At 32.5% G+C, this 268,665-nt stretch overlaps 10 protein-coding genes and 3 long non-coding RNA genes across 34 annotated transcripts; 7 read left to right on the top strand and 6 right to left on the bottom strand.

Annotated features, from left to right (window-relative positions):
• Window positions 1-34,489: 34,489 nt before the first annotated feature.
• Window positions 34,490-36,463, bottom strand: LOC148599394 (luciferin-binding protein-like). Its single transcript, XM_088558382.1, has 3 exons — window positions 36,310-36,463; window positions 35,274-35,375; window positions 34,490-35,004 (listed from the first exon to the last, which is right to left on the bottom strand). The coding sequence occupies exons 1-3, from the start codon at window positions 36,327-36,329 to the stop codon at window positions 34,548-34,550; spliced, it is 579 nt and encodes a 192-aa protein (XP_088414508.1). The 5' UTR covers window positions 36,330-36,463; the 3' UTR covers window positions 34,490-34,547.
• Window positions 36,464-38,481: 2,018 nt separating this feature from the next.
• LOC148599393 (uncharacterized) lies at window positions 38,482-40,030 on the top strand. Its single transcript, XR_015918140.1, has 3 exons — window positions 38,482-38,576; window positions 39,208-39,306; window positions 39,741-40,030. It is a non-coding gene; the product is annotated as an uncharacterized LOC148599393 (long non-coding RNA).
• A 2,309-nt stretch (window positions 40,031-42,339) lies between these two features.
• On the bottom strand, window positions 42,340-55,703 carry LOC148599392 (uncharacterized). 2 transcript variants are annotated; one of them, XM_088557812.1, is made up of 8 exons: window positions 55,619-55,703; window positions 51,723-51,865; window positions 50,735-50,904; window positions 50,281-50,397; window positions 47,202-47,336; window positions 46,083-46,152; window positions 45,392-45,467; window positions 42,340-44,655 (listed from the first exon to the last, which is right to left on the bottom strand). In XM_088557812.1, the coding sequence occupies exons 2-8, from the start codon at window positions 51,752-51,754 to the stop codon at window positions 42,979-42,981; spliced, it is 2,277 nt and encodes a 758-aa protein (XP_088413938.1). In that variant the 5' UTR covers window positions 51,755-51,865; window positions 55,619-55,703; the 3' UTR covers window positions 42,340-42,978. The 2 variants fall into 2 exon arrangements, with proteins under 2 accessions (XP_088413938.1, XP_088413939.1); XM_088557813.1 differs by having other exon boundaries at window positions 55,624-55,702.
• Window positions 55,704-55,976: 273 nt separating this feature from the next.
• LOC148599390 (uncharacterized) lies at window positions 55,977-60,810 on the bottom strand. Its single transcript, XM_088557814.1, has 3 exons — window positions 60,499-60,810; window positions 58,385-58,508; window positions 55,977-56,935 (listed from the first exon to the last, which is right to left on the bottom strand). Exons 1-3 carry the CDS (start codon window positions 60,646-60,648, stop codon window positions 56,478-56,480), a joined length of 732 nt encoding a protein of 243 aa, XP_088413940.1. The 5' UTR covers window positions 60,649-60,810; the 3' UTR covers window positions 55,977-56,477.
• On the top strand, window positions 57,049-60,505 carry LOC148599391 (uncharacterized). The gene is made up of 3 exons (XR_015917822.1): window positions 57,049-57,212; window positions 58,587-58,805; window positions 60,133-60,505. It is a non-coding gene; the product is annotated as an uncharacterized LOC148599391 (long non-coding RNA).
• Window positions 60,811-67,047: 6,237 nt separating the features above from the next.
• On the bottom strand, window positions 67,048-68,373 carry LOC148599389 (uncharacterized). The gene is made up of 3 exons (XM_088557132.1): window positions 68,341-68,373; window positions 67,864-68,040; window positions 67,048-67,588 (listed from the first exon to the last, which is right to left on the bottom strand). The coding sequence occupies exons 1-3, from the start codon at window positions 68,371-68,373 to the stop codon at window positions 67,088-67,090; spliced, it is 711 nt and encodes a 236-aa protein (XP_088413258.1). The 3' UTR covers window positions 67,048-67,087.
• Window positions 68,374-69,670: 1,297 nt separating this feature from the next.
• Window positions 69,671-137,989, top strand: LOC148599387 (mitogen-activated protein kinase kinase kinase 13-like). 5 transcript variants are annotated; one of them, XM_088557126.1, is made up of 16 exons: window positions 69,671-69,780; window positions 76,977-77,060; window positions 77,478-77,537; window positions 93,240-93,427; window positions 105,839-106,077; window positions 116,354-116,537; window positions 123,764-123,955; window positions 127,048-127,206; window positions 127,972-128,130; window positions 129,552-129,660; window positions 129,968-130,077; window positions 130,448-130,564; window positions 131,418-131,546; window positions 132,271-133,048; window positions 133,746-134,054; window positions 134,773-137,989. In XM_088557126.1, exons 4-16 carry the CDS (start codon window positions 93,264-93,266, stop codon window positions 134,869-134,871), a joined length of 2,748 nt encoding a protein of 915 aa, XP_088413252.1. In that variant the 5' UTR covers window positions 69,671-69,780; window positions 76,977-77,060; window positions 77,478-77,537; window positions 93,240-93,263; the 3' UTR covers window positions 134,872-137,989. The 5 variants fall into 5 exon arrangements, with proteins under 5 accessions (XP_088413252.1, XP_088413253.1, XP_088413255.1 ...); XM_088557127.1 differs by lacking the exons at window positions 69,671-69,780; window positions 76,977-77,060 and adding an exon at window positions 77,214-77,268; XM_088557129.1 differs by lacking the exons at window positions 69,671-69,780; window positions 76,977-77,060; window positions 77,478-77,537 and adding an exon at window positions 83,942-84,463.
• On the bottom strand, window positions 73,334-77,156 carry LOC148599388 (uncharacterized). Its single transcript, XR_015917615.1, has 3 exons — window positions 77,095-77,156; window positions 74,883-74,940; window positions 73,334-73,639 (listed from the first exon to the last, which is right to left on the bottom strand). It is a non-coding gene; the product is annotated as an uncharacterized LOC148599388 (long non-coding RNA).
• A 3,783-nt stretch (window positions 137,990-141,772) lies between the features above and the next one.
• Window positions 141,773-150,983, bottom strand: LOC148599386 (ubiquitin-conjugating enzyme E2 G2). The gene is made up of 5 exons (XM_088559825.1): window positions 150,804-150,983; window positions 147,770-147,851; window positions 147,090-147,208; window positions 144,581-144,721; window positions 141,773-143,424 (listed from the first exon to the last, which is right to left on the bottom strand). The coding sequence occupies exons 1-5, from the start codon at window positions 150,844-150,846 to the stop codon at window positions 143,312-143,314; spliced, it is 498 nt and encodes a 165-aa protein (XP_088415951.1). The 5' UTR covers window positions 150,847-150,983; the 3' UTR covers window positions 141,773-143,311.
• Window positions 150,984-151,032: 49 nt separating this feature from the next.
• On the top strand, window positions 151,033-198,928 carry LOC148599385 (DNA topoisomerase 2-alpha-like). 3 transcript variants are annotated; one of them, XM_088559821.1, is made up of 33 exons: window positions 151,033-151,328; window positions 156,680-156,883; window positions 157,613-157,706; window positions 158,241-158,304; window positions 159,015-159,160; window positions 159,459-159,556; window positions 165,213-165,425; window positions 166,026-166,199; window positions 167,041-167,142; window positions 168,559-168,696; window positions 169,621-169,917; window positions 170,318-170,554; window positions 170,794-170,899; window positions 171,839-171,948; window positions 173,036-173,128; window positions 173,775-174,011; window positions 175,064-175,212; window positions 175,947-176,178; window positions 176,806-177,005; window positions 178,580-178,715; window positions 179,704-179,899; window positions 183,254-183,351; window positions 184,418-184,558; window positions 185,261-185,344; window positions 185,876-186,073; window positions 186,663-186,825; window positions 187,813-187,983; window positions 189,370-189,562; window positions 190,987-191,054; window positions 191,643-191,768; window positions 195,032-195,163; window positions 197,190-197,389; window positions 198,065-198,928. In XM_088559821.1, exons 1-33 carry the CDS (start codon window positions 151,302-151,304, stop codon window positions 198,203-198,205), a joined length of 4,968 nt encoding a protein of 1,655 aa, XP_088415947.1. In that variant the 5' UTR covers window positions 151,033-151,301; the 3' UTR covers window positions 198,206-198,928. The 3 variants fall into 3 exon arrangements, with proteins under 3 accessions (XP_088415947.1, XP_088415950.1, XP_088415948.1); XM_088559822.1 differs by lacking the exon at window positions 151,033-151,328 and adding an exon at window positions 151,453-151,597; XM_088559824.1 differs by lacking the exon at window positions 195,032-195,163.
• A 3,525-nt stretch (window positions 198,929-202,453) lies between these two features.
• LOC148599384 (uncharacterized) lies at window positions 202,454-220,982 on the top strand. 4 transcript variants are annotated; one of them, XM_088557088.1, is made up of 13 exons: window positions 202,454-202,526; window positions 204,557-204,598; window positions 206,789-209,410; window positions 210,804-210,913; window positions 211,499-211,557; window positions 211,981-212,022; window positions 213,613-213,788; window positions 214,566-214,707; window positions 216,333-216,533; window positions 216,713-216,782; window positions 217,304-217,372; window positions 217,979-218,040; window positions 218,721-220,982. In XM_088557088.1, the coding sequence occupies exons 2-13, from the start codon at window positions 204,562-204,564 to the stop codon at window positions 218,749-218,751; spliced, it is 3,621 nt and encodes a 1,206-aa protein (XP_088413214.1). In that variant the 5' UTR covers window positions 202,454-202,526; window positions 204,557-204,561; the 3' UTR covers window positions 218,752-220,982. The 4 variants fall into 4 exon arrangements, 3 of the variants coding, with proteins under 3 accessions (XP_088413214.1, XP_088413213.1, XP_088413215.1); XM_088557087.1 differs by lacking the exon at window positions 202,454-202,526 and adding an exon at window positions 203,344-203,453; XM_088557089.1 differs by lacking the exons at window positions 202,454-202,526; window positions 204,557-204,598 and adding exons at window positions 203,350-203,453; window positions 204,250-204,421.
• A 7,286-nt stretch (window positions 220,983-228,268) lies between these two features.
• On the top strand, window positions 228,269-239,230 carry LOC148599383 (uncharacterized). 12 transcript variants are annotated; one of them, XM_088557099.1, is made up of 3 exons: window positions 228,269-228,706; window positions 237,432-237,476; window positions 238,266-239,230. In XM_088557099.1, exons 2-3 carry the CDS (start codon window positions 237,440-237,442, stop codon window positions 239,228-239,230), a joined length of 1,002 nt encoding a protein of 333 aa, XP_088413225.1. In that variant the 5' UTR covers window positions 228,269-228,706; window positions 237,432-237,439. The 12 variants fall into 12 exon arrangements, with proteins under 12 accessions (XP_088413225.1, XP_088413224.1, XP_088413220.1 ...); XM_088557098.1 differs by having other exon boundaries at window positions 228,269-228,742; XM_088557094.1 differs by having other exon boundaries at window positions 228,271-228,706; window positions 238,245-239,230.
• An 85-nt stretch (window positions 239,231-239,315) lies between these two features.
• LOC148599382 (uncharacterized) lies at window positions 239,316-251,980 on the top strand. Its single transcript, XM_088557090.1, has 11 exons — window positions 239,316-239,808; window positions 242,777-242,883; window positions 243,855-243,913; window positions 244,342-244,386; window positions 247,011-247,195; window positions 247,986-248,127; window positions 248,746-248,946; window positions 249,678-249,819; window positions 250,076-250,162; window positions 250,387-250,448; window positions 251,750-251,980. Exons 1-10 carry the CDS (start codon window positions 239,316-239,318, stop codon window positions 250,426-250,428), a joined length of 1,503 nt encoding a protein of 500 aa, XP_088413216.1. The 3' UTR covers window positions 250,429-250,448; window positions 251,750-251,980.
• The last annotated feature ends 16,685 nt before the right edge of the window (window positions 251,981-268,665 follow it).

The following is a 268,665-nucleotide window of genomic DNA, read 5'->3' as shown; positions in this document are numbered from 1 at the left end:
CTACGATTGCACCAAATCACTAAATAATCAACGATTGTGTTGTTTATTTTCATCTTACCTATCCCCAGAGCTTGCAATGAAAAACATCACAGACCAACTGAAGTTTGCAGCTTGTATAGACTGACGAAAAGCCAGAAATTATATAATAACTAGGAAATACACTCAAATGCAAAATTAATATAACTTGGATGTAGTAAAATTAAAACTTTGGTGTTGTTTTAGTTCATACGCTTAGCGGTTAACACACAGGCGCTGGGACAATGAGGTTCTTTACATAGAACGAGCTCGTTTACTCATAAATACTACTGTCGTCACCATCACGATTGATGTTAAGGGTATTGATAATATGTTATAAAGTGACAAACGACCAGGATCTGTCGTGATTATTTTTTTCTAACGGCGGTATTTTGGACATGTTAGGTATTGTACAAGAAATAGGAATTCATTTCTGCTGAAAACCTCTCTGTTTAAAGTTTGCTTAGACTTGGTTTTTATGTGTGTTTGTATGGGTGATTGTTTTAGAAATTCACATGTCCTTCCACTGCTGTCCGTTTGGTGTCTGTCTTCCAGAGTCGTATAATATTATGCCCCGACAAATATTGACCCAAGGTTAAAGTATCATAGCGAAATGTTGACCTCTTATCATAATTCAACCTTTCACTGTTTAGTTTGTATTATGATCCCAACAGTAATTTCAATAATCATTGGGTGGAATAATTAGAAGGTCGAGAAAACAATATTGCGACGCAGATAGATCATCATAACAGTAGTTGTAGGTAAAATACCAGAGAAGGAATTCATTTCATAAGGGGGAGGAAAATGAATCGCAGCAGCGGTCAGTTTTACTATAAAGAAGCGGTTTTAATATTGCTGCAGCTGGTTGCCTTGTAAAAGTTTTAATAGGTTAAAAAGTCATACCATTGGAGTAGGCCTTTCTGGCTTTACAGAAAAATGACCATGGTAGGAAAACATAGTAAAACATAGTAATACCGGTGACAACAATTTGTGACAAGAAGTAGCAAGGGGCATACAGAGGCGACAAAAAGTGTCAAGAAGTCTAGAAAAGGCAAAAACAAGATTATTTTCAATGAAAGCGAGTTACAAGTAATCCATAGCTGCATGTATTTCCATAAATGTGACAAGAAAAGGTAAGTTCAGGAGTTTATAAATAAACATCAATACAAAAGAAGGACAACAAAAAGTTGTGGCAAACAAAATGGAAAAAAAACTTAATATGAAAACAAATTTAAACAAAGAAGAAGGGTTTTTTTTATTAAATGGCAGCACACTTTGCACAAATAAGATTGAAAATTCGAAACCTTTAAGAATTGTTCATATTTAAACATTAAACAAATTGTAAAGTTATGGTCTTTAATGGTTTCGAAACTTTAGCCAAATCAAATGACTACCCACGTAGAACAAACACGTAATAAAAATGTTTTAGAAACGTTTCCTTAAAAACACAGAAAAAAAATTTAGAAATGTTTTTTTAAAACGTAAAAATGTATGGTTGCAGAAAAAGTACAATAATGTATTTAATAACTATTCACTATGATGTTATTTTAATGATTTTCAATAACATGTTTTCAAAGCAATCTAAGTTATGAATATTTTAATGCACAAATTGCAAACACATACAACAGATTTAACATGAGATAAGAAATTTGTAGAGTTCTCTATATTTTGTAGATGTAGCAACAAATTAAACGAAAATTCAAAGATAGATTTTGTCAATGAACTTATTCATCTTCAGGCATCTCAAGCAGCGTCCATTTAGTTCTTTGGTTTCCTGAAATAATAAATATGCATGAGTAATGGTATAGTCACGATATACATATCTACAGTAGTTATAATTAAAACTAAAGGAACAATTTATGCATACTATCCATTACATATTGCCTGTTTCTTTTTTTTTGGGGGGGGAGGGGGATTATTTTGCAACAGGTGTATATGTCAATCATGGAAATACAATTTGCTTATAAAAAATAAATTAAAAATGATAAGCATTATATACTCAAAACTGAACTTTCTTAACTCGATCAAAACCCGGAGAGGGTAAAAGACTACAGTAAATAAAACAAAACAATTTTACAAACATAAATATACAAAAATTCATAAAATTCAAAACTAAAATTCAGAACATGTCCAGTATTATGAACCCAATTTTAACAATGTCTGTAGTGTACATGTTTCAAAGTTTCTGTCAAAATGTGTTTTTCCCACAATGCAATCATGCAATCTCGCCAATCTTCTGAGAAAAAAAAAACAAATATCAGTTCTAATAATGACTTTAAAATTGTAGCCCTTTAAACATTTGTTCAACAAACATGTAAGCAACATTGATATGCTATCTAGAACCGATGACACCAGGAAAAAGGACGTTCTTTGTAACGCTCAAAATACACATATTTATACAAAGTTCTATAATATAAACATATCAATTATTTCACGGAGACACTAATCTATCATCCGAGAGTAATAAAAAGTGAAAAAATTACTCCGTGAGGGATCAACACCTAATTGTTTGATACAAATTTTGACATGTTAACTTTGTCATTCCGGACATTCAACTGAATTAATATTATACAAAACCTGAAAAGGAGAAACACTTAAATTGTCCGTAGCAGTACAAATTTTCGGGGCATTACAAAAACAAAATTAAAACAAAATCAGAAATCACATGAGTGTTTGTCTTCACAGCTGAATTAATTGTAAATCAAATATGTATGACAAATTAAGAAGACAAATATTACATGTACATGTATAATTCATGTGTATAATGTATCCTCGTTCGGTCATATTTAAAAAAATAAATAATATAAAGCATCTATTGTCTTATAGTGCTAGATTATCAGAATTTTAATTTCAAGCCTATTATTTTTTTTTATTCTATATTTGATATTTATGAGAAAATGGTTTCTTTTTTTAATATGTAATTTAAAATAGTTCAGAAACATTTTCTAAATTCGTTTTAAAACGTTTTGAAAACATAATATATTAAAATGTTACATTTCTACAACTATTTATTGAACATTTCAGAAAACCGTATTAAAACCATATCTGGAAATGTGTTTACCCTGTTTCATAGGAATATAATGAAAACATTATCAGAAAATATTTTTTCGTAACATATAAGAAACATTTTTATAACATATCCAAATAATGTTTAAAACATATATCCAAAAACTTTATAGTGACCTGTTATTTAAACATTTCAAAATCATTTTAATAAACAATTCTGAAAACATTTTTCAAACTTAAACGATAAAATGCTTAAAAAATCAAAATGTTTTAAAACAGATTTTAAAATGTTCTGTTTTAAATGTTAATTACCAAACTACCGATAAGCTCTGAATAAAAAAATCGAAAAAGGTTCGTGCTACCTGAGTACTGCTCACGTCCAACAATTACCTTTAGCTGTTGTACATGAATTAGCAAAGCAATACTCGTTTTTTAAATACAATCATGTTTAAATTGCCTAAAAATTTCGGTCTATACAATTACGGATAGTGTAATATCATACAGTGTAAAAGGTTTCTAAATATTCAACTTAATTAGCGTTTTGGTAACTGCAGACTGTCAGCCATGTTTGTTTGTTTGTTTGTGTGTTTGTTTTGTTTTTCTTTTTTTTAAGCTAAGAAGATTCTGTAAGTAAAATAAGTGTAAGTATATTATTTGCTGATTTAACATATACATAAGTGTATATATGGTTTGTTACTTGTAATATAATTTTCAGTAGTTAAGTTTTTCTAAGGCTGAAATAGACGGTTTCAAACAAATAAACAACAATAAAAACAGAAACGAAAAAGACATTTATGTATATTTACTTTATACGTTATCGTATAAAATATCAAAACATGTTCAATTTTAACGGATGACAAATGGCACAACATACACTCTTTTTGTTTCACAACCATGCCATAAGGTATTCCCATTTTACGACGCTGCCTGCCTAAATGTATTTTACAAACGACCAATACATATAATACTTTGCAACATCAACATCTGAATGTCCTTTTTTAGAACAGAGTTATAATTTCTCAAAAAATTTACTTCTAAATTCTTTACAGGATGGAAAATGAATTCAGCACAATCGGATAACACTGCCAAGTTCCTAAGGCTTATATTGTTTTCATTTGATACATCTCTGAATGTAACAAAATCATATACTCAACTTAAAATACTTCCGACTTATAAAATCTCCTTGACTGATTTAATTGATAGTCATAAACATTAAATTTACTATCTGTGGATCAATAACACGCAGTGTTGCCAACAGCCATGCAACTTTGTTCAATGTAATCGAGGACAAGCTCTTAAAAAGGACCAAATCCTGAAGTTGTATAATTTGTCGCTAAATTCATTTCCTGGTCATTTTAAAAAGAAAACAAATGTTGTGCAGCAGTATTGTATATGTCGAATGACAATTTTTGCTTCATGTGTTGTTGACAAACTTGATTTGACTCTTTTATGTACTCTCATTCGAAACTGCTGTAAAATCACTGACGATGAGAAATTATGGTTAAATACAATACGGGAAATACGGAACAACCTATCACACGTAGAAAGTGTGCCTGTTTTTGACCCAAGGAGACTTAAGAAATGGTGGGATCAATTACAAGGTGCCGTGTTAGATTTAACGTCAAAGATGTCCACATGTTCAGAGTATGAGGAAGTGATCAAAAACCAAATCGACTTCTTAAAGTTAGCAAGTTTCGATTTTCATCACGCAAGAAGTGTACTAGACCGCGTTAAACAAGACAACACAATGGTTTGTAAATTGTTCAATTATTCTATATTCTTTTAAAAGCTTCCCAGATAGCACAAGTTTAATAAAAGTTTAATAAACTGTTTGAACAGTAATCAAGGGAACCAAGGTTATAGCGGTAATCAAAAGAATGTATTCCAGGGACAAAAACCAGACATGGAAAACAGACATGCACAACAAAGAATATAAAGTAACTAAAATCATACATACAAAGTAACAAAAGTAAATGAGAGTATCATCTTTGGAGATTCATTAACAATTGCAAGTTAATGCCAAAATATGTTAGACACATGTGCTTATTAATACAGTCACAAGAATCAGCATTGGTTGGTTAAATTAAGAAATCATTTACTCAACCAAATTTGTATTATCGTAGATATTTTAAGTAGCTCAACTGAAAAAGTGCATACTTGCATGGCATAAGTTTATGATAGCTTCTGTGCAAAGAAAGCGTTCCAAGTTTTTATAGCAAAAGTCATAAATGTTATATCTGTCATAATTTTTTCCACTTGTGCAGGTATTCAAGTCAATTAAAAAAATAAAAATAAAAAAATATTTCCTTTTCATAATTAATTCAAGTAGCAGTTTTTCGACCACGAGTGATTATATTTTGGTTTTTCATGATAAACACTCGATTATCCTATTCATCCTACAGATTTCCTAATTGTTCGATTTCAAACTTAAATTTTAAATTTTATAAACAGCGAATCAATATTTAGTATTATGACGCTATGTCTAGAGAAAGTTCTTATTACACAGAATGAATGATCGTACATTTTTCACTGGGAACATTCCATAATTCACTACTATCTGTATTATAAATTTATTTATTATATAGATAGTAGTGATTTACCGAATGTTCCTAGTGTAAACATCTTCGAAAATTCACACTGTAAAATAAATTCAGTAATTTCATTTATTATCCTATTACTGTAATCTCTAACAGATACGACAACCTATCTAAGGATAGATTATAGGTTTTACCTGATTTCCAACCAACCATACTTTACGCTCACCAGGGTTTATTGACTTGATATGCTCATAGTTCTTGTCGACCTTTTTTTCGGTCGTTTGACGATAACAGGGGATATGAGACAGTATCCCCTCGGAAGATCCCGATATATTCTTCTGGAGTGTCTTTTAGTTATATTAGTAAAGTTTCCTTATATTTTGTGCCTAACACATGATACAAGTCCGTCTGAGAAAATACAAGTAGATTTTACAGTTCTGAATGGTAATATTTAGTAATCTTAGTATTAATTAAACTCATATGTAATACCTGATTTAGAGTTCTGTATCGAATATGACACAGCTAACAGTATACTGCAGTAAAATAATCAGAGAGGTTGTTTATAGGGCACAAATTAATGCAGTACATGTAATTATTTACTTTGTATTGGCAATATGAAAATTGATAAGGAGCAATGTGAAAAGGAACAAATATATACATAAAAAAAAAAAAACAACAAACTAAAACAAAGTATAAAACATATGAATCCAGAGGAACACACTCTCCTGACGTTTTGGCCATTTTCTATTTTTATCTAAAAAATAAAATTTGATTCGACTTTAATTAAAGGGGTAACGAAGGTTTTCTGATTCTCGATAGCATCTAACGGTATGTGAAAATCTATTCGTAATCATGTTTTTTTTTTCAGCAACAGTAAAAGTTCATAATATTTTCTTTTACAAAAATGCATTATCGCCATTGCATCTCATCTCACTATAATTGTATGTACAAAGTTGAGCTTTTAGTCTTTATTTCAAACATGTCTCATAATGAGGTTCGATTCCTCAATATTACTTGTAATTATACAGTTTACATTCACAAATTGATCAACACACAATATTTTATTGGAAACAAAATGAAAGGAAAATAATTGACTAAAAAATGTATATTCTTAAAAACTTTTTGCGATCTTGTTTTTGCCTCTGTCAGGAGATGTAGGTGGGGTTCTACATTTGTTACTGTGGGGTTATTAAGTGGGATCGGTTTCAAGAAATTAGTCAGATGGGATTGGCTACCTGATTCTTTTTTTTTTTCTCTGATCTGACTGATTTTTTATTCTTTTTTATGTTCTTCCTTGTTCAGTTTCATCATTGTCACTGTTTGAACCTTCTGGTTCTTCTTCTGTTTGAATCTTTGATTCACCATCAGTCCTTTCGTCTGTTTCATTGATCACAACCCTGTCTCTATCCATCTAGCTCAATTATCATCTGGCTTTCAAACTCCTTCCGAAGGAATTGGGGTCATTCCATCATTTAATATCCACATTCAATGCATTATCTGTATTTCCGTTCATTAGGACAATTGTCTCTCAAGTGTCTCTCAGTTGTCCAAAATGTATGACTCTTGCTGTGTGGGGTAGAAAACCTTTCATACAGTACAAGTCTATCACTTGTCCAACATGTCAGAATGCTGTCTAATCTCAATCGCTCTCTACTGATAATAAGGAGTTATGTTTCTCTCAGAGTCAATGATACAATCATCTGTTGACAAGGGGGTGTTTTTTGCTTGTTTTTTGTTTGTTTTTTTGTTTTTTTTTTGTTTGTTTTTGTTTTTTTTGTTTTTTTTTTGTTTTTGTTTTTTGTTTTTTTTTTTGTTTTTTGCTTTTTGTTTTTTTTGGGTTTTTTTTTTTTTGGGGGGGGGGGGTTTATTCGTGTAACAATGGTTTGTTGAAACATCCGTCTTCCATAAAGGAACAAAATTGTCTACCAGAAACCCGACCTTAATAGAAACATCAGACTAAGAGTGGTGTCTGTAAGAACCAGTTTATCTGTTGATATGCTACATGGAAGTTATTGACTCATGTTTGTTTTAGGCGTCAAATATGAGTAAAAATTTATACTTTAATCGATGTCGGCCAATTCAAAATTTTTCTACCCTTTCCTCATAAACCCGTTCCCGATTCCTTTCCCCAATATAGTACTATTTTTATTTTAATTTGACCCCTAAAAGGACTATACCTTGTTTAATGATTATTACTTAAGGACTCCGTAACATTCGTTGTGCAATATGGTTGAACATCTTGTGCAATGTTACATAAATGTGAAGCATAAAGCAATATGCAAATACATGTAACACTGTTCATGTCTATATATTGCTTTGTAATTTTCTACAGGATTTGCTTCTACTCAAGACCTTAGCGACAATAACTCAAGAACTTCTACCGGAAATACCGAAGCATCAATTGATCCTATTGGAAAGGGTCAGGTAATTTAAGAAAACATTTTTTTTTCATAATGAGATCGATTATGCTTTTAAATCAAACCTCACTCATATATTTGTTCCGATATTATTCATTCATTGTTTAGTTCATTGCATATATCCTCGAATGAAACAGATTCATATACTTGAATCAGTGTCAACAGCATATATTCAAACCTTGCAAAAATTGTAACCTATCTTGTTTTCTTTAATATTAATGGTAAATTTGAAATCGTAATACATGAAGTTAAATTGTTTATTTTCTAATTAAAATTCATTAGCATGATATAAAACACAAAATACTTGCTTAAGTCATGCTTTTCATTTTACATGTGGATGAAATTTTAAAATGCATAAACAAATGCTATTTTTCTAAAGCAGACACCAGTTTGTGTGAAAAGTCAAAATGAAGAAAAACGATCATTTCTTCTACTACTGTTTGTCAACAAAGGTACAGATGAAATTAATTTGGCTAACATCCTCCATCACAAAAAAGTTACCAACAAAATTCCTCTATATTTCAAAGACAAATCCATATCAATTATTTCATATTCCTATACTTCACCCATTGCATCCACATGACTGTTCTTACAAAACCTCTCCATTCAAATATGGTCCTTCTGATCACGTCGTTACGGGAGGTTTAACCATCATCGAAAACGAATCTCTTCGTAATATCCTTTCTAAAGGTCCCAAGTACCGTAAGTGGTCAGACTTGTCAAACAAGTAAATATGTTTTCCTTGGATGATATTAGGAATCATAATATACAATATTTGACATGTGTCTGGATGTTCAAACTTTTTGTTGACCTAACTTGAATAATCGAGCCATAAATATCCAAGTTAAGAATCACTGGCTTTCAAGCGATAGTGTAGTTTTAATCTTAGATTAATCATAGATTATCACCTGAGCGTGATTAAAAAATAACTTTAAAAGACTATTGCATTTTAATTATAACATCAGCATTTGTCAAGGGAACAAATAAGTTTTAAAATTTTATTTAATTCACAAAAATAAAACAAAGGGTGCGTAACAATGACACTTATGGTACGACCGTATTCATACAGTTAAACCGCCAATTTCGTACCCCGTTCTTTTAAAATATCTTCCATTTGCTATGACTTTTCTGTATTATCAACTTTCTGTTTGTCTGTAGTAACATTTCATCACCACCTGCGTATGGAGTTTTCATATTGCACATCTCTCATACGATATGCCCGAGCTTTCTGAAACAACGCTGACCTTTACAGTGCAAAATAAAAGAATACCCAGATTTTTTTATATTCGTAGACTGCATGATACAAAACACCTATATTAAGTTCGTTTGAACAGACCAAAAACTATTCTTTACACTAGAAATGAGTATAATTTCTAAAATTGCTGATTTATGCATTTCCATACCCATATCACAATAGTCAATTTTTATCCTATTCTCCGTTATACTAAATGACGAACGGTGGTATATACTACTCCGGACCGAGGAGGCCACATGCCACGTGGAGATTGCTTGGTGATTAATCAACCAATTCGTCACAGAGCAACTTTGTCATTTGATAATTTACTAGAGTTCATTTTTGTACGCTTTTTGATACATAAGGTTTCACTGTATAAATACTACATGTAATATAATGATATGCATCATCTAATATTCTTGTTCGTCATGTTTTAACCATTTTATAAAAGACAACTATTAAGACTATCGTGTATTGTTTGAGGAAATGTTCAACGAGGTCCTAATACTGTCAAAAAAGTAATTACTTTGTATAATAATACCATTACATAAATACTAACATGATATAAAAATAAATCTTTTTTTTTCTGCAGAAACTATAATTCAAAACTATAAGTATTTATTACTTCTTGAATCAAAGAATTCCGCACTCATTTATATTTTCTTTCTAAAGTGAAAAGCCGTCATGAATACATTTAAACATATGGCAAAATAAAATGTTAAAAAGTATGCAAAATAGCACAATAACGCAAAAAGTTGAAATCCCAGGAAAATAAATAGGGGAAAAGCAAGAGATTTTATGAAAGATTTGAAAGGAACACATTTTAAATCAAATCAAATTTAGAATGCGCTTATAATTTCTGTTTTTAGAATGAAATATAAATTTCCTGTAGTCGTCAACAATGGACATTTTATTTTTATCAAATTCTCTTTTGTCGCTTACACTTTCACTACGTTAGACTTGCTACATGTACAAGTCCCTCTGTTTAGATACAAGAATACATGAAACAGTGGTATGATATTGCATGTATATCCTTGATATAGAAGGCACTTAAAGTAAGTCTAGTAATCAATTACTCAGTGGGTGCATCATTGATGTTAGATCCAAATAAATTAATTTATCAAAAGTTAGTTTTAGTGTCAAAATGTAAACATCGTAAGAAATAATGTTTATTTAACACTATTTGATGAAAAGAACAGGCATATAAATTGTTTATGTACATTTGCATTCGTCAAAACTCTTTCAAAATGCTTTAATATAGAGTTAATATTTTATGGAGAAAACTAGTTTAGAGTTACACATACTGTAAAAGTGTTTGAAAATAGGCGAATGGTTGAATATCCGTAGGTACACATCTTCAAATATTTTTACCAATCATGCAAAGTGTGATTTATGGGTGAAAAGCCTACAAACTTTTATTTTTGATATTTTGTTTAACTCTCCTTAGTAAACAGAAATAAACATTCAGTTTTTCATATAACCCGTGCTCTTATAAGATATAAGTTATATAGAATGCACTATACTTTTCGTCAACTTTTTTCATACTGATACATTCTGATTTAAGGTTATGCAATAAGAATGACTTTCCTAACATACATAAAGTGCCATGTCTTGACAACTAGTGCTAATCGAACTAGTATTAAATTTTTAATAGACTTTTATTTCCTTATCATTGACAAAACGTCTGGAAATATAACTACTAAAAAATTCAAATTGTCTATGATACTGGAGAAACTGTAATATCTTAAACGGACAACTCTTGTTTAAACTAATAGAAAAACACAGTTTTATCATTTAAATATCCAATTGTATTAATACGAAAAAACGAACGAGGTTAATAACTGTACATTTTATGACAGTTTTGATAGTAGTCACAGATGAAAAATTCAAGCCGTTAAGGTCTACCTATACCATAAGTATGCACATTCGACAAAAACAACTTAGAATACAGAGTACGTTCAAACTTACCGCGCGATTCGACAAACTTGTGTAAAATAAGCAGACGTTTCGGACTATTAGCTATATCTTCATTTCTTGAAAATCAGAAGTAAACCGCTGTTTTCAAGAAGGAGAATTGCAGTGAAATAAACAGTTAAGGACCCTTCTTATTGTTTATATAATCTTAAAATGTAAAGAACGTTGATTCTAAATACTTATATAACTTTCTCTCTATGACCATATTGTCATATCTCTTAATCAGTCAGTATTTACTTGTGGTGACTCCGAGATGACTCAACTTATTTATATTGCAATTGAGTTAGGGCGAGCACATAACAATAAAAAGGACATTAGATTGTTGCACCTCCATCCATCATATGTCAAGGCTGGCTTTCATATAAAACCTTTCCAACAAAAAGAATATAACGCGTTAACAGGTGAGCTGTAGGTTTTAATGCAAAAGTTGCAAGTATGATTAAATGTAAACAATGAGGTTGGCATTGGCGGTCAAACGGTGATAAAACAAATGAGGTGGTTAACAAATTTAATATCAAATGATAATAGGAAACAAAAAGATATTATAATTGATTTAAAGCATTACCAATCTAAGGTGCCATTTCTGATTAACAAAAAAAAATAATAAAACGGCAAAAGCAATTCTTCAGCAAACGATGGCATTATTCAGCCTACAAAAAAAAACAATAGACGTTTAAATGCGAGACGCTTTTAATCACCAAAACTTACGTTCTGTTAATTGCGTTGGTCAAAATTATATACTAGTAAGAGACATTTAACGAAATTGGTTAGCATGTTTTTTATTCTTTTCATGGTTCAAAATCCTATACGTTGGTGATCAAGTTAAGATGAGATAGATAAATTGTTTATTGCAAAAGCATATCAAAGCTATAGCAGTAATATCATAATGTCATTTATAAACAGCATTGCAATACTATTTCGTTTACATAATACACAGCAGAGGCCAAACACTATAACTTCAAATAATAAGGAAGTAGCTTGCGTATGACACATATTATGCTCAAATCTCTGAGAAATTATATCATAGATTACGTCTATCCACCCTGTCGAAAGTGAACTAAATGTCGGCAAGGAACATTTCATCGCTAAGTTTATTAAGAAAACTCATTTAAATGAGGTACTTCAAAGTCATGTATCTGTCTACAGCTCTCGGGAAAAGTTAATAAGTAGTCAACAATAATTCTTCCCTTAGATGTACAAATAGTGAAATCAGTAAGATCGTTTCAGAGCCTTCCTTTGAAGAAAAGACGTCCGGTAGTATAACACATTTAGATTAATTTACACCCAAACAAATTTATCGTGCTATCCATTGAGAATCGTACGGGAATTATTTGATTTTCATAAGGCCCTGCACCACTATTTATATGTCAAGGTTATCATTCATCAAAGTGTCATTAAGTAAACCTACTTTACTATTACAATCACCACAGAGGAGTATACTACCCTTTTCTCTATATTCAAAAATTATATGTTCTATCATATGAAGAAGGTGCATTCATTTATATTGTAAAATGATAGTTTTTATGTTGTATATACATAAATAATACATAAATATCACTGGTATTGTGAAAAAAAAATCGTTTAGCTTTGTTAACAAAACAACCTTTCCTTCACCACTTCAATTCCATTTAAAACGTCTGGATTACAAAGCAAACAAAATCCACCCTCGTTTTGTGTACCAATATTTTTACTCTTACTGAATTTTACTATCATAGGTTGGATTTTCCCCCCTTCTTACCCATTATGTTTGCATATATGATATCGATTTTATACTTTGCCTCTGCTATCTTAAGTTTTTCTTCCATGCATTTTAGTATTTCTTGAACACAGTCTTCTCCTGTCTCTTCGGGGATATTGTAAAATACTAGATAGTCTTTTATTGCATGTAAGTGAAGGTATATTAGCCCCTCTTTCCCTCTTTCATTTTTACCTTCTCACGTGTTTGATCGATTTTGGTTATAAATTGAACAGACATCTGATCATTGGTGCGTTTTATATTTTCAGCTTTTGTGTTAAGCTTTGAATGTACATCTTTAATCTGCTTTTCGATTTCACTCATTTTTTATTCTGACATGTGATAAATTAATCTATTTTTATTTTGTGGTGCGTCTTAACTTCATGAATTTCTTTTATGTGATCATCGTAAATGAAGGCGAATGATTGTAAATGATATATTTTATATACTGTTAAAGTGATAATGTTCGTTGGGTACAAATTTTCGTGATTTTCGTTGGAAGGCCAACCAACGAAATTTGGTTCCCATCTAATATGATATTTTCATTGATTTGTATACTGAAAACCTCAAAACCACAAATTATAGAATCCATGAATTTGTGTTTCTTCCCTAATCCACGAAAATTGATATCCACGAATTAAAGTACATTCACAGTATTCAAATGTTTAAAAAAAATTGACATGTTAATTGCGTGTATTTTGCACGTGAACCGTATATGGTAAGTTTTATTTCTGATTTGGAAATTAGCAAGTTTTAATAAGTTGTTGATTATATAACTTTGACCCTCAAATACAAAATAGTCACAGTCAGCTGAGCAAATGACATAAAAAAAGCAAATAAAAATGAACGACATTTTTAACTACGTTAAGATATGTTATTATTATTATTATTATTATTATTATTATTATTATTACAAGTGTCTGGACTACTCATATATGTAAATATACATTTATATCTATGATTTATATGAATATTGTAAAGTTGTGTTATATAACAGAGTTCCATATATAAATTATATAAATAAATAAGTGCGTGTGTGTGTATTCTGAATGTGTTGACTAGATATAATCAATCACCTTCATACCATAGCAGAGGATTTTCTCTAAACGACCTACATTATTTTCATCATCGTTGCAATAGTATTCAAATATTGCTTGAAGAAGTACGTCGTTTTGTATTTCTCCATCCTTCGTCTTAGGAAAAGCGTTGAAGTACTTATCATCAAAAGATTCTAAGCCCTGGGCCATTAATTGCGCTCTGTGCTCCTCTTTTGATATGTTTCCATCACTGTTAAAATCAGAAAGGCGTACATATATCATAAAACTTTCCCTGACCATGTTCTCGAACTTTGCTTTACACATCTCATATTCATAAGCCCACTTTTCAATCAGTGCTTCAATAGTTTGTCCTTCAGTTCCGATGAGGAAAAAATCTGAGAAAAATTTGGCATACTGAGTTCTGAATTCGCCCGCAGCCCGATCTGTTAGTTTTGCACCTTTGGCATCCTTGTCACTTTAGTAAAAAAAAAGCAACTTTTGCATTGATGTAGAATTTAACGAATGCAGTTAATTATAGAATAATGCTTCAAATCAGCATTATAGACTTTTGAGGAAAAAAATATTGTTAGCAATTACCAACGTTTTTGATAGTTTATCAGTTACGAAATCTGGTGATACCTATTTTAAGATATCATTTACAGAGCGGATACAGAAATTCAAGACGGGACGACGCGCTTACTGATCAAAGAGGAGTACCGTCACACTTCAGTAATGTTATTTTTATTATATTTTTTTTTTCAGAAAAACAGAACTACGCACACCCTGGACCTTCCGATTGCTTTACAACTCCGTACTGCAAAGTGGACTATTACTGAGTGCATAAAGTTGACTGCTCTATATTTCAATTCGTAAATAAGTTAAAACCAAAAAAATAAAACAAAGAGGAACAATTAATACATGTACAAAACTTAAAAAAAAGACATTTTATAATGCGATCGTAGAAAGATTTCTTTTGTCGTTATTGAAAGTTCTCTTGTGTTGTGAAAACATGATGACTTGGTTGAAATGGGGCGGGGGTATTTAATAAGTCGTACGCAAAACAATAGGCGTCTTCTATTGTCAGTATGTTGTCGTGGTTCACATCTGCACATTTGAATGCGGCTTTCCACTTTTTATTAGATAGGGAGTAACCATCCTGAAATAAAAACAACTGCACTTATGACACATGTACCTTGACTCATTTTTTTTTTTTATTTCAAATATGTTTTGAAATTTAAAAAAAATATTAAATGAATACGTCAATATTCACCTCGTTTACACATGGAATGATTTGACAGATTTAATGTTTCTTTTGTTTTCAGTCAAACACTGCCTAAATAGAAATGATTAAAGCAGCAAACAATACTGTTTCAATCTTCAAATTCCATATTTTTACATAAGTTGAATCCTTTCTGTATACATATATTATCTGTATTTCGACAAAAAACACATGGATCCCTCTTTAATCAACCAAAAAAAGATTGGTTATGTTATCCGTTATTCTTTGTAAATTGTTAACTAAAATGAATTCTGTCGGCTTTTTACATGCATGAATCATATATACAATTTAAATTAAATTCAATTTAATGTATAACGAACGCTTTTTAACTATATATAGTTTCGGTCCAAATATTAGCATCTTGGTGTAAGGAATTTGCTATTTCAAAACTATTTTAGAAAAATTTAATAATATGAAATGCTAGTCTTTTAACAAAGTCTTCTATTGATAGAAACGAAATCTTACCTCAAGGAAATGTGCCTTAGATTTCTTATGAAAACCAACTGAAATGTTTGCAATGGCACACGTCACATACATTTATACAAACTATCGAATTAAAAATAAATAATCATTTTGGTTATTGACGCATTTAAATATTTCAAAACTGTATATGAAAAAATGGAATAACTTACTCTGTGGACAGTGATGTAACACTTTAAAATTTTTAGGTTAGCTCAAAAACATAAGTGGCATTTGGTTTTAATGGGGATTCAAAACAAGTTTAATATATTCATCTATTTTTTTTAATCTAAACCCCAATGGCTATTGTGACGAAAAGTAGCTAAAAAGAAGAAATACATCGCAATGAAGATTATTTCAAATGGAACAGTTATATATTGAACATGTGTAATACCGGAGAATGAAGGAATCGGAAATGGCATACACAGAACTATATACAGGAGCTGTAGAAACCAAAAAAAAAAATACACATAACTATATACAGGAGCTGCAAAAACTAAAACAAGTCCAATTAGTTCAATACACGATGATATTTTCGATGCCATATGCATGCCTAACGCCTGCCTGTGACGAACATTTAAAGTACTGCAGGTGATAATTCATGTATAGAATTATTTTAAACTTTTTTTGGGAGTTTATGGATTGGATGACTGTATGCAGGAGCTTTAAAAACTAAAAGAAAGTCCAATGTGATCAATACACGATGATGTTTTAAATATCATGTGCATGTTTGACATGTGACGAACATTTAAAGTACTGCATGTGATATTTATGTATGAAATTATTTTAAACTTTTTTGGCAGGTTTATGGATTGGATGACTATATTGTTTCTCGTTATGTACATTGTATTGCATTCTAAGTTACTGACAAATATTTCTTAGGACCGGGTCAAATGAGATAGATATTTTTGTTCCTCTAGGGATATATTTAACACTTCACTATGACAAATGTGATTAATAATCTCCTATGATGCATTGTTTTAACATTAATTTCATGTCGTAATATAAGGAATTATGTTAGTTAACACACACATTTTTTAACAAATGATGTAAGTTGAATATAATTAGTTATAATATAAACTTTAAATGTTAGAAACATGTAGTGTATTAAACAAAGTATAAAAACACTATTTTGAAAAGTTAATTTGACTATGTACACACTTTGACTCAAGAACAAAAGACAAGATTTTTTATAACACGTTGGTAAATTAAATAGTAATTTCATTGAAATGCAATGAAAATGAACATTTCAAGGGCTTGCTCTGTCAAAAATCTTATATTTCTATAGTCCTATTTAAAAATTTATAAGCAAATCCAGTGACGCAGACATCAAATACTGTAAACATATTCGCGGGCATTATCATTCGCGGTTTCAAAATATGATTAGCGTTTTATAGCGTTAAAATCAATTTCGCCGTTACCATTTTTCGCGCTTTACTGTCCATCGCAAAAACAGCGAAAATTAATACGTTTAGGGTAATGGTCTTTTCAAACAGGAAAGCATCCTTGAGTAAAATTATATTGTCAGATCGGTGGTCTTTAGACATGTATGTTTCTGATTTTTTCCTGTCTTGCCTGATTCTTACAAAACCTTACCCTTAATATTTTGTATTTTCATTGCGACAGCAACACGGTTTTAAACTTTTTTATTACATAAGTGTGAGTTCGTTCTTTATTTCATTTTTATAGCGAGTTACATAGTTAACTTCCCTCGTTTACATAACCATTATATGTATTACTTCCGTAGGTAGTCAGTGAACAAAAAAAAATGAGATTTTATTTCAAAATGAAACTAACTTCTATTACTCCATTGAAATTTAAAATCTAGTTGTAAATTTTCCAATCTTCTGCATTTGATACTTTTCTTGCTAATAATCAAACCTGATCCATGAAGTTAACAATGATCTTGACTGTAACAAAATCCTAGTTGAAAACCGTTGCAATGGTTCGGTACAGGCATTTTGATGATAACGTTCATTTAAACGAATGTCTGATAGCACACTGAAACTTCTCCCCCAACAGACATTACAAAATCGCCACAGGACAAAGTAACTAAAATTAGTAGTCAAAATAGTAGTTTAGTACTTACGATATATATATCGTGTATTTTTTTTTTCTGTAAAATGTGATACAACCAAAAAAAGGCTACACATTTGTATTTTTGTTATTAAGTTGCTTCATATGTCTATATGAAGAAATGAACAATTATTCATTCCAATCTGTCTACTCTTAGAAGATCATCCACATTGAAAATCCAACAGTTTTTATAATATTTTAGCGTCATTTACAGAGTTATCTCCCTTAATTTTGAAATCTATAGTGCATTCTATATAATTTAACCTCCTATGAACACGGATTATATGAAAAATTACCTTTCAGTTTACTGTGACATTTTAAAATGAATATCAAAACTAAAAATATGTAGGCTTTCCAGCCATGTATCACATTTTGCATGATTCTTAACTGGAGTGATACTTAAAATCCAAATTGTCTCGTAAATTTTATATTTTTGCACGGATATGATAATTTCTGTCGTTGAGTTTGAGGTAAATGTCTTAACGTACTTGCGCAGTAGACGGTATGTCAATTAGCTTTAATTTCTAATTTTGGTGGTCAAATCAACAGAAGCAATTCATGGAATGTAGGAGTGTATACAGAAAGAATATTGTAAATACATCGATATTTGAAATTAGAGAATCTTTAAGCTTCTTGACTTTAACTGCCTTTTATAGAAAGTCCATTAATATGTACAAATATACATGTTGGCTAGGACAGTGGCACAATAAGTGCCAATTTGAATGCAGATAATTTGTTATAAAAAGTATTCCTCCCAAAGTGATAAATATGTTGTCCAGGATAATTGCTACATGCTGATCACCAACTTGATGTTTTGATTTACATTTGTGGCATTCTGTAGTTTTAAAATACGTGAAAATGTAACCTAAAACAACAAATATGTACAAATTACCATTTCTACATCTATAATGATTCGTGGGTGGTTCATATCCTATTGTTTCAAGTATACATTGATAATTTTGAAATCGTTTTTCTTCAGAAAATTAAGATCTCCATTAATTTTGTGTAAAACCAATGTAGTATCTCAGTCAGAAGACTCGATGTTATAAAAGTGTGCGAGATAAAATAAATCAATTGTGATGATATTGCTAAATTGAGTTGATAATTTCATTTGTCATTGGGTTTTTGAAATAAATGCAACAATACCATTTTTGTTCACACGAACTGCTCTTGGAAAACAAAACTCATAGTTTTTCACTGTTATTTGTCGGTTTAGTTTCTGTAAGAAAGATATAGAAGGAAGAAAAATAGATAATAAGATTTACTTTTCTGGTATAGTTTAATATTGCAAATAATACATGATAAATGTGCTAATGAAATATAATAGATATAAAGTAAGCTTTAAAAATTCATCACAATATAAACAGGTATTAGTATACGCATTGCTATTAAGTTAAAAAAATTAAATGTCATCAATCACTTTGAATCCATAGCAGATGATTTTTTCTAAATAACTGACATTATTATCGTCACTGTTACAATAGTATTCCTCAAGTGCCTGAAGAAGTATACCATTTGGAATTTCTCCGTCCTCATCTTTTGGAAAGGCGTTGAAATACCTATCATCAAAAGAGTCTAGACCCTGTGCTAACACCTGCGCTTTGTATTCTTCTAATGATATTTTTCCATCGCTGTTTAAATCAGTAAGATTAACATAAAACTCACATACTTCTTTCATTTTTTTCTCGAATTTTGCTATATTTGTCTCATTTTCATTACTCCATCTTTCAATCAGTTCCTCCTCAGACTGCCCATCAGTTCCATCTAGATAAAAGTCTGAGAATAATTTTGCATATTGAGCTCTAAATTCCTCTGCAGCCTGACCTGTCAAGTTAGCACCTTAGCAGCTTTATCACTACAGTATAAAATCATTTTTATTGTTGACACACTGACAAAAATACGCTTCTAAATAATGTCATCATGTGCTTTGTTACTTTGTATGAATAGTTTTAGTTACTTTATGTTCTTTGTTGTAAAATCCCGACTTAAAAACATTACATATCATTGTTTTTTTCCAAAAAAGATGGTACACCTAGATACAAATATATAGGTCTTGGTGGAGATTCCACATACTTTGTAAGAGATAATTCCAAATCATCTTCCAAATATACAGAGGAAGATGTTTACAAAATGCTGGAATTATGAATCGACAACATATTTGTCCAGTGTGGTAAGATAAAGGATATTATTTAAGATAAAGGATATTACAGACACTGTGAAGTCAGCTTCATATCTTGACCTACACTTAGAAATCGATGGTAAAGGAAAACTATTGATCAAACTTTACGACAAACGTCATGACCTTTCATTCAGAATCGTCAACTTTCCTTTTATCTGTGGCAACATCCCTTCAGCACCTGTGTATGGAGTGTTCATATAACAACTCATATCAGAGCTTGCCGAAACTACTCATACTTTTAGTATCGCGCTAGAATTCTAACAAATAGTCTTCTGGAACAGGGTTATGTTGCTACAAGATTGAAGTCATCACTACAGAAGTTTTATTATCGTCATCATGAACTCGTGGATCGTTATGGTGTATCCATCTGCATATCCATATGGGTCATAGTTTTCCTTTCCTCGTTTGCCTACCCAGGACTTGACTTTTTAAGAGCAACTCGGCGGGTGTTTCTGGAAAAGAAGAGGACGCTTACTCTACCGGTGCACCTGGTCCATGCTACCAGTTTTAGTGGAGTCCGAGTTGCTTATTTACTTTTGTTACTTTGTATGTATGATTTTTTTTTTTTTTTTTTGGGGGGGGGGGTTTGAAAACTGTAAAAATATTCATGGTTTACTACATTTCGCTATTTTTGCGGTGTTATAAAAGGCGCCATAATAGTACTCATAGATTTTAAACAATATATAACATTAATCATTTTTCTTTATATTTTATATACTACGAAAATTCATATAAAAGCCATATAATACAATAATACAGTATTTAAGCAAAGAATAACTGTGGTAACAAAGCAACTTGCCTTTACTCCATGCGCCTCAGAATTTAAAACAGTAATTCATTGTTAGAGACATTTATATCAGATACCATTGCATGGACTATGAAATGTGAAATGAATATTATTAAGAATTATAGCATCTCGAGAAAAAAGTTATAATATATGTATATATATATAAAATTTCCCATATTTGTTAAAAGGTAGTGGTTTTTTTTTAATTTCAGATAAATCCATTTCATCACATGATGTGCTATTAAAGTATAGTATCTAATAATTTTGAAATTAAAAAAAGGAAACTCAAATTTTATTTTATACAAAATCAACCATGTGGTTCATTATCCAAGTCAAAACTTTATCTATTATTAAGAAATATTTACAGACCACAGACCCAGTTTGTCATTCGGTTGTTGTAAATTGAGACGAACATATACTGTGTATGAAATTTACACCTTGCGAGACTGCATGGAAGTCGGAAGACGATTCCTTATGAGAATAATGGCCTTTTTTAGTTTTTGGCCAATATTTTGATACCACATGTATGAAAAACCAAAAACATTTTATCAATTAAATGATAGGGACTACATAATTCTCTAACTGGTCTAAGAAGAACGTCGATTTTGTTGGTATAATGGTCCTTAAAAGACCCACATGAAAACGGGAACTTCTATCTTCCTACCATTGTATGCATAACGTGACAAAATCAAAAAAAACTGCCAATGGACATTTAAGTTCATTAATGTAATCAAACTATCAGATCTTTTAAAAATCTTTATTGAAATATATGTTAATATTTTTGTGGCTTTCACGTACATAAGACATAATCGTAAGTTTGATTATTGCAATGTCATTAGATGGGGTAGTTCGAAGTATATTTTATTATCCTACCATATGACAGAAAACTGGATTACAAATAAAAAAAAATCAAACATAAATTTGCCATTTTAAAATTAAAATATTCTTTTTGTCGTGGTTCAGTTAACTACAATTATGAATGATGAATTAGTGAAAGGTACAAGTCATATATAAATGGTAAAATGGGAATCAATGTAAATATCATACAAATAAAAAGTATTAGCATTACTTTAAATCATTCTGCTGACTTCATCTTTATTAGAGTAATCAAGGGAACCATGGATATAGCGGTAATTATAAGATTGTAATCCAGGGACAAAAAACCAGACATGGAAAACAGATATACACAGCAAAGAACATAAAGTAACTAAAATCATACATACAAAATAATAAAATCAAATGAGCAACTCGGACTATAAAAACTGGGAGCATGGACCAGGTGCACCAGTATGGTAAGCGTCCTCTGTTTTTCTAAAAACACCCCCTGAGTTGCTCATAAAAAGTCGTCCGGGGTAGAGGAAAGAGGAAAGGAAAACTATGATCTGTTGAATAAATCATTTTTCATGGTGCAAGTAGTAGCTTCTTATTTAATATGAATTCAATCAAAATGCTGATAATAACACAAACTTTCTCGCAATTGTTAAAGGAATTCTTTCTGTACAGTTAAAACAGAAATATGTAACACATTTATAATGATATTGAATGCACGATAACAGCAGTATTACATCACAGTGAACAAATATTTCAAATATTAATTTCTTAAACAATCAATTGACAATATAATATTCAGAAAAACGATAATTAGAGTACGCATTTTTTCATAAATCTTTGATATTCGACATGATTTTTTAAATAGCTAAAAAGGAGGCCTTTACTTTTTTTTATCTGGTAATTGCAATCGTTACACTTGTTAATCCAAAAATATCAGTTACCGATACCTAATCCCGGTGACATTAACATATGCATCATAATAAAATTATCCTGATAAATATAGTTATACGTTTTTGTTAGTACATCTTAAATAATAACCTATATAATTGTTAAAATATGTCTTTCAATCGCACATGATAATGATTCAAAGGACAATAATTTGGCAAATAGATGTTATATCAACAGCCAATTAAGCTCTGAAGAAAAAGTGCAGATTCATTACAAAAAAACGGTTTTTGATTTGAATAATATGAAAAATTATATTGATATACTACCTCCATGCCAAAGAAAAAACTAAATAAAAATCAAGTTTATATTTGTCTGATGGTGTGTCATGTAAGCATCACAATATGAATAATTGTTATCGATAAGATAAAAATATTGCATGTTATATCATATATATATATATATATATGATATAATATGTTTGTGGCTTCTCCTTTATAAATCTTTGATATGTCACCACAAAGAAAAATGTACTCATTAAACAATAGGACTACACCATTTGATATAAACCAGGAGTCTATATGTTCGATAAAACATTGTACAACTTCACATTTCCAAAATAAGTGTTCTATTGTTTTTTTTTGTCATCACAACACATCTAAGATTATAATTTTGCATAACAATGCATTTGTTGCTTTCATTATTTGGTTAATTCTAAACTGTTAACCACTGTAATTATATATATTTTTTGTAACTAGAAACAGAAGTTTCAAAATCTCTCGCTATTCATTATCACTAAATTCTAACAGGTCTCCCTATTTTTTTCTACCTATTTAGAATAATATTTTCTATAATAGATATCTCCTGCCCCCTTTTTCTTTTTGTACAATAGTTTGTATAAAAGATGGAACAACGGGACAATTGCGTTTATTTTCCCCATATGTTCTTGCCAATCTAGATAGTGCTGGCATAACACTGCTTTACATCGTATTGTTTACTGATATATTAAGTAGCTGTCTTTGTAAGAATCATGCAACGTATAACAAATGTGATACACCCTGAAAAAGGTTACATATTTTTATTTTTGTAATTAAGTTGTTTTATGGGTCTAAACTATGAAATGTGTAATTATTCATTCAAATCTGCTTGCTCTTAGGAGATAATCGATATTGAAAATACAGTAGATTCTATTGTATTTGAGCGCATTTAAGAGCACGGGTTATATGAAAAACTACATGTTTATTTCTGTTTACCATGACATTTCAAACAAAATATCAAAAATAAGTATATGTAGGCTTTTTACCCATGAATCACATTTTGCATGATTCTTTGCTAAGTAACTAAGTGTTACTTAAATAAATAATGTTATTCTTGTACGGAGAGTAATATATAAACTATTCTCTATAACATACAGGTTAACAAATAATAAAACAAATAGATGGTACAAAAGGGCAATGGCATTTACTTCCCAAGATGAAAATATTCTGGTCAATCTAGATAGTGCTATTATAACACTGTTATTTATCATAATGTTTACTAGAATATTAAATATATTATGTAATTCTTCAGTGGAGAGAAATGTGTAAATCATTCGCTATAAAATATAGGTTTACTTTCATCAAGAACATACTTATTTAGTCCTTATTCTTGATAACATTTTTGTAGTATAGTTATTTCCATTTACATTCTGAATTGAAAACTTTTCTTATCCAAGTGCAGTAATTGAAAAAAAAACTGACATCTGATCTTAGTTATGTTAGTCAATATTCATCTCGTTAAGATATGTCACATATTTATTATTGAATTGCATTTTCTCGCTCTCAAAATGAGAAGTACACCAATAAATAATGTTTTTGTTATATACATAAACTATTTGTTTACAGATAAACAGTCATTTCGACATAAGATATGCGTTTGGAGAAACCCGTGCATTGAATTTATTCTTTAAAAAATCCAATGAAGAACTATAAACTCTCAAAGTTATGTGCAGTCTATATCGTTTTTACCTCAAAAGTGTACCAAACCACAATTATAAACTAAGATTGGAAATGTAATATTATGTGATATGTGTCTACATAAGACACAACAGATAATTTTAAATACATATATCATCTTGTGTCTTAGCCTTAACAAATATTGCTTCGACTGATTAGAAACTCCATAAATAGCAGTTTAAGCATGCTTACTGCATGTATAGTCAAAATAATGTTAACTCAAATTGAATTTGCCATTCTTTGCATTTATGTTTTTTGTTGTAGAGGGATTTTGAAAAACACACAATATTTTATGTAATGCTTTTGCTAAGTTGGACTTGTTCCACTGAGTTTAGTCTTTCTAAGACTTAAACCATTTTGCTTTTTAAAAACTTATTTTTACAAAGAAATCATCATAGCACTATGTTGCAATTAGGATCATTATGTTGCATAGATATGTACAGAGACTGCACTACAAAGTATTTGGATATGAGAGGTTAAATGGTGGTATAGCATATCAGCTTTTGCTATTATCTTAATCATTTTTCATGAATATTAAACATGCATATAATATTACAATTGGGAAACTATCGTATGCCACAAATTCGTATATATAATTTTGATATGGAACTTATATAGAATACTTACAAACTTTTTAGCCGAATTAAATAAGTATATATGTGATTGTCTTTAAACAAAAGCTTTCTTTATGGATAAAAAAACACCTTACCTCAATTGACGCACTTCAGAATTCTGATATGAAGATACAAACTGTTGCAATAAAACTGGATCATCATCGTGGTTACTTCAATTCAATATATCATAACTATAAATGAAATAAATTATGAGTATATCTTTCTATAGATAGTGAAGCAACACCGTGAAAAGGCTTACACAGGTATAGATTTAAGGTCAACTCCCAAACATTATGGTTGAAAGGAATGCGGTAATAAATAAAATACAAAAATGCCAATCATACATGTGTATATTACAAAGGATGAGGGCCCCTAAGTCCATATTCTACCTACTGAAATAATCGGGGCGGGGATTATCAATTATTCGGAAGAAAATTCTTTAATAGTGTAACTTAAATTGTAAAATTTTAATTGTATGCATTAAGTTTGTAATTCAAAAAGTGTGAAGATTGAGAAAGAATGCACAACAACTGTATGGAAGGCTGTTCAGTTAATAATATGGAATTTTTCCACTCTATTTAGAAAAAAAAACTTCCAAAAAATCACACGTAAAATCTCTTAAAAAATGATTAAGTCCAAATCTGTGCACGTATTATGTAATCTATCTGTCACATGATTAAACACATTGCAACACCTGTATTTTAATAAAAACTTTGTTCCCCATCCCATTTGCTTTACCAGCGTTTGACCGCAATTCACAACTTCATTGTTAAAATGTAATCAACTTGCCCAGATAGGCATTTAAACCTAAGGTTTAACTTTAAACGTACTCTATACTTTAACAAATAAAATGACACCAATCTTCCACGTAAACATGATTGTTTACATGTGACAAAATGTATGTGATGTATGTGATAGGATAGCGAACAATGAAATTACGCTATTGCATCTAAGTGCATTTCAGTAAGCAAAGTCGACAAAACAGGTACTAGAAAGTACCAATGATGTCAGAAAAAATATCGTCTCCTTCTGCATTTTGAAAATTAATATGATCAGAATCAAACGAAAAACTGAGAGTAAACTTTTCCAAATACGAATATATGTTTCATAATATTTCAGTACATACAAATGTTTTTTGTCTAACAAGGTTTTTCTTATATGTTCAAAGACACATTTGTTTTTCAAAAAAATTCTATTATAGGCAGACGATTCAACATTTTGCATTATATAGGTAAATAGACCTGAGCGATGCAACTGAATCATCCTTCATGTATCCTTTATAATAAAGAAATTCACCTTTTCTTGTAAGATAACATAAAAAAAGGCATTCACACGTGATATGTATTCTTTACCTTAACTATTGTCATCCTTATTCCCAAACAAAGATGGTAAAATTAAAGATATACCCTTGATTTAATTACTATTAGCTAGTACAATATCTTAGGCAGTATATCGGTTAATTTACAAGGAGATACAATGGATTCATAAATGTTAGTCTGAACAAGTAATGCAAATGATTGTCATTAAAACGAGGGAACTTTACTATATAACTCGCTGTAAGAAATGAAATAATGTGATGAATGTAATATGGTTAGTACTTCAAAACGAACGGACAATTTTATATTGATATAAAGAAAATAAATATAAAACCGCGTGGTTGTTGCAATGAATATATTAAGTGTAATTCTTGTAAGAATCAGACAAAGTGTGAAAAATCAGAAACATGCTTGTCAAACCCCATCGATCTAACAATATAATTTCACTAAGGGTGCTTTTGGTATTTGAAGAGATCATTATTTTATCTCTGCATCACTGATTTGGTCAGAAAATGTTAGAAAAATAAGGTTTTTGACAGAGTAAACGTTCATTTTTTGTCTGTGCATTTCAATGTAGTTATAACTTGATTAACCACAGTCATATGGAAAACCTTGTTTTCTTTCCTTGTTTTAGTGCTGTAAAAGCTATTTTTTACATACCTGATTTTTCCAATTTTGCCTAATTCTTACAAAAAACTTACACTTAAGACGTAGTACAATGTACATAACGCAAAATACTATAGCCATCCAATCGAATAAACAGCGAATTTTTTTTTAAATGTATAAATTATTATCATGTGCAGTACTTTTAAAATGTTCGTCACATGCTAAAAACATTTAAATAAGCATCGTGTATTGAAGAAATAAGATTGATTTTCTTTTATTTTGTACCGCTCTTGCATATTGTTCAGTGTATACCATTCACGTTTCCTACATTCTCCGATATTTCACGTTTTCAGTATGTTCCTATTCCAATCGAAATAATCTTCAATGCTATGTAAAGTCACATGCGAATTTCTATTTACTTTGATATATTAAACAAAACATCAAACATAATAATATGTAGGTTGTCCAACCATGTACATGTATGTCATTTTGCATGATTCTTAGATGGAGTGCTTCTGAAATACTTCTAAAAACTAGGAAAACCATAACTGGTTTATCCAGCTTTGCGTCATTATATTTTTGAGTTTACCTTTGACAGCTGTAAAATTTTACATTGTTACTTCACTATCTATAGAATAAAGTACTTCATTTTTCTCATTTACAGTTTTTGTAAATTAAAATGAGGCAATGACCACGAGGATTATTTATTTTTTAATTGATAGTTTGTGTAAATATATGTAAATTGTACCGTTCCAAACATTTTAGTTGGTTTTCATAACAAATCTAAGACACATTTCCTTGAGGTAAGATGTTTGTTTCCATCTTTAGAAGACTTTGTTTAAAGATTAACATACATTATTTAATTCTGTTAAAATAGTTTTAAAATGGCAAATTCAATACACTAAGATAAAAAAAATAGTTTGACTACGACAGCAATACGAATGCTAAAACAGCCTTCTTTATGGAAATTCCTAGCTGCCGAAGGGGGTCGTATGCTTTACGCCATTAAGCAGTATATAATTAAATAACGGTCGTTATTTATTAAATTGGATTTATCCATGTCAAAAAATCTACCAAATTCATTTTAGTTAACTATTTAGAAACAGTTTCAGATAACATAACCAATCTTCAATTCCGTATTGCACTTTTGAAACAAAAGTTTGATAGACTTTTAATAAAGTTGCTACTTTACAAAATAAAAAAAAAAATGTTTTCATTCTTGAGTTTGGTTGATTTAAGAAGGAGATACATGTATGGTTTTTTCCACAATACAGATATGTATACAGAAATGGCTGTCCTTACGTAAAAATATGGCGTTTGTATGTGAAAACAGCACTATTTTGTGGTCCTTTCTGCAGCTTTAATTACCTCTACTATTGGCAGTGTCTGAACTTGATTTCATTGAAAACAACAACATAAAATCTATTATAAAATCTACTAATATGAAACATTTGGGTAAACGTATGTGTCATAAGGCAGTTGTTTTGTTTTAGAATGGTGACTCCTTACCTAATAAAGAAGTGGAAAGCGGGATTCAAATGCACAGATTTGAACCACGACAACATACTAACAATAGAAGACGCCCATTGTTTTGCGTCTCCGTATGTAAAAGTAATCAAGGGAACCAAGGCCATAGCGGTAATCAAAAGAATGTAATCTAGGGACAAAGAGCAGAAATGGAAAACAGACATACACAACAAAGAACATAAAGTAAATAAAATCATACCTACAAAGTAACAAAAGTAAATGAGCAACTAGGACTCCACTAAAATATTTTTTCTTCAAATAAATGACATTTCCAGAGTACAATGTCGTTCAAAGAACATTTAACCTTCACCTTACTATAGAAAGAACATTTATTATAAAGACAAAAGATTGCAATATCAAATGTGCATTTGATTTGTATTTGTTTTTTTGTATTTTTGTATTTGTTTTTGTTCTTTGTACTATGTTTTGTTTTATTTGCGAATTGAGGATAATTCATTCAAATTTATACCAATAAACCAGTTTTCTTTACAGTAAGGAGTTTTAAAGCAGTAGGCGGATCCAGGCACAAAGTGCCTGGTGCGTGCCCTCCTGTTTTTCGGGAAAAAAATGAATAAAAAGAAAATTAACTGAAGCGTGACGATGGGCTTTAATTTCTGTACCCGCGCTAAAATGATGTCTTAAAACAGGTATCAGACTATATAACTGATAAACTGCCAAAAACTTTTATAATTGCCAACAATATTTTTCTCCACAAAGTTTTATGTCTTAAATGTTGATTTCTAGCAACGTTCTATAATTAACTGCATTCGTCAATGCAAATACTGTTTTTTGCTTCAGTGACAAGGCTGCCAAAGGTGCAAAACTAACAGATCGCGCTGCAGAGGAATTCAGAACTCAGTATGCCAAATTTTTCTCGATTTTTTCCTCATCGGAACTGAAGGACAAACTGAGGAGGCACTAATTGAAAAGTGGACTTATGAATGAAAGATGTGTAAAGCAAAGTTTAAGAAAATGGTTAGGGAAAGTTATCAGACATATGTTCGCCTCGCTGATTTCAATGGTGATGGACATATATCAAAAAAAGAGCACAAAGCGAAACTAACGGCCCAGTGTTTTGAATTTTTTTATGAAAAATACTTCAATGCTTTTTCTAAGACGGATGATGGGGAAATTTCAAACGAAGTAATTCTTCATGAATTATTTGAATACTATTGTAACAGTGATGAAAATAATGTAGGTCATTTAGAAAAAATCATCTGTAATGGTTTGAGGGTGATTGATGATATCTAGTCTCTATATTTAGAAAATATGCATACATATATGTAATGATAATTTAAAAAAAGTTCCTTGGCGCAGTTTATATAATAGAACAAATAACAATGGAATAACGTGTAAAATGACATTGATCACTATTCACACACATGAACTCTGTTATGTAAACTGTCTTTCTATAGTTCATAGATATAAATGTATATTTAAAAATATGTGTAGTTTAGTCACTTGAAATAAAAATCTATTATATTGTAGTGAATAATGTCGTTCATTTGTCTAACGAACATCCCAGAAACTAATCCCATATAGTTGGAAAAAAATTTAAACAATAAAAATAACTGAAAACAAATTAAAACGAGGTTTCATTTATATAAACATTTTTAGAAGATGATGTAGGCTTTGATATAATGTTAGAGGTATGATGTTTGTATAGAACATAAACAAACTATTTCGATTAATACTCAATGGGCTTAATTTATTGCAACTATGGTCAGGCCAGATTAAAATGTTTAAGAGTGTAAAATATTGTAAACAATATTATTTGTAATGTGTCAATCACACGAAGAAATAAAGCTTGATTGAAAGGATCGGATCACCCTGCCGTACCTCCTTCTCTGTAACTTAGATCTCTGAGTTGCATGAAGTAGTATATGTAATTTAAAACAAATATCTGTTCCATCACTTCTTTCTAATGATTGTTTACATGTAACATATTATTTAAAATGTGTTGTTAAGTGATAGGATAGCAAAAAATAAAATTATACTACTGCTTCTAAGCGCATTACACTAAACAAATCGACAAAAACAAGTACAAGAATGTTTCAAAAAATGTCTGAAAAAATATCGTCTCTTTTTGCATTTAAAAAAATTTATATCAGTATCAAACATAAAACTGTGAGTAAACTTTGCCAAATTTGAATAAATGTTTCATAATATTTAGTAAAACAAATTATAGCTATTTTGTATAAAATCCCTTTGATCTTGCTATAGGATAATTTACAATCTCACGTCAATCGAGTGAGAATGAAAATTATCGTATAGCTGCACAACATACGTGACTGCACTTAGCACTCTGCTGAAAAATAGTGCAGAAAGGAAACTTTACAGCGCTAATAAACTTACATATTCATGTTAGGACTGAAAATAAGAGCATTCTAATACCTTACACTTCATTAAATGCGATAAACATATTATTTAATATTTTCTTTTAATTCGTGGGGCTTTCTCATGCTCATCTCGTCTCGTGACCAAGTTTCTCGACGAGATCTTCATGAAAAACTCCCTCTCGTTGAAAAAATATCAAATAATCTAATATGTTTATTTGTCTAACAAGGGTGTTTTTGTCGTGTATTGCATAAATTGCTTTGACATTTTCAATGAAAAGTAAAAGAACAGAAACACTTGATTTCCTGAGATGTTTCTATGAAAGAAATATTGGCCCTTACATATATACACCGGTCTAGTGTTATCAGATAACTGAAAAAAGTCGTTTGTCAAAGCATGTGATTAATATTTCGAAGTACCACTTGCAAACATCACAATTTCAAAACAATAAGCTTTGAGGTCAATATCATTTGTAATATCGTTACTAGATAAAATGACTGTTTAATTGTCATTATCTTTGTGTTATGAATAAGACAGTATGCAAGCAAGTTTTATTCCTTGTTTAGATTAATTTTGAATACGATTACAGGACTGAGAACTGATATAAAATTCTTTATTATTTAATTAACTTTAACGTGTGATCGTACGATTGGTTTGGATAACACAATATGTTCAAAGCCACAATTTCATTTTTCCAAAATAAAGTCTACTATAGGCAGACAATTCAACCTTTTACATTATATAGGTAAATAGACTAGAGCGATGCAACCGAATCAACTTTCATGTCACCTGTTGAAAAAAATCACCTTTCTTGGATAAACATAAAAAGATAAGGCATGATTTCGTCATATGACACCCTTATACATTATAACTTTATGTGACAATAATTTGACACGACTCAAGAGTTTTCAATGAAACAATATAATCGACGCACCACTGCGGTAAAATTAAAATGGTTGTATGTTCTTTCCTCAACAGACTGTGACTCTTTGAATTTGTTAATCAATGTTATCTAACTGACATTTTATTAAGACTTGCTGATTTCCAAATCAGAAATAAAATTTACCACGAACGGTTCAAGTGCAAAATGCAAACAATTATCTTTTCAATCTCTATTTTATTTAGGAATATATGTAACTACGGAATAAATATATCATACAGCCATTACTTTTGTAATGTTAAATTTTTATTTATATTTCTCCATGGTGTGACTTTATTTAACTGCATTTTAATCCCGGCAAAATATTTTTCATGAACCATTTTACATTAAACTTGCTATTGATATATACATTTGGATCTAAGATCAGCGCACGCTCTTAATACTTAATAACTAGACTTGTTTCATATGACACAGAAAATCTATGCAATTAACCTTTCTGATAACGCCACTACCCTCTCTCCCACAAATATTAGAAGATGTGTTGTCAGAGAGAAATATGCAATCAAAAAACTTTTTTTATTTATTTGTAATTCGTAGGTAGCAAGTTTTAATTGATTCCAAGCGTATAAGATTTATTTCCTGTTGAGTAGGCCAGAATAGTAGTAAAATATTAGATTATTTTTATGTCTGTTTAATTTGAATTCCGTTAGTTCTGTACCTGCTTTTCCTGTTAAAGCACATCAGCATTATGAGCATTTCAATAGATGGACCAGACAATGAATATCGTGCATTCATTGTCGATATACGGAAAAATCTCAATAATAGATTAAACATTCAGGTTTTTTTTTTGTTTTTTTTAGATCCTGTTAAAAGTAAAATACTAGATTTTACAAATGTTTGTGTCATTCAGAGGGATTTCAAGTATTATTAAAAGTGTAAATAAGCATTTAAATTGAAAATATTTGCGAATTTTGTTAACAAAATGACATGTGTCCATTTAAGGAGACTTTCATTTAGTTCTTTGTTGACTTGGCGAGTTTTGATTAATACATGTACAGACGTTGACGGCTTTACTTTGAAAAGAAAAGACCTATTTGACAAAAAGTTTTCTGTCTAATGTATTTTATTACATTAGGTTATGCAAATCTCTGATTCGGCGATCTGGAAGATATCCAGCGAGTTGTTGCGTGGTAGTCGTTTTCGTTCGAAGAGTTTTATGTAGAGAAGTGGTTTGATAGTTATCTGTCAAATTGAAATGTTAGTCGTGTGTATTTTACACTTGAACCGTTCGTGGTAAGTTTATTTCTTATTTGGAAATTAACAAGTCTTAATAAGTTTTCGGTTCGATAACATTGACCAACAAATTCAAAATAGAGTCACGGTCAGCCGAGCAAATGACATTAAACTGTTATTTTTACCGTACTAGTGTGTCGTAGTATATTACTTTATTCAAAACTCTTGAATTGTGTAACATTATTGTCACACAATCTAATAATCCAAAAGGGTGTCATATGGGAATACCTTATTTTGGATGATTACCTCACATGGAAAGGTGATTTTGTTTTCTTTTTTCAAACAGGATTCAATTTATTTGGTTGCACCGCTCTATTACATTTACCTAAATAATGAAAAAGGTTGCAAATGTCTGCTTATAGCAGAAGTTATTTTGGAAAAAAACAATTGTCTTTTTTCATAGTGTGTTGTCAAACCCACCTTACAATCACACGTGAAAATTAACGTTATAGTCTTTTATATCTCTATATATTTTATATTTTAATTCTCAGTCCTGTAAAAGAATTTGAAAATTCAGGTTTACAAGGAAAAATATGTCTTGCATACTTTTATATTCATCTTGTAAAGGTAGCTACATCTTCACAAATATTTTATTTTGTAACAATATTTCAAGTTATATTGACGTCAAATGTTATTGTTTTGAAAGTATGAGGTTTACAAGTGGTATTTTGATCCAAAATATTTGTCACATGCTTTGACTAACTAGACATGGTCAACAGTTGTATGTTTACACAAGGCCGGTGTATATATGTGAGGGCCAATATTTCTTTCATAGACACAGGAAAGCAAGTGTTTCTTTTCGTTATCTTTTCAGTTGCAATGTACTTTTACAATTCCAATGCAATTTATGCAATACTCGACAACAAACCCATTGTTAGACAAATAAGCATTTGTTTTACTAATTATTATCATTTTTGTATTCCATTTTACTCTCAGAGTTTTATTGATAGAGATCATATTAATTTTTACAATGCAAAAAGAGACGATATTTTTTCGGACATTTTTTTGTACTTTCTTGTAACCTGAAATGTTTTTGTGTTTGTTTTTCTTTTTTTCTTTGAATACCTTTTTATTTCGTTGTTTACGGTTTTGAATCCGTCAAAAGATTTTAACATCTACTAGAATATGTATAAGTCTGAATACTGATGGTACGTTAGCCATAAACTTAATAATTGCTGATTTAATAATGGTTAATTAACGGATAAAATCTGAAGGACTCAATTATGATTTGACACGTACCCCTCAATTTTGCTCATATCATATATAATCAAAGGATTATTTCGTTATGAGACGTAAAATAATATATATTTTCATCTAAGTAGCTTTATCAATTTAAGACAGAAATGAATTAGGAAAATTAAGAAGGAAAATTTTCAAAATTCAGAAAAGCAGAAGTTGAGCTGAAGGTACATACATTGCAGAGTTGAGTCAGAAAGCAAATAGAAAAAAACAAACGACAATTTTACTACCGTTTAATAGGTTTTGATCGCATTAATAAAATAAAATAAATATATATTGCTGTTAATTGTTTAATTGTTGTGAGCAACCACTTTCATTCCATAACAGATAATTCTTTCCAAACGACCTACATTGTTCTCATCGCTGTTACAGTAATAATTTACTAATGCTTCAAGAAGAATATCGTTTGAAATTTCTCCATTCTTCGTCTTTGGAAACGCATCGAAATACTTATCATCAAAAGATTCAAAACCTGGGGCCATTAACTGCGCTTTGTATTCATCTTTTGATATATTTCCGTCGCTGTTTAAATCTGTAAGACGAACATAAGATCCACACACTTCTTTCATCTGTTGCTCGAATTTTATTCTATTTGTCTCATATTCACATCGCCATCTTCCAACCAGTTCATCTTCAGTTTGTCTTTCTGTTCCGTTTAGAAAAAATTCCGAGAATAATTTGGCAAATTTTGATTGGAAGTCATCAGCGGCCTGACCGTTCAGGTTTGCTCCCTTGGCAGCCATTTCACTACAAAACAGGTCTTATTTTTTTAAATAAAGCGACAAATACATGTCATTCGAGGACACCGTTGAAGGGTTGATAAGTTTATAAATGGCAAAAAGTATGTTAACAGTGTTCAAGAGATCATCATTGATTAGGAAAATAGTTAAAAATGTTTTTCACTTAACCGTCACGAAAACAAACATTTGCTCGACTTGGAACCATTTTCGTGGCTTTTTTTTAAGAAGATCCGTAAAAAAAGCGAAACATAGATTTTTTTTTCTATTTTTACTTACGCATAACAATACGCATCCACAACTGTAAGCACGTTGTCATGATTAACATCTGCGCATTTGAATGCGTGTTTCCACTTCTTTAGTAGGTAAGGAGTCACCATTCTGAAAGAGTAATCAAGGGACTCAAGATTTCAGTGGAAATCAAACGAATGTATTTCAAGGATAAAGACTGGATAGGGAAAATATACACTCAACAAAAAATATGAAATAACATGAAACAAAAGTAAATGTAAAACCAGGACTCCACTAAAGAACTTGAAATATTGACCAGGTGAGCAGATGATCAAGCATCCTCCTTTTCACCTCCACCATTATGTCAAAGCTGTTCTTATAGTATTTACGCTAGTATTCTTTCACATTAAGCAAAGTGTATAGATTTATCTGAAATTGATTTTAAAACACCAAAAACTTTCAAAACCGAACCACATCTAGTGGGTTAAGATAGGTGTTGGTTTACCAAGGTCACACAACTTTTGTATTGATGAAAGAGGGCTTTATGGGGGAAATGTTTCTCTATAACTGTGTATAATATTGTTTTCGGGCAAACTACAACCTGCCCTGTGGTCCGAAGGTTTCCTCGTCGTTCATTGAAGATACATGAGTGGCCTTGAGTTGACATTTTTCATCCCGGTGAAGTTTGTCTCTTTGACATATTCACAATTTCCATTCTCGTTATATTTTTTTTTTTAAAGTCTGGCTATTTATGGTTTGGTTTAGGCAGCATCCACAATAGGTATCATTAATAATAATGTTCGTCACGTTTTCCCTGGAAAGCTTTAATTCGTTCAAGTCTATATTTTATGTTTTCAATTCCTTATTCTGTCCATTCACAATTATATATTGAATTCTACATTGATTTAGAATGAGATCCATATTGCCTCGGTCGACTTTTGAATGTAAGTACAAAATGATTTTAGAAAACTTAATGTGTGGTAATCAAACCCTTGAAAGACGCAAGATTATTTAATTGAAATTTCAGCAAAATCAAAATCAAGCATTCAACAAAGGATTTTAATTGTTAGGGAAATAATCTTACCTCAAATATGTCTGCACCATCGACGTGTATAGGAATACAGAAGAATTTAGCTATCGTGAATGGTATACACAGAACTATATACAAAGACTGTAAAATTTTTTTTAAAAAATCCAATTTGGTTAATACTCGATGATATTGCTCAATGTCATGTGGATGTTTAATACCTGCATGTGATAAACATTTAAAGCACTACACGTGATAGTTTACGAATAAAATTATTTAAACTTTTTGTCAAATGAATACTTAAGGAAATTCATCAGGTGATGGCCATTTTATCGAGGGAATTTAATAATATTACTCGATGTAAACACGGAATAGCTGAGTGGTTTTAGCATCATAAATATTTAGATTCAGACGAATGGATAATCTTACATTAATATAGAGAAAATAAGTATTAAAGAGTGGTTGTTGCAATGAAATTAAAAATTATTCAAATGGAAATCGCAACTTATGATATTTTATAAATATTACTACAAAAGACTAATAGTTTTTTTGTAGCAATCGAACAAAATGTGGAATGTTGAATGTATGACAACATACTGACAACAGAGGACGCCTATTGTTTTTCGTAAGAAAGTAATATATATTTTTTTTAAAAACGAATCTGTGTAATATCCTTTCTAAAAGTCCCAAGTACCGTAAACCACGCTCCATAAATTGGAATTATAACTTTAAAGTTCTTATGAATGCCGTCGAGGACTATGCAAGAAAATAGATAAAACGAGAACTAGAAGACATTGATTTTCTGTCAGAGTGGTTAAAGGCCGTGAGGTCTTTAATTTTGAAACGAATTAAAGTTTTAATTAGGTCAATGAGTGCCAATGCTACATCAGTTTTCAAAGACCCCGATGTAGCAAAAACATTGTCTACTGAACATGACAAATATGTTGTCGTACCAGCAGACAAAGCCCAAAACAACATCGTTTTTTTTTCTACAAAACGTTTTACAACCTATATTTATTATCAGAGGTAGACGTAGAAAACAATAGCAGTGATAAGGCGCTACCACACTCTCTAAAAAGGGATTGTGGAAAACCATAAATCTGTGCTATCCTCTTTTGGTCTCTATACCAATGACGATGATTGTGATTTACCGTCTACATACTGGATTCCTAAACTCTAAAAGAATCCATGCAAACAACGTTTCGTAGTAGGATCTGCAAAATGTACCACCAAACCTCTTTCAAAACATTTAACTTCTATACTCTGTCAAAGAGGGTCTGCAGTCCTACCACAAATTCGAAAGATCTTTTGGAGACAATCAGTCTAAAGCTATTATAGCATTAAAGTCTTGTAGGAAGAATAGTAAAATCTACATAAAAATAATATAATGAAGGTGAAACCTTTTAACGCTCCCGAAGAAACTACGGCTGGTTATGTGATCAGTAACTGTTTCTGAACATACGTGAATCACCTCCTGTCAATATTTTATAAAGACTGCTAATTAATAGCAATTCCAAAGTATCATGATGTCTCCGAAAATACGGAAACTTGTTTATATGAAAGCATAAATGAACCGATCAATTAAATCTTTTGTAAAGCTCTGGGGTTCTTAAAAGAACACACAAATAAAAAATAGTTCAATACAGTAAGTTTTGATCTGATCTTCTTTTGCCATCTGCCTGTTATGATATGTGATGATGACTAGACGCTACTATATCTTCCGTTGGTTGTGTTGTTCTTTCAACTTCTGTAATTTATAATCTATCCTCAGATGAAGATAAGGTTAGTATGATTTATTGGTCTTAAGAAGTTCACATCTTACAAATGTGTTCATAACAGATATGAATTTTGTTTTGCTTAAATTTCATTAAAACCATTGTAAACTAATCAACAGTTGGAAATTTGTTTTGCTTATTCTATATTAATGTTGATAATGTGCACTCTCGTCGAAAGTATTTAAGGCATAAAAGAATGTAAAAAGGTATGCAACCCAATACCTGATTCTTACGCATAATGGTACTTAAAAATCTCTTCGATATGAAAAATATATTTCCAGTGTGTCATGAATGTTACAACATATGTTACCTTCCCCTGAAGTTCAACAAAAAAAAATCAATGAAAATAAAAAAAATGAAATTCAATCGACATGATATAGGTAACAAATAACATGTGTTACACGCTGATACGACAGCACAAATAAAAATAGGATTAAACATTCCGTAACAAACTTTGTTCCAGCAAGACTTTGAATGATGAGAACCTACATTTTGGCATTGTTTATTTATCTAAATGCATCATGAAGTGTCAATTCCACGAGAGAAAAGGTAATCATAACATTATTCTTTGTACTACAAACAATATACTGTATATACATTATCGATTTCAAAGGAAAATTTTCTACCTCATACAGTGATACAGAAAATATCAAAGAGTTAATGTAAATATTCTTTGTTAAATGAATCTGAACATTTTGTTAGGTGATTGTCAGTATCAATGGAGACGGATAGGGAATAGCTGTTATTTGATTCCAAAAACAAAGTCTCTTCCGACACTGCTTTTATAAGTCAATAAAGATACGTTGTAACTCTGACATAGTAACTGGCATGTAAGACGAATTAGTATTTGTTTGTATTGATGGTGCATGTATTTGTAGTCACTGGTGAAGATTATCTATTTATAACATTTACTAATTTTAAAAGTCAGTTAAACATTAATCAAAATTTGCATTCTGTTATTGTTACAAATGTGCAATACATTGATTGTATGTCATGTTTCTTTAATAGTTAAAACCGCTCATAATTATGTCATTAGGTTAAAAACATCTATGAAAAGGAATGTAATGGAATGCATATATCATTTTATACAATATTTAAAAAAAATTGTGACACATTAGATAGTGACGTTAATGAAAACTTTATGCAATATATTATACAAAATATGTATTATATATTTCAGGCGCTGTGTCAGCCCGTCGTCGAGGCTCAAACATTGTTAACTTTGAAACATTAGAAGAAACGATGCTTATACGGCATAATCTTTAACAAATGAATACAGGTGAATGAAATCTTATTTATGGGATGATTATGTAAACGAGTGAATAATAAAGGTATGATTACGGGTGCCAATTATCCAAGGCATTAACGAGCGATTTTGTTTTATTCCCGATTACCAACTGATTGAGGGTGTTTGTTGCGCATGTTCAGCTATTTATTTTTAGATTTCGGACTTTTCTGGTTTTATCCAATTCAAACCATACATATTTTTTTGCCCGATGACCCCCGATTTCCTGTTCATTATAACATTATTTGAGTCGTTCGATGAAAAAGATTGTATTTTGGCCATTCACGATTACAAATTTATTAGGGATGTTTGCTGCTCATGTTAAGCCACTTTCGTCAGATTTTCGGATTGATCTGGTTTTTTCCATTTCAAAGCATATAAATTTGTTTGTATTTTTTTTTTTTTTTTTTTTTTTTGCTTTATTGAAGGATTACATTTTCTTGTCGGTGGACGCAACATCAACCGGTATAAACCTAATGGGGACTGGAGATAAATGCAAAATGGTAGCAGGATAGAGATGGACTACTTTGCCTTTGGGCGTGGTGAACCAAATGGTGACAATAAATGACCACAAGACAGTATGTTTTCTTTGCAGCAGATCCTTACCAGCTTCATAGTATGTATTGGTATGATACTGCTGTAAACAGTGTTTATATATACATGAAACAAACTTACTACATTTTCAGATACAATATCACGAAATGTTTTTGACTAATGCCATGACTAGCCTTTGTGATTTTTTTCAGTTACGTGTCGTTCTTTCACTCAATGTTTCGACTAAAAGTTTGTAAACACACAGAGTGCGCGTTGATTTAACATTTACGCATTTTACTAACAAATCAGTGACGTTGGACGCTGACGAATTTGATATACAACAAAAAACATCAGTAGATGAAAGTATTCATGTGTGTCATTGTTAACAAATTTGCGTATTCGCGATGACTGTTCGATAGATTTAATAAGGTGTTAAAAACTTTTATTCTTTCGTTTCAAAATGATAGTTCAGCTGCTTGAGTTGAATAAAGTAGTAATTACGCTAATCAGGCGACTCCTGTTTTGCAAAACAACCATGGCAAATTAATGGTTTGTACGATATTCCAAAATAATCAGTTTGTAAGGATTGTGATATAATGACATAAACATGTTTTATTTGCTGTATCATGTCATTATAAGTGTTCTTGATAAAGTGTTTAACTACACCAAATACACTAGCATTAATTTATAATTTGTACATGAACTCATGGACAAATTATTCCAAACTGCAATTTGCAAGTATTAGTTTTTGTCAGAATCATGCAAATTCTGTAATGAATGATACTCCCCCAAAAAGGCTACACATTTTTATTTTTGTTATTAAGTTGCTCTATAGATCTATATTATTAAATGAATAATTAATCATTCCAGTCTGTCTGTTTTTATGAGATAATTCACGTTTAAATCCAATAGTTTCCATCGTATTGTAATGTCATTTACAGAGTTATCTCCCTAATTTTTGAATTCTACAGAATATTCTATATATTTTTGTCTCCTAGGAACAAGCGTTATATGAAAGAGTAACCAAGATAACCACGGTTATAGCAGAAAAAATAAAAATGCAATCCAGGGACAAAGACCAGACATGGAAATAGTAATCAAGGTAACCAAGGTTATAGCGGTAATCAAAAGAATGTAATCCAGGGACAAAGACCAGACATGGAACCAGACAAACATAACAAAGAACACAAAGTAACTAAAATCATAAATACAAAGTAACAAAAGCTAATGAGCAATTCGGACTCCACTGAAAACTGGAGCATGGACCAGGTGCACCGTTAGGGTAAGGGTCCTCTGCTTTTCTAGAAACACCCACCGAGTTGCTCATAAAAAGTCGTCCGGGGTAGTCGTCGAACAAATCAGTTTTCATAGCGCAGATGGATACACGTAACGATCCACGAATTCATTATTACGACCATAAAACGTCTGTAGTGATGACTTCAATCTTGTAGCAACATATCCCTGTTCCAGAAGCCTATTTAGAATTCTAGCGCGGTACAAAAAGCCTGCGTAGTTTCGGCAAGCTCTGGCATAACGTATGAGTTGTAATATGACCACTCCAAATGCAGGTGCTGAAGGGATGCTGCCACAGATGAAAGGAAAGTTGACAATTCTGAATAAAAAGTCGTCACGTTTGTCGTAAAGTTTGGTCAATAGTTTTCCTTTACCATCGATTTCTAAGTAGGCTGACCTCACAGTGTCTGTGGTATCTTTTATCTCAAGTTCTTTCATATGTATTAAATCCCCAAAATTAGAATTTTTTTTAAAGATAATACATCTATATAACGGAAACTGAGGTTGAAGAATCTTGTTGTCTTATCACTGCTATTATTTTCTACGTCTATCTCTGATAATAAACATGGCATGTAAAACATTTTCCAGACAAAAACAATGTTGTTTTGGGCTTTGTCTGCTGGTGCGACAATAATTGTGTTATGTATAGTAAACAATGTTTTTGCTACATCGGGGTCTTTGAAAACTGATGTAGCATTGGCACTCATTGACCTACTTAAAACTTTCAGTCGTTTCAAAATTAAAGACCCCACGGCCTTTAACCACTCTGACAGAGAATCAATATTTTCTTGTTCTCGTTTTATCTATTTTGTCTTGCGTAGTCCTCCACAGCATCCATAGGAACTTAACTCCAATTTATGGAGCGTGGTTCACGATATATGGGACCTTTAGAAAGGATTTTACGCAGATGCGTTTTCGATGATTGACAAATCTCCCGTAACGACGTGACCGGAAGGAACATATTTGAATGGAGATTGTTGCAAGAACATTCAGGTGGTTTAGCCTTGAAGCCCTCAATCTCGAGGTTTCTGCAAAAGTCTTTTATAATTGAAAATTTTGGATGTAATGGGTGAAGTATAAGAATATGAAATAATTGGTATAGATTTCTCTTTGAAATATTGAGAAAGCCACATGTAAATTTCTCTTTTCTGTGACATTATAAACAAAATATCAAAATTAAAAAATATGTAGGCTTTCTAACTATGAATTAAATTTTGCATGATTCTAATCTCGAGTGCTACTCAAGTACCTGAAGCAAATAACAGATGTTATTATAGAAGTGTTTTATCGAATGTTCCCAGTGTAATAAAGTCACACTGTCAAATAAATTTGGAAATTTCACTCTCGGACTTTCTCCCGCCAACACACCACAACTTTGGTATCAATCCGCCGTTCTCAAATTTTGAAATTCATGTTGAAATTAGCAAAGAATAATGGAGGAAATCTATATAATAAATAGGATAATCAATTGGTTATCGTATTATCGATACATCTTCCCATCGCTCGAAATGAACTAGGCCTTTTTCATGTACATCTACACAATATGTCATTGTTTATGTGTAGCTTAACTGGCGTTATACAAATGAGTGAGAAGTTGAATAACAAAACCATGCAATCATATGGCAAATATATGTATGATTAACTCTAACATAACACACTAGCTACATGTAAACATTTTTGCAATCGAATTTCTTTACATCATCTTTATTTTCCTTTCACACAACACAATCTTTATTTTTTTCTTGTTAAGATAAAACCCTGTCTTCTATCAACAATTAATTCTTCTTATTATCACCGAAAGTTATTATTAAGAAACTTCCATACGAACATCAATTATAGTTAACAAATAATTTTATATACGGTGCACTTTCCATCTGCTCTGTTTGAAACAAGTAAAGAATCAAGTCTCTTACTGTAGGAAATACCATGCGGTTTATTCAGGCCATCCAGACCAGTTAATAATACTTTAGACTCTTTTCCATTGTTGTTTATACAAATAATTTTGTTTGCGTGCGAACAGGAAACAAATACATCCGCAGTAATCCCTACAGGATAGTCACCTTTATCACATGCGTATTTCCACATGACTTTCCCTGTCATATCACAGCAGTAGACAGTATCAGCTTTATGTGCGGCGTAGTAAAGACATTCATTCTCTACAAAACAAGCTGTTGCATAGTCGACCTTGTTTATTTTAGATGGAACGTTCCCATCTACATTCATCACGATGAACTTCAGTTTTCCAACACTGATGAAGAACTTTCCGTCTATATAATAAAGTCCATAGTATCTATCCCCCATATCCATCTTCCTGACAACCTTGCCATGACTTATGTCTATCAGTGCCAGTTTCATGTAGTCTTTATTGGTTACAGCCACAGTGTCATTGTCTACTACTGATACATCGTAAGGTGCAAATGAAAGATTTATATTCTTAAATTTACCTTGTATGTTTACAAGGATTAATCGATAGTTATTGTAATCAGAGAAGACCATTGATCCCAATTCTGTAATACAGCAACCGTAAATATCCATGTAACATTCGTCTCTGGGGAGAGTTAAGAAATGCTCCCTTTTCAATTTTATATCCGGTTTAACCATGGGATTCGGAATTAACGCTTGCCCTTGTCTTTCCTTCTGTAATAGTTTTACAGTTGGCATTGTTCGTTCTGATTCAAGTGCAGCAAATTGCTGAACGTCAGATCGAATGTCTAGCAACTTCTGATTAACCTTTATATCGAAGCGTTCAAATTGTTTGAGATTTCTCTGAAGCAATAAAAGATTGTCTTCACATTGCTTGATCTCATCTCTCCACTTTATAATTCCAAAATAAGTGTGAAATTCTGACGCATGGTTACCAGCTTGTGACAGATTGTGCAATGTCAAGTTAGCTCCTTTGAGAAGATCTTCTAGGTTTTTGATGGTTCGTGTTATTTGTTCACGTTCTTTTTCCTCCTTTTGATCAACAGTTCTCAATATCATCTCTTGTATACAGTCCAAATGTTGATTAATGGCTTTCCGTGTAGATGTGACAATGGATATGATTCGCTGTTTCTCATCTTTAACTTTTTCTTTCTTGGGTGACACGTCTTTTATCAGATTTTGAACGATGTCCTTTATGTCTTTCGCTCTTTCTTGGAGATCTGTGAACAAGGAAGACTCTTTGACGTTCTTGGTGACTTCAGATAAAGGTTTCATGTTGCTGCATGATTTGTGATTATCAGTGACACATTTCACGCAACAAGGTTCATCGTGGTCGACGCAGTAAAAATAGAAATTGAAATTATGGCTTTGGCATGTATGGCTGAGACTTGTGACAGACGATGAGAGATTTAGATAATCCTGTACAGTGGTTGGCTTGTGTTGTTTTGAAATATTTTGAACACTATGGTTTTGTTCACAATTATCACAGAGCAACTCGTTACATTCGAAGCACCAAACAGCTGCTTGTTTTGTTACCTGAAGTCTTAGGCAAATGTCGCATTGAAGACTTGATAAGGTTGACTGCAATTCTACCTGTACAAAACAAAACAAAAAAGCAAATATTAACATGACTTAACTTGACTTAATGTATCATATTTGTTATAAACATTTGCAGTACTTTTAATACATCTCTGAATATAGATGAAACAACAAATATAGATGTAAATAGGAGAAGATCTAAGTAAAAAATAAATGCATTTTGAATTTGAACAATGACAAAAATGTGTATAATTAAACAAAGAATTATGATCAGATATAAAACCAAAGCAAAAATAGTACTTACATTTATTGTTGAAATTAAAATTTTATTATAACCCTCCTGACCCTGTTTTTACAAATTTGAAGGCAGGGTTAATAACCAAATTCTAACACAGTTACATTTGGCTTATCGTAAAACCTCAACGAATGGATGAAATGATGCAAAGTTTCTTTTTTAATACTCAGTTGGGACAGTTGTCAAAATAAAAAAATCTAAATACGACTTAGATTTAAGCAAACAATACATTATTTGTTTGAGTTAATCAAATTTTCTTGTTAGACTTTAATGTCCATGAATGAAAAAAAAACGGAATCTCAATTATCCTCAATACACATTTAAAATCAGGGTAACAAAAGAACTAATGTTCTTGAAATCAACTCATTTCCAATAGCACATGTTTTATTCTTCCTTCTCTTGTCGTATTGAATTTTAAACTTTTGTATTTCAATTCATACAAGAATGCCATACTATGGAATTATGCATACAATGCAGGAGTGGTATGTCCCATACCTTTGCAAATGAGTTTGTCACGGACAGTAACGGCTTCTCTATTGGCATGCTTTTTGTGTTCAGTGGATCAGCCGTACTGTAAATAACAAATATAAGTAATTTTAAGTCTTAAGCCATCTATTGTGTTTCAATGACATCCCGCAATACCTTAAGTAAAGAAAGTGGTTTTGATAAGTACTAATTGATTCATTTCAAAAGCACAGTGATTTGTTTTTTTAAAATTAAAAATGTAAAATAAATTTAACGATAATAATTGCGGTACACATAGTGTTAATATCAAACGGGTAATGACAACACTTTCAACAACAAACTAGCCTTTCCAAGTTTATTTTGACTGTTTGTTTTATATTTGAAATACATCACAAAGTTCATTTTTGACTAGTCCCCTTCTTTTTGGATTATTTGAATGATTCAGCAGATAAAAAGTAAAGTGTTATTGAGGTATCCTATGATAACCAGCTTAACCTTTTTAAGGGCACCATTTTTGTTTTGTTTAGAAATGGTGATTTCCTTTATTTCAAGTACCCCGCATTTTCCGCCATTCCTTCACAAATCATCGACCATTAGTTGATATCTATCTACCCAGAGAACTACCTACGTGATACAACAAACCAAGAAATTATTTTTTTAAGAGAAACGAATCTGATTATTAACACATTGCTAGACGGTGACACAATCGAATGCAACTTACGTAGAAGAAATTGTTCCACTTTCTCCCAAATTCAATGAAAGCTGGGCTCCAATACCTCCAGATTTAACACCTAAAAGAAAAATGTCTGCATGTATCATAAATCTTTTACAATTTATATATTTCATTACTGGCACGAACATGGCAATGCAGCTTTTTTAGAATCATCCTCTTATATGATCATTTTTTCAACTGAAAATAAATAAAAAAGTATAGTTTTTTAGGAGACGGAACATTAAAAAGAACAAACCTAAAAATATATAGAAAATTATACCGACAGATGATAATCATGTCTGAGAGTCTCCTGGCAAGTGATTTCTGCATTAAGTGTTAGTTTTTTGTAAGATTCAGATAAAATGGGAAAAATTAGAAATATGAATGTCAACACCCCACCAATTCGACAATAGTATTTCACTCAATGGTGCCTCACTCACTGGATTTGCAATTAAATTGTATAATGGTATGTAAAAAAATGAGGTTTTTTTTTGACAGAGTTATCTCTCCTTGAAATGTACATTGTCAGTACATTTAAATAAACATAAAAGTTCATCCAAACTTCCTTTTGCGGTACCCCTACAGGATCGGGACAAATCCGACAAAAATCGACCCCAGACTTCGTATCTGGAGCAATTTCATAAAGGTCAATACATTAATTTTAAATTCAATGTCAACAACCAAATGTCTATAGCCTATAACAACAACGTCGATCACTACACTACTTTCAACCGCCGTATTTTGCTTCCAGGCATTGACATACAAACAAAAATAAAATAAAATTATGGATTGCTGGTTAAAAGAAATAAAATTAAGTTCTTATATTCTTGGGTTTTTTCCTTCTAAATAAAGTTCTATGTATCGAAACACGTCAGATTTCATAACTGTGAATGTTTTAATAGTCACAGATTCTGTCAAGTGGACATATTTGCAGGCAACAATTTTCACCGTTTAAAAACAATGATTAGTGTAACAAAGTGTTATAAATCATTTCATCGGGTTCTCTTTTCGCAATTTCAATTCACCGCTAAAAAAAACGAAAATTAGCACACAGCAAAGAAATGATAAATTAAGAGTACATTCCTGTTTTCATAATTAATATGTTTATAGTCATTAAGTTACAAATACCTGTTGTCTTAGCCCCAAAACTTGTACTGGTGGCAGGAACTGAAAAGAAACCACTATTCTGGGCAGAATTCTGTTGTCCAGAGTTTCCTTGGGCAGAACTACTTACTGCTGTTGTAGTTGTAGTTTTAAGGAAATCTATAATTTTAAAAAGGAATTGGTCAAAAAAGAAAGCAATTAACACAAATTGATAAACAGTTCAACAAATTACTAGCACTTGTTTTTTTTTTATTTAAACCTCAATCTGTATGGCCGATCACCATGAAAAAAAATCCAAAATTTTTCTTTGCATTGTATACAATTTAGGGATAATTTTGAAAGAGGAATAAAAATATTTACTGAAGTTTTATTTTTATCTGGAACCCAATAAACGCTTGTTTTTGTCCTTTACTATTTCCGGGTTAGTTAGTCTAAAACATTTCGATCTCAACATTCGTAATATCATGTTAAATCTAGTGGACCAATTCAATACATACTCATACACTTATATTAAAATCAATTTCTGAAATATAAATGTCTACCGATTCCAACGATAATGCGGCTGAAAACGACTATATTACATTAAATCAGCGTATCTTTGCGGTTGTATACAAATGAAAAACAGATATCAAGCAAACTACTTGCAGATTAAAAGAATATGTTCTTTAGGTCTTCCAAAGGACTATAGTTCTCAAATACATGCAGTATTTCACTAAATATGTTAAAAATCATAAACTTACCAAACCCTGCTGGTTTAGTCCCAACATTTGCACTGCTGAAAGTAGTGGAAAAGAAACTCCCAGTCTGAGCAGAGTTGGGTTGTCCAGAAACTCCTTTACCAGAAATACTAACTGTTGATGTGGCTTGATTTCCAACAACATCTATAATTAAGAAATGTAATTAAACCCCAATGAAATTAGTCAAACAAAATATTAAAAGCTTAAAAGATTGGTGCACCTGGTCCATGCTCCCAGTTTTTAGTGGAGTCCGAGTTCCTCATTTACTTTTGTTACTTTGTATGTATGATTTTAGTTACTTTATGTTCTTTGTTGTGTATGTCTGTTTTCCATGTCTGGTTTTTGTCCTTGATTACATTCTTTTGATTACCGCAATAACCTTGGTTCTTTTGATTACTCTTTGAATTGTTTGCTCATATCAGGCCCCAAATACCGGAAATATATATGTCATGTTGAAAAGCTTGACAATCAATTCCAAATTTTATGTTGAAGATTGAAACCGCTTTGAACATTTTTTTTCATGTCTTTACAATGTTACTAATGCTATAAACTGAAACCAAGAAAATGCCATCATTTTTTTTATTTAATCCTCAATCTGTACGGCCGATCACCATGAAAAATAATCCAACATTTTCTTTTGTTGTGTTGTCCAGAAACTCCTTTACCAGGAATACTAACTGTTGATGTGGCTTGATAAAAATGAAGTTATAACTAAACCCCAATGAAATTGGTCTAGAAAAAAGGCAATTAAATGAAGTTGAAGACATTGCTTCTTTAGCCCGTTGTTTTTTTGTTTGTTTCGGCCCTTGTTTCTAATCATAACCAGTAAAATAAATCCCAAACTTCCTTTTACTTAATGAAACGTTTTAAAACATTTTCTTGGAAGTCCATACATTTTTGCTAAAGTTATTTTTTTTAACCCAGAAAATGTTAGTTGTTGGTCCCTTGTAAATCGAAAAAAGGGCGGGTTGAATTAGGATAGGAACATATGTAACATTATCGATCTCAACCTTCCTAATATCGTGTAGGACCTTGTTGACCAATACCATTTTAACCCATATTTAGGTGAATAATGAGACAATCCAAATAAGTCAAAATCCAATTTCATGACAAAAACGTGAAAATACAAAGTATGAAAGAGTAACCAAGGGAACCAAGGTTATAGCGGTAATCAAAAGAATGTAATTCAGGGACAAAGACCAGACGTGGAAAACAGACATACACAACGAAGAACATAAAGTAAATAAAATCATACATAAAAAGTGACAAAAGCAAATGAGCAACTCGGACTCCACTAAAAACTGGGAGCATGGACCAGGTGCACAGGTATGATAAGCGTCATCTGCTTTTCTAGAAACACCCGCCGAGTTGAAACAAAGACAATCTACATACACAAATCGGCGAACCGAATAAAATAGATTACACATACAAATTGAAGATGAGAAAAATAAGAGACAAAAAAAAAAAAAAAAAAAAACAACAAAAACATTAGCAATATTATTTCCCACAAAAAAAAACCGGGAGTTGTAAAACACCAGAACAGTTGATCTTGAACTTGATATAACATAGCAATAAATCATGCAAAAACATCCTGTCAAGAATCAAAGGAAATAAAAAGTACCTTTGTATAATTTCAACGTCACCACATGATGGTGGTGAGATTACTACATGTAACTACAATTGAAAATCATATAACCTAGCATGTAAATCAATTTCAGTTGTTATGACATTTCTTTAATTTGTTTTGAACCAAGTAGAAAATAGTCCAAAATTAAAAATATTAATACTAGTACACAGATTCTGTACCAAGTAGAAAATAGCTCAAGATCGAAAATCCAAATACTACGGGTATTACACAGTCTGATCATATCCAAGAAACTATTGAATGATATATTTAGAAATAAATCACATATACTCCATTTTATCATTGTTCTACCAGAGACTGGCCATTTATGTCGTATTGTTTTACCCCGAGGGATAGCGAGGGGTTAAATTACGACATAAATGGCCAGTTCTTACTAGTTTGTTTTTTTTTTTTTCGTTTTTTTTTTGTTTTTTTTTTAATCTTTTTTTGTTTTTTGGTTTTTTGTTTTTTTGGGGTTTTTTTTGTTTTTGTTTTTTTTTTGTTTGTTTAAAATACATACCAAATATCATAATAACCACATGTATGTTTATAGTGGCGGATCCAGAGGGGTGCAGGGGTTGTCATTCCCCCTTTTCTATTGGCAAAATCGTGTAAAATTGACCCAAAAAAAGGCCAATAATGTCCTAGCGCTCCGGCCCCTCCCTTTTTCTGAGAAACCTCGGCCAGCACCCCCTTTTTGCAAGTATTAGGATCCGAACCTGTGTTTATATCCCTAACTTACCAAACACTGCTGGTTTAGTCCCAACACTTGCATTGCTGAAAGGAGTTGAAAAGAAACTCACAGTCTGAGCAGAGCCCTGTAGTCCAGAACTACTAACTGTTTGTGTGGCTCCAATCACTGCGAAGGGAGATCAAGAAACAAGCAATTTGTACATTATTTTATAAAATTGTTTTTTTCTAATTTCTACATCATAACGGATACAACTCTGAAAACCAATTCCAACCTATCATTGGCAAATTCATATCGACTTAAATATTTGAAATCATCTCAAATAATAGGATTTTTAAAAAATCAAAATCCGAAAATTTAGTATATTTCTATTATGTCAACAGGTTAACTTTCTATACTTTCATTTTTTAACACGATCAAATATCAATTTTGAAAATTATAGACATCGATGGTAAAAAAAGTGATACATGACCATGTTGTGTATACTACAAATGTAAATAGTTACCGTTTGATTCAGGTAGTTTTGCAAGTTCATCAACTCTGGTATTACTTAACTCTAATGCTGTAGAATCTGCATTTACACTACCGGAAATCACTTTATATAAATGGCTGGTGTGAAAAGGAGGATCTGAATCACCGGATTCCCATGCAGTATCGTATTCAGTTTCAGTTTCACTACAAAATATTAAGCTTCTATTTTACATTTTACATACAGTAAAAATTCATAGTGTATATACATGATGGTAACATGTGAGTAATATAGAAGTCAATTTCACCGCTTATAAATGGACACTAGCGGGGATTTTAAACCATTTTTCATCACTGCCTTTTGAGAAAGTAATCAAGGGAACCAAAGTTATAGCGCTAATCAAAAGAATGTAATTCAGGGACAAAGACCAGACGTGGAAAACAGACATACACAACGAAGAACATAAAGTAAATAAAATCATACATACAAAGTAACAAAAGCAAATGAGGAACTCGGACTCCACTAAAAACTGGGAGCATGGACCAGGTGCACCGGTATGATAAGCCTCCTCTGTTTTTCTAGAAACACCCGCCGAGTTGCTCATAAAAAGTCAAGTCCGGGGTAGACAAACGAGGAAAGGAAAACCATGACCCGTTGAATAAATCAGTTTTCATGGTGCTGATGGATACACCAAAACGATCCATGAGTTCATGATGACGACCATAAAACTTCTGTAGTGATGACTTCAATCTTGTAGCAATATAAACCTGTTCCAGAAGACTATTTGTTAGAGTTCTAGGGCGATACAAAAAGTCTGTGTAGTTTCGGCAAGCTCTGGCATAACGTATGAGTTGTGATATGAACACTCCATTAGAGAATTTGTGAAAAATTAAGAATTCGGGCAAAACAATTTCTTCCCTATTTTTCGAGGGGTGCGTGTGCTGCTCCACCCCTATGGATCTGTCCTGCATTGTATTGTACAACCACACCAATGTGAGTGAAAAGGCAAAATACATGTACATACCTTTCATCTTGTGAGCCCGAATCCTGGCTCATTCTTATTGCAGATATATGGTCAACAAATTGTTAATTATTCTGTTAGTTATTTGGTATGATCTTTAGACGTTTTTCCCTACTTGAAAGCTTTCAGACAGATTGACATTCAAGCTGAAAGTATAATATGAAAATGTCACGTGCTCATTCAGCAGCTTTCCCCATCTTTTGTGTGTGTAATCTTTTGTAGAACATGTACAATTAAGGCGAAGAAATTTTTTTTCCTAAATGGCTTGAAAGAGTAATCAAGGGAACACAACACAGATTCTAGCGGAAATCAAAAGAATGTAATCCAGCGACAAAGACCAGACATGGAAAACAGACACACACAACAACGATCATCAAATAACTAAAATCATACATACAAAGTAACAAAAGTAAATGAGCACTTTTTGATTCAATTACTCAAAGGGGCTAGTTAATATTTCAATACAAGTACTTTTGTTGTACTAACCATAACTATTTCTTTAACATGTTTCTAAGAGGGTCAATCAGTCAGAGTAAGGATGTTTCTATTGTAAGTGAAGGTTTTTACATCCATATACTTACAACAATAGATGTTATTGAGTATCACTCCAGCTAAGAATCATGCAAAATTAGATTTATGGGTAAAAAACCTACAAATTATTATTTTTCATATTTTGTTCGACTTGCCATAGTAAACAGAAATTAACATTCAATAAAGTACCATATGATTATCATATGTGACACATTTGGCTGTGTAGATAAATTGCTCTAGGAAATGCGATGTTCTTAAGCTTCTCTGCACTCCTCCTCGTGACCAAATCAGGAAGACGTTAAATTAAATTGATATTATGATAACTTATTATTGCATGCTTATGGTCAAATGTGTGAATAAATCTACATAGTTCTTTCAGTATCATCTCATTTTCGCTTGACACTATCCCCCGTTGAACATTACACTGATTTAATTAATTGCTTTTGACAAGTGAATATTTTGGTTCGATTGAACTTAAGAAAGTTAGCCATTGGTCAGAGTTACCATTTTTAATGTTTTATTTAATATGTGAGAGGAGTTTTTGGTGTGTTATATTCAGTGCACGTTTTGTATATTTGGTTAGCTTACCATCATGCCCCATCGAGCGTTACTTAAGTTAATATTTCAAAATAAATCAAATAAGCTTTATTTAAAGTCGGCAAGTTACGTAACAAAACAACATAAACTCTTAAAGAGCTTTTATAACCGACATAATATTTACAACAAAGGATTAAATACTTGAAATATTTGACTGACTTTTTCCGGACTTGTACTTTAGTAGTTGAACAACATGTCCCCAGTTGTTCACACTTCTACCTCGCCAGGGCAGAATTGCCGATATATCCTCTGTTGAACGAGTATATTCTTATAACGCCCTGATTCAATTTGAAGGTGGTGTGCAGAAATTCTGTATTTACTTAGACTTTCTCCCGAGTTCAAAACTTTTGCTAATAGATAAATAGTTTTCCCTAACATAGTTAACCTTATACTTTGTATGTATATATATATATATATAGAAAGGTCTGAAAAATTCCTAAATATGTTAGAACTGTCAAATTTGCGATGCACATGTTTGGTCGTTCCCTCCGCGGGACTCGAACTCGTACCGCTGTGACATCTATGGCAACACCGCCTGCACAAAGTCCAGCACCCTAGACCACACGGCCAGCTAGGCTATATAAAAATATAGCTTTCGCTGGCCGGGTCATTCCTCCTCGTAGATTTAATCTAGGACTGTAACTCGGTACATGATGTATGGTAGTACGGGACAGTTCAAAACCTACCTACTCAATTTTTGTTATATTTTTAATCCTTTCCAAGAAAATTTTTAATCTGTGTTTGGCACATTGGCTTCACATTTAAAAAAAAAAATTCACCTATCTACCTATTCACATCTAACATTGCAAGTCGATAAACGGCAAACCAACATTTTTGAAGGATGGTCTTAAAGAAGGAAAAGTGTTCTTTTCTTATCCAGTGATTGACTACCTGTTTGGTCAATTGTACATCTGCCACTGAGTTATACAAGCACCCCGATTTCATTGTAAATGCAAAATAAGGTCGATTCATCTTCGTGAAGCTTTCGTTCTGTGGTACATTTGTCATGAGTGAAAATAACTTCAGAATTCGGAATTATGTAACAAATTTCTTCAAATAGACCATTTGTGCTAACTTTGGCAAGGTCGATGCGTGGAGCATGCTCAATATAAGCTTCCGCGAGGACAATTCTTTTGTTCTACCTGGAATTTTATATTGAGCATGCACATTCCACAAAATGGGTCTATTCCACACCTCAAATATCTGACAGTGAATTTGTTATGTCTATATTTGAAAACAGAGTTCTGAGTCCCAGATTTCCAAACAATAATCTTTCAGATTTTCAGTAAGAGTTCATACAAAATCATTGAAAAATGTCAATGAATATCACGGCTAATTTAAATGTTAGGTCTGAAAGATAATAACATAAGACTTTGTGCCGCCAATAGAAGTCCAATCGTGTAGACCCAGGTACATGTAGATGGGGCAATATTTGCAAACGTTGCGCTATGCGGCATACGTTAAATAATATATTATATTATTACCTGATTATAAGGTTTTATCTTGTTTATTAAATATAAAACATATTTTTCTCTATTTTCAAAATTTATTCAGGACAGGGCGATCTATTGCACTGTCGTTGTACTATTGCACGGTGCAATTGTCTCCTTTATCTAAGCCTTTTGATTGGTTGAACTTTTTTTAAGCGCTTCATTGAATTAGAATTTACACACAAAAAGCTCGTGTGTAAAAACGTAGATTTGACTCTCGTCTGCCAATTCGTAAACATGGTGCGGTCAATTTCCTATTCCTGGTCGAATGGTTGTCTCTTTGAAATATTCCCCATTTCCATTCTTTATTATATCTCATAGACAAATTAGGTAATAAAACAGTTATTAAATGGGTTGGATGCAATAGACCAGAATATTTGTCCTGAGGTACTGAGAATGACCAAGTGTTCTATTGAACGAGGCCAACCCATTTAATAACTGTATACTGTATAAGTCACCTTCCATATTCTATCCGGATCTTTAATGTATACATGTTCTTAGATATTGTAGTTGACCTTGACCGTATTTAAATAAACTGATGTAGTAGATTTTCAGAAAATCAATGTGGAAAATCTCACGTATGTAAAGAAAATAATTGGGGGCCAATTCAGAAAATTATAGGCCCGTACAGGTCCGGGTGTTAAAAGAATAGGCCTGCAGCAGCGCTAAGCTTGTCGTAAAAGGCGACTAAAGTGTGTTCAGAACACTAGCCGGGGGCTTGGGCGCTCTGCCCACAGAGCAACTGGGATGGGTACCCCTGGCGTGTTACATGCTGGGGTTGTCAGGCTATAATACGGAAAACCTGACCGCAAAGCATAGTGGTGCACTGTGTTAGGAAAGATGCCACGTTCCTCGCACATTAAAGAATCCTACTGTGGTATTCTCCTGGAGTAGGAACCAAAGAGCTCCGCCACAGGAGGCTAAATTGCCCGACCCTACCCACCTCTCCCTATTTCCAGTGGCAATCAAAATTTGTTGACCCCATTGTCCTTGTATCCCATCCCTTTTTCATTTCATCATCATTTCATGTTCATTTTATCATCAATTTCATGTTCATCGTCTGAATATAGCTGAAATATTGCTGCTCGGACGTTACACCCCAACAAACAAACAAACCAAACAGAAAACTATAATAATCGAGGAGAAAATAAAATAAACGACTTTTCTCTGATGTACACTGAAAATGGAAGTATAATTATAATTATTCAAGTTCCGTTGTTTTCGAAAAAATACTTTAAACAATTGATGTACGTTTTATCAATACATAATAAAAAAAATTACCTTACTACATATAAATGTCTTGATCATGGCAGGCAGTTCAAACCTCTGTGACACAAGCCTCTATTTTGGTGACTTTGGATTTAGGATGTCAAAATAATTAGAAAAAAATTAACATTCCTTTTTTTTTCCCTTTTATACAAGATTTTAAGAATTGCTGAAAATCAGTGTGGAAAATCATAATTATGTAAAGAAAATAATTTATAATATTTCGTTGTGATATAAATTGTGGGCCGATTCAGAAAATTATAAAGGAGGATGTCCGACCCAGAAATTAAGTGAGGGGGTCAGGAATTCATTTTCTTACTTTTTGCTTGTTTATTGCACAAAATCAACAACAAAAATAAAATAAATATGTACATATAATTTACTTGAATTTATTAAAACTATTCCCTTTTGACAATAAAAGAACAAAGTTTGAATTATTACATGTTTTAAAATACCTCACATTTTAAAAATGGGGATTAAACTTTATTTCCCAGACTTCAATTATTTCATATGTCCGACAATTGTAACCAGTTGTAGTTGTAATTCAATTGTGGAAAAGTTAACCAGTAAACAACCAGCATATATTAAAGGGGTACGCTCAAGGTTGTTTTCCCCCCAAAGTTGATGCAAAGGGCAGGTGGGGATCCAGAGGGGATTATATACCCCGGGTTAAAGTGAGTTTATTATTTTGTTTTTTTTTTTGTTCTTCTGTATTCTATGTATGTTCTTCGTGTGTTATAGTTTTGGTGTTCGTGGTTTTGTCTCCTCAAATTTTATCGCCTCGTTTCACGTACTGCTACTACGAAATAATTTAAAACAACTACTACAAGGTTAAGATTTCAGTAAGCACCTTATGTTATGTTTTGTCATTGGATCATATAAGATGTCCATTGTATATTCCAGCTTTCAATAAAATGTCATAGGCGATCCACACATCGTCTGGTATATACTGGTAACTCTGGAAACCAGCTTTAAAATAATAACTCATCCGCTGAAGATAACCAATGATTACCATGATGACGTCATCTAAACTCCCTACGTCATTATTTGGGTAGTCAAATAAACTAACTTGAGGTGACGTAACAAAAATGGTGCACTTTTGACCTGGCCATTGTTTTTCGAATGTTGCTAAAGTTCGTCGTCCCATATGGGGTTTCTGAACAAGTATTGCTTTTGATGGAATCAAATTTTGTTCCACCAATTTTGTGTAACTAAATCTAATATTGTCCCCAGTATTACATGATTGTGTTTCAGTTATAATCTTGTTACTAGGGACCCCGAGTTTAACTGCCGTCGTCCTGAATATTTCAGCCTCGGGTTCAGACCATTTACCTGATAACAAAAGTAGGTTGGTTAATATTTACGAATAGTGACTTTAGGATTATTATTATCTGGGTCTGTATATTTCATTGCCTCTATGTACGAAAGTCATGAACATAGGTTAGTTAGTGGGACTATGTCCCTTTGACCCCAAACGGTACTAGATAATGTTCACTTAAGGCAATCTTGAACCACGTGTTTTTAATTTCTTTTTCCGTTTGTTTTAAGGATGTAGAATCCTAGGATCATTTAGTCCTAACTAATTTTACCTGCATCACTTACGGTGAAAGTAAGTTTAATCGACTCTCGGCGCCATTCATGCTGTTCGTCACGCTTATAGAAAGGCCTACATGTTCATTCTTCCCGTAATATGTAGCTAAATATGTAATTGGTTCAAATTGAGGTCAAAAATGTAAAAAAGTAAACTTGGTGCGGTTTTTACCAAAAATTGAATTCTTTATATATCGCTTGAATATAGCTGATTTATTGCTGCTCGGACGTTAAACCCCAATAATCAATGTTTCTTTATATTGTGAATCAATTATGTTTCTTTTTTAATCGGTCCACAAAGAGGCCTTGTTTTATCACATCAAAAAGTAACTTCTTGAAGTACTTTGCTATTTTTTTAAATTCTTGATCTTTGTAACTTTATGACAGAAACCTATGCAGTATCAAATATTTAATCACAATCGCACATTCAGAGTTCAAAAAGCTTAAATATCGTGTCCGTTCAGGCAAAATTGTTCTGACCAAGCTGTGTCCCGATGAATATCATCCTGTGCATTTTACACTTCGATACATAAATATTTTAACAAATATTGTATGTGAACGTTTTCTCTACATAAAGAGCTTAAAGGTAACATGTGTGTCGATTGTAATATAACTAGTTTCGTCACATTTATGAATAGACACAGCATAAGTGTTGCACGAAATGGCGCCCGGACTGTTTTTGAGTAAAATTTTGTTGTGATGGCTGTGAACTGTGTAAAATTTATCTATGACGTTGCAAAAAAGACCGTCATACGTCTATGTTTATCACTTTTTTACAGTAGCTGTGGCCCCGTCTAAAGACCGTTGGAGCCCGTCATTTTCGAATAGAATGCAATGTATCCTTAATTAGCTTTAATGATTCAAGTGTTCACTTTTGTTACTTTGTACGTATAAGTTTGGTTATTTTATTCACCAAGAATAAATTAAGATCTGTTGTGTGTGTCTATTTTATCTGTCTGCGTGGTGTTTGTCCATGGATTTCTGCTAGGATCGTGGTTCCCTTGATTACTCTTACTAGTTAGGTTGTGTAATATATTAAGCGTACTTTTCTGTCTCCTCTGTTTTCTCACTTTCATCGAGAGAAGAAGTGACGGCTAGTAACTTTTATTCTTCCTTTATAATTAGCAATTTTATAGAAACAATGACTCTGAAATATTTAGTTTCCTTTTTTGTGTTAACTGTGTTTAGTACCTCTTGTTAAATTTCCCGATTTTCCAGAAAACAAGATTAAATCAGCAAATCCCTGGTGCCAAAGTTCCGCTGCCCTTTCGGCAACTCTAATGTCATGACTTCCAAGAGCAATTATTATGTCACTCTGAAAATATTGAAAACATGTAAAAAATCAATTGGTTGTAGCTTTAATATCCAATGCCAAATATTTCATGCATTTCAGGACCAGAATTTCGACACCCCAAGATCTTAACGAGCTAGCTAGCATACGGAAGCGGCAACCTTACAGGAAGCAATATCACTCCATTCGGACACATTGTACTTGCATGAATTCCGAACTCTAACTCGATCCTAATGCCGGGTGCTCAGCAGAGAATTTCGGAGTCGTTGTTATGACTCGACCGGGGATCTGGAGGCGAGGTAGCAATAAACCAACTAGACGGTACATTCTATATAGAAGTTGAAATTAAGGATCATTTTATTTGATTTGAAAAAAAAGCCTCTGATTGGTTGATTATCTTCCGGATAACTGGGCAGGCTATTTTGTATAGGGAAAACGGTAGTATTTATTTTGCCCATAGCCGACAGTACTAACCTTTTCAAGATTTCCAGTAATTTCTAATTAAAACTAGGACTCAAAAACCAGTTTTCCTTTCCTCTCTCGTCTACCCCGGCTTTGACTTTTAATAAACAACTCGGCAGGTGTTTCTTGAAAAGCAGAGGACGCTTACCCTACCGGTACACCTGATCCATGCTCCCATGTTTTAGTGGAGTCCGAAGTGTTCGTTTGCTTTTGTTGCTTTGTGTGCATTATTTTGGTTGTTTTATGTTCTTTGTTGTGTGTGACTGTCTTCAATGTCTGGTCTTTGTCCCTGGATTACATTCTTTTGACTTCCTCAAAATCTTGGTTTCCTTGATTACTCTTGCTGCAGAGACCGAAAAATCACCATGGAAATAGGGGTTGACCATCTTTTTTTCAACCACCGTTAAAAGTTTGAAGTTACCGGAAGTTTCGCATTTTTTTTCGCACTCAGTTGTGATATGCAGTCTTTTTAAAATTTTATAAACTAGGTATTTTCAAGGAAAATTAATAAACTTAATTTAAAAAAAATACTGTAATACTTAAAAAATCTGAGAGAAACAAATCATTACAAACTTTGTCAGCATACCAACATGTCCTTTCAAAGTTCTACTTTCTTTCATCGGAATACGATTGGTCAACCTAATGCAGGGAAATAATACTACTATTTTTCTATAACGAGGCCTGGTACGTACATGTATATGGTCCACCGTCTGCGATTCAAATTATTCGCCAGTATATAACTCAATTCCTTCTGCAGTCTATGTATTGAATTCCAAAACTTCATATAAACAACGCTTCATAGCTGGATCTGAAAAAATGTGCTACCAAGCCCCTTCCGAAACTTTTAACTTCTATAGGAGGGTCTCCAGTCTTTCCACGACGCCTGTTACACTAATAAAAACGAAAGATCCTCTGGAAAGTCTCAAGTTTAGATTATTATCAGAATATAATATCATCGAGACCAATGATATTTCAACTCATTTAACTAAAATTTCCCATGTTCAGTTGAAACCCCGACTCGCAAGCATTATACATCGCTGTTGCTCTATGAAAGATGGTACATCTACACGTGGATTTGTAGAACTTGGTAGAGACTCATAATTTGTAAAACGATTCAACAACATCTTACTATACCGAAGAAGATGTCAAAATGCTTGAATTTTTATTGACAAGATATTTTTTTCAGTGTGGTGGACATGTTTTTCAGCAGACGTCCAGTGAGAGAATTCGACTAGTTTACTTGACTGTTGAGGCCGTCTTTATAGTTAATTTGAAGAAGGAACATCGTTTGTCAACTCATAGAAGATCCTTTGATCTCCGTTTCCACTATAAAGATGACGTTTTGTACTTAAACAATCCTGTATTTTTGGAATCTACCAACAAAAGTTTAAGATAAAGGACACTACAGGCACTAAGAAGTCGGCCTGGTATATTGACCTACTACATGAGATTGATGTAAGTTTATTGAACAGAGTTTGAATATAATTCAACGGTTAGGTCAATCAACCTTCACAACACTAAAACCTTTGTACTTGGACAAACGTTTTCTTACCTTCTCTACCACATCATCAATCCTCAGGAAATTCCATAATTTTAATGCGGCGTCAATATGGCGGGGCGGAATTATAGGACAGACGTCACCTTCACTATAAAAACAGGGAAGGAGAATTGAAATGACAATGTGAAATAACCGACCACACATTTCATCTCAATGTTTTATCTTACATACATATAGAGCAAATTATGGTGTGTTATTTTGTATACAGGTAATCATTTCTGAATCGTGTGATAGTTTTATGCGTTGGCGGAAAGGGTGAAGGGGGAGGGGGCTGGTGAAAGGAGAAAATGAGAGCAATGCGAAAGAGTAATCAAGGGAACCAAGGTTATGGGTTTCGATTTGAGTTTACCCTTCTTTATGGCAAATCGAAAATAGTACCATTTCTTTCAATACAGGTCGCTTACAGGTAAAACTTAATGATAGTGATCGATCGATTGATTGATTGATTGTCTTTATTTCCTCCATTTGATGAAGATTTACAAAACATGTATTTAACTACTCATACATAAAATGAAATCATAGGTTTAACATACTCGACAGAATTTACTTGTTTTTCAGTCAAAGAAGTATTATAATACATGTAGTTAATAGACCCTTTTGTGCTAACTGTATGATAGTCGATGAGCATGCGTGGAGCATTCTCATGTAACGGGAGTCTTCTGTATGTACAAGTGTCTCTGTGAAAATGGCCAGTTAACACTTCTGATGAATAAAACAGCAATACCAATCTAACCAAATAAGTAGTGTGTTATTCTTTTAATAAATGTTCGAACATTCACTAATGTATTCGCTTTTCTAGATTTTACGTGTCTATATCAACTACTTATATTCAGACTAAATAACCTTATTAAGACACCCATTTGTGTGGTACGTTCGTGCACTGGGCTCTGTAACTGTAACACTGTCTAAATGAAAACTCCATTAGAAACACAATGTTTATTTGACCGAGTACAACGCCTTTGCTATAAAACAATGGTGCATATCGCTTATAAATGCATAACGCTTAATAACTTCAAAATTAACCGGTATGACAATGCAACTGGTAGTGACTAACACCCTAAACGTTTGTTCACTGCGCCATAGTTATAGCTCGACAGAAAACCAGAAATACAAATAATTTCATTATAAATTAGCGTATAAAGAAGCCGAAAGGTCCGAATAAATCTAAACCAAAGTATTCTCTCGGAATGTTGCATTCCTATGAGAAAACGACATAACCGTAGATAAGTTAAGAGAAAAGAACGTGCAGACTGTAACAGTCTCACAGCGTAGATACGGTGTGCTACACACCTGAATGGCTATCTATAAAAGAAATGATAAACCGCGCCGATGACCTCGCTTAAATACTAAATGCCTACGGAATTGACCAATCATTGCGACGATTGTTACTCATATGTTATTAACTCAATCTCGTTTTCAAACAAACTAAGCATATATGTAAAATACAGAGACTCAACAGTTAAAAGTCACTTCCATTACACTCAAAATACACTTCCGCGAGGAAAATTCTTTTGTTCTACCCAAGCCCTACCTCGCGGAAGTGTACATTGAGCATGCTCACCAACTTACCACTAAAGGATCTATAACCAAAATTATATCTATTTTCCAGTAAAACAACCTGAAATTCTTCGTACATTTTGAACATGTGACCTGCTATACAAAAAATCAGTTGCTTCCATGTGCCTGAATCGAGTGTTAATAAAGTCAGTAATGCCACCAAATTGTGAGATGAGAATTTCATCTTCGCTTTGTTCTAAAAAAGGAAAGGGGTCGTGTACTGGTAGGAGGTCAGCAATTGTATAAAATAGCTCATTTCTTTCCTCAAGTAGCTTTTCACAATGTAGAATGAAATAATCTACAAGATCTGTTGTATATAGATTACATAGTGTATAGTCGCTATCTTTGGTTGCACGAGAAAAGTTAAGAGGAGAAGCTGTTTCGTAATTTCGGTATTGTATGAAGTTAGTCTAACAAGTTTATATTCCATCAAACAGGAGTAGAGGTTACGATATCGATTGAATTCAGGACGATGTTGAACGGATAATTTCCAATTGGTATCTTAGAAAATAGTATCTGACTGACAAACTATTTTCGACCACAGTCTTTTATTTGGTATGTGGGCTTCTTCAATAAAGTTTTCAAGAAATGGGAGCATGTCATTTTTCGCCAGAGAGATGTTTTAGTATAGTTACCATTCAGTATTTTACCAAGACGTAAGTTTGTCCGTACGTCCACTGGTAGACTAGAGTCCAAGATTACTGATACAAATGTACATGTCTTTTGGAGTTCGTTTATCAAAGCATAAGGCAAATTGAGTGAAGTAGCATTATATTTTCAGTGTTCGTTAGTTTGCCCCAAGTTTCACAAGCATACAGGTAGAATTATGTCATACATATTAATAGGTCTTTATTTTAGAACGTCTGTTTGATCTTCAGCATTTAGACATCAAACGCTTGGTTATAATCTGTTCCTAACTGTTAGGAAAATATTTTGTCAGGGTACGTCGTTACTTGGTAAAAAATAAATAGAGCGTAACGCCTCGAAAAACTGTTGTTACATAATATCAGTAGGACGGAAGTACAGACAGGGGTAAAGCAATTCAGTGACAGAGGCATAAAAAACAAACAAAACAAATAACAAAAATGGCATGAAGAAGTGGGACTACTCGCAGGAATATGCAAGTATGCCAGATTCTCTAGTCACTTTACACAGTGATGGATCCAGATTCGGAATGGGGCGGTAACTGGCCTAAAAGGGACATATTCCGTTGATTTCCTATGGTTCTCTATAAAATTAACTAAGATATTTGAACACGTATGTGCGCAAATACATTAAAATTTCCATTTAAACTGATCTTAGTTTTTAGCTTTTTATAAAAATAAAAGCTTATTCAAATCAGATATTGATACCAGGTAGAAAAAGTATTTCATTGATGGTTCCCCAAAAAAGAAGGTGTTAGCGGCCAAGTACGTCGATGAAAACCTAATTAAATTCATTCGGATCAAACTCTTCTAAATAAATGGTGCACGCTGATATTAATAAACAAATAATCATTTCCTGAAGCTTTCATAACGATCCACTAAGGCAGCAACCATTTGAATTTTCTGGGGGTGGGGCTATGGATTTTTGGGAAGAAAAAGTTAAATTGTTTCTTGAAAATTTTGAGAAAAATTAATTTGACTTATCACTGGCAAAATAAAAAAAATAATGATAAATTGTTGCCTTCCACAAGCTACAGCAAGGGCCATGCTGTCTGTGAAAGACGCAAGGAATGTATGGCCTCTGTATGCCTTGTTTCGTTTTCACCTTTTAATTAGTTTATTTTTTTATGTTGCTTGATTATATAGGAGCAACTGTTTCGCTGTATCTTTCTACGATGATGTTTTTTGGGCCAGATACAAGCTGCCCTGTGGTATGAGGGTTTCCTCGTCGTTCATTGAAGACCAATGGGTGGCCTTAGACTGACATTTTCATCCCGTTGGGGTCGTTGTCTCTTTAACACAGTGAGAAGACAAAACAAATGTTTTCAATTGCAATAGTAGGTGAAAATATTATATTTGTATTTGATTGGCCCTGAAAAAAATATTAGAAGTAATTTTTGCTCAAGGTAAAAAGGTTTGTCTCAGGAAAAAAAATCCATAGCCCCCCCCCCCCCGAAAATCAAATGGTTACTGTCTACGGACATACGGACATTACGACCACCCCATTTTATTGAAGTAAAGTAGCAAGAAAGGTAACTCTTCTTTGTTAACTAAGCATGTATAAAAGTCATGTTAATTCGTAATTAATAACAGACTACCATACAGTGCTCAATCGACCTCGTTAAGGCAAAATACCATACTGTCTCTAGTTTAAGTTACTAAGCTAAAAAATGACTATCAAACTACATGTTTATAAGTACAGAAGACCAGGAAATTTTTCCCTTAAACCAAAACTCCAGAAAAATTACGTAGAAAACCCCGTGGCGGATCCAGGGGGAATTCGTGGTTGGACTCTCTTTATGTTTGGATTTTTTAACTTGTGTGCATAATTTTGGCAAAATTTAGCATATGTACCCCATTTTTGGATTCCACAGATCGGACCAAATTCCTTTTGTAAATTTCTTGATCCATCGGTAATAATACAGATTCTCAATTAAAAATCTAATTCCACACCAGTATAAAAACGCTAAGAAGGAATATGCCCTTGATTTTTTAACATAAGGAAGCCAATATTAACCTAATGTATGGCAGACCAAAGTGGACAAAAATCTAGGACACCAAATGTTCAAATGGGTTCACATCTTATTAGTATGGCTTCCCAACATTTAGCTTATATTGTGATGTTTTGTTTTTGGCTACAATATTATGTATCTCATGTAGCATATTCTTTTCAGCAATAAGTTCAAAGACATGGGATACAGAACGGACCAATTTGAAACACATTTCCTCCTTTGCAAGATATATTTTGTTTCTTTTAAACTAAATAATGGAATTTCATGATCATGTTTAATCGATTTATTTTTACATAATTTAGGTTACAGACCACCAATTCAACCAATGAGCATTTGGAACGTACGCAAAAATAGTCCTACGCAGAAATTACCCCTGTTCCTCATAGTGCTGTGAAAAAAGTTCTCATCTTATTAAAAATATTTAAACAGTTTCTGAAAGGAAAAACATTTCTGTACATTTTATAGGTGCATTTTGCTTCTTGTGATGTGAAACCTAATCTCCATAATGATTTTTAAATATACCGCTATCTTGTGAAAACACTGGGATTTCCCATGCTATTTATAGACCCTTCACTTCCGGTGACCAGTACTGCACTGCAAGTCTGCTAACCCCACATGCCATTCTGAGGATTGTGAGCTGACATATGTAGAATCATGCTGATATATAGTCCTCTGCAGGTTAAAGTTAAGGTAAAGTCCAGAGAAGCCATTGAATATTGTGAAATTAGCATAGAAGCCTATGGGAAGTGGAATTAGTGGTTTTTAGCCTTTATGAAAGATCTAACGATAAAGTAATTCAAGGCCAAGAAATTATAAACTTTAAAAGCAGGTGTCTAATCTTGCACTTTCCTATGTACTTTTCTTTGGTCATTTGGTGATCAAATAATATCAAACAAATTGTAGATAGACAATCTTTGTTCTTCTGTCTTTTTTTTCACGTACATACATTTATGTAAAGTAAGTCAACAGGTCTATAACCCTAAATCCTAAATAGTTTCTCCTTTCATTATATACAATATGATGTATTGATATATAAAGCTACCGAATTATGCCAAAGTATACAGTTATCTTAATTGTTTTTGGAATGTCTATATTTACGTTTTAAAAAAGTAGTTCCGGGAGGGGCGTGGTCTAAATACCAAATCAGGTTATCGTTAATAAATTAACCAATGAAATGGCGTTAAATACTACTGAAATTAAATTATTGCAAAGTAACAGTAACCTTTCGATTTCAGGTGAAATATCAGTAGAAAAAAATAAAGGGGTGAGCTATGATCAAACTTAACATAAAAAGGCGGGATTGAATTTTAAATTTTCAAGAAATAAAGCTTGAAGGACAGGACAGGTTAAACTTAAAATAAAAAGGTAGGATTGAAATTTTCAAGAAATAAAACTTGAAGACCAGGACAGGCCTTGGAAAAAATTAATAGGGCAGGATCTATTGTTGCCCTAATATTTTTGTTAGTATTAAAGTGTAATCAAGAGAACCAACATTCTAACGGAAATCAAAAGAATGTAATCCAGGGACAAAGACCAGACAAAGAAAGCAGACACACACAAAAAGGAACATGAAATAACCAAAATAATACATACAAAGTGACAAAAGTCAATGAACAATTCGGACTTCATTAAAAACTAAGAGCATGGACCAGATGCACTGGTAGAGTAAGCGTCTACCTTTTTTTTAGAAACACCGCCTATTTGCTAATAAAAAGTCAAGTCCTGGGTAGAAAAAAGATGTCAGAAAAAAACTATGACACGTTGAACAAATCAGTTTTTATGGTGCAGATGGATACGCCGAAACGATCCACGGGTTCATGATGACGACTATAAAACTTTTGTAGTGATGACTTTAATCTTGTAGCAACGTAACACTGACCCAGAAGCCTAACTGTAAGTAGTCAGTCGCGATACAAAATGTCTGCGTAGTTATGGCAAGCTCTGTCATAACGTACGAGTTATGATATGAAAACTCCATACGCAGCTAGATACTGAAGGGATCATGTTGCCACGGATCAAAGGAAAGTTGACAATACGGAATGAAAAGTCATCACGTTTGTCGTAAAGTTTGGTTAATACTTTTCCTTCACCATCGATCTTAAAGTGTATAGGTCAAGATATGAGGCTCACTTCAGTGTCTGTAGTATCCTTCATCGGGTACAGGTCAACTCGTACCTTCGGCAACTCGTACCCAACAAACTCGTACCTTTGCCAACTCGTACCTTTCTATATAAATTTGTATTTACCTTCGTGTTCGTTAATCTGAAGGATAATTTACTATTTAAAAAAGATTGATGTGTTGTTATTTTTATTTTCAAGAGTCACATACATTATAAAATTAATACAATTTAATGGTTCACATTTGTCAGTCTAAACTGCTGCAGGCCCATTCAGTAAGCCACAACTGCGAAGTAACTGGCTAGCAGTAAGATCACTGGAGCTGTACTGGTCCCACAGTTCGAAAAACTTCCGTTGTAACAGCTTGGTTGATGCTCTCTGTTGTCTCGTCAGCTTGGCTTCTGTCACCATCTTCATCTGGGTTGGTAATAGAGCGGCCTCTTCATACAACTTGGGAACCAGGAGGTAGAACGGTTTTGTCTCGTCGTTGGATCTCTTGTTGATACGTCGATGCCACCCTTCCACGTCGTTGTTCGTTCTCGTTGGTTGCATATAGACGGTCCATGTTTCAATCGGCCAAACGGTACTACGTATCCATGTGTTGTTGATGTATTCTACTAAAGCTGTCACTGGTTCCGTCTCCATGTCTTTCAGTTTGTTGAAGGCGGGTGCAATATGTTCTGCTGGCAGAAATGGTAAGGCCATCAACTTCCTGATGTATTTGAAGATACTATCTTGTTGGCGATAAGCTGGCTGAAAAAGAAAAAGAATATTTAGTTAACATGTACAAACACAACAGATCGTCAAAATTTAATCATGCATGCAAAGCTCTGATGTTTATATCATTCATTTAGCATTACTGGTTTGGAACTTTGGGTTTCGTGCTCTTAGTCATGTTTTCGGATTTGTGTGCAACATACAAATGTCCACGCAGTGTTGTACAAAATTCAAATGTTGTTGATTGCGTCGTACATTGTCGATGTTTTATGTTATCCTTTTTATGAAAGTATGAATTTTAAGTTATTTACCTGAAGTCCAAGTTCCTGCACATGTCGAAACACAGCCTGTGTAAAATGGAAAAGACAGCCGTTGATGGTCTTGCCTGGAAACACCACACGAAGTGCTTGCCATAAACCAGACTCAAAGTCAGCAACGAAACCACATACTGCTGGCTGAGCAAGAAGTTCTGTCAAAGCCTGTAATACCTGAAATATAATAAGAAATGATAAGAACAATATAGAAATAATGAGTATTGCTTCATGCTATGATATGCTATTGCTTAATTATTATGTATATTGTCTCATTTACATTTACTCTGAATATTGTCTCATTTACATTTACTCTGTACATAGTATTTATTATAATGTTAATCGTATACTAGTATATTTTAGTTGTGTAGACGGCCATTTTGGTAAATTAATACCTCATCACTATTGATCACATCAGAATTTGAAGTGTAAGTGTAAGACCTGAAATTCATTAGTATATATGCTTAAATTACTTACAGGAATGTAGTCTATCTTCCGACGTCTGGACATCAATATAAATTATGTCTTAAAGTCTAAAACTGTACATTTACTCCATATCCTTTTGTTATTTATGCAATAAGTATAAATTTCACTTACCTCAAAATCTAAACTGTGTGGTTCAGCGGGACGAAGTTTCTGTTTAACTCTGTTAACAGTGCGCTGAAGATTGGTCTGCTTAATGCGGCTACCAGCTGGCTGACTAGGATCTGAATGTTGTCTAATAGCTGTCTCTACAATATCACCAGTAGCTCTGAATACATCTTGTTTGGCTTGGGATTTAGCCTGCAATACAAAATAAACATATTAAGTACATATATAAACAAGACACTACCAATACAATAAAAATAAATAAAATCATGAATCATGTACAGCAACACTATATTTATGTCATTGGCATTTATTCATAAGAATTTCTATATGCATTTGCATTTGTACATAACGGTATGACCTGTCCTATATTGCCTAACTGACATTCTTAAAAGAGTATATTAATGGTAAGTATAATAGAAACTTTCATCTTTCTGTACCATTGTAAATTGGTTTTGAAAATGAACTAGGATTGTTTAACGATAATTCGTAATCTATATAGCGGAAAGTGAGATTAAAGGATCTGACAAAACTGAGTTCCTTCTTTTAGCCTCATAAGAGTGAAGGAATAGGTCAGCAAATAGAGGAGCACAATTTGTTCCCATTGGAATGCCGACCCTTTGTTGAAAAACGTGTCCACCACACTGGTCAAATATGTTGTCGATAAAAAAAATTCTAGCATGATTTTGAAAACATCTCCTTGAGTATAATTGGAAGATTATTTGTAATTGTTGAGGAATCTCTACCAAGAACTACATATGTCTATCTAGGTGTACCGCTTAGCGCCGATAAATAAAAAGGCAGGACAGAAAATTTGATCAGAGCCCCCCAAATAATAAAATCAAATGGTAATTGCTCCCTGAGAATAATAAGTAAATAAAGAAAAAGGTAATACAGAACTTCAGCAGAGGATCATTCAACATTTTGAAAAGAAGATATCTTCTAGAGAGCTAGAGAGGTCCTGGAAAAAAAGGGGTTTCAGTCTTGTCCAAATTCTGTGAGAAATTCAGGGGGTGATCCAGACACTTTGAACAGGGGGATGCCAGCCAGGTTATCCACAGAAAAAGGGTTTTAGGACATTATTTGCCAATTTTACACATGAAAATGACAAATTTTCCGACATAAAGGAGGGGTGCCAACCTCCTGCACCCCCTTAATCCGTCACTGAATTTTCAGTGTTCCGGAATGTAATTGTACCGTCTAAATTTTGAAAATTAAATGCAGAAATCAACTTCCGGTTAAGATATTCGGATATTTCCCTGATTGTTAAAAAAATAAGCCGGTTTTTACAGAAATTCATCGTGACACGGGTAACAGAGTATAAAGATGGTAAGCTGTTTTCTTCAAGGGTTATACGACACAATATTGAAATCAGAATCTCAATGATTAAAGGTTAAATTTTAAGTTGACGCACAGACCTATGTATGTCTATATGATGTCTTTTATTCTTAGTCTTTGTCGACTATAATCTAAGGCAGGATTGAACTACTTTCTTGAAACAGAGAAGAAGGTAAAAGTCAGGTGATGTCATGTATATAGTAGAGTTGCGATACCATTTTTGCCACACAATCTTACATTTTTACCCTTAATCATCTACCCCTTAAATGGCTGTAACTAGTGTAAGGGGTAAGGTGTAACATAAGCACTAGATAGCAGGTCCAAGACCAGTGAAAAAATCCAAACATATTTATTTTTAGTGCATAATTCTGCATAAATTGCCAAAACTGATACTTGCAGGACGCTTACCCTACCGGTGCACCTGGTCCATGCTCCCAGTTTTTAGTGGAGTCCGAGTTGCTCATTTGCTTTTGTTACTTTGTGTGTATGATTTTAGTTACTTTATGTTCTTTGTTGTGTATGTCTGTTTTCCATGTCTGGTCTTTGTCCCTGGATTACATTCTCTTGATAACCACCCTAACCTTGGTTCCCTTGATTACTCTTGCACCAGTCAATTTTTGTTCATTTAGAGGGAGGAATTGATATTGTAACAGTTTAACTTCCGTTTTGAAAAAAATACAAATTACATGTACATAGCTGAAAATACATATAAGAATGGTGAAAATTGGAAACTGGCGAATATAGACTCACTGACTCTAGGAACATAATGAAATTTATCAACAGATTTGGATAGTTATGGTGTTAAATGTATAATTGGTTTTTAATGTGGCTTAAAAAGGCAACAGTCACCATAAAGGCTAGATTGTTCCCTATTAACTCAATGTAAAACGTTTTTGAAAAATAAAATAATTTCCGTACCTACCTACCTACCCAATTATTTTTCTTGCTGGTAGCAGGAAACAAGTTTGGCCTTACTTTGGTTTCAGGATGAAATGAACTTTTAGAGGAGCAAAATGTCCAGAAAAGTTATGAATAAAAGCACTGTATTTTCTTAGCACAATTTGTTTCAATTTCCTCATGTATGTCGAAATGCATTTCATGTGTTTTATGGATAAGACCAAACAAAAATAATTATGTGGTTCTCAGCCCTTCCTTCATTTCTTTTTAGGGTGCCTCATGCCATATCAATAATAAAATTAAAATTGGTCAAACACATAAAACTCCAAGTTGGTAAACAGGGAGTAGAAGTGTGACCGACCTGAAATAGCATCCTATAATATGGGACCAAATACTGGAGTTGCATTCAAAATATCTAGTGGCTGTGATTTATATTTGCTGAGAAAAATGTTGCAAAAATATTTTCCCTGCCATTCGCTGCCTGCACGCCTGCCTGCCCAACTGACCTACATGTACATGTACATCATTCTATAAGCTGATTTGTACAAATACAACACACTCATAAATAAAAATAACCTTTTCTCATATTTTTTGTATGGCTATGAATAATGTTAAAAGCACTTTCATCACTACTTTTGGACAATAAAAAGATCAAAAGAAATGTTTGCTTTCCTTATTGGTTTCCTGAGAGCCAAGTTTACTTTGAATGGCCTAATGTTCATTTGTAAGTTATTTTCTTTTCTCTATAAATTTATCTCAGTATCAAATTATACCCCTGCTTAAAGCAGGCCAGTTTACAGTGATGACATTGTTCAGTCTCCAACATTCTATTATGCTGTTCATCTCTCAAACTTTTGTACTCTCAACTCATCTTAAACCTCTCAATGAAAAGTTATGTACTTTTCAAGAAATGATTAATACAAATGTAGGTAAAGGACTGTGCTCCTGCTTCTTTGATTTTTTTATTAGAATAACATTTAGGTTTTTAGTAGCGTTCATTTTTAACATGGACTTTATTAGACTTGCTCACTTTTTTACCAAAGCAGACAGTCATATCATAATATAATGTGTTATTAACTGTTATTTGTTGTGTATTGTGATATATTTTATCAATGATAAGTGAATTCATGTCATGTTATGTCTTTCTAGATATCTTTTTTCTGATGTACTTAAATTATGTCAAATGTTCAATTGAGGGATGTATTATGCCGTACGGCTTGAATTTATTATTAAAATGCATTAAAAGAACTAATACTGTTTGTACAATCATAAATAAAACTCGTATTCGTAAAAACTCGTAAAGAACTCGTTTGGTTATCACAAACCATTTATCATATGCACAAGCTAGAACCCAAACGAAACAATTCTCATTGCATTAGCAATTATTTTGAACAATATCGTATGCATTTATAATTTCTAGTATAAAATCGCAAGGAATCGTGAACTGTTACCACAAACCCTTCGTATCCATTTACAGTAAATTGTAAAGTGATCCTTCACACTTGTTAATCATTCCTAAATTATAGGCAAAGTATAATTTATGTCCTTGAAATGTTGGTTTTTACAATTATAAATGTAATATTTTTTCATAGTCTTGTATTTTGAAAGCTTGGACACTGATTTTCATCTGACTGTTTGGTTATAATGGGCATGTGGACATCCTTTTCCTTTTTTTCTTTTTTTTTCTCGGTGGAGACTTACAGACACATCTTAAAAAAAAAAACAGAGGTCTGTACTTTCGTCTGTGTGTAAACCACTATTATTAAGTTATGACCAATTTCAAGTTAAGTTATGGTTATCTCCCCTTGTCTGTATAATTTATTTTGAGATGGATTAATTACCAAAAGACCAGAATAGAATGTTTGATATTTCATTTACTTGGATTTGATAAGTCTTTCGAATAATTGTAAATAATGCTAGGTAGCAGGCAGAATTGAGAAGAAACATAATATTTATGAATAGTAGGCAACACATTAACATGATTATGGGGTGATATTTATTAGCCAGGATTAAATTACTCTCTTTAATTAACTAAGGCACTACAATTTAAACAATGATTGGGATTACAGTTTTGAGTATATTTTCATGATAATTAGTTGCATGTCTAGATAAGCATATTTTCATTTAGTCATTGTACTGTTAGTCTTATATCCAGAAGTGTATCTTTATTTTGATTTTAAGTGGTTTACTATAGGATGAAGTACAGTATCATGTTACCCATGTTTTAAATAGCTGTTGAAGTTTTTGATTTATTGGAAATTGGTGCTAAGTTGGTGTTGAATTGGTGCTTAATTTAGGTCAGTTATGTAAGATATGATAATTAAAATAGTTGGTGTAAAATTGGTGTTGAACAGTATATAAGGGCTTTGATTTTCAGTTTAAAAAAAAAAGATTGGAGTCTGAAATTTAGTAGTGGAATAAAATGGGATAGGTGGCCAAAAAGGAGGGAGGAAAAGGAGAGAAGAAAAGGAGCGAAGGGAAGATTGGAGATTTGATGTTTAGGAATATACGTTTGCAGACTGTATGTAAGATTTGATTTATTTCATGTGGTTAAGGGATGTGTTTTTGGAGACAAGTGATGCAAGAGGAATATTGTTTTTGAGAATTGCAACTTGCCGTAACCGGAAGTTAACTCATTGTTGTTGATGATGTTTCTTTGACGTTTTGACGTGAACTTGCCTTAACAGGAAGTATTTGTATTCCAGACAATATGTTCAGAGGTTCCGGACAATGGTCCGAGGTTATTGTGAATTATTGATGTTAGTATAACTTCCCTTAGCAGGAAATTATCATGTCCGGACAATGCTCCAAGGTGCTGGACGGTGGTCCGAGGTCGTAGATTGTATGTGTTGACGATTGTGTAACTTGCCTTAACAGGAAGTTATAGCTATATGGAGAATTCCTCTGTTGTTGATGTCTGTTGTAGTGTTCCCCTGTGCCATATATGTCCCATCTGTATTAAGGAATTTGAGAACTTTTTTATGATAGCTTGATTGAGTGCACCGTATATGTGAGTTTTCGTAATTTTCTGATGTCAAAATAACTTTTTGTCATGTAACATGTATTTAATGTATAATTGTAATAAACTGTAGATTAGTGACAATTCTCTTTATTTTGAACCAGCCTGAAATTGTGAGCAACTTGGCTTCAGTTGTTAAAACATACCACCCAAGAGCTTTGCACATACTTGGCTGCCATGGCATTACATTCAAAAAGTGTTTAACCAATATTATTCAAACTTTGCACTGTGTTTATATTCATATTGAAGATGTGAGTTATATATTACATGTATCATGGAGAAATTTGATTAATTTTTTCCTATATGTTTTAGCATGTTGAACTTTACCATTTTTTGCAAGCTCGTGCAATATAATATTCTGCTCGGGACAATATTCACCAGTATTCATGCAATAACCCTATAATATTTTGCCAAAATTTAACTTGAACATTTCAAAGAAAATGAAATGTATCTCTGTATAATTTCAACACATTCACATGATGATTAAATGATTTATAATTGTAATTTTGAGAACCATAGTCATTTGACCAAGCTTGATCCTTTGACTTGATACATCATTGCAGCTAGTAAGTGTCAAGTTTGGTAGGCAGTCCATCTGGTAAGATGTTGAATCTAATTGAAGATATTTTGTCTCATCTGTGAGATAGAAACTTCACATCAGTCAGTCAAATTGTGATGTCAACTGTAAAACTTCCGTAGTTCTGTAGTGGTGATATTAACAAAGCCTGATTAAAAAGTTTATTTGACAATTTCTGTGCTATACAAAGAAAGTCAGTGTACAGATCACAGGTTCAACAGTAATGGATCGTCTGTGTGAAATGTATACACCATAGGCTAGAGATGTTGGTATATTGCCACTAAGAAAGGGGAAGTTTGAGAAGTCAAAATCATTACATGTACATTTGTCTTAAAATTTTGATTTCAAACATCATCTTTTGTCTATGTACAAAATTAAGGTCTAGGTACGATGCAGACTTGCAGAGGAAATGTTATTGGATGGTTTTAATTATAGGTTTCAATATCAAAAATTTGTTCTAAACCAAATCTTGAAAATTTGATTGTTTCTACATCTTGTGATTAAAGGAAATATGTTATTTTGTATTTATTTACAGTTTACATTTTAAACTCAGCATAAAATGTAATTTAGGTTAAATAATCATTTAACCAAGAAAATTACCTGTTTTCATGGAACAAGCCATAAAATCATTTGTTGATAGGACTGGCTTGATTTTACTCTGAAGATGAAAAACAAATAATTTTTCAGTCTGGCCTTATTAAATGTTTCATGTTTTATTGTTGTTAGTTAAATTTTCCCATGTTCTTGTACAGAGATGCTACATTTTGCTCATCTTCTTCTATGTGAGTTTTATAGAGTGAGACTTTATTGTATCCTGAAAATGACTTTTTAGGTCATTATTGGTAAATTTTAAGAGCTTGTTGCAGACATGATGTCGATGTAATTAAGGTGAAATCGTGTAAGCATGCAGTGGCATAATGATATCAGTAAGATAGCATGATTAAAATTTGATGAAATGACATTCACGATGAAAGGTTATTAGATTTTTAATGATATTTGACAAATGGGTCAGAAAGATTAAAAATATAGTTAAGGATTGTGTTAATGATTTTGAGGATGCAACATTAGTACCGGTAAAAAGCGATAGGTCAGGTTAATAGTGCACAGTGGCTTATATAGAGGGGCTTGATACATGCTCCCTTTTCCAGTGTATGAAACTCACTCAAATTCTTGCGAGTCCTGAATACAATATTTCAATATATTTACTGTATAGGAGAGTTCTTCATGATTTGTTTTTGGTTGTCAAAAAATCCATTGAGTGGCATGGGGCATCAACTTTAAATTAGCATAACTTTTCCATTTTTTCAGATAACTGAAAAAATCTTTTGGTTCCCTACACTGCCAATAAAACTCCTTTTGTCCATGGAAATTTTAAATAAATATTCAGTGATCAGACAATATATGTGCATAAAATTTTAAAAATTGTTTTATATAAGAAAGAGGTTTACTACATATAAATATCATTTCAAATTTATTTTTCAAGTAAGAAAATTCCTGTACAAAATATGAATTACTTTATCTAAATGAAACATTTTATGGAACCAAAATTGGATATGAAATAACCAAGTTGTAAAGTTTAGAAAATTGCGATTCTAATCATGAAATTGTCAATTGTTTATTTAGTTGTTTATTTGCCAACCAATATGACATTTAATGATATGAAAATTAGTGAGTATGACGTCACTAATGAGATTGGTGAACTCTCCTTTAGCTATATACATTTTTGCCAAAAAATAGCCATTCTCTGGGCTGACAGGCAGGCAACTATTTCTAACTCTGCCATTTCCTTATGAATTGGAAAAATTTGTGACTGAAAATATTCCAACTATATAAGAATAATAGGATAATTAATTGGAAAGAGTGAATAACCAAAATATTATCGCAAGTGCCGAAGAACGCATAAATTTATCGAGTTTGCGGAACTTGTTCCGTGCACAAATTAAATCTTAAAGCGTTCTTGGCACGAGCGATCATATTTTGATTATTCACGACAACCCATTGATCATTCTATTTAATGTGTAGATTTTCTTCGTAATTTATCGATATTTTCAACATGAATTTTAAATTCTGTGATTGGCGGATTGATATCTCAGTTGTGACATTTTGGCAGGAGAAAGTCCGAGAGCGAAATTACCGAATTTATTCCACAGTGTGAATTATCAAAATTTATTACACTGGGAACATTCGATAAAGCACTGCTATCAATATAATAAAATGCATATTTTTTACATGTAATCATGATTTTCAACTTATTTTACCCCTAAGATAATTTGTGCCTTGCTTTGCTCAGAAATAAGTTTTGTTTATGTAACTTCTTAAAATCCTGGACTCATATCCATAGTAAATCTGTGCACCTTTCATGTTAAATCTTCCCAAACCAAATGGAACCTTGTTAAACTCGTTAATATTTCTGTGTAAAATTAAATTTTGTATTAACATGTATGAGATAAGGTGTTGTCTTGTATTTGTAGTTTTTACATATGTGTGTTATTGATATAGATACAGTCAGTCAAAGATTAATGTTGAAGCACACTATATATAAATATATAAACTGATAGACTTCTTTCTTTCATTTTTTCTTTCCTTTACATTTATCTACATGCGCATATAGTTCTTCCATTTACTCTCACATGTACAAGTTACGATCAGAAGGTTACTAATGTTTAAAAATAGAATTTTTAAAATTTGTTTCAGGTCGGTGATCACAATGGAAGGTCATACATGTACATGTACCAGCACAAGGAAATAACCATATACTGCTTCTAAAAATAGGAAATGGTAACCAATTAAATACTACTCTCTATTTACTTACTATTTAATTTATTTACATATGAATTGGTGTATCGGATGTATTGTTTGTAAACAATTTATCTGTTGCTATTGATTGGTTTACCTGAGGGAATTTCCCTTTGTCATATTTTGGTAAGGGTGTTGACAGTGAAATTGACATCAAATTACTATGAATGACAATGAAAATGGATTATTTGTAAATATTTGAATTTAAATTATGTAATTTTTTTGGAGGCAGTGATTGTGATGTATTATGAATATATTCTAGAAATCTTACAATGTCAGGAATTGTCTTCATGAAATTATACATGTAGATATTTCAAAAGAATCAAAATATTTCATCATGGATATGTTTATAGGTTTTGGAAGCAATTTTCTTTAATGGAATTATTTATATTCTATTAGAAATTGATGCAAAGATAGTGAATAACAAAGAATTTTGGACTATATAAATGAATGATTAAGGTAAGTAGAATTTTATATTTTGCTGTTAATGTTTAAATATTGCCATTTCTTTCTCAACCTGTGTCAATATATTTGCCTTTAGATTTATCTCATTTTTTTTTAAAGATAGTCTAAATTGAAATCTCCTACACTAAATCTGTTTGGCTAGACTGATTTGAAACTGATTTTGACTGACTGAAACCCAGTTTTTGACATTTTTTGTTTAGAACTAGTCAACATATCGGAAGGAAGATTTTTCAATCATGTAAGATGGACCTACACATTTTACAATGACAAGAACCTTAAGGAAGAAGCATTTTTAAAATAATTATTCGTTCATTAAAGATATGTAATTGATACTAGTATTTTTTAGCATAAAGTGAATGTACCTGGTACCCTAAAATTATGCTGCATTCTAGCAAAAATAAGAGTGGTGCTAAAAAGACACTAAATCAGAGGAAAAAACTGATATTTAAACCCATAGATCCTGTCATTAAATGTCCTCTGTTATTAGGATGAAAGATCAAGGACCTCAATTACTTTGACCACAAATACTTACCCGTTGTTAGTTCTTGTTCGAGATTTACCCCCCCCCTCCCACACCATTGACACTGTCTCATGTGGGAGATTTTTATTTTAAAGTAATTTTTTTATGTAAAAATTCAATTATTTAGTATTCTTCACAGAAATATAGTAATTTTGAATAGGAAACATCAGCCAAATCTTAAATTTTTATGCAGGAGATTCTAAATGATTCATTGTTTTTGTGAGAGTCTCCCCCTAATGTGGGGCGGTTAACATGTATGCAAATATCACTTTCACGTTACCAGCCACAGATCCCTCTCTAAAATAAACAATACCATTGTTCTTCATATCTGGGGTCATTCTATGAAACTCTTATATAAATATGTATATCTATATCTTCATTCTGATATAACCCAAGTTGAACAAAGTTATACAATGGAAACCATGAATCAATACACTGTACAATTGTTGAGGAAGTATATTAAGGGGAACAGTTAATGTAAGTATTGAAAACAGTGGTCAGAGAGAGTCTATTTTGTCATTTATGATTCTAGTAAATTGGCAAAGTTTCGCAATTTTGATTGTCGTTTCTGGTTCATGATATTGTTAAATTTTAAACATTACAAATAGAATAGATAAGTGTTTTTTGTCTTGTCATAGACTTCTACACTCTTTTATGTAATGGTATTCATCACCAACAGTTTCTCTGCAATTTGTAAGCTTCATGAAACAATACCCTGATCTTTAACATGCTAGCACATGAAAGTGACAATCTTTGAGAATATCAACCATTCAGATACATTATTGGGTTTATAAACTAATCTGTCATCACTAAATGCTGAGTGCTTTGTGGAGAATTTAAATAGCACTCCAGATAAGAATCATGCAAAATGTGATTCATAGTTGGGAAGCCTACATAATTTTATTTTTGACATTAACATGTGGTTTTGCATGGAATCCTTTTTCTTAGGCCTTTTTTGGGGTGTATCATTTATTACAGAATTTACATGATTCTTATGAAGACTACTACTTAATACTGACTATCAGTACATGAAAATATTTTAGGAAAACTGGGAAATCCAACTTTAAAGACCACATTTAAAATTATGATTGTTTCCCTTACCCAACCTTACCCCTTGGCTTTGGTTAGTTAGGTTAGGGAAAATTGTTTCCTCTTAAGTTCATCTGATTCTGTAAAACCCATGAACAAGGATGTAACAAATGCTTTGAAAATTAAAAGAAAATCTTGTCTGAGAAAGGCAAAAAAATTATTTTGATAAGGCCATTTTTTTTGGGTAGGTAGGGTAAGGGAAAACAAACTTAATTTTAATTTTGGCCTAAGTTACATTTCTGCATTCAACACATCAAATGAAAATCTATCAATTGACTATTTTAGACCCAATCACGTATTAATCATTTGTGTTTCCTATAAATAGCTAAGCATTTACAGATTATATTTCATCTATGAAACATTTCCTATGACAAATTAGTTTCTATTTTCAAATTAAGACAATTTTCCATGTTTCTGATTATGGAAATAACCTCAATAGGCTAGCCTGTAAATGCTCAGAGAGCTTGCTATAATTAGACAAGAGATCTCTCAGGAGTGGAATATAATAGAAAACTCAGGGAAACTGGCTAGTCTCAAAACCTGATAAATAGTTAGCATGAACAATCATTCAACTTGATATTTTGGACACCCACTATTTTTTGCTCACCTGGGCAAAGGCCAAGTGAGCTTATGCCATCACTTGGCATCCATCATCGTCGTTGTCTTCGTGTTGTGGACACATTTTCAATATTCTTCCTCCTCTGAACTACTAGACCAACAGGTTATAAACTTGGCATGATTGTTCCTTTTGGTGTTCTGCACAAAATCATCGTTGGGATTTTTGATCCATGAAAAAACATGGCTACCATAACTAAAAATAGAACATATGGTCTGAAGGCAGTTTTTTGCAAATAATTAAAAAAAAATGTTGCCTTTGGCAAAATTCTGGCAGGGGATTGTATCATTCAGCATCAAGAAACAGACCTATGCCGAAATTTTCCAAACTATTCATCAACGGATGTAGAATACTGTCAAGAATTTATGGAAAGGCAAATATTTTAGAAATGACGGCTGATGGATTTTGGCATTTTTCAGCAAAACTTGTTCTCTTGAGTTGTCCTTAACTTCTCCTCAACAACTAGCAGCATTGTTATGAAACTTGACGGAGTGTTAAATTTATCATATTGGGATGTGGGCGTTGTCAGGAATTTATGTTTGGGGTAAAATTGTAAAAATGACAGGTGTTAGGTGTTTTTCAGCCAAAATTGGTCTCATGCCTTGTCCGCAATTCCTCCTCAACAACTTGCAGAATTGTAATGAAACTCAATTGAATGTTAGATTACCATATGGAGGTATGCATATTCTCAGGAATTAATGTTTAAAGTAAATTTGCAGTCATATTCTTTTTGGATTTGGGTGTACAGGGTTCAACAGGCTGCAGGGGGTATTAGTCCCGTTAGGTGCATTGTCTATTTAATTTTTTTTTCTTTCTTCTTTCATGTTTGCTTTTTCCTGTTGAAGATCTTTGAAATTGTGATTTGTTGACAATCAAGCACATGTGTAGGATTTTAGTAAATGAAACTTATTGTTCACAATAAATGCCTAGGCTTCTGCATGATTTTAAATGTTGTAAAAGAACAAATTAATAGATAAAGATCCTCCATTAGGCCACAAAATATGACATTTGATCACTCACTGAACCTTCATATTTTTAGAATTGAAAAATTTTACCTTGAAATCATCAGAAGTACTTGTACTTTTATTTGGGCTTCTGTACCAGTTCTGAAAAGAATATATATGTTATTTTAAAGTTTTATATAAACCCTTAATACATACTGATGGATTAGCAACATTTAATCAAGTTTGAAAAGAAATTGCTGTATTTTAAACACATTGATACTATGCCTGTGAGTCTTAAACATTGCTTTGAGAAATGTGGTATATCCTTTACAAATATGCTGGTTAATTTGGAATAGCAAGCATTAATTTAAATCCTAAAAAAGATGAAATTTTGGATATAAAGCATGTGCAGGGATTGAAATAAAAAATACAAATTGGTAGCCCACAGCTCAAATTTTGGTGACCAATAAATGAAATTACACAAGAAATATAGAAATTATAGTGACGAAGGAATTATGGGGCATTTTGCAGGCTAGAGTATGGTACATTTTCCTACTACTGATACAATGATGATATTGGCTCAATTAATAATGTAAATTCATTGGAAACAAAAGCTGCCAAACCTGAGAGAGGTATTCTAGAAATGATAATACAGATAATTAGGTTTTGATGCTAATTACCATTGACAGGTGTGGTCTTTCTTGTTTACCTTTGATCTTTGTGTTTACCTGCCAAGAGACCTCACCTGAACTTACCAGATAGCATTGATTTACCAACAACTAAAGTAATTACTATTGATTTTAAAAATTATCACCTTAATTATGTGTTCAAGCATAAAAGCCTTTTACCTGATGCAGAGAACTTGAAGATTTCTGAAGAAAAATCCTATATTTTGTCAATTAAAGTGACATGTTTTCCAGTCAGAATTGACACGATATTCAATACTGTATTAAGAGGCCTATTTTCTTAACATGTATAGGAAACAATTTCCCCATATCAATAAATGATGTTGATTACAAGTGTTCTTTGTAGAATAACTCGATGTGGCCAAATTTATAATTTGCATGTAATGAAAATAATTCTATTAATTCTGTAAACTTTAATTAAAGTTTCTTTCCTTGCAAGAAATAGGAATGTCTCACCCTTTTGAAGCACCTGAACACCTTGTTTTTTATAATTCCCCAACTTTGGGTAAATCATGGTAGGAGTTTCCTGTCTCCATAATTCTTCTGTCCATATGTTCCTGTGTTACACAGAGAGGTAGCCACCATTTATCTGTTACTCCTACATCACTGAATGGAACTCAGTGGAACTTTCACACAATTTTTATTGCACATTCCCATTGTGTATCCTTCTATTTTAGATTTTGATTCAAAGCAATTTAAATATAGGGACATAGGGGTACCCATCTCTTACCCATATCTTCTTCCACATCACTGAATGGATTGACCCTATCTGTGTGAGGGGTTTAGTAGATAATTTGCCTTACTATTATAGTCACACTATTATAGAAATATAGGCATAGACAAATATTGGGGCAAATGTCCAATGTATTTAGATAGACTATTCTCAAAATTTAATTATCCACATTTAAGCTCAGCTAGCCATTGCCTACATTTTACCGCTAAAACATCATTCAATATCACCATTCTTAATGGTATTTCTATATTGTTGTTTTACTTTTCTTCACTCTGATATTAATCAAGGGAACCAAGGTTATAGCGGTAATCAAAAGAATGTAATCCAGGGACAAAGACCAGACATGGAAAACAGACATACACAACAAAGAACATAAAATAACTAAAATCATACATACAACGTAACAAAAGTAAATGAGCAACTCGGACTCCACTAAAAATTGGGAGCATGGACCAGGTGCACCGGTAGGGTAAGCATCCTCTGCCTTTCTAGAAACACCCGCCGAGTTGCTCATAAAAAGTCAAGTCCGGGGTAGACAGATGAGGGAAGGAAAACTATGGCCCGTTGAATAAATCAGTTTTCATGATACAAAAGTTTTGACTTTGAGGACAAATTAATGTGAAAACTACCATTTTATCTTGACCAAAGCTATAATCAAATTCTGACAAAATTATTATAGAGCATTTTTTTATAATAAACTTTCTCAAAGTTCAAAATATGTGAACCTAAATTGTTATGGCGTACATATAATAAACATTTTGGTCATAAATTATGATTGTAAAATTTGGCTTGAAATAGACATTAATAATGTTACCATTTTGTCCTGACTCCATTAATCTGTCTTATTAACATATGTTCCTGTCTCTTTGGGATAATTTCCTAGTTTTTTTTCGTGAAGTATATTTTAATCTTCTTTTGTACATTGTTTTAAAATGTATCAGAGTTGTAGAAAATGGTGCCCTTTTTGATGTGATTAAGTTTGAACTTTCAAAGTTCCTTCTCAAGTCCTTCTACTCTGTTGTAGCCCATGCTTTTAGCTTCTACTCTGTTGTAACCCATGCTTTTAGTCAGTCAGTGCCCATCTGATTTTCCATTTTTAAGAGATTTCTCAGATTTCAGTTAAACTAACTTGCATCATAGACAGACTATATCTGGCTTGCTTCCTTATGCTTTGTAGAGAAAGAAATATCATTCTGTGATATAATACATGGATGTAAGCACAGATCATAAACTTTTGTCGATGGTAACCATGTACAATGTATATAAATAAATATAGTAGTAGTGAGAATTATTGAAGGTAGATGCTGCACTTTAATATTCAAATACCCTAAATGGATCTGTCCTTTCTCTTGCCATCGCAGTCTGTCCTGTCTGTGTCAGGTAATAATAATCTAAGGCAAAGACTATTTCCACTGATTAAACTGTTTCTGTAGGTCTAAAATGTATAATAGCATTGTAACAGACAGTAAAAAATCAAAGCACAATTAACAGAGTAGCAGTAACATTAATAATTGATGAGTTTTCTGCCGTGTCTATTGTTTGGATTGGTGTTATGATCCGTGACATGGTAGATCTGTGGACAAAAACGTCAATATGTGCGAGGCATCCCAATAAAAGAGGAAATTCCTTTGGGAATCTTCAGCTCGTTCCTTTCTGTCTATTTAGTATTCATCTAGTATACTGGAAGTCTTTGGGAAAATCAATACCAAAGCCAAGTTGTTTGTTATGACTGCTCTGATTGGACAGAGAGATTTCCTATAGCTTGCCATATTGATTTTAGGATTCCTAAAGCTGAATTCCTTATTTGGAAATCAATATGGCTGTCTCAGAGATCTTCATTGATGGAGTTGTGTATAGATTTTCTATAGTCGTGTATCGGACATTCTTATACATAGGGAAGCAGGAATTCGACACTTTGTAGATATATCTGCTCTGGAATTTTGTGTTTTCTTAAAAAAGCATGAGTTCCCATGTGTAGAATGCCGAACGAATTTGCAACCTTACTCTAAAAGGAATAGTTTTTATTCGATTAAGGCTTTGTATTGATGATTGTGCAATTTTGTTTTTTAAAAGGTGACTTCGAAAGAACAACCAGTTGATTCTAAAGTAGCAACAGTTAGATAACAGAGGAATTGGGTTTTTGAAACTACAGAAATTTGGATTATGTATTTTGTATAATAACTAGTGCAAGACGCTGGTATGACAAACACATTTTGTAAGAAAAGAAGAAAGTTCTAGACTTACTTAACAATATTTGACCTTGATTTTTATTCTAGGAATTAAGTTTATCTGGATAAATAGAATTTCACAAAAGATAAAAAAATGGGGTTGGGTAAGTAAAATTAAATGTAAATATTTTCTTATTGAGTGAAATATATATTTTTTCATAGTTGTTTTTGTTGAAAGAGTTTGACACAGTTTGACATAGTTTGACACATTCCTAAAGAGATCAACTTAAAATATCTGTATTTTGTAAATGTCTGCAAAAATGTGTTAGGCTTAGTAAACTTTAATGGTAGGTTTTCATCTAACTTTAAAAAAAAATATGGAGTGGTTGGGAGGGTTTTATTTTTTATTTCTGAACAGATATTTGCTAACCTAATTTTAGCAATTTGAAATATAGATGTGTTCTAAATCCATAGCCACACCAATTTCAGAAAAGAAACATAATTTTAGTCACTGAGAAATGAAAGATTTTTGTGTTATAGTTCCTCAGTACTAGAAATTGATACCAAAAAAATCCTGATTTTGAAATTCCCACCTCAATTTTTAAAATTTTTGTCATTTTTTCATGGGAAGGAGAGGATCTGCTAATTAATTATATTTGGCCATATTATGTTTTGTCTGTGTAGTTGGTCGGGTCTTTATCCTATTCCTAATATCTTATCCTCAGGTCTCCTTGGTTTTGCCTCCTTTCATTCCTAATTTCTTATCCTCAGATGTCCTTGCTTTTCCTGCTTTTGCCTCCTTTCATATACCTTGCCTCAACTTCAGGCAGAAACAGGGAGAGGAAGGTTTGTTTCCAGAAAAATGTGCTATTCCAGGCTATTATTTGCTAATTTTAGTCAAAGTTTTCCTTGAAATTAAAAACATGTTTCCTTAAAACAAAAGGGGATACCAAGCTATTATTTGCTTATTTTGCCCAAATTTGCATGAAGTTAAAATTTTTTTTTTATAAAGGGGTTCCAGAAAAAAGAAGGGGTACCAGGCTATTATTAGCTAATTCTTGCCAAAATTTTGCATGAAATTTAATAAATTTTCAATTAAAGGAGGGATGCCAACCCCTTGAGTCTGCCATTTATAACTGTAATAGAGTAGGAAGCTAATTGCTAACAATAATACTGTAAACCTATTAATTTTCACAGGTACTTATTTTTACGATACTGATATATATGAAAATATAATATTTTGTTTATTTCTTTTTTCAGCGTGCTTATTTTTGCTGTATATAATGACAGTCGAATTTTGTAGATAATCAATTTCGTGTCTAGCATTTTGTCTATTACAATGAGACTTAATTATGTGATTTGTGTTGTTTATTCATTCTCATGAAATTTGCGAAAATAAGTTAACAGTATGTACAAAGATTTGCATGGTACCAAAGTTGTGGAAGTATTATTGTTGTGGGGTACCAAATTTTGTGGTTTTTATATGTTGCGCAAACCATGCAATTTGGTTTCCGACAAATAGGAAATTAATTTACCTTTCATTTGTTTGAAGGAGTCATTTCAAGAATATATGAATTGACATATTTCCCTAACCCAAGAAAATTGGTATCCATGAATTTGAGTACTTTCACTATTTGATTACTGTATAACACATGGATATGTAATTGATTTAAATGATCAGGTTGGCAGATGTTTAATGTTTCCTTGGTTTGTCATTATATAACATTGGTGCTCCCAATCTACTTAAATATTCAAACCATATTTTTCTATGAATATCTAATGGCTAAATATATGAGGAATAATATACTTAAAGGTATGGGTCTTTTGTTGGGGATTGTGTATGAAAGAACATTGACAAATTTTTTCCTGTGTTTCCATTGTTCTTCCTGCCTGGTATTTTCTATCGTGGGCTACTGTTGTGGTACTAAAGAGAATTGTCAATTTCATATGACGCCATTACATCAAGTACTCTGTGACTTTGCTGACAAACATTACAATTCAGATTTTGAACTGTCTCAAAAGAGCATCACATCTTGCCCTATCAGCCTCACTTTGAAATTTTCTGTGCTGGTTTAAAACTGCTGTTATTCCGTATCTCTTAAGGAGGTAGACCTAGGGTAAGGGACATAACTCTTGAAATCAGTGATATGTTTGTATCATATTCAATTTCACCAAAGCCTATCAAGCTTTCATTTGAAACTGAATGAAATCGGTCCAAGTTACTTCGATGCTAACATGAGATCAATGTAAAATGATGAATACAAACGTTCCAATGATTTGAAGAGTTTTGTGTCCCTTACCCCAGGTCTACCTCCTTAAACAGTCAAAATTAAAAAAAAGTGATTTTTCATTCAGTTTAAAAAGGTTGTTAGACACATAATCATTGCCCTTCGACCTGACCAAAGATTGAATGCCTTTATATCATACTGAAATCATTGCCCTTCGACCTGACCAAAGATTGAATGCCTTTATATCATACTGGAATCATTGCCCTTTGACCTGACCAAAGATTAAATGCCTTTATATCATACTGAAATCATTGCCCTTTGACCTGACTAAAGATTGAATGCCTTTATGCCATATTAAAATCGTTGCTCTTCACTTGACTAAAGGATTACATTACGACATGCCCTTATAGACTGAACTACCATTTGTTATATACAAATGTTCACACAGGTCTTATGATAGAAATGTAGAAGAAAGTAGAAACATGGAATATAACAAAGAAACAACCCTACCAAACAAAAGGCAGTCTGTGCCAGGCCTTAAATTAATGGTGTGAATATCCTACACTTAGAGATTGATTTCCACTGGACCTAGATATAGCAAATGGACTGATTCTTCAAAATGCCTAAATGTGATTTTTTCACAGATTTGTGGATTTTGCTTTTTTAATTGGTATTTTATTTACAGTTATGTTTTGTTATTTTACAGTTTATTTAATTCTGATTTTGCTAATTTCATCTTGGACCCCATTGTTCCTCGTATCTCATCTGTAAAAATGGTCATCATATTATATTCAAAACATACAAAAAACAAATTCAAAATCCCACAAGATTAATCAGTAGCAGTGGTATAGATAATCCTTATATCATGTTGTTGTGGATACCAATTGCAATTACCATAAAATCTTCAACAAAAAACATTCTGGTCGAAGTGCTTCAATTCTCGGATTTCTAGCTTGAAGCCTATACTTAAATTTTATCACCGTATTGATTTCAACTTGTTCAAAAATCAAGCCTATTTCTGCCTACAGGCTTTCCTTTAAACTCAATTGACATCAAATTATCTGTAAACATTTCCGTTAGATTTTAAACCTGCAGCTGATATTTGTCAATACATGTATTTTAGGCTTAAATTAATTACTTTGGGGAATCATTATCGGTAGTTGTAAAAAAGGGGGAGTGAAAATTGAAATAATAAGGCAGGATATAATTTTTTTTTTATTAAAAGACTGGACAAGCCTTAAGGTGAAAATGGGCAGAATTAGGATCTATTTCATTGATATAAAAACAAATTGGTGCATTGTGCCTAAGAAAACAAGGACAGTACCTAATTTTTTTCTCAAAATAAAAAAAAACAAAAAAAAAACAGGATAACAAATTTCATCCTACCCCCATAAAAATCAAATAGTTGCTCACATACTTCAGTGGTTGGAGATCTGAAGAGATTGCTACAAAGTGCTTTTAAGAAAAGCATCCAAAATGTGTTGTCCTCGTGTATCTTGTAACAAGGCAGCATTGCTGTTAAATGTGTCAAGCTGATAAAGTTTGGTCCTGGTGCTGCTAAAAAAATCCTTCCTGTAAAGTGACTTATGTACAAATGCAGAAGCATGATTTCACATTGGTCACATGACCTTAACAGGAAAGCTAAGGATGTTTTAAGTTCAGCATAGTATATATAAACTGCCTATAATTTGACTTCATTGTAACAACCCTTTGAAATCCTTGTTATTTTGAAACAGAGCAGCAAACTTCCATTTAGAAAGGTAAGCTATTTCTCATGTTTTTGTCCCCTGACACTTCCCGTATGACACAACTCCTTGGAAACCACTTGAGGGATTTTATTCAAAAGTTGTTGGATTGTAAGCCAACATTTTTAGTTGCACTGTCATTTAAATTTGACAAATGTTACAGAAGTTATTGGACTTTGTTCAATTTTATACATATTATAGTACAGGAAGATTTTGAAGCCACTCAATGTATTATGTATAATTGGTAGTCACCATATGTATTGATGGCATTGTCCTGCAATTTTGATTTGTCTAACTTTAAATTTCAAAGTTAATGGGCTTTTGGATTTCAACTTTTTTGTAGCTGCTGGGTTCATATGTCTTTAGGTTACAGACCACCAATTCAACCAATGAGCATTTGGAACGTACACAAAAATAGTCCTACGCAGAAATTACCCCTGTTCCTCATAGTGCTGCGAAAAAAGTTCTCATCTTATTTAAAAAATTTAAACAGTTTCTGAAAGGAAAAACATTTCTGTACATTTTATAGGTGCATTTTGCTTCTTGTGATGTGAAGCCTAATCTCCATAATGATTTTTAAATATACCCCTATCTTGTGAAAACACTGGGATTTCCCATGCTATTTATAGACCCTTCACTTCCGGTGACCAGTACTGCACTGCAAGTCTGCTAACCCCACATGCCATTCTGAGTATTGTTAGCTGACATATGTAGAATCATGCTGATATATAGTCATCTGCAGGTTAAAGTTAAGGTAAAGTCCAGAGAAGCCATTGAATATTGTGAAATTAGCATAGAAGCCTATGGGAAGTGGAATTAGTGGTTTTTAGCCTACATGTCACAATCTTGTTAGAATTGGATATGAAGAAACTGCACCGACAAATATTCTTTGTAAAAATGAGACAATATTTGTCAAATCTAAAACAAATCTCATGTTCTCCAAATGATTGCAAATGGAGAAATTCTGAGCAATAAAGTATTGGTAGTGTTATTTGTATATTTAAGAAATAAATCACAGAAACTCCATTTTATCATTGTTTTACTAGGGGCTGGCAATTTATTTCATATTGTTTTACAGGGGAGTGATAGTGAGAGGTTTAATAATGACATGAATGGCCAGCCTGTAAAATTACAATGATAAAATAGGAATAGCTTCTTCATGTGTGTGCATCCTATGTGTTGCACAAAATGGCGACTGTTTTGGAGTAAAATTCCGTTGTGACATCTGTAAATTTTGGTAAATTTATCTATGATAATGCGAAAAAGACTGTCATACGTCATATGTTTATCAACTTTTTTAACCAGAAGAGCTTTGAACAACATCACATTAGAATTAATGTAAAATACTGTAGGGCTGTTTATTTGTATATCCTGAACTGTACAATTTGAGATATACCTATGTCTGTCTGTATGCCTGTCTTTCTGTCAAAATGTATACGTACAGAATGTCCATCTTTCCACTTATCATACCTTTCTAATATACTTTGAGAAATTTTGAAAATAGTTTGGTTGATCAGGCATGTTCCCATTAATGTTTCTTTTTGTATTTTAATTTTGCTTTTATTTGAAGGAGGGGGAAGAATATGTTTCAGAATTTTTTACGCTGTTGGTTGATCAGGCATGTTCTCATTAATATTTCTTATTGTATTTCAATTTTGCTTTTATTTGAAGGAGGGGGAGGAGTATGGTCCAGAATTTTTTATACTGACTGTTGACCTCATCACAAAAAAGGGTTGTATGCCATAGTGCAGCTGTATCTAAATTATGTTTCAAAATCTAAACCCATGAAAATTTCCAAAACTTCCATTTCTTTGCAAAATGTTAATCCATCATTTTTTTTTTATACTACTTCCCTTTGTGAAACATTATTCTCATCACTTAGTACTGTCAAACTAAACTAAACCCATACATTTAATTCTTCCATATCAGATAACAATCAGGATAATTGTAAATTACTCCTGTCATTTTGTTTCAATTTTATTTGTTTTACCGCATTATTTTTCTATTGTAAAATCAATAGTGATCTGACAGACCCTAACACTGTCTTCCTTTCCGCCAAGGGTCGGAACATGTTTTTCTATAGAAAGGATTATTAATAATGAGTCTAGGTGTTCACCCAACATAAACCGTCCATTTGCATAACGTTGAGTGGATTTGTTGGGCTTTCTGAACCATGAACTGTTGGGAGGTATTATGAGATTGAATGTGAAAATCCTATTGAAATTTTTTAATCAATAATTCTTGACTTGTACAGAGAGTTGATTAATAGGTGTAAACTCTTTGTATAATGCCAAAGAGCCTGGTTCTATTAAATGCTTGTTCATTGAAGCTTTTTAATGATATTGGTAAAACACATTTGAGAGCCAGATTGAATTTCTATTTGAATTCTCTATAAGGCTGAAAAGCATACTTTATTTAACCAGAATGGTAGCTAGGATATAATCTCTAGTTCTCACATTGCCCTGTTATGTTAAAGTATTAAATTTAATTTTTATTGGACATTATATAATTTTTTTTCTTGAAAAGCACTATTGGAAAGGTGCTAACTTACATGGTTGTACAGTCAAACATATATTCACCAAACTGGGAATAAACTTGAAACCTGTTTAAACTGAACTGTGAATAAACTGTAAACCTGTCTAAACTGAAATGTGAATAAACTGGAAACCTCTCTCAACTGAACTGTGAATAAACTGGAAACCTGTCGAAACTGAACTGTGAATAAACTGGAAACGTGTTTAAACTGGGTTGTGGATAAACTGGAAACCTGTTTAAACTGGGTTGTGAATAAACTGGAAGCCTGTCTAAACTGAACTGTGAATAAACTTGAAACCTGTCTAAATCAGACTTCTCCTTAAGTCCATATTAATTTCAGTGTAATATGAACTTATATAAACTGAACATTTTTCTAAACCAAACTAATTCTTAAGTCCCAAAGGGGTTTCTTGAAAAAGCAGAAGATGCTTACGCTACTGGTGTACCTTGTCCATGCTCCCAGTTTTTAGTGGAGTCCTGGTTGCTCATTTACTTTCATTTCAATGTCTGTGTTCCGTGTTGTGTGTGTCTATTTTCAGTTTCGAAACTTGTGTGACTTGGTTGACTGAAGCTCAATTTTGACATTAGTCTCATTGGTCTCATGTAACCAATCCAGATGTTTCACTTAAATTCTGCTTGCATATTTTGTCATGACTGCTCCTCATGAAAATACAACCAGGATAAATTTTATTCTATGCCACCCCCCCCCCCATTAAATTCATATGATTATGCTCTAAGAACTCAGACCACTTCTACACATACCTGTCCCCAGTGCAGGGTGTCATGGGTTTGACCATCAGCTATCATACCAAAGACTTTAAAAACTTCTTCACCAAGCACCTGGTTTACAGGAAATAGAATGACGATTGGTTGGCTCATAGTCAAAGTAATGTGTTTGAGTGTGGCTTTAGTGGTGGTATACCTGCAAGGTGTGGGTTTGTTATAGTGACATGTTTACCTGCAAGGTATGGCTTTTGTGAGAGTTGACTTAGTGTATTGGACAAGTACAAGGCAGGGTCTGTTTCATTTAATCAAATGTTCTCCTCCTGAAATACATGTAATATTTGCCGTAGGATGTAAAACCTCAAATAATCAATTAATTAGTCAACAAAATTTATTAAAAAAATTGCTATATTCTTTGAACATCTCTCTTTATACCTTAAATGGCAAAATAATGCTTTAATTATCTCCTTCCTCCTGCACTTTTCTAAATGCTGCATTGACTATGATGTAAAGTTGTTGATTTCACCTGAAATTACCTGCAGAAAATAGAGTGTTGAATAATTGATGAGAATCGATGACTTTCTTTGTATCATCAACTTATTTTACAAAATCGGGTTAATTCAGTACAATCCGTAGGTTGGGCTTCTAAAGCTGGGTTTTATTGTGTTGACTATATGTAGAGCTGTTAACATGACATTTTAAATGTAAGGTGATGGAGTGCAAACAAATGAAATCAATAAAATAAACAAATAATATGCTGATTTTTTTGCTATTTAGCACTATCAATTAAAACACAATTAGAAGATTGAAGTTTCGTTTCATAATTGAAGTTTCAATATAAATAAGAGAAATTTAATTGAAGTGTGTTCCATGTAATTATAATTTTTTTTTTGTATTGATAAATTTATCAGAATTTAGATATATGTTTTTGCTCTTTTGAGAATGGTTGTCACTTTCTTTGAAGCCTTAATTGATGGAGTTTAAGAACAAAAAGGGCTTGTAAAATTATCTTTTGTTGTTAAAGGGTACAAAGCAACTCAATGGTATGTCATTTTTCAATAAAAATTTAGATGTAAGTCTCTGTAAGAATCAGGCATGAAACATGGTATAAAATAACCCATCACCTTGACAGTGCAATTTGACTATTCAAGAAATAAAGACAAAACTATCCATATCATTTTGATAAAATGAATTAGGTACTGTAAATGAATATTCCAAGGTCACATAACTTTCAGTTTTTTCTAACATTGTAATGAAAAATTTCCAAACATATCCAGAAGTGCAGCTGTCTAATAATGGGAAGACTTCCTTGAGCGAAATTTAATTGTCAGAATGGTGGATTTTTGACATACAAGTTTCAGACTCAGATTTTTCCCACTTTGCTTGATTTTCACAAACACTAGTACCAAAATGAATGCTATCCCTTATAGGAGGATACTTTATAAGCTACTGTGAAGAGAAGACAGTGAATTAAAGGAAGGCAGTCTGAAATATTGTAGAATTATCTTACATACAAAAGTATTTACAATATTCCTAGTTACAAAAAAAAAAAAAAAAATACAAACCAATCTTGTAGTCTATGGCTTTGGGTTAGAAGCTTAATTTCCTCACAAATCAAAATTCTTTCTTCTAAGTTTCTTATTGAGGTGAAATACTTTTTGTATCATAAATACTTCATTATGTTATGCTGACCTTTCTTACTATTTCAGGATTAATTTTACACTCTGATAGCAATGACATTGGAACGAAATGTCCAGCCTGAATATTCCACCGAGATTATGACCTCACGAACACCACCACAAAACTTGGCAGCACAAGATGAACCAATCAACAGCAAGAACATACCCACCACTCTCAACGTCCTCACAAACAGTGATGATTTTGAGTTTGGGAATAGGTAAGCATGAATATTGACCTTAGTATATTAGTATATATCTACTTCATGATGGTTCAGATGAAAATATTTTGAATGGTGATCATTACTGTTTTTAACCATCTTCAAAAGTGTGATTGACTTGTGAATCTTTAAAAGAACGTACAGCAGAGTTTCCTTTGGCCAATCCTGCTTGGGTTGCTATGTACATTTGCAGAGGAGAGTTAGTCAATTAGTAATGGAGGTCATTTGGAGCTCCCTCCCCCTTTATTAGAAAACATTATTTTTAATTCACATAGTTTGGTATAAAAAAATCAAATTTGTTTTGAAGGTTATGAAATTTTGTTGTAAGTTTGTATAATTTTGACAGTATCTGTATGACTGTTATCTCTTTCTCATTTTGTATTGTCTCTTAATTAATGCTGGATTAGATTTTCTTTGGAGCATTCAAGTGTATACAAGTACCTAGTAGCTCCATAACCACATGGATAAATTAATCAAGTGTAGGACTTCTTTCAAGTAATATTACTATCCAAAATATTATATAATTTATCAAAACAGTAGTCATAAAAGATCAATTTTAGAACTGAATAAATTGACAATGAAACCTAGGCCCACCACATCAATCAGATTTTAATTTAATCATCATTATGACTCAAAAACTTCAGGTATTTCACAATAGATATCTATATAGTAGATAATTAATCAAGGTCAAATGCTGAGGTGACTCAGAGGATGATTATATTGTCAGTGTTTATAAGATGCTTTATTGATTGTTATGATTGTTGACAAACATTGTAGTGACACTGATTGTTTGTTTGTACTGTTTCTGATTCGACATGTTAACAACTTTTACAGTATATTCTGAATTGGCAGTTTATTTTATAGTTACGAACTCAGTATGATAGTCCCTAATTGACAATTATGAATTATTGCCCACGATTAAGTAATTTAAGAAACTGCAACATATGACAAATAAATAATGTAGGACATACTCCTCCATGAAATTCTCCACAATTTAGTATTACTTAATTAGTAAATTAGTTTGAAATCATATCTTTTTGTTCAACAGAACTTGCAAAAATAATTCTTCATGTGATACATATACAGCAGTACTATTTTACATATAAAACATAGATGACAAACATAATAGGATATACAGACATAAAGACATAAAAAAAACCTTAATCATATCAACTTTTCACAAAATTTGAATTAGTTATCTAATAAGCTCAATTTCATATTTCAGAATTTTATAAATATTTAAAAAGTGATTGTAATTGTTTTAGTTCTATGAAGATATATCCTAAAGTAAAAATCTTGTGGAGCATAATAAATAAATGAATATTTTAAGTGCAGACAACTCCGTCAAAATTCTTTATTACATGACCAACAACATGTAGAATTCAGTCAGTGACACACAAGCACTCTAATTCACCAATACTAATATTGTGGTTAGAACCTTAAGCTGTAAGATATATTTACAAATTAACCACATTACAGTGACACTAAGACCACATTATTGTCTATCTTACTATAATCACCTGTTGATGCCATAGACTGATTCATTCTCTATGATTCAGTGACATACAAACTACCGATTTACTATCTTATAGTAACATTGACTCAGCCATTCAATTAGTGGCAAGAATATGACCCTTCAACCTTCCGAACGACCTTGATGGTAACTTCCTGGGGCAGGTGTGCAGTCAACATGTAGGAGATGCAAGATTGAAGATGAAAATTCTAATGATTAATCACTAAAATCAAAACTTCAATTCAAGCGATTGATTTAAAGTTTTTATGTATTGGAATTTTTATTTTTGTCTCTTTCTGGGTGAATCATTGATTTCTGAGAATAGATTGTATGTATTTGAAGTATTGATTGGTACTGTGAGTAAGAGAAAGTGGGTGTATTATTCAATTAAAGTATTCATTAGATAATAATTTGATAATTGGAATTTTTAAAAAGAACATCTACTGTATAATTAAGCATTCTGTATGAATGTTAATATGAGAGGTACACACCTTCATATTAGCCTGAGACTCTTAATTCATGCCAAAGTTTTGACATTTTATTTTTGAAAAAAAATGCCCATTTTTTGTATGTACAGAATTTGTCTTGTTCATTCCTCTATTACTCAAATGTGAAATGAACTTAAACTTGACTTAAATAGTGTTTGTCATAGTTGTCCTTGGCCTGGTTTCATAAAGAATTTCAAATTGAGATTTCCTTAAATCTTTCTTCAACCCAAATTTTGACCAATCAAATCACTTGAAAGTGAAGATTTGAGCAAACTCAAGTATTTGAGGAAAATCTCAATATGAGAGGTTTTTTTATGAAGTTCAGGCCTGGTTACCAACACTTCATTTTCATGTACTCACTTGCTCTAGGTGCTTTCTGTTAGCATGAATTGGAACCAGTATTGCAGAATTTCAATGTTAGCATGATTTGTAACCAGTATTGCAGATTTTCAAATTCCTTCACGACCAGTTACAGTCACTGAACAGGTTCATGGAACTAAATGATACATGAATGACCAATGATTGAATGATCGCTGATGAATCGTTAACCAATCATCAGCGAATGATCTGTTTACAGTTTTGTTGCTTAAAATGACAGATGATCAGTATTTTTGTTGGAACGAAACCAATATAATGCCACATAAAACTTACTTTGAATTCTAAGTATCAAGTCCACATTTTTTTCATTAAAAAAAAACAAATATAAATGAAAAGTAATTAGATTTATGTCATTTAGTAAATATGTATTAAAATGAGAACAGAAACAAAAGTATCTGTAGGATATATTCACTGATCAGTTGGTCACATGATGGAAAATGGAAGTTTGACGGATTGGTGGCTGATCAGAAACTGATTGGTGATCGATGAAAAATAACAATTATACTTGCAAGGATCGGTTTTGGTACTGTATGTCAAATAATGCAGATTCATTGTATCCAGTTATAACTTGAATGAGATAATAATAGCATAATTAATTTGAAAGAGTGAATAACCAAAATATTATCACAAGTATGGAAGAAAGTTTAGATTTAATGAGTGTGTGAAACACGCACCAGTTAAAATCTTCAAGCGTTTTTGCCACAAGTGATCATATTTTGGTTATTCACTATAACCAATTGATTATCCTATTTATTATTTAGATTTTCTTCATAATTTATCGATATTTTTAACATGAATTTTAATAAATTCTGTGATTGGCGGATTGATTTCAAAGTTGTGACGTTTTGCGGGGAGAAAGTCAGAGGATGAAATTACTGAATTTATTTTACAGTGTGAATTATCGACATTTGATAATTCTCACTGCTATCTATATAATAAATGTTTTTACCACTGGTGAAAAGGATTACAAAACCCAGCATTGTTCTCTTTTTCATTGTTTCCAATTTTTTTGTTTTTGATTAAGGAGACTTTTAATAAGAAAAGACTGGACTTTATATTTTGCATTGGCATGGCTGTTTATTGCTGCTTTTAATGCCAAGAGCTATATTTTATACCATATATCCAATCTTATGTCTCCAATGTAGTTTTATCTAATTTTGCAAAATCAGCAAAATGGAAACTTGTCTTCTAGAAATTAAATTTAGTTGCTAGGTCTTGTCTGGTGTGTTGGCGGAAATAATCGTAGGTGCAATGTTCTCCTTATTGTAAACGTCAATCATTAAGGTTTTTGCTTTCAACTAAGTAAACAAAAAATGCTGGAACCAAAAAAAATAAGGACAATTCAGAAAAACAGTATAATATAGTAGTGGTTGTTTTTAGATTTTTTTTCAAAGTTCATTTATTACTTGGAAGTTTAGTATTCTTTTATTTACATTTTACAATAACTCAAAGATTCTTAATAAAGATATTTTGTGGAAGCAATTAATATTTAAATTTATGGAAGGAAGCTGTCTTTTTTCTGATTTACCTTTACACCTGATGAGATGTCTAAGGCCAACTCTGTCCCCTGATGAATTTTAAACATCCCCTAAAAGATGGAGGAATTGGCATTTGATCTGCTTAGCATCTGTTTGTTTCTATTGTTTTGTACCTGACTCTTTATAAAAATCTGCTGTGCAAGAAATGATATGTTTTTAATCATGGATGTCAATCAGCACTCCTCTGTAAGAGGTATGCTTTGAGGTTTTTGTGGTTTTCTTTAATAGCACTATGCAGGGATATCAAATCTAATACATTATCTTCCATATCGGAAAGTTATTCATTTAGGCTTCTTTGATAGTGTAATCAGTCCAGAAGTTGTGACTATATTTTATAATTCAGTATTTCAAAGGAAAACAAGTATTATTATCAGGTTTTCAAAATTTATGAAAACATCGTTGATTTTGAGTTATATACTTCTAACCCAATTAACCAGGGCAACACATTAAGCACAGAGCTGTTTTGGAAGATACATTGAGTATGACACTATTTAGGTAACTGATATCTGGACAGATACATTGAATGTGACACTATTTAGGTGACTGATATCTGGACAGATACATTGAATGTGACACTATTTAGGTAACTGATATCTGGACACAATAGAGCACAGCGTTTGATTTGTCCACAGTTGTGTTGTGTCTGTGTCTCGATTAACTTTGACTCTATAGTGCCATGTTCATGGTGTCTTCCTAAACTGTGTTGCTCCAGTTTGTTGTATTGGGATACCCAATGTGAATTAATTCTAATCCTAATATTGAACTCATATAGTGAGGTAGATGGAAGGGAATGAGCTGAAGAACACTTCGCTCAAATGTCGTGCAAAAAAGGCTTTTTGACAGAGAATTTTGGAAAATTTTATGACCAATCAGGGGCCATGAAGTATTTTCTGTAGCACAGAACTTTTTGTGCTATTTTTTTGAGGAAACTCATTATGTACTTTTGGAAATTAAGTGCTTTTTCTAATGAGTTCAAACAATTCCTACCTTATGGAAGTAGTGAGTAATAAGCATAGGTCTGTTGGATGCTGGAGCAAACACAGTAAGTGAAAGGCCTTTTCTAAGGTTGGATAATTTTCTTATCTTGTGAAAGGACTTGTTAAGCTTATTCTGAAAATATGCATGAACAAGTCTGTTGGATACTGGAACAGACTCAATCTGTACTTCAGAAAGTTAAATGCCTTTACCAAGGTGTTTGAAATTTTTATCCTTGTGGAAGAAATGGCTAAGCATGCTCAGAAAATAAGCAGTAAAGGGTCGATTGGATAGTGGCTCCTGCTAAGCTTATATCCTGTGCATAAGTTACTCACTGATATACATTCACCTTTTATTAATTTGCAAGAATCACGTAACAATAAGCCTCAAGGCAAAGACCAGCAAATCTTAAATATGACCGATTAATTCAACTAAAATCTTACCATTTCAAAAACAAGATAGTTACTTTACAAGCTATTCTGAGCTGACATATATGTTTAGGGTGATAATAATTGATATCAGTCCACCCCCACAAACACAGGTGTTGAGGTTTCTGTGCTTTATTTGATAGTAGTGTAATGGATATTTAATGAGGATTCAGTCAAAACAAAGAAACAGTGAAACCTGTCTAAACTGAACAACCTGGGGAATAAATAGTTTGTTATAGACTGATGTAAGGTTTACACAAGTTCAAAATAAATTTGAAATGGTGTAAATGTTTTGTTAAGACAGGTTTTGGATTTATTCAAGGATCCCTTTAGACAAGTTTCCTTTTCCAGTATTAACACGTGTGAGGAGTGTTAGTAGAACCAAGAATACCAAATTTTAACAAAAAAGGTTTTAAGGAATGTGTGGGAAATGATCACAAGACAATAATCATATTACAGCCAGTAAAATAGTTAACTTCAGAGAATATAGTTGGTCTTCCCTTGATTAAATAACCATTAAATGATGAACTTCCTTGGGCATGGACAATTTAAACTCTTCATTACTCCTAACATATTGTCCGTTTTGAACACCCTAAGACATTTGAAATCTAACTATGATGGATATGCTAATAGTGGTATAATATCTAACATGACATGCCTTAGAGAGATCTGTAGGGGAGACATAGCTCAGGAGACAATAGCACTATCAGTGTAATGATAAAATCAGTGATATTTAGGGTGAACTTACTATTTCTTATTGGTGATCACTTCCAAGGTCAGAATTGATGCAGAAAAATAAAGTATGATATACTAGGTTTCAAGAGATGTTTGTTTACTTTTCAAAGAAGCATAGAAGTGTCAGGGTCATTTAACTGAGGGTTGAAAAGGTGAAGAGGTGAGTGTCACTAAACTTAAAGCATAAAGTGCAAAAGAAATTCATTAAAGGTACTAGTAATTCCTCTATAAATATATATTATACCCCACTCAATAAATTTGTATATTGAAATCACCTTGTCCATTTCATTACAATTAAATATGAACTTCCAATGGATTGATTGATTTCAAATTTTGTATGTGTGGAAGTACTATTGTTTGTTGGGTACCAATTTTCATGGTTTTTGTGGGTTTGCTAAATCACGAAATTTTGTTCCCAAAGGAAAGGAGATTTCCCTTAATGTATATACTGAAAACCTCATAACCACAAATTTTCAAGAATCCACAAAGTTCTTCTCTTATCCATGAATGGTACCCATGAATTAAAGTACTTTCACAGTAGCATACATTGTTAGTGCTTTTGGTTGCCAAATGATATAAAATTCTGCCTATGAGCACAGTCTTAGTTTAGCAGTGGATGGGAGCAATTAAATGATATGAATATTTGTGAAGCTATTTTACTTTAAATTAAACATAAGATAAAAGCAGAAATCAACAGTATAATTGCCAAAGTTTGGCTAGGGATGGGGCTCAGATAAATAATAGATACACAGTGAACTGATTAAACCAACTCTACAATTCAGTTTCTTATCAAATTGAATGTCACTTACTATTTCTACACAGAATATGAATCTGTAGATAATTGCCTGGCTTGTTTACGTTTTTTCTGGCAGTACCCCAGTTTCTCCATCTGTCTGTTTAGATGCTATCATATGATAAATTACGGTGATGAAAAAGGATGGTTTTGTTTCTTTGATTGCAGACAATTATTTTTGTGCTTTTGGATTTTATGATTAGTTAGGAAAACAACACCAACTTCGTGACAATGGTTCGGTAAGGTTTAATTGCATATTATTTTAAATGAAATTGTTTATTTTAGTCTGTTTTCTTCAGTTGCTATGGTTTTAAGATACATGCATGTAGACATAGGGGTGAAGACATGAAAATTGTCAATGAGTTACATGTAACTGTCATGACATGTCGGCACCATTTAACCTTTTACTTTGATTAAGAATCCCTCAAAACAGTAAGCTCTAATTGCCTCCAATGAAAAGTTCATGGGTTCATGATCTTCTATATGTTTGATCAATGTCTTTTTAAGAAGGAGCACAGCAAAGAATGGTACAGATACTGAATGTAAAAATGATACATGAAAGGAATTCAAACTTTCAAAAAAAAAGTGCATTTTGAATGTCTAGTAAAACTTTTTTCTAAAGAAGCTGGTTATACTTACCCTACCTGTGCACATGGTCCATACTCCCAGTTTTTAGTGGAGTCTGGGTTGCTCATTTATTCTTTCGTTTCTGTATAAATTTCTTTTGCTTGAACTCTTTTGTTTATTTTGTTTTGTCTGTTTTTTTATTTTGTCTTTGTCTTTAAATTATGGATATCCTGTTTCTTATTCTGTGCATTGCTTCCTTGCTTTTACTTCCATAGATATTGGCGCATTGACTACCTTGATATCATACAGAGTTAATTCATCCATCGTTATAACATAGATATACTGATAGGGTCTGTAAGTCTTTTTCTAGTCTCATTTTTCTTACTGGAATTTCTGATGTAGAATGTATTGAAATCTGGAAACAGATCTGCATTCTGTTGTTTACTTACGTGATCTCGAAACACTGTATTACATTTCAAAATATTCTATTTTATGCTTTTTCTTAACATTTTTAGCATATAGAAATAAATATTTGCCATTTCTTATCAGTATTTTTACACGAAAATATGTTTTGCCTTTAACACTCACTCAGAACTCAACACTAAGAAGATGAAAAGTCTTCATGGATTTGAATGGTAGACATTCTTGTGAAACCACAGATCCACATAATGAGACTTACATACCCTATAGTTTATGAGTGAGATAAAAAAAAATGTTAAGGTTTTTTTTTTTTTTTTAAAAATAACGTGTAAAAAAAATTGGCTACAAATTTTCTGCACTAGATTGCATGATGTTCAACCATATGTAAATTCAACTGAAAGCATGTGAAGTTTAATCATTTCCAAAAGTCCCCAGCAAGCTATCAGAAAATTATAAAGAAATGAGAGATTTATAAGACAAGACTGAGATTAAAACAGCCATTATATCGTAGTAATATTTATGCATTGGAATGTTATTCCAAGCTCCTGAGAGGGTTTAATGATTTGCTCATTTATATTCCATTTGTTGCTTTGGTTTTCCGAGAAAATCTTTCATGGGATCTAACAACATTTGATGCTTGAGTAGCTCACTAGATAATTTAATTTGAACCTGGCTTTGTTAGAAATGTACAAAAATGAGTTTTTTGTTTCCATTCTTTTTTGAAGTACATTAAATAGCTGTGCAAGATCAGACTGGTAGTATACTAGTAATGAAATTATGTAATTAAGCTCAGGTTAAAAGACATACTTCCTGACTTTTCTTCCTTTTTCTTTTTAAATCTCATTTCTGTAATGCATGGCATGATAATATCAACTTATGGCAAGTAAGACTTGCCCTGCCTATGCTAGCTGTTGGTACAGTAGCTTTTGAATGGTGTAAACTAACAATCAAGAGGGTAACCATACAAAAAAATGGCAGTGGATGGCACATGACAAATTATGTTTTCAAAACACTTTCACCCATTTCATATCACAAATGCATCCATTCTCAAAGTTAAATGTTGGTTTTTTAACTGCAGCAGTAATAGAGAAATAAACTACATAGAAAGCATTGACATACATTGATGAGAAGGGAGATAACTCTTTCATTTGATTTCGTTCGGTTTCGATAGTGTAAGTCCTATCCAGGAATGTTTATTTCTGCAATGATTAGTGCTCAATTGTCCATTAAAAGTCAAAATTCTTATGAAAACTACTGAGAATAGACATTGCTCACTGTTGTGTGTTGTCTTGTCTTTAAATGTTGAGTCTGCTACTATCAGAAACAAATTGTCTGTATGCTTTCCTATAATATTGACAAAATATTTGTACAAACAACTTGTGTTACTGCTTAATAGGTTGGAAGATAGTTTTATCTGACAAGAAACTTCCCAAGTAATCAATATTACTTTGGTTTTTATGGCAATCGGCGGATCGTCTTATCCAAGAAAATCAGTATATGTGATTAATTACGGGAAATTGAGGTTTACTAGTAGAAACCTAATCACCGTAAAGTATAATGAATGCTTTTTAGGCTTACATTTTCTCTTAGTATTAGAATATAAGTGTGAAAATTATTTCTGAGAATTTCTTATTGGAATGAGATGCTTAGAATGTAGAATAAAGAAGCTCAGAGGTCATTTCATAACTTCCTTATTTAAACCACCACATTTAAGTTCCAAAATGAGTGTAAAGTATGGAACAATTTTCAAATCATACCACCACAAACAAAGTTTGGGGAGGTAAGGAAACATTGCCTGTCTGTCTGCCTGTCCATCTGTCTGTCCATGTAACTTGTAGGTGCAACTCCTTTCCTAAATTGTTCTACTAAGTTTGATAAAACTTTACATGAAGCTTTGGCTTCATATGTAGATGAATAGTTATTACTGCATACTTTGAAAGGGTGGTAATCAGAAATAGGGATTTAGGTCTCACTAATCACTTCTAATGATTCTATTACTTTACATGTTAAGAACATAAATTTCAAAATTTCACTGTGACAAATTAGGTCTTAAAAGTGCATACAGTTGCAAAGCTTGGAAAATAAGGTTTTCAAAATCATTGTACTAATGGTACCATTTTATAGAAATTTTTCACAAACAATTAAATGATATTGAAAATCAACATTTTTACCTTTTCTGCAAACTGATAGCATGGATGCATATAACTCATACATATAAACACTATTTATACACTTTAGTAGTAAGTTACAAATATAATTTAAAAATACTTACTCTGAACATTATTTTGACTACTTTTGGTCAACACACAATGCATAGACCTAGGTTCAGTGTGTATTTGGTACTGCATAGAGGGTTGGCCATTTGATCTTGAAGTGTTAAGTGAGACCATAACATATTGCATATGAGTATCACTGTATCACTCACTGAGCTTATTCAAAATTCTTCTAAGTTTAGTACATTCACAAGATGTTAAGGAAGTTTAAATTTGAACAAAAAAAACAAGTTTGAAGATTTTTTTTTAATTTGAAGAGATAATACATTAATTAATAGACTCCCTTTTCAAATATTTACAAATAGTACAAATTGATGGGAAGGCATAAAAATGAGGTTTTTTTTAAATCTTTTTAATACAGTGTGGTACACCTTATATTTTCTGGTATTGAAATTGTATATCAATGAATTCTTCATTAGACACTCTCAATGAAAGTTTGTTGTGTAAAAAAAAAAATGAAGGAACTATTGTTTGTAGGTTGACAGTTTTTCCATTAATACATGGATCAGTCATGTCATGAATTCAAATTTGATGCAATTTTTTCATTAAAATATCAATGAAATAACTTAATTTGAAATTCCAGGAATGGACAAAAATTTTAGAAGTCATGAAAATGGATACCTACAAACAATAGTATTGTAAGACTCTACAAGTTCTTTGAGGGGGAGGCTGACCATTGATCTCTTACTTAGCCTGTTTGCTACTTTGAATGACTTTGATCTGTCTTTATTTTACCATACAATTTAGCAGTATTGTGTGGCAATAGACTCCACTCAACTATTGATCTTACTGTCACATCCTTCCTTTTGTATTAGAAAGATTCTTTATCAACAAAAATTACTTAAAGAAACCCTATCTTCTGCAGGTTTTACTGCCGTCATCAAAAACATCAATATCATCCCTAATCAAGACTTTATCTAAGTGTAAAATTGTAGCAATATCATTTAGATATGGGTTATTTTAGTCTTTTTCTTTTCACAAGTCTTCTTGATTGTAGAGCTGGTGGGTGGTCAAATAATCCTGAATGAAAGCATCCTTGTGCTTTACTTAAAGGCATGGTGTGGCTTTTGAAAAAAAATGTTGATTCAGTTGCAGAATATCCAATAAATGGGTTATGAATTGATTTTTGTTCTGACAATGTCGTTAATTTAAAGAAATTTGATTAAAAAACTTTAGAAAGAATTGTCATTGTTATTTGTCAAGTGTCTTGTTTTAATTTAATTATGACCCAGACATACAAATAGATAAGTGTATGTGTTTGTAAGAATGAGGCAAAATGGGAACAATCAGAAACATGCATGTCAAAAATCCACTGATCTGACACATATGATTTCACCCAAGAGTACTTTCTCTATTTAAAAAGACCATTATTTGATCTCAAAATTGCTGGATTTGCTCAGAAATTTGTCAATAGAATGTTAGAAAAATAAGGTTTTTGACAGAGTTATCTGCCCTTGAAGTGTTCATTTTCAGTGTGTTTCAATAAAATCATAACTCAGTTTACAGAAGTGATATGGAAATTTGTTTTTCACAGATCTGATTGTGCAAATACTGTGAAAGTTCTTTAATTCGTGGATACCAATTTTCGTGGATTAGGGAAGAAACACAAGTTCATCAATTCTTGAATTTGTGGTTTTGTAGTTTTCATTATACACATCAATTGATATCTCCTTTTCGTTGGAAACTAAATTTAGTGGTTTGGCCTACTCACGAAAACCATGAAAATTGGTACTCCACGAAAAATAGTACCTTCACAGTAGTCAAATAAACTTTTAAAATAATGGGTTTTTTTCATACCATGTTTCACCCACTGCCTGATTCTTACAGAGACTTGACACTCAAATTCAAAGCAGTATTTAACATGTAATAGAATGAAAAAAGTTGTTTTATGTAGGACCACCATTCTTGTTATTGAAATTAATTCAATTTGAATTTGACATCACATTCCAACTTTTTATGGAATCCACAACTGTTTTTAAATATATTTCTTTCTATTGACAATTTTTGTGCATTCTTTGTGACTTGTTGGTAAAAAAAAATCATATTTCTCCTAATGAAAACTTTAAATTATCATAGAAGAAATATGTTGTATCACGTTTCTCTAAGAAGATTATATGACATTTTTAGCATCACTTTTGTGAGCTTCTTGAGCATTGTTAGTATGCATTTATTGAAACTCTGATCATCTGATTTAAGGCAGTGGTAGAAAATCATTTGATGATTGGTCAATAAAGGAAGTTTAAAGTTCCTGCTTGAATGCTCTATATGTTAATAATTAAAAGTATTTTTTTGCTTTATTTCAGCATGCTCTATTTGGAGCATGACATCGACCAGCTCAGTTTAACAGAAAAATCATCGTCATCTTCATCACCATCTCCCACCGTACCTCATTCAGCCCCCGCCACAACCAACGCCCACCAAGATGATGTAACCTACCGAGATGGTGTGTCGGAACGAGGGTTCTTTGAAGGACTTCTTGGATGTTTACGACCAGTTTGGACAATCATAGGAAAGGCAGCAGTTAATGAATTAAAAAATGAAGGTGAGGAGGGGCGAAAAAAGAATTCTGAGAGTATGTACAATGTGATGGGTTTGTTTTTACCCCTGCTTTGAAAGTGAACTGCTTTCTGCCTATGTGAAATTGGAAGTGTTTTTGTTTCTTTTTTAAAAAAAGTACATGTACTTTGAACTCTCTAAATATTAACAGGAGTTTGTAATTAGAAACATTTTCTACCAATTTAAGTTTTCTCCTAGGAATCACAGAATAAATTATTCTGTATTCATTGTCAGATAGTTAATGGCATAAAAATTATTCATTGCGTAACTTTACTGAAATTCAGAATTAATTTGTGAAGGCAAGTTGAAATTTCAATTAAAAAAACTTGATAAAATTGATATTTGATGTTAATTCAAAGTTGTAAATTTGAACATTGTTAGGGACTATCATTATTGTAAAGGCTATATGGTAATTTGTGAAAAAAAAAGGCAAGCTGATATTGCTAACATAAATTGGACTCTCTTGAGGTACAAGAATTAATAATGATTTTCCTGTTGCTGGTGTAGCTAGTATTTTAAGTTCTAACATTCTGCTTTTTCTTAAAACACATGTTAAATAAAATTAATTATTTACATGCCACTTTCCCCACAAAGGTACTTTAAATTTCGATGGAAACTTCTTCATGTATTGTAAGAAGTTTCTCTTTACAGTAGACTTGCCTGACTCTTACATGAATCTGTACTAGATTTATTTTTGGAGTAAGGACCTTTATACTAAAGCTGGTAGTCCTTACAATATTGGCATTATATTGTTTCAAGACTTATAAAGACTAATAGGAAGTGATGTATAGAAAGCTTGCCATTAGGGAGGAAATTTATTTATGGGAGAGTATTGATGGAAATTTTCTTCTTTATAGCTGTCTGGCATTTTGTCTGGGATCTAATGTTAAATTATCCCATTTACTACATTTATGACATTAAGCTGTGAAATAACTCTTCTACTTGATTGTTCTGTTGTTCTTTTCACAAAAAATCGTAGTGTAAAATTAAGCGTAACTTATGATGTCATAATAGATCAAAGTATTGTGATGTCATAAATTACGTCAAATTTCACCCTTGCGATATTTTGTGACCTGCAGGTCAATATGGAGTTTAAACAAGTTTCACAGGAGTTCACTTAGCATGAACATTTTTTACATATATGGCATTAACAATTTTTTAATGTAAACTTTATTTGTATGTTACTATATTTGGAATTTTTTTAGGTGGTCTATTCACATCATTTTCATACATTTGAAATTTTAAAAATAATGTAGAATAAGACATTTGTCACCTGGACTAAAGGTTAATGTGAGCTCATGTGTCTGTCTTAATCTGTCATTAATGTTATTGTTAACCATTCCATTCTTCTCCTTAGACTCCACTCATTGGATTGTAATCAAATTTGGTAATCAGCATTATCAGGGTGTCACAACATTAAAAATCATGTTGAGTATCCTGATTTGTCAACTATATGTATAAATCATTTTATTTCTGACATTAAATAATCATAAGGCAAAAACATGAGTTACAGGTGAGTGATTCAGTTGGTAGACAATTAAAACTGTGACTTGATATTACTGGTACATTATCCTAATAAGGCTATAAAATTGCATTTATTTCCATTTCCATTTCTAGGGAAAATTTGTGTTGTTCATTCCAATTATAGCCAAGGTCAGTCAAAGGTCACACAGCCAAACAATAATCCCTTGACAGCAGGTGGTTTTCCAGGGTTTATTGAAAGTATAAGTGGTCATTATGGAGATGCTATGGGTTTTTATAGCTGTATAATTATCAAGCTGTGGCTGATTGGCTCCAGAATCATGTATATTGAGGGAATTATTTAGAGGGAGTTGGATGGGGCATAGAACAAGAAATTGCATGGGCTTTATAGTCATATGTTTGCCCCTAGAATCTTGCATATTGAGGGAACTGCTCAGTGGACTAGCAGGAGGGGCATATGACACCAAGTTGTGGCTGATTGACCCTAGAATCCTGTTTATTGAAGGAGTTATTTAGAGGGAGTGGGACTGGATATATAACATTACAGGTTAACTGCATAGGCATTATAGCTGATTAATTGAAGCTGCGGCTGATTGACCTTATAATATTGTATAATTAGGGAACTGTTCAGAGGACTTGCAGAAGGGGTTAGTACCTCCCACTTCCATAAAGACATACAAATTATATTGTAAGGTTGTGTTGATGGAGCTCTTTGGAGAACTAGACTAGCGGGAGGGGTCTGTGGAACAGTAGATTAACTGAATTGGCTTCATAGCTCTATGATCATCAGAGATTTTTTAATCTTGTATATTGAGGGGTAGACATTGAGGAGAGGGAATGATTGGCAGGAGGTTGTCCAGATATTATAACTGTATGGTTATCAAGGTGTGGCTAATTGGTTTTTTAGGGGAAGACTTTGTTAGAGGGGGCAGCATTACCCAGATAACGAATTGGTTAGATGAATTTTGTTAAAATGGATTTTTTTAATTTAGGATAAAAAAAAACCTCAAGAATAGTGTATTTTTCATGATGCAGAAACTTATGATATGAAGCAAAAAGTGATACCTGAACCATGAATTGAGAAGTCATTAGGTCAGATTAACTCTGCTACTATTTCCCCTAATTTTCATATCATGGTTTGATATTGAGTGACATTTCACGGAAAAATGGACTCGTAAACAATAATGGCACTGTGATCATATATCATTAATTCTTGTGATGGTTGCCGTGGTATAATTTGTTGAAAAATCGATGAAGATAAAATTAGTCAATTTGATGCTAAATAATTAGCATGTTTGGTCTTTCAGATCCCAAGTTTCATAAATAAATGTGATCAAGTAACAGTATGATTGAGGGATAATATTTTAGCCAAACATTAATATGGAAGGATAATGAAAGGAATTTGGTATCAGGTATTCATTAAAAGTATATTGATCAATGACCAACTTCTTCAGCTTGAACTATGGCTGCTGTGGCCCAATAGACTTCAACATGCAAAGATGTTATATATCATGCCCCATGAAACCAAAGTCATGAGATTTAATCTGCAAACAAAATAGAGTATTTTGAGAGGAGTCATTTACAAAACATTCACTGGGGATTATCACCCTAATGAGAGATTGGGGAGTACGATTTGTTAATTAATTATTCAAAGGAATAGGATTAGTTTCCTTTTCTTTAAAATGAAATATGGTAATGTGGATTTCAAAGTTTTTATCATTGCCTCCAGTAAGCTGGTTAAAATGATAAATATCACTATCCAGGAGTATTAAAAATTGCATTTGAAGATATAAATACCATAGTTATTTCTTATTATTGCAACAATTTTTGAATGCAATATAACCTGGTGAGTTGAAAAATGTCTGACAAAAATAAATACACTCTGGCTTATTTTAAAATTAAAAGGAACCTCTCAATTCCTTTTGAGTGTCAGTGCCTCAGACCATCTTGAAAACTGTTCCATGTATCAGAATGACTGCATGATACAACACTTTAATTATGATTTGATGAATACCACATGAGTTATGGCCCTTAGGTTATTTAAGTAGCAGTCTTTATGAAAATCAGACTGGAGGTGATTCTTGCATGTTAGAAAACCTATAGAATTAACTTTTATTTCTTATTCAGAAACAGTTACAGACCACATTAACAGTCATAGTTTTGCATGTGGTTGTTGCACTTTTGAGATTTCAATTGTATAGATCTTGTATGAAATTAGCATTTTGCAAGAGTTATCATTCTTGATTTTGTTGTTTTTAGTGGGATAAGAATGGAAGGTTTCCTAAGAAATACCAATCTGAATATAGAAAGTACTGTTGTTAATTAAAAATATAGCAGATATAGATGTAGACCAATAAAGCATCATTTGTTCAGTGGGTTTTTCTACAATGAATCACCTCCAGCATGGGCAGTGTCTGAATTTTATATGAGCTTGTACCAGTTCTTAATGCTTCAACAATTAGACCTGTTAGATTATATGGACCTCGGACTTCATTCTTGGGCAATATGACTATGTGTAGGAAACTCTTTTATGTTTACTTTTAAACTTGTACCAGAGCTACATCCCACATTTGCGGAGTACAAGTCTCTGTATCCTATTTATTACTTCCTTTTTAACAGACTATATGGAAAAGGAGAAGGTTTGGTAATGGCCAATTTTGGCCTTGAAATTTGAAATTGTTCAAAATAAAGATTTTTATTGTTTTTGTAAACACAAGTGTTTACATTAGCTAGTTTGATATGATTTAGGCCAAAATAGAAAAGCATCTCATCATTGTAGCACCAACAAAATTGCCTAAATGATGTAAAATCCATAAAATCTCTATTTTTGACAGTTTTTGTGAAAACAAATGTGGCTGCATGTGTGTTCATTCTTGATCTTTATATATATTGTGTAGTATTGTAAGATACAACATATATGTCAATATTTTGGATAAACACGGATGTGGCCACTCCCGTTTTAGGCAAAAACCATCGAAAAATGGTTCAAAGATGCAACACAATTGAAGATTTCACTAATATGTGTTAATTTTGACCGCAATTAGGTCGAAAGCATTCATATCTCCAAAATCGACTGAAATGTATTTACTACAACCAATATCCTTTCAAATAAACTAACTACTATAGATAAAAGTAAATCTTTCAAAAACATTGAATACTGGGGCCAAAATAGGGCCTTACCGAACCCACGTCTTTAACTAACAAGATCAACCTGTATTTTCCAACAGTTAAATTAATATCTATATGTATTTCCTTTCTAAATTTCACTTTCACATATTCGGACAAACCTAATCTATCCTAGAGCTTGATGGCAGTTAATTTGTATTGAACGGAATGATATGTCTACGCACAAAGGTTTTAATATTGATTTTTGTGTCGGAAACTATTTTTGTCGATCATATCAAACAAAGTTGTAATTTCCTCTGGTATTGATACAGAAATTGCATAAATAGCTTTCCAAAGGAGGATATCAGTCTCCTCGTCGTTTGCCTGCATAGACAGAACAATGCTGCATGTTGAGAATTCAAATTAGAATTAAAAAAAACAACATGGTTGTGGTTCTTCTCCTTTTCTGATATTGGCAGTTGTGATTGTGGTTTGGGAAGTACTCAGAGTTTACATCCCTACTCAACTAGTGGATGGTGTATTAGAATCACCTTATCAGTCCCACTGTCTGAACTCCATTGCATTTATCTCAGCTCCCATTAGATGGATTAATTTTAAATTAGGTTTGTGGCTTTATATAGATAGGGAATATATTGTAAGCCATTTAGATTGCTGTTGGATATTACCTTTCTGCACATGTTGGGGTGTACATGTTTACAATGTGGTTTTCAAGTTGTTCTACCTTTCTATGAGAAACAGTAATTGGTGCTATTTACAACCAATGTATTGTCCATGATTAATAAGGCACTTACATGTTATGTTCCATACCATTGTTTCAGTTAATTTCTATTGCAGTTTTTTCCTCAAATCCTGCAGGTTCCAAAAATCAGAATTATTTGGAATTGAAAATTAGCATTTTGTTGTATTTTGTTTGGTTTGTCCTTATATAGACCCCTGGCCAATGGATTTTGCAACAAATATTGGGGATAAAGGCTTTATGTTACCCTTGACTGTATCAAAGTGTCCAGTTAATAGCTGAAAAACTTAAAGATATGAGATTAACCACTTTGGTCCTTTGAAGTTCAATCATTACATGAATCAACTGCATATAGGTTTGACTAAGTATCAGGCAACTAAGTATAGGTTTAACAAAGAATCAGGCAAATGAATCAAGGAAAAATGCAACAATTTGTTAAACTCCTTTGTTACTTTAATCTTGTATGCTGGATAAATTTATACTTTGAAAAAGTTGACATTATTCCTTTGTGAAATAATGTGTTAAAAGGGTTAATTGAACATGTGCAACTTTTTTGAAACATTATGTAATTTACAGGCAATTTATTTAGATCACAAATGTTTTTAGTCCTTTAATTTGTTTGTGAAGTCCCAAATCTATTGATGTCTTTATTACTTTTTTGTATAATATTGTAGGCCAATTGACTATATTTCAATACTTGTAATACTTTTGCACCCCAAGGGGAGGTCACCATCAACTTGAAATACGACAGTTAATATTGAAATAAAAAATCAATATGAAAATGGAGCTTTTAAGTCACGACTTCCACAATCTGTTACAACATAAACTTGAAAACTTGACGGCCATATTTTCTTGCGTTGACGTCAGCAATGGGATTTTGACATTTAATGGAAAATTATGATTTTGACTAAATTTTCAAGATTTTGTAGATTTTGTGAAATCTTAATGAATGGATTTATGAAATTCACATAATGGGGAGGATACGGTTGTGGAAACAGATTTGTTGTTATTTATGTGGAGATGTTTTGAGGGGTAGGTTTGTCTGTTTAATCAGCTGATTTTGGTAAACATATGTCATTGTACAGTGAAAAGGGCGTTAATCATACCATAGACAAAAGCCTATGTTAACAATTTTGCTTAGAGGATGATTTTAATTGGTCTGATAAAGTACAACAAACTTATTACAAATTTTGTTGTGATATTTTTATGTCAATTTACCATTTATATTGTGATAAGGTGGGTTGAACTCATTTTAGTAATGATACAGACTTGGACATGATGACATGATGACATCACAAGAAGAGTAACTTTGTGGTTACTGCCTGACATAATGTTGATGGTCTTGACAAATTATTGTCTAGAAAAATAGAATATTTAATGTTTGTGCATTAATAAGGGTAGAAATGCAAGATGACCTTTAGCAAGATGACCTTTAGCAAGATATTTTATAGATGACAATGATGACAAAGACAAGGAAGACAATCAAAACAGTGACAACAAGATATGATAATATCACTTCAAATTTTTAAGTAATCATATAAAAACACACATTCCATTATATACAAATACTTCAGTATTAAAGTATAGGTCTTTTTAAAATTTTACCATGATGTGCCATATCACAAAATGAAAGCTGTGTATGATTTTTTTTTGGGGGTTGTGATGATTTTTTGGATTGTGGGAGCCAAAAAAGACCGGAAATAGGCAATTCCATTATATAGGACAATAACCTGTAGATCTGTACTACAAGGTACCATACTACTGATGGAAGGCTGGATTCTTAGGATAGTTAATTGATCCAGTTGGGAATTAGGGGCCAGAAGTAACCATTGTATTGATGTCCAGATAATAACTTAAGTAAAAGTAAATGGATCTCTTTGATATTGTACTAGACAGTGCTTACGCCCACAGGATGGGGAATTGTAATTGGAACCATGCATTTAGAAGGGCCTATTAGATTCTTATTGAATTCTTTAAATCTGTGTTTAATATATAATGACAATCACAATTCTGAGCTGTACCAAGCTTGAATGGTGTGTCCATACTTGTCCTAATAGTTCAGAGTGAGACTTCTGAGGTGGTATCAAGCTGCTACCTGCCAAGAATTTTAATTTAATTTTTGAAATGCTTGTAATACAACTTAATATAATGTTGGAGTGGTCTATACAAAAAGTTTATACATTTAACTTAAAAATGAATACATATATGTGCAGTTAAAGAGAAAATAATTCAACAGTCTTAGGACTGAAATATAAAATGTAGCTCTTATTATTTTTGATTAATAAGTCAATAGGACAATGGGTGAAAATTACTATATTTAATGTGGTTGATAGATTCTAATAACTTAAAAGTATGGAGGCATTAACTATTTGGATTAATTATGACAATTAATCATACAATATGGATTGCTGTTTTGAATAGTATTCTCATTGTATTGTGTGTGGAAGATCACAAAGTTCAAGATTATATTATGTCCAGATATAGTGCATTAAAGTGGGAATTATTGAAAACATTAAACTGTTGGTTAATACCATTTGTGTAAGAATCAGGCAATGGGTGGCACATCATGATTCTAAATGGTCTTTTTTGTCTCAAACATATTCATCCTTGTAGCACACCTTACACATACATTTTGACCGAATCTTAGACAGAGAAGTATTGAGTAACATTAGAAGAAATAATTGAAAGTCTAATTAAAGCTTAAATATAAATTACAAAACCAAAGAAGATACTATCATAAGTGATTAATGAATATCAGAACTATTGTGTTAGTATTTGTAAACAAACTCATTTATTTCATACCAAATTTGGCAGGATACTTAAATGTATTTCATTTGCCTGTGTTGTCTGATGACTTACTATGTTAACTAAACATCCTTTATTTGGATGACTTCGGGAAAGAGGCAGTTGGTGCTAGATGAAAATTGGCTGCAATATTGAAATATTAGACATTTTTTAGATATTTAAAGTAATCATTTATTTTTTTTACCTACCAAATAAAGTGGTGAGGTATTATGTGCTACCCTCAGATGTGAGTTATTATGTGCTACCTTCAGACGTGAGGTATTATGTGCTACCCTCAGATGATCTTAAAAGAATTATTTACCTGTTACTTTTGTGCAGCACATTGTTCAATACTTGGAGCTTTTATCTTACTGTGAAAGTACTTTTTTTTCATAGAGTACCAATTTTTCATGGTTTTTGTGGGAAAATTGGTTCCAACGAAAAGGAGAATCCCATTGATGTGTATACTGAAAACCTCAAAATAAAGAATTCAAGAATCCACAAAGTTGTGTTTCTTCCCTTATCCTTGAAAATTGGTATCCACGTATTAAAGTACTTTCACAGTACTGCCCTACCAAATTAAAGTATAAAGGCAAGGCAATAACTCATATTGAAGTAAAGTAGAATGAAAAGGTCTTTATTTTCGGTCCAGCCAAGATCTGACTTTGCAGGAGTCCTATTATTAAAGTTGATTTAACCCACTAAAATATAATATTATTTTATCTGCTATGAACATGTGTAACTTTCTGCACCATACAAGTTGAAAAGCCTGAAAATTCCCTCATTTATATTTCTCTGGTAACAGGTTGTATGGTTATAAACTTTATATTGTTGTTAATATTGGCATAAAGATCACATTTAAAGGCGTAACCTTGACTAGATTGAGGTTCAATAATGTGATCCAGCCTCGGTTTGTCCATTCAAAATATTTTCCTTTTCTCTACCTTATTTCGATCATGTCATTGAGCTAAACATAATTGATTATAAATGGGCCAAAACCTTTTGTAGAAATTTAAATTGTTGTAAAACATGTGTTTACTATTGAACATCTGTTGCCGCATGCAAGTCATGTGATGGAGTGTTCGATTTTATTGATTCTATAAATAGGTTACCAGTTTGCATTTATCTCCACCATCAAGAAATAAAGTTACCAGTACTTAGATAATAGCCGATTGTAATGCACTATTAATGGCTGATGGTGCAAAATCTTTTATTACTGTCTGTCCATAATTATGTCCGAATTTTCTTTATTTATGTCTTTAAAACCCTTTACCATATGTGAAACCTTTTTTTTTAATTCTTTTTGCCAAATGGGAAAGTAACTTTCAATTTCAGTTGTCCAAAATAAAATTGTACATGTGGAACCTGTACATGTCAGAAATATGAACCGTTTTGTCCAGGGTCATTACAATACTAGTCAGAAAATTAGTGCCACTATCTTGTGGAGGTTTCACCCATGTTATGCCAAATTATGGGATTAATTTGAATTTGGTGTAAAGGGTCATGATACATGTAGGTTGTACTGGATGTGTGTTTGTGTAGAGGGGTGATATCAATGTTGTGCATTTACTTCCTTTCTACACTTTAGTGTGTTAATTTTGTATAATTTTCATCAGCTAAACTTTGGAAACTGTTTGTCTAATCTATTTGAAATTGGTAATGGGTAAAAAGTGAGGATGAAAAGAGGTATTGAACCTGTAATTTTTTTTAATGTTGACAAGGAATTAAGAACCCAATTAATTTTTTATCTTCCCATCAATATCAAAGCCTTTGAGCTTTAAAAACTAAAAAATAAGTCAAACATAAAAATATTTTCAAATACCATGGTCTTGTTTTTACTGCCTTGCATTAAGCATGACTTGGAATCAAGTACTTTCCCAATGTTTGCATCTAAAAAGTTATGATTTTTAAGGTAAAACAAAACGAAAAGTATAATTTTTTAAAAAAAGATAGCAGTTGGCAGAGTAAAATTTTTTTGAACATTTATACATAACACATGAGACACCATTTCAATTTTTGATGCAGTTTTTCATTTCCATTGAAGAACACCTTTAATTAAGGTCAAAGGTTTAAAGCCAAACTATACTGACTGCATTGGAAAAGGAAATAATTTCTGAGTGCTTTTATATTTCAGATGATTGGGAGATCCCATTTGAGAACATTACAGATCTTCAGTGGCTGGGCAGTGGAGCCCAGGGAGCTGTCTTCCTCGGTCGTCTCAATGGTGAAGAGGTTGCTGTGAAAAAAGTCAGGGATGTCCATGAGACAGATATAAAAAATCTCAGAAAACTTAATCATCCCAATATCATTTCATTTAGGTATGGTCAGGCTCAGGACCTGGTTTGATAAAATACTCAAATTAAGATTTTCCTCAATTCCTTCCTCAACTTAAATGGTGGCCAATAAAAAATCACTTGAAATTGAGGATTTGTGAAAAAAATCATGGATTATAGGGAAATCTTAATTTGTGTGTTTTTTTTTATGAAACTGGACCCAGATATATGTCCTTAAATAACATTTTTTTAGTTCAAATCTTTATAGAAATGTCAAGAAAATATTTCACCTATTGCCTGATAGAGTTGTGTTTTAAATATATGGGCCTTGCTGTATAATACTTTAAATAATGGGCCAAGATCTGACAAAAATATTATTTTAATCAATGTAAGCGTTATAGACAGAAATAGTGGTTGTAGCCGAAAAAGGGGGGACAATCTATGCCTTAAGAGCCTGAGACAGTAATTTGTACTTACAATGTCAATTTATTCCTGTACAAAGTACGATGAACCTATTTAATATTGAATATAGTGATATATTTATAGTGTTAATTTCAATTGAAAGTGAATATTGTTTTTTTTTTCATAATTATTTCACTGAAAATGTGCTTGGTTACAGTTAAAAGTAATTAAGGTTTTTTTTTCAAATTCATTAGAAAATTATGAGAATAATTATTTGCTGTATACAACATAGAAAATTCTATTTGATTTAAAATAGGATGGGGAACATAATTACAATCTGAGAAAAAATGCCATCCTAGATATAGTAGCATAAAAGGTAAACTTCTTTAATTATTCTGAAGTTCAGCAAAACCTTTCAAATTCCTATTCCAGAACTTAGATAAGAAATGTATTGGATTTCATTAGTTGCATTCAAGCTATTGAAAAGATATTAAAGATGATGCAATATCTCCTTAAGTAAGCAAAACATTGAGGCTTCTTTCATCCTTATCCTCCCACATCCTTTGATGTTCTGACGTCAATCAGGCTCTTATGTGGCGACATCCATTTTTCTCATTAATACTGGCTTAAAAGCTTTAGACATGCTGATGATGGGCAATTTTTTTTGTAAACAATTGCTTTCAGTCCTTTTATAAAACTGTTGCTTCATGTATATAAAAAGGTCAGTACATGTATGGTTATATATTAAATGTTATAACATAGCACAAGTTGTGGGTGTGTAATTTTTTGGACCCATCTGTATATCTGTCTGCCTTAACATGTTATTGTTCGGATAGGTCTTCCATTTTTTTTATACCCCAATGCACAAAGTGGTTAGGTATTATGTGAAAGTTGCGTGCACGTCCGTCTGTCTGTCCCTCGACAGTTTCCAGATGGATCATTGATTTTTTTTTTTAAACTTTGCACAGTTATTTAGCACCATAAAATACAGGTTAAGTTTAATTTATGGCAAAATCTAAAATGTGGTTTACAAAGTAGGCCATTTGGAACATTTTGCCATCCCCCTTTTTTCATTATTAGATGGCAGGGTATGCCCTATTATTTTACTGATTTCCTAATAGCTATAAAAGCTTGGATGTTCAAGGGAAAAGCCTTCTGTAGGTACACCATTTGGAAATACTTAACAGATTCCTGAAATGTCTGTCCTCCTTGGTGAACTTTTAAGAGGTATATGAGTTCACATCTAAAGGGTTTTGTCCCCATCTTTACATAAATATTACACGCAGACAAAATTTACAAAATATGATGATTTCTTTACATTGGAGATTTTAGGATTTTTTCATACTAGAACTTTTTTATGAAACTTAAAGCCTGAATTTATCAAATTTAATTTCAGGAAGGATTAAAAAACATATTGTAGGTACTCTAAGTCTAACTATTCCTACTGAAAATTCCACATCTACAAGTATGACTGAGTAATTAACTGTCATTACCATTAGAATACCTGCAATATTTGTGGTGTCTTTTTAATTCATTCATGATGTAATATTTTAACATCTGTCTCTAACTATCTTTGTTTAACACATAAAAACAAGAACAATTCTGAAATAAGTTATGCAGGATAAATGAAGCACAGAAAGTTTGATTCTTGGGGAATGACTATCTTATGTAATTATAATTGGTAATTAGTACAGTGAAGAGATCTAGGTTTATAACAGATGGGCATGTCAACTCTCCTAGAATGCATATTTGTAAGCAATTAAGACAATTTATTAGTGTTCTAAGAACTTCTAAGATTTTTTTTTCAATTTTTGGTTTCTACAGGAAAAGACCTAATGAAAATTAACTTGACCACAATTGAATTCTGTTTACAGAATGAAACAAATATTTTCTGAAAGTTTTTCTACTTGTCAAAGGGAAATTAGTGGAACATAATTAACTACTTTTCCACACCAAAATCCTCTGCTGACGTATAGGAATCCTCTGTACACTGCCACTCAACAAGTGTGTAGTGAATTTGACATTCTTTGTCCAACTCACTGTCTGTCCATCTGTCATTCCATTCCCCATCAGAATTTCATAGCAGTTACCTCTTAATAATGAATTCATTAAAAGTTTGGTATATAACTTTATACGCTCCCTTTCGGGAGCGTTTATGGTTGTATTATCAACTTGGTTCTGTATACTTATGGCAAGAAAAACCATCAATATACGGTTTGTACCTGCATTTTCAGGAGCTGAAAAACAGCATAATGGCAGCTTCATTTGCATATACTTGTGTATTTGCAGTTGAACGCCAAACCAGTCTCAGAAAATATTTGCTAGTTTCGATAATTAAATACAAATCGAATCATAGTTTTTCCAAGATAGGGTTGGCCTTATAGTCTGCAGTATGGCTTCCGGATGTTTACGAAAATTACGTCATTAATATTACCCATAATTCTTTGGTCATAAAAATTGTGAAACGAAAATGAACGAAAACAAAACAAAAATAATCGATAAAAGAAAGAATTGAAATGAAACAATTCGATAAAATGAATCAAATCGTAATAAAAGCATAATTAAACTATACTAAATCAAACAGAATGCAGCGAAACTAAATACAATAAAAGAAATCTTGTAAGACATTTCGCAAATTTTAAGAACCATAATGTTAACCAGTACCGGAGAATTTGACCCAAAGACATTTCGGTCCAGGAAAACCAATAATTCTTTATGAATGCCGGACATTTCGGCCAATAGACATATCAGACCATGACAATTAGTATAATGCTTTAGGGCAAATATATATCATTACAAAATTTACCATACTTGAAGGTATAACATATCAAATAAGAGCTGACAAAAAATTTGTTTTTATTAATGTTTCTTCGGGAGCGTTAAAAGGTCTTACCTTCATCATATTATGGACTACACATACATTTTAAGCTATTTTGGTTGTTGTCAAATATTAACTTCCTGTACGGGTTTTATGCAACTCCATGTTTAATGCTTGGGAGAGTATAATTTATGAATTTTAATAGTTAAGGGTTGATGAAAACAATCACTTTTTAACAAATATAACACATATAATAAAAAAACCTGCTTTAATGAAAACAATGAAGGAAAAATTATTGCAGTTATATAAGCATGCTGTGAGGGTGGAGCATTTATGTATGAAAGTAAAATACCATAAGTTTTTATTATTGTCATAAATCCTGAAGTATATGTTTTTGTGACATATTCTTGAACTTAAGGTTACAGACCACCAATTCAACCAATGAGCATTTGGAACGTACGCAAAAATAGTCCTACGCAGAAATTACCCCTGTTCCTCATAGTGCTGTGAAAAAAGTTCTCATCTTATTTAAAAAATTTAAACAGTTTCTGAAAGGAAAAACATTTTTGTACATTTTATAGGTGCATTTTGCTTCTTGTGATGTGAAGCCTAATCTCCATAATGATTTTTAAATATACCCCTATCTTGTGAAAACACTGGGATTTCCCATGCTATTTATAGACCCTTCACTTCCGGTGACCAGTACTGCACTGCAAGTCTGCTAACCCCACATGCCATTCTGAGGATTGTGAGCTGACATATGTAGAATCATGCTGATATATAGTCATCTGCAGGTTAAAGTTAAGGTAAAGTCCAGAGAAGCCATTGAATATTGTGAAATTAGCATGGAAGCCTATGGGAAGTGGAATTAGTGGTTTTTAGCCTTAAGCTGAAGCCATGGCAAAATGAAAAGTTTCTTGAAATAGCTTTAAACTACTTGAAGATCTTGTTAACTTTGCCATGAGAGGAATACACAAAAAAATCCTTCAAAATATGCATTTTTTTAAGTTATAGGTCCAAATTATGGAAAATTGGTCTTTTTGGCTGATTTTTATGTCCTATCTTGTAAAAAGTGTAGAAAATTTAGTAAAAATATCAAATATTAAACTTTGAGGGCTATATTTACCTAAATATGGTAGTAATAAGCACTTGAAATCAAGTTTTGTGTAGATTTGAGCAAAAATTAGGTTAGAAATGAGGAAAAACTCACTTTCATTACTGCGGTTAAGGCCATATAAGCATTCCCCTATGGCAACATGGAAAATCCATTATTGAGCACTTTTTTTGCTTTAGGTGCCCTTTACTGGTCATGTTTTAATGTGAATACACTGTATTTACAAATTTAAAGCCAAATATATCACCTTTTGTGAAAATTTAAAGATTTAGGATTTTTGACATGTGATCAAGAAAAAGGGGGAGGCATGTCAGAAATAAATTTTTAAAAATAGACCAATTTTTCAGAAAATGATTACTTTTAAAACTATTTCTTCATTGATATTGTTAAAAAACAAGTTGTGATTGATATTTTTTATTTGAAAAGTCAGAAAAAGTTCTTTGCAAATATTTAATGCATTTCAGTATGGTAGAATATTTTCACTTTTTTGCTCGCACAACTTGGTTACCCTATATTTAAAAATCAAATATTTAAAAAAGTGCTTGTCACATTTCACTGAAACTTTGCAAATGCATTCAGTATGTGTGTAGGAAGATACCTGTATAGTTATTTATTTTTTCTAAGACAAAAAGTGACTCTTTAGGTTACAGACCACCAATTCAACCAATGAGCATTTGGAATGTACGCAAAAATAGTCCTACGCAGAAATTACCCCTGTTCCTCATAGTGCTGTGAAAAAAGTTCTCATCTTATTTAAAAAATTTAAACAGTTTCTGAAAGGAAAAACATTTCTGTACATTTTATAGGTGCAGTTTGCTTCTTGTGATGTGAAGCCTAATCTCCATAATGATTTTTAAATATACCCCTATCTTGTGAAAACACTGGGATTTCCCATGCTATTTATAGACCCTTCACTTCCGGTGACCAGTACTGCACTGCAAGTCTGCTAACCCCACATGCCATTCTGAGGATTGTGAGCTGACATATGTAGAATCATGCTGATATATAGTCATCTGCAGGTTAAAGTTAAGGTAAAGTCCAGAGAAGCCATTGAATATTGTGAAATTAGCATGGAAGCCTATGGGAAGTGGAATTAGTGGTTTTTAGCCTTAAGTGTTTGTCCCAAATTCTTAAAAGTTTCTGCTTGCCGTGATTGTGTTGGTCTGAGAAACAGGATCACGAACAAGATCTGTATAACAGTAAGGAAACTATTACAAAACAGTACAGACAAATTCAGACATGTTCAGTCCATAGAGAACCCCAGAAAATATTTTCATTTTAATATCATAGATTATTTATAATTTGTCATAAAATACATGTATTGTCCCACATATCTAAATAGCTGTTGCATCCATTTATAACTTAAATCAATAAAAAATTTTGACAATGCACATTAATTTGTTATGTAGTGTTAGGACAATCAATACAAATTAGGCCAAGACAGTGTGCTTGATAAGTTTCCAGCTTCTCTAAATTTTCTGACCTATTTTAGATTTACTTATTTCTAGTTGTTTATTGATAAATAATATAAAATAATTTTTTTCAAAATACTTTTTTTAATCTGAGATTGTCATAAATTTCAATATGATTGATTTTAGTGTCAATGGCCATGAGAATTCTCAGTTTTCCAGTGTTCCTAATCTTCATCACTGAATGATAAGATGAAAGATTTTGACTTGTATACCTGCATTTAATACATGGAAACTAGAAACAAAAATTTCTTCTTTCTTGGCCTTAGTTTAATATTGTAAATGCTAGACACATTCCACAGCTGTTTTTAACATTCCTTAAATAGCATGTACATATTTCTAATGAATCGCTGTTTTCTGCTCCTATTGCTTTTACTGTAGTAGATAAAAATTGTGTTGGCATAATTAAATATCTTATAACCATGAGGTCAGTTTACAGGTTCAAGGTTTGAGGCCCACAATATCTATCTTAGGACCTTCCAAATTTCATTTATTCAGGTTGTGGACCTTCAACTCATGTACACTTTATTTGGGCCTTTTGTTTTTCCTTAAATGGACCATTGCTTTGAATCTAAAAAAATTCAGGACCTGCAACTCTTGAAACTGAATTTGGACCCTTGATTACCGCTGGTACATTGTAAATTGGGGCTTGGTGGTTTTATCATAGGAATTATTGTTAAAATACAAATCTTTATGATTTTTAAATAAAATATAATGTGGACTAAGCATACTAAGCATAGGTGTTTCCAATAACAAGACTTTTTTCCATTATGTAAAATTATGGTCTTTACTAGTAATAGACTTGGAGGTAAAAATGTAGAGTATTTTGCTGCAAAATGTGAAACTACCGGTACATAATGTCCATGTAAATTAATTGCAAGGAGAGGGGTCTAATTCAGAAAGCTATAAAAAGGAGGGGTCAAAAGACTATCATTTACCCAATTTTGCTTACACTATGCTCATGAATAACAAAATTCTTTATAGCAGGTTATTTTGGCAGGTATAAAATTTGATGAAATAAGAAACATTTAAATATTTTTGGCACTGAGTGGTTAACTAAGTATTTAAGTCCAGAGGAAGTATTTTGGGGATTTAATCTTTGGCATGCTTTGACTGACTGCTAAAATATGCCAAATAAACACCCTGGAAAATGTACTTGCTGTACAATATTTCGGCGAAAGAAGGGTTCAATTCTTGAATCCCTCCCCTTGATCTGCAATTAAATTGGTCCATTTTTCTTCACACTGAAAAACAAAATCATAGAAACTTTGTTGAAAGTTGGTTCATATCAAGTCACAAGCATAACCTCAGTGGAGCTGTTTACCAATACAAAAGAATATTGGCTTGCTCGTTGTAGGTTTCACAATGTGTCCTGTATTGGTACAGTGAAATCCCATAATTTGAAATTTGTCTTTTTTAATTTCCTGTTAATTAGATTTTAATTTTAATATAATTCTGTATATTTCAGGGGTGTATGTACCCAGGCACCATGTTACTGCATTATCATGGAATACTGTCCCTATGGTCAACTGTACGAAATACTCAAAGATGGCAAGGAAATCCCTCCTGCTCTTATATTGGACTGGTCCAAACAGATAGCCAGTGGGATGAACTATCTTCACAGTCATAAAATTATACACAGGGATCTCAAATCTCCAAAGTAAGAGAATTGTGTTTGAATGTTCATAAAATACTGTAAATTATGAAATATCATGCACTAAGCCATGTTTACGTTCGCTGTTCGAAAAAAATCATCCTTTTATTACTGTAGCACACTGAAGTTACATTTATTACAGTGTACCAACTTTTGGGATTTGTCAAATTTGTTCATTCTTAGACTTTCTGAAATCTTTATTTTCAACAGAGCTTCTAGATTTGCAAAAGAAATTTTAATATTTCCTTGGGAATGTGAATATGTGGATTGATGGGTACTATGAAAGTAGGTGTCCCATCAACATAATTTCTTTCACTGTAAGAGATCTTTTCATGCTTATTTCTGAGCATGCTCAATCAGATCTTCCGTGAGGTAAGTGCAATACTTTCCTGTAAAAAAAATTTGAACGCTGTTAGAATTTATATGGAAAAAAGTAGCATTTTTCTTTTTTGGAAGTATTAACTGAGTCTGCTCAATAAGAAAGAAATATTTTATTCCATAAAATATTCAAGGCTAGGGACTTTCTTCAGTTGTCAGTTCGAGGCTCATAAGAGTAGTCAAGGACATTAAAAATCCCTTCATTATCAACTATTTGCACTCTATATCTTACTCCTAAATCACATACCTTGATAATAGGATTTGGCATCATACACAGTGCACTACATGTACTGTACCAATAACTGCACTTTCTTCCCTTGCTATATAATTGTTTATACCACAAGTATACAGAGATTTTTCCTATTCTACAAATGTCACTAAGTCTGAGTTGTAACATCGGGGAAAATTGTCCTTGAATATTTATCAAATTGAAAGATCTTAGTAATGATAGGAATACCAAGCAGGCAATTTTTTTTATCTAAGGTTTAATTTTATATGGTGATTCTCGAGGGACAAATAAAAAAAAACCTTCAGATAATGATTTTCCCTTTACATTCCTATAACTTGTTAGTTTTATTGACAGTATTGCAGAGTTTTTTTTTTCTTACGAATTTCAACTTTGCAAAATGATGTTTACTCCAGATGGATGTGAATTTCCCTATATAAAATGGGTTTTTGAAAGTATTAAAATAACACAAAAGCATCTTCAACATTAAAATATTCATTACTTTAACACATTTCAATTATAACATTAAAACTAGTATTCTTCCTGATGCAACTTCTTCATTATTCATGAACTTTATGGAATATTGCCTATTTTCACAATTTGTAGTTGTAGAACAATATCATAACCATCGATTAAAATCCCCTTGATATGATTATGACCCATTTATTATTAATAAAGCCATAACAACAGTAAAATGCAACTTTAACAGTATATTTCGTTGTATTTCCCTGAGGATCACTAAAGTGTTTGCCTTGCATTGAATAAATGCATTATGCTTAAAAAACTGCATTGACATTGAATTTGTAAGTGGATGTGCATTAATTTAGACTGCAGTTTATTGATATTTATTCACATGTGGTTTTAATGTAAACAGGTTTATTTGAGTTCCATTTGTAAACATGTAACATGTCGTAGTCAATTCTGTATAAACAAAGAAGAACGTTTTAAACACCTTGACATATGCATTTTGTCGATCTGTTGCTTGCAGGCTCATAAAATGTACATAAAAATGAAAGAAATATATTTGGCAGACTTGTTTTTGTATACTGCTGACCACCTGTCCCTGTTCATCCACTGTTTGTTCCTGTTCATCTACTGCCTGTCCACATTTATTCTCTTCCCATAATCACATTGTCGACTCTCATGTCTTATGATGATTTACAAACTCTTTACAAGACTTCAATAATTTTTGGTACATTATTGTAATGAAAAAAAAAGCCAACTTTTTCTGTGTTCAAATATTTTCACATACAAATTTGGATAAAGCATTTTGTGTGTTTAGCACAGCTTTTGAATTATTTTGTCTATCTGGTCTTAAAGTAATCCATGTTCTGTCTTAACAAGTTCCAGATAGGGAGGGGACAGATGTCCATTTCCTTTCTTTCTATCTGCTGCAGAAAGACAAATCAAAGTTCTCATAAACACTGTTTGTCAATCAGATACTGTGAAAGTACTATTGTTTGTGGGGTACCAATTTTCATGGTTTTCTTTGGAAGGCCAAACCATGAAACTTGATTCCCAACGAAGAGGAGATTTCCATTGATGTATATATTGAAAACCTCATAACCACAAATTTAAGAATTCTCGAACTTGTGTTTCTCCCATAATCCCCCAAAATTGGTATCCACGAATTAAAGTACTCTCACAGTAATTGTTGCATAAAATCATTAACTTTTTACTGACATTGAAAGATTATTGCACTATCTGAGAGTGTTGTCTGCAGCATTTAGAGTGATCAAGTTTTAAATGTCAGACTCTGTTCAGAGCTTGATGACTTAAGTGCATATAGTAAAAACAACTTGCAATAATAAGATAAAAAGATTTGATTATTCCAATACAATACAAATTCATATCATTAGGATATCATCTCAATTATATAGCATGGCTAGGCAAAATGGTATAATGTTATTATGTATAAATTTTACAGTCTGCTTACAAGTGCTTTCTGTTATTGAATAATTCATACATGTAGCTTTTGAATGTACTTTTGGCATTATATTTTCTTCCATTGAAGCTTGGTATGTTCTGGAATTTATTGATTTTTTTTAAATTAGAAGGTACACATATATTGATGTTTTGTCACTAACTGCCTTGAATTTCCATGAGTGCTCGGTTTCAAAATTCCAAATTGAGGAGTGGTATGAAAGAACCCCACTGAATTAATTTTTTATTCTGAATGCTTGGGAAATCCTGGTCTTCAAAGTAATATAAGATAACTATGGGTGTGGCCAGAAAAATACAGGGAAAAAATGCATAGGTGTATTTGACAGCTTGTATTCATATATGGAAACAACGATTGCAGAATAAATGGTTTGACTAGAGTGGACCATATATTAATCTTACCATATAGTTCAAAATTTCCTTTTAAAATCAGACATGCATAGAATTTTGAGAACTTCGTCCATTAAAGTTCTGAAGACCATCTTTTGAGTACTTACTTCAACTGCTGTGTTGTGGATAAGTTTTTTATTGCATCTATGTATCTATTTTTCAGTGTCCTAGTTGCCAAGAATGACATTGTCAAAATATCTGACTTCGGAACCAGCAGAACATGGAATGAAAAGAGCACCAAAATGTCCTTTGCTGGAACAGTGGCTTGGATGGCTCCAGAGGTTATCCGAAATGAACCATGTTCAGAGAAAGTTGACATTTGGTATATATGTTTATTTACTTTAAGTAATTGGACTGGAGTTGATAAAAATGTTTGCATATTTAACATGCTGTGCAAGTAATTTGGATTCACAATTAAGTTTTTTGCATCTTCTGCTATTATTATACTGGTAAAATATATTCATGCGTAGATTTACTCAACTCCTGGTAAAGGAGTGATAAGATTGTCAAGAAACTTCGTGAGACCATTTTTAAAACTATAATTAACACAATGATTTGCAGATGCTGGTGATTTATGTGTAAAATATCATTTCACTAAGGCAACAAACTCTCTTTCATTTTTTATTCAAAAATTATTGAAAAAAAATGTTTTTCTCTGAAGATTGAGATTGTTAATTCATGATATTAAAATACATCTAAAGGTATTGCCATGAATTGAAAAATCTAAATCAATAAAACTTAATTATCACAAAAGCAGACCTTCATGTAGCACCTCCATGGAAAATTGACTAAATGACCACCATTGAGAATTGATCTAGTATCTTAATGGAAAATGCACTAATACCACATTGATAGGCTGTCTTCAACTTCTGGTGTCACATTGTAACAATTGTTTGTAGGTAGGCTGGCACAATTTTACATAGTTATAAAAAAATGGGACCCCTTGAGCTATGGAGTGTCCCTTGAAACTTTGATACTGCCTGGATTTCTCTCCCCTGAATGACATCTCAATCAAAAGTCCAGTGCATTTACATCTTGTTCCAGACTCTATGAAGGGGTAATTTTTTAACTGTTGTTTGTTGTATAGGTCCTTTGGTGTGGTATTATGGGAATTACTATCAGGGGAAATTCCCTACAAAGACGTTGATTCTTCAGCAATAATATGGGGAGTAGGAAGTAACAGCCTGCATTTACCTGTGCCATCGTCCTGCCCTGAGGGCTTTAAACTGCTGATGAGACAATGCTGGTAAGTTTGTGTTTAAAAAAATTAAGTTTACCAAGATACATTTAAGCAGAAGCAGATCCAGATACTACATTGTATGTAAAAGGAGGGGGAGTTGGTTCTAAGCTATCATTTGCTCATTTTACCCAATTTGAAAAAAAAATGATGAATTTTTTAACAGAAGTAGGGGATTCCCTACCCTGGACATCTCTGTCTTGATTGGCCATTGCAACTGGATTAGGATAAACCTCTTTTAGCATTCTTTGGACTTTAACAAGTAAGGTTTAAATCCAAACAGTCAAAAGGTAAAGAATCTGTTCATGGCCGTGGGCAAAAGATTGGGAGGAGAGATGTTGCTTCAGAAAGGGTGATTGGAAAGAAGGGAATTCCATGGGCAAAAGATTGGGAGGAGAGATGTTGCTTCAGAAAGGGTGATTGGAAAGAAGGGAATTCCATGGGCAAAAGATTGGGAGGAAAGATGTTGATTCAGATAACTTTTATGAAGCTTAAAAAATGTCTGGAAGAGAAGGAAAGAGAGGTGTGCTATTGCATTTTTTTGGTTTGTTATGCCTTTACGAGCTGGGTTATACTAGTTCAGTTGTAAAAGATCTTTAATAGCAAAAAACAGAAATCGATTGGAAGTCTGTGAAGAATGTTACCATATTTTGTTCTCATAGTACTGATCGGATGCTTCTTACACCTATGGCTCAATCATATTATCAAACAGAAATATTGAACAGTAAAATACATGTATTTAAATGCTACAGTTGCAAATGCCTTATTGAATTAAGAGTTACTGTAAAATAAGTAATTTTTGTGAGCCTTTGATTTTCATGATAATAAATAGTCGCGAAAAAGCTTACTTAGACACTATCTTTGTATGTTCAAGCAATTATTTTATAAAAAGCGAGAATAAATCTTTGCGAAATTAGCCAACGACAGCAAAACAAGAAAGAAAGTAGTCACAAAAATAAGTTGGTTTACAGTAATCATTTAATTTTAGGCTTTGCCTGTGAAGGGTCGAACTATTTGTATTCAAATAACCGCCATGGTATATGAAGGATGTCTCGACCAATATGAATATTTGAGACTTCAGGGATTGGATTTCAGAATTTTTTCCACTAGCTAAATTTAGCAAGTACTGAAAATTTACACTTGCTAAATTTAAGTTTTTTAGGCTCTTTCTGGACTTTACCTATATTACATACAGAATTCCACTAGCAAATTTTAGCAAGTGGAAATAGTTTCTGTTAGCAGAATTGAATTTCAAATATATATATATATATATATATAAAAGATGGGTAATTTTAATTCAATATATATATATATGTCACTGATGCTCTGTAGGGCTGTATATAATGACAATTTTTATCCTATATATATATTAGGATGTCACTGATGCTCTGTAGGGCTGTATATAATGACAATTTTTATCCTACTTCCAGGTCTCCTAAAGCTAGGAACAGACCATCATTCAGACAAATATTGATGCATTTAGAAATAGCATCACCAGAGTTACTCAACTTTAAACATCAGGACTTCATAGAAGCTCAGGTATGTTATGTTTCATTCAAGTAGTTTCTACATACATGTATTCACATTTTTGGGTCAACTTATGCTGAATATTTGGAAATTATAATCATTTGTGCATACAGATCTGTACATTTGAGGAACCTTGCATTCATCCTCCATTAACCAATTCAAGAACAACAACTCTTGCAGTGTGTCTATTTCATATAATTTTTTTCTCAAATGTATAACAACTGAATGACAATGTGGTCTGAAACTAAAGGAACAAAACTGAATTGGTGAATTGTGCCAAAAAAAAGATGGGTAATTTTAATTCAATAATTTATTACAGATTATATGGAAAGAGGAGATTAAAGAACAGCTCCAGTTAATACGATGTGAAGGTACACACATGCCTCACCTTGAAGAGGAGTTAGTTAAGAGGAGGCGGGAGGAATTAAGGTTAGTTTTGTATCTAACAATTTCATGTTCAATTTTATTTCTTGTGAAAGTACTCAAGTTTACACACAATTAAATTAATTTAAAGACTATAAAGTTATTTTGGATATTTTTGTATTTGTTCCCTACCAAAGCTTGATGCATTGACTTATAACAGTGTGAGTTGTCTGTGCATGTGTTTGCCACATCTTGTGAGCGCTCTTACACCTACATTTCTCATAAGGTTTTATTGATTTTTTAATATGAGTTTTTATATTCTAAGATACATTTGATTTTTTTATACATTTGCATTTACTTTGAGAAGAAGGTGACCAGAGACTTAAAACTGGTCATGTCAATACCTTATAAATAGGTATAATTATTGTCTTTTCAGGCATGCACAAGATGTGAGGGATCATTATGAAAGAAAGTTAGAGAGAGCTAATAACTTGTACATGGAACTCACAGCCTGTATGTTACAGTTGGAAAAGAGAGAAAGGGAGTTAATTAAGTAGGTGTTTTAAAGGGAGATAATTTCTGTTTTCTAAAATAGGAAAAAAAACATGGCTTTTGTTTAAGCAAGTGTAGGATGAATATTTTATTGCAAATTTGATAAATTTGATTGGATATATTTTTTTCATATTTGTTTTATTCATATGAGATTCAAGAATGGTTTTCACAACAAAGGTTGAAATATTAACTGGATGTACTATATGTAAATCTCAACATGTTAGGAAAAATGATTAGTCTTTTACTTGGACACGATTACTTATTTTCACTTACAGGCCTATGCACTTCTCATGATTCCTTAGAATCTGATACATTACAATAGTGAACATTTTTTATTGGTTTTCATTTTCCTGCCACTCTAACAAACTTATAGCAGTGAATTACACCATCACCAAAAAAAAACTTTACAGTAAAAGAAATTATTCTTCCTCTCAACATTTGGGGTATATATTGGAATCCCCTTGTCTGTTTGTCATTCTATCTGTTCATCATTATGTCAGTCTGTCATTCTGTCATTCTTTCAGTTCATTATTATATCAGTCTGTCTTTCTGCTATTCTGTTAGTTCATCATTCTATCAGTCTGTCATTATGTCAGTCCATCATTCTATCAGTCTGTCATTATGTCAGTCCATCATTCCATCAGTCTGTTATTATATCCATCTGAATTTTGTCCCAATTGTCTCAGCTACCAATGAATGAATAGACCAAATTCGTGGCCTACATTTTAAGCAATTTTTGGTGCTGTCTAAAATGAACTTCATGCATGATTGGGATATACCAAGCATAATAATGTTTGCACTTCATGTTAACCTTTTTAGAAGTAAACAACTGTTGTAATTTTATTGTTTTACAGGAGGGAACAGCAGCTTGCTATGTATGCTAAGAAACGTAAGAGTATTGTACGACCAGTTATAAGAGCTCAGGAGAGGTTAGAACGGATGAGCAAGAAAAGGTCATACAAATCAGGGTCAGAACCAACAAGGTATGGATATTATACAGTGTATCAATTCTATTACCTGAAGATACAATACTTATCATAATATTTTACATCTTACACATTAGATACATTTAGGATTGTAGGAAGTTGACAAAATATGAATTGATCCTACTATATAAATCTTGTGTGATCGTGTATTTAAGGAGGTAGACCTAAAGTAAGGGACATAACCCTTTCAAATCATTGGAATGTTTGTGTAAAGCATTTTACATCAATTTCATCTAAGTATCAAAGTAACTTGGATTGATTTCATTCTATTTCAAATGAAAGCTTGATAGGCTTTGTTGAAATTGAATATGATGCAAACATATCACTGATTTTAAGAGTTATGTCCCTTACCCCAGGTCTACCTCCTTAAAGACATTTCTGAGAGTATTACTAGTATTGTATATCAGGTAATTTTCACAGGATGCTAGTTTTTGTGTATTTTAACAGTCTGTTAAAAAATACCAAAATCAATTACTTGAACTATTTATTTCCTCTTGGTTTAAATTAAAGACTTTGTGCACTACTTAGCATCAGCCAAATTAAGAAATGCGAAATTTTTTGTATTCTATTGAAAAATTGAGACCTATAAAAATAACCAATTCAATAATATAGTATCACCTCATAATCTATCAGGCTGTAATACTTGTAATAATGTATCACTTTTAAAAACTGACATTATTGTATATAGTAAAAAAACATATCTATTTCATTCATATTTCAGCCCGGAAAATATTCATATGGATAGCAGTCTGACAACTAGCTCTGAGTTTGTACTGCCATCACCTACAAAACAAAGGATGAGGAAAAGTCGACACAGAAGGGGCAGCAAAGGATCTTTAAGCAGTATATTCTCAAGTCCTGCCAAAAGTCCAACAAAGGATGCATTACACGATGAATTACGTGCAAAACAGATGCAGTTACAAAGAGCTGACCCTAGGCATGTGATGCCCGGGGTTTTTAAGTATCTCGGCCCTGGAACAGCAGTTAGAGAATACAAATCAAATGATGAACATGAATTCGGCTGTAAAAATTGTGATGGAGGTTCTACGACAAAAAACTTAAATGATGTGTGTTTTGGATGTGAAGGTGTTTGTAGTGATACGATGTGTAGCAGTAAGCGATCCAGTAGGATCAGCGTTGACGAGAGCCCAACGGCAGATACCGCCGCCTCGTCAACTCCAAGTCCAAGTGTGGAGTCAAAAGATTTAGTTGAAAACCATAACATTGGAAACATAAATGAATCAAAACATAATGTCCCTGAAAAAGATTCTAATGAAAATTTAAACTGTTCCTTGGACGCTGAAACAGGGACGGAAAATACTACAACTTCCACTAATGATGTGAATACGGACGATAATACAATAATAAACACTGCACTGAATCGTAGAATTAGTGACCCTCGTAGCTCTCCTTCATTAAACTTAAACATGAGAATGGATAGTACTGATTCAGAATCTGTAAATGTGATACGAAGGGAGAGGAGATTCCGTTCTTTAAAAGTAAGTTTAATTGTTGAAGTAGGTCATGCCTATTTGAAGTAGGTCATGCCTATTGTTGTGCATATTGAACTACACTGGATTTCATTGCTTTTAATTCCTAAATGTTTATACTGAAAATTAAGTATGCATTGTGACCTTAATCATTTTTGAAACTGAAATAGAAGACTTTTTTTTTTAAGCAATACTTTATTTTACTGGACTTGTTACTGGTATGATCTACCTTAATGGGGAGGTTAAAAGGATTTAAGTTAACATCAACCTGAAAGTCTAGCTTTTCAATACATGCAATTTTTGCCGACATATTGCTTTTGCATTATTTGAATGCAATCTGTGTAGATGGTCAAAATCTCAATGCAATGATACATATCTTAAGGCAGTAAACTTGGGGTAAGGGACATAACTCTTGAAGTCAGTGATATTTTTGTATCATAATCAGTTTCACCAAAACCTATCAAAACCTATCAAGCTTTCATTTGAAACAGAATGAAATCAGTCCAAGTTACTATGATGCTAACATAAGATTAATTTAAAATGCTGAATACAAACATTCCAATGATTTATAAGATTATGTCCCTTAGCCTTGGTCTACCTCCTGAAACCTTTGGGAAAACAAGCTGTGGAAATTTAAAATAAGACTGTCTCTAGAACTGATAATTACTGTAAAACTGTTTAAGAAAATGACAATTTTTTTTATTAGCATTCGGAGGATTCTTGGTCAGAGGAAGAAGGAGAAGTCAGTGAGGATGACATTCGAAGAAATCGAAGTCGACAGTCATACTGTTCTACATTAAGTTCAGAAGGTATTCTCTCAGAGGAGGAAAACACAAGTGAACATTCAGAACAGTTAACTCCTGATGGATTGTTGTCTACTAATAGTTCAGAAAATTTACACTTAGAGTTAGCTAATTGTGCTGTGATACATGTATCTGATGGACTCTCCGATCGGGAGCATACTGTCCGGAAAATGAGGGATCAAGTATCAGTATCACCAGAACATTTGTATGAGGTTTGTAATTTATAAAAGAGAAATCAGGTGGACTTAGGCAAGAGCATGACTAGTGTCATGCTCCCTTAAGTGTAAGAATCAGGCAGTGGTTGTAACATGGTATGGAAAACCCTCCATTTTAAACGTTTAATTTAACTATTTGCACCACCAGAATCCAGAAAAAAGACAAGATTTTCCATATCAATTTGGTAAAATGAGTTATAATCTCATTGAAATGCTCAGAGATAAATGATGGTCTTTTCAAATAGAGAAAGTATCCTTGAGTGAAATTATATTGTCAGATTGGTGGGTTTTTGACATTTGAACTTCTGAATTTTCCCTATTTGCCTGATTCTTTCAAAAACTTACACTTAAATTGATAAACATGGGTTTTTTAACAATAGAAAAATATTTGTCTATCCATATTTCTTGTTGGGAATTAAGTTTGTTGTCACAACTACTCATACATGTATTTTAGGTGTTACATTTCACAAAGAAAAACAAATTTAATTGGTTATAAATGAAAGGATTTCATTTAATAAATGAGGTACAAATATACATCTCGATTTGTGTTTTTCCGAATTACCCCTATATGATAAACAATGTATAATTAAGTGCAAGTAAGATCAAGATTTTTAATTAATCTCATAGTTATGGATTAATTTTCAAATTCATCTAACTTATTTATTTGGTAACCTTAAAATAGGTACTTGATGGATTTTTCAAAATATTTTTGTAGAATTCAGACATCACCTCAGATTCTGATGAGTGTTCGGATATCACTGTCTCAACGACTGTTCATCGTCCAGCACGTAGACTTGGAGCTGAAGGGTGGTGAAAAGTTTAACATTGAAATACATCTCAAGTGCTACTGACATTTATTCATACATTTTTAATGGTATGAGAATTGTAGGCTTAGTAACTGTGGTTACCAGGAGGTTATTCATTGTTACATTTGCTATGTTGAGTCAATTTAACATGATGATTTGTCATTGTCTTTAGTATGCTGGTACAATTAGACAATTGATTGAATAGTGTAAACTACTGTCATTTTTTAAAACCATTCCAAACTGAAAAGTAGACACGGTAAAATATTTTGCATTTTTACCCTCGTCGCTAATGGTAAAAGGAGGTCTAGTAGCCCGTGATTATATTTCCATGTAGTGTAATTTGGTGATTCCAAAACCTAACAAATACACCAATATGCTAAATAACTCATAATTTGGGCATTTAAAAATTAGTGTGTTTTTAATTTTGTGTCCCCATATTTGCCATAAATATAGAGAAAATTTAATCCCAGTGAAAAACACTAGATGGTACTTATATGGGCTTGTTAATTATAAGCCTGATGACAATAAGTTATCGTTGGTAGACTGTATACCTTTTCTTATTATTCAGTGCATGTTTTTTTTTCAAATTAATGGCAAAAAAATAATGATAGAAAAATACTGAGAAGTTTTTTGAATCGATTTTAAAATTTTGGTTAAGAAAATGTTATTAACATCATTTGGTATGATTTTATAGATTTGTATCTAGATGTGTTACAAATTGATTAAAATGATAAGTTTTGTGGTTGTTTAAAAGTAGGTAGCATCTATAAAGGGAGGTAATTCTGTTTTATATTTATTGTGGACTGAATGCTCAAGTATACATGTTCTTATTTTATGGTTATATTTTTTAGTAAATAATGTTATTTATATGTAAAGTTTTTGCCAACTGGACCAATTTTTCATTAGTAAGTCTAGTCATATCATGGAAACTAAATGGCATTTCACTGTTGCTTATTTTAGGCAACTCTTAAAAAATTGTTGGTTTTCTGTTTCTAATCCACAATTTTGGATGTGGGTAGGTAGGTGTGTGATTTTTTTTTCTGTAAAAGCCTAAAAGGCATTAATTTAAAAGATGTGTACAATTTAAAGAGATCAAAAACATTCTTTGGAAACTAAAACTTTAGTTTGATAAATTGCAAACCAATGATTTTTTTTAGGTTGCCTTCTCTCAGCTGTTCTAAAACATCCACAAAAAAACAGGCAATTTCGGAAATGCACAATTAGCACATATTTCTTACACCATTTACTTGATCTTCATAACACCTTCATGTTTGCTATCTAGAGCATGAAATTAGTCAAAAGTGTATTTTTAAGATCATTAGCGGTAGAAATAATTACTCTACTGCTGGCCCGCATCAAGATAATTTCATAATGAGCAAGTCAAAGTTAAACAAATCTTGCCCACTGGGCCATTTAATTTCGACGATTTTCATTTTGTTCAACTTATCATATATGCAAAAAAACTTCATTCCAGACTGATTCAGGCAAAACTGGGCCACTTAATCAATTGGACAAATTTTACTATTTCTGCCCTTGAGATTTGTAATAGATATCTTTTCTTCAATGATTAACATGGTTAAACCTTAAAACAGTAGATGTCGCAGGTGTGCGTTGCCTTCCTTGTGCTACACGACAGTGGCCTCTTTATGTCTGTATTTATTTAACTCTATGTGGTTGATAAGATAAGGCCTTAAAAAATTACCTGTGTTTCCACTGACCCTACAAATTTTTTGTTTTGCCTACCCTGATGCTTTTTTGACAATTTTTTGACAAGCACTATTGAAATTTAAATTTGCCTCCAAAACTAACCAGTCAAAAACTGTGGAATAAAAATTTTAAGAATTTGCCTACCTACTGATGCTAGTTTTTTATAGCATATAAATGGAAACACAGGTTTTTTTTTGCCTAATTAGGGTTGTGAATTGTAAGTGGTTATGTTTCAGAATATTATAAAGTGATGTTATTTTTCTCATAGTCTTGATTTACAAAATCATTGCGTTTTTTTTCTTACGTAATAAGCAAGATTCTCTATGTTATCAAATTTTGCCAAATTACAAAATTTTGTTAGAAACTAATGAAAATGTTAGAATAGAAAAATGCAATACATTGTTTAAATTTTCTACCAAGTTACTATTATAATTGATATTGGGAAGAGTAGTATGTATTTGTCAAGAATGATTGTGGAGATGTAGACCATTTATTTTTCAATTGTTCTGTCTTCTCTTGTTGTAAAAATTAAGTTTTTTTTTTTCTTTTTTTGGAGGATTACTCCTTCTATGTTAAGTCCAAAATCAATTAAATTTTAGAGATAAATATTAAGAATTTTAAGTTTTTGAATTTGCTTTATTACATGGTGAACCTCTTTTGTTTTATCTAGATAGTTGCAATGACAACCTGGCTGGTTTTGTTTTGGCTATTTTGTACAGAACTGGTCTAGTGTTGTGTCAATGGACAGGGCAGGTCTTGTTCTGTCTTTTAATGACAGGACTGGTCTTATTTTGGATTTATTAGCAAGACTTTTCTGGTTTTTAATTCAAGGACAGCTTTTGCCCTATTTTGCATTCATTGAAAGACCAGTCTTGTTTTTGTTAAAATCTTTTGACTTCCAACTGAACATATTTGTGTTGTGACAAAAATTCATGTTGAGTTTGCTGATAAGCTGCCTGATGGGCTGCGACAAAGATATACATATTTAATTTGAGTTTGGTACAAATGTAGTAGATTTTTGGTACATGTAGTTAAGATTTACGGTTATGATATGAAATATCAAGTCTTATTCTAGGCAATTTTATGGGTCTTATTTAAGTACCAGTTTTTGTAAGAATCAGACAGATGGCTAAACATAATATAAGACCACACCCATCAGTAAAGATATCACCATGCCTATTCTTAATTAGATAAGATTGAATACTAATATGACAAACATTTATGAACAGATTACTATGTATGGAGGAAGCATTTGATTTTTTATGAGGCAGGACTGGGATAAAATTTGAAATAAAAAGGCAGGACGTTGATGTTTGATGTTTGGGTAGGAAATATCCAGGATGAACAATTGGGTAAAATAAAAAAGCATGATGCTTATCAGTAAAAAAATCAGAATTTTAAAAAATCTTGGATGGGCTAATGGGCTATAATAAAAAATAAAAAAGTCAGGTCAGAAATTATACACAAAAAAAAAATCCAGGACACAAAATCTGATCCTAGCTCCCCTAGAAATCAAATGGTTTTACCCTTTGTTCCCTTCAGACAAGGTGGCCAGGGTACACAGTTCCACTCCTTTCCATTCCCTACAACTCCCATTTTTCCAGTTCATTTTGTTCTTAGTCCCTTGCAGTTATTAGATTGTTTCCAAGTTTATCTTGTCTGACAACAGTGTTGATACTTTTGCTAAGCTTCAGTGATTAAAAAAGCAGGCCCAGTACTTAGTAAATTTTATTGAAGTAAGACATATCCAGAATGTTGTTTTTCAATTTGCAAAACTGATGGGATTAAATGGTGTCTTGTTCATGAGATATATATTAACATGATTTTTTATGTTTTTACAAGTCATGCCTGATTCTTACAATTCCTTATACTAAATTAGACATGTGTTGTTTATATATTTTTATTTTTTGTTTATTCTTTTTTTTTCTGCCGTAAACCCATTTTGTCTTCCTGTTTTTCTGAGATATTTGTTCATTTAATGTAATGAACACAAGGACTTAAAATAACAAATTTCACAGTTGAATTAAGATGTATTTGAATACTATGAATAATAAATTGCATTTGACCTTCATGAATATAACTATTCCTATTAATTTCTGAAATTACATAACAGAAACTTTAGCTTATTGGTATAGCTGTCTAGCAAAGAACGAACTTTAAATAAAGACAGCATCAACTGAACATAAAAACTAATTTATATAGCTGTACCTGTGACCTCCAAAAAGAAAGCAGAATAAAGGTCACATAAGACAAGTGTTTTTTACATAGAATACAATGCACATGTGTAAGTGTTTGAAGTCATGTCAATTATAGCTACATTTGTGTATAAACAAATGACACCTAAGGCTTAAACTGGAGTTTTGAGGAAGTTTAATTCTGTATTTTTCTTCAGAACTTGGGCATACTTCAATAGGACATTTACATTAGTTAACTGATCTCCATTTTAGATTTAGTCCTTGTTTTTGCTGTGATGTTGATTTTTATTTTACTGCTGATATGTTTTTTATTTTTATTTTTATTTTTATTTTTTTTTAATTTGTTTATTTATTTTATTATGTTCTTACAGATGTGTTTTATCACATTATACTTTTACCAATTCTAGACCCATATTTGACAATACTTTGTAATGTGAATTTGTGTAAATCTTAGGAAATGTAACACTATATAAGCATATTTCTTCTTTTCGTTATTTTGAAATTGTTGGTATCAGTTAAAACTAGTGCTGTTCTAGAATAAGCATACCTACATGCGTAGTGATCCTCAATGTACTTTATGACCACTAATAACTTATGGCAGACTTGTAGTCTTTGATTTTTACTGATTTCCATGTATTTTTATCACCATCTTGAGGAAAGAACACTTTGTCCTGGAGTTAGATTTATTTCAGCAAACAATATGAGATAAAATATTCTTTCAAGGAATTTTTAGTTTAGCAAAGTGGTTTTCAAAGTATTTCAGATTTTCATGATTCTGTTTTCAGCAATAGTGACTGACATTTTTTTTAAAGGAATGATTTGTTAAAAGATTTCTGATTGGTAACTAAGATATGACTTTGAAGCTCTCATTGGTTAGTTTAAAACAAGTGATGGATGTGTGATGTTTTCCCATTGGATAATATGATATTGTTGAGATTTTATCAAATGTTAATTGTTTTGAGAATTTATAATGTCATTGTTTGTCTCTTGTTTGTTAGCTCTATAATGATCATGTCATGCTTTGTCAAATCGTCTTACAGTGAGTAATATAGTTAACTCCATGGGATAGATTTGGTCATGACAATCACATGATGAAATTCCTTAGGTAGTTGACTTGAAAATTGACGAGGAGATTTTAACTTTCTTTCATATCTTTAAGGAGGTAGACCTAGGATAAGGGCCACAACTCTTAACAAATCATTGGAACTTTATATTCAGAGTTTAACATCAGTCTCATGTAAGTATCAAAGTAACTTGGATGATTTTATTCTGTTTCAAATGAAAGCTTAATAGTCTTGGGAGAAATTGAATATGATACAAACATACCCCTGATTTCAAGAGTTCTGTCCCATACGCTAGGTTTACCTCCTTAAGTGATAGAAAGTTTAAATCTCCCTGGTAACTGTCCAGTTTACTACGTAAGCCATTTCATCAAGTATATTGGTCATTCAATCTAGGACCTTCTTCTATTTCCTGAAGTTAACTATTTAACACTCTGTAATTTAATGTTTTAATTATTTTGCTGTAATCTGATTTTTTGGTTGCAGTATTTTAAAAACAGGGTATTTGCTTCTCTGCGTGTTTCAGAACATGTCAACATAAATCAATGACTTGTTATGAAATGATTGGTGACTTTTAGAGGGCTTTTTTTTCATTCTAAGAGAAAAAATATTCCAAATGAAGTTTTTACATGAAAGTGGTGGTGTGCTTGGCAGATTTTGTTTGGATTCAACTATTAATGTACTAAGAGTAATAGCATAGCAATTTTTAAGACTTCAGAATTCTATATTCTATATGAAAATATTGTAGTGATATTGAAATTTCTATAAGTTCTGCCTCAAAATTGAGAATTATATTGTTTCCAAGCATGTGGTTCTAAAACGGCTACTCAAATTGAATGAAATGCAGAGATTATAAATATTCTGTCCATATGTAAAATTATTAGCTTTTTTCAGCACAGATTTTACATCTTTCTATTGTTCTCTTACATTTGACTCTATCATTCTGAACATATCATTTATTTTCCAAGTTTACTGAAATACCTCTGAATTTTTTCGTTTTTACATGAACATCGCCATTTTGAATTTTTTTTTGGAAGTTTAATTTGTGTTGACATTCCACGGTTTATTTAATGTTTGTAAATAACAGATTATATGATGATATTGGATATGCAAGAAATAAATTTTGTTGTGCAGTGCAGAATAAACAATAACATTGAAGTTTTTGTCTTTTTTCTAGAGCAATCTAGCGATGGACTGCTTTTCAAGTAATTGGTGTGAAAATTAATCAGCAGTGCTAAAGTGTTAACCCTATCACTCCTCATCACTTGACCATAAAGAGTAATCAAGGGAACCAAGATCAGACATAGAAAACAAACACAACAAAGAACATAAAGTAACTAAAATAATACATACAAAGTAACAAAAGTAAATGAGCAACTCAGGACTCCACTAAAAACTGGGAGTATGGACCAGGTGCACTGGTAAGGTAAGCGTCCTCTGCTTTTCTAGAAACTCGTGCTAAGTTGCTCATAAAAAGTCAAGCCTGGGAATAAGCATCAGTATAATGATATGGTCATATCACTTCGTAACTAATAAACACGAGTCCTGGTCTTGGTACCACAGATCTTGAAAAATTACTCAACTCTGAGAAAATTCTTAACTGTTTGTGACGTCATCAATTTCAAGGATTTTGATAGAGTTGCCATGGAAATTAAGAATATTATCAGACATAAGTATTTTTAACTGATCCATACAAGTAGATGACAGATTGATGACCAGTAAATAACTGATCACTGACAGAATGATAACAAAGGAAGCTATAGCAAATGAAATCATTGTTTTGAAAAAATAACTGAAACATCTTGAAACGTTTTGTCTTCTTTTAGTTTTACAACCTTTTCACAGTCAGAGGTCTACAATCAGAAATCTTTGCAAATAAGGTGACACATAAAAACTTACTATGTTAGATTTTGACATGCCCAATTAATACTCAAGAACACAGTGTCTTTATTTTATCATTTAATAAAGGTATAATGTTTACAATATATACATATCATATTGCACTAATAAATCATCTTGGAAATATAGAAAAAAAACAAGTATAATTTACAAGCATCACTGATCAACATATCACTTGAGATTTTAATGATTTATTCTAGCAAGTAACACCTATCAAAAATTAGAATGACTTAAAGAGAAAAAAAAAACAAAAGATTTTAATCATAAAACACTTGGTAACCTTATTGTGTTAGTACAACAGGAATTTCTCTGAACATAAATGAAGTTTGAAGCTTATTTCAGTAAAGTATTTAAATTTTCAAAATAAAAGGAAACAGACACGTGGAAAGATACATGAAGCTCATCAAGTTGAAATAAAATTCCAATAATTAGCTATATATGTGTGGGTGCACATAGCATGGTAGAAATTTCTGAACAAATTCTAAGCCAAGACATTTAAAGGATGTGGCTTAACCTTTTACTTGTTTTAGTCTTGTACTTGTACTTGTACATAGCCACTGCCACTTTCCAAATATTATGCTAGTCAGTTTAATAGGTCAACTTCAGTGTCAAATCTCTGTAAGTATTAAAGTAAGTATTAAATGACCCATCACTTTGACTATTAGTACCATCAGAAACAAGGATTACCATATTTTTCCATATCAGTTTGGTAATATGAGTGATAACTCTATTGAAATGGACTGTGAATGAACATTTCAACATCAGATAATTCTGTCAAACAATTCGAATTTCTGATATTCTAATAAAAAAATTCTATTGTTTCCAGTGATGCTGAGATTTGACAATGGTCATTTCAAATAGAGAAGATATTACCTCAATCATTGGGTTACTGACATGCAAGTTTAAGGTTTTTCTCATTTTGCCTGATTCTGACAAATACCTGTACTTTTATTTCAGATAATACTCTTTCTAACTCGTTAACTCTATGAACAAACAATTATTAAAAAAACAACGAAATATTCTGGAGTACCCTTTTCAGAGTTAATTATCACTTATATCTCATTATGAAAGGTAGTCTTGGCCATCATGATCACTAGCCTATTTTGGCTAAATAAAACCTTTTTAGGATCTCTCTTCACTACCATCCTTTCAGTCATTTTAACAAAATACGAAAGAGAGAGCACTCCTCCATCATTTTTATGACTATGAACAATATACAAGGCATCCTTACTATTTTTTGTTAGGCAATTAAACGGGTGAAAAATAACTGCAAGACTCCCTTATTGATATTCATGAAAACAAATGACTTTAAAACCAAGAAAACAATTCTCTAAATGTCCTAACAAGTCTCAGATACATTTCTAGAAAATAGGTAAAAGCACAGTTAAAGATGCCCAATATCACTCAATATTTATAGCTGTGTAGCTTTAATAGATAAATATCTGTTTCAGTCCAATCACCTTGAAATTCATGGATATTAAGCAAGAAATAGATGACCACTTTACATGATTTCAATTTCCTAATGGCCCAATTAATGATTAAATAAAAAAAATTTGCATTGATTTTTACAATTGTCAAATTTTTTGCTACAATCCCAGGGACTTTCTGACAGTTTTTGCAGCTATTTCTTCAAATTTAGTTCTATTTTCCCTCCAGGTTTTAGCAGCATCCACATTAGCAGCACTTTCATCATTTGGCTCTGAAAGACAGAATAAATAACACTGGTATTAAACTTTTCATGTTTACTTTGATATTTCATAAATTATCAACTGTAAAGGCTTCCATGGAACAATTGGTGTTATATGTAAAAATAATTTCCACAAATATATCTTGACAGCTCCATACGAAACTTTTAGTTTACTCTTTATGTTTACTTCACAGGTTTTAAAAAATGAATATGCAGTAATCTACTTGCTGACACATTTTAAAATAAAATGCTTCACCAGGTACAGCTTAATGAACCGCAGAGGTCAAACCCTGAACAGATGGGTCAAGTATGGACACATTACTCAAGTTATATACAGCTTTGAAGTTCGTTAGTGATTAAAAATTTAACATATGATAAAAATTTGTTCAGAAAAAAATTGGACACTTTTTAGCCATTAACTCTAAATTGTTCCAGTCACAACCTCCAAAATCAATCCAAACCTTCCTTCTTGGGGATGGTACAATTTAAACTCAGGTTATCATACAGACATCCAGAAAATGTTAGTTTCTGGCCCCTTTAGGTCCCTAATTCCAAATATAAGGCAAGTCACAACGCCTAAAATAAATCCCAGCCTTCCTAAATGGTGGTATGACACCTTCTTGTACAATATCAAAGAGATCTTATGGTCAACTTATTGTTCTGACTTTTTCTTTTCTGGTCCCAATTCTTAACCCCCAAAATCAATTCCAGTACGACCTTAGTAGTATAGCAACAACATCATAAACATTCATTTACTTTTCCTGGAATTTTATAATCCATGAAATGCTTGTTTTGACCCCTAATTCTTAAACAAATGGGGCCATAACCTCACATTTAATACCAACCATATTAAATTTGGAACTTTGTTGTAAAATTTGATAAAGAATTACCAAATAACACTGATGCTTTGCACAAAAAACAAGTGTCAACAGACAATGATCAGGGTAGGAAACTCACTCAAATTCTAGCCAGTCCTTAACACAATTTTTAATATATTTACTATATGGCTGTAAAAATTTTTGCTAAAAGTAGCCCGCCCTGCAAAAAAATAATAAGTCTCAGGCTGGCAGTCAGGCTACTTTTAACTCTGCAACGATGACTCACCTGGTGATATCCCCCCTCCCCCTATCCTACCACTCCTAACTGAAGTCAATTTGTATGTACACACCTGCCAACATACTAACAACAGACAGGAGAATTTTTTCCACACTCTGAACAGGACTCCATCGCTCAGCACTAGATTCATAGCCCATAGGATCATCTCCTGGTGCATGTAGAATAGATATACAAACTCTACCATCAGGATATACTGAAAGGACAAGAAATAAACTTAAAACAAATTTATTTGATAGAATCTCGACTAAAATTAGGAATTATAAAGCACTACAATTGTTACAATACCATATATAATGTGTTTGATAAATATCCAGACTACATAGGCAAATGTGCCACACATGAAAATCATATGGTTTGCATCGTATGTTTATGAATCGAGCACCATAAGATAATCATATGTTTCAGTTTACATAAGATTATGGCATTATTATTATGTTTTCAAACAAAAATTAGATATCATTGAGATTGGAGCCATCTCTGTGGGCCCCGCTGTCAATGGTTCTCAAGAAATAGAGCGGACACAATTTGTTTAGAATGGACGTGTAGACAGTACAACCGACAGATGGACCTTTGACCTAGGAAGTTGTACAACATTATGACACATCCTCTGGTGTTGGTTAATATACATGTCAACTATAAATTCTGATATCATAACGGTTCTCAAGATATAGAGCAGACAGGATCTTTACCATAGGACATGGGGTTGTCAACTGAAACCAAAGTTTTTGATCTTGACCTTTGACCTAGGAAGTTGTACATACATTATGATACACCCTCTGGTGTTGGTTAATATACAAGTCAAGTATAAAGTTTGAAATCATTATGGTTCTCAAGATATAGAGCGGACACTATTTTTTTCATAGGACATGGGGTTGTCAACTGAAACCGAAGTTTTTGACCTTGAACATTGACCTAGGAAGTTGTACATACATTATGACACACCCTCTGGTGTTGGTTAATATACATGTCAAGTATAAACTTTGAAATCATAACGGTTATCAACAAAAAGAGCAGACACGATTTTTACCACAGGACATGGGGTTGTCAACTGAAACCAAAGTTTTTGACCTTGACCTTTGACCTAGGAAGTTGTACATACATTATGACACATCCTCTGGTGTTGGTTAATATTAATGATAAGTATAAAGTAGGAAATCATAACGGTTCTCTAAATAAAGAGCGGACACGAATTTGTTACTGACAGACTGATCACTATTGGGTGATATGCCTAAGGCGGGGCCTTAATTGATATATGAGAATATAAATATCATACATGTATGACTATCATATGTTAAATATTATACGATTATCATATGTGGCACATTTGGCAGTGAACAGTTAGGGAAAAAAAACACAGCAAGTTAACAGTACCTCAATTTTGATGGAATTGAAGAACTGTAAAAAAATTTTTAACATTTTAACTTTTTGCTACACTTAACAAACTCTCTTAAACATTGTCATGTAAGTTTCTTAACCCAAAAACATTAAATGATTAAATGAAAGGGAGCTTAACTCATGAATCTATAAGGAGTATCAATCTGCACCATGAGTACCAATTAGTTCACAATCATAGTTTTCCTTTCCTCTTTCAGGAGTCTACTATGGAAGTGACATTTTATAAGCAACTTGGCAGGTGTTTCTAGAAAAGCAGAGGATGCTTAGCCTACCAGTGCACCTGGTTTTTGCTTGTTCCCAGTTTTCAGTTGAGTCTAGGTTGCTCATTTACTTCCGTTTCTTTGTATGGGTTCTTTTGGGTTATTTCATTTTATTTGTTGTGTGTATCTATTTTCTTGGTCTAGTTGTAATTCAAATTTAGGTGCCTACCCTAAACAGTTTATGGCAATTAATTAGGCTCAAGCACTGTTAAAGTCCAGACTGTTTCCACATTAACTCAATGTACGGTAAAATGTTTTTGAAAAATATTTTTTTTTCCCTACCTACCCTATTTTGTTTCCTACTGATAGCAAGAAACAAGACAATAATATTAATTTTTTGGCTTATTGGAGGTGTTTTTGAGTTAAAGAACAATATGTGAGACAAATTTACTATTAAAAGTGGATGGTCTTAGACCATTTCAAGTTTGAATTCAATGGTCCACTACAGTAAAAGATAAGGTCTTCAAAAAAAATAAAAAGAGTCAATGAAATGGGTGGAATATTCAGGAACAAGAGATAATTGTAATGTAAAAAATCTTAGCTCAAAAATTGAGGGTCCTGGACCTCTGATCACCATTAATTTGAATGCTGGGATGGACAGACAGTCATCAGTTAGCCATAATACATCACCTATAAACAAGCTTACTAAACATCTTTTTCCTCAACTATCAAATTATACATTGTAGTATAAGTTTAAAAATCTTTTTGAAAGTTTTGATTCAAATTCAAGTTTGTACAAAATAAAATTTTGAACATCTCAATGTTTCAACAGTCTGTGCCTTACGCCACTAGCCCTATGCTCAAGTCTAGTAGAAATGTATTCAACAAGATAAAGGAAGGTTTCTTTTATTTAGTCTAAAGTAGCTGAAAAAGTTTTTGGTGTGGACTATTACAGTTTTAACTTACTGTTAGGGTGAAATAATTCACAAGTAAATTTCATTTTTGGTGGATTCAAGGGATAATCAGGCGGGAATGATAACCTAGCTGGAAAAACTCCTCCTTCAAAACATGTATTCTCTGGTCCCCTGAAAAGAGACGAACATGGGACATGCATCTTTCATGCAGATTTATGGCAGTTTTGAGGATGACACAAAAATATTACAGTGAGCCTGATAGGGCAATATGTAATGTTCTGTCCAGACATTCAAAACTGGCATTATTCTGTTTATCATCATCATCACAGTTAAATCTATTCATAACACTCCCATTTTTCCCTTTTAAAATCATAAAAGGTGAAATATGATTGGCTGATCAGAAACGTGATCTGAATAAAAAGTAGAATGGAGTGTTGTTAGATCCTACATGTAGAGACTAAAAGGAGATATGTCTAATTCAAATTAAATTGCTCTTCCTGCAATTGTAACAGATACGAAATCAGTATCAAAACTTTTACTATTTACCAACTTTCCAACTGCTTCTAGACTGTTAAGACAGTCTCCATGTATTGCTAAGATAAATTCTTGTATATTTTCAATCCGAGATCAATGTATATGTAAATAGCAATTCAAATTCAAGGGGATAAACAACTTTATTTTTTGTATCCTTTTTAGCTGCAGTTAAGACTGACTGTTTGATTTCATACTTACATAATCAATGCCTCCCATTCAAAAAAATTTTCTTCATTTACTGGGCCGGCTATAATTCCTTCTGGTGGATTCAATGTCAGCTCTGAAAATAGGATAAGGCAAACCATGTGAGAAATATCCCGATCAAATATAGTAAAGGCCAAAAAAATTATAATAATACATGCATGTCTGTTTCCTGCTACCTTAAGTTATGTAGTTATTCCATTTGTAAGTTGAGTGGCATTAACTGGTTACCATTTCTTTGTATCATACATCTGATGTGTATCATTCCTCCTATTTGAAATAGGGCTTATTTCAGTTTTTCTGACACATTTGTTATAGTTTTGCTTCATACCCTTTGACCTTAAAGACATTCTTCCAGTCTTACATGTTAAAGCAGTAGTCCAAGGCTTGTCAACATGAAAGTGGGCCTGAAAAATCAACTACTACAGGCCATCAGTCACTACATAAAAATTTCTGAAAAATGTATTTCAGGCCTGTGAATAGGAAAGTTAGCTGTGAAGACTGTTCTTCTATGGAAAAGCAAGTCACCTGATCGCAATGAAATGTAGAAAATTATAAGTAAAAAGAACAAAATTTGACTGCATTGTCCATCTTTTTTCAAAGTACTTGTTCTAGTATGTCACTGCCATCCTTTGGTTTGATTCCACTTTGCTAGTGTCACAATTAGTGTAGGGATCCAATATAGTACTGAATATTCAACCAACAGTCTCACGAAATTCCTTGGTCTTGATCATTGACGTATGGTACTTTTTAAGTCTCCATTCAAGATACCTAATATCTTGTTTGCTTTGTAGGACAAATACTCCAAAAAGGGGTATTAATGGAACATTGTGTGATACTCCGTCACATAATTGTGAAAAAAAGATGGATTGCAAAATGTTCAAAATAGCCTCACTCAAAAACATTGGATTTTGCTGAAAATTGAACTTCCCTGTATTTTTTGGTACAAAACAACTGTGCAAAGTTTAAAAAAATTCATTGATTTGTCCTCATGTTACCATCTGGAAACCTCGATGGATGGACATAAAAAAAATGGCGCGGAGGTTCTAGTAGTTTATAAGTAATTTAGTGACTGATGTCATAAAATCCAGTAGCCATGGTAACATACTGAAAAAAATATTACTGAGTTTTAGTACAAATCAGGGGTGCCTTTCCAAAACTTACAGCCAAATACTATGTTTTCAGTCCTTTCCTTCAAAATTCTCAATGACTAGCCCGAATAATAGAGGACTGTATAGGATTCAACTAGCCCGAAACAAGAAATGTACACATCATTTCACTAGCCCGAGTCAATTTTAACTAGCCCTGGGCTTTATTAATAATACCCTTATCAATTCTTTTCTCACAATGTTAGTTCCTAAATTTCGTGCGAAATAAGGTATTTTGAAAATCAGCCAGCTGGTGCTGAGGAGAGAACCTAATACTGTAGGGGAATGAAACGTTCCTGATACCATTCTACATTTGAATTACATCTGTTTAATTTAAAATTGTACAAACTTTGACTGGGTCAAGTTGGTGTGCAAAACAGTGCACCTAAATGTAACTGTATAAACAGCGACATCACAGGATTAAATTAATTAAATTGTTATTTGACCTCACTATATGATATTTGATTAACGACCCAAGCCATAAAATCAATTAATGACTGACCGGATATATGCACCTGTTGAGGCATCAATATTGCTGACGGCCTATTCATAAAACCAATCATCTTTATCATATTGGAGGCACATGGGACCGAGGCACATAAGGGGGAATTTTATATTTTACAAAAAAGGCATCATGGGCAGCTGAGAGGGCACCGAGGGCGGCAGGAAGGACACCAAGGGCGGCGCCCTTTTAAAAAGGGCAGGCGGGAACACTGATAGTGCACCCTTACCTTGTATTTTCAGGAGCTTTCCTGGTTTCAGTTGTCTCATATTATTATCTATGCATTGTTTTTATTTTCCTAATGTATATGTACTTGCATTGTACCTCAAGAATATTGTCATGCAAAGTTAAGTTCAAGTCAATGTTTTTTTCTTCATGTCCACTTCTTTACAAGTTTTCACTGAATAACAGCGTCTAAATGTTTGTACTATATTGTTGATTGTACTCTGGAGTCTCAATGTGACTTACTTTTTGGCCTGCCTGATGCAAAGCTGCAATCATTTGTTTCAACTCATCACTTTTATTATCATCATTTTTATTACATAATATTTACAAATAATTGCATGCTTTGAACACATTCTTTCTTGTATATGATGTCATAAACATTGACATAATCATATAATATTTATTTTGTAAATACATAATTTCTTAAAATAGCTCGAACTTGTTTTCAATTTACTTCATTATACCAGGAACCGTCACCATCTTTTTTATCAAATACGTTTTGCATAGTATCTGTAATTAAAGAGATTTGCAACTAACTGAAATTCACATTAACATGCTGCAGGGAACAAGATCTTGTACTTACTTAATCATCAACAACTTAATTTTAAATCATCATCACTAAAAAAGTATTGCAAATATCAAAATAAAACCTTCAGTATCCCATATTTAAGCTTCATGTTCATACAATTTATCTTTTTACCAAAACAAACAAAAAAGGAGTATTGAAATCAAGTTACCTACCCCCAATATTTTACGAAAATGAAAATAATTCAAATTAAATTCACTATTTTCAAATTACCCGATCACAACTTTTTTTGTTTTTTTAAGATAATTGAATAAAATCTTCAGTTTCCCATTTTAACGTCTTCTGGGCATCTACTACAATTAATTTGAGATTTCAATGAAAGGAGTAAAAGTAGTAAATAAGTGGAAAGGTCTGGGAATCTCGTTTTCCACCACCTGATAATTTGGCTAATTAAAAATTTTATTATCTCATTAATCATAGGTCTCCAATAGCACTGCATATTTCTTTTTGTGTAGGTCTGTTGTCCCTGTGTAGACTCTATCCTCTGAAAATACACCCTAAATCTAATGTAAATCATACAAATGTTGGTATTATAAGTTGAATAATTCAGCTTTACACGAATTATCTTACGTTTATACTCGGCCATCAGCCGTCTAAGGGCCGATCCCGCCATAGTTTTCTATCTTTAGACCTTTTATAAGTTGCGAGGGAATATTGTCAACTCTGGGGTATCAACTTAAAGTGTCAAGTCCATGTGTAAGATTTTCTGCATTGAAGGTAAATACAGTAGGTTGGCCAAAATCGAAATGATATCTCGACTTCCATTGGACTAATCGTTAGTCGATGAACTTAAATCACCAATCATTTAGCTTCTTTGATTTCTCCACAACAATGGATTTTATACGGCAAAAATAACCTATGTTTTTCTTCTTTTTATGTGCTTGTTTTCTCTTTAAATAGAAATGTCGACAATTTTGAAAGTTTGATAGCAAGTGCGTCATAAATCGGGAGTCTGCATTAGACTCTCGATCTGCTTGGAACGAAAAGGAGTCGATTAATAGGCCATATTTTGGATTTTTTTCTTATGCTAATTAGCCGGCAGTTTCTTTAATTATCGGACCGAGAAAAATGGCCCAAGCAAGTCTTGAATGGGTGGTAAGTATGTGTTTGTTATTCTGGCAAGCTGTAAGACCAAAGTCAAATGAGACGAGGTTGTGCGAACGACTGTTTATGTTCATTGGGTCATGACCTTTTCGGCATATCACGTGTAGAGTTTCTGCTTTCTCATTGGTCCAAATTAGCGCACCGAATTTGAAACGACGATACTGAGGTTTTCACTTGACATTTTTAGAGCATCTTTCTGTGTTTTGCCTGTTAAGGGCCAGCACTATAGGAAGATGGCTTCGGCAGAAGGTCCTTTGAAGGTAGCTTAAAAGGTCCAACTTCGCAATGTGTTCTGTAAAAAAGCAAATATCACGTTCTATTACAGATAATTTAGCAGTCAGCACGTCAGTTAAAAAAAAAGGGGGATGACCTACAGATAAATATCAAAATAGATGAAATGAAAGCATGTTCCAATTTTATTTGATTGTATATAAATTTTAAACTTAACCTAACCTATTAGTTTATCATAGTAGTATTGTAGGAGACAAAAATTAAAGAAATAAGGGATGACAAAACAGTATTTTCTATTTTGTAATTTTTGAAGAGAGATTAAGATGTCAAACATTCAGACTGACAAGACATTGTTTCTCTGATGTTTAAAGGCCAGGCCACTATGTAAATATGTGGTACAATTAAAGAAGAAGACACATATATATTGTCCTTTTAATTACAATTTATCTCATAATATCAGAAAAAGGCCAGTATGTTTATGGGGAGTGGTGGAGGATCCTAACTAATTTCTTACTTATCTGATTACTAGCCAGGACAATTTAATTTTGATAATTATTTTATGATGAAATTCCCTTACCATTAATTACAAGTCCTTCCATGTTTTTTTGGTTAATTATGCGTTAAACATTTGCTTAGCAACTTCTCCCTTAAAAATCAAATTGTGTCTTGGAATAAATCAATTTTGTAATTTGAAAAAAAAACCATTAATATCACTGGCAGAGTCATAAAATTCAACTTTCCTTCGTGGATAAAGCAAAATTTTACTTAGTGACCACAATGCCAAGTTGTTTTTAGTGGACTCTGCACAGGACTGCAGCTAGTTGTTGATGGCACTCAATCTTTTTTTAATATTGAAATTGATATGGTAGGTTTAAGTAAGACTGATGTGCATTTATTCTATAGTACTCTCTGATGTGACAATTCAAACACTCTTACATGATTTACCAACATTGGAATGCTAAACCTGCCTACATGCTGACAACATAATTATTGCAAAAGATATTATTGTTACCAAATCCTGTTCATTAACAAATATTAATGTAATTGATATGTTATACCTATTACTTGCTCAATAAATATGTTTAAACTAATTATAGCAAAGATTTTATTTTCAATTGAGGGTTAATAACACAGTGATTGGGATTAAAATTTTGCCAATGAGACTATGGCCCCCTTACCCTTCAATTGAATGGGACATTTTCAATTTCAATGGGCCATTCTAAAAAAAAATGGGACAAAATTTGGAATAGCAGCTAAGGCTGGCTAGACATAGATATTTAAGACCATATGTGTCATAAACAAACTATAATTTACACTGTAGATCAAATGATGATTAAGAGTTAACAATTAATGCATGTGTCGGTTAATTGTCACACCAAATTACTTCATTTCTGGTGTTTTAGTTTTTATACTAATGTATTGTCTACTGCTTTATCATAGTCCACAGAACCCCAGTCAGTTAGACCCTAACTTGGCTATTAAAGTAGTTTGTCACAAATGATTGGATAGAGTCAATTTTTTTTGTTTGTCTGCAATCAGATTTTGAATTTTTTTTTTTTGGTGGGGGGGGGGAGGGGTTACTTCAGGACCAGATAATATGACTCCACCATTATCAATATTTTCAATAGGGGGTTCATAATCGTGTCCAGCTGCCAAGTTAGTTTCTACAACAATTGCAGTTTGATTCTGGTAATTACCATCATAAAAATTCTTAGGCTTTAATTTGAAAAAGATAATTTCTTCTGTTTTGGGTCTAGCTAAAAATGTCTTTTGTGGCATTTTCAATTTCAAATGGGACCACCAGTCCACGTTTTTCTGATATTATCAATTTATCTTTAAGACAATTGTTCTTTCAAACGCGTAAGCGATCAAGAATATATAATCTAAAAAATCGACTAAGTACCATTTCATTCCCCGGTCTTCAAATCCCCTTGAAAACGTGGCGATCAAAACATCCGCCCGCAGCTACTAAAACATTGTTAAAAGACATGTTCATGCCTTTTTTACTGTCACAAGTAGTGGACAACACACTCCACCATCAATGATGGAAACTTAATGTGCACACACAAAGCGACACATTTATCACTCAGTGCACCATGATAGGAAATACGACTAGGGGGAATGGTGCATGGTAATCCCAATAACTGATAACAAGGGCAACAATTAAAAGGCAATGTACAACTTCAATCTTTTAATCACTTATTTTTATACCATTATTGAATTATATGCCAAATACATAATGCAAAAACGATATTATTTCAATGAAATATTTGATAAAAGATTATTTTTCACCTATTTATGATGTAAACAGGGTTTTTATAATAAAACATTTCAGACATACATATGTATAATGGTATGATGTTGTCTTTGTCATCTGTAAACACTTGGTTTTAATGCTGTAATTGTATTTTTTGGGTGACCATTTGGTATGAAATTTTGATGTGATTTTACTAACCACTACAGGAAGGTTTCTATACAGTTTTGAAATTGTTTGGTAATATTTAGATTAAAGAATAAAAAGAAACCTAATTTAATGTTTTATGATTACAGAAGTGTATTAGGGACATCCAAAATTTTATTTTTAAATCAAAATTTCGACATTTGAAATCCCTTATAAAATATAAAATCGTGTTTGAATCCCCCAGATATAATCTGGTAAAAAAATTAAATTCTTGTAGTATGAATTTTACGACTAACTATACATAGAATAAATTATACTCATTGGTATCTTTATTTACACTGGTGTACCGACTTAGTAGGCTTTTTTCTAAAAATCTCCAATATATTTCAATATCCAAACGGGACAAAAACGTGTTTGAAAATTTTGCGTTATTTTGCCTTTCATTTGTAATTGTTGAAATGGATACATATTAAATTATCATGGTTGAGAGTATTATTAAAATTTTAGCACATTTAAAATTTGTAACACCAGCCCACAGTTGTTTCAATTTTATTTTCGAATTTCATGAAGGTTGCACTCATCGTATATCTCGTATATGTTTTTTTATGGATGTTGACCAAAAAAAAAGCAATTTGTTACTCCTCAATCTTAGTAAAACGTGCACGAAGGTCTAATCATGATTAAATCACCTACATAAATACGTCTTCTAAGGTACACGTAAGTGTCGTTTGCTAATACACGCCGGTTAACTGTCCAGTTTCAGTTCACAATACTTTAAACCACACCCTCGGTATTCCTATAATTTATTACCTGTCAATCAATGTTACTGCATCTTTACTTCAGACCACACCCTTGACATTTTATTTAATTGATTACCTGTCAATCAAAGGTCCGAGATAGAACACCTGCATCTTCAGCCACGTTGAGAAATTCATAGCAACATAATGCAGTGCCGTAAAAAGGGGGATGCAGTTGTAAATAATTCCATCTTTCTAAGGGACTGCACATCCAATCTTAGCTGATTTTCTCTAAGAATTGTAAATATTATAAGCAAAAGGATGGTGACCTTTTTCCATCACATGGCGGTTAAAGTATTTTTCTCAGAATTCATCTTACAAGATTAGTTGTTGTTTGCAAATTCATACAAGTTATGTTGAACTATTCAGTATTTCTGAATATATTATAATCCAACAAGTAAAACTTGATTAACTTTAAATCAAAATTTCTTCTATAACACAATTTATTTTTTGACAAGTGATAGCGCTGCACTGTATTAAAACCTGCCGCTACCGTAAATTGATTAACTGTCAATTAAAGAGATCAAATGGCACCTATCAAAGGTTACCACGATTTCCTGTATTTATTCCATTTGTTGGCAAATGCTCACGCTTCTCTGCTTTAATACCGCCCACAGGTAATTGATGACTCAATTATAAAGAAGCTCTATTGAGACCTGTGAAATATTGTTACGGATAGTTCATACAATTAGATACGCTTCTTATAATACAACAGGACCGTAATATTTATTACGTAAGAATGAGTTTTAACTCTGATTCCTGTTAAAACGAAACAAGATTTAAGTGACCACCAGAATGTATGGGCGACGTGGACAGAGACCAACCAGATGCCCACCTTGGGAAGAGGGAATCGTCAAAATAGTCGTTAGCCGTAGTGTATCTCCAAAACCATAAGGTTTAGCCAAATTACGAATGGGTATAAGTGTTCAGCCAAATTACGAATGGGTATAAGTGTTCAGCCAAATTACGAATGGGTATAAGTGTTCAGCATGATAAGATCTATCTGTTGTCTATTTGTTTTAGTCATTAAGCCATGTTGGAGTTATTGCCCTTTTTCGATTTTTTTTTTTTTTTTTTTTTTTTTTTTGCTATTTTCAATGCTATTTCTTTCAAAAATCTTCTCTGACACTACTTGATCAGTTGAAACCAAACTTGGTATGAATGTTCCTCAGGGTATCCTGCATAGAACTAGTGTGGGGATATTTGATATATTGACATTTTTCCATCGCAAAACATGGCTGTTGTTACTAAAAATAGAACATAGGTATCAGACAGTAGTTTTTGGCATATACTTCCAAAATGGTTAGGTCTAGCCAGTTCTTTTAATTGCTGAAATTAAATTTATTGCCCTTGAAAGGCAAAATTCAACCAAGTGAGGGATTCAGGCTCCTGTGGGCCTCTTGATTATTTTTGGTCTGATTTTGAAAAAAAAATTTATTTGAGTTTCAAATTCTGTGCAATAAAGTGTCCAAACCAGTAGTTGTGTCCATAATCAATGGTAAGTCCCTTTGCCTAAGTGTGCCAAAAACTAATATTGTGTCCTCAATTGCCCCATCTGTTCAGGGTTGACCACTGCAGCAGTTGTATCATGCTGCGCTCTGCGAAGCTTTTATTCAATATGTTTAAATAAGTTTTTTTATGTGTTGCTTTGAGGTGAAATTGATCAATGTTAAATAGTGATTTTGTTACCCTGACTTTAGCTCTGAAGATCAAAGAGTATAATTACTGTATTTTTAGAAGTCATGCATAATTCCTGTAAAATATCAGTTTACCCCAGTTTAAAGCTTTCTGTTCCCTATAGCCAATTTTCACCACAATTCAAACAGGAGGGAGGCATTTTTTTGTTGTTTTTTTTTTTTTTTTTTGAAGAGTAGCAAAATGACTGAAATATTTTTGATTCACTTCTTTTTCAGACATTGTTTGACAACATGAATTCCAAAAAGAAGTCAGCAGAAGAATCGGAGAATATGGATATTGTTCATGTACCAGGAGATGCTGAAACTAAACCTTCAAAGAAAAGATTATCTGTAGAGAGAATCTATCAAAAAAAATCTCAGTTGGAACACATCTTACTTCGGCCTGATTCTTACATAGGCTCAGTTGAAACTGTCACCCAGGTATGGTCTTATATGCTTTAATTACTCAACCAAGTTGTTGGCTTACATAGTCTTTGAAACTGTCACCCAGGTATGATCTTATATGCTTTAATTACTCAACAAGTTGGTGGTATATTGGAATCACTTAGTTGTAAATTTTTTGACTTCAGATGAATGGATTTTTCACTATGTATGAAAAGATAGAGAAAATTTTCCATCACAAAACCATCAGGTGCCACTGGACGGATCAGTCTCAAATGTGGGCTTTAGATAAATGGGACATACATTTAAAGCTTTTTTGTTGGTGACCAATATCGGCTCACCGCTGCCTTTTCTGTTGACATACAAATTTTGCACTATATATGGAAAGAACAAGTGTACTTAATACTTCATTTCTAAATAGACTTCAGCAATATTAAAAATGACTTAAATGTTTGTCCAAATGAATCTTACTTTGATTTTTACTGTCTCACTTTCTAAGCAATGATGAACATTTTTCTGAACTTTAATATGTCATAGAATGCAAGCACTTTTCATGATAATGGAAACTTTTTGAAAGTTGGAATATTAAAATTGTCTTATAAAAAAGAATAGGTCTTGGGTGTTTTTTGAATTTGAACAATTTAGAAGAACAAGTTGAAGTAAGTACATAAATTATAGGTTTAATTGATTAACTCTTGTTTACATTTTTGTACTTAACACAAGTACTAAGGAATGTAGGAAATTGTACTTCATTTATTTATTTTCCAGCCAATGTGGGTGTATGATGATGATAATGGACACATGATCAACCGAGAAATAACATTTGTTCCAGGTTTATACAAGATCTTTGATGAAATTTTAGGTAATTAGAAATCCCTTTATATACATTGTTCAATCGCAAAAAAAAGTATGGTTGTATAATAGTATGACGTCTGCATCATAGACACTTGGTTTTCGTTCAATAACTTTTCCAGCAATTTTTCTTCCATTTCATTAAGAAGCCATTGCATAGTGTGTAATTTAAACCAAGAGTTTCCTAATGAGCATTTGAGTTTCATATGTAAAGGACTACAGTGATTTTCATATGGTTTTAGAGAAGATTTTTTTATAAAGTATTAAAAAAATGAATTAAAATCCTTGATGAAGACCATAATAACAGTTTACATTGTATATAGCTTTGAATTAAAATAACATCTAAAATCCTGTATGAATTATTACCGATATTAACTGACATGATAGTTTTCAAATTTAAATCAGAAATCTAAAATTTTTCAAATAAGGAATTTTCCATTTCGTCAATTTCCTTTATTTGTTGGGTAAGTTAAATCATGCCTGTATTATGAATGTCTTGATTTTTGAATGAAGTTTTTATTAATTCTTTTTTTTTCCTTTCCAGTTAATGCTGCTGATAACAAACAGAGAGATCCAAGCATGAATTGTATAAAGATTGACATTGATCCGTAAGCATGTAACAGAGAAAAAGCAGTTATTGTTTAAATTGACTTTTACTTTTTTTGGTTAAAATGGGAAAATGTTAATTTATTGGCAATATTATCATATTTTCATTGTCCTTTCTGCCTGATATTTTTAATCTCGGATAACTGCTGTAATACTAAAAAATATCGCCAATTTCCAATGACAACGTTATGTCACATCAACTCTGATGTCACTGAAAAACATGATGTCAATTTTGAATTTTTTGACAGAACATCTCATATGGTCTTATTAGGCTCATTATGATATTTTCTATCTTGACTTCAAAACTATGTATCATTAAATGAAAAATATAGGTATAACTTGTTATAACTTAAGTTTCAATCAATACCTATCTTTTTCAAGATCCCAAATGATGATAAGAAATACTCCAAAGCTAATTATATACTTATGTTACATGATATTTCTTGTGAGGATGCACATTCATACATTACATTTTAAGGAAAACAACTCATTCTTTAAAATGACAATTTCTCTATGTGAATTTAAACCTTTGGAATAATATTTCTTTTGAAGGACCTTTTTGTTTTCTGTCCACTTTTTCATTCAGAGAACAGAAATCAAAGAAACTCTTTGGCTGAAATATTTTTATGTTTTAAAAGACATTGACAACATTATACAAGTAACTCCCAGAAAAAAATTATAACACAAAAATGTTTGCTCTACTCTCTGACAGGGAAAACAATAAGATAAAGATCTGGAACAATGGTCGAGGAATTCCTGTTGTTGAACATAAAACTGAGAAGATGTATGTACCAACAATGATCTTTGGACATCTTCTGACCTCAAGTAATTATGATGATACAGAGAAAAAAGTCACAGGTAAGTAAATGTTAAAACATGTGATTACTGACATTAAATTTGCATGAGTTAGCCACTTGTTAGGATGAAAAGACAGAGAATGCAAGTTCTGCTTGCCCCGAAGGTAAGCATGTTAATTTTAACAATAAAACTCAGGCCTTGAGTTGTTTTTCTGTATATACTTAAACATTGCTCTGTGGCAAGCCATGACACTTAAATGTAGTTTTAGCACTTTAAAAAACTTTTTCTAGGAAAGAAGGATACATTGTAAATCACTATTGAACCTTAATGACGTTTTAATATAATTTTGTATTTCTAGGTGGTCGTAATGGTTATGGTGCTAAGCTGTGTAATATCTTCAGTACAAAGTTTATCGTTGAGACTTCATCTAAAGATTATCACAAAGCGTTCAAACAGGTAGAATTTCATGCATATCTTTCACAGATAATAAAAGTTATTACCCCACCTCTGAAAAAAAAAATCAGCCAATTCTTGCCTTGTATTAGCACCACATGATGACCATTATTTCTTATTCACAGTAAGCGTTTGAAGTCCGGTCCCAGTTTTAGCAATACATAGTCTCTGCTGGAATTATCATTTTTTCTGGTTTCCACTCGAAACATATAGGGGACAAAAAGTTATCCCACCACTAAAAAAATCAAAAAATTCTTGCCTTGTATTAGCACCACATAAAGACCATGTATTTCTTATTCACAGTAAACGTTTGAAATCTGGTCCCCGTTTTAACTATACACAGTCAATGATAGTTCCCTAGTGGAATTTAGGATTTTATTTTTCAATCTTGGCTTAATTTTTGGAAGTAGTTATAAATAAAGTTAAAGTTTTGATTTTTAGCACAATGTAATTGTTAGTCTTCCAGTTATCATTTTCTCATAGGATTTTTAAAGCTTTAGCTGTTTTTTTTTTATATGGGAAAAGTGGATTTTTTTCTGTATTTTTAAGAGGGAGTAAACGGAAAATATTTTAAGAGCGATTCTATGTAACCACCAATGAATCCGCAAATTAATGAGGAATGACATCTCTCAGAATTTTCTCATTTTCCTTTTAAATATTCCCTTTGGATTAGTAAATACTTCGAGCAGTATAATGATTTTTTAAAATATTTTATGTTACCATAGCATTAATATTATGTTTTTTCCATATATATTGGCAAAATTTGCAGAAAAAACACAATTTTTGCAATATTTCATTACTTTATTCTGTTCAAATAGCTAAATGAATCATTAAAATGATAATTTCAATGAAAATATATATGTTTAAATATAAAATGTAGAAACATTCACAGTGTTCATAACTATAACTATAAAAATTACTGAAGTAGGCAGTCCAAAAACTGGAATTTCTTAATTGGGCATTTTAAGATTTTTTGCTGAAATTGCAACTTTTAAAAGTTTCACCTACAAAAAAATGCAACTGAGAAATATCTGGTAATTTATGTCAAATGTAAAGTTGGTCCTATAGATCAAAATATTAAAAAATTGGCTCAGGTATATTTTTTTTCGTTTAATAGTATAGGGTTTTGAAAATAAGGCAATTTCGCCCCTTTTGAAAAAAATGCATTTAACCAGTTCACCATCGTGTTTGGTTACATTTTTGGAATGCAAAACTTTTTGCATTTGGTCTGGCTTTGTTTTATGACTTACATATAGCATATAAGAATCTACTATACGTTTAGTTTTTTTTTTTTTGTGTAAAATCGCTATTTTTGTTGAAAAAACACAGATTTTGAGAAATAATTGTTATAAAATTATTTTAAAAAATTCAAAAAATAACACTGGGAAGATTAAAAAGAAAACATTATACTTTTGTTTGGTTATGTTGCACTTGTATATTGTATATTGTATGTTGAATCGTCTATTTGTTTTTTGTTTTTTTTTGGGGGGGGGGTGGGGGGAGTCTTGGGAGGGGTAAAAGTGTTTGAGGATTGCTTGTTGAATAAATTGAATTAAATTAAGTAATGTCTGTCTTACTCTCTTATTAGAACTAAGTAATAAACTACCTGTAAACTGTCAACTTGAATATATTTTTAAAAATATTTTGTTGGGAATTTTTCATATTTGCCTATGATAAAGGTCACATATTCAATAAAATTACTGTGAAAGTGTATGTGATATCAGTTACAGTTTACACAAAGTCTAGTTTTCTGGGAAAAAAGGTCTAAAAGTAAATCATAATTTGCTTTGTATGGCCTATTGATAATTTGTGTTACACTCCATGACAAGAATAAATTAGAGCTTGATCACTATGGAAACCATTAGCATCTAAGCATAATTGTTCATCAACTTGCATTGAATGAAGTTTAGTAAACATACAGTTCAGCTAACAGTAAATTATATTCTATATAGATGCAAGTTTTGGATAGACGTGGTACTTTTATCACTGTTTACAAGAAAAAAGTGAGATAAAAAGATGCCATTGTTATCACATTACATGTTTAACTTTCTCATAGTGATCAAACATCTTTCATTTACTCTTATCAGGTGTACAATAAATATTCTTCTCTCTATATGATCTAACTTTCTATGCATCACTAAGTAAATTGTTCTGAATGTTAGAAATTGTCTGCTCTCTCACAGCCTCATTCTTGCGACAGTGTCTAGAAAAAAAGCTAGTAATCTGCTGTGAATTTAAGAATTTTTCAATGGAAAATCGTCTTGTACCATTTAGCATTCTGAACACTTCTCATCAATACAGAAACATTTTCAGGATCCTCTTTACGTCCTGTTGTTACCCCAATATTAAAACGGTCAATCAAACAAGTTGATTTTCATTGAACCTTTTGTTTTTATGCCCCTGCAATGATAAGTTGGGGGCATATTGTTTTACCCCTGTCCGTCCGTCCGTAATTCCGTCTGTCTGTAATTCTGTCCGTCCCATAAGTTTTTCGCACTTTTTTTGAAAATCCTCGAAGATATTGAACTGATTTTTTTGTATGTGCGTCTGTCATGATTAGTTACAAATCGAGTATAAGTTTCATTCTTCTACACTCAGTTTTACCAAAATAATGGGCCTTTTAAAATTGTATTGAAATAAAAGTTTTTGGTTTCTTTTTTTTTGTAAATGCTTGAAGATATTTGACTGGTTTTTGGTATGTGAGTCTATCATGATTAGTTACAGATTGAGTTTAAGTATCGTTCAGCTATGCTGAGTTTTACTCAAAACCACATGCAGGGGCATCATTTGTGTCTCACAGACACAATAACACATCTGACAAAGTGCTTTTTACAATTATGAGTTATGATATAGCTGTATGAAGGTTAAATGCGGGGGCTTCACTTTATCTAGTTTCTTTCTGATTTGATGCCCCAACCTTGGGTAAGTGTTATGTTGCTTTCCTGATCTGAACAATTCATTCTTATAATGTAGTCTCTTGTAAGGACTTGAGCATTGGATAATTTTTTAACATACTCCATCTTTAGTATGTCAGCTTTTTTCAAACGTTCCGATTGGATGACACATTCATCAACTATTGCATGGTCATTCAGTTCTGTAAATGTGTTAAATGATGATGACAGCTGTCATTGGAACTGGTCAATACATGTATTCCCTGGTTTTGTTGAGAAGATGGATGTCAAATGCTGTGGAAGTCAACTACTTTTTTCGGTGTCGCAACTACTTTCAGAGATAGCTGATTTAGTGTCTCATCCTGGGAATTTTGTATCAATTTACCTGAAAAAAATGTTTCCAAATTAATCAATGTAATATGAAAATAAGAGTTAATTTAAATTAAAACTAGTTTTTGAGAAAGACATATGTCTCAAACTGTCATGCTTATTTCTAAGTTCAAAAGGTCATAAATCCTTCATAAACCAGCATATACCTTGCATTCAGCAGGTTCAACATATTCATCCTCACATTCCCTAGTTTTACTACTAATGATCTTTCTACAGTTTGCACAAGTTGCTGAAAAATATTAAATTCCTAAAATTAATATAACATCTTCAATATGTTTAAACACTGCACAAAGTTTGAATGGTTCATGTTCAATACTTATGGATTACACAATACATGCACCATAAACAGCATAATTTTTGAGAAAAAAAAACAAATGGCTAAGTTCAAATAATTAATTGGAGTCAGAATAATTATTTTCAAAACTTAGGAAATCATTCACTACTTTTTCTCATATACACAAACTCAAAACATTTAAGTTCATACGTACATGTATAATAAAAAGACTTTTCAAGTGTGCTGCACGTCAAGGCATACATGTATCTGGGGTTGGAATGCCACCTTCCCTCTTAGAGACCAATGTACATGAACCTCAGGTACGTGGACACTCATGAAATGGTAGATATTACTCCCAGATACATGTGTTTAATGGTAATGTTTAAGAGACCTTTAATATGATATTGAAATGGCATAGCTAAAAATACGAGTTCCAACAGGAAGAACAATGCCGTGGTTATCTCGAATGGTGACAACATTTTCAAACGTCAAATTCGGTCCCTTTTCCGTTTCAATTGTTCCATTGGTAAAATGCTACATGCAGACGCAACATAAGCTTCAGGATGTGTGCTTAGATGCTTGGGTATTTCGCAATATAACCTTCTGCTTCGCTTGTTATTTCTTTGCAAGATATTTGCAAATGTGATGTACAAATTTTCAAAGGACTTTCAAAAACATTTTCAGGCAAATTTCCACATTCAGTAAATATTATTTTAATGTCGTAGTCAGAATGCCTTTTCAGTGTAATAAAATTCCCTGAACACACTACAGACTCAACAAGATAGTTAAAATTACAAGTCATTCTATTTTGTAAGCAAACATCTTCAAAAAGCAGACGACTTTTTACAGCCTCCTTTTTCGAGAGTGAACTAGATGAAAGGAAAGATAACTCTAATTGGAAAGCGCTATGACTAAGCAATAAACATAGGATGAGATTTAAATATGCTGTACTCTAAAATGGTAGAAAAATACATTCTTTATTAAATTTATCCATAAATGTGATAAGGGGTCAGTTTAGGGTTTAAGTGGTGCTTTGTGGCATTTTCCAGAGATAAGCAGCATACCAATGGTGTCACACTACACTATCTGATTTTTTGCAATATCTTTTTTATTTAAAAAATACTGATCTTGATTTTTTAAGATTACTTTTTACACATATTAAATATTGTAAAAACAAGATATCAGGAATTTCCTTTGTCGCATTTTGAAATAAAACATGTTTCAACTTAATATGATTTCGAAAAATTGCCATTGAAAATGATACAAAGACAGTCTTAATAAAGAAATGTAAATTAATAAATCAATTGTATTCCTTTCATTATTTAGTTAAATATATCAAGATCATAATTGAATACCAAAATAATGGCAGATAAACAGATTTGGATGTTTTGTTATTGAACAATTCAGATATAATAAATTTGACCAAATCTGTTAAGACCATACAGAATTAATGCTGTTGCTATGGTGACACAATTTTTTTATAGCAAAGCATACCATTTTTTAAACATCAATATGATACACTATCAATGTGCAGTACTTAATTCCAAACTTACAATGTACCGTTTCTGGTTAATTTTGATGGTTACATAGAATAGTTCTTAAAATATGCTGTTTTAAAAACCTGGATTATGACCACATTCAGTAAAAGTTTATCAAATACAGCATATAACTTGGCTTTAACTATCTTAATTAAATGTTTTTTCAGACAATCTGAAAAGGCACTCCTTAACCTTTATTCCATTTTTTACCAAGGATATTATGCATACATGTAGGTCAGCATATAAGCATGTTAAATTTTGGTCGAGTTCAAATAATTATTTTTTGTAAAAACTTTCAATTTTTTCTGCCAAATAGTTTGAGAATTCTATTTTTTAGCACAAATCTCTTAGCTATTCTAATGCTGAACTAAAATTTTGTACATTTAGTAATTACCGTATTAGGTTTTGGTCTAATTTTGATAAATATTTTTAAGTAGTGTATAGCATTATTTTAATGTGCATTATTCACTTTCATTTAGTTACATGGATAAAAGACTTATGGTGACTGGATCAGTTATGACTAAGTCAATATTTTAGGTAAGGTAGTTATTTTGTCTATTTTTTAGACATGGATAAACAACATGACAAAGACAAAAGAACCAACAATTACAGACTCTAAAAATGAGGATTTCACCTGTGTGACCTTTCACCCTGACCTTCCAAAGTTTAAGATGGAAACCCTTGACAAAGACACTGTGGACCTGTTTACCCGAAGAGCTTATGATATAGCTGCTGCAGCCAAAGGAGTTAAAGTTTTCTTGAATGGCAAAAAGTTAAATGTAAGTGTCTGTGGTGAATGAATTATTAATAAAAAGTTCAAACATAATTATAGTACAGTGAGTAATCTTACCCCTATACAAATATTATGTATTTACCATGATTGTACATTAAGCCAAGACAGACATCTGATATACAGTGAATTTATTTCTTACTAGAATATCGAGAAAAAGGGAAGTGTTTCTTTTTATTTTATTTTTTTTTTAAATCCTGGATTTTCTCTTTATAAATTCAGATATTACAGTTCTTCGTTTTTTGTTGTATATTTAACCCAGCTGTAGTTAATTATGCTACCTGTTCCTTGTTTCCCCATACCTGATTTAATGTATATGGAAAGAAGTATGCCTGCCATTTAATGGTTGTCCCTGCTTTTATTATGCTTGGTAGATAGTGATCAACTTGGGAATAAAAATCAGCAGTCACCCAGTAGCCCATGTCTACTATATTTATGTGAAAAAAATACAACATTGAAATTATAATGAAGTTTAAACACTTTAATTCACGAATGATATATTATATATCTTTTGAATCATAATGTATTGTTACTGATTGAAAGGGTATCCATTAATTTTTACTCTGGCATCATTTCTTTTCTTTTGTAGGTCAAAAACTTTAAAGACTATGTAGATCTGTACATAAAGGATAAGTTAGATGAGAACAACATGCCATTCAAGATTTGTCATGACATACCAAACGAAAGATGGGAGATTGCTGTCACAATGAGTGAGAAGGGTTTTCAGCAAGTCAGTTTTGTCAATAGCATAGCCACAACTAAGGTTCGTAGGACTGGGCCAATGATTTATGTGCTTCTTTCAGAGAGAATCATATTGATCCTGTCTAATGCAAAGTCTTATTGAGATACTTCTTTTAGTCCCCTATGGATTAGGACAGAAATTCTGGGGTCCATTCGTCCTATCACACTCATTGACGCAACTCCTCGGAAACTGCTTGATGGATTTTGTTCACATTTTCATTTTTTTTTTTTAGGTGGTGAGGACATATAAAATGCACCTACTTGTTGTTAGTTTACTCTCTAAAATTGAAAAAAAAATACAATGATTGATTTGAAGTTAAAGCCTAGGTTTATGAGATCCATTGAAACTTTAAACTAGACTTATTTTACACTTATCAGTCAAATGTTGCTGTATTTATTCATTGTATCTTTAAATAACATGTAATTCATGTTTCAAAGTTAAATGTGACATGCTTTTGTGAGCTTCCAAAAATATAGAGAAATCCTTTTTGGCACTTGCCTGCAAGACTTTTTATACTTGCCATATTAAGTGGCCAGGTATTATGTGATACCCTTTGAAGAGTTGTGTTTCCACTTGTCTATCTCCGTCTGTTTCCAGATGATAACTAAAAATTTGTTGAATATTCCTTTTCAAACTTTGTATTTTATTCAGTATCAAAAACCAATAACGTCATATTTCAGTTTGATTAAATTATTTACTTGTAAGTTACGGCCATTTTAAGTTGTTTCTACCTCCAAAAATTCTATTTAACATGGTGGGATACCATTTAATGTCCCATTAGATGTTTTTTTTTCTCTTTTTTTTTTTTTTTTTTTTTTTTTTCGTTATTCTGTATGATAAACATCTTAACTATCTTTTTCAGGGTGGTAGACATGTTGACCATGTGGCTGACCATGTTGTCACTAAGTTAATAGACATAGTCAAAAAGAAGAACAAAGGTGGAATTAACATAAAGCCTTTTCAGGTAATCCATTGATTCTTGCTGTTAAAATTTTGGTATTTTTCCTTGTTAGATATCTTAGTACATTCAGTGTAATCCTGAGAACTGGCCATTTTAAATGATCATCTGAATTTCAATGGGCAATTCTTTTACACTCTGTGAAAAGACCCCCTCTAATTCCAATCACTGCACTTTTAGAATTGTTATTGTCTTGTAAATCTTTTACTACTTGTCTAATTTTAGAATTTTTTGAAAATTGTTGTAAGTTTCGGGAGGGAAATTGTTTTTAGGTTGTGTGATATAAATCAAAACTTTGCTTCAGCAGAAACAAATCAAAGATAAATGAAGTCTTTAGTTTAAGCTTCAGAGTTGTACTCAGTACTAAAGCAAGTATTTTTATAATCCTAGAATCTTAACCAGATAAATTTTGTTTCCATTGATAAATAATAAATCATTTACACCAAAAGTTGTTTTCAGTTATCAAATGTTACTATACATGTGTATGGCTGATATTTTTTAGTTGTTCAAGGCAGTCTGTTTGATTGGTCGACCATTCTCATCTTGTCGAAAAATTGCAGTGAATCAAAAGGCTGTGTATTAGGGTACCCCATATCTTTTTTTTTCGTGTGAAACTTCTTCAAATTTTAAATCACTAACACCTGTGGAATGACCATTTCACTATAGATATATTTTAACTCCCTAACACCTGTATACTGTAAAGGTACTAATATATGCGATGGATAGAAAACTGCAAACTTGATTTTAATACTATTTTGCCCTCAACATTATTTTGAAAGCACAAACATTGAATTTGGGTGATTATTCTCACTTGACAGAATACGCTAAAATTAATATGTTAACAGTAATTGCCATTTGACTAAAGATATATTGTAACTCACTACAATTGTATAATGACCATTTGGCTAAAGATATATTGTAACTCACTAACAACTGTATAATGACCATTTGGCTAAAGATATATTGTAACTCACTAACAACTGTATAATGACCATTTGGCTAAAGATATATTGTAACTCACTAATACCTGTATAATGACCATTTGGCTAAAGATATATTGTAACTCACTAACAATTGTATAATGACTATTTGGCTAAAGATATATTGTAACTCACTAACAACTGTACTATGACCATTTGACTATATATATATTGTAACTCACTGATACCTGTATAATGGCCATTTGACTATGGATATATTGTAACTCATTAACGCCTGTATAATGGCCATTTGGCTATAGATATATTGTAACTCACTAACAATTGTATAATGACCATTTGACTATAGATATATTGTAACTCACTAACATCTGTATAATGGCCATGTGGCTATAGATATATTGTAACTCAGTAAAGCCTGTATAATGGCCATTTGACTATAGATATATTTCAATGAAAACCAACAATTTATTTGTTTCTGTAGGTAAAGAATCACTTATGGGTGTTTGTTAACTGTTTAATTGAGAATCCAACATTTGATTCCCAGACCAAGGAGAACATGACTTTACAAGTGAAGAGTTTTGGATCCAAGTGCACACTTACTGATAAATTCATGCAGTCAGTAAGTTGACCATAACATCATCCTTAACTGTCTTTTGATCACTTTTCTAAATACTTATACATCTAATTACTGCCCAGTAACCACATTTCTTGACCTGTGTGAGAATTGTGTTCCTCTTACAAGAGATTCTGTTGATGATAGGAATTTTTTGGGTCCAATTCCATTGTAACATCATCAAAACAGATGAATTTGCTTTACCTTAGTGCTAAACTTCATTTTAACAATCTGATAGTTCAAACCATTCTTATTTTGAAATTTAATTTGAAATTTCCATAGTAAAGAAATGCTACTTTTGTTATAAATAAAAACAATTCTTTGGGTAGCTGAACTACTTAGAAACTCTTCACTGCAGAAAATGAGTGAATATGATACTTCTTCCACTGTTATTATATTATACAATTTGAAGTAATAAGTTTCTTTTTAAATTGAATTACAAATTCTGTCCTCATTTTCTCAGATTAGGATTGAAGTGTTTCTTTCAGCTTTGAAGATGATTTATGATAGTTACGTCAAAAATAAAAAGAAGCTGTCAGTTAAAAAAAAAAAAAAATAGGGTAGGTAGGTAGGGAAATTATTTTATTATTTAAAATCATTTTACATTTATCTAATGGGGAATATTCTAGACTTTAACATTACTTGAATTAAAATGGCCTTAAAATGTACCTTTCCCTCCCCCCCCCAAAAAAAATAAAAAAGTAAAAAAAAATTAGTAAGATAGGGTAGCAGGAAACATTCATCTTTTTTATATTATTTTTTTTTTTGTCCATATGAACTATTTGTTTTTAGGCAGTAGACATATGTATAAGATTACTGATTTTTATTTAAAAATTGTTCTGAAATAAACTTATATCCAGCATTGAAACCTTGTAAGGATTATAACTGGTATTCTTGGCACCTTCAGAACCCACTACTTTATTATTGTAGGTTAGCAAGTGTGGTATTGTAGAAAGTATTCTTAGTTGGATGAAGTTTAAAGCTCAGGCTCAGCTCAATAAAAAATGTCACAGTTCTAAACATTCAAAGCTGAAAGGTATCCCCAAGCTGGATGATGCCAATGATGCAGGAACAAAGAATTCTAAAGACTGTACACTGATTCTGACTGAGGGAGATTCAGCCAAGACTTTGGCTGTTGCTGGTCTGGGAGTTGTTGGCAGGGACAAGTATGGAGTGTTCCCATTAAGGGGTAAACTGCTGAATGTTAGAGAAGCCACACATAAACAGGTATTAAACTTAGTTTTATGTTGGTTATATGCCATGCATAATGAATTATTGGTTTGTTGAATTCCCTCTCAAAACTTTTTTGGGAAAAAGATAGGTAAAGTTTTATGACAGAAAAAAACATCGAAGATATGTGGTATGAATAAAACAAATTTATTTCTTTGAAATGAAAGGGGAATTTTTATGTAGATTTTTCTGAGTCTGCAACAGATTTTAAGAATGGCTTTAGGTGGGAGTGAAAAAGATCAATTTTTGTTTGCATTTTAGGTTAGAAATTAAAATTTCCTAGCAGCCAATTCTTTAGGAAAGTATCTAAATATTTTAAACGGCTTGCACAACAATATATTTTATCAAAAATATTTTGTTTTCTAGGCATTTCATTAGTTTTTATTTTTTACTGTAGATTATGGACAATGCTGAAATTAATAATGTCATCAAAATTATGGGTCTGCAGTTCAAAGAAAAGTATGACAGTCCTGAGGCATTGAAGACATTACGTTACGGCAAGCTAATGATAATGACAGATCAGGATCAGGATGGCTCCCATATCAAAGGCCTTTTAATCAACTTTGTACATCATTTCTGGCCAAATCTCTTGAAAGGCAATGTGGTAGAGGAGTTTATTACCCCCATTGTGAAGGTAAATGTAAAAAAAAAATACCAACTAATCAGGGTTAATGATTTAATAGACATTTTTATTATGACAATTATATTTAAACATTTACATTTATAGGATGCTTCCATATGGATTGAGGAAAGCAGTGCATGGCCACCTAGAGTCCAAGCTGCTACTTATTATTAAAATATTTAGCATTTTAGAAATGAAATCATTAAAATACACTACTGAAAACTAGATGATATCTTGTACTTTTGTTTTAGGTAACGAAAGGCAAGGATGAAAAATCATTCTACAGTTTACCAGAGTTTGAAGAGTGGAAAAGGGAGACAGATAATTGGCACACGTACAAAGTGAAATACTACAAAGGTTTTCTTCTTTATTTATCTTCCTGTGTCGAGTATAAGTCAAAGATATGATGACTCAGTAACACCACATCAATCTGTCCTTGAAGAAGGAGGGGTCAGTAATACCATATCAATCTGTCCTTGAATAAGGAGGGGTCAGTAACATCATATTAATCTCTCCTTGATCAGGGAGGAGTCAGTAATACCATATCAATCTGTCCTTGAAGAGGGAGGGGTCAGTAACATCATATCAATCTGTCCTTGAAGAGGGAGGGGTCAGTAATATCATATCAATCTGTCCTTGAATAAGGAGGGGTCAGTAACATCATATCAATCTGTCCTTGATCAAGGAGGGGTCAGTAATACCAGATCAATCTGTCCTTGAAGAGGGAGGTATCAGTAACACCATATCAATCTAGCCTTGAAGGAGGGGCAAGTAACACCATATCCATTGGTCCTTGAAGAAGGAGGAGTCAGTAAGACCGCCTCAATATCTTACATTCTCTCATTACAGCAGAAATATGACTTTTCTTGAGATTAATGGGGTGTCACTTTTACAAATCCATAGTTATAGATTTTTTTTAATGGTATATTTACCTCGGATTTTTTTAATTTCTGCTTCCTAACGTTCCACATATTTACTTCCTGCTACAATCAATATTCATTTTTAAATAGTGCATAGGAATATTTTTTTCAATTCTAATGATCAGGTACATAATGATTAATATATAGTTTGTTTACCCTTTGCCAGTAATTATAATTCTAGGGTAACATATAGTAAATATAGGCAAAATCAAGTGGGCATATCATGAGACCCTGTTAGTCATTAAATTTGAATTTAAAGTCAAGTTCTCCAACATTAGAGTCATTAAAACTTGGACATTAATGGTATATTTGATTTAACTGTACAATCACAATTTTAACTTAAATCTTATAAAAAGTTATTAACCTATATTTTTAGGTTTGGGAACCAGCACTGCCAAGGAGGCCAAAGAATACTTCTCTGACATGGATAAGCATAAGATTCCTTTCAAGTACCAAGGTGGAGAAGATGATGCCTCTATTACACTGGTAAAAACAAAATTAATTAATTCATGACATTACAGGGAAACTTATTCATCTCTAATTTTGGTCAACTTATTCTGGACATATTCTCAACAATTCGCAAGTATGTCTTGTTGATAGCTATGCCAATATTATATGAAATAGTATTTTTTAAACTCTACACTTTTTATTTTTTGGCCAGGGTGCACTCATGCAAATCAGTACATAAAATGGAGGATTTTTTTATTTTTTTTTGTGGGGGGGGGTCTAGGACATAAGCCCCCTTTGATGTTATATTTCTTATTACCAGAATCATTTGAAATTTCATCAATGAAACAAGAAAAGCTGCCTGTAATACACTTTTTAAAAAGACAACAAAATTGTCTTAAAAAGAAACAAAAAGTTAATATGTTAACAATTTAGAAATTAAATTTCAAATTTTACACTTTCAGTACTATTAGAAATATTATTCATAATTGATAAAATAATTTCTCGTGGAGGACTTTTGTCCTGATTTTGGGGGGGGGTATTTTTGAAATGTTTTTTTTTTTCTTTTTAAACTTGAAATTACAGTATTGAGTCCCATATTGTAGGATGTAATGTGTCAGATCTGTTACACTTCCACTTCCTGTTTACAGCAACCCAAGTGATGAGGAATTTATATTCTACTTCCTTTTTGTTATGCATTTCTAATTTTTGATTCCAGTTAAAAAATACATTCTTTTTCACTATGTTTACATGTCATCAAGGTCTTTTTATATGACCTTTACAAGTTAATTTATTCTATGTTACCAGGTCAATTAATGTAGTAATAAGTTCAGATACTATGATGTAACATGTACTGCTAGAAGATTGACTATCTCCAATACAAATGACACAATAACTCTATATTAATACGTGACATCATCAATTAACTTTAAAATTGTCAATTTCAAACTTCAGAATAAAACATCTCTTGACATCTCACCTTGTTGGCTCAGTGTGATACTTTCTGTTTGAAATTTAATACTATGTAACTGCTTGTTAAAGAATCTCTGGCAAAAAAAATATCTAAGATGTGAAGGATTTGGGAAAAGTTAGTTGTCATTGATAATGTACTTTTTTACCTGTGTAGGCCTTCAGTAAAAAGAAGATCGAAGAAAGAAAGGAGTGGTTGACAAACTTCATGCAAGAAAGAAAAAGGAGACTGGAAATGGGTTTACCAGAGGTAAAAAATAAATTCTACTTGCATCAGGGGTGATTTTTTTCCTGCTTTTTAGCGGATTTGGGCTCTTTTAAATTTTTATTTTATCTGAATCCATGATTCTTTTTTTATTGTATATTTACTTCTGATTTTGCCAATTTCTGCTTTGTTTGTTGACCTCATAAAATCATCCCTGACGTATGTATTGGATTTTTTTTTTTTTGCACATACTTCATTTTTGGTAGTTGCAGTTTTGAAAAGAGAAAATAGGATCACTACATTTTAACTGCTAAATGGCTGCATTATATAATACAAAATATTACTATATGAACTACAAGCAACAAAAGGATATAATTGTCAGTTTCCAGACCAAACGCAAATGTTTTAAAGTTGATGTCTGCACCACAAAACCTAAGAGTGATACCAAACAGTTGTAACAGGTGAAATGTAATTTATTTCACTTGAAAATTTGATAAATCATTCCCTTGATATTACTGTATCAGCTTTCCTGTTAACAGGCATGATTTTCTTCTGTTTTTAGCGGATTTCCGCTATTTCAATTCTGGATTTTACCATTACGATTCTTTTTTCATTGTATATTTACTTCAGATTTTGCCAATGAGCACTTTCTTCATTGACCTTGTAAAATCATCTCTATGTTAAATTGTAGAACTATCTGTATGGTAAGGAGACCAAACATATCACATATAATGAGTTTATCAACAGAGAACTGATCCTCTTCAGCAACATGGACAATGAACGTTCTATCCCCTCTCTGGTTGATGGGTTTAAACCAGGTCAGAGAAAAGTCATATTCACATGCTTAAAGAGAAACTTGGTGAAGGAGTTGAAGGTAGCTCAACTGGCAGGTTCAGTATCAGAGCTGTCCTCATATCACCATGGTGAAGTGAGTAATATGACTCTGTAGTCAAATCATTGTATTAGTTTCATAATTTATGTAGTCTGCAGACTGATTTTTGCAAACTTGTATTTTATTTTTGTGGTAGGCTGTAAGTTATGAAACAGTTGATTTGGTAAAAGAGAAATTGATATGGCATTCTTAATTCAGTAGTTGACATTACTCTAACCCAGCCTCTTTTTCACAAAAAAAGCACAAATATGATCATGCGGATAATTGAGTAACAATAATCCTCTAGGTACAGTAATCTATGTTTTAGTAACAATAATCCTCTAGGTACAGTAATCTATATTTTAGTAACAATTATCTTCTTGGTACAGTTATCTATGTTTTAGTAACAACAAGCCTCTGGGTACAATTATCTGTTTTAGTAACTATAATCCTCTGGGTACAGTTGTCTTTTTTTTTTAGTAACAATAATCTTCTGGGTACAGTTATCTATGTTACACATAGGAGATTTCTTCTATGATCTATACATGTATATTAGTGCATACACCTGCAAATGAAAATATCTGTAATGGTACAGTGTGCTTTCCGTTTTATGAACATGATTTTTTTTTTCTATATTTGAATATGAAATTAGCCTTTAATAAGGAGAGTACTTCTGTTTGCAGATTTCTATTTTTCTGTTATTATTCTTGATTTGATTGCACAGAGAAACCTGTCTAAACCAAACACTTTAAAATATGTTCAGTGTAGACAGATATTAGGTTTACCAAGATTCAAAATAAATTTAAATTTATTTAAATGGACTTTGAGATGAGTTTGGTTCAGACAGATTTTTTGGATTATTTAAGATTCAATTATGACAGGTTTTACTGTATATCCAGTTTTTCCAAGCTGCTCCATGTGTGTTATCTATGTTGATTATTAATCTTATTGTAATTGTTACATTTGTCATATTTTTACAATGAATTTTACCAGCATCTGATATTTGGTTGACTAAGTAACATCAAGTTGATGGAGTTTGGAGCTTACCAATCAGTTTGTAATATCCACACTCAGAAGATAAAGATATATATCTAAGTTGACTTTTTCAGAATTCTTTAATGGGCACTATCATTAACTTAGCTCAAAATTTTGTTGGTTCTAACAACATGAACCTGTTACAACCCATTGGTCAGTTTGGTACAAGGTTGCATGGAGGCAAAGATGCAGCTAGTCCCCGTTATATCTTCACAGCATTAAGGTGAGTACAGATTGCTTAAGGGAAAGAAGTGGGATAATGCAATTCCGTTGCTACCCCTACTCTAAATTGTTCATGTATTTCTACATATTTTAACATTTGTAGGTTTTGTATCAAACATGAAGTTAATATTGTGATGTTTCATACAAATGATGAGGGTTAAATATGAAGGTCTGATTTTGAACCATTTCTTTTAACCCATTATTGTTTGATGGCATTGTTGGCTTTTCTTTGCACATAAATCTCATGATTTTTTAAATTCAATGTAGGATTAAATACTTTTTTTTCCAGAATTAATCTATGTATAATATCAGACCATTTACTCATAAAACAAATAAAAGTTCTAAGGACTTTTATGTCAGGTTTATGAGTGAATGGTAAGATTTTACACATCCATATTCTTTCAAAGTTGTTGTTTTGAATATACAGTGCCCAAAAATGAATGGAATAAAGCAGATTATACTGTTTTGAGCCTTTAAACAGCACTATCTTTTTTTTTTTCTTTTTTTTTTTTGAAGTGATGGTAGTCATCTTGGTTATGATATATACTTGAATTAAAACTGTTGTAAAAACAGTTATTGCAGAGGTCGTCAAAAGTGAATAACCAATCATAATGCACAAAAGACATATGCTAATTAGATGTGATTTTTTTTTTTTTTTTTTACTACCATTTGTTTGTTGTTTTTTAAAAGTAGTTCCGCACAGAATTAAATGTAGAAAAGTATTTTCTTTTACAGTCCCATGACCAGACTTGCTATCCATCCCAATGATGATGCCTTACTAGAAAGTAACTTTGATGACAACCAGAAGATTGAACCAGTTTGGTACTGCCCTATTATTCCTGTGGTTTTGGTTAATGGAGCTGATGGTATCGGTACTGGATGGAGTACAAAAGTGCCTAACTATGATGTCCGAGAAGTCGTAGCAAATCTGAAGAGAATGATCTGTGATGAGGACCCTCTGCCTATGGTATGATTTTATGACGTGTATTTAAGTGATATACATGTACATAATTTGAAAGTGATTATATGAACTTTTAAACACAGGCACAGAGTGTTAATTATGATGTAATCGATTATATTTGAAGGCAATCAGCCCAACTGTTAGGATGTGGTGTCCTCTTGTCAAAACAATAGTTGTAGGTTCATAAAAAAGTTTTTATTTGAATAAAAAAAAAGCTCTGACCTAAATCAAATTTCAAGTGTTAAGATGGAAATCATGCAAAGTCTGTTTCATCTTTATGTAAAGTAGATTTGCTTATGTCGATTTTTTCCTTGGCCCAGTTTGTAGAGGCAGAGGTCCTGTTATTCAAAAGCCTGTCACATATACTTTATGTTTCCAGAAAAATTCAACTGGGATCTTTTTAGTCTATTTTTCCCTTCTTTACAATCTAATTCAGTGGTATATGTAATGAAATTTTAAAGCAACATAACTGTGACAATTTAACAGATCAAATAGTTAAATAATAACTACATACAAAGTTTTATGGAATTTTTTTTAGTTTCTTTTTTTTTTTTTTTTTTTTTTTTTTTGTCAAGGAATCTGCTCCATCCGATTTTTAGAACGGGGCCAAATATTGTTTTTCTGTCATTTCAGATGCCAAGTTTCAAAAACTTCAAAGGAGTAGTAGAGGAGATAGGTGAAGGAAAATACCTGTGTAGTGGTGAAATCTCTATCATTGATGATCAGACAGTGGAGATCACAGAGTTACCAATCAGAGTATGGACTCAAAACTACAAAGAAGAAGTTTTGGAAGTCATGTTACATGGCAACGAAAAAAACCCATCTTGTATTACGTAAGTTTTGTATCCCTCTAAAAACTTTTTTTTTTATTGTTGTCTATAACAAAGTACAAGATATGTTGTTTTGAAAATAGACAAAATTATTGTATTTCTTACATTTTAAAGATGTTTAATGATATATGAGATTTTCAAACATCCATTGGGGTTAGTATAAAGGGAATTAAACAATTCATTTATTGACAATATTTTATAACAAAATAGCTGCTGATGTAGATTTTTTGCAATTTTACCGAGCATCGCATGTGAGGCTAACAATAGATGTTCTGTCAGACTGGAATAGGTATCAGACAGGCCCACAGAAATGGGTCAGGGAAGTGAATTCACTGTGGAAGTAGCCTTTAAATTGGGTTAAAATAAAAAACAAAGGAATAAGGAGAAAAAATCATTTATAGATCCAATACACTAAATTGGATTTTCTGATTTTGATTGTAAAGAACTCAAAGAATGGTCCAACAGGAAATAATACAAATCACAGAGCATTTAGAACTTTATTGTATTATAGATATGTTAACTTCAATTTATTTTGTACTCCCATTCAATGAGTGGGTGATATATTGAAATCACCTTTTCTGTAAGAATTTTGTAGCAGTTATCTCAGTCCCTATGTATGGATGCATTTAAAATTTGGTGTGTTACTATATATAGATAATGCATATGTTGTAAACTATGTTGATGCTGTCCAATATCAACTTCCTCTTCGTGTGGCGGTGTATGCATAGCATGACAGTCTGTGGAATGTTATATTGAAAACTTGTCCTTCTCGTGTACAAATACATGTGGCTGAGTCATGTAATGAAATTTATCAACAAAAGAGAAAGAATATTTTCATTTACTTAAAGCTGCATTAGCTGCCAATTTTGTTCTGTTTTGATTCTATTGAATTTTGCTGATTCTGTGAAATAAGTTTGTGGTAATGCAATTGAAGCAATAAATGTCGATAATACCTACAGAATATTGTGAAAACATTTTTTTTTTTTTATCAGAGAAGATTGATAGCTCTGATCTAATTATATTTCACCATTACTTCCAAAGATTGCCGACAGGACATTCACATAGTTTAAAAATACTCCAACCTTGGTAAAAAAATAACTATAACAGATACACATAAGCACGTGTCTTGTTTTCATTTTATATCATCTATTTGATGACTAGTTTTCAAATAAATAATGACAATATTTGAGCCACATTATATGACAATACGTAAATTTCAAAAGGATCCTTGCTTTATATTTGAACTTTTTATTTTTACGGCTTGAGTCCGTCAGTTTTCCTTGCTGTTGAATAACCACTTTGGCTTTGCTATCAGATTTGTTTTTAAAGAAGCGACCCTTACAGCACATGCATGCATATGAATGTATCTAGGACACCTATTTCATGTATTTAATTCTATTTGTGTATATCAAATGAAATTATATATAAAAAAAAAAAAAACATTTAGTAGAAATAATTCAAAGTTAAGGTATATTTCAACAGAAACAAAAAATTTACGAAAATGACAGCTAATGCAGCTTTAAGTGACCTGTTTATACATAAAAGCACAAAATCTTATTTATGAATTCTAATTCTAGAGATTACAAAGAGTACCATACAGATGCCACTGTTAAATTTGTTGTAACGATGACTTCAGAAAAACTAGCTCAAGCAGAGGAATCTGGTTTACATAAGTTCTTCAAGCTACAGAATACAATTACTGCTCAAAATATGGTAGGTTGCTGAACACATGGAAGACAGGAACTTAAATGAGATTTATATACCACCCATTCTTCATAACATTCTGCCATTGAACATCTATTTTTGTTTTTTATTCCTCCACAACAAACCGTCGGGGGCATATTAATTTACCCCTGTCTGTCCATTCGTCCATCCGTAAGGATTACACATGATCCTGGCTTTTCCGTTTCTCTCCTCGTACAGTTTTTGAACTACATCTAAAATATTTTACAGGATATTTCGACACATGATGAAGGTGTGCAGGGCCAAAGGATTTTGATTTTCATGAAATGTTATGGAAATTGGTGATAGTTACACTTATCAGTTAAACTTAGTCATTTTACTCAGAAATGGGGCTATATGGCTTCTCCAGCTATCTCCTCCTGTAGTTTTTGAACTATATCTAAAATGTTTTTTGCAGGATGTTTCTACACAATGATGGTGTTCAAGGTCATAGGATCTTGATTTTCATGAAATATTATGGAACTGGATGATAGTTAGACTTTGTAATTTTTTGTCAGAAATATATCCCAAGCAACGAAGTTAGGGATTCGATATTAGGGGTATTAACATTTTTATGTGTCCGTCAGTTCATCCATCGGTCCTCTTTTTCTCAATGCAAGTTTGACACTACCAAACAGAATTTCATGACACTATGTGGCCAGGATACAATTTGTTGATATGCATATATTTAGGAATTTTTTATCCCCAAACCATGAGTATCACAAGTCTTGGAAGGATTTTTGAATCTGCAAACCAGGTCTTCATACAAAAACAAACATGTTCCTAATTTGGCAAATCTAGCGAGCATGGGCATCATTAGTGACTTACAGACACATTGATTTACTAAAAAATAAAACCACCACTAACAAATGACACGGGGGCTCCCATGATAAACAGGGCTTCTAGGTTTCATTTGAAGGTAAAAATCTGTTTCCATGTTCTTCATTTTAAGGCCTTACACAAACACCTTTATTTGTAGGTGCTGTTTGATCATCTTGGTTGTATTAAGAAATATGACAATGTGGAAGAGATTCTCAGGGAATTCTATGATCTTCGGTTAGAGTTTTACAAGAAGAGAAAAGCCTATATGGTTGGCATGTTAGAGGCTGAGACACTGAAGCTTGATAACATTGCTAGATTTATTCTAGAGAAAATTGAAGGAACAATTACAATAGGTTGGTATCTTTGATATCAACATGAATTTCCACATGTGATTGTACTGGTAGTTACATGTATATTATACCTTAAGTTAAAAAGGAAAATTTTGTGAGTCCACTTATTTCTGGAAAGGCACTGTTTTAGTCGTGACTATTTCTGGCACCAGCAACATGTTGATGCTGAGTTTTAATCATGAATATTGTAGACACTTAAATTTTTTTTTTTGGAAACTTAAAATTTGTGAGGTCAGTATTTAATTCTTTAAGTTCTTTGTACTTGTTATTGTAAGAAAGAAAGTGTAAAAGAAGGTAAAGTGTTTCATTATATTTCATCCTATTGATTTAGTAGTAAATGAACTGAGGCTTCAAAGTTTGAAGCAGTTAAAACTGTAAATTTATTCTTAAAGATTAAGTGAAAAATCATCAGGGTCTATTGTCTGAATATAGCTGAAATATTGCTGCTCGGACGTTAAACCCCAACAAACAAACAAACAAACAAACATCAGGGTCTATAATTAAATATAGAATACTATTACATCAATGTTAATCTTTGTATTTAAAATAATACATTATTGTTTAGGTTGAGTAATTGCATGATAATTCCAACTCCATTCATCATCGCCTCCATGATCCAAAGTACAAATACAAAATTATTTTTTAAATTATGTTTAGAACTTGATTTTTAATAGTTGGATTTCCATTTTTTCCCTTAGTTTATCTTGTATTATTTCCTTTAAAATACTGTATACATGTCTTTGTTATGTCATTTCATTCGGTATATTGTGAGGTAGGATTTTGTATATTCTTGCCTTACTTGCAAGTTTTATCCACACTTCATCATTTCTTTCCAATTTCAAAACAATAGTTGCTGTCCCTGTCATCCACCAATTTATTTCAGTTGTGCTTATAGATTGGAAATGTTTGCTTGTTGAATTCTGCATGATGTATATCCATTAGTCTTTGTCAGCACTGTGTCCTGTTATAATAGAATAATAACCAGGATCTTTACAGATAAACTTGCATGTTGAGTTATAAGTGGATAAGTTCGATATTCCTACTGCTGCCTTTATCACTGGAAACCTAAGTAGTCTAGCATTTATAGAACCTCCATTATAATTGTCACAGGCGGATAGAGCAACTGAAATGAATCTGAAACAATTTTCGACTTGAATTTTTTTTAAAGATTCCTTTATTATTTGTTTTCCTTCTTGAATAATGAAATGTAACCTATTCTTAACCATTTTAAATATAAATAACCCGCTATTTAACAGATGGTGAACACTTTGTCTTTTACAATAAGTTTTGTGAGACCCAACTTCATATTTGGTACTTACACCTTTTTAAAATTGTAACTTGTTGAATGCATGTTTTCCATGTCAAACAGACTCAATCTTCAGAAGAAGTTTTGTTACATTTTTCTCAGCTTCTATGAGACAATAATAAACAACTTTGATTTCTTATTTTTAACTCTGGTGGATCTCGCTTTACAGTTTATATAGATGATCTGTAAATAATATATTGAACTAGTGGTGAAGGGATTTTTTTACATCATCTCTAGTGCAACCTCTTACGTAATTAAAAAAAAAAACACCATTTTTGTTCGATCCTATAAATTTCTTTGTTGAAAATCATCTTGAGGTTTTCAAGAAGGAAATTACACCAAACATCAGCAAATAAAAGAGTAACCAAGTAAGGTTATAGCGGTAATCAAAAGAATGTAATCCAGAGACAAAGACCAGACATACACAACAAAGAACATAAAGTAACTAAAATCATACATACAAAGTAACAAAAGTAAATGAGCAACTCGGACTCCACTAAAAATTGGGAGCATGGACCAGGTGCACCGGTAGGGTAAGTGTCCTCTGCTTTTCTAGAAACACCCGCCGAGTTGCTCATAAAAAGAAACAGGATTTATTTGAAATAGTCACATGTTATGTTTAATACAATTCATTGTATAACGAGCGTGTGTTTTCCTTAGAATTGATAAAAAAATTTGAAAAATATAACAGTTAGTACAGTCACAATAGAATTTCCTACTTCAAATTACAGGAACGATCTTCAAGTTTTTTCTTCAATTTGTTACAAACTGCAGTTTTGATGTTGTATAATTGACATTTACATTACCTGGCTTTAACTTGGCATCTACTTGTTGGTGAAGTAAGGAAAAGGAGTGGTTTTGTTACACCTGGAACTGGTCCATTTCCTTCATTGTCTTGTTCTCAAGATCCTGTAATCCTTTGATTTGTCTCTCTTGAAGCACTGCGATAGCTTTCTAGGTTCTGTTTTCAAGACTTTGCATTGCTACCTTGTCACTTGACTCTAGTTGATGTAGTTTATTGTACAGAGCTACATTATCTTGTTGCATTTGACTGTATTTTTTTTTCTAGATCTACATACTTTGTATTCAGTTGGCCATACATCTGTTGCCACTCATGTGATGAATTTTTCATCTCTGTGTACTTCATGTCAAGGTCTTGGTATTTCTGTTCCAAAGCTTCTTTTGGCCACATGAGCTAATTTACCATTAAATAAGTATCTCAAAAGCATTAAGTCTCTCTTGGATCTGAGTTGTCAGCAGGTTCAGTCCACTGTGTGTAGCCATCTGTCTGTGAGCCGTCTCCAAGTTTTCTATATAGTGCTGCAATTGAATTTTGTCAGTGTAGTACTCTGAGGCACTTAAATATATGGGTTTCCCTGTATTAGAGGAGTTCCTATGATATTGGACTGTCCTTTATTTCAGACAGGTCATGTAGAAACAGTTGGAGTACAAATCAGTATAAGTAAGAATTCTGAATTGGCATTTTATGAGGCCTTTATTCACGTATTAAGTTTTAAAAAAATGGGAAAGATGTCCAAAAAAACTTCACAATTATTTTACATGGAACTTGTCATGTATTTACTGCACTGTGCCCACTTAAAAGAATAATTTATATAAAATGTTCGGGAAAAAGACGCTGAGAGATTCCCAATACAGTGAACACTGTATAAACTGAACCCCTTTGACTTTAAAATTGGTTTGGTGTAGACAGTTGTTCAATTTTACAAGGCTTAAAATACTGTTAAATTGGTATGAAAGGGACTTTCTAAAGTGTCTGATTTGAGTTTTGGATTATTCAGGGTTTGGTTTGGACAGGTTTCACTGTATTTGTACAGTAATGTTCCTGAAATTGAGAGCTAATGGAGGGTTGAATCGTCAGGATATGGTGTGTCTCTGCACACACTGTTCTTCTTAGTTATCAAGGGTTATTTCAACTTATTGCATGTACCATGAACACATGATATGTTTATACATTGCATTTGTAGTTCATACATAGCAAATACTATCAAGTTATGTGACATGGTAGTTACTTAGTATTCTTTAATTTAAAGAAAACAAGGCCAAGAAAAACTTGATTGAGACCTTAGTGAGGAAAGGATACGACTCTGATCCAATCAAGGCTTGGAAGGAGGCACAAGGAAATTCAAAGGTAACCACAAGTATGAAGGACCTAACTTAATGTGCAACTTTGGTACTTTACTTAAATTTCGTTATATTAACAATGAATTTGATTGTATAAATGTGAATTTTTCTATGATCTATTCTAAATACCTTACCTCTATCTTATCTTTAAAACTTATCTGAAACAAATACAGTTTAGTGTATAAAGATATTAAGAAAAGACAATAGAAAATATAGCTAAGTTTGGAAAATTTGGTTCTTCAATCTTAGATTATTTTAGCAGTAGAACTAATTTTCCTTTTTTAACAATTTTACTGATAAAACTCTATTTTTCTCTTACTTGTGAGTGTGATGGAGGGCAACTTTTCCAACATTGGCGTATAGGTTAAGATTTTATGTTTTCTGATGAGGTCGGTTTAATATGAACCCAATATGCTAGGTCAGTGATATTTGTTATGCAGTTGCATTAGCATCATTGCATTACAGTAATGGTCTATTGAGTTTGAAATTTCTTATGAAGGTTTAAATGTTAAATTTTCTGATTAAGTCAGTATATCATAAAATACTCATGCTAGGTCAATGATATTTAGTATATAGTTGCATATGCATCACTGTATCACACTTCCTTATCTGTTTCATGTATATGCCCCCACAGTCACTATCAAATATTGAATAACAGGTGATGCATATCTCAGTGATAACAGTTTATTTAAGTGGATTCAACTCTTCTAATATTTTATTTCTGACTTTCATAAACTGAGTAAAATGATGCCTATAGTTAATGTGATGTGAGATTGTTACAAAAATATGTTTGTGCTTGAGTGGGAGATTTTCTCAGCATGATATAGTGCCCAACATCTTGTTTGTGTCAAACTGTCTGTCTATTTCAAGACCTTCACAATTATTTCTATTCTTAATGAATGGATTAATTTCCAATAAGATATACATCAAGCTTTATATAAATGACGGATTAGCTGTAAGCAGTTCTATTTCATTGAATGATTTGCCATGTGAGTGAGGTGTATCTAGCACAACCTGTGAGGTATGTTTAATTAAAATTCTGAATTTACAGTACTAAATGAATATATTTTCAGGCAGAGGAAGAGAATGATGATGATGACGACAGTGATGAGCTGTCAGATTCTGGACCAGACTTTAACTATATTCTTGGTATGCCTCTGTGGAATCTCACCAAAGAGAAGAAAGATGAACTGATTAAACAGAGAGATAAAAAGGTGGGGTTAACTGTGTTCTATTGAACATTGATATACCTTGTTCGATGAAACATATATAAAAAGTGGGATTAAAAATGTTCTAGGACCAACATGATTTTCTTGTGCTCCTTTGCAGAATTTCATGGTTAATCTTTATTTTACTGTATGTATACTTTCAATTTTGTCAATGTCTGCCTATTTGTTGGGTTTGTACTGTCACGTTTCAATTTAGGTTTCCACAGGAAATCTGTAAATGGAGATAAAAATTTGGTGACTAAGTCTGCTATTCGAATTTTACAGATACTTTCTGAAAACTAAGATATTTTTTGCCAAAGAGAAAGTGGATTATCATAAACAACTTTCCCACATCAAATTTTCACTTAACATCAGAGGATTTATTTTCACAGTCTAGAGAGACATTATAAATCTTCAGTAACAAATTTAAATTTTAATCTAGCAGGCTGTATAGATGATACATTTAACATATTGCAATTTTGAAATATTCTATTTTACAAAATTTTTTTTTTAAATAATAATTGGTACCACTATCAATGCTTTAATGTTTTTATTCACCAATAAAAACAGAAATATTTTCTGTTTTCCTATAAATTAAATCCCATCAAAAATTTTGTTTTATGTAAACATTGTTACATGTAATATGAGATTTATGCTCTTTGACAAGAATGTTTTGAGTAAAGAATACTTGTTCCTTTATATTTACAGAAAGAGGAGTTGGAAAAGCTGAAATGTAAAACCGAGAAAAACTTATGGGAAGATGACTTGGAAGTATTCCTAAAAACATTGGATGTAAGCTATAGATAATCAGGGGGTCAAATAAGTAGTGAAGGACTGAAGACCTGCAATATTTTGGGAAGTAGACTACTCAGATCCCTCCCAACCTATCATTAATTCAGTTATCATATTTATATAGGACTTTCTTTTTCTTGGTGTTAAATTTTAGAGAGAGAAAAATCAAACATTTCCTATATCTTTCAAACTTGAAAGCTTATATGTTTTTTTACTGTTAAAGAACCAGTTTTAATAAAAAAAAATTAAAATAACAAAAAATCAAAGGAATATACAAAATGTATTTATGAACACATTTTTGATAATATTAGGGAGATCTTTCATTGTATGAGAAATAATTCTTGTGTGTATCATTTTCTCAGCTTATTTGTTTAATACTGCAAATTAATACACTACAGTAAAGAAGACTATCATTTTCTTATTTTTTTCAACCTTAAAAGTTTTGACGACATTATAAAGCAATTTTTTTAAGTCATGCACAGCATACATGATCTAATTTTGTCTAAATTATACACTAACATGTTTCTGTAGGAAGTGGAACAAAGAGAGAGAGAAGATGAGCAGACTGCTGGTAATAAAATGGTGAAGGTCAAAGGTAAAGCTAAACCAAGAAAAGTCATGGAACTACAAACCAAACCATCACCGATGGGACGAAGGGTTGTACCAAGAGTGGACTCTGCTATACGTAACAAAGCACAGGCAGCTGCAGCAAAGAAAATCAGGGACAAGGTAAATGTGAAGTGTTCATTAGTTTTTCAAATTGTCAACAGCATCCTATATATATGCAGGGTCTGAAACACAAAAGTGATTGTTGGCACTTAGATATAAATTCATTTAAAATCAATTATTTGATGGAAATTTCCTACTCTATTCCATACTTTGGAAAGATTTTATTGGCTTGGTAATCAATGATATATCATATAAAGATACAGTTTTTAAGTTAAAAGTCTTTTCATATTTACTTGATCAATAGTGAACAAAGTAGACCTTCTGCTGGAGACATTACTTTTTCAGTCTTTAGATCAGTTCATCAGTTGTCCATCAATAATATGATTGTAGGCTTTGCTTATGAAGGACACAGCTATTTGTCCTCAAATAACAAGTTTGTAGATAATTTTTCCAATAATTTTTCAATCAACTGAAATATGTGAGACATCCTTTAACACCTGCTCTTCTCCTGCATTTAAAATTCAAACAATGTTTTTTTTTAATAGCATTTTTGTTTGTTTTTGTGGTTCTTTTTTTTTTTTTTTTTTTCAAAAACATTTTTGTTGTTAATATAGAATGTTGATAGAAGTTTTAATTGTTTCTGATTTAGATAAAGAAGGGAGGAAAGAACTTGACAGAGGAATTTAAGAAGGAAGAAGAGGAGGAGGACGAACCAATGAGTTTGTTTGATAGACTGAAGAAAAAAGATAAAGGAGGAAAAGTACTGGATGAATTGTCTAGTGCTGAAAAACCTAAGGAGAAGAAAAAGAGATGTAGGTCGTCAATAACATTGTGTTTTAAGTCCCTAAAGTAATGTGAAATTCATTGTAAGATTTGATGTCACAATATGCTTTTAGATAAGATTTTTTAAGAAATTTTTAGTCAATTTTTAATCAGATGTAAGAGTAAAATTAGTTGAAAGTATCACATTATAAGATAACCTGTTGCATCATGTTTTACTTTACACTTTAATACAATATCTTGTAGGATTGACCATTGGTATTTTGGTTGGTTGTTTTTTTTTTGTTTTTTTTTAAGCCATATTTTAATGGCAATTTTATGCTATGCATCTGTCTTTCCATCTACACTTAGAGTGATTTGACAAATTTTGATAATTGGGCTAAATTACATTCACCATGTCTATCCATCCATTCGTTACACATTTTTTCATAGTTACTACAGGAGGGAATGCTTAATATTTTGCGTATTGCTTATTCATGATGACTTTATAAGTTGTCTCCTCTTTTCAGGTTCCTTGCTCTTCTACTTCCTGTGACTTTGTAGTTTATTAGGTGCTGCATAATGGAAACTCTGTAACAAATTTGTCAGCTTCTACTGGAGGGAATTCTTAGAAGTTGGTGTATTGCTTCTGCATAGTGACTTGTACTGTGTCTCCCTTTCCTAGCTTCAAATGAAATGGTGTGAGTGGGGGTATATATTCTTTGCAGGACTTTGTGTGAAACATCCCTGATGATTATTTAGAAATAGTAGAATAGTAGCCTGCCTGCCAGCCTGAGTCTGGCTATTTTTTGGCAGGCCTGCCTAATTTTAGCAAAAATTTATATAGCCATATAGTAAATATATTGGAAAATTGTATTCAGGACTGGCTAGAATTTGAGTGAGTATTCTACCCTGCTATTTATGAAACAAACAAGTGGCTGACAGTTCAAGTTCACAAAATATTCCCTTTCTATTGTACCCCTAGAAAGCTTGATTTACCTTGATGCCATTGATTAAATTTTTTTTTTTTTTCATTTTAGCTCCAAGAAAACCTAAGGAACCCAACTCTTCAGGTTCTCCCAAAAAAAAGAAAGGAGGGAAGAAGAGAAATCCATGGTCTGATTCGGATTCTGATGGTGACTCAGATGATATGGATGGTAGTTTCCTGGGATCTGTACCCATTATAGATAGAGGACCTAGGAGACAAGCAGGTTAGTTAGATAGGAGAGGGGTACTGATCCAACAGTGCGTCATTGAATCACAATCTTATGTTAGGATTCAGAAGTCAGGTTTTGATGGCTAAAAATTTTGTTTCTCAATCACAAACTATTTTATCTGCAGTTTAGAGCACTTTAGATTTTCTTAAGGGATAAAGGCTACTCATTAACTACAGATGTGACTGTCATTTTTTTTTTTTTTTTTTTTTTTTTTTTTTTGTAATGTAAAAAATAGCGAAAACAAGACCATGTCTGTACTGTAAGAATTACATTACACAAATTGGGTCATCAGCCAAGTATTGTGATGGGTATCAGGTCATGGCAGAACAAATTCGTTACACCCCTATTAGATACAGAACTCCAGCTGCAGTCAAGTGGACACTTTAGGGGGTTCAGATTAGTCTCTCATTGTCCAAAAGTCTAGGGCCATTTTAAATTTAAATCGTAAAACCCATCCAGTGAAAATCCAACTACTTAAGCAAGAATTTATATAAATTACGGATCTAACTGATTATAATCTGAATAGTCTCTTTTATGATCAGATAGTTAACAGAAAACACAGACTTGAACTCTTCCTAATTATTTTATGATTTGTGTTGCTGTTGAAGTAAAATCAGATTGAAACCTTTACTACTGAAAAATAATTCCCTAGAACTAGGGCTGTAATAAGACACCAACCTCTCGATACGATGTGCAGAGTTAGAAATAGTAGCCTGCTTGCCAGCGCAAGATTGGCTACATTTGTATTTTTTGGCAGGGCTGGCTAATTTTAGCAAAAATTAATATAGCCATATTGTAAATATATTGAAAAATTGTATTGGGGACTGGCTAGAATTTGAGTGAGTTTCCTACCCTGCCCTATCATGACACACGGGTGTCGATATGATAAATTTTGATACAGTACACAACAGCATGTTGTCATATATGTTTTTTTTTTCAATTTGGAATGAAAAATATTCAACAAATTTAATACAGATGAATTTTGTTGAAGCCAGGTTTCATTTATAGCCCATAAAAATATTCAACAAATTTAAAAACGATTAAATTTGTTGAAGCCAGGTTTCATTCTTAGAGTCTATAACTTTGAACGTAACAGAGATAAATGGATTTTTCCTCACAAGACATGTCCTACTTTACTATTTGGATATTAATTTCATTCATTGTATGAAGAAAAAGTTGTATTTTGACCTGTATCATATTGTATCTAAACCACAGTCAAATGTATGATATTGTATCATGACCAAAAGTATCATGATACATTGATATTGAGATAGTTTCATCCCTACTTAGAACTTTAATGCATGTTATTTTAAGGCATTTTGTTTAGTATAAAATTTAAAAAAAAATAATGTTTGTATTACTTTTAAATTAAATCTGCAGCTCAGAAAGCCCAGAACCATTTTAATGTTGATTCTGACCAAGAAGCCATTCAGTCAGATAGTGATATAGAAGACTTCAAGCCGACAAACTTAGAAAATGGCAGTTATGAGCCAAATAAGATTTCTGATGATGAAGACATTCTAGGTGCTGCTAATGATGACATGGATGACAGTTTTGGTGCCAAACCTGCAAAGTATGTTTTGTTATTCATTGTTCCCTGTGTTTGGGTTAAATTTTTATGCCTCCATGTTTATAGACTGATAGTCAATTATTCACACTTCATGCAAATTCTTTTAGCAATTTAATTGAAACTGTGTCCATCTATTGAAGATCAGTTTCTGTACAATTTTTATTGATTTCTTTCTCTCTCTTTTTGGGGGTTTTTTCATGAGTTACAGGCTTTGTATTATTAAAAAATTGGGAGTTTATTTTCTCATTTTCTTTCAGTAAAATTCTTACAAAATGCTTTCAGTAATTGGTATGAAGAATTAGTAAGCTCAGACCTGATTTTTCTGATGCTTGAAAGCTTTTTTTTAAATCAGGAATTTACTGTTATGGTTCTTTTTTTCATGAAATGTTTACTTCTGATTTTGGCTATTCTGCTGTTTTGGTTGGCTCCAAAAACCAGGACTGTAAACTGTTTGGAATGTCTATTGATGAAAACTTCATTTTTATTTGTATAAATCTTCTATTTCTTTTCCTGGCTATTATAAGAAGGTGTGATTTTCAAGTCTTTCAGACATTTTAACCAAAACATTATTTAAGCACAGCTCCTTTTATTTTATCTGTATGATTGATTTTATAAACAGATTTAAACATGTTAACACTTTTCAAAAATGTAAAATGATATTTCCTATAAAATATGACAGTTTTGTGTTTAATGATTAATAATTTAATTTGATTGTTTACGTCTGGACTAGATCGGTTAACGTCTGGACTAGATCGGTTAACGTCTGGACTAGATAGGTTTACGTCTGGACTAGATAGGTTATTTTCTAAGTCAGTACTGTGAAGTCATTTAAGTTAACCAGTCTGCCATTTAATTCCAAACTGAATAAGACATTGATGAATTGACAAATCCTAATTTTGACTTTAATTGATTAGAAATTGACTTTTAAGGATTGTTTTTAATTTTTTTTCCCCTAAGTTATGCTTGTATAACCTGGTCAAAAATTCAAAGTGGGCTCCATTTTTGGAAAAAATTGACAACTTGCAGTTTACCCAGGATTGTTATTTTTCCTGATATCTTAATAATTGAAATTGGGGATATCACTAGTGAGCCATTTCTCACTGATTTCTTGTTTTATATTTAATTCTAATCCTGTAAAATCTTGTCTGATAATGATGTAGAAAAGCAAGATGAACGTCAGAAATAATACATATTTTATATCCTTAGGCACAATTAAAAATATACTAGTATTACTTTCCTGACTCTACAACATAAAATAGGGTAGGTAGGTAGGTAGGCTCCATATTGTTTTTAAAAAATAAAGTACAAAAAAATAATAAAATAGGAAAAGTTAATAAAAACCTTTGGGTAGGTAGGGAGATGGTAAGCAGTTAAGTTTTTAGTTTTGGCCTTATATTTAAAAAAGAAAAAAACTTGCTTTACTTCAGAAAATCAAAAGCAGTTATAGAGTCTGATGAAGAAGACCCATGGGACAAAATGATGGCAGCAGAAAAAGGTATGGATATCATCCTAAACCTAGAACTCTGTATGAGTATGGCGAATGTGTTTATGTCTTAAGCTTTGTGGGCATCATTTGCACTATGTTCCTCTGTACACCCCCTGTGAATGTTCTAAAGCAAAATTTGAAAATCCTGTAAAAAAATGGAATTTGGTACCAGTATATAGGATCAGTATGACTTAGGTCTCAGCTTCGTATTCAATTCCTATTTACACATTGTTTTGCAAAAGATTAAGTGGAAGCATCTGTTTCCTTTGAATATTTTTTTTTCACATTTAAGTATCTGTCTTCATAAAAATCAGAAAAGAGGTGACTCATGCACATCAGTGCTCATTGTAATTATCTATTGCAGGAACTGATGTTAACTCTTTTTGGACTTAGTCCATTTGAGCTACTTGTCCAAGTTATAAACTTGGTTTCCTTTAGTAAATGTATGTTAAAATAAATAAAATTTAAATTTGGTTGTCCTTTTGGCATTTAACTAAATATACTTGTCCAAGGCACTAAGACAACCCATAATGTCAAACCATGCAGAATATTTAAATTCCATGTGGTTATTTGATAAGATTCATTTCATCATTACAGCTAAATCAAAGCCTGTAGAGATTGACAGCGATAGTGATAGTGGACCTGTTCCCAAAAAGGCACCAGCAGCCAGTAAACCTGCAGCTAAACCTAAAGCTGCTCCTAAGAAAAAGGCAGAAAAGAAAGGTGAGATATACTGTACTGTTTTTTTTTTCTTTCTCAGAGCAATTATGGCGATTAATTTCTTGGTTTTCAGGCCATTTTTCATGAAATAAACAGAAAAGGAAGGGATTTTTTTAACTTGTTCATTCCCTAATTGATGATGAATGTTCTTTTATGTTATTAATAGGAGAAATGATGGAAGAACTTTTTGGTTATATCTCAATGATTTCCATTGATATGGAAAGTAATACACATGTAAGGAGACTAAGGAGGTTGTAATAGGGGTTAAACTTATTTAATTGTAGTAAGAATTAGATAGGCAATTCTTTAACATTCTCTGATAAAATCCTGATTTGAAAGGGCTATTTCCAGCTTGAATAAGATAAACGGTACATGGTCCCTCTTATCCCAATCGAAAGGAGGGCCTGAAAGCTAATAATTTAGCTTAGGCTATAACAAAAAAATTCCTAGTTTCTCATCAAACATTTTCAAAATTGGGAGCGGGCAGGCAAATTTTATATTTTATGAATTTAAGTGAAAAATGCTGTCAATTGGGAAGAAGTTGCTCTGAACTAGGAAAAAATATCAAAATATAATTTTTCTGGGGGGGGGTTGAAAAAAATTGGGTCAGGAGGGGATGAGAAACTGAGATATTCTTTATTATGGCCTTATTTTGGTCTCCTTAGAGCATGGTCTATAATGTAGTAGTTGTAGTATGATGTGTTGTAAAAGTTGTGTATTCTAACTGGTGTAATCTTTTCAGCAGTTCTTAATGTATTGTGTGATCTTGGAAATCTGACCTGTGGAATGACATGCCAGAAACATTTGGAATAAAAATTTACATTGGAGTTTTTCTAGCTAGCCAAACTGGGAACAAAACATTTTCAGACCTGTTGACCACTGATTTTGATTTCTTTTTTGGGAGGGGTGTCTGCTTTTTAGCTCACCTGGCCAAAGACCATGTAAGCTATTGCCATCACTTGGCATCCGTCATCGTCATTAAGAATTTTTCAAAACTCTTCTCCTTTGAAACTACTTGACCAATTGGAACCAAACTTGGTATGAATGTTTCTTGGGGTATCCTGCATACAACTGATGTGGGGATTTTTGATCTGTCGAAAAACGTGGCCGCACTTACTAAAAAAAGAACATATGGGTCAAACAGTAGTTTTTCGCATATATCTCCAAAACCGTTACGTTTGGCCAAATTCTGACAGGGTAAAAGTGTTCAGCATGATGAGATTTGTCTGCCGTCAAATTTTATTTTAATCTAATAAGCCATGTTGGAGTTATTGTCCTTTTTCAAGGTTTTTTTTTTTTTTTTTTTTTTTTTTTTTTTTTTTGTTTTTTTTTTTTTTTTTTTCTATTTTTAATGTTATTCCTTCTTTCAGAACTCTTCTCCTCTGACACCAATTGGAACCAAACTTACTTTGAATGTTCCTTGGGGTATTGTGCACAGAACTAATGTGGGGATTTTTGATTCATCGAAAAACATGGCCGCCATTACTAAAAATACAACATAGGGGTCAGACAGCAGTTTTTCGCATATATCTCCTAAACTGTTAGGTTTAGCCAAATTCTGACACGAGTGATCAGCACGATGAAATCTATCTGGTCAAATTCTAGTGAGAATTTGTTGGCCTATGATGGAGTTATTGCCCTTTTTGGATTTTTTTTTTCTGTTTATGATGTTATTACCTTAAAAAATCTCCTCAGAAACTGCTCTACAGAAGTCAATGAAAGTTGGCATTTTTGTTTTATAGGGTATCCTTAACAAAATGGCCATTTGGATTTTTGATTGGTCAAAAAACATGGCTGATTTTTCAAAAAATAGAACAATGGCGGTCAGACAGCAGATTTTTGCATATATCTCCAAAACGGTTATTTTTAACCAAATTCTGACTTGATAAAAGTATTTAGCATGATGAGATCTATCTGTGGTTAAATTTTGGTGAAAATCTGTTGACCAATGTTGGAGTTATTGCCCTTTTTGGACGTTTTTTTTGCTGTTTTTGATGTTATTACTTCAAAAAAAATCTGCTCCCCAGAAACTATTCAGCAAAATTCAATGAAAGTTGACATTTTTGTTTTATAGGGTATCCTTACTGAAATGACTGATTTTTGATCACTGAAAAAACATGGGTTTCTAAAATATAGAACAATGGGATCAGACAGCAGATTTTTGCATACATCTCCAAATCTGTTAGGTTTAGCCAATAGCTTTCAATTGATGAAATGATCCTTATTATAAGGCTTACAAATGTGTCCAATGAATCAAATGGAGTCAGAATTGTCAGACTACTCCTTGTTAGAGTTATTGCCCTTAAAAGGCAAAAAAAGGTGAGCAATTCAGGCTCCTGGGAGCCTCTTGTTGTCTGTTATTATCCCATTGGCCCTTTTTGCTCATTTTTCTATGACAATATTTATTTCAATACTTGTACATTTATGAGTTTTCAAACAATACAGAAAAGTTAAACTATCGAGGTTTAATATACTTGGAACATTTCATGTAAGACTTTCATACACGTAAATCCTAAACACACCAATGAGACTTATGTGCAGGCAAGTGCTGTGAAACAATGCATGGGTCAACAGGTTTAGAATTTTGTTATGAGTATTTTTATTGACGAAAAACACTTCATGCATTTAACTGATGTTTATCATCTTTCATTTGGCTTATTTAAGTGCATACGAGGCTAGTTTTAGTTAAAGCCTTGGTTAGCTTTTTCACCTATATGTACTGTGAAAGTACTTAAATTAGTGGATACCAATTTTCATGGATTAGGGAAGAAACATAAGTTCATGGATTCTTGAATTCATGGTTTTGAGGTTTTCAGTATACACATCAATTGAAATCTTCCATTCGATGAGAACCAAATTTCATGGATTGGCCTTCCCATGAAAAACACAAATATTGGTACCCGTGAACAATTGTACTTTCACAGTATTTCACATATTCTTTGTTCTTTTTTTACTTTAATGATTCTGTCATTACCCACCATTATCTATAACCATTTTATTTGACATTCACTGGTCAGAGGGCAGATCTCACCATTTTAAAGACAGAAGCAATTCTCATCAATCTGTTCACCAAAAGCTTATTCCTCAATGAAAATCTTTGTATGTCAGCTCATTATTAGCAATTCGTTAGATATTTTTTTGTAAATTTTTATCATGAACTTTTTTCACAAGAATGGGTGAAAAATCTGTTGGGAAGAATTACTTGCCAGCAATAACTACACATTGACTAGTATATCATCTTTCCTTTTTCTTTCCATCCTAATCAGCTGACCCTAAGCAGCCTTCCATATCAGATGCCTTCTCCAAACCAGCAGTCAAAAAAACTAAGTTGTTAGCAAAGAAATCCAAGGCTGTTTTCCTTGGTGATGATTCTGACATAGAAGAAATTCCTGAACCAGGTGTGAAGTTAATGCATGATGTTATGTTGGCTTTGCTTTGTGCATGTACAAGTTAAATTTGCATGTAATTTATATGGAATTTTTTATTTATTTAATTTTAGTAAGTCGATAATAGTGTTAGCGACTTCTTGCACTCGTAATTTCTGTATTTCATATTCACATATGATTTGCATAAATTTGTAGTTATACGTCACATATTCCTGCAGATCTTCGAATTTTTCATCGCCACAGCGTCATAGTTCTAGCTTCATAAAAGATAAAAATATACCTCTTAAATATCATACACGTGTGTTCTACGTGTGTTTCTTGCTTGTATGAGAATGGGAAGTTTACATGAAATGATGGGTGAGCTTTGAACATTATCCAGTTTCCAATTCAGACACTGAGGCTAGTTACAAGACTCTATAGGTCATATACATTAGCATGCCCTGATATTTATGAATATATTTATGCCAGCTGCTTAATCTGGTTCATAAACTAGTTCCCTGTCAATATCATAAACGACCCAAAGATCACTACAACGTACCTTTTTAAAAACATATCATACACATGTCTATGCATGTTTTTTGCTTGTATTAGAACGGGAAGTTTACATTAAAAGATAAAATGATCAGTTAGCATTGAATTTATGTAATATTACCCAGTTTCCAAATCAGACTCAGGTGTTCATTGCAGTTGATTATATAAAGGTCATGTATATTATCAGGACATCTATATCTATATATAGCCATTCGGGTTATAACGGTTACGAAAGAGTTTGCATTAATATCAAGAGAACCAAGATTTTAGTGGAAGTCACCCGTTTTTAGAGCATATCGCATTTGTATTATTTTGGATGTTTAAAGTATGCCAAAATCAGTGACAGTGAAAATTTGACGATTAGCAACTTTGAAGACTTCAGTCTTTGATTGGTTCCTGTTTTTGTATTAAATCAAAGATATCTGACGACTCCTATTCAGTGTAATTGCTCTCGATAGGCAAAATGTGATGTTTTTAGACATTTTCAGCCAATACCTTGAGAACTATAATAGATAGAAACTTTCAGTTGGTGAAATGATCCTTATAATAAATCCTAGGAAAGTCTTCTTGAGTCAAAATTGTTTTTTGACAACTTCTTGTTTGAGTTACTGCCCTTGAAAGGCAAAAATTTAACCAGGTGAGCGATTCAGACTCTTGGGGGCCTCTTGTTTCAAATCTCCTGCTTTATCTTGTTACTTTAAGTACGGGCTCTTTGTGGTTGTGGTATTAAGTATGGTTCCATTTAAAAGTCATTGAGGGAATGATACACCACTTGTATATCATTATATAGATTTTGACTGGTCATATCAGATCTGATTTTTTCCCACTTTTTTGTGGAATTGCTTGTTTTCCAATCCAGATTTTACCATTATGATTCCTTTTTATACTGTATATTTACTTCCATATTGCCAGTTACCACTTAGTTTGTTTACCTTGTAAACTCAGGGTTGTCATATTTTAAAGTAAAGTTTTTGGTGGAATATTTTCCAATACTTTTTCGTACCAGATTTTAATTAAATTTTAGCAGTAAATATCTACTAAACTAAACTTTCACTGAAAGTTTTGGTGTTGAAAACAAATTCTCTTAGGCATCCAACAGAGTTTCTTGTAAAAACATTTTTTAGTAAAAGCTATGTATTTGCCTTTGCATAACTCTGAAATTGGAACTGTACCTCTTGTTATATGTTTTCTGTCAATTAATTAATCACAACTAAACTCAGAGCTGTATCAAGTTTAAATTTTGGGTCCCTATTTGGTCCTTTTGTTTAGGGTTGGACCTCTGGAGGTGTATCAAGCTGCATTCTTAGATTAAAGGATTTTATTTGGTCTAGTACTGTAAATTTAGAACTTGCTGTATGTCACCCTCAGTTATAGCAGGCCTAGAAGGCACTTAATTCAGTCTGCATATTCGTCACACTGATGGGTTATCTGCACAACAACATGCTCACTTTTACTTGGATAAATGTAGTACATACATCAGATTAGTAAAAATTCTATTACTTTGCAGAAAAACCTCCAAAGGAAAAAAAGCCAAGGAAACCAAAGGCTGTTAAAAAGAAAAACAGTTCTGACATGTCTGGTGATGAAGATGATATGTTCAAACCCAAGAAGAAAGCTGTAACAAAACGACCTAAGAAGGCAGCTTTCTCTGACTCGGACATGTCTGATGAAGAATTCATACCCAAGAAAAAGAAGGCCCCAGCAAAGGTACTATTATTGTTACATCATTTATAGGGATGGAGCGTCAGCAATGTCCTGTCTGAAACATAAGTTGTTCAAAATCATTGTCGGTAATGATGTATGTAGTTCATAACTAATTGTTTGAACTTTTAATAAAATTCTTAGCAGGGGTTTTCAAAAACATGATTTTCTTCAACTTTAAAGACTTTTTTTTGTTGGCTTTGTAAAATTATGTCTTTTTCAAGAAGTATCACATATTCCTGCTTGTCAAGACATCACAGTATTGTAATAGTATAATACTGCCAACCACATTGATATTAGAGTACAAATAGCTCCGTACCTCATAGGCAAAGCTTAAAAATGGCAATTTGTACGTTGTGGATTTTGGTGATCATCCTGGGCCGTCATAAAATTTTCTGCTTATCACTGTATATAAGGACACTGATCCCTCAATAGAAATTTGATAATAGTTCAATTTTTGTAAGCTATTCTTTGCCACACCAACATTGAATAATTACTCTTTTATGTTATTTTTATTTTTTTGAAACTGTGTACATGCATACTCCATAATAACAAATTATCTAGGATTGTTTCTTTATGTGGTTTTAACAAGAAAGTTCCTGTGGTAATCACTGTCAAGATAATTTGCTTGGCATTTTTTCCGGATCCCATTTTATTAACATTTTAAACTAATATTTGCAGAAGAGGAAAGATAGCGATGATGATGATGATTTTGACTTTGACCCAGACGAAGTTAAGGAGTATGTGCCTAGGACAACAACAGGCAGGTCACGTAATACTGTCAAGTATACATTTTCAGATGATGAGGATGAAGATTTTTGAACATTATAATAATCTTTCTGTGGATAAACACTGACTTCGTGACAAGTCTTGCAGAGGTTGTGTTGAAGTGAAGAATTTATGTGGACTGTATGGTCTTGTTGTCTATGTTTATAATCACATGACTAAAAGACGCAAAAAAATGACATAAGTATATTAAGATTTGTATTTTTTATTTAAAGCTGTTTTAAAATACTACAAATATGTCAAATTGATAAGGGTGATGTATAACATTTCATTGTTTCATGTAAATTATTTTGAATATGCATTGATTGTACAGTTTCATAAATTTTTACAGACATTTTAATTTTTAATTCAATACATTCATAAACAAATTTTTAAAGGAAATCTCAGTTTTATTCATTATCACTGTTTGTATATATATTTTCATGTAAGATATTATTATCAAGTTGTAGATCATTTCATTGGAGAGATATAGGAGGGGCTTAATTAAATATATTTAGTAAAAAGGTTAAGTTCAGCTGTCATCTGAAGAGAATAATGAGTGAGATTGTATTTGTTTCATCATATAAGTTAGTATACTGAATATATCATCTTTTGTTGTGAATGTGTTGCATAATTTCTTTTTTTACATTCTACTTTCACTTCCACTTTTAAAACTCATGGAGCAACAGAAATGTATGTGTGTATGTATGAAGATGATCGGTATTTATCACAGCCCTATCATGTACTATTGGAGTTCACATTAAACCTGGCCTTAAGTTATGTGACTTGTTTTTTTTTTATCCAGTCAAGTTAGGCCTTCTGCATTCACCTTGTTTGTTAATCATACCCCTTTAAATGAAGACATTCAAAGGTTAATAGGAACTGTCTTATAAAAAAATATCTGTCTGTCTTGTAAGCACAGTTCCTGAACTGATGAATGGATATTGATAAAACTTTAATAAAGGGTTGACTTCATGCAGATAATGCTTGAAGAAAAGTTGTTATTGCTCATGCTTTGAAAGGGAGGGTGGATAATGACACCAAGTTCCAGTTCAGGAGATGTCATATAGGTTTGTGAGTTTTAACATTATGTTTTTTTAAGGTTGTCTCCTCTTTTGTCCCCCACCACCATGGAGATACTGGTGACCATCACACTTGACCTTTAGGTTGCAACTCCTCAGAAACTGTTACACAAATTTTGTTCATATATTGTATGGTTATCAGTCATCCCAAATGTCACTTTTATTTGACAGATTTTACACTAGAGTTATTGGATTATTTGCACCTCATTTTTTTTTCTTGTTGGTTTAGCAGAAGACATTACCTTTTTGTGTTATAGAAGGTTTAGATTTGTAAAATTAATAAGTATATTGATCATTAAAAGTTGCTCAATTTTCTCAAGTTCAGCTGGTCAACAAAAGATTGATAAGGGCTATTGTCTTCACTCCATCATTGTTTACTTTAAAAAAAAAAATAAATAAAAAAAAATTAAAAAAAAAAAAAAAGATCTCTACTACTTTGCCGATTCATCCTTAGCTGATATTGATCTGACAAAACAACATGGTCATAATGTCATTTATATAACACCCAGGTAAAACCTCTTTGAAGGGCACATTGTCTGTCTTCCTTTCAATACTTTTTGACCCTGACAAACGCAATAAGGCCAAAAAGTTTGGCCCATATCCTTTTTTTTTTTTACATTGCATTTGTATATAGTTCCTTTTTACCTTATAAAGATGGCTTAGTTATTCACTTTTCATTCTTATTTACAATTAATCTAAGCCACAAAAAGATTGCAGTGGTACAATGGTATGATGCTGTTGTGGTCCGTAGACTCTTGGTTTTTCGTGCAATAACTTTGATATTTGGAGCTCATTATACAATTTTATAACAATGTTTCAAACTACACAAGTAAGGCTGGTATCGATTTAGAGTGTTATAGCCCCAATGGTTTAGCAAAAATAAATATTGATTTTGGGTAATAAAACTTTAACATTTTAGAAATTATGGGCCAGAAACATACATTTTCCTGATGTCCAGACAATAACTTGATGAATAGTGAATGGATCTCTCTGAAGTTGTATTACAAGGTGCTGTACCACAAAAGGAAGACAGATTGATTTTTGGGTTCTGACACAAGCCAGTAAAAATAAGTGACCAACAACAAGTATTTTTTTTTTGTATTTCTGGATGAATGAATGGATCTCATTTATTTTTTACTACAATGCTCCATAGCGCAAAAGGAGGACTTGGATTTACTTTTGGGGTTCTGACTTTAGCCAAGTAAGCATTTGTGATCACACAGGAGCCAGAACCATTTTTTTTAGAATTTTGGATGATAATTTAAGTAAAAGGGAATGGATCACTTTGAATTAGTACCATGAGGTGCCACACTTTCAAAGGAAGACAGGGATATTGATTTTTAGCGGTATAGACTTGATCCTTATGGGGTCATAAATTACCAGCTTTAAATCGGTTGAACAATTTTGTCCAAATAACCCTTCTCCGACCCCCTCTAAAGTTCCGACTCAAATTCTGGCATTTGTTATAAAGACACATAATCATTTTAAAACGTCATTGTTGTAAGTCATGAAGTAGTGAAAGAACTATTTAAAAACCAATCATTTTCTGTCTATTGCATGGTAAAATGAAAACGCCCATTTCTATGTTATCGTGACCGAATTTAAATCATGTCCATTTTAGAATCTGGTCCGATGGTTGATTCTATAACGTTATAGTTTAAGATTTTTTTAATGGTTGAAATAGTCCTTTAAATGTACTTCGTCGGGGGAAAGTTTCATTGTTTTTTCATCGGGGTGTAAACTGATAACAGTCCACGAAAAAAAACCTATCATGTTTTCAGATAGTAATATACATTATGCTAACATCTCACTATAGGCAGCTAGGTCAATTACTACATGACTCTTACGTGGACTTGAGGCAATGACTTACTTCATATCTAATATTTTGACACGAGACAGTTCTCTTTAAATTCCCATAAAATTGACAAACTAATAGTCCTTTTATATATTTTTATACATGAAAAACTATACAAATACAAATCCAAGTTTTATTTCTCACTTTTAATTCCACTCAAGAATGCTTTCTTTGTGAAAAAAGCCAATGTTCGATAACGGCATTTATTCAGATTTTTTAAATAGAATGTTAGAAAAAATAAGGAGTTATCTGTCCTTGAAAGTTCAATTCAAGTGAATTCAAATGAAATTATTACTCAAAATACCAAAGTGATATATAAATTCTAGTCCTTGATCCTGATAGTGAAATTCAAAATACCACTTTTTCTTACTATATTTCACCCACTGACTGATTCTTACAGAGACCGAAACTTAAGTTATATATTTTTATGTTAAAACATCGAAAAATATTCAGAAAATTAATAATGTAGTTATATTAGGAATGGATTCAGACGGGAGGGGGGTTCCATGGATCGGAACCCCCTCCCATTTGTTCGAGATTTTTGTTCATTTCGTATTAAATTTGGGCCAAAATGAGCAAAATAGCCAGGAACTCCCGTTTCTGGAACCACTCTGGACCCCTTTCAAAATCTCTGGATCCTCCGCTGAATCCTGGAGCATATTTCTATTTCAAGCATTCTATAGAGAGAACACACGTTATGTAATTTATGGCCTATTTACTAACCGCCTGGGCCGACTCCAGAGCGGGGGACCGTGGCTTCGGTACCTGCCGAGTCACACAAAGACTTAAAACCTCTCCACCGATGGTGCGGTGTTTAGGGTGATAGAGTGGCGACTGATTGGCTTGGAGTCAGAGTTATATGTCCAAGTGGAATGACATGCCTGCAGGATGTTGCTTCTGCGATCTAGCACAATAAGAATCCGGTTCAGCGTGTCGGACGAGAACAAGGCAAGTGCATGGAATATAACAAATCAATCGATCTTATTATGTATAAATAGAACCCCTTCTCTGCTCTGACAACTATGGCAACATTAACACCGCCTGCACTAAATCCAACGATCTGGACCACTCGTCAAGCTGGGGTATATATAAAGCAGGCTTGAAAGCGACACGAATTATACAAAAACTTTAGCCTAATGCGCTCAATGACTCTGTTAAGTAATTATGTTAAAAAATTTCTATTCACACCTTTTCAGGACTGTCATGTTTAACAATTGAAAAAAATATTGAGTGTATGACAACAAGGCAACTCGATTTGTCCGTATGAATAGTAGAGAAACTTATCCTATATATGTGTCACGTGAATCAGTACCTGTGAAATAAGGTAAATAATGCACTACATGTAAAAGATTCTCCTATTGCACGGGACAGTGGGATTTTGATGCTTGCTGGACCAATTTTTCATTAACACAACTGTTCAGAAATTAACTTGATTATGCGGGTGAGTTGGAGGGGCACATAGTTTCAATAGATTGTTTCACTTAAAATCCGATTTTTGCCCCTTGATTATTTTGATACTATCGTTTAGAAATTAGTCCCGACTTACCCATCTAACAATTGAGGGGCATTTGCGATTCTAGTAATATACATTTCTAATAATAAATTATGTTTTTTGTCATTTAAGTCGCGGATCTTCAGATGTGAAAAATTCTACACGGTAGTTGAACATCACGCCAATCAAAGTTAATGACCAGGTACCAAACGTATGAATAGGCTGATATCGATATTTGTTTTTTACTTCAAATTATTTTCTTTTTTTTTTTTTAATTTTAGGTTGATACAAGTAAAAATTATGAAAGGAACATGTTTAGTTTCGTTTTATTATGAGTTTTTTTTCCCGGAGGTGGATCTGGAAATTAAAAGAATGAGTCGGATCCGGATATTTATAAAATGGGTATTCCAGTCTATCATTTGATGATGTTTGTCCAGTTTTAGTATGGAATTAACAAAATTTCCAACAAAAAGGGGTTCCAGCGAGAATGAAAATAAACAGTGACGAAAGGGGATGAGTATGTCCTTTTGAACTTTTCAAATGTTCAAATGATTAATTGAAAAAAAAAACGCAAAAGGTTGCTACAATTAAAGCGCTAATGTCTTTCCTTACATGAGTTGAAAGAGCAAGCATGTGTCGTATTAACAGGACAGTCACCATTCATGTTTTTTTAAATTTTGCATTTTAAAATAGATCGCTATTTTAAAGAATCCGGGTTTAATTTTAAACAGGTATATAAGAGTAGCTAGTTATTTACAGAAAGACAGTTAGCACAACGATTTAGTGGAAGTTTAAATGTGCTTTTCTATAAAGGGCGGATCAGATAAATTTCTTAAAGCCCTGAAACTGAAATTGATCGATATTTCCTTAAAGACGGTATGTTTACATTTTGTCATGTAAAATTGTAATTTTTTAATTTATATATACTAAGTTAAAAGAGTAATCAAGGGGATAAAATTCTAGCGGAAATCAAAAGAATGTAATCCAGGGACTAAGAAACGACACGGAAAACAGACATACACAACAAAGAACATTAAATAACCAAAATAATACATACATACATAGCAAAACAAAGTACATGAGCAACTCGTACTCCAATAAAAACTGGGAGCACAGACCAGGTGCACTGGTAGGGTAAGTGTTCTTTGCTTTTCTAGAAACACTCGCCGAGTTGCTAATAAAAAGTCAAGTCCAGGATAGACGGCAGAGGAAAGCAAAATGATTAATGATTTTGTTAGATGTGAGAAATAATACTAGTAGACGAACAGACAGATTCAGAGTTTTTTTTGGAGGGAGGATGGTTCTCGGAAAAGGGGACTAAGTCTATTTTTTTGCCCATTTTTCAATTTTTTTGAACAAAATTAACGAACTTCCTACCCTCTGGATCCGCCACTGTGTGATAAGGTTGCTTTCATTTCAAAATGATGATATTAAACAGTGAAATATTCAGTTCACACATGCTTACATTTTCCGCACCATTTAATTTTTCAGTTTAGAGATTTACAAAAGTTTTTTTCTTCCTAAAAATGAATTTGTTCGTATTTACAATGCATGTACAATGCTAATTATTTAATTAACGTAATCATTAATTGAGATAAATAGCTCTCAGAATATTTTCAGTGTTTTAACTTAACTGGAAAATATAACATCTGAAAATCTTTAATTATGCAAGGTGTTGCCGTGGCCCCATGCCCGCATGGATCTGCCTATGTGATGTAAAAAGGGATTTTCAATTACCAACGACGGAAGATAATAAAATGGCATGTCTTAAATTATATCAGAACTGTCAATAAGGAAATTAGGAAGGAAAACTGAAAAAAATATCTAACGAAATTATGTAGAAGGTAAAATTAAAGAAAAAATAAAAGGGGATTTACTGAATCATAGTCCCAGTGTTTTTATTTTCCGGCTTTTGTTTTTGTTTTTTGTTTTGCTGCTTGTCACTGATTGTGCGAGTTCTCGATATTGTTATTTTTCAGACTGAATGGATAGACCTGTTTTTTTACTGCTACTGCTTATAGGTATATTATTTTTGATAATTTATTCATAACACTGATAAATCAATACGGTTTTAAAAGCATCTATAGTAATAATATATGGCCATTCGCTGTTTGTTTTGCGAGGTTTTACTTAAGAGTCAGTCTGTAAGATCAGCGGTATTAGTAGGTTTTAACATCAATATTAAAAATAGATATTTTTGGTGTGCAAGTTATAATGTACGACTGTCACGACTTTTTTTTTGTTTTTTGTCTTTGTTTGTTTGTTTGTTTGTTTTTGTTTGTTTTTATTTTATTTTATTTTTATTTTTATTTTTTTTTTTTTTGGGGGGGGGGAGGGGGTTGTACACCTTTGAAACTCCCATTCGTCACAGTTTATTGCCCCAATTATTGATGTTGATATGTATTCGTAGTTTCATAGAAAAATTGCAGATATAAAGAAAGATAGTACATCTGATTCCAACCCCCTATAAAATCAATTGGTTTCTCCTTAACCACCCGATTATCGAACGACTTACAAGCGAATAACTCTGATAATTTATTTTTCTGTCATTCTGTTTGAAAAATTCAGATACTAGTATGGTAGTTACAAATGACAGACACTATCAGTAAATGGGTCATTGTATGTTATGATTTTCAAGCGTTGCCGCACTGAGTCATATAAAACATTCAATATATAAAATAATAAATTTCAGGCTACCTCTATTCAAAAATATTTTATATAAAACATAGATGACCAGCTATGCCTGTTTTATTTGTACGCAAAATTACGGCGAGGGGTCTTGGGGGGTGGGGTGGAGGTTCGCTCAAGGCCCCCAGTGAGTCATTGCATAAAACCTTTATTTCATCTTTAAAATGTGTGTTTTTATTTTTGTTACTTTTTCCGAAAGTATGCAACTGCGTATTTGCGTATAGGCAGCTACGCCCCTGATAGAGCAAGAGTAAAGATTACGAAAAACAACCCCGTCACAGTGTAGAGCGAGAGTACTGACCACGAACATAACGAAAAATAACTCCGTCACATTATAGAGCGAGAGTAAAAAATCCCGTCACACTGTAGAGTGAGAGTAATGACCACGAAAATAACGAAAAAGAACTCCGTCACAGTATAGAGCGAGAGTAAAGATTACGAAAATAATCCCGTCACAGTGTAGAGCTAGTGTAATTATTACGAAAAACAACCCCGTCACAGCGTAGAGCGAGAGTACTGACCACGAAAATAACGAAAAATAACTCCATCACAGTATAGAGCGAGAGTAAAGATTACGAAAAAAGAATCCCGTCACAGTGTAGAGCGAGAGTAATGACCACGAAAATAACGAAAAAGAACTCCGTAACAGTATAGACAGGGGCGTAGCTAGGCCTGTCTTATTTGTACGCAACATTACGGCGAGGGGTCTTGGGGGGAAGGGGGGTCGCTCAAGGCCCCCAGTGAGTCATTGCATAAAACCTTTATTTCATCTTTAAAATGTGTGTTTTTATTTTTGTTACTTTTTCCGAAAGTACGCAACTGCGTATTTGCGTATAGGCAGCTACGCCCCTGGCTGCCCGTGTATGTGCCTACATTTCGTTCTTTTAGTTAACATGTTGTCTAATTGTACATTTGATGTTCTCGGATGTTGTTTTTGCATTTTTTGACACTTTTCCTACACATATAACTCCAATTTACAAGCGGGGAGATGTGTGGTATGTTAAACAAAACAAAAACAACAGCACAATATTATTTGGCGTCTCGATCATGTTTCTAATGACCTTGTTCTAGATCCTGGTCTGAAAAATGGATCGATGGGTTTGTAAATGATTGTTCTACAGTTTTCAGTATTCTTACGAAGACTTATACTTTAAAAGATTTAAAATCAATTGACGGTTATTAATCTTACAAACCAAAAAAATGCTTTCAAATACAAAGCGCGGTAATAATTGTACGTCTTTTGCAAGCATCTAAAGATATGATATTCAGGATCTTAATAGTTCGATATACAATTAATTATCCAATTCTAGTGTCCTTTCAGAATTATTTACTTCGTTATTTTTTTTTTCTATCTTGTAAAAATAACACATTATTATAAAGAATCTACAAAGAAAAAACGAAAGACAATAATTGAACACATTTTTATTCAAATATAAAGACTGTTTTTATTGTTGATTGTTACAACATCATTTAATTTTTTTTTTTCAAATATTGAAATGAAAGATCTATCTTTATATTTCAAGCAAATATTGAAAATTTGACTGCGACTGACTCGTCCATAACAACAGTTAATGACATATCAGCAACCACAACACCATCTCCGTCCCCGTCTTCAAATACTACTCTAACTACACCATTACCGACCAATACTACAACGGTACCGTCATCGTCATCAAGTACAACAGCAGCCACTGTCAACGCTACATCACTTACGATGTCAAGTTCCAGTACAACAACGCCGTCACTGTCGTCAAATGCCACAACAACAAAAACAGCAGGCAATGTATCATCCATTATAGCGACTAACGCAAGCACGACTACCCCGTCTTCTGCAAATACTACAACACCACAGGCACCGTCATCAAATACTACAACTATGACCATCAATGCAACATCATCTATGGCATCAAACTTTAGCACTTCAACTTTACCGACAAATGCTACAACGATACTGTCAACGTCTACAAATACCACAACAATATCAACAAATGCCACATCCTCTATCATGACTAGTACAAGCACCACTACTCCGTCGCCGTCTACAAATACAACAACTATAGCCACAAATGCAACATCATCGTCTACGATGACGATATCTAGCACTACACATTTACCGACAAATGCTACAACGACACCGTCAACGTCTTCAAATACCACAACAACACCAATGAATACCACATCCACTTTGATTACTAATTCAAGCACAACTACTCCGTCCGCTATAAATACTACAACTATAATCACCAATTCAACATCTACGGCATCAAACTCTAGCACAAGTTCACCTTTACCGACAAATACCACAACAGCACCAATAAATATCACATCCACTATGATAACTAATGCAAGCACAACTACCTCGTCACCTTCAAATACTACAAGTATAATCACCAATGCAACATCTACGGCATCAAACTCTAGCACAACTTCACCTTTACCGACAAATACTACAACGACACCGTCAATGTCTTCAAATACCACAACAATATCAACAAATGCCACATCCACTATCATGAATAGTACAAGCACCACTACTCCGTCGCCGTCTTCAAATACAACAACTATAGCCACAAATGCAACATCATCGTCTACGACGACGGTATCTAGCACTACACATTTACCGACAAATGCTACAACGACACCGTCAACGTCTTCAAATACCACAACAATACCAATAAATACCACATCCACTTTGATTACTAATTTAAGCACAACTATTCCGTCCGCTATAAATACTACAACTATAATCACCAATGCAACATCTACGGCATCAAACTCTAGCACAACTTCACCTTTATCGACAAATGCTACAACGACACCCTCAACATCAACAACATTAACAAATACCACATCAACTATGATGACTAATACAAGCACAACTACTTCGTCACATACAAATGCTACATCATCACCATCACCGTCATTAAATACATCAACTATAACAGTCTATGCTACATCCACATTGATAACAAATTTAAGCACAACTACTCCGTCACCTACAAATGCTACAAAAATATCCACCACTGCAACATCATCAATGGCATCAAATTCTAGTACAACTTCACATTTTCCGACAAACGTTACCACGACACCGTCTTCAAATACCACAGCAACATCTACAAATACCACAGTCACAATTATGACTAATACAAGTACCACTACTCTGTCACATACAAATACTACAACATCACCGCCACCGACATTAAATACCACGATCAGTTCTTTCAATGCAACATCATCCATGGCATCAAACGGTAACACAACTTCACCCTTACCGACAAATGCTTCAACGACATCGTCTTCGTCTTCAAATACCACATCAACAATAATGACTAATACAAGCACCACCACTCCGTCGCCGTCTACAAATACCACAACTATAACCACAAATGCAACGTCGTTTGCGGCGACAAACTCTAGCACTACACCTTTACCGACAAATACTACACCGTCAACATCTATGGTGGAGACGAATTCTAGCTCGGCAACACTATCATGGTCAAATACTACAACATCGCCGACAATGTCTTCATATACCTCAACTAATGGTACAACATATCTATCACAGTCTCCAACAACTCCAACAGTAAGTGTAAATGGTACATCACAGTCTCCAACAGCAACTGTAAATGGCGCATCATCCATGACGACAAAAACTAGCACAACACTACTATCAATGATATCTTCAACGACGATACAAATTAACACATTACCGTCTGTTGAAAATAGTTCCACTCCAACTATTAAATCAACGATATCTTCAACGACGATACAAACTAACACATCACCATCTGTTGGAAATACTACAACTATTGACGTCACTAGCAACACAACAACAACACAGTTTTCAGCAAAAACTGCAGGCACAATACATTCTACACTTTCCGATCTATCCCCTACGACTATATTGAATGAACAAACAACTAAAACTGGTGATGACTTAACAGCGTTTGCATCGACAATAGATTTAAATGAATATACTACACCTAATGATGCAGTATCACAGTCCTTATCAAACAGCACTGTTGTAGGACCGTCATCACACCAAACCACTACAACCACGACGTCATCTACGTTATCCTCTTCTGCTACAACTATTGCAACAACGTCAACAGTCTTGCCGTCAACTATACAACCAAACTATGGTATAGGTTTTTCATTATATATTCATATATATATGTTTTTTATGTTTAAGCAAACCTTTACAAAAGTAAAGTAAGAAAACGATACAATTACGACTCGTAAGTGGAAGAGTAATCAAGGGAACCAAAGTTAAAGCGGTAATCAAAAGAATACAATCCAGGGACAAAGACCAGACATGGAAAACAGACATACACAACAAAGAACATAAAGTAACTTAAATCATACATACATAGTAACAAAAACAAATGAGCAACTCGAACTCCACTAAAAACTGGGAGCATGGACCAGGTGCACCGGTAGGGTAAGCGTCCTCTGTTTTTCAAGAAACACCCACCGAGTTGCTCATAAAAAGTTAAGTCCGGGGTAGACAAACGAAGAAAGGAAAACTATGACCCGTTGAATAAATCAGTTTTCATGGTGCAGATGGATACACAATAACGATCCACGAGTTCATGATGACGACCATAAAACTTCTGTGGTGATGACTTCAATCTCGTAGCAACATAACCCTGTTCCAAAAGCCTATTTCTTAGAGTTCTAGCGCGATACAAAAAGTCTGCGTAGTTTCGACAAGCTCTAGCATAACGTATGAGTTGTGATATGAATACTCCATACGCAGGTGCTGATGGGATGTGGCCACAGATGAAAGGAAAATTGACAATTCTGAATGAAAACTCATCACGTTTGGTCAATAGTTTTCCTTTACCATCGATTTCTAAGTGTAGGTCAAGATATGAGGCTGACCTTACAGTGTCTGTAGTATTCTTTATCTAAAGTTCTTTGCGGTAGGTGCGATGTAGTAAATCCTCGAAACTAGTTTGTTTCGAAACGATTGTTTAAAGTGGGACATAATCACATTTTTGGATCTACTGACTGCTTTGATGTGCAGCTTATTTAAAAAAAAAAAGAATACTTAGTACTACTAAGTTCTGCTTAAAAGAGATCTGGAAGTTTATTTCGGTCAAATCATACAGTCATAACACTTTAATAAAGCACAAGAATACTACGAATATTTCTGAGAATACAGATAGCAGAACAGAAGAAATGTAATATTGAAAACATACAGTTTGGGACATTTTTCAAATAAGGAAGAAAGAAACAGAATTTCCTTATTGCACTTAAATCCCTTTAATCAAACTGTAGAGGTCTAAAGGTTCGTTGATACGATCTTACAACTTTGTAAATCATCCCATGTTTGTATTTAGCTTAAATAATCTAGTTGCAATTTATTAAATATTAAAATTTTATATCGTAGCTCAAATCTGGATGGAGAATCGATGAGGAATATATATATAAATAATTTTTAATACGTCTACTAAAATTGTAAAAGAACAAAACAATACAGCTGATGATAATGATAGCAATACAAAGTAATGCTTGAAATATCTGTTGTAGGTGTAATATTGACGTTTGAGTTCAGTATATATATCTCAGTTAATCCGACTAACCTCAAAGATCCGACAAGTGAAGAATACAAAAACTTAACCAGGAGAATAACGAACTCAGTGAGTGAATTGAGAAAACAATATTCTCTTACTTTGTAATAAATCATACTTACTCCTGTTCTGTATATTAATAAATTCAGAATGTCAAATACTCTTCTATCTGGAATGAACAAGATAGCTTTCTGCTAGCCGACGAACTTGAACCAACTTTTCAAGCTCCATTTTTATCATAGAAGATTATTAAAAGTAATTCTTATCAATATTGTCTACCAAATTCCGGATCGTTGCTACCAGTGTATTATTCCTGATGTAGGATGTATCAGAATTTAGACAGTATAATACTTCCCTATATTAACACTTGAGGTAGATTGACTTAACCATAAATCATATTTATAAATATTTATTCACTAACGACCCGATAGCTTTCTCAAAGTAAAATAACCCCATGAACAGATGAACAAAATATAAACCACACACACACACACATACACACGCACACACCAATAAAGAAAAGAAAAACAACACAAAAACAATTACAAAATAAAACCAAAATGAAATCACGCATAAGACAAATCTAAAACGAGAACAAACACCTATGTAATCTACCATTGGATTTAAGTCATTGTTTGTCTTTTTTTCTTTTAGCTTGAAGTTGGTTACAGGGGTACAACTGGTTTCCTTAGTATTACAGTGACTAGGATACGGTATGTTTACCTCAGTACATATCAGATAAGCTATCTCGCTGGTTCACAAGCGGAATCTACCAAAAAATGATAATTGCGATTTAACTGTTATATTACATTGTGAATATATTACGTAATTGCAGAAGAATACTATATATATCTCTTAAATTTTACATCCTTATCAATATGGACCAGAACCGTAAAGAAATATTAAAACAATGCTGTGAGTAAGAATGCAAAATCAATTAATAACAGCAAAGAATGATAATTCATACGACGATAATTCCTCTTTTATCGGGAAAAGTAGTCGCTTTCAAATGTGAGATAATGAATTGAATCTAAAAGGCGTAGTAGCTTAGAAATTAAACATGTTTTGATTTCATAATTGCGACATAACAATTATAATTCTACCATTTGACGCTACCAATTGTACTTCGTTTTTAGCATTTTATCAACAAATGGTATTTCGAAACGAGAAACATCGCGGTAAGTATTTAAAAATATTTTCCGTTTACAATTGGTCAAAGTTATTATACAGAAAACATTGATGTCCATATGCTAAAAATAATGTTTGCAAAAGGATCAATATAAAGTTTTGATGCAATGTTGGTGCCACATCATCTCAACCAGAAACCTTATTGTACCTTTACACCAAACCAAACGTTTTACACCGAAGTAATTAAGCTTAACATTGTTTGCTCTTGGTTTTTTTTAAAACTTTATCATATATTTTTTTCGCTGATCACTGAACACAAAAGATACCAACCACAAAATAATACTATGAGAATGCAAAACTATTTTTTTCAGTAAATTCGAGAGACTTGCTGTCTTAAGTCTCTCGAATACTTATATAAAGGTCACAAGGATTGACGACCATCATATGTAGGATCGTACATTTTTCTGTATCTTTATTATCTAAAACCACATAAGATACAGAGAAACATACTTTAAAATACAAAATAAACATGAAAAAGAATGTTACGCGCTGAGGCTCACATATGTTTTAATGAAACAATAATTAGAAAATATGATAACTACCCAGAGGATTATAATTTTAAATTTGCATAAATTGGGAAGATCTGGAGGACGTTGACTATTTATCATCTCATTGAATTTTATTGTATTCGGCCCATCATAAAATCGAGGTTTCAGGTACAGTTTCCTCTCATTGCGATAGAGTAATCAAGGGAACCAAGATTCTAGTGGAAATCAAATATAATCCAGGGACAAAGACGAGACAAGGAAAATAGACAAACACAACAAAAAAGATAAAATAACAATATAATACACATAAAGCAACAAAAATAAACGGACAACTCGGACGCCACTAAAACTGGGGGCATGGACCAGATGCACCGATAGGGTAAGCGTTCTCTGCTTTTCTAGAAAAACCCACCGTATCAGTCATAAAAGTCAAGTCCGGGATAGACAAAAGAAGAAAGAAAAAACGTATGACACGTTGAACAAATCGGTTCTCAGGGTGCAGATAAAAACACCGTAATGATATACGAGTATATGATGACGACATTAAAACTTCTGTAGTGATGACTTCATTCTTGAGGCAACATAACACCTGTTCCAGAAGCCTAACTACAAGATGTCTAGCGGGATACAAATGTCTAGGTAGTTATGATAAGATCTGGCATTACATATGAGTTGTAATATAAAAACTCCAAAAGCAAGTGCTGAAGGGACATTCATATGGGTATATAATGATATTTATTACCGATATATATGAACTTACAATTGATCAGCATACAATTCATTTCCTATTTTCTCGTGGAGTATCGTGCAATCTTAAAGATTCTATATCAAAGAAGTAATATAGAAATGTATCTTAAATTCGATGAAACAATCAAGCTCTGAGCTCTCTTTTACATGTCTATAATTAGTACCTTTTGGTGAGTTTGAAAGTTATAAACTGGAGTCGGCGTATTGAGAAAGCTGTACTGGGCCAATTTTTAACACAATGAAAAAGAAAAGATAAGGTACATCTAATTTTACAGAACTGGCCAATGAGCAAGTTACATTGAAACTAGCTAATCTTGGATCATCATTTTGTGTTTTCCCTTTCAGAGCTGTTGCAGACACAGTATATTCTAGTAAGCCATACGAAGAAAACGCCAACATTCAACCGAATGATATTGTTGAAGAGTTTGAAAACACCACGAATAACATATTACAACATGATGAGGAATTGAAGACGTTAGGGGTCAATGTTGTCGAAACTTTACAAACTGCTCGCCAATCAGGTATCTGTGCAAATGAATAGTAACGAAAATCCATTTTTTTGCCCCATATTTATTTAAAAAAAAATCATTTGGACGATTTTAATTCTTTTATATGCCATGCAAGTATCACCAAATCCAAAATACATACGCAACATCTTCATTTGGTGTTTTCCTGTTTAAATCGTCATCAACAGTTGCTATATATGATATATATGCTATATATATATAAAGGACTGAACAATTCCCAACGATGTTAGAACTGTCAAATTTGCGAAGCAAATCTTTGTCGTTCCCTCTGCGGGACTCGAACTCTTACCGCTGTGACATCTATGGTAACACCGCCTGCACTAAGTCCAGCGCCCTAGACCACTCGGCCAGCTAGGCTATGTGACATCTATGGCAACACCGCCTGCACTAAGTCCAGCCCCCTAGACCACTCGGCCAGCTAGGCTATATTACATCTATGGCAACACCGCCTGCACTAAGTCCAGCGCCCTAGACCACTCGGCCAGCTAGGCTATGTGACATCTATGGCAACACCGCCTGCACTAAGTCCAGCGCCCTAGACCACTCGGCCAGCTAGGCTATATTACATCTATGACAACACCGCCTGCACTAAGTCCAGCCCCCTAGACCACTCGGTCAGCTAGGCTATATTAGTTCTAACATCGTTGGGAATTTTTCAGACCCTTCTATAAGTTTACGTTATCTTCCCTGTATCAATTTGATCCGATGGAGCAGTGTAGTGAATAGAGTCGTCACATTCTGAGACGTTATTATATATGGCTTTAATTTTAGCTGAAAAGGCTGTAAATGAGAAGACATTATGTCCACAAAGCCACATATTAGAAAACGGTACCTGTGTCTCTCGATGTATGCTGGACAATCCTTATCTAAACAGTGGTGCGTGCATATATCATGACACTGGACTTAAATGTTTGTAAGTATATAAACTTTGAAATATTTGCCCAATTGTTTCTAAACAAATAGGACTAATATATATTAAAGAGTAATCAAGGGAACCAAGGTTATAGCGGTAATCAAAAGAATGTAATCCAGGGACAAAGACCAGACACGGAAAACAGACATACACAACAAAGAACATAAAGTAACTAAAATCATACATACAAAGTAACAAAAGTAAAGGAGCAACTCGGACTCCACTAAAAACTAGGAGCATGGACCAGGTGCACCGGTAGTGTAAGCGTCCTCTGCTGTTCTAGAAACACCCGCCGAGTTGCTCATAAAAAGTCAAGTCCGGGGTAGACAAACGAGGAAAGGAAAACTATGACTCGTTGAATAAATCAGTTTTCATGGTGCTCATGGTACTACAAAACGTAGTACAATTATTGAATGTTATGTACAGATCGGTTATTCTAGCGGTATCTATCTTTGGCACCTAATAGCTATATTTACCTCTATGTTACCCCATCTCAACACAACTATCTTTGCTAAATAAACCCTTTTTCATACAGGAAAAATATGAAAGAAAATCTTTTAGGATGCAATGATTTTATATTACAGATTGCCCTACGCATGAACATTCGCGTGATAAAAAAACTCCAATCTTTCGGATATAATATCATAGGACCATTTAGATACATTAAATAACAAGAAAACATTGTTTTATAATACCAAACTAAATCGTTGAGATTACTAAGTTATATTGTATAAAGGTAAACTTCCAAACGGTGATACACATTTGAAGAGACATTTATTTTCGTCCAATATTCTAAGGGTGTTCTTCTCGTAATTTGTGTCTAGAAACAACATGAACGTCCACCAATGGGTATTCGTCAATATCAACAAATATGTCAACAGTAGAAATTTATATTCAGACAGTACAACCCAATAATCTAGTTACATTAAAAACCAAGAAAGCATTTCTTTTATTATACCAAACTAATGCATTGAGGTTACTACTCAATTATATTGTAAAAAAAGTAAACTTCCAATCAGTGATGCACACTTGAAGAAGCATTTATTTTGTAATAATATTCTAATGGTCTTCTCCTCTTTAATTGGTGTCTAAAAACTATATGAACGTCCATATTCGTCATATCAACAAATATGTCAACAGTAGAAATTTAGACAACCCAGATCTAGTGGTTCTTACACCTATAAGGAATATTTTTTTCTAACGAATTCAAATTGTAAAACTGAAATTGTAGGCATTGTAGTTATGAGTGACGACCAGTTTGAAAATTTCCATCGTTTGCATATAATAAAAATTGCTCTAATGATGATTATAATTAAGGAATGACTGTTATATTTTTTCGGCCTATGCAGAAATAACCACAATCACGTGTTGCACAGTAAATAACCTGCGTAGCATGTTATTTTTAAGTTTGCACCACGGGCATTTGTGTTATTTCAAATAGACCGTAAAAATATGATACACTTAACCTGTTTTTATTTCTGTATATTGAAATACTTCTGACACAGAGTAATTGTATAGCATAAACGAATAAGTTGTATCTTTTCGATTATCTAAGAACCCCGTCAAAGATTCCTTCATTTTATAAACACCATCATCTGTGAACGTATATGTCTGTGTCTTTTCAGATGTCAAGATGATGACAAATATTCATATTCTGGAGACCGATGTCAAACAAAGACTGAGAAACTTGGTATTGAGTCTAAATATATAGTAGCAGCAGCCGCAGGTGGTGGTGGTGCATTACTTTTAATAATAATTGTTCTGTGTATCGTCCATATTAGAGGAAAAATGAAACGAGACAAATCAGCAGATTTTAGCAATCATCCGTAAGTATGTTTAAAGGGCGTTAATATCACATACATTTATCAGCTTGTCAGAGCGGTCTTTCGACACGTACCAGCTGCATGTTTCCGGAAAGGTAAAAAGAATTGTTTGATCGATATAATTTGACCAAGCTTTTAACTGTAGTTCCTGACTTAATTTCACTGTGTATATTTTGTTTTAGCTACGAATCTAGCACCATAGGATACGTAGGACCGTTTGAACAACATGATTCTGGCAATGTCATATCCCAGGTAAAAATATTAAAAATGAATTGTTGAGTATCTTTTATTTAAGAAAACGACAAGTTGAAAAGGATACGATAATTTGAAGAAAAGTTCTGACCTGAATCGTGCAGTTCTTGACGTATAAGGAAGAGATGCTATATATTTCTAATGCAGCATTTTGGCTGTACTTTTGTATTTCTTAACAATTTCAGCATTAAGCCTTCCATAAGTTGCTTAATAATAGATGTTGAAACACAAAATACAACTTTTATACAGAAAACAAATCTCATTTCCTTTCAATAATTTTATATATGGATATAAAAAATTTAAGTAAAATTACAGACATGCAAATGGGAGGAACTTAAGAATAGGGCTTTGTTAAGAAAACGATATTTATTTTTGTAGTCATAAGATGACTGGCATATTTAATACCATGAACTAAAAGAATGAAGCAAGCGCAAGGAATCTGGATTTAGAAAAAAATACCATAATATATACACAAGTATACACAATGCATTTTATCAAAGGAATATTATGTCTATTTTCAGAACTTTATTAAAAGTGAATCAATAATTTTGGGTACCGACTACAAACAGGGAGGTACATTGCCAGCTCAGGTATGTATTGGTGTGTATAAAACAGATCAACAAATCGAATTTGGCCTCGTTATATATCAATGAATTAAATTTCTTTGGTCTGTAAGTTACGGAAAACTGAAACACGATAAAAGTTCTAAGAAGTGACGCATTAAAGGTTATTCGAATATTTTACTTTAAAAGAGAACCTTAATAGAGATACTTGAGTATATAAGGGCAACTCTTTCACTGTACCTGTGTAAAATGATGTTTTGGGGCTAGTTGCAGCCTGCCCTGTGGTATAAGATTTCCTCGTCGTTCATTGAAGATCCATGTTTGGCCTTGTGCTGACATTTTCATCACGGTGGGGTTGTTGTCTTTTTAACATATACACCATACCTATTTTCGTTATATATACATTGTAAACAGAAATGCATTTGGAGTTATGAGAGGAAATAATATATAAATTCTGTATTCTTGAGAGAAAAAAACATGTTTCAGTTTGACTGGATGCTGCTTTTATATGCTGAATGATTATGCCTTAAAATACTGAGAATCCAGATTGGATTGCTTGATCTTTAACGACAAAAACTATCACGAACGATACTAATAATTCATATTTGTTTTTAATTTCAAAAATGTTTTCAGTTCATAATTCCTCGTCCAGCATTATCAAAAGAAGCTGGCCATCTGTACTGTGACTTTGACACGTAAGTAGTGATAAGAAGGCATCCATTCCTTTCCCATAAATAGGGGTAACTGGAAATAATTTAGAAACGATTTGCTATTAAAGGTTTTGCCCACTAACATTTTATACAATTTCGAAAAAAATACCTTTCAAGAACCCAAATTTACAAAATACCAATCATAGACCTTATCATAGTAATCGATAGTTAATATTTCTTTATTTATACCACCCACAAACATAGATTTGCGGTTGATTATAGAAGAATTAACATGCCTGTATGTTGCCGGTCCACCCGTCCGTTCTCCTGTCCACATTCCTTTTATTTCATAATGTATTTTATTATTAGCGTTTTTGTAAGTTTGTTTTTGAAACTCCAGAGTAAGTAAAGATATATAGAATTACGTAACTTTAAATTGAAAAAATGAATGTTCATCTCTCTCCATTTATAGTCACATTTACTATTTGCCCGTTCAATAACCAGTTGTGCTTTGATAAAGAGAAAAAGACAAGGGATAAGGATAAGGTGTTATATTCATTTACACATAGGCTGCATCTATATTTAATTGTTTATACCCATTGGTGACGATAAAGGATCAGCATCTGAATCGCTTAGGGGAATATATATAGGGTAATAAATCGTTTGACGTTTACATGACGTCATATAAGAATATATCTTGCGAAGCATGAATTGTTTTGTTTCAGAGCACCTGTATTTAAGCCAGATTATAAGTGATGCATTTAACATTCGGAGAACAGATTAATCACCTCATTTATGGGTTTGGACCCTGTTGTTCAATTGTCTGTTTATTGGTTTGTTTTTATGTTATAAACTGTACATATGTTGAAAATAATTTCTTGTCAAATGTTTATTTTTTATATAAATATTCATTAATTTTAACATATATCTAAAAGGTCTTTGATTTGTTGACAGATGTAATCATTTTCTGATTATTATGATTAGTTTCAAGAGTTAACAAAGGACTTGATAAACGTAAGGTTTTCATTCAAGTTTTAGATATCAATAAGTATGGATCTCTTTTTATTTCAGTCGCGCTGATCTCATCAAATTAACTTAACTTCGATCAAAACATGCTACATGTAGATGACGAACGTCACTCCAGCTGTTCTACGGTCGTGGAGAGGATATATATATATAGGCCTAGCCTATTATTCAATCCTATTAATAATTTATGAATATAATATGTTTAAAACTAACGTACGGTCGTGGTCGCCGTGATCTTTAAGGCGTAACTCTCCACAAAATTGAAAATAACGTAGAGACATTCACGATATCAAACCAGTGTCATCTTATTTACATTTGTAATTTGATCTTTCTCTCTGTTTATTGAAGATCAGAAAACTTAAATTAGTACTACTGAGATGGTTTGAAAAGAAGTAAACGCGAAATGATTTTATTAGCTCACCCGGCCAAACTGATATGGGGATTTACGATTCGTCAAACAAACATGGTTGCCGTTACTAAAAATAAAACATAGGGGTCAGACAGTAGTTTTTCACATATATCTCCAGAACCATTAGTTTTGTCCAAATTCTTTCAATAGCTGAAATGATCCATATTATTAGGACTACAAAAGTCTTCAGACTCCTGGTAAGAGTTATTGCCCTCGAAAGGGGAAAAATGAAATTTTTTAAATAGATTTCCGTCAATATCTTGAAAAATATGATAGATTAAAAGCAACTTTCAATTGTTGAAAAGACCTTATAATAATCCTACCAAAGACTTCTTGAGTCAAAATTGTTGGACAACTTCTTGTTTAATTTATTGCCTTTGAAAGGCAAAATTCAACAAGGTGAGTGATTCAGGCTCCAGGGAGTCTCTTGTGTTTATTAGTTGGACATATTGAAGCATTAGAATATCCTCGTTCACAAAGGCCTCATATTTACAATATTTTTTATTCCAATGTTGTTTGTTCGATTGATCATTATCAAGTTGAAGGTTTCATATGGAACAACATTGACTTAGTCATTAATGAATATGGGGACAGGGGGAATCAAGGTTATAGCGGTAATCAAAAGAATTTAATCCAGGGACAAAAACTAGACATGGAAAACAGACATACACAACATGAAGTAACTAAAACCATACATACAAACCAACAAAGCAAATGAGCAACTCGGACTCCACTGGGAGCATAGACCATTTGCACCGGTAGGGTAAGCGTCCTCTGCTTTTCAAGAAACACACGCCGAATTGCTCATAAAAAAGTCAAGTCCGGGGTAGAAGAACGAGGAAAGTAAAACTGTGACACGTTGAATACATCAGTTGTCATGGTGCAGATGGATACACCATAACAATCCACGAGTTCATGATAGTAGTGATGAATTCAATCTTGTAGCAACATAATTCTGTTCCAGAGGCCTATTTGTTAGAATTTTATCGCGATACAAAAAGTCTGCGTAGTTTCGGCAATATCTGGCATAACGTATGAGTTGTGATATGATAACTCCTTACGCAGGTGCCGAATGGATGTTGCCACAAATGAAAGGAAAGTTGACAATTCGGAATAAAAAGGTATCACGTTTGTCGTAAACTTTGGTCAATAGTCAATAGTGAAAAATCGCCACCAGGAAGTCGGGACATATTTGTATACTCTAAGTTGAATTGCACAATTATTTGTGAAAAGTATCAAACACTACCGACAAAAATCAATACTTTCATCAAGGTTAACACGTATTATTCTTCTGCAAGCAGCACAATTTATTAACATTGTTACAGTTACATTTTTATTCCAAATACCTAATAAAAATTACATGGAGTTTTGAAAATACCAATTTAGCAGTAATTGGTTCAGTTTTTAAAATAGCTTTGCAAATACAATATCTTCCTAATAATTATTAAATCTGCCATCAAAATGTACACCCTAATCACTGCAGATATCAAACACTTTTATTAGTATCCAAAAAACTCGACCGAAGATTAACTGTTAAAACACCCATTCAAAACTAGATGCTTAATACCCCTAATAACGATAATCTATATGCAGGAGTCAATGATTAAGTCATGTTTCCTTCCAGATCCGCGAAGTTTACAAACTTGATAACCTTATTTAAAATAGATCGTTATTTTATGCGTCCCACAAAGCCAAAATAAATTAATCATCGACCAAACAATTAATATTGTAACAATACGATAGTTAGTAGTGTTTATAATACTTATATGACAGTTGATTTTACTTGATATTGCTTTTTGTATGTAATCTTCATCATTGCTTTCGAAATCACTTGAATTTATTTAATTTTTGCAAATGTTTATAGTTATTGTTCGCAAAAGTTTGACATACACAGCGTCTAATCAAATCCAACCTCGTTTGTTGCCAAATCCACAATGGTTTCTGATGCGAGAAACGTAATATACATCAGAACGCTACATTCATTCATAACAAAGTTGCGATTGGCAAAAATCAAATTGCGCCCATCTTTTATTTTTGATTCCCAAATATATGATTATTTATAAATAAATCAACTCTACCATGACCGGTACCAAGTCCGGATGTGATTTAACAATGAACGGTAGTCAGGTTGGTTCTACATGATAATGCAGCAAAGGTGATGAAGGTCGTCAACATCGAGCGCTGAGCTTAACAACGGCCAAACAGAGGAGGTGTCTGTTTAACGTACCTTGGAAATGCAATTCCATCTGATAGTGATTCAACATGTAGGATAACCAAACCAAGACTAGTTTTTGTGATATGAATCCAGAGAAGCAGAATTTTCAATGAATATATTTTGAATTTACACAACAACAATATATATAACATCATACTTCCTTATACTTCTTACTTTAAACTAAAACATGTAGACTTTTCATTGAAAAAACAAATTTATATGCCTATTGCAAATTTTGTTACTGTATTTATAGGTTGGTTCTTTGTTGTTTTTTCCCAATTTTGCTCCTCGGTGCATTTTGTCTATTTGAAATCCAAATAGAAGTTAATGGTCTGTTGACACGGTCATTCCAGTGACAAACTGCTATTTGACTTCTTGCATTATAGTTCTCATCACTGAAGGCAATTATTTTGGCAACATATTCATGGAGTTGTTGAAACTTTCCACTTAGGATGTGTCTTTCACTAACGCATAAACGTCTGGTTGTGGTTATATAGTTGACTTGCGTATGACACCCAACAAAAGCTTTTCTGCTGTTTGTGATGTGATAACAGTCATTTTTTACTCATAGTTAAGATCTTGTTTACACCTCGAGTCAGGACGGCACCTCTGACGATTGTTTTTGAAATGTTTCACTGTGTTTAGCAAACGATCCTGCAATATACCTGGATTTTTTTCACAATTTCTGACAGCCAAATGGAAATGTGTTGCAACTGATTACAAACAAAATGTTAAGATTTGTTAAAACATTCATCTAAGTTACGTTATATTACGATAAAAAAAAACAATCCTAGCTGATGTAAACCTGTAAAAAGCATACTCAATTAAAACGAATCAGTATATATAAAACTTCACCATCTTACAGGTTACACTTATCTAATGTTAGTTTTATCTTACACTAAAGTTTTTAATGCATTTTTACATCAATAATGCTACAATAAAGGTCTACAAACAATGCAGAATTTACTTGAAGGCAGAAAATAATATCTAATATATATAGTTCTTGGTAAATATTCTTCATACTATATAAGAAATAATTCCAAATCATCTTCCAAATATATTAAGGAAGATGTTTACAAAATGATGGAGTTTATATTATCATATTTGCCCTCCCCCCCCCCCCCCAAAAAAAAAAACAAAAAAAACCGTCCGCATTCCAATGGAAACAAATCGTGCCTCTTTACTTGCTGAATAGTTGACATATTCCTTCATTCTTATGAAGCTGACTTTATACCTGATCTTTCCGAAAGAAAGGATATCGTTTAGCTAGATCCTTTAATCTTAGTTTCCGCTATGTAGATGACGTATTATCTTTAAACAATCTTAATTTCGGCGATCTCATACATCGCATCTACCCCAAAGAACTTGAGATAAAGGATACTACAGACACTGTGAAGTCAGCCTCATGTCTTGACGTACACTTAGAAATCGATGGCAAAGAAAAACTATTCACCAAACTTTACGACAAACGTGATGACTGTTCATTCAGAATTGTCAACTTTCCTTTCATCTGTGGTAACATCCCTTCGGCTCCTGCGTATGGTGTTTTCATATCACAACTCACACGTTATGCCAGAGCTTGCCGAATCTATGGAGACATTTTGTATCGCCCTGGAATTTTAACAAATAGGCTGCTGGAACAGGTTTTTGTTGCTACAAGATTGAATTTGTATAAATTATTTTAGTTACTGAATGTTCTTTGTTGTGTACATCTGTTTCCCATGTCCGGTCTTTGTCCCTTGATTACATTCTTTTGATTACCGCTATAACCTTGGTTCCCTTGATTATTCTTTTATTTTATTCGACACGAGTTATGAACATACTTTGCCGGGGTCCATAGAAGTATATAACTTCTTAGAATAGACAACGTTTTGTTTTCCATTTACTTCTTTACGTTAGAGTAGAGATTTAACATAAACAATTTTATAAAGTTTGGATTGGAGTGGTTGTAAATGTTCTTTTCAAATTTAATAGTACAGGATCGACCCAAAAGAAGACAGTCAGAGAAGTATGTAGCTTTCATTTGTTTGTTTAATTTGTCACTTTTTGGGAAACATTACCAAAGTGGTTTCGCTTTAATCTCATGATATGACATGTCGACATTGTAATTTTTTGCCGTAATGAAAAAAGAACAGCAATTGAAAACGACGGAAACAAATATTTACCATACCACAATACTCAGTCAACGATAAACTGCTGTGGTAGCTGGAGAACCAGTTTTACATTTAATTTAATGGGTGTATGTGACAAGTGCAATTTTCCTCTTTACAACCGTGATGGCAAAATAAGAATATACAGACACAATTTAGCAAACCTTAAAACCTTCAGCGAATCCTAAACCCACATTTTATAATGAAGTTAGTCACAAAATTATCGGAACATTATATATTTTATCATTTCAGTAAAAAACAAGTGGTGGAGCTTAAAGCATGGTTACTGTCGGTGACATACATACTAGATTTATCGAGAAATAAAGATGACATTATAGGGGAAACGCTATGTTTCTTGAAACGGGTCTTTGAAAACATCATTAAGCAAGGAAAATTACACAGTAAATGTTACAGAAATTGTCCAAAAAGCAAATTTGTCAGGTAATGTGATGTTACGAATGATTATGATCGAATGAGACATCCGAGCAACTTTAGTAAAAAAAAAGGGAAATGCGATATTCCTAATTAATTGGGGGAGGGGTGACGCTCTCCGATTCCTTACATCTCGGTGAACGGAAATTGCAAATGCGTTATTTACATATAAACTCATTTCTTTCTTCTCAACACTGCTGTTTTCAGAGGTCAATTTATTAGTAGTTAGTAAAATTCCTTCAGATAGTTAATACATACTATTTAAAGGAAGTAGATTTTCACCTGCTTTTCAACTAGTTGTTTGATGAATATGCCAATTCAAAAAACATGATTAATTGAAAAAAAACTAGCTATTTCGCGTTTAATACACAGGCAAAATTTTTTCACATAATTTCACACGAATTTCACATGATTTTCACCTGAATTGAGCAAATAAACTAAGTGACAGAGTTCATGTGAAATTCGGGCGAATGGAGCCTTCACTTGAAATTCACACGAAATGTTCTCATGAAGTTCATGTTTAGCTAATTTCACATGACAATCTTGTTAATTTCATGTTAAGCTCGATTAACATGAATTTCACATGAAAAATATTTGCCTGTGTATGATTGTAAACAGCTCTTTTAACCGACAAGCTTTCAATATTTTTTCATACTATATTTGGAAATTGTCAAATTTCTCATACAATAGAGGACTTTGTTTTTTTTCAGTAGTAATGTACGAATGAAAGGACCGTTTTCAAATACATTTTTTAATCATTTTAGCTAGTTTTCGCCGTTCGATAAAGTACTTCTTTGAACTTTTGTGCAAAACGCCATCTACAGTTTTTCCTTACTTAAAACTAATACAAAGGTTTTTCATTCCATGCTAGTTTCTCTCTTCTTTTATTGAGTATAATGAACCAAAAACATAAAAAATAAACAACGACAAGTGTTATCAACAAAAAAGGGACAGTATCACAAAATACCCACACCGTATGATATTGGAGGCTTTTCTGAAAGTGACGAGTTCTGTGATTTGGATAGAATGATTGATTTAACTACTTGTTAACACCGTAACATCATCTAAGCCAAAATGTGAAACCGGGAAGAGCCTTTGGATCACACACACACACACAAAACAAAAACAATGAAAAATCAAACAAAATAAAAAGGATATGTTTATATCTTGATGCCCTAGATGATCTTTGTTCTTTGACTCGAGACTAATAAATTTCTTGATAAATCTTTTTCCGTGACGTTTCCCCTGTCCATTTTATTTGATATTGATTAAAATTCTGTAGTAAATTTAAACAATTTAATCTCTTGTTGACATTTTAAACAATTTTGGCATTTGAATGCACACCTTGTAAATAGACATTATTCCAATTTAAAATCGATGAACAAATGCACCAAGAAATGTAATTACAAAGTATTGAACAATTCAAACGAGTAATCAAGGGAACCAAGGTTATAGCGGTAATTAAAAGAATGTAATCCAGGGACAAACCTGACATGGAAAACAGGCATACACAACAAAGAACATAAAGTAACTAAAATCATACATACAAAGTAACAAAAGCAAATGAGCAACTCGGACTCCACTAAAAACTGGGAACATGGACCAGGTGCACCGGTAAGGTAAGCGTCCTCTGCTCATCTAGAAGCACACGCCGAGTTGCTCATAAAAAGTAAAGTCCGGAGTAGACGAACGAGGAAAGGAAAACTATGACCCGTTGAATAAATCAGTTTTCATGGTGCAGATGGATACACCATAAAACTTCTCTAGTGATGACTTCAATCTTGTAGCAACATAACCCTGTTCCAGAAGCCTATCTGTTCTAGATATCAGAGTTCTAGTGCGATACAAAAAGTCTGCGTAGTTTCGTCAAGCTCTGACATAACGTATGAGTAGTGATATGAATACCCCATACGCAGGTGCTGAAGGATGTTGCCACAGATGAAAGGAAAGTTGACAATTCTAAATGAAAAGTCATCACGTTTGTCGTAAAGTTTGGTCAATAGTTTTCCTTTACCATCGATTTCTAAGTGTAGGTCAAGATTTGAGGCTGACTTCACAGTGTCTGTAGTATCTTTATCTCAAGTTCTTTTGGGTAGATGCGATGTATCAAATCCCCGAAATTAGGATTGTTTAAAGATAATACGTTATCTATATAGCGGAAACTGAGATTGAAGGATCTAGCCAAATGATATTCTTTCTTTCTGATCAGTCAGCCTCATAAGAGTGAAGGAATAGGTCAGCAAGTAAAGGAGCATAATTTGTTCCCAATGGAATGCCGACCTTTGTTGAAAAACAGTCCACCACACTGGACAAATATGTTGTCGATTGAAACTTCCAGCATTTTGTAAACATCTTCCTCTGTATATTTGGAAGATGATTTGGAATTATTTCTTACAAAGTATGAGGAATCTCTACCAAGAACTATATATTTGTATCTAAGTGTACCATCTTTTTTGGAAAAAACAACGATGTATAATGTTTTTAAGTTGGGATTTTAACTGAGTATGGGGAACAGATGTATACAGTGTTGAAAAACCATAGGTTTTAATGCTATTATATTCAGATAATAGTCTTGAACTAATTGTCTCCAAAAGATCTTTCGAATTTTTCAGGATCCACATTGAATTAATACCACTACGGGAGTAACAAGTGTTGTGGTAGGACTGCAGACCCTCTTTGACAGTTGTGAGTATAGAAGTTAAAAGTTTTGAAAGAGGTTTGGTGGTACATTTTGCAGATCCAGCTATGAAGCGTTGTTTGTATGGATTCTTGTGGAGTTTAGGAATCTAGTACATAGATGGTAAATCACAATCATCGTCCTTGGTAGAGAGACCAAAAGGGGATAGTACAGATTTATGGTTTTCCACAATCTCTTCTTTGGAGAGTGTAGTAGCAGTATAGGTCTTGTCACTGCTATTATTTTCTGCGTCTACCACTAATAATAAACATTGGATGTGAAACGTTTTGCAGACAAAAGCAATGTTGTTTTGGGCTTTGTCTGCTGGTACGACAACGTATTTGTCATGTATAGTAGACAATGTTTTTGCTACATCGGGGTCTTTAAAAACTGATGTAGCCTTGGCACTATTGACCTACTTAAAACTTCCATTCGTTTCATAATTAAAGACCTCACGGCCTTTAACCACTCTGACAGAGAATCAATGTTTTCTTGTTCTCGTTTTATCCATTTTCTTGCATAGTCCTCGACGGCATCCATAAGAACTTTAAAGTTATAATTCCAATTTATGGAGCGTGGAGAAGAGAAGGTTAAAAATGAAGTAATTGGAAGTGTACCAAAGTGTCATATTATAAGCTTTATTTTGTATTCAGGTAGGAACTTTTACGATTTGAACGGATAGTGTATTGTTAAAAAGTGAATCTTTAGAATGTTTTAATTCTAATAGCCATTCTATTTTACATTAGATTTGCCTTTGCATTAACTATATATACAAATTTGCTTTAAGGGAACTTTAGAACTTTGAAATTACGTGGAAGTGTCAAGATCAGCAATCATTGCTGCTTCAAAATTAATAATGTTTGTAGTTACAGCTATTGATATCAAACTTCATATTGTGATTTCCCTTTTAATAATGAATATTCAAACATAGTCATAAATTCAGGACCTTTGCATTCAAGCTAAATAGAGAAAAGTCAAGACTAAAAAAACAACATTAAAACGAATTTAGACAATAATTAGATTTTGTAAAACATGCAACTGAATTGTCTTTCTAGAAAAGCAGAGGATGCTTACCCTACCGATGCACCTAGTCAATACTCCGAGCGTTTAGTTCAAATTGCTCACTTACTTTTGTTACTTTGTATGTACATGAATTATTTTTGTTATTTTATGTGCTTTGTTGCGTTTGTCAGTTTTCCATGTCTGGTCTTTGTCCCTGGATTTTTTATTACCTTGATTACTCTTAAGTTGCATTGCTAATCAAACGCTATATTCCCATAAAAATTCGGTTGTAATATTTGGTACCACTGGACCCTTGATTATAAAATGATGGTGCAAAACTATTCCTTCAAATCTAATTAATGTTTTTTATGCATATGATAGGACAGAGTTGAATACCTAAATAGTAAAATTATTCTTCTTAGAAAATCATGAATACAAGGGAGTTATTATGTTAGTTTACTGGCTGTACCTCAGCTACATTTGTCCCATGCAGTCGCAAAAACAATTATTTATTTTGTCTTTAAACTTGTCAAACACAAATTCATCAAACCCTTAAATCAAACGGTTAAATGTAAATAGATATAAAAACGTCTTATTTTTAATAGTGTGAACCTCTTATCATATTTTGAGCGTTGATAACAGACATATCTTATCAAACTGCTTCTAGACATATTCTACACACTATATTTATAATATATGCCTTGCAAATTGATCCTAACGGTGTATTTCTTTAGAAGTTGACATCCTGGTTCGTGTATATGAATAGGACGATTAAAACATAGCAGGAGTTCATTAGTGAGGTAAGATTTGTCTTAAACACATGGATCATTAAATCTGTAAGTAGTTGGCTGTAATGATTCTGTTGAAAGGTTACTTCTCGAAACACGCTTACAGCATGACAAAATTTGTATTATTTACACGTTTGTTATTTTGAATTTATGATAATTTTACGCATTGGAAGACGTCTGCTTTCTGCTACAATGGTCCATAATACTCTTTCTTTCTGTCACATGGTTATCCTTCTGTAATAAAAAAAAAAAAAAAAACAAAACACGCAACAATAACAGAAAACGCGAAAACCTAAGCCGATTTCCAAACAGATATAATAAACACGCAGCAACAGAAGAAAATGCAAACCGATTGACGAACAGATAAATTAAACGTGCAGCAACAACAGTATAGACAATGAGAAAATGCCGAATATCGAACAGATATACTAAAAATGTTTTGTAGTGGGTCAGCTTTGATGATTTCTGTGGCTTTGAAACATCGTACACTAATCTAAGAAAGCTTCAAGATATCATCGAATAAATTTCCTTTTAGATTTTTCTAATTGTAGTTATAAGCTATCAATACAGTGATATGCTCACACATTAGAGCTAATATCAGCACATTGCTATTTGATGGACATATTGTGTTTAAATTTCCTCTGTTGTTCTGTCTTGTTACGTTTTTCTCTCATGTCTTTGAATAAAAATGTGTCATAAATTTTGCCTTTTCCTTATGTTTTGTTTGTCGAAATATGTTACGGTCCGTAAAATTTCTATTGAAGCCATTTTACATTCAAATGTGTGTGAAACAGGTGCTATTTTTAACAAAGAAGTTTAGTATTGAATTGACTGAAGTTGATGAGAAGTCCTTGGCAGTTTTAGTGATATTCTAAAAGTATGAATGTAAACTAGCCTGTAATCATAGAATAATTATCCAGCAAACAAAATAATAAGTCGTGATATTCGATAAGTTCAGCGTGGAATAATTCATTCAGTATTCGATGCGTACAGTTTGAGGGTTATGTGTAGAGTGCGTGTAAGAGAATAAATATTTAACGTTTACCGCCAAAAACACGAGAGCCAATATAAATAGAAGTGTGCGGCTAACTCGACCATTAAAAAAAAACAACTAGAATCTAACAGTAAAACCAATATCACCAGAAGATACTGAAAAAAATTGAAAAAATAAGAATGAACATTTGTTATGCGTAGTACAAGCAACCCCAACACGCAGCACCCTACAGAAACCGAAATATAGGAAATTGGAGAGAACGGGTAGAAGCTATCCAGGATACTGTAGCCATGATGGATGACATCTCGACAGAAAATATCCTCACCCCTAAAGTGTATAGAGTTGGATGCTAGAATGTACTAACCCTCGACGAAATTGGAAAGCTAGCCCAACTCATCACGATACTAGGATTTTGTGAAACAAGATGGACTTGACAAGGAGCCCAAAAATGTAAACAGGGAATCAAAGCGTCTACCCAGGAAGAAGCAATGACCATCACAGCAAATGTGTAGCTCTGATAACAAACATCAAAACAAACAGATGTTTGATTGGATGGAATCTTATAAGCAGCAAAATTATATCGGCAAGATTTCACTAAAAGTATGTCAAGATGGTTTTAGTGGTTTTGCCTCTCCCCGACTGATGGTAAGGACGAGGACATATAAACTTTTAACTATAAGCTGCAGAAAGTCAAGGTGGGACACCAGCCCCCGATGTATTGGTCATACTAAGAGACCAAGACAACTTAAGTCGAAACAAAAAAAAATGAACGTTCAGAGAACATTTCAGGGAGACAAGAATGTGGAATGTTATCTACAATAACGGTACGAGTTAAGGACATTTCTGCGACGAAAATCAGCTTATAATAGGAGTTACCAACTTCAAACATAAAAGACAAAATACATAAATGGACATGAACATCTCCCGATGGACGCACAAAAACCCAAATCGATTACATCATTATCAGCAAAAGATGGAGAGAATCGTTCCAAGGTGTACGAGCCTTGAGAGATGCAGATATTGGCAGCAATCACCCATTTGTTCTTGGTAAGATACAATTAAAGCTGAAAAAAAAACAGAGAACACCACTTCCGGATACAAAGAAACCGAAAGACTCTGAGATAAGAAACATATTTGAAGTACTGCAAGACCAACATGACTTAAGCCGTGGTAACTTCGATATGGTGTTGAAGGAAGTGCAGAAAAAAATATGGGACCGAAACTGAACAATTGAAAGATAAGACAGTATAGAATAGAGGAAAACAACAAAAAGTAATCTACTTTCCACGAAGTCACCTAGATTACAGGAGAGGCTAAAATATACAAATCAAGACAGATAATTCAGAAAAAGTGCAAGAAAGGACAGTTAGTACATCAGTGACAAAGGAAGCAGCGGCAAAACAAGATATGAGCACATAATATCGTATCTCCAAAACTTTAAGTGGTGGATACAAAACAGCTGAGGCATCAGCTAAGTAACCATGAATACAACATCTTTCAGTGTAGACGAAGAACTTATCTGTAAGAAAGAATATTTTGAAAGGCTATTATAAAGAGAGGATTTTTGGCACGGGCAAACATCGGACCATCTATAGAAGTACTAGACATATGCATTGACAGTCTTATATTGGAAGAAGTGACCAAAGCAATCAAGACACTAAACGATGGGAAAGCACCTGGATGTGCAGATAAACTCAGATGTTAAAAGCCGAAGAACTGGTAACACCTAAAGACCTTACAGAAATATTGAAGACCATCTAGGATTGTGAGCAGGCGCCTATCGATGGAAACTGTCTTATTTAGTCAAGCTGCCACAGCAATGTCACCTTACAGACCCAATCAACTGAAGAGAAAAATCAGAAAAGATCATTTTAATCATCAAAACAATTAACAATGACTTTCAAGCCAGCCTAAGAAAGACATGGAAGTAAGCATTCATAAACAAAACACAATGCGCAATATCTTTGTAGACCTTCTATATGGAGAAGAATCTAAGAAAATCGTCAAAACATTATTACAAAGCTTGACGTCTTTCAAACCAAATGTCTTTGAAGAATAATGATGACCAAATAACATCAACAATAAAGAACATCTACAATTCCAATATCAGTTTTAATCAAGAACAAGCGCTGGTATTGGATTGGACACTTAAACAGAGCGGAGGTAACAGCAATCACAAAAAAATGCAATGAGTTAGACACCAACAAGAAAATGGAATAGAAGTCCCCAAAAGAAATTTGGAGTAGATCAGTGGAATTGACAGCGTATGAATTCAAGTAAAATAAATAGGACAATCAATTGGTTATCGTGAATAACCAAAAAATGATCACTCGTGCCAAAAACATTTGCGGATTTAACTCGTGTGCGGAACAAGTTCCGCACAGTCGTTTTTGAAACTCGTGGCTAGGATTTACATTAGATTTATCATATTTAGTCTTTATTTTCACTTATTTGTTGTTCATACCCTCTATATATTTTGATTACAGGTTTAACCGATTTTGTCTGGTGGTAAGTTGATGATGCCCATTTGTGTTGAATTGTACTGGAAATATTATCTGTAATTGAAGCGGGAGGTTGAAAGCGATATAAATATGGTTTTAACGACCTTTCATTTTTAAATGCCTGCACCAAGTCCGGTCATTGGTTTTCCAACTTTCCAAATTTACCCTGATATTGCCACTTGTTATAGGGACTTTCTTTTATTCTGTTTCTTTTAACTTCTGCTAAGATTTTATCAGATCAATGATTTAGTTCAGTGATTAATCTGCTGCTTTATATCCTAAATTTTAACGAATGTATCCCTTATTGACATCTTAAACCTTTTTGACATTCGAATGTCCTTTTTGTAAATAGACATTATCCTTTTTCATATCGATGTAAAATCATATCCAATAGATAAGCTTAAAACGTAAGGACAAAATTGTAAAGCAGATTAAAATACTAGATATTTGAAGTAAACCAAAGTATTTTATAAACTATGTTTGCTATCTTACTAATCAGGAACTATTACAGTTGGAACGGGTAGGATATTAAAAAAGATTTATTTAGCAAATGTACCGTTTTATATTTACAAACAAGATTATTGCATTTTTTCTAGCGAAATCGTACAAATAAAGTAGTACTTAAACTGAAATTACACAGAATGGTTATGGGCAACATTAGATTAGGATTATTTTATTCCAAGCGGAATGGTTATGGTTTTAATGACCTTTCATTTTTAAATGCCTGCACCAAGTCCTGGGCGTTGGTTTTCAAACTTTCAAAATTTACCCTGATATTGCCACTTGTTGTAGGGTTTAGATACAGCAAAATCCTTTTTTTGTCATATTAGATTAGGAAATAAAATCGTTATTAGGTATTTTGTAGACTCGTTTACAGACGGATGGGCCTTTATATTTGTATGTAACACGTCGATTAGTATCGAATATATGGACCAAGTCCATGTGTAGATGAGAACAACACTACACCCACTTTATTTTATTAGAACAGTATTTTTTAGGCATCAAGCAGATATGGTAAAATAGATCCTATTGAATTTCATCAAAATACTGGAATCTTATTTAATTTCCGTTATAGATATTTAATATTTGGTTGAGTAGAACAACTTGACTGTGACATGAATAGAATTGTAATGAACCATCGTCAAGAACTATTAATAAATTTTATATTAACGTGTACTTAATATAGAACACAAAATCACGTAGATAAAAAAACATACAACAGAAGCCAAGTTAACTATTTGAGGGACGGCTGTTTAATATTTCAACATTTAATTTCTGTGCACTAACATCCAGAGTGCCTCAGCAGAAGAGGTCAAAAATCATGCTCTAGTGTATATAGTTATATAGCTGATATTCTACACTTTGCTACTTATTTTTCTTTTCCCTTATCACTACAGTACCTGTATGGCATAACATTTTAATTTAATGGAATATAGAGCAAATGGGAATAGGGTATGGGAGAATAGGGAATGAGCATCTGGACATGCGGTGATTTGGAATAGAGTATGTTTGTTATCGCGTATTTTATTTTATTTTTTTAAATTTCCTAGGAATTCTTTTCAGCATACTTTCAACTTCCTAAAAAATCTTAAATACAGTTTCGGACTTTGTTCTATAATATAATATAAAATATAATTCAAAGATTAACCGGGACAACTTTGTCACATGTATAGTTGTATAAAAAATCGAAAAATGGTGCTTTTTTCATAAGTTTGATTTCATAGAATTTTACCTTTTGAGCATGAAAGACATGCTTTTACAAAAAATCATGGAACGTATCTGCATTCTATCGCGGTTCCCAGTCTTACATATACGTACACGCACAAGTTATATGTTACCGTCTCGATTTTGTAATAGTTAGTTCTTAAAGTAATGCGCTGCTAAGGCAGGGGTATGTTCAAACCTTAGATCTACTATCAATACATTCGTTTAACGTTCGTCGTTGCTAGTTGATAGACATATTTGAAGTTTCCATCTCAAAGATGGCACAAAATACGTTCAGTCAGATTTGTCAAGAAGTTATATTCCACGTCTTATCAGACTTGCAACACACCAAACTTCACGCTTATGAATTTAAATTACTTCCCATGTGACGGATGCCGCTATGGGCGAACGGCATGATGTCGCGTTGTTTTTGTGGAAGTAAATATTACAAGTGCCTTTTTATGTATGTGTATTTTTCTGTTGTCTACATTTTAAATGTAAATCGTCTCTGTTTTCTATGTTTTTGTCTTTTTGGGGGGATTCGTCGCTTCAAATGATGAATGTGTCCGCACATTTAGAAGAATCAATTTAGATAAACTCCTTTAAAGTGATACAAAACATAACAAGCTGATAACAGTTGGACATGATTTAAGATAGGAATGAATCCATTTATGAATATTCAATATAATATTATCGGTAAAACATAACACTGATATTTGCACGATCATAGAATGGTTCAATTTGTCTGTCTGTTGCTTGTCAAATAATATCAAACAAAACTTAATATTTTCTTTGACACTCATATCCCTTCACTAAGTTATTAAGAATAAAAGAGAACTTTAACCTGTAATAAATTTTGATAACAGAATTATACAAAACGTTATATAATTTGTTGCGCTTGATTTGTTTGTTTGTTTGTTTTTTCTTCTTTGATTCTGTGGTTTTTAGCGTAGGTATTTGATGTTTTTCATACGCATTTTTGTTTGTTACCTCACGCATTTGATAAGCTACCTTTATCGTAGATTATCATTCTGATAAAAGTGTTTTGTTATTACGTAAATAACGTCAGTGCACATGCTATAAGTTGACTAAATGATTGATGTGGTCAATCTGATATAAATATAAACACGTCTCATTTGCAAGTGTGTGAATCTGTCATCATTTTTTGAGCGTTGTTAAAAGACATATTTTATCAAACTGCTTCTAGACAAATATTTATAAGATATACCTTACAAAGTGATCCTTACCATGTATTTTTAAAAGGTTAACATCCTGGTTCGTGTATATGAATAGGACGATTTAAACGCAGCAGGAGTTCATTTATCTTTCTTTGATTTCTAGTAGTAACTTGAGGTAAGAGTTGTCTTAAACTTGGATCTTTTAAATTTATACGTTTTCGGCTGTAATGCTGCTATTGAGAGATTACTTCGTACAGCATACCGAAATTGGCATTATTTGCATTTCATTTTACCCATTGAAAGACAATGCTCCAAAATATTCTACTCTCTGTCACGTGGTTATCCTTCTGTAATAAAACAAAACACGCCGCAACAACAGCATAGATAATCAGAAACGCAAGCCGATTTACAAACTTATATACCAAACATGTTTTGTAGTGAGTGTTTTTGATGATTCTTATAGAGTAGTATCCTTAAACCTGAGAGCTAATATCAATACAGACTTTACAATCGTCATATCTATTTGATAGAAATATGTAAAGTTTCTTTGTCAGATATGGCACAAGATACTCTTAAGTAGTTTTCCATGGCAAGTTAAAACATGACGCTTACGGATCTTAATCATTTGCTATGTAACGAATTCCACTATAAGAGCAGGTCATATCCGTTAGCAATATCTGACATCACTTCAATTTTTTGTGGGAGTTTGAACTGCAGTTGCCATAATGTTTTGTGATGTGTTATTTTCCCAACATCAATTTTTATATTGTATGTGTATTTTATTTCGTTATCATCATTAAGTGTGTTTATATTATACCTGTTTTCCCTTGTCTCTTTTTTTCATTTCTTAAGATTAATTTGTCTTATAAGATTTTGTTCCTTATCATGTTTCGTTTGTCAAAATATGTTGCGTTCAGTAGAATTTCTAGAAAAGCCACTGACATTTTTGTTTACTTTTGCGTGAAATAGGTGATGTTTTTAACAATGAAGTTCAGCATTGAATTAAAAGAGATAACAAAGTTGATAAGAAGTTCTTCACTATCAAATGAGAGACTTTTGATAAAAATGCAAAATTTATTCATTGTTATCATAGTTTCCTTTTTTATTCCGCTTAACGAGAGATTCTTAGTTTATTATTTGTTTACAGCCCAAGCAGCAATTATATCATAAAGAATAAACTCGGGAGACATACCTAAATAAACAAGCCTTGGATCAAACATTTTTCGTTAACTATTTGAAAAACCTTTTTATATTTACCTGCCTACTAATATGCATTAGTATTGATTATCTGCTTTGGTTAAATTGATAAACTTTTAAACGAATCAATTTGAATCAATTATTTTTTATCAATAGAAAGTATTACTAAAACTGATAGCAGGTATTGAAATATTTGGAATATTTTGTACAAAAATGAAGGAGATAAAATAAAATAAAACTTATTAAATGTAATCATAATCGTTATTTCGTTGACAATAGGAACTATTCTCAACTAGGAGTTTTACCTGTACTATATTTTGTAACATTATTTAATTAAACAGTACATAACTTAAGAAATTGTAAAATCAACAATGTTTCATTGGGCTCGTTGTTTCGATATATTCTGCTTTGGTTAAAATGATAAATTTGAAGCAATTATTTTTGAATACTACAAAGTATTACTAAAGCTGATAACTGGTATTGAAATAAAACCATCTTGAGTATTGAAAAACAATTGTAGGGTAAATGAAAAAAAAAAAAAAAAGAAATACTTACAATTGTATAATAATGAAGAGCAAATAAAATAAAATACAATATAATAAAAGTTATTAAATATAATACTAACGACTATTTCGACAAAATAGAACATAGGAATTTTACCTGCAATGTATGTTGATAACAGTAATGTACCAAACAGTACAAAACTTAAGAATGTGTGAAATAAACAATGTTTAATGCCTCATGTTTAAATCATTTTGGTGTTTTAGTACTTGTTGTATAAAACCTATCGTCGGAATTTTTATTTCCGACGCATTTGGTTCTTATACCTTGTATATTGTGTAAATGTGAAGAATATACCATTCAAATAAATGTAACAAAATATTTTTCATATACCCACTTCAGATTCTTTGGAAGGCTATTTTATCAAAAAAGCGGTACTGTCTTATAATGTGAATGTCAATAAATTACGATAGGTTTCATAATGTATAAAATCTCGATATCAGTATTGATTTAATCTTTTTAAACCTGTCGAATTCACATAAATCGTGATAAAGGGATGGAACATCTAGATCTACTTATGGTTATGAGCTCTGTAGATGGATGATTTTCATTCATCTTTGATATCTAGTGACATATTTTTACTAGTTTAATGCAATTTACAGGATCAAAGATGTTTAGTGAAATACAGACGTATTGGTTCATACCAGGTATTTTTTTCTTTCTTTGGATTATCTTTACTCATTAATTTACTTGCTTTGTATTTCTTTGAAAATAGAAACTGAATAAATCATTTTTATTTAAAATTTGTTTGTACTCAGATGTTATATATTTTGAGATTTCCACCATTTTTGTCTGCTTCTTATGCTTTCTGTTGAGGGAGTTTCATTCCAATAATTTAATCTTGGAAAACAAAGGCAAAATGCCCCATAATTATAAAAAAAAAAACCACAGCTTAGGCAAGTCAATCTGTTGACTTACGATTCAAATCTCCTTTATTAGAAGTGAAACCAAGATTCGACATTCTGGTTGTGTCCTTGAAAAATAACATTTTCAAAAGTGTATCAGGTTATAAATTCTCTTGCCGATTAAAGCAGCCATATGAGGGGGAATGATGCTTCTCTCCACGGAAATCTTGGTTATTTTTTACCGTATGTAAATTCCGAGCAAATAGTGCTCAAAATTATATAAAATATCACGATGTGACATTGAATAAACTTTATTTTTATTTCCTGTCAAACATGAATCCACATCTATAAGATAGTTTAAATACTTTTTTAAAAGTAATAAATACATAATGTACTATCTTTCTCATTTTAAACCATTTAAAAGAAAACAAAGAAAATTTAAACGTATTACATTGTTTGCTTTTGATAAATTGATCTGAAAACACGGAAATCAAAATTACTAAAATTTCATTAAGAAACACATTTGTATGTTTAAATGTACCTCCGACAAAAGTTTTATGTTATTTACAGTTTTAACTCTTACTTGCTTAGTATTCAAAACAATGAATGCAAGTACTACTGCCACAATTGGAACAATATACAAAACAACAGGAACAATCACAACGACGTCTTACCCTGTCACTTCTACAGGTTTAACAACGCAAAATAAACTAATATCTCAAAACAGCTATACTACGGCAACGGAAAAAAAATCAGGAAATACTGTTACGGTTTCGCCATTGTCGAATAAGACAACACCAGGAGACATTGCATCTACTGTTTCACAATTGTCGAATACGACAACACCAGGAGATATATCATCTACGGTTTCACAAGAATCAGGGAAGACAACACAGAACGATATATCATCTACGGTTTCACAAGTGTCGACTGAAACAAGACAAGGAGACACATCATATTCGGTTTCACCATTGTCGGGTAAGACAGCACAAGGAGACATTGCATCTACGGTTACTCCAATGTCGAGTAAGACAACACAAGGATACACCTCATCTACGGTTTCACAGGTGTTGCGTAAGACAACGCAAGGAGACATTGCATCTACAGTTTCACAAGAGTCAGGGAAGACAACACAGGACGATATATCATCTACGGTTTCACAAGTGTCGAGTGAGACAACACAAGGACACACATCTTCTTCGGTTTCACCATTGTCGGGTAAGACAACACAAAGAGACATTGCATCTACGGTTACTCCAATGTCGGGTATGACAACACAAGGATACACTTCATCTACGGTTTCACAAGTGTCGAGTGAGACAACACAAGGAGACACATCATCTTCGGTTTCACCATTGTCGGGTAAGACAGCACAAGGAGACATTGCATCTACGGTTACTCCAATGTCGGGTAAGACAAGACAAGGATACACCTCATCTACGGTTTCACAGGTGTTGCGTAAGACAACGCAAGGAGACATTGCATCTACAGTTTCACAAGAGTCAGGGAAGATAACACAGGACGATATATCATCTACGGTTTCAAGTGTCGAGTGAGACAACACAAGGACACACATCTTCTTCGGTTTCACCATTGTCGGGTAAGACAACACAAAGAGACATTGCATCTACGGTTACTCCAATGTCGGGTAAGACAACACAAGGATACACCTCATCTACGGTTTCACAAGTGTCGGGTAAGACTACACAAGGAGATATTACATCTATGGTTTCACTGGTGCCGGGTAAGACAACACAAGGAGACACATCATCTTCGGTTTCACAAGTGTCTAGCAAAACATCGTCAGGAATAACTTCCACAGTTTCCTTCATGTCTGGTGAAACAACAACAAATAAATTGGCGACGGTTTCATCCTTTTCGTATCAATCGATATCAGAGGAGACTTCTATGGTTTCAACAGTGTCAAATTATACGGAATCAGACACATCATCTCCTGTTTCGCCAGTGTCGGATATCACATATTCAACTTTGTCAAATAAGACTACATCAGATACTGTTTCAACGGTGTCAAGTGGTTCGACATCTCATATATCATCTGTTACAACTGTTATTCAGTCGATGACGACCACCAAAAAAACAGTAACCCCACCGTCTATTATGGAACCTAACTATGGTAAGTGCTATCACTATTTTGCAGCCTGTTATGCGATGGTTTATGTTATGCTATAGTCAATGCTGTCGTAAGACTATAAGGATCATAAAGGAGTACCAATTGAAGCCTTGACATCATTTTATGCTTTTTTTTTAATATTACTTCAAAGTATAAAAATCGTATATTCATATATCATAAAATAACCGTTTGTCAACAAAGGTATAGATGCAATTAATTTGGCTAACATCCTCCATCACAAAAATGTTACCAACAAAATTCCCCCATATTTCAAAGACAAATCCATAATAATTATTTCATATTCCTATACTTCACCCATCGCATTGAACATTTTCAATTATAAAAGGCTATTGCAGAACCTCGAGACTGAGGACTTCAAGGCTAAACCACCTGACTGTTCTTGCGAAACCTCTCCATTCAAATATGGTCCTTCTGGTCAAATCGTTACGGGAGATTTAACCATTATCGACAACGAATCTCTGCGTAATATCCTTTATAAGGTCCCAAGTACCGTGAACCACGCTCCATAAATTGGAATTATAACTTTAAAGTTCTTATGGATGCCGTCGAGGACTATGCAAGAAAATGGATAAAACGAGATCAAGAAGACATTGATTCTCTGTCAGAGTGGTTAAAGGCCGTGAGGTCTTTAATTTTGAAACGAATGAAAGTTTCAAGTAGATCAATGAGTGCCAAGGCTATATCAGTTTTCAAAGACCCCGATGTAGCAAAAACATTGTCTACTATACATGACAAATATGTTTTCGTACCAGCAGACAAAGCCCAAAACAACATTGTTTTTGTCTGTAAAAAGTTTTGTATCTAATGTTTATCATCAGAGGTAGACGTAGAAAATAATAGTGATAAAAGTGATAAGACCTACACTGCTACAACTCTCTCCAAAGAAGAGATTGTTTAATCTGTGCTATCTTCTTTTGGTCTCTCTACAAAGGACGATGATTGTGATTTACCGTCTATGTACTGGATTTCTAAAATCCACAAGAATCCATACAAACAACGTTTCATAGCTGGATCTGCAAAATGTACCACCAAACCTCTTTCAAAACTTTTAACTTCTATACTCACGACTGTCAAAGGGGGTTTGCAGTCTTACCAAAACACTTGTTACTCCCGTAGTGGTATTAACTCAATGTGAATCCTGAAAAATTCGAAAGATCCTTTGGAGACAATCAGTTCAAGACTATTATCTGAATATAATAGCATTAAAACCTATGATTTTTTTTAACACTGTATACTTCTATTCCCCATACTCTGTTAAAATCCCAACTTAAAACCATTATACATCGTTGTTTTTCCAAAACAGATACAACTAGATACAAATATATAGTTCTTGGTAGATATTCCTCATACTTTGTAAGAAATAACTCCAAATCATCTTCAAAATATACAGAGTAAGATGTTTACAAAATGCTGGAATTTTTAATCGAAAACATATTTGTGCAGTGTGGTGGACGTGTTTTTCAACGAGCGGTCGGCATTCCAATGGGAACATATTGTGCTCCTTTACTTGCTGACCTATTCCTTCACTCTTATGAAGCTGACATTATAGCTGATCTGATTAGAAATTAAGAATATCGTTTGGCAAGATCCTTCAATCTCAGTTTCCGCTTTATAGATGACGTATTATCTTTAAACAATCCAAATTTCAGGGATTTGATACATCGCATCTACCCAAAGGAACTTTACCACAAACGTGATGACTTTTCATTCAAAATTATCAACTTTCCTTTCATCTGTGGCAACATCCCTTCGGCCCCTGCGTATGGAGTGTTCATATCACAACTCATACATTATGCCAGAGCTTGCCAAAACTATGAAGATTTTTTGTATCGCACTAGAACTCTAAAAAACAGGTTCTGGAACAGTTATGTTGCTACAAGATTGAAGTCATCACTACAGAAGTTTTATGGTCGTCATCATGAACTCGTGGATCGTTATGTTGCCATGAAAACTGATTTATTCAACGGGTCATAGTTTTCCTTTCCTCGTTTGTCTACCCCGGACTTTATTTTTTATGAGCAACTCGGCGGGTGTTTCTAGAAAATCGGAGGACGCTTACCCTACCGGTGCATCTGGTCCATGCTCCCAGTTTTTAGTGGAGTTGCTCATTTGTTACTTTGTACGTATCATTTTAGTAACTGTATGTTCTTTGTTGTGTATGTCTGTTTTCCATGTCTGGTCTTTGTCCCTGGATAACATTCTTTTGATTACCGCTATAACCTTGGTTCCCTTGATTACTCTTTTACAAAAACCCTTACAAATAGTGTTTTTATTTGTTAGACCTTACTTAGTTGGAAGGTTATTGCTTGCAAAATAACTGTTTAATATAACGAGAAATAATTCATTTGTTCAAGATTGTCTGTTTTTTTTACCTTGAATTATTTTGCTTTGTTGAGATTTCCCCTTTTCGACCTTTAGTTCAGCCCGCAGCCCTCCTCTCCAGGTTGTTTACGGTCTTTTCCGTTGTCCTTGTTCTTGAAGTACTGTCCGTTTAATTTATCTTAACGATGTGGCATAATAAAACCACGGTTGTCAAATAAAATATCATGTTTTATTGCTTTTTGTTTGAAAATAAAAAAAAATCTTATATATATACGAAAATCGATTTAGGAGATGTACAAGTATATATTCAGATAAACAAATTGACTTGTCGGTTATTCACAAATTAAGTTCACTTGTCAGTGGTATATGTGGGTAATTTCGCACAAGGCAGTTCAATTTTTCAGAATTCAGATTTGTTTCATTATCTGACAAGTACATGAATCTTACTGTCACAAGGAGTTCATTAACTGGAAAGTAGCGACTTATCTAGCTAACCAAGAATAGTAAACAAAGTGACTTGTAAGCACAGTTATGTACCGAAATACAATACAAAAAAATCAATACTGCTTGTTTAAATTCAAACTTTTTTACAATTACTGACTTATCGATTCCCTTTCTTTTTTTGTAGGCGTTCTGCTTGCTTTCGAGTTCAATATCTACTTCACATTATTTAATCCATTAATTCTAGATGACCAATCAAATAAAAACGACTTAACAACAAACTTAAGTAATGCAGTGAGTATATCATTTATCAAATAATCAAAACAAGATATGGTTTAAGCTACATTTGTTTTACCATTACTGGCAATTGCTAAGTCATTTCTTATTCTGTATTATCAAAACCTGTCTTATATATATATATATATATACATACAAACGACTCAGAATGTGACGACTCTATTCGCTACACTGCTCCATCGGATCAAATCGATACAGGGAAGATATATAAACGTATAGAAAGGTCTGAAAAATTCCAAACGATGTTAGAACTGTCAAATATGCGATGCAAATTTTGGGTCATTCCCTCCGCGGGAATCGAACTCGTACCGCTGTGACATCTATGGCAACACCGCCTGCACTAAGTCCAGCGCCCTAGACCACTCGGCCAGCTAGGCTGTATGAAAATATAACTTTCGACATGTTGTGATATGCATTATTAATTTGATCCTCTATCCTACATAATAACAGCTAAAATGAACTGTCCCGTACTACCATACATCGTTTATTAAGTTACAGCCCTAGATTAATCCTACGAGGAGGAATGACCCGGCCAACTCTGGACTTGGTGCAGGCGGTGTTGCCATAGATGTCACAGTTCGAGTCCCGCGGAGGGAAACGGCCAAAAATTTGCATCGCAAATTTGACAGTTCTAACGTCGTTGGGAATTTTTCAGACCTTTCTATATATTCATTTGCAACAGCTCGCTTTTGTCGGATACAGATCGATCTGTGGTTCGACAAGTGGATTTGTTTATCGGACATGTCTGCATCTACATCCACAAAACTGGTCATTTATGAATAATAACACCATAGCACACATTTGGTCAAATATATTGAAAAGGAGACATCCATATCGGCATCCTGATCGGTTTGACCTAACAAAATAATGATGCACTAAATGGCATATTATTTCATTAAAATACGAAATCATTTGAATATGAATAAATCAAAGGAACATTTTGTTAAATAATGGCATGTTTTTTTCAGCTAAAAGAAGGATATGAAAAACTGCCTGGATTTCGCAGCATAACTGTGACAAAGCTATGGTATTTAATTTCTAAATCTGCGGGTATTCAATTTTTTAATACGTTTCCATTTTGTGGGCGAGGAAACGTCGTTCTAAAATTAGTTACATCATGTACATGTATACTCATATTACTATCCTGTCTACTGTTTGGGAAGTCGGTTTTGTAGTCCGGTAAATTAATGTAATTGTAACAAAAAAGGGTTACTTATCTAGTCAAGTTACAGGCATGACACATAGGTATATCATTATTATTCATCCATGAATTATTTTTTAGGACTTAATCATCCGTAACAATCCAATTAAGTCCACTAAAATAAGATACTGTACCGAAACAATATCTTGTAAACAAATAAAGTATTATTATGTATTAGCGATAATTGAATACGTGCGTTCTCGTTTTCTTTAGAACAAATGTATTCACGGAATTATTTTGCATTTGTTTTTCAGCAAAGACAGGTGCTTAAGAAAAAGAAAAAAGCGCGACAATTCAGGGTAAGAACTTCCTAAATATTGGAAAATACTTTTTAAACTAATTGACACCAGGACTACTTATTGGTCAAAGTTACAACGTATTATAGTTGAATGTTTGTCTCGATTGATGGATAAATATGTAAATTAAAAATTACGTTCTTATCTTTTCTCTTCGTCCCGGAAGGGTCATAATGTTTAACAGTAGCCGCCATCTACCACTGTCTTTTGCCATAAAAGTTTTGCTTGCCCTCATGAGTAGCCCACCTCCTCTAACTCAGAGGTGTCAGCTCTTTCCCGGGTGATGCGTTGTCATTATCTTCCCGGGTGGTGTCCAATGAAGGGTTATCTTTAGTGTTCTGTTCTGGGGCATACTTAAACAGTTCTGAATGATTTAAAATTTGATTCAGTTTTGGGACAACCGGGTCACTAATTTCATTGCTATTCGAGATACCACTGTGTTCATTGATTTAATTTGGGTTTGATTAAGCCATTTCCTTACACTTTAAACTTGTGATATAAAACTCAAACCATCCTCTGTCACATTGCTTCATCAACTGACGCACTTGCAAATTTGGAATGGACCGCATCACAAATCAGTTGTGTCCGCATTAAATTAATACTTTTTGATAGTATTTTGAACAAATGTCAGATTACGAACATCGTTTTCTTTTATAAATCGTAAACTACCGATTAAAGGATTAAATCAGATTTTGTTTTAGATAGCGACTTTATCACGGTTCATTATAATGTCATTTATTTCTATAATCTATTCTCGATTCAACCAAATTAGTTATTTGTAATTTTAATACATGTGTATGTCTATTTGTAGTCTAGTAAATTGTAATATCTACTGCTTTATTTTATTCTGGTCGAGATCAATATCTCGTAGAACGTAAATAGCTCTAGATTGTGTCTTCTTAAGATTAAGAAAAAAAAAGAGATGCAACTAAGAGGATAAATGCAATACCGTTTTCAGATAAAACAAATCTTTTCATTTTTGCTTAACTAGTAGTGCTGTTTTTCCAAAGATCCTGGTCTTCTTGTGCATAACAAGTAAGGTAATTTTAATGAAATTCTACACACAGGTCATCTGAGGAGATCTCAGATTGAAAGTTCAAATTGTTGGTTGCATTGAAGACTGGTTAAAGATAAATGACAGTTTATTAACAAATTTCCGAAAACCCTTTCCATCTTCTTTCAGATTTTAACTAGGTACATCGAAGTGAATGAAGTGCACATTGACAATCAATGACAATTACAAAATATCATAAACATTGCGAAATGAAATAATTTGCATATTCAAAAGTTCAAAATTTAGGTGATTCATTATTAGCATGTTGTTTTTCAAATTCAATTTATTTTTATGTTACTTGAGTATAAATGGGCAACTTTTTCGCTGTAACTGTTATTTGTTTAGGGCCAGTTGCACCCTGTCCTGTAGTTTGAGGGTTTCATCGATGTGGGTGGCTTTGAAATGATATTATCATCATTGTAGGGTTATTGTCTCTTTGTCATATTCAACATATCCGTCGTCTTTATCCCGTATTTGTGTCTTCTTTTCTGATAATTTACTATCATTATTTGTTAAATAAAAACGCAACTAATGAATATGTGCCTCAGTAAATGCAGGAACTTTAATTTCCGCTTAGTCGTTTTGTTTTTGTTTTTGATAACTGTCTTTCGGTTTTAATGTACCCTAAGGCTTGATGTTTGAATGTGTTCAAACAAGTATATATTAGTCACATGAATATAAGTAAATGTAATCACACTTGTTCTAAAATGAGCAATTTACGAATTAATTCAAGACAATACAAAGAACATTAGCGATCACTTCTAACCTCTCTTTGATTATGTCAGGGATTGCCGTCATCGAACAGTTCTACACTGTCATAAACTGACCTGACCTTTGACACACCATATCAAGATCTCTGTCAGGTCTTAGGACAAAGTCTGTCATAATCTGTAATGGGTCGTGACAGTTTGTGATAGAAACTGATTAAGGTAGATCTATTGTGTTTGACGTCATTTCGTATAGCATTACCTAGCCAATCACCACTTCCAAATGACCTGGATAAGAACAGTTCCTGACAGTCATTGGCATAGAAAATACTTTTCTGAATTGCATGTACGTTATTAAAAGGAAGTCACTTTTAAGAATAGGATTGAAATTTATGTGTCACCAAGGACATATTACATTATAAGCAAAAATTATATACCCGTATGAAAGTCGAAAGTGCAGCACTCATCCGTCAGGATTTCTGTTCTATCTGGTGCTAATGAACAGTTGTGCTGACAGATTCTGACAGAATTTAAGAGATGTAAGAAGTGATCGCAACTGCACCAGCTTAATTGTACAAACAAAATATAGATAATGCAAAACATTACAGTTTATGATCTTACAAAATCCGGTTATTCTGAGATTGAAAATGTTTTTTTTAAGCGGAAGCAATTTTTGACCGAGTGAACTTGTGACAGCGCTTAAACATGATTCAGGGTAGTCATTCAACTGATAACACATATCAACATTCCCTAGAATACATATGGCTATTGAATAAAGTATAAAAAATGAGTGTGATTTGTTTTCTTAAACCCAAAGTGAGTAAACAGAGTCAGCACTCATTAACATTTTTACTTATTTTTTATAGCTCAGCCGAGGCAAATGTATTATTCTCTGGGAAGCCATATAGTGACAACTCTTCTTTTAAAGAGCCAATGGAATTCGTTGAAAATTTTACGGATACGACAAATGTTACATTAAAAGGAATTCATGAGACGTCGTTCATAAAATATGTTGATGAGTCTAAGACACTGAATGATGCAAGAGCCTCTGGTATATTTAGGTTTAATACAACAGAACATGTTTTAAATATCATTTCATCCTCTTTACTACATTAGATATTGTGGTGAAATATTTTCAACAATAATAAAAACAAACAAACAAACAAACAAACAAAAGCAGAAAAGTGAATAAAAGAATATTCAGGGGAACCAAGATTAACGCGGTAATCAAACGAATGTGATCCAGGAACAAAGACTAGAAATGGGAAACAGACATACACAGGAAAGAACACAAAGTAGCTAAAATCATACAAAGCAAATGAGCAACTCGGAATCCACTAAAAACTGGGAGCATGGATCTGCTGCACCGGTAGGATAAGCGTCTTGTTCTTTTCTAGAAACATCCGCCGAGTTGTTCATTAAGTCATGTCCGAGGTAGACGAAAAAAATGTGATAACTGTCACCATTGTTATTAGAAATACCTTTTTTTTTCAAATTGTCACTGCTTAAAACTATCATCGATTTGACAGTTTTTGGTTGTAATGTGGCCCTGGAAGTATTTGATTACACTAAGATAACGAAAAAACATGTTTCAATATTAACGAACCTTGGAAATCAACTTTTCTATGAATTGTGGTTATGATTTTTATTGACTATCCGAGCCTAGTATATTTCTTTAAAGGCACATTATTTGATTATTATGCATTTGTGAAAACACATTTACTCCAAAGAAAATATTTTATTCTTAATTATAAGTGTGTAGCTTTTCTTTCTTTTTTTGTTTTATCAATTTCACAAATTGTGGAATGTGATGTGATAAAGTGAAATTGTTATATTTACAGCGCAAAAGTCCGCAAACGAAAATAAGATATGTCTACCAAGTCACTACTTTGAAAATAAAACCTGCAACTCATGGTGCAAAAAAAATATTACCTGTAACAATGGAGGATATTGTATTTACCAAGCTACTGGGGTTATTTGCCAGTAAGCATCATACTCTTTTCAATTAGTTCAGCATACAATATAAATAATAATATCTGAAACTATTGTTTATCGGCTTGATACAATTGACAATAATGAAAATAAAAATTTTAATAAATAGCAGTACAACTCATACGCATTATTTCACATTCGACTAAAAATGCCTTATCTAATGAAATCATTCAAATAGACATAGTTATATAAAAAAGAATTCTGCATTAAACAATTAAGGGGCGAAGTGTCATGAATGTAGCGCTTTTTTAATTACTGGTGCATTTCGGACGTAAATGTTTAACGTTTGAAGCGGATGCACACCATACGTTATAGGAAGTGCGGCATATTCAGTGTTATTTTAAAACTGATGTGTATTTGTACAAAGTCAAATGTTCTTTAAGTACCTATATCCCCGTACATTATATGCAAGTCCTTCTATCATATTATGTTGATTAGATTAGTTCATATTGTGCATGATTTGTATGACGTTAGATACTTAGTAACATTGTGTGAAAAAAAATGGCTTGGATATCTAAACGGTAGATGAACTGATCCCTATATATCCTGCCCAAATGGTAATAAAATTATAATAACAATAGCATCGTGTTGAAAACGATATTTTTTCAGGTGCAGATATGATGAAAAATACTCATATTCGGGAACCAGATGCGAGATCAAAACAGAGAAACTTGGTTTAGAGTCTAAGTATATCATAGCAGTGTCTACAGGCATTGGTGGAGCCTTTTTGATTATCATTGGCATTTTGACCTATCTTTGTGTCAAAGAAAAAAGAAAGACAAAAAATAGTGATGATGACAACCAAGATTTGTAAGTGACGTATTATAATATGAAATGATAATTGTTAAAAGAAGAACTTTACAGTAGTTTATATTTTCAATCCATTATGATCTTATACAATTTTACACCTTACAGAAAAAGAATAAATTCTGCACTTAAAATACTTTTAATGGACCTGCTTATACATACCTTTTCGTAAGGAAAATATATGATCTGATATACAGTCGTCTGATGAATACTGATGAGAATATATAAAAAAGAGCATGGTAGTTTTTTCTCGATAAATATCAGGATTAAAACAATACAATTTACATGCCTTAAACTGTATAAAAGAGACAATTTGGAAAAAGAAGATCTTCTGATTTTCAAAGACAAGACATTAAAATTTGAAAATGAGCGGATTGCAGTTGGAAGATATTCAGATAAATACCCCAGGTAAAAGATCACCATTTAATATATTTTTTTCTAATGGAAGGGCGAAGGATGGCGGCCGATCGTTCGCGTGCATCAGTTTCTCCTCGTTTGTTGATTACGGTCTTGTAATCAATTGAAACGATAATGAGTCAAATTTTGGAAGTATAATAAGTTCGTATTTTTCGGGTTTGTTTATAATGTTACATCAACTTTTGCTTTAACAACAGATTTAAATGCCTGTAGTCAATGGATGTAAAAAAAATGCGTGCCTACGCTTGATTGATAGTAATGGGATAGATAAAATTGTTTCAGATTTAATTCAAAAAGGTCATTTATGTATATTACAGATCTGACGATAATTTTGAACTGAATAATGATCCAATTGTTCTAACAGATGATTTAATCACAACCCAGGACTGGAGATACAGTCTAACAAACAACGACACACGACTTTTTACTACGAAAACGACCCATGCCAATAGTATTGATGTATATATATGTTTGTCTTTTTACCGTATATGAAAACGTTCACCTGAAACAGTACTTTATATATTTCTAGGTTACCTCAATTTAAAGGTTGGTAGTGTACTGTAAGCAAATAAACGTATATAATGACGGTGTAGTAAATCACCACCCCAGATAAGTATCATGCAAAATGTAAAAATATAATTATGTTATTTTTCACCTCAATCATCATTAAAATTATACGTGAACAGTTACACTTAGTGAACTTTCTTTTTTTAAGGTTTCTGTCCACAACCCTGTTTTCAACTCTGATTTGATCAACGGACCAGCATATAACTCGGTTGAGAAATATCAAATCCCTACAGAGGTAATGAAATGTTTCACATTGAATTTAATAGTTTAAAAATATCACATTTCTATATCTAATTACAAAATGATCACCGACGATTTTTTGTAAAGATAAAAATATACAATAAAGAGAAAATGTTTTTTCAGATAGAAAAAATAGTAGAAATAGTATATTATTTTTCATATCATTAATCCTTCCCGAGTTTGTAAAGCCCTTTTTTGATTTTTTATATTTGTTTACAGTATAAGCTTCCCAGACCTCAGCTAAAGATAAATATCAGATAGCTTTCTTGTGATTTTAGCAGGTGAGATGATTCATATTATGTTAAGGAGCTATAATTACTTAATTTTTACTGTACTTATTTTATATGGATCATTTAAAGAATAATTAACATGATTTATATTCAGATGTTTGACAATATTTTGTAATGATCTCAATAATATTAGTGAATTTGTAGAACAAATATGTCAATAAAGTTTGATGCAATTTAAAAAGAAAACATACTGCCGATGTTAACTCTCACACCCGAATACTAAATACAAAAAAAAAAAAATAAAATAAAAAAATAAAATAAAATAAAAAAAATAAAGAAAATATATATCGTAAATTTCGATATGCTGAACACGTGTTTGAAGGAGTAACCTCTCATCAGCTGTATTAAAATCAAATATTTCGGAAGATCATAATATTAGTTGTATACGAGAGTACTCATAACCAAAACTATCGAAAGAGGAAGCCAAATCCATCACCGAGAGATTCTACCATATGTAATGCATGAAATGTAGCCTCGGTGTTATCCGTATTTTTAAAACTGGAATACTGCATGATTTCATAAACAGGGTAATTGAAATATGATATTATTCGGGGTCAGACAAGTCTGACTACTGGGTTGGCGAATACCCTCGGGGACCTTAGGTCCACCAGCTGTGGTATCGACCCAATGGCTAATAAATACAAAAAAAATATCCAGTTTTATATATAAATTTCGATATGCTGTACACGTGTCTCAAGGAGTAACTACTCTGCAGGATAATGATAAAGTATGTGAATGATATAGACAATTTTACAATATACAGATTTTACTAAAACACTATAAAGTGACTCGGATTTACAAATGTAATGTTCTGGTGTGGCTAATTGAAATAATTGTTGAACTAAACATCGTTTACTGATCGTTTTGGTGCCGTTCTAATTTATTGTAATTTTTCAGGGAACGTTGAAATTTTTTGAAAACTCTATATTACTATATTACTATACTAGCACAAAACTGCTTAACAAACACAAACTTAAGCCAGAAGATTATGTTATCGTTTTACCCACAATAAAAATGTATCCTTTTCAATTTGGAGTACCATCTGGAAGGTGATACACGTTTCTGAGTGTGTATACTTACACTACGTCACGAAAAGTATATATTCAAATTCAAACCGAGAAAGATTTTAGAATTCTTTTTCTCCTTTGTGTTTTCATCATTTAGATCGACTGCTTAAATCGCCTACAACGCTTTCTCACTTAAAAGGTGATTCACTTGGACTGAAATGTAAACAAAAAAGCTTTGCAGCTTTGAAATTATACATTTATTAATAATTTGTTTTGTAATTTCAGACGTAAAGAAAACACATAATTGTAGTATTTTCACAAAAGAGTTAGTTGACATCACGTGATTTATACTGAACGAATTTATGTTAATCCCCAACTACAGTAAAATAAACACAAAAACATATTTTTTTGTAACTCTATAAATATATATAACAAGTATTAATACTTATTTGTTATTATATGAATTAAATCACCAATTAACTTACTGCGTTGATATGCTTTGTTGTCAGTTTATGAAATGAATGATTGAATAAAGTTTTTGATGAAATGCTTTTATTTGTCAGTTTATGAAATAATGATTGTAGAAAGTTTTTGATGAAATATCATGAATCTTGTGTAGGAGTTCAATGATCCCTTATGTTTTAAAAAGATGTTAAAGATTCATGTAACATATATTTGTAGAATCGCCCATCATTTATTTGGACGGTATACAAATTATGAATAAATCCAAACAAGAGACATAGGGGTATTCTCTCTGACGATACTCAAAGGATAAGCGCTTTTTTAAAATCAAGCAGGACAAGAGTCTTTGACAATGCAATCTAAGTTGTTTCATAATCAAACGTCGATTTGAAATTGTGGATAGGACATTTGTACGTATCGAATAGTCAATTGTCATCTTATCTGTCCAGGATATAGTCAAAATGGAGAGTCTGATGTGATACTTAAAATGACTGTGGACAGACATATAGAAACTTTATTTAAAATCAGTGGTATTTAAGTACAAACAAAAGTTCCGTTGAGTTTTTACCGACATAAATAACAATAACACATTACAAACATACTTTGCATACACATACAATACATAAAGAAAGCAGGGGATAGACATGAAAGACACTAAATGTACACAAAGCATGCAAGTACAAAGCAAATCAAAATGAAATTATAATTATTTAGATTTTAAAAAGCACAAACGCACTAAATATAAGCAAGCATGCATATATGGTATATAACATTTAGCACTATTAAGAAAGCACTGTAAAATTATCAGTATGAAAAAGAGCCTTAAGATTTGCACATCTGAATGAGTTGCCTTCCCAGTTATTGATTAGGCTTTTGAACTGGTTTACGTTTGTCTGTGCACAAACTGCGTATGGCAAATCATTCCTAATTGTGGTCCAAGCATATCTTGAAGAACGCGAACCCAAAAGTAGCTGTTCTCACCTGAGATTCTTTGTTAAATTTCCAATTCTAAAACAATATTTGGATTGTTTAAATTTGATAAAGTCTTTAGAATATACAGGAGACTCTTTGTGTAGAATCAAGAAAACGTCAATTGCCATTGTCCGTAATCTTCGAATTTTAAGAGTTGATAAACCAGATTCACATAGTAAATTTTCTTATGATGCAGAGTAGTCGTCATTAATGAAACGCACGGCTCGCTTTTGATATTTTTCCATTATAATGTACTTCTCCCTACGAAAATTCCAAACGACAGAGCAATGATCAAAATTAGACATCGATAAATAAATAATAGCTGGTTAACCTACCCAATTTTGATAAATGTTTACCTATACATTTCAGTACATTTAACTACTTTGCCGCCACTTTACAAATATTTGAAATATGGCTTTCAAATTTAAGTTTGTAATCTATTGTCAGTCACAATTGTTTGGCCTCTTCTTCGCATTGAATTTCATTCCAATCCAAATCAAATTTTATCGTTTTCTTCCAAATGGCAATTGCCTAAAATTTATCCACGTTAAATTTTACTCTATTGTCAAGGAACCAGTTTTTCAATATTGAGCTTTTCAAAGTGTTATCTAATCTGTTGAGGTCGTTTCCTGAGTGTGACAAAGTATTATCTTCCGCATAATTATACAGAGTACAATGTATTTAGAGTTTTAGAGCTTATGAAAGAGAAATCAAGGGAACCAAGTTTATAGCGGTAATTACAATATCTTGTGATGTATTTCTTACGAAGCAGACAATAAATTATTCCTCACATAAAAGAACAAAATTGGGGAACAGTTTTCAAACCTTGAAGTCAGGTTGCTCTTGGATTCAGGAAATGTGATACTTGTAATTGTACACGCGGAATATATTATTGACAAGAAAAAAAAACTTGACAGCAGACTTTAAGTCGTGACGCCATCGCCAATGGAGCGAATGGATTTTTAACTGCACATCTTTTAGATGAACGAAAACCTTTTTAGTAAAGCAGTTATTGTTCCTATTTTTGAATGAAGATAAGTAGAAGCCCTGACTGAAACAACATTAGAAAACGTTTCTTTAATCTGAAAGCTGCCAACAATGAGTTGGGCAAAAACAATAGGGAAAAATATACTGCAATCATTACCAAAAAAATCATATTTGTTTAAATAAACAAACGGACTGTGAGTTATGTTAATAAACGGTTGATCCGCCGGAAATCCTAATTAGTATATACTGTGACGGTGGGTTTCAATTTTGATAGTTTAGTAAAAAAAACATGTGTTCGTAGATTCCTGAATTCATGGATTTGAAGACTCCATCATGCAAATGCATGAGTATTTTTTTTTTCTGTTTGATGCAGAATTTTGTGGTTTACAGAACCAAGTAGACACGAAAAATTAGTACCCCTTGAACAATGATACATTCACAGTACCATTCATTTTAGGTCGATGAAATGAAGTATGTTGCTCTTTGTTTTTGTTTTCATTTTTTATCGATAAACGCTAGTCATCATAACAGACTAGTTGCGCCACGAGATAGAAAAAATCTTTTTTTAGCGAAACATAAAGAGATAATGTAGCGGTATCCAAGATGTGTTTAATTCTCTAAATAGCGAATCGACAAAAAAAAAACTCAATACTTACATGATGTTTAAAGATTTATTATACTTCACGTCAGTTTGCTGTATTTTGATTGGTTGAACACAAGGGTAATATTCTGTTCTATCACATGTCTCAAAGGGTGATAACTTGCATTTATTACCCTGCCGTGCAGTCCCTCAACTGGTTCCGGTAACATTAGGTGGAAATTCAATTTGAATTGGTTGTGCGTTTGAAGTAATAACCATGAGCAACGTCCATTTAAACAAAGTGTAATAATAGTGATCCAAAAAGCAAACGAGCATTTACACAAATGTTTGCCGATATCGATGAGGATGGTATATTCCAAAGATTCCAAATCAACGAAACGAACAGTTAATAGTTTTAGACAATTTCTATGTAAAATCTGCGCTCAATGACAAAACAAAAAATCCCTCTGCAAATTGATTCACGTGGACCTGAATTTGTATATCAACAAACTGAAAAATAGGACAAAAGTCATTGTGAAACTGTAACCCAGGACGACACTGTTGGTGAAATTAGAATGCATCTTAGGCCAAATGATCCACTTTGTACAGTTTTGATCTTTTAAACTACTTTTCCAAACTGCACCAAGAAAATAAACGACTTGTGGCCAGGACCAACAGTTTCGTTTGAGATGAGAAAAAGGGTTACAAATTTAAAGTTCGTTTAAATCAATTGAATCATTGAAAGTATTTACAATAATGCTTTAACATAGAAACTGACCAGATAATACAAAACTTAATATCAAGAAAAGTATTTGTCACAATCATGTATATTATATGAAACATTGTCCGTAACGTAAATATCAAAAACATATTCAAAATGTTTTATCCTATACAATGGCATAAACACGTGTACATAACACAAAGTTGTCAATCTTTAGTTTAGCCCATCGACTATGGCCTAAATTAGTCAGCATGCTCTCAATCAATTTGGTAATGTTTTTTCTGTTAAAATAACGCAAACCGAAACATGTACAGAACCACATCCAGCCATCACAGTAACCACAGTACAGTCCTCGTGCTCCCTGTTGGCAGCTCACTCGTACTCTTCTGTCAGATCTATGGAGCAAAACCCGGATTAATCAGTGAAGATAAACTTACGTCAGTGTCTCAAAGTGCGGCGACAAAGTTGTTGCGCTCAGGATAGTCGTCTTTACTTCCTTAGGTTATTAAAGATGTATGCTTTAAAATCCAATTGCGCAATCGTCTAGTCACATTACTGCGCGAAATTGTACATTTATTCTTTTTTGCTGTTGAATGAAAATGATTGATGCCAATTTCATCCGGTTATTTCTACAAATACTGTACAAAATGCAGTCATCACTGGCAGATGTTCATGGCATCCCAGGCGAAGCTTTTGGTTTCACAGTTCTTTTCTGTGCATAACACCGGAGGTTTTTGACTCAGAACCTTACCGCATATAAAAGTTGCGTGCAATTTCATCCTTGGTGAAACCTGCGCAGCACAAACCTACCATTTGCCTTCAGATGTGCACTGGAACTCTTGGTTGCATATTGCTATGAATCATTTTATCGCTGGATAACATCTTACATCGGATAAATGACTCATTAGGACGTACAGTTGAAGCTACGTGCATATCCAGCTTTTACAAAATTAAGTACGCGTTTATTTCAATCCATAGTTAAACATTGCTACCTTTTTAAGTTAATGAAATGGTTATATTTTACCTTAAAAAACTGATTTTACGTTTATTATTTCCGATGAAAGAAATATAGACATATGTTGACAATAAAAAAGAAATTATTACATATTCAGACTCAAGAGTATGTAAGGCTTTTTAATGTTACGGTCAATTACCAAATTTTGCAAACAATCAACCTTTTTTCAAGATTACTACACAATAAAATTGATCAAAATCAATTTAAGAACAAAAACATTTGAGAAAAATGTAAATATGCATGTTGACGTCACTAGAAACTGTCTTATGTTCTTATCTTTTGGAGAAGATATCAAGTAAATTGTTCAAGATATGTTACTGATTTGGTTCTTTGTTCTGTTAAAAACACGTAGCAACATAATCCATTCGAATAACACTTTTCTAGACGCGAAACTTAATTTATGGTTACCAGAACCTTGTGAAAATATTTCTAAATTTAATTTTGCTACCCCTTAACAAAAATGAAAAGTATATTTAGTTGCAAGTGCACAACTTTGGAATAAAGTTGTAATGAAGTCAATTTTGAAGGTGAATTGAGCGTATTTTAGCAACGAAAAGATAAGTGTTGTTACTGTAGGACCAATTTATTTTTTACACGAGTTTTTGAATAAACACTTAATGTCGATTACTCTATTTTGACTTTCACCTACATTTGACGTTAGTTCATTAAATAAAGCTGTAAATAAGACTTAAGATCAAGATATCCCCTGGTGCAAAATTTTAAAAAAGTTTTCAAGATTTATTGTGTACATTAAATCTACCTCTTCTCAGTTTTCTACATTTGTAAAGAGAAGAAAATTGTTTTCAAGCGTATCAAGATCTATAAAACAAAATGATTTATACCTTGGTTTGTTTAACTTGTTAAACTTCCTGGTTATATGTATGAGTAAACCAAGCTTCATTCAACGGCAGACGTTCGTTTCCTATCTTACTAACCGCTTTCCAACATTCTCGGGCGTTATTCAAATAATACGTCGTTAGACGATCGGATAACATCGAGAAAAATAATTTACTTTTCCCGATTTGGCAAGATTCTGAGAGTGTTGGCTGCAGCGTCTAGAGTGAATTATAAACGTCAGATGCTGTTTCGGAGTGGTTGAGTAATAAACTAGTGGTAAAGGCTAAAACTGTCCTTGTGTGATAGTGTGTAAATATTCAGAATTTGTGTTAAAATTTATATTTGAATACTTACTTGTAATTTGAATTAATTTTATTATGTTGACTTTAGTTTGAAATAAAATAATAAAATCATTAATATATTCATACGAAACTTTTGTCTATTTTTAACATAGCTCTTTACTATTTCATTGGTTATATCTCGTTTGGCGGTTTATCCCTTTTTGGCGGTTTATCCCTTTTGAAGTCCAGGTTGTTGCGGATTTATATTCGAGCCGAACACACGTATCTGCTTTCTTCTGTTGCTTTAATTTGCAGTTTGATATTTTCTTATTCATGTTGGAGGAATTCTACAGTTAATTCAGTTCAGTTTATTATTTTATCTTTACATTTTCGGTCATTATTCTACTCGTTGTATTATTGATTTACGTCGTTTCACGCACGGGTAACTTTCCATTTTAACATGTTATCGTAGTCAGAATGTGTATTGGGCGAATGGTGTGTGAATTATGTAAACTTTTAAAAGTAAATGTAATTTTCTAATAGGCATAATATTTAAGGTTAGAGTTATTGATTTATGCCTGAATAAACTTGATTTTAAATAAACGTAATGAATGACGAGCGACTGAGCGGAATGAGTCCGAGAGTAAATGAGTAAACTTTAAAATTTGATGAAATACTTTGAGTTATTTTGTCTTTCAATCTGTCTACATGACTTATTTAACAAAATATTCCTAAAAAAATTGTTACCATATTTCTATGTATTATCTTTTAACAACAAAACTGTAAAATTATTAAATGTGTTAGCTACTTGTGCCGAACCTCAACCACGAATAACACAAAATTATTTCATTTTCATAAATATTTGGTCTCAATAAAATCAAATACAACACATGTGAACATTTAGCAATGTTCAAACGTCTTTAAAGAGCAAATTTGTTTCCCGTTTATGTAATAAATCTTATCTTAACTATATTGCTTTCAATTTAGTCAACGTAGGGAAGCATTATAGGTAATAAATGATTTGAATAACTTACATTTTAGGCCTATAAAGTTGTCTATTCTCTAGTTGATTTAGTAAAGCATGATCTATAAAAATGTTGAGGTGAATCATTTCCTTTCAATGGTCACCCAGATATGTAGGCTATTATAGAGCAATTAATGATTTAGTGAATTATAATTTGGTTAGAAACCTTTGTTACCTACTATTTAAATATATATAAATTAAAAATTTAAATAAATATAAAATGAAGCGATCGGACAATGCCAAAACTTATCAGAAGGATACATCTATTTCCCACCAATATGGCAATTTGAATGAACAAATAGTTCATTATCGACGTCATACATTAATTACCCTAATACAAGTAATTAAAATGTTAATTTACAAACAATATTACTTTGTGGCTAAATGTTCTAGGGAAGCACACATGATAACATTCTCAAATTCTTAGACCCCCCCCCCAAAAAAAAACGTTATCTGAACAAATTAACGATGAAACATCAAATACATACATTCGATACATTCGTTATTTTGTATCCGTCTCATTTGTAGTTGTTCCTAATTTTATGAATTTAACTTATTATCTAGAATCTTATATCTAAAGCAGACCAATTTTCGCCTTTGTGTGTCTAAAGGCCTGCCTCGTTCGATATTTACAATATTCGTTCGATTTTATATTGTATTTGCATAGTATCCTGGCAGATGTAAAAACATATTGTGAAATTTTTGAAATCTATGACACACTTTTTGTTTATGTTTCATATTCCGGGATCAACATTTACAATTCGTCGTTTACTATGAAACAAAGCAATATATATAAACATTTGTATCTTTTCGGAGTTTTAAGATTTAGCAGAATGGTTGAATTGATAATTCAGTGGAATGGGATAAAACGTGAACAAAGAAAAACAGTTTGAGCCAAAAAAAAAAAAAAAAAAAAAAAGAAATAGAATGGGATACTTCATTTTAAGCAACATGATATGATAATCTGACATAGTATAGCGTTTTGCAAAAACCAAGAAAAAATAGCTAAGGAGATTGCCCTAAGTTAAGTTTCTTATACAAATTAAATTTTTAATTGGAATTGAGAGGCGAGACAAAAAAATTCGGAAGAGTAATCAAGGGAACCAAGGTTCTAGCGATAATCAAAAGAATGCAATCAAGGGACAAAGACCAGACATGGAAAACAGAGATACACAACAAAGAACATAAAATAAATAAAATCATGCATACAAAGAATGAAGCAAATGAGCAACTCGGTCTGCACTAAAAACTGGGAGCATGGACCAGGTGCAACGGAAGGGTAAGTGTCCTGTGCTTATCAAGGAACAGCCGCCGAATTGCGCATTAAAAGTCAAGTCCTGGGTAGACTAAAGTGGAAAGGAAATCTATGGCACGTTGAACAAATCCGTTTTCATGACGCAGATGGATACACCATAACGATCCACGAGTTCATGATGACGACAATAAAAATTCTGTGGTGATGAATTCAATCTGTAACAAAATAACCGCGTTCCAGAAACCTATTTGTCTTCATTCTCTCTAGGGTAAGTTATCTAATAAAATTGAACATGCAACTTCCATCCAAAGGAAAAAAAATCATCGATTGAAGATTTATACTTGTTATGGTTTTTAAGAATTAATTACTTCAAAAATCACTTTGGTATTTGAAGGAACATGTCTCTGGTAAAGATTCGCCATGCAACTTTCGGTAAAATAAAGGACTTAATGAAAGTGGATAAAGAGCTAACATAAAACTTCAATCCTGAGACAAAGTCGTATTTTTAAGTTGAAACATTGCGAAGTACACCTAAAAATGTAGTAAGTAAAAAAAAACACTTAAAACTTAAATTATAACAATATTAGTTTTTCATACTTTACATTTAAAGGATTGTGGATATTAAATTTGCTAGCCTCTGTCTGATTTACTGTTTCGAGGGAAAATGTTTTGTAGAATTTTAACATTCAACCCACGATAGGCGATTTGGAACCGGCGAATTACTCCAGATGATAGGGTGTTATCAAATAGTACTTTGTTCCGATAAATTAAGACACAGTCTATATACAATTTAAACATTGTCTACAGTAGAAGTGATTCAAGGTGCAAAAAAAAAAAATCATTAAACAAATAATGCTTCATTTGTCTACATATGCTATATTGTTACGTGACAATAGTTCTTTTTGTACTCAGTTTTGCATTTTTAAGATAACTTTACATTCATATCCAGTTAAAATCAACCAAATCTAGAACGATAACTCTTGCAAAGTGCATTTTTACACAATCCATATAAATTTCATCAACATTTCATTTGTAACAACCGAATGAAAACTATGACTGTTTATTTGCCTGTTTCTTCATAAGAAATGAAATTGAATTTGTTTTTTTTTTTATTTAATTAATGAATAGCCTCATGTCTAATTCTATAAAGATTACCATTTATTATGCAATATCATTTCATTTGATTCATATTTACAAAATAAACAGGAAATGTAAATTTATAAAATTCTGTCTGTCAATCTGTCTATATGACTTATTTAACAAAATATTCCTAAAAAAAATTGTTACCATATTTCTATGTATTATCTTTTAACAACAAAACTAAAATAATTAAATGTGTTAGCTACTTGTGCCGAACCTCAACCACGTATAACACAAAATTATTTCATTTTTATAAATATTTGGTCTCAATAAAAACAAATACAACACATGTGAACATTTAGCAATGTTCAAACATCTTTAAAGAGCAAATTTGTTTCCCGTTTTTGTAATAAATCTTATCTTAACTATATTGCTTTCAATTTAGTCAACGTAAGGAAGCATTATAGGTAATAAATGATTTGAATAAGTTACATTAAAGTTGTCTATTCTCTAGTTGACTTAGTAAAGCATGATCTATAAAAATGTTGAGATGAATCATTTCCTTTCAATGGTCACCCAGATATGTAGGCTATTATAGAGCAATTAATGATTTAGTGAATTATAATTTGGTTAAAAACCTTTGTTACCTACTATTTAAATATATATAAATTAAAAATTTAAATAAATATAAAATGAAGCGATCGGACAATGCCAAAACTTATCAGAAGGATACATCTATATCCCACCAATATGGCAATTTGAATGAACAAATATTTCATTATCGACGTCATACATTAATTACCCTAATACAAGTAATTAAAATGTTAATTTACAAACAAGATTACTTTGTGGGTAAATGTTCTAGAGAAGCACACATGATAACATTCTCAAATTCTTAGACCCCCCCCCAAAAAAAAACGTTATCTGAACAAATTAACGATGAAACATCAAATACATACATTCGATACATTCGTTATTTTGTATCCGTCTCATTTGTAGTTGTTCCTAATTTTATGAATTTAACTTATTATCTAGAATCTTATATCTAAAGCAGACCAATTTTCGCCTTTGTGTGTCTAAAGGCCTGCCTCGTTCGATATTTACAATATTCGTTCGATTTTATATTGTATTTGCATAGTATCCTGGCAGATGTAAAAACATATTGTGAAATTTTTGAAATCTATGACACACTTTTTGTTTATGTTTCATATTCCGGGATCAACATTTACAATTCGTCGTTTACTATGAAACAAAGCAATATATATAAACATTTGTATCTTTTCGGAGTTTTAAGATTTAGCAGAATGGTTGAATTGATAATTCAGTGGAATGGGATAAAACGTGAACAAAGAAAAACAGTTTGAGCCAAAAAAAAAAAAAAAAAAAAAGAAATAGAATGGGATACTTCATTTTAAGCAACATGATATGATAATCTGACATAGTATAGCGTTTTGCAAAAACCAAGAAAAAATAGCTAAGGAGATTGCCCTAAGTTAAGTTTCTTATACAAATTAAATTTTTAATTGGAATTGAGAGGCGAGACAAAAAAATTCGGAAGAGTAATCAAGGGAACCAAGGTTCTAGCGATAATCAAAAGAATGCAATCAAGGGACAAAGACCAGACATGGAAAACAGAGATACACAACAAAGAACATAAAATAAATAAAATCATGCATACAAAGAATGAAGCAAATGAGCAACTCGGTCTGCACTAAAAACTGGGAGCATGGACCAGGTGCAACGGAAGGGTAAGTGTCCTGTGCTTATCAAGGAACAGCCGCCGAATTGCGCATTAAAAGTCAAGTCCTGGGTAGACTAAAGTGGAAAGGAAATCTATGGCACGTTGAACAAATCCGTTTTCATGACGCAGATGGATACACCATAACGATCCACGAGTTCATGATGACGACAATAAAAATTCTGTGGTGATGAATTCAATCTGTAACAAAATAACCGCGTTCCAGAAGTCTATTTGTCTTCATTCTCTCTAGGGTAAGTTATCTAATAAAATTGAACATGCAACTTCCATCCAAAGGAAAAAAAATCATCGATTGAAGATTTATACTTGTTATGGTTTTTAAGAATTAATTACTTCAAAAATCACTTTGGTATTTGAAGGAACATGTCTCTGGTAAAGATTCGCCATGCAACTTTCGGTAAAATAAAGGACTTAATGAAAGTGGATAAAGAGCTAACATAAAACTTCAATCCTGAGACAAAGTCGTATTTTTAAGTTGAAACATTGCGAAGTACACCTAAAAATGTAGTAAGTAAAAAAAAAACACTTAAAACTTAAATTATAACAATATTAGTTTTTCATACTTTACATTTAAAGGATTGTGGATATTAAATTTGCTAGCCTCTGTCTGATTTACTGTTTCGAGGGAAAATGTTTTGTAGAATTTTAACATTCAACCCACGATAGGCGATTTGGAACCGGCGAATTACTCCAGATGATAGGGTGTTATCAAATAGTACTTTGTTCCGATAAATTAAGACACAGTCTATATACAATTTAAACATTGTCTACAGTAGAAGTGATTCAAGGTGCAAAAAAAAAATCATTAAACAAATAATGCTTCATTTGTCTACATATGCTATATTGTTACGTGACAATAGTTCTTTTTGTACTCAGTTTTGCATTTTTAAGATAACTTTACATTCATATCCAGTTAAAATCAACCAAATCTAGAACGATAACTCTTGCAAAGTGCATTTTTACACACTCCATATAAATTTCATCAACATTTCATTTGTAACAACCGAATGAAAACTATGACTGTTTATTTGCCTGTTTCTTCATAAGAAATGAAATTGAATTTGTTTTTTTTTTTATTTAATTAATGAATAGCCTCATGTCTAATTCTATAAAGATTACCATTTATTATGCAATATCATTTCATTTGATTCATATTTACAAAATAAACAGGAAATGTAAATTTATAAAATTCTGTCTGTCAATCTGTCTATATGACTTATTTAACAAAATATTCCTAAAAAAAATTGTTACCATATTTCTATGTATTATCTTTTAACAACAAAACTAAAATAATTAAATGTGTTAGCTACTTGTGCCGAACCTCAACCACGTATAACACAAAATTATTTCATTTTTATAAATATTTGGTCTCAATAAAAACAAATACAACACATGTGAACATTTAGCAATGTTCAAACATCTTTAAAGAGCAAATTTGTTTCCCGTTTTTGTAATAAATCTTATCTTAACTATATTGCTTTCAATTTAGTCAACATAAGGAAGCATTATAGGTAATAAATGATTTGAATAAGTTACATTAAAGTTGTCTATTCTCTAGTTGACTTAGTAAAGCATGATCTATAAAAATGTTGAGATGAATCATTTCCTTTCAATGGTCACCCAGATATGTAGGCTATTATAGAGCAATTAATGATTTAGTGAATTATAATTTGGTTAAAAACCTTTGTTACCTACTATTTAAATATATATAAATTAAAAATTTAAATAAATATAAAATGAAGCGATCGGACAATGCCAAAACTTATCAGAAGGATACATCTATATCCCACCAATATGGCAATTTGAATGAACAAATATTTCATTATCGACGTCATACATTAATTACCCTAATACAAGTAATTCAAATGTTAATTTACAAACAAGATTACTTTGTGGGTAAATGTTCTAGAGAAGCACACATGATAACATTCTCAAATTCTTAGACCCCCCGAAAAACGTTATCGGAACAAATTAACGATGAAACATCAAATACATACATTCTTGTGTCGATACATTCGTTATTTTGTATCCGTCTCATTTGTAGTTTGTCCTAATTTTATGAATTTAACTTATTATCTAGAATATTATATCTAAAGCAGACCAATTTTCGAATTGAGAGGCCAGACAAAAAAATTCGGAAGAATAATCAGAGGAACCAAGGTTCTAGCGATAATCAAAAGAATGTAATCAAGGGACAAAGACCACACATGGAAAACAGAGATACACAACAAAGAACATAAAATAAATAAAATCATGCATACAAAGAATGAAGCAAATGAGCAACTCGGTCTGCACTAAAAACTGGGAGCATGGTCCAGGTGCAACGGAAGGGTAAGTGACCTGTGCTTATCAAGGAACAGCCGCCGAATTGCGCATTAAAAGTCAAGTCCTGGGTAGACTAAAGTGGAAAGAAAATCTATGGCACGTTGAACAAATCCGTTTTCATGACGCAGATGGATACACCATAACGATCCACGAGTTCATGATGACGACTATAAAAATTCTGTGGTGAATTCAATCTGTAACAAAATAACCGTGTTCCAGAAGTCTATTTGTCAGAATTCTAGCGCGATAAAAAAAGTCTGCGTAGTTTCGGAAAGCTCTAGCATAGCGTATGAGTTGTGATATGAACACTCCATACGCAGGTCCTGAAAGAATTTTGCCAGAGATAAAAGGAAAATTGACAACTCTGAATGAAAATTCATCACGTTTGTCGTAAAGTTTGATCAGTAGTTTTCCTTTATTATCCATTTCTAAGTGTAGGTCAAGATATGAGTCTGACTTTGCAGTTTCTGTAGTATCCTCTATCTCAAGTTCTGGTGGGTGGATGCGATGTATCAAATCCCCGAAATTAGGATTGTTTAAAGATAAAACGTCATCTATATAGCGGAAACTTAGATTAAAGGATCTAGCTAAACGATATACTTTCTTTCCGATCAGATCAGCTATAAAGTCAGCTACAAAAGAGTGAAGGAATAGGTCAGCAAATAGAGGCGCACAATATGTTTTCATTGGAATGCCGACCGTTTGTTGGAAAATGCGTCCACCACACTGGACAAGTATTTTGTCAATTAAAAATTCCAGTATTTTGTAAACACCATCTATGTATTTGGAAGATGATTTCGAATTATTTCTTACAAAGTATGATGAATCTCCACCAAGAACTATATATCTGTGTCTAGGTGTACCATCATTAAAAAAAATAAAACAAAAACCAACGATGTATAATATTTTTAAGTCGTGATTCTAAATGAGTATAGGAGAGTAATCAAAGGAACCAAGGTTATAGCGGTAATCCAAAGAATGTAATCCAGGGACAAAGATCAGACATGGAAAACAGAGATACACAACAAAGAACAGAACATAAAGTAACTAAAATCATACATACAAAGTAACAAAAGTAAATGAGCAACTCGGACTCCACTAAAAACTGGGAGCATGGACCAGGTGCACCGGTAGGGTAAGTGTCCTGTGCTTATCAAGAAACAGCCGCCGAATTGCGCATTAAAAGTCAAGTCCTGGGTAGACTAAAGTGGAAAGGAAATCTATGACCCGTTGAATAAATCAGTTTTTATAATGCTGATGGATACCCAATAACGATCCACGAGTTCATGATGACGACCATAAAACTTCTGTAGTGATGACTTCAATCTTGTAGCAACATAACCCTGTTCCAGAAGTCTATTTGTTAGAGTTCTAGCGCGATACAAAAAGTTTGCGTAGTTTCGGTAAGCTCTGGCATAACGTATGAGTTGTGATATAAACACTCCATACGCAGGAGCCGAAGGGATGTTGCCACAGATGAAAGGAAAGTTGACAGATCTGAATGAAAAGTCATCATGGGGATTAGAAGTATACAGTGTTGAAAAAAGCATAGGTTTTAATGCTGTTATATTCTGATAATAGTCTTGAACTGATTGTCAAAAGATCTTTCGAAATTTTTCAGGTTTGGTGATACATTTTGCATATCCAGCTATGTAACGTTGTTTGTATGGATTCTTGTGGAATTAAGGGATCCAGTACATAGATTATAAATCACAATCATCGTCCCTGGTAGAGAGACCAAAAGAGGATATCACGGATTTACGGTTTTCCACAAACTATTTTTTCGGAGAGTGTGGTAGCAGTATAAGTCTTATCACTGCTTTTATTTTGAATGTCTACATCTGATAATAAACGTTGGATGTAAAACGTTTTGCAGACAATGATGTTTTTGTTTTTTTTCTGCTGGTACGACAACATATTTCTCATGTATAATAAACAACGTTTTTGCTAGATCGCGGTCTTTGAAAATTGGTACTCATTGTTCATTTGCTTGCGTAGTCCTCCACGGCATCCATGAGAACTTTAAAGTTACAATTTCAATTTATGGAGCGTTGTGAAACTTTACTTTAAGTATCTGTAATATTTCTGTCATGAATTATCAGTGAACCAAATTCTTTTTTTTTTCTTCTCAATTGAAGTATGCAAAAGCTATGATTACCGAGTTGTAGTCAATCTTCAGACTCACCTGCTTAATAAACACGTTAGTTCTGTTGAAAGCCCGATGAATTATACTAACAATACTTATTATTTTATGACAGGAGACACATTTTCGACAAATCATGTCATAAAAAATCTGTAATGCATATCACTGGTTATTTATATGGCTACTACATGGTGATTTTGCAGAGTAGCAACGTGTACTTAATACATTATATTGATTCTAGGGTTGTTTATTTGTACCAAATTTATTGGCTGTCTTCGAAGACTTGAAACATACTAAATCTCTCATATTAATATTACTTGTAGTAAAGTGACAATTTATGTGAAATGCGACAGAGGTAAAAAAAATAATTATTAGGAATAGGAAAGTGGATGATACAATTGTTGCACATATGGTTTTTAATATTCCTAATTCGCTGAATTACTAAGGTCAGATTAAATTCAATCAGGCATCAATTCGACTTGATAAAAAAATTGTTGAATCGTTAATTTAAACAATAACAATATTAAAAAGAGTAATCAAGGGAACCAAAGTTATAGCGGTAATCAAAAGAATGTAACCCAGGGACAAAGACAATGTGTTAGTAGGAAATCATTTAATCTTTTTTTTGGAATGAAGGAAAATAATTTAAGATGGCAGCCATAAGTTTACTTCGAGAGGGAGAAGTAGGTCATAAGTAAAAGTTGTTTACAACTACATTTTTATTTTCATAAATAAAGAAAACATAGTGTATTCATTATTCTGTCAGCTATTTCTTGCGACAGGATTATTGAAATTTTTAAATGCCTAAAATATGAGTTCTACTGTGTCAGTATGCTGTGAATGAGAATTCTGTTTGATACTGAGACAAGTTTTCTAGGGGTAATGGTAATATTTTTTAACCATCCTTTCTTACAAGTTTGGTATTCCTGGTTAATTTATGTAGAAAACTAAATTATTGTGACTTTTGACCGAAAATCGAAAATCATATTTTTCGCATTTTTTGGGATAAATTCTGACTACGAAAATCGTCAAAGTTCACCAAAAGAACCCCATAAGTATAAACAATACTAAACAGAAAATACCAAATAGGCCGTTTTTTACTGAAGCATTAATACTCTAGGGGTTTTGACATTGAAAAATTAGGACAATTTAAGCGATTTTTCGGCGGGGTAAGGATACATTTTTTTCATTTTACCGCAAAATCATAAGTGTTACTGCAACTTTATTGATATCATTGTAAAGCTGCAACATTGCGCTTTACGATGATACCTAAATTTGTTAATTAGTTTACACATGCTATCCCAGGAAGGCTCACACGCTCAAACAATTGAGTCACAAAAATTTTGGCTTTTTTACCCAGTGGGCTACAAACATCGGCTTATACTGAAGAAAGAATCCGAGAATATTTGGCGACAAATTGAGTAGGTAATGGGAAGTGTAAAGGTACCCAAAATCACCATAAAGGTATTGGTTTCGGGGTGGGGTGGGGTGCACGGTGGACTGTCTCAGCCCAGAGACTAGTATACATTGTACTTATACATCATGTAATGATTTTAGGTAACAATATGAATGCTTGGATGCAGCGCTTCATGGTCATCATTGTCATTTTGGGTGAGATAAATAAATTAGAAGTTTATCATAATTTTATGAATGGAAAATTTCTCATCTTAAGGTAGATCAAACCTTTTACACGGACCCGTTTTCTGTCATCTTGCAAAATCACAGAGAAGTATGTATTCTCAATGAGCAAAAAATGTTTG

Source organism: Perna viridis, chromosome 13 (genome assembly GCF_037379345.1).
Source record: "Perna viridis isolate PV_CMFRI_1.1 ecotype Kerala chromosome 13, ASM3737934v1, whole genome shotgun sequence".
NCBI classification, from domain to species: domain Eukaryota; kingdom Metazoa; phylum Mollusca; class Bivalvia; order Mytilida; family Mytilidae; genus Perna; species Perna viridis.
The sequence above is the reverse complement of the archived record's forward strand: the minus strand, read 5'-3'. Positions and strand labels throughout refer to the sequence as shown.

Bases quoted from the DNA above. Each gene is read 5' to 3' on its own strand.
- LOC148599394 (XM_088558382.1), bottom strand. From the start codon at position 36,329: ATGGTGCAGACATATTTGAG. The intron at 35,376-36,309 runs GTAAGATTATTT...TTACTCTTTCAG, and splicing joins ATGGTGCAGACATATTTGAG to AATGGTGACTCCTTACCTAC. The intron at 35,005-35,273 runs GTAAGTAAAAAT...CCTGTTTTGTAG, and splicing joins GTGGATGCGTATTGTTATGC to TGAAATGGCTGCCAAGGGAG.
- LOC148599392 (XM_088557812.1), bottom strand. From the start codon at position 51,754: ATGAGCCAGGATTCGGGCTCACAAGATGAAAG. The intron at 50,398-50,734 runs GTAACTATTTAC...CTCCCTTCGCAG, and splicing joins AAAACTACCTGAATCAAACG to TGATTGGAGCCACACAAACA. The intron at 45,468-46,082 runs GTAAGTTGCATT...TGTTATTTACAG, and splicing joins AGTGGAACAATTTCTTCTAC to TACGGCTGATCCACTGAACA.
- LOC148599390 (XM_088557814.1), bottom strand. From the start codon at position 60,648: ATGTGTGGTCGGTTATTTCACATTGTCATTTCAATTCTCCTTCCCTGT. The intron at 58,509-60,498 runs GTAAGAAAACGT...CAATATTTTCAG, and splicing joins TTGATGATGTGGTAGAGAAG to AGTGACATAATAATTGCTCT. The intron at 56,936-58,384 runs GTACTAAACACA...TTTTGTTATCAG, and splicing joins ATCGGGAAATTTAACAAGAG to GTAAATGGTCTGAACCCGAG.
- LOC148599389 (XM_088557132.1), bottom strand. From the start codon at position 68,373: ATGTCCAGACGTCGGAAGATAGACTACATTCCT. The intron at 68,041-68,340 runs GTAAGTAATTTA...ATTATATTTCAG, and splicing joins GGAAGATAGACTACATTCCT to GTATTACAGGCTTTGACAGA. The intron at 67,589-67,863 runs GTAAATAACTTA...TTTCTTTTTCAG, and splicing joins TGCAGGAACTTGGACTTCAG to CCAGCTTATCGCCAACAAGA.
- LOC148599387 (XM_088557126.1), top strand. From the start codon at position 93,264: ATGACATTGGAACGAAATGTCCAGCCTGAATATTCCACCGAGATTATG. The intron at 93,428-105,838 runs GTAAGCATGAAT...GCTTTATTTCAG, and splicing joins GATTTTGAGTTTGGGAATAG to CATGCTCTATTTGGAGCATG. The intron at 123,956-127,047 runs GTAAGAGAATTG...TCTATTTTTCAG, and splicing joins AGGGATCTCAAATCTCCAAA to TGTCCTAGTTGCCAAGAATG.
- LOC148599386 (XM_088559825.1), bottom strand. From the start codon at position 150,846: ATGGCGGGATCGGCCCTTAGACGGCTGATGGCCGAGTATAAAC. The intron at 147,209-147,769 runs GTAAGTATGAAA...GTCTCTTTTCAG, and splicing joins GAATGGGAGGCATTGATTAT to GGGACCAGAGAATACATGTT. The intron at 144,722-147,089 runs GTAAGTTAAAAC...TTGTCCTTTCAG, and splicing joins TGAATTATTTCACCCTAACA to TATATCCTGATGGTAGAGTT.
- LOC148599385 (XM_088559821.1), top strand. From the start codon at position 151,302: ATGGCCCAAGCAAGTCTTGAATGGGTG. The intron at 179,900-183,253 runs GTTGGTATCTTT...TTTAATTTAAAG, and splicing joins TGAAGGAACAATTACAATAG to AAAACAAGGCCAAGAAAAAC. The intron at 187,984-189,369 runs GTTAGTTAGATA...TTAAATCTGCAG, and splicing joins AGGACCTAGGAGACAAGCAG to CTCAGAAAGCCCAGAACCAT.
- LOC148599384 (XM_088557088.1), top strand. From the start codon at position 204,562: ATGGATAGACCTGTTTTTTTACTGCTACTGCTTATAG. The intron at 214,708-216,332 runs GTAAGTATATAA...GTGTCTTTTCAG, and splicing joins GACACTGGACTTAAATGTTT to ATGTCAAGATGATGACAAAT. The intron at 216,783-217,303 runs GTAAAAATATTA...GTCTATTTTCAG, and splicing joins CTGGCAATGTCATATCCCAG to AACTTTATTAAAAGTGAATC.
- LOC148599383 (XM_088557092.1), top strand. From the start codon at position 237,419: ATGCAATTTACAGGATCAAAGATGTTTAGTGAAATACAGACGTATTGG. The intron at 237,477-238,244 runs GTATTTTTTTCT...TGTTATTTACAG, and splicing joins GACGTATTGGTTCATACCAG to TTTTAACTCTTACTTGCTTA.
- LOC148599382 (XM_088557090.1), top strand. From the start codon at position 239,316: ATGTCGGGTAAGACAACACAAGGATACACCTCATCTACGGTTTCACAA. The intron at 243,914-244,341 runs GTATTTAATTTC...TTTGTTTTTCAG, and splicing joins ATAACTGTGACAAAGCTATG to CAAAGACAGGTGCTTAAGAA. The intron at 249,820-250,075 runs GTATATATATGT...TCTTTTTTTAAG, and splicing joins CCCATGCCAATAGTATTGAT to GTTTCTGTCCACAACCCTGT.